General features: G+C 37.1%; 9 protein-coding genes and 1 long non-coding RNA gene across 18 annotated transcripts; 7 read left to right on the forward strand and 3 right to left on the reverse strand.

The window, feature by feature from the left end:
• The first annotated feature begins 54759 nt into the window (after nucleotides 1–54759).
• On the forward strand, nucleotides 54760–55914 carry LOC127976001 (uncharacterized). The gene is made up of 3 exons (XR_008157711.1): nucleotides 54760–54861; nucleotides 55616–55683; nucleotides 55768–55914. It is a non-coding gene; the product is annotated as an uncharacterized LOC127976001 (long non-coding RNA).
• A 5284-nt stretch (nucleotides 55915–61198) lies between these two features.
• On the forward strand, nucleotides 61199–96873 carry LOC127976378 (prospero homeobox protein 1). Of its 5 annotated transcripts, none has more exons than XM_052580764.1 (5): nucleotides 61199–61319; nucleotides 66110–67904; nucleotides 71529–71637; nucleotides 77568–77762; nucleotides 92758–96873. In XM_052580764.1, the coding sequence occupies exons 2-5, from the start codon at nucleotides 66178–66180 to the stop codon at nucleotides 92941–92943; spliced, it is 2217 nt and encodes a 738-aa protein (XP_052436724.1). In that variant the 5' UTR covers nucleotides 61199–61319; nucleotides 66110–66177; the 3' UTR covers nucleotides 92944–96873. The 5 variants fall into 5 exon arrangements, with proteins under 5 accessions (XP_052436724.1, XP_052436723.1, XP_052436721.1 ...); XM_052580763.1 differs by lacking the exon at nucleotides 61199–61319 and adding an exon at nucleotides 62593–62689; XM_052580761.1 differs by lacking the exon at nucleotides 61199–61319 and adding an exon at nucleotides 63233–63458.
• A 16574-nt stretch (nucleotides 96874–113447) lies between these two features.
• LOC127976654 (N-lysine methyltransferase SMYD2-A) lies at nucleotides 113448–128686 on the forward strand. The gene is made up of 12 exons (XM_052581241.1): nucleotides 113448–113880; nucleotides 115272–115335; nucleotides 120001–120111; nucleotides 121815–121875; nucleotides 124931–125055; nucleotides 125850–125917; nucleotides 126012–126114; nucleotides 126462–126572; nucleotides 126885–127008; nucleotides 127470–127644; nucleotides 127769–127877; nucleotides 127984–128686. Exons 1-12 carry the CDS (start codon nucleotides 113708–113710, stop codon nucleotides 128065–128067), a joined length of 1308 nt encoding a protein of 435 aa, XP_052437201.1. The 5' UTR covers nucleotides 113448–113707; the 3' UTR covers nucleotides 128068–128686.
• A 754-nt stretch (nucleotides 128687–129440) lies between these two features.
• Nucleotides 129441–145065, forward strand: cenpf (centromere protein F). The gene is made up of 20 exons (XM_052579919.1): nucleotides 129441–129553; nucleotides 130407–130615; nucleotides 130712–130908; nucleotides 131066–131178; nucleotides 131267–131358; nucleotides 131480–131744; nucleotides 131867–132069; nucleotides 134416–134541; nucleotides 134643–134771; nucleotides 134923–135045; nucleotides 135169–135304; nucleotides 135433–138572; nucleotides 138840–140846; nucleotides 140931–141083; nucleotides 141164–141298; nucleotides 141481–141642; nucleotides 141753–141927; nucleotides 142079–142516; nucleotides 142659–142819; nucleotides 144472–145065. Exons 2-20 carry the CDS (start codon nucleotides 130454–130456, stop codon nucleotides 144667–144669), a joined length of 8115 nt encoding a protein of 2704 aa, XP_052435879.1. The 5' UTR covers nucleotides 129441–129553; nucleotides 130407–130453; the 3' UTR covers nucleotides 144670–145065.
• Nucleotides 145066–156464: 11399 nt separating this feature from the next.
• On the forward strand, nucleotides 156465–177699 carry kcnk2a (potassium channel, subfamily K, member 2a). The gene is made up of 7 exons (XM_052579960.1): nucleotides 156465–156834; nucleotides 158393–158703; nucleotides 162978–163095; nucleotides 169421–169581; nucleotides 171170–171356; nucleotides 171508–171647; nucleotides 174977–177699. Coding segments are annotated over exons 1-7 (1242 nt in total). The 5' UTR covers nucleotides 156465–156833; the 3' UTR covers nucleotides 175301–177699.
• Nucleotides 177700–182400: 4701 nt separating this feature from the next.
• Nucleotides 182401–186355, forward strand: cgref1 (cell growth regulator with EF-hand domain 1). Its single transcript, XM_052579970.1, has 6 exons — nucleotides 182401–182663; nucleotides 182965–183076; nucleotides 183828–183887; nucleotides 184288–184361; nucleotides 184643–184767; nucleotides 184854–186355. Exons 1-6 carry the CDS (start codon nucleotides 182633–182635, stop codon nucleotides 185154–185156), a joined length of 705 nt encoding a protein of 234 aa, XP_052435930.1. The 5' UTR covers nucleotides 182401–182632; the 3' UTR covers nucleotides 185157–186355.
• Nucleotides 185916–189817, reverse strand: LOC127975912 (cathepsin B-like). Its single transcript, XM_052579965.1, has 10 exons — nucleotides 189656–189817; nucleotides 188329–188452; nucleotides 188107–188192; nucleotides 187829–187943; nucleotides 187628–187743; nucleotides 187386–187471; nucleotides 187144–187290; nucleotides 186767–186883; nucleotides 186554–186682; nucleotides 185916–186377 (listed from the first exon to the last, which is right to left on the reverse strand). The coding sequence occupies exons 2-10, from the start codon at nucleotides 188449–188451 to the stop codon at nucleotides 186304–186306; spliced, it is 993 nt and encodes a 330-aa protein (XP_052435925.1). The 5' UTR covers nucleotide 188452; nucleotides 189656–189817; the 3' UTR covers nucleotides 185916–186303.
• A 1213-nt stretch (nucleotides 189818–191030) lies between these two features.
• xkr5b (XK related 5b) lies at nucleotides 191031–197730 on the forward strand. The gene is made up of 7 exons (XM_052579944.1): nucleotides 191031–191243; nucleotides 191769–191952; nucleotides 192625–192797; nucleotides 193736–193948; nucleotides 194111–194280; nucleotides 196139–196250; nucleotides 196477–197730. Exons 1-7 carry the CDS (start codon nucleotides 191153–191155, stop codon nucleotides 197226–197228), a joined length of 1695 nt encoding a protein of 564 aa, XP_052435904.1. The 5' UTR covers nucleotides 191031–191152; the 3' UTR covers nucleotides 197229–197730.
• Nucleotides 197731–198262: 532 nt separating this feature from the next.
• Nucleotides 198263–223520, reverse strand: eva1a (eva-1 homolog A (C. elegans)). Of its 4 annotated transcripts, none has more exons than XM_052579978.1 (5): nucleotides 220810–221215; nucleotides 209583–209626; nucleotides 206281–206431; nucleotides 205702–205832; nucleotides 198263–200136 (listed from the first exon to the last, which is right to left on the reverse strand). In XM_052579978.1, the coding sequence occupies exons 4-5, from the start codon at nucleotides 205790–205792 to the stop codon at nucleotides 199766–199768; spliced, it is 462 nt and encodes a 153-aa protein (XP_052435938.1). In that variant the 5' UTR covers nucleotides 205793–205832; nucleotides 206281–206431; nucleotides 209583–209626; nucleotides 220810–221215; the 3' UTR covers nucleotides 198263–199765. The 4 variants fall into 4 exon arrangements, with proteins under 4 accessions (XP_052435938.1, XP_052435937.1, XP_052435936.1 ...); XM_052579977.1 differs by having other exon boundaries at nucleotides 206274–206431; XM_052579976.1 differs by lacking the exons at nucleotides 206281–206431; nucleotides 220810–221215 and adding an exon at nucleotides 223319–223520.
• Nucleotides 223521–232093: 8573 nt separating this feature from the next.
• Nucleotides 232094–243270, reverse strand: gcfc2 (GC-rich sequence DNA-binding factor 2). Of its 2 annotated transcripts, none has more exons than XM_052579931.1 (18): nucleotides 242919–243270; nucleotides 242745–242846; nucleotides 242534–242668; nucleotides 238989–239225; nucleotides 238798–238895; nucleotides 238557–238660; nucleotides 236424–236607; nucleotides 236213–236336; nucleotides 235988–236048; nucleotides 235708–235790; nucleotides 235353–235552; nucleotides 234431–234572; nucleotides 234103–234224; nucleotides 233942–234018; nucleotides 233728–233794; nucleotides 233212–233358; nucleotides 232975–233114; nucleotides 232094–232795 (listed from the first exon to the last, which is right to left on the reverse strand). In XM_052579931.1, exons 1-18 carry the CDS (start codon nucleotides 243187–243189, stop codon nucleotides 232684–232686), a joined length of 2406 nt encoding a protein of 801 aa, XP_052435891.1. In that variant the 5' UTR covers nucleotides 243190–243270; the 3' UTR covers nucleotides 232094–232683. The 2 variants fall into 2 exon arrangements, with proteins under 2 accessions (XP_052435891.1, XP_052435890.1); XM_052579930.1 differs by having other exon boundaries at nucleotides 238557–238690.
• Between the last annotated feature and the right edge of the window lie 523 nt (nucleotides 243271–243793).

Below are 243793 nucleotides of genomic sequence, written 5' to 3' on the forward strand. Positions count from 1 at the left end.
TTATATTGTGTCAATCCGACTGATCTGCTGGTGGAAAAGAAGGTAGATACGGATTAGACAAATCTGAAATAATCTGATGAAAGCTCAAAAGCTTGAGATGTCTACAGTTTTTTTTTTTTTTTTTTTGGTCATTTATTCATTTTTATGAGGTTGGCAGCACAAATAACAGCTATAGACACTTGATGGACATCTGGGGTTGACAGAATGACGGTAGCCAGAAGAGTTAAGTTTTACTGCTCTGTAAATAGACCACATGATTTGACCTCTACAGGTCATGTTGATGACAGCTGTTTGGACCAAGTCATTGCCCTTGTTTACTCTGCCATGCCTGTGTCTACAGAACAACTTCTTGGTTCAGGCACATAATCATTTGGGTGAATGGTGAAGAATTGTGTCACAGTTCAGAATTTCTACAGAAATGTAATTAGTCATAAAAACAAGAAGTGTTGCAGAAATGCTTGGGCGTTAGATATCAGCGTCAAGGTAAGCATGAGATGCCAGATGTGCTCTTGCAGGCTAAGAAGCCTTTACGTGGCCTTCAAAATATATGACCAGAAATCCGTAGCTAAAGACAAAGATTTAATTTTCAACAGCATTCCACTGAAAAGTCCTCCTGAATGCTTGTCGGTTCTTTGACATTCGGAGTCTTCTTCAAATCAAAAGAATCTTTTGCATACTTTGAATGTTATGATTTGGCAGGAAACATTAGCCAACAAGTTTGTTTACACTCTGAAGGACTGTGGGTACACGCTGACAATAAGAGAGAGCAGTGGACAATTCAATAGAAAAAATTAAGACACAACATGGTAATAACAATCTATGGAGATAGATCATCGTTATATAAATTAGGAATCAAGGGTTTCAAGCCATTCTGAATGTTTGGATGTTGTATGCAAAGAAGGAAACGCAAATAAAAACTCCGAAAATCAGATAACAGAAAACATATGAATACTTCAGGTGGATAATATTGTGTATTTATTTATTGAGTGAGTGAGTTAGTTAGTTAGTTAGTTAGCTAGTTAGCTAGTAAGCACACAAACTATGATGAAAAGCTTCTATGTTTTATACCAATTCCAAAGTAAGAGGTGGTTTTGAACACAGAATGGAAATGGTAATTTTGTTCATCGATGATTTTTTGTTGTTTTGTTTTTGCATTAACTAGAATAATTTATAAAGTTATTTCCAATAATATATGTAAAATAAAATGTATAAATGATATATACAGTATTATATTTATATAAATAGACAGACAGATAGACAGATGTATGGGATGTTAACTTGAAATGCAAGAAAAAAACTCACTATTCTGAGAAGAAATGTCAAAATTCTGAGATATAATCTCTCATTTGTGGTAATAAAATTGAGAATTGAGAATTGGAATATAATTCTCATAACTCAGAAATGCAAGATCTAAACTAAATCTCACAATTCTTAGATAAACAGTCAAAATTAACCTTTATAAATATAAATATATATATATTTCATGGCAAAACAGGCTTCCATATTATTAGGATATGCACTGGAAGATTAATATATATATATATATATATATATATATATATATATATATATATATATATATATATATATATATATATATATATATATATATATATATATATATATTACAAAATAAATAAATTCCAAACTTTATAAATCCAAGTTAAGTTGTGTTTTTAAGTTGCTTTAAGACTGTCAAAACAATTCACTCATAAGGACACAAGAACAATCAAAACTTGTAATTCCTACAAAGAAAGCGAGGAAATACAAGCGTGGAATGTGTGAATACTTATGAGATTACAGTTTGGATTAGTAAGTGACACTTGATTCACATAAGGATCTTATTCAAAGCCCTGGAGCTAAGCTGTCTGTTGCTTAAGATTTTCCAGCTGAAAAGCCCCTTCGAGATGGCATATAATGAGACTTTTAATGTCATTATGGGATTGCTAAGGACAGACAATTACTTGCAGAATGCATTTGAAGCATTTGAATGGAAGAGAGAATCTTGCTGGAGGCTGGGAGAGGATTCTCCTTAGCATTTCTTAGAGATGCTTACTGAAGAAGCCATTGTAATTAGTTCAAATGGTCACCAGGGAGAATTGGGGCTGAAGAGCTGCAACCCAAGGTCTTGGGAGAGAGAGGGAGAAGGGTAATAATTATGACAAAAGGCACTTGCATGAATGTAAACAGTGCACTCTTTCATAATAAGCTTGATCAAATGGTTATTATATTCATATTTGTAGGCTTCATCCTTTTTAGTCCAAAACCCCCAACCTGCACAAAGGGGCAGATCAAGGACCCGGACACAATTGAATTTGCTTTGTCACTTTATGTTATTGGTTTTACGTTCATTGATGCAAAACAGCCTAATTGAGACATTTGAGGTAGAAGAAGCATAACTTAATATGGTAGACATGCAAATATTTAAATACAGTAAATATAATTTGATCCTTTCTAAGTAGCCTGTACTACTGGGGGTTATATAAAAAAAAGTTTGTTCAAAGACCCCAAGACACTTTAAGACACATAAGCCACACACTTTGTAGCTTAAAAAAAAAATATATATATATTTCTTTAAAATAAGTGTCTTTTGGTTTGATGATTTGATATCTAATACTTTCTAGGGCCAAAAGTTTTTTGTAAACAATGATAGGTTTTTGATTTAACTTAACATAATAAATGTTATTATTTTTTATAATACCTAGTTTTAGGAGTTTTTAGGCAAGAATGTAGTTGTTTAGGCTTCAAATATGCAGTTTATTAATAAATTTAACATCTATTTGAAAAATGTGCTCCTCCAAAATCGGAATTGCTGAATCGCAGTCTTGCTGATGCACAGCCATATTGCACTGCTGCTTGTGTGATATTTAATTACTCATTTAATTTTATAATTTAATATAAAGCAGCACAGACATGTAACATTCTGTTAATTGATTTTATTACATGAGGATTGGCTCTGTAAGGATTTATGGGCCCTAAACGTGTTAAGGACACTGGAACAACTTGCTAGAGTGACAGTGAGAGGGATCCCAATCTAAGCTCTGAGTGCAGGAAACCTCCCTGTGGTGAAAGAAGGAACTCACTTTATTTCATGTTCTTCATGGATTGTAATGCAAGGCTGTGTTGGGAATGGAATACTCTCTTATTTTATGTTTACCAAATACAGATTTTTAATCTAGTTTTCTGTACCTGGAAGACTAAGAAAGGTTAAAACACTGTGTGAGGAAAACAAGTGTATTCAGATTGTGAACTTTATGTAAATTATGTGCAGCAGATGTTTTATTAGTCACCCATTTTTGGAGGTCTTTTAAAAATAAAAAAATGGACTTGTTAAGTGTGCTCATGTGGATCCAACAGCCAATCATCATTACAGAGCCATGGCATCTACATCAAGCTCATGTATTTTTCTATTGGAGCATCAGTTGATGGAAGTCTTGCTCCAGAGAGTTACTTCATTTTCTGCGTTCCTCTCTGTCTAGTGGATGGACAAGTTTGGTACATGCATACTACCTAGTGAACCTTTTGTTTTTGTGCAGCATGCCTATATACTTTACAGTAGCTTTATATATTTTATACTTAACCATAGCTGTATCTTCCTTCAGTTTAGCTCCAACGTTGCTCTAACACACATTCTTGTAATTTTCAAGTGAACCCATAGATTTTGATTTGTTAATTTTTGGTGTGTTTGATTAGAGCTTGGAACAAAAATGTTCATTTTGATTTCTGGGAGCAGGACTGACACACCTTTCTCATGATTCGTTCCATCAAATGACTTGTCTTGGCTTGCCAACAGCATTACACTGCTTTACTGCCCCTATAAAAATGATTTACGAGGAAATTGAGATAATTAGAACCGAATTGAGGTGACAGAAGCTCTTACGGGGCATCTGGTTATTATGCTGGGAAAGAAATGAGTTTGTTAATTTGTAAAGGACAAGAGTAATTAAGGCGCTAGGACTGACGCAGTTACTTAACTGAAGTTAATGGGGGAGGGACCAAGTAAATGCAAAACCTCCCGCCTCGCTCCTCTGCAGTCTAGATCAGAGATAACAGGGCACGACTGAGCATACGCTAAGTTGTTTTTAAACACAAAGGCATGGCTAAGAACATGACCACTGCCCCTAGTCATTTTCAGAAGGATCTTAGTTTGACTAAAGGCTGTTATTAAAAGGTCTCTACATTACTTGCTTCTGATTGGGCAATCATGGTCCTATAGTTTGTGTAATGGCCATTAAACTGGATGTCATACTTAAACATTAAATTCACTGTAGTCTCCAGCTGACATGAACACAGTGGCAGTAACTTTTATTCCTTTTCACACAAATTATGTACATGGTTGCTTAAGGACATCGTTAAAATAGTCCATGTGACATCAGTGGTTCAGTAATTTTATGAAGTTGCAAGAATACTTTTTGGGTGCACAGAAAACAAAAATAACAACTTTTTTAATCAATTCTTCTCATCCGCATCACCCAAGTGCCATTTCATCTCCTCATCACCAACAACAGACATCTCATTTCCAAACTGCTGTAATACTTCAACCAATTTATTTAAATGCTGCCAGATTCATGCCTAAACTCGCTTAGAAAGGTTCGCAAAATATGCATAAGCAACGTAATGTCATTTTGCAGAAATGTCACCACATGCACGTTTTCCCAATGAGTCTGGGTTGGTAAGCATATCTTTTTTTTATTAATATTCAAAAATATATAATGAAGATAAAAAAAAATTGATTTTCTGTCCATGTATTTATACACAAGTAGCCATGTCAGGGTCTTGATCATCTTATTGGGTTTTCTGATTAACCAAATGACCAAATACTGTAACTTGCTACAGTTTTTAACACATTCAGATTGCTGGTAGGATACTTCAGTTCAAAGCTGCTTTGATATGCTTTTGATCAATCTGATCGTAATTAATGATAAATATGTGATGTTTTATGCCTGAACCCAATATCACAGTGCAGCTGTAATACAACATTGTACTTGATGGGCGAGAAGAAAAGGGTCTCTTTATGAAGCAAAGAGTTTTTGGTTTGTGTTGCAGATGCTTGTGTTGTCTCACAGGATATCTCAGTCTCCTACCCGATGGCCATGGCCTTTGTGGCTCTGACATCCGTCATATCTTTTATTTACTTGTTGTTCAGTGAAGACCTCCTTCAGGCGTTCACTGCCCTCAGGCTAGCTGCAGGCGATCAGCACAGACAGGTCACTACAGCTGGGGCTGTACCATCACTCCTGCGGCTCTCACCTTCTCCTCCCCCAGCTGCTCCAAGAGCAGTCATTCGTAAGCCGTTAGTAACAATGGTCTCGTTTAATAAGATGTATTATCCCACATTAAAACACATCATAACCCATCACAGAGAAATACAATACCACTTTTCCACTGTGTGATGTTGGTGCTGGAGCTGGTGCTCTGCCGGGATATCTGTGAAACTCTTTCAGACCTGACAGCAGTGCGATGACATAACTGTTACTACAAGAAACAACCCACCATAGCTGTCTTTGTTGACTAGTCCTGCTCCTTTATTTAAGAACATACTTCAACATTGAAAGTGTCTTTATTCTACCACATGCTGGCCTTGACATACCGCTAAGAAGTGGTACAAAAGTAGCAAAATAAATTATTTAATCATTAAATAATTTGTAGTAAATTACATTCAATTTGTAGATAAAATCATTTTATTTCAGACAGGCAAAATAAAGTTAGAGCAATGCAGCAATAGAGGTAGGGGTATCTACAGTAAAAAAAAAGCGAATTATTTATTAGCAAAATATTTTAGTTTACAAAATTAATATGGGCGCAGTAACAATATACATTATATTAAACAATAAGTTTACAATATATACATAATAATATTTTTTACAATGTATTGAATATATAAAGTATACAAATGGATAATATGCAGTATATGTATGTATTAGATATGTATTAGTGAATATTTGAAATATCTATTTTCATATTTTATTAGTTTATTTAATAAGGTCGCAATACGTAGGTCTACGTAGCAATGTAACTTGCATGATATCCCCGATGCGCAGCTCATCTCATAACCTGCGGACCCCATGGGTCGGGTCTGGGCAGGTAGAGAAATGTGACTTTATTTGTGGGGCGGGCCAAATAATTTTATAAAATCGGGACCCGCAGGTTGGAAAAAAATCTGACCCACACATCACTAGTATGTATGTGTGTGTGTTTAAGATACCTTTATATTTTAAACAGAATTATTATTAATTATTATAAATGATGTAAGGTATTTTATATATTAATTGAGAATTAGACTATAAAGTACACTTCTGCTTTGAAGTGAGCGATTAGTGTAGACATACATAGATTGCACAAACACAGGCGTTTAACACATTCACTCAAGAAAGTTTCATCCCTGTCCAGTGTTTTGACTATTTCATTTCAGAAGTTATGACCAATGTCTTTGTCCTCATTTAAACTAGAGTATCTCTTAACCCTCTCACGTTGTTGTGGCAGTTTCCAGTAGTGTGTTGTTCAGTCTCATCTGTTTCTTCTTTGACTGTGAAACAACAATCCGGAGTGCACCTCCAATACACTAGTGTACACTTAAATAAATTAATTTATCAATGCAGCCTGAAGCTAAGCAGCCAAACTCTGACCTTGCTGTACTTTAAGACACTGTGCCAGTAGTCTTGGACCAGAAGTTTTTTTCAGACCTGATCCACCTTTTCTTCAATGGAAACATTTCCTAACAGTTCTAAATTAAGAGCTAAACTGATGGAAAGTGGTGTAGGTGAGAATCTTGATTGACCACTCCCTTCTGTTTATCCAACCCCTTCAGCTCAGTGTTGGTCCATCATTTCTAGTTGTTAGAGTGTGCACTACTACTTTTGGTGAAGCTCCTGCGCATGACAGATTTCCTGTGAAAAACTGGTTGGGTTGGGTTTAGTGAAGCCTTCCATTTATCTGCAAGCAGCTGCATCCTTTCTTGAGATGTAGCTGCTGTTTTAGGTTGTGTGCTGTCAGGTCGTTGACAATGAGGACAAAACTCCCCTGTGATTAAAGAGCAGCAGTTAGACTTGGAATGCTGCCAACGGTTCAGTCCAACTGCTGAAAACCATTTCCACGAGACATTTCTGTTATCCATTAGCTTTAGAAGACTGTCGTGCCATCAGCTTAGCTCTATGCTATTACAGCAAACAAATAAATAATGGTTTCTTGTAGGTTTTTTGTTGGATGATAAACACATTCGCTCAGCACTCAGTACTTTCTTTATTTTATTTTTTTATATATTTTTTTTTCACATGCTGATGCAGCCCCTACAAGTCTCAAGTCTTAAACCTTCACTGTCTCAGTATGCGAAAACTGTTGACCTTGTTGACTGGGAGAAAATTAAAATGGCTTTTTCATACCTGAAGTTCTTCCTGTTTTGTCAGAAAGAGGGATTACGCTCAGAGTAATATGTGTCTAATAAAAGCCACAGTTATGCCTTTTTAAAAATGCTTAAAGATAATCTGCAAACTTTTCGGTGGCATGTGTCACAACATCAAAAAAATGGCTACTAAAATAAATATTGTATTAAAGTCTATGGAACTTAAATTTTAAAAAATTTCTAAGGACATCTTTAGCCTTAAGTTTACTACGATTAGCCACTTGTTATTGCTAGACAGAAGAGGAGTCAAGATTTATCTTGTTAGCATTGGTCAGTTAGCACCTGCTAAGTAGCACAAATGTTTTTAAAACTGATTATATGGGAATTAAATCTTGAACAGCAAATCAGCAAATAACTTTTGTTTCCGCTTCAATGTTCTATAAAGGCAAAAATATAATAATCAACAATGTCTATTATTCAAACATTGTCAGAGTTACATACAGGTTTTTCCATAGAGAGCAAATAATTGGCTCATGGGATATTATTTTACGAGCAGATCTCTAACACTCATCCTGAAACAAAAAGGGAAATCATAACTAGGACAAAGGCTCATGCTATCAGCACTAAGTGATTCATGCCAAGCCAATTGTTTTAAGTGGAGACTTCATTAAGACATTAATTAAAGGGTGCCCTGATAAGTAATGCTAGCTATTGAACGTTTTGTTAGAACAGAACGTTTTGCAGAATTCTATTCTACAATTTAATTATTCCACTCGGTGCACCACGCATATAGTTGATGCAAGTGGGCATCAGTTTAAAATCACACAGTAACACTTAAGCCACAGTCACACAAAATGTTCAGAATGCAACATACTTAAAGTTTGCTTTTAATTCAGCAGGAGTTCACACTGTAATGTACTGTTCTTATATTTGATGAGGGAAAGTGTTTAATTTAGATGCTGTAACTAGTTTCTTCAGTTTTTAAGGCAATTTTAAATGGTTTAAGGGGTATAACAAAATACAAATATTCCATCTAGCCTTTTAGTTTATTTTATCATAAAAACAGCATGCACAATAATTACAATACAAAATGATAAAATGATGTTCAAAGTCATGTCACATCACAGAACAGTTTAAACTAAATGGCCTTTTTTGCTTTAAAGCTATCAGTTAGCATTTGACCATGTAGGCCCTTTATGTAATTTTTATTATCTTCATGAATTCAGCATTATAATGGAAACAACAGTTAGAATGAATACAGTACAGTAAAATTATACCTATAATGGCCAAGTTAAAATTTGAAAGATGTAGGATACTTAGGAAACAATTATAAATGAACTGTAATATTTTTAAATTCATCATTTTGACATCAAGTGACATCTTTTAATACAATAAAAAACAATTATCTCAGATTTCATATGCAATTTATCTGTGCTACTATTGAGAGAGATGGTCCCCAAACACTACTTCATGAGTTCAGTATAGATTGGGAAAATTACTGGAAATTAGTTGGCTTAGAGTTGGCTAAATCCAAAGAAATTGTTGGATAATTGTGCCTAAAAGTATATGAAGGTCAGTCTACTTCCCAACACAAATAACCTGTCAAAAGACTTTGTCAGACCACAACTCCATCTGACCAGACAGTTAACCTTTTCCTTCAAGAGTCATTCAACTCTGTAAAACTCTCCCTTAACTTAAAATCATACCCTCATACATCTGTGCTTTCCACTGAACAATGTTCCTTAGACCACGTACAACCTTAGAATGTAAATAGACAAATAAGTGGCATCCAATATCACAGGGGTTGTCAGTGCCCTAGTATAAATATGATGTACGATCCAAGAAATAGATGTGACCTTGTCAAAGGCGTCACCTAAAATGTTGATGAATGAAAGGAGAGGGGGATAAGGTAAAGTAGGCAGGTGATGGGAGGGTGACAGTGATGGAGAATGCGCTCAGAAAATGCTGCTGTTTGGGGTGACAGGTGTTCTAGAGATCCCTCAGACGCAGGTTCCAGCATGGAGAGGAGCGATCGGAGGCATTTAGCAGGGATGGAGCCAGATTCCTCCAACGGTCATTTAATGAGAGGGAGGCGATCAGAGCACAAGGTATCTATGAGGTATGTAAAGGCTGATATGATGTTTCCAAGTCTGAAAATAGCTCTGATAGTTGGAAGCCACCCAATCTAAAGTTAATAACTAGTCATAGGATACTTTTATTTTACATACACTATGTCTATCACATAACTGTGACATGGTGCCATCTTTTCATGGTGTTGTCACATACATCAGGTGGAATCTGAGTTGACTTCTAACAAGTTCTCTCTAGAGATGTATTGGGGAGTTTCTATTACTATATTACCCTCATAAGGCTTGCTATCTCACACCAAGATGCAACCTCAAACAAGGACTCTGGAAATATCCGTCACATGGAATGAGCAGTCTGGCATGCGCTCGAAATAAATCATTTAGCTTGTATAAACTATCAGCGGGTTGGGAAGTTTATGAACTTGGAGGTGCATTGGGTCATTAATCATACCTGAGGCTGAGGACTTAAGAGGAGATTCCCCCACCCACGCTCACCCTCTCTCTATAGCGCTTTCTTCTTCTTCTACTCCTCAACCTCCCTGTATTTCGACATCCCACGCTCCTTTGACAGCAGATTTTAAAAAATGATGTCAAAAAGGTGATAATTCAGAGAGAGAATGGGGTTGGAATAGATGGATTAGCCTGGTATCTAGAGGTTGGATGTCAACCCCCAGTGTTCTGCTTTTCTTTACCCTCTCTACACCTGTAATGGAGTGGTCAGAAGTAAATGGGGGTTAGTTTGAAAAGCTCTTACCCCATGGCAGAAAACTTTCACTTCCTTTCCACTAGTTAAACAACTAAGCTAGTAGAAACCAGAAATGTGCCATTAGATATGTTCGGTCATCAGTCATGGTCTAGTAAACAAAAGGGGTTCGTTTGAAACAGGTTTAGCAGGTTACTGTTGCTACCATGCTACCAGGTACTGTGCAACCAAACACCAGTCAGGACAGGTGAAAGTTGTCATAATGCCAATTTCAGTGAAATTTGGCTGCTCTGTTTTTTATTTAATTATTTATTTGTATTATTTTACATTTCTATAATTTTCTTAAAGATTAATAACTATGAAATACAATTGCATTTAGTTAGCAACAATGAGCTAGATGCAAAGATTTTTACTGCATTGTATCATTTTATCCAAACTTTATTACATTTTTGATATTTAGATTTATTTATTTATTTTTATTTATTTATTTTTTGTGATTTCATACTGTATTTGTAGTTAACAATCTTATTTGTGTATTTATATTTGTTTAATAACACTGAGTGGGCGAATAAAACGTGATAAGCATATGTTGCTGTGCAAATCTGTTCTGGGTGAGATCTTTTAAAAAACTTAGGTGGTTGCTATTTTTAGAGGGGTTTGGGGCTTTCAAGTGGTTAGGCTGGGCAAGCAACTGGCTGCTGAACTAAACTGGCAAAAAAACTGCTTGACCAAGTCTGGAGACCAACTTAAACTGGTTAACATCATCTTATATCAGCATATCTTATGGTTTAAGAAGGGAATTATTTTTAAATAAAGGACTGTCTACTTATTGCTCTAATAAAATAGTCAGTGTTTCAAATCTTTAATAAGTTTCTATCAGATGCTAAAAGTTGTTTTGCAATATAAATGTTTGGCACCCGTCAAACTGCTCTCAAAATGGATTAAATTGGCCCATAACCTACGGTTTAAAAGATGTTAACCCAGGGTTAAAAGACTATTGGATGCATACAGCAGGTTTATTTTATATGTTAGATATTTATTGAGAATGTTTGAATTTTCCTCACATAGCAATCAGAGAAGTCAACACCTCTGAGCTCATACCGAAACTTGAGAAAGACAATGGAGTCAGTGTTCACATAAAAAATCTTCATGCCACTGGGACAATTGGCGCTTTAATTAAATATGCTCCATAGTCCGGGTTCAAAGATCCCTGGCTCCTTGGTGAAGGCAGTCCATCTGTCCAGCAATCCCTCCAATTCCCACCCACCACCTTTAATTAGCGGTGGATACCAGTGCCTCTCGCTAGCTGATCCCACCGCACGCGCAGAGAAAAGTGAAAGAGTGAAGGAATCCATCTGTCTTTTGCCTATGGTGAAGAATCGCAGATTAACACACTTCTGTCGATTGAATGCTGGGAATTCCTCTCCTCGGGTGTGAGCCAGAGGATCCGCAGCTGTTTCGCCTATTAATAAATGTGGCGTGTGCATGCGTGTGTCTCTGTGTCTTTGTTTGGATAGTGTGACTGCCAACGCGTGGCCTTGAGTTTAAGTCCAATCATTAGAAAGCAGTGCCTTGAGAAATTGAGTTGAGAGCAGGGGAGTGTAAACTGCTCTTTGAGCCATAATCCTTCTTCTATACTGGGCTTGTGATCTCTAGTAATCACTCCTTCTGTTCGTCCTCGTCTCACTTCTTATAAACCTCCAAAAGACATGAGGAAGAATAAACACAAGTACTACATAACTCTATACTCACACTGCTGAGCTTTTGCTCATGACGAGAAATTCAGATAACGGTGCCTGATGAGGATGTTTTGAATCCGAGTGATTCAGCCTGATTACATTCAATATGTTTGGCACTGATTGGTTCAAGCAATTAGCAATGACTTATTAGCAACCAAAGCTTGCAGGTTTCGGTGCACACTTTCAGCTCAACATCCACCAGAGGACCCCAAAGAATATTTAACTGATAATATAGCGATACATATATCCTTTTTATCTACATTTATGTACGTAACTTTTTCTTTTAAAATGTGTAAAATAAAAAAGATTTTTAGATAAATTCCCCTTTAAATAAAGTTTTCTTAAAAACTGTGGCTGTATCAAAACATTGCCCTGTTTGTTTGAATATCCCAAACAAGCTTGACATGACAACATGGTTTAACCAATATCATGTGATTAGGGTGTGGCTATCTGTTTCTGTGACCAATGGAATACATGCGGTCATTATTTTTCCCATAAATATATTTAATAATATCATCTAGGGTAAACTCATTTAATGGTTTAATCTCTTGATGATGCGTTTGAGGACTGAGGTTTTTCTTTGCGGAGTAAGTAGAAATTTAGCAACTGAAAAGGTGCTGAAGTGGTTTTTGTGCAGATTTTCACAAGGACAGTATTAACAGTGGTGTGTTTTTGAGACCCATTTAGTAGCCTATCTTTCTGTGAAGGCACCAAATCCCAGGCATGGTGTTAATAAGCAGGCTCTTTAGCAGCTTGTAAATGGAGAATGCCACATTCAAAATGGTCTTGTACATGAGTTTTGAAACATTTCCCTCATTTCTTTCTCAGTACCATTTCTTTCAACTAACTCAAACTTTCTTTCAGCTTTGCTCAATGCAGTACATTTAAGGGTCTGTGGTTCATTTCGTATGTATGCACTTTGCAAAGGTAAATGGTTAATTGAAAGTTAAGCTACATAGAATTTTCTTTGGTATGCTTAAAAACAGAGGAAGAAATCAGTTAACTATAAATAAAATCACTCATACAGCTAGTCTGAATCAAGAAAATGCCTCTTTTCTTTATGTGACATTGTATATGCAACCTTTGTCCGGGGAGGTTTAAGAGAGGATTGTCAAGCATGGACAAACTCAAGGCTGTAAGTCCATCTCCACAGACCTTGATATGCCTATTTCCACCATATATGAGCCACAAAGCGATCAACTTCTGTCATCTACTGCTAACATTTTATTTATTTTTTTCTAGAGTCATAAGATGACTAAATGGCTCAGCGAGAAAAATATAAAAGCACTAAGAAAACTGGAGAACTAGATGGATGGTCAGATGGAAGGAAAACCAGACCTGTTTACCAGAACGTTATCCAAATAAATTATTCTTCCTGTGAGGTATTACTATTTATAACTATTTATTTTTTTTATTTAATCAAATTAAGGTTTACACAGACTACTTAATGCCAGATACAGTTAGTCTTAACATATTTACACCGAATCACAATTGCTGTACATTATGTATCACACTCTCTGATGCTGATTATCGATTCACAAGAAAACAAGACTAGCTGACTGATATGATAGACAACCAAAACAGTCATATCACTGCATCAATCAAATACATTTTATTTCTAGTACAAATGCTAGTTATTTTGATCAAACACTGTGCTTGCTACAAAATATTAAGTGCAGGGCTATTTCTTTTTTGCCAAATGTAAAAGTATTCTTTAAAATGAAAAAACATTATATGAATGGTTAAAAAAGAGTTATGGAGACAAAACTATTTAAATAATTTGTTTTCAATGGAAAAAGGTTTAAAACATGGCAATATTTTACGGTTAGTTATAGTCAACACATGAAATTGCATTCTATTTATATTAATAATGCTAAGTATAATAACCCTTCAATGAAGGTGATTAATATAGAGAATACGTGCGATCCTCAGATGCTGTTAAAATAGAATGCTGTAATGCTCTTAAAAATAGAACAGAGTTAGAAAACATTATGAGGTGGCTTTTGCATCAGGAAAAAAAAAACCCTCATGCCAGCTGAATGCAAAGCATGGGACAGACTATTCTTTTAGGCCCATCGTATATCACAGCGACTATCAAAGAAAGGTCACCTGTGTCTCACACCTACAAAACACTCTTGCTTCTACAACTGAAGGGTAAAGAAGAGGCCTACTTGCTCAGGAAATTTCAAACCATTGTACCTAAAGAAGAAAGAAGCCTTTGAATGAATGCAGATTCCTTTCAAAGCAAAAGGTGTCTTCAGATTTTTGTTCATGCCATCTTCTGTCCAACACAATTCCCTTTTCTTCGGATTCTCAAGTGTTCTATTGTAGAGAGCTCTCATTCGCTTATCATCAGAGCGCATACGGAAACTAACTCCCAAGAGCGGACACACGCATATGCGCACACACATTCACACCTTGCAGAACATCATTCAGATGCACTTTCCCAAAAAGTGAATGTCCGACACACGCACACACACACACACACACACACCGAAACACAAACTCATGGGCAAACATTTTCATGGCTGTCAGCAGGGACAAACATGTCGAGGGCTATAAAATTTACATATATGCTAAACACTTGAGTGGCAAATGCAATGTGCTAATACTGAGCTGATGAGATAAAGCAAAGGTGGAACTGACACAAGCCCCCTCACATCACAAGTCAAAGTCAAACCCTCTCTCTCTCTCTCGGCTCCTCCACGCGTTTGTCTGGCCGGATTAGCGCTAGTGTATTTACACGGGCATCTCTCTCTCCCTCTCCCCATTTCCCTTTCTTTCTCTTGCCCTCTGTCTTTCTCCCTCGCTCCCGTTCCCTCTGAAACAGATGCGGCCATTGATTAATGGGCTGATGGTGGTTAAAAAGTCGAAAATGTCAGTGAGTATCTTCTCCAGCAGTGTCACTCTCCTCTGCAACAGAACAATGCTTCTAACTGAGGAGCAGGGCCACGTGCCAAGTATTCCTCACAATGGGAGGTCATGTGCCCGCTCCCCTACTGCAAGTAGGCAGATATGTATACATCTACATAAGGACAAACTTAGAGGTTGGGGGGTAGTTGATGGGAGGGAGTGTCGGTTGAGGGGTTGGGAGTGTGCTGTGGCTCGATACAGGCTAATAATAGGGCGTCACATGGGTACGTCAAGTCAGTTCGGACAAGTCCTTGCTGGCAGAGGTTAATCAAAGTGCTTAGAATTAAGGACCTTTTTTCACTCTGTTGCCCGCTAACGCTTCCAGTTCAGAACAAGGCTTAGGGGCAATGCACATGTGATGGGAATGACATCGACAATCTAAGGCCCAATGCCCCCGAAATAACCTTCAGATTTCAATACCATCGATCAGGGAGAGGAATGAGTGCCTTCTGCCCGCATTCTCCACCAGGACTAATTAAAGAACAGCCAGCAAATCGCGTGAATAGTCCGTACAGGCTAACGCGTCAACCCTAACTTCCCTCTCTTGCCACCCCAGGGCGATCAGAAGGAAGTTTGAGGTCGAAGTTAGTGCTTTTGTCTTTCTTTAATCGTGCAGTGCACTCTGGGTGCCGGACAGCGCAATGAACTGAAGCCACCGCAGGCAGACAGATTCGAACGATCTTTTTTAATTGCACATCGCATTAGTCTGCATGGCTTGAGAAAAGGGAGGCCATTGGATTGGGCGGGGTCGGGTAGTTAGAAAGATATTTGATTGAAAGTTGGAGACATCAAGTTGAGAAATGCGTTAACTTTCAACGTTGCTTTAGAATAGCTATTTTTGTGTTGTTAGAATAAATACTGCTTGTGTGCGTGTATATGTGGGTAAGTGCGAGTGTGTATGAGTATGTGTGTGTGTGAGAACAGAAGTTTGAGAATTAGTGAGTTAAATGTGTGTGTCATTTGACCTTGGTCACTGCTAGAGAGGCCTAGTTTCTTGCCAAACTAATCAATAAGCCAAACAGGCAGAAGATGAGTATTTAGAGCATGGGAAGCTAAAGTCAAACACAGATAGGTTATCTACCCAGCCCAGAGCGCACTCCTGTGCAAATATTTTGCTAACAAATTTTCATGGTAACTTGCTTATAAAACAGTGTCATTCTCTTCCTCTTTATCCCCAACCTCTTCTCTCTCTCTCTCTCTCTCTCTCTCTCTCTCTCTCTCTTTGCCTTCCCTGTCTCTCATCATCCAGTGAGTATGGAAAGACTGCTGGAGCCACGTGGCTTAGTGGCCGTGTATCACAATGTTACCACAGGTCAACAACTTGTCTCTAGGGATCAGTCAAACAGACAGAGGGAATTAGAGTCATGGAGCAGACATAAGCCTTTCATATTCATATGGAAAAACTGGGGGATCGAATGCAGGGACAGGGTTAATATGTTACTCTTCAAACCCTTTGATTTAGTGGACAAGGTTTGCGCCATTGTTTACCTGAAGTGCATCTGAAGTGCAGTAACCAAATTAAAATCTTTAACATGTTTAATCACACATGCATTAACATAATGTCACACCTTTAACATAAATAAATGAGCCTGTATTAGGTTCTGTTTGTCTAAGTTTACTTTTCAATTCAGTATCGCTCTTAGATTTAAACCACCTTTATCCAAAGAAAAAATATATTATTATTATTATTATTATTATTATTATTATTATTATTATTATGATTTTTATTATTATTATTATTAAATTTTATAAAATGTAATTTATTTATATTTTTCCTCTCTTTCTGACAAATTTTATTCAAACCAAATGTTTAGTAAATGAAACATCTGTTGCAGCTTATGTTTACTATTAGCTCAGTACAACTGTGAGAAATGGAATCAAGCAATTTTGTGAAAAGTGGCACGTATATACTGAAATAAAATAAAAATAAAAAAATATGTATTTATTCATTTATTTATTTATTTATTCAGTGGCGAGTAAAGGCTGGAATACACTACATGAAAGAACAGAAAATCTGACCAGATTTTTTACAACACTAGCCATCATACATTTGCCAACTTTGTACATGGTTACAGAGAAAAACTGGGCATCATAAACTAAATGACTGAGGATCACACATTACCAGATTTTCAAGTTGTTCCGAACACAACAATTTCACACAGAAACATGCCCCTCAGTGCTAGGATGTCAAATCAAAACAACATGTGTTCTAAAATCAGCTCAAAATATCAATCATGTCTGAAATCCTCTCACTGCATAGAATCTGAAGCTAAAATAAAATTGAAGACTGACCATCATTTCTGTGAGATCTGTCAGCTCCAAGTGCCCAAAATCTGAAAACTGGCTATGACTTTCAGCAATTCAGAAATCTGGGCAAAAGTCAGGTAGTGTATTCTGCCCTTAAGAAATATTTATGGCCAGTAAATATTCGGTTGCACTTTATTTTACAGTACGTGTACTAACATGTACTTATTGTGTACTTACAGTGTATTTATCTAAGAAAGTTCTGGTAATACAAGGTAACTACATGGGGTAGGGTTAGGTTTAGGGGTAAGTTCAGGGTTAGTCCCTAGTTATTACATAGTTATTGTAATTACTATAATAAGTACATAGTATGTACATGAGGAACAGGACTGTAAAATAAAGTGCTACCAAATATTCTAATCCACCTGCTATTGGAAGGTGTAACCAAAAGCTAATTTTGGATCCTGACTACATTCATTTATCCTCTTTGAGGTTAAAATAGAGTTCTAAGAAAGTTTCCCCCACTGGGTCGGATTTTATGCCAGTGTTGTTTGAAGCATGATGCATGTGAATATGTGAGATGCACTGCTCAGAATATCATTGGCAACAAAGAAAACAGAGAGAACTACATTTACAGTTGAGATTAATTGCGTTTTGTTTGCTCAGCTGATGCCGCTCTACAAGCCAATGTGCTGATATGAATAGAATCCGTCCCACTATTTACGTTTATTTTCATAAAGACTGTCATTATGTCTTTAATTGAAAGTCAAAGCTAAGATCATTGCTGATGGTAGATGAGAGCAAAACAATGGTGTTTTGAAGACTACAGCAGTTTCTCCTCTAAAATCTTGCCTCAGGCGAAAATGTTGTCTCCACAGCATTTTTTAAGACGTCAAGAACACTGTTGTTGGAAAACAACTCCTTTTTGCGCTGTATAAACAAATAGTGACCTATTAATGTCTTCTTAGATTAAATAACTGTCATTCTGTCCTGGATAAAATCCTGTAGCCTATTAGCAAAATGACTTTCACATTGCTTGGATGCTTCCTGTTTGTTTGTTTTCATTTGTTTTCTCTAATTGTTATTCTATTGGTTAACGGTGAACATGCATTCTCAGAATATACAGTACAGTGCAAAATAAGTGTATCATTAATTTGTTTTTCTCTATTATCTCTCTCTCTCTCTCTTTTCACAGTAAGATTTGTGGCAGTAAAGTATGTGATCCTCCGCAGGAATCATCTCCTCTAACATATGGGTGTCTCCTGGTCCAAAAGGCTTCTCTGTGGGCCAGGTGGGCATCTGCTCCTTAACATTCACACAGAGAAGACTGCTTTTGCCTTCAGCAAGATGGACACAACAAACGGTCATCTTTACTGACTGAGACATATTTTACATAAAGAAAATGAAACAGACCTTCGACCTTCGTTTGGCTTATATTGTAAATATCTAAATAATCTAAAATGATACAGACAAGCTAAAAACAGGCATTTCTTAATGTATTAGTTCAGCAGTGTCTGTCAGAGCAATTCAAGTCGGCATTTGTTGTATTATTATTTTTTTGTTAATACATATACTCCTGTTGTCAGTGCATAACTGTAAAGGCTTTTACCCAAAGCCCAAAGCATTTGTTGTACATATTTTATCATTTCACATATTACCAGAGAATTAAATCTATGATTTTTGTGTTGCAAGCACCACCAACTACTATTGTTTGAGCTGCAAGGATGCCCTGAAAGCTTATTAGCGTATTTTGATAATGGTGTAAATATTGCAAATATATAGGAAACAACAGAACCATATATTTTTTTTATTAAACTAAACAATGGGTCAGATGGTTGAGATATTATTTATTTATTTTTATTTGTACCGCTAGGACTTATTATATAGATTATTTATTTTTTTTATGATTTTGAAAACACTTTGTTTCAGTGTGTCCTTGTTATGCATGTTACATGTACTTTATATTATATTATAATAACAATTAATTACATGCATTATTATATGCACGTAACCCTAAAACAAACCATAATCCTAACTCTATCCATATATTAAGTATAAGTAGTTAATTAATATTACTTATTACTTAAATGTATAATTACACTGTAACAAGGATACCTTAAAATAAAGTGTAACCATGACTTTTATGGTTATACAAAATGCTCTTTCATCAAAAAATCTAATCAAAGAATCCTAAAAAAAAAAACAAGACACTGTATCACAGTTTCCACACTTCATTAAGCAGTGCAATCATTTTCAAATGTGATAATAAGAAAGGTTTCTTGAGCACCAAATCAGCATATTAGAATGATTTCTCAAGTATCATGTAACACTGAAGACTGGCTGAAAATTGATAAACTGAACATTACTCAGCAAATGCGTTCCCTTCAACGGTCCATTATTAAATTATTCTATGCTAAACAGTAGTGACACATTTTCACAGGAGAAGGGTGATGGATCCTGATGCATGTCTCTCACTTCATTAAGTTGTCTTGTGAGGGTTTCACTGTAATCCTACGGCAAGTGCTGCCAGAGTTTAATCAAGATGATGGCTGCCATATGTCTCAGCTTGTGTTTTGAGACTTCTTCCCTCGAGCTCCACACTCTCAAGAGCATTTTGCACAGATTAGTGCAGCTACTTTCTCTCTCTTTCATTCTCGTTTTCTTAACACTATTAATATTTTCGGTCACTGTCGGTCTATCTCTTGAGAGAGGGAACACCCAGACACACCATTCATTTTGCTCAATTAATGTGCTTGATTTTACTGGAAATAGTTTTAATGCCTAAAAATGTATCTATCAATCAATTAAAAAATGTATTACGTTACATGGCTGGTATCATTAATAAACTGAATGAATCACAGGATATCAACATACAGTATACTTCACTTAAAAATAAAGGTGCTTAAAAGGTTCTTAACAGCGATGCCATAGAAGAACCATTTTTGGTTCCACAAAGAAGCATTAAGTCGAAGGTTCTTTAAAGAACCATTTCTTTCTTACCTTTTTACAATCTGAAGAACCTTCTTTCCCCATGAACAAATGTGTGAAACAGAAAGTTTCCTCAGATGTTAAAAGTTCTTTATGAACCAATTTAGACAAAAATGTTCTTCTATGGCATCGTGAAGCACCTTTATTTATAAGAGTGTACCACTATCATTTCATAATTACTAAAGACTGTTTATCTAGCATTTGGGTTAGTAGTTTGTAAGAAAACTAGTGTAAAGTATCAAAGCCCACTTGAATTTTTGCTTACAATCCATTTCACTTCTGTAATGTGATATTTCAGAGTTCACTGGGGGAAAATGTAGGACAGAAATCGATTGGATTGGAAAAGTGGCACATCCTTGACCACGTGGAAACTATGCTGTGTGTATAAAGTCACAACTGAAACAGTATTTTTTAAGATTAGATAATAATCTGTACATTTTCTAGGTTAGTGGCATCATTATTACTGTAAACAAATTATTTTAAAAAAAATATTGTGCCCAGTGTATGTTCAAATGTTTTTGTGGTAAGATTATTTTATTTTATTATGTTTTTATGCTCATAGTGAGGTTTGCGGCTATAAAAATGCAATATATTGAAATATTATTGGATTAAAAATATATATATTTTTATTTTAATATACTTTAAAATATAAATTATTCTTGTAATGGCAAAACTGAATTTTAAGCAGTGATTAGCCCAGCTTCTAAATACTGATTTGGTGCTAAGGAAACACTTCTTCCTATTATTAATGTTGAAAAGAGCTTTTCTGCTTAATATTTTTGTTTGTTTGTTAGTTTGTTTTTTGAATTCTTTGAGTATAAAGTTCAAAAGAACTCTATTTATTAAAATTTATGGTTTTACTACTTTTAAATGCAAAGCCCTTCTTATATTTGACGGTGCATTGTGTAAAAGTGTGCGTGTGTGTGTGTGTGTGTCTTATCATGCAGAGTCTGCTGAGCTATGAAGGAGGTGTTCCGGACTCTCTGCTCTCCTACAGGATGACAGCTGGTGAGGAGCCGGCCTCTCCAATGAGGAAACCAGCGACATGCAAGAGGTGAAAAAGTCTCTGTTTCCTCCTCTCTCCTCTTCCTCCACAGCCAGCTCATCTTTTGAGAAGCATTTCTTTTCACCGTGTCTTGTACAGAAGGTCATTGGCGGAGGATGTTCTGGGACAAAAATGTCAAAGACATATTATTTTTTCTCCATCCATCATCCTAACTGTTTTCTTTCTCTGCGAATTATCACGAGGATAATACGTATTTGGCCATTCTTTTGAGAAGTAGGAGAGTACTGGTAAAGTTTGTGAATACAAAGAGTACAAGGAAAAACATGACAAATAGACACATGTGCATTATGCTAGCGTCCTCCGGGTTTATCTTAACCCGCTTATTATAATCACCATGGAATTACATCCACTTAGAAATGTTGCTGCATTCAGGCAAACCCACCCTTGACTTTAGTTGTACGGTTCTTCATTGTGCTTCCGTTTGTAATGTTTTCTTTTAGTAATTTCCCTCTTCATAGGATCAACGTTTCACACATTTCAGTCTGTGTCCAAATGAATTAACACAAATTAAGGCGAAGCGTGCAAGCCTTCCTCTGTGTGCAAGTGCTGGAGACAGATAGACACATATCGTAAGCTCTTTACATTGCTGTATTAATTCCAGCCATTGAGGGGAAAAACAATTTGGAGGCATTCTTGTCTACAGCAGACAAACTTGATGCGGAGGACCGCATTGATCAAAAGCCAATTGGGTCGAGACAGCTGCAGTCATGTGGTTTTTCTGGCCAAATTTTTTGTTTGTTTGGTTTTTTTTTTCATTGCGAACCACATTTGTGAAAGTGCTTTCTTGTCTGTGCTAAAAAGCAACAGTGGAAAGAAAAAGGCCGAGTTTGCTGTGTCTCTCAGCGGGGCAAGGGGACAGAGAGCGGGAGCGCGGACGGGGTCTCTACGGGCTCTGCTGGCTTCAGTTGAAGGTGGCGGGGATGTCACATGCGGGCATTGTGTCATGTAAACGTCTCTTCACTAATTAATTTCTCTCTGGGTTGCTGTGTGAAACAGCCCTGGAGTGATTCAACCCTGTGAGCTTGTGTTCATTGTCTTTACAGTGACAGGGAAAAGTGATGTTTTAAAGAGAATAGCATGATGTCCCTCTACATGTAAGGGTCAATGACAAATAAAGATGTCCGAGATGATGAAAGGAGGAATCCTTTAAAAATCTAGTTCACAATGCAAGTGCCAAGTTATTATGAATATAATCTTAGTTAGCGCATATGTTGGTTTCATGCAGTTATACTCTATATTTAAAAAGAAAACGTATTTAATGATTTAAAAAATGTCAGCTGACTTGAAGTAATATTTTCTTGTCATAAAAATGTTTTTTTTATTTGTTTATTTATTTATTTATTTATTTGTATTGTTACTAACTCTTCTAGACACACAGGGGCCTATCATACACCTAGTGCAATGCATCGTCAGGCGTGACGCAAGTGTTTTTTGCTAGTTTAATCCCGAAACAGTTATCATTTTCATGTCCTGCGCCACGTTGCTTGAATCGCAAATGCATTTGCGCCCATTTGTGCGCTCATGGGCATGCTGGCCTGAAAATGAGGTGTGTTCAGGCGCAATGTTTGCACATTGCTATTTTAAGGGGAAAGAAATAGACTGAGCCACTGACCAACTAAAACTTGGTCTAAAGTCAATGGCCCAGTATTATTATTATTTTTTTATTTAAAGAGCGTGTTAGTAATATGCACCTATAGGCAGGTCTACAGCATGCATACACTTTGCTTATTACACACACAGGGACGTAGAGCACACAAACATGATAAATATTACAAATTAAAGGATTGCAATGAAAAATATTATTATTGTGTAGGCTACATAAATATCAAAAAGCCATAATGGATAGTCATTAAATGTTTTAGAATTAGGCTACGTCACGCACAAACAGCTCATTTGCTCTCTGGAGATGTGTTAAGTCTTTGCGCTTGCAAATTCCACCATGTAAATAGCGAATCTGCCATGGTGCGAGCACAACTGGCACTTAAAGGCAATGGGAGAAGAGACAGTGATAGGTTTATTGCACGTTATGCCCAAAACACACACATTACTCATTAAGAGAATAGGTACAACCCTTTTAGACCATGTGCCGGGCAAGCCGACTGTTTTTCCCGTCGTTAAACTAGCAAAACTGGATTCTGACACGCCCAAAGTGCACTAGTGCCTTGTGCTTCAGACCTGAGGCTTAGATCGTTAAAATAAGGCCCACAGTCATGAAAGACTACAGGGGTCTTCTCTATAAGATCATTTTGTTTTGTTTTTATTTGGTCACATGACAACACAATGACTTCCTGCATGTTTGTTATAGTTCATATTTAAATTATAATTCAAATTTTTTTTTTACACGAAACAGCTTAACAATTTTTTTTTACACTAAATAAATTATTATGCTATTTTTAATTTATTTTTTTACCAAAATTTTTTATCTATCCAGACAGTGACACCACCTAGACATTACTTTAAGCACTCCAGTCAAATAATTACTAAATAAGTAAATAAATAATCCAAAGAACTTGTAAATCTACGTAGAAATGTAAAAGATTATTCCTCAAAGAAAATCCAAACAAAAAAGACCTGCATGTTACTGCCCTGTATAACTTCTCTCTCTCTCTCTCTCTCTCTCTCTCTCTCTCTCTCTCTCTCTTTCTCTGTGTTCCCTTCCCCCTGTCTGTTGTCATAAAATTCTCAGGTTGTTGACATACTTAAGACAGAAGCTCACATTTCTTATGTTGGCAAACATGACCACCTGCCAAGTCATATTCAATAGACAGACCTTAACCACAGATGATAATGCGTGCAATATAGAGACAATAGATAAAGAAAAATTAATACAAAGGATCTTTCTGTTTAAGCCCTGTTTTCTTTACAACTACCTCACTGGAAGACAGGGGATAGTCCATTAGGGACACATTGATAAGACAATATTTACTCAGGAGGAACAAGTTCAAAGAGACCATGCTTTTTAACCCCGGTCTTGAAGCTGAGGACATTGAGACTGGCAGGTGTTTTTGCTGAGTTGTTCTGTGGCGATTCAAAAGATCTTTTTTTTCTCAGTGGTATTAGGAGCTTGACGTCTGTGTGAACCACTACAGATTGTATATTTGTCTTTATTTATTCAGCCTAGAGCATGAGTTATTGTGATGTTGATGGGATCTATCATATAAATTATATTTCCAGGGCACAGTTTAGCTTTGTCTTAAACAAATAAAGAGACAACAGTGAGGGTGTGACATAGACCAGGGCATGGCGCAGAGGAAGAGTTCACTTAAAACTGAAAATTTGCTCATTATTTACTCACCGTCTTGTCATGTGGTCCACCCATATGCTGTTTTCTTTCTTACCCAGTGGAACATAAAAAATATATATATTTTTAACAATCTTCATGCAGATCTTTCCATGCAGCAACAGTTTATAGTGGCCATGTCTGTCAAATTCTAAAAAGGGCACAGAAAACCCCACAAAAAGTGTAATAAATATGGTCCATAAGAAAAGTACAGCATATTCTAAGGTTTTGGTTTTTTTTTTTTGAAAATGAAAGGATTCAACGGTAATTTGCTCTTATGGATTCAACGGTAATTTGCTCTTATGTCAATACTTAAGTCAGTTCAAAAATGGTGTGTCATGTTTTTTTTTTGTTTTTTTTATATAATTTTGGTGTCATTGAAGATGAAACGTTATTAATAAGTGTGGACAGTTCACCCAAAAATAAAACTAGTCTCATCAGTTACTGACCCTCATGTTGTTCCAAATCCATAAGAGTTTCATTCGTCTTTGAAACACAAAGATATTTTAATTCATTTTACATCAAGCAAGTATCAATTTGTGTTTCAAAGATAACTGAAAGTCATAAAGATTTGGTATTACATACAGTAAAGGTAAGAAAATGAAAATTGGTTGATTTAACTTAAATTTTAGTCACATAAAGCGATAACATGATTCCAGTGTTTTTTTATGGCTAACAGAAAATCCAAGCCAGGTATGCCATCATAAATGAAGCATATCACAAATGTACAGTCCATAACCATAATGATCATCTGTCATCCTTCGCCACAATGATTCTCATGCGAGATGCGCAGTGTCTTTATGGTGTGGTAATACACTAAAAGCTCCAAGGGCACGGCATCCCTGTGCAGATGTGCTCTTTCTTCCTCATTACCCATCAGTGCTCCAGCGGAGCCTGATTCGGCCGGCCACAGCAGGCATGATATCACCCATCCTCCGCACGCGTGTGTGTATGTGTGTGTCTTATCCATGTTTGTCCCTGGAACCCTTCCAAAAGTGGCTTTGCCACCCCGCTAGCCACATAAGCAGAAGAAAGTGCAGTGTTTTTCTGCCTGGACGAACCCGACCTTTGCTTTTTCTTGTGCAAGCGAGCAACCAGGTGACCGCTGCCCAAGTCGATCACCTCCTCCGGGTTCGCCCATGTTTACCTTCCCCAGCGCGGGAGTTCTCTTGCCTCTGGACTTTAGCATTCTGTCTCCCTGCCAAAGCCCGGACGCTTCCAGGGTCCCTTCTCCCGGAATCAAAAAGCAGCTAAAGAGGTTAATGCACTCAAGTAAGGATGAACAACCAGCTGTTAACATTCTCATATTTAATACCTAACTCACCCAGAAGACATCAGCCACAGAGATGGAAGGGAGAGAGTCTGGAGCTTATGGTGCTCACATCTGCTTTGTACATTTGGGTTGGGAAGAGTATCTTAAACACTTGAGAATGACAATACCCTGAGATGAGCTGGACTTAAGCAGAGATAAAAGCAGATAATGGAGGGTCAATGTAGGATGATGGGTCAAGAGATCATAACTGTCCTTTTTAAAAATGTTGTTTCGGTTGATGCTGCTTCTTTCATATTAATAGCGATAACAAAAAACAGCTCAGCAAAAAACAAAACTGGCCCTTAAAATGTCATCAAGTCTATAATCAAACTGAAGTTACCATGGCAGACCTCACGTCCTGTGTTTGTCCGAAAGATCTCCGCCGCTACGTAAGCGATGCATCAATCCGGGTCAGATCTCCGAGCTGAGACGGAGATGGAATAGTGCTGTTTTTCTAGTAAAGCAGAGGTGGAAAACAACTCTTGGATGCAGCTGTGTGCCACTGTGCACCTGCCCTTTACCCCCCACCAACCTGAATGGAAAAAAGGAGATTCATTTTCCAACTTTCATGTGATTCCAAACAGGAAATTTTAGGAAGGAGGTAGGAGAGGTGGAAAAATAGTTGGCATGTAATTAGGTTTTATTAATTTCTTTTTTCCAGGTGGAGATTTATGACTCGATGGTGTTAGAGTCAGATAAAAATACCTGCTTTCTTGGCCACGACTCTATGTGCACATTTAATCATGCAAATTTTTTAAAAATATATTTAACAATTTTTATTGACAAACAGGAATAATGTATACATTTAATTGTGTATGTTTTTAAAATGCTAACTTAAATCCTTGTATGGCTGCATATGAGGGCAATAAAAAGACAAGTGCTTATTATTGAAAGAATAGCTGTAAAGATCCTCTCACATGCTTGTCATGATTTAGGGGGTGAATAGACATGACAGCTGAGACTGGAAGGAGAAAAAAGCTCACACACGCAGATGCAGCCAGCACCATGCCTTTAGACCATGACCGTCAGCTGTTTAGCAAATCTGTGATCATGAGGGGAGTCCTGTCCATTATACATGCCGCACTAAAAAGGACACTTGGCCATTTTTTTCCATCAAGACGTCCAGGTTATTGTACGATGTTATGTTTCCATATCTAGTAAGACCTATTTGAGCTCCAATTCTCTGAATGCAAAAGCTTATTTGAAAGGTAGGAAGCTTAATTATAACACCTCATTTGATGCTTAGATTTAATTGAATACTTACAAGCTTTATAAAAATGGTTAAAAATAAAATGTTATAATAAAAAAAAAATACTATTTGTACGATTTCCTAAGGTACTACACTCTTAAAAATAAAGGTGCTTAAAAGGTTCATCACAGTGATGCCATAAAAACACTATTTCTGGTTCTACAAAGAAGCATTATTTAAAGAACAATCGCTTTCTTACCCTTTTAGAATTTGAAGAACCTTCTTTTGCCACAGGTACCTTCATGGAACCATCTAGACAAAAAGGTTCTTCTATGACATCGTGAAGCACCTTTATCTTTAAGAGTGTAATATGTACAATATAGACACTAGCTATTTAATACCTCTAAGGTACTAATATGCACCCTTTTGGAATAGAGGTGAACCTTTTGTAAGGGTACTGCCATAATAACAGCTTTTGTAGCTTTTGTATGAGTGAGCATGCTGGCTTACACTGCTTAGGGTGTAAGTTACTTCTTGGCCTAACTTTCAACACCAATCCAGTGTGATAAAACATTTGCTCTCTGAAAATGTCCCACAATGTAACACAAACCAGTTAAAATCGATTGATACACATATTTCATAATACTACTGCACTTTTCTCAACAGCTACAACGAAGATGCATAATAAACAAAATAAATTATCCTAGACGGATTTTATTGTATGTAGCAAATTTGTTAGCACTCCAGTGTTTAGTCTAATGAAGTCCTTGCTAGTGTCCCATGCAATGTGTTCACAATCTACTGATTCAAGGCATGGTGAACTAGGGAGTGGACTGAGACATCTTTTGGGGACAGAGCTCATATTACTCTATGTGCGGTTCTTAAGAAAAGGCCTGCTTGATCCATTGCGGTGGCCTTTGAATGTGTATACTCAGATGTTTTTAGGTAGCTACTTCAGAAGAGTCTTTGTTTGAACTAGACTTGCAACCTAATAACTCTTATTGTGTAAAGGCAGATGCAGACGCTCACACACCCACACACACAAGGAGCGTTTGCCATTATGCACAATACACGGTCAGTTGAGAAGACGAAAAGAGCCGTATGCCTCTGATTCATACAGCACTATTTAGTGATATTTATAACCTGTTTAGGGGTGTTTCCTTAGTTCAAACACTTTAAAAATACACGTATTATTTGCAAGGGTACAAATGGGAATACATTTTACAGTCATGCCAAAAGTCACTTTTACAAAACAATTGTTATTACCTTAAAGCAAGGAGTTTCCAAAGTAATATTACTGTTTTCTACTGCTACTACTTTTTCCCCCATAAAGTCAAGTAAACCCCTATAACCATAAATATTTTATTTTAGTTTATTTACCTAATGAATTTAAAATAATATTTGCATGTTCACTTATTTTATAATATATTTCGGTTAAGGTTTCTTTGTTCAGTGTTTTTATACATTTACTAATATTAATTAAACAACATTTATTCTATACAATATTAGAAAAATAGCTGTCACTGGAACGGTATACCCTTTCGTCCCCTTGGAATTATAAGGTTCTATCTGACATTTTTGTCAAAATTGAGTTATTCACATATTCTTATTCTGTGACAATTTATTTACATTATGTGATGTTTTATTTTAAGTTTTGTACATTTTGGGATTTTTTATTGAAAAAACAAAAAGTCCACAGAAGTCTATGGAACACAAAAACTTTGAAGCTCAATATCTCAAAACTACTCAGAACGCAGATAGAACCTTATAATTCCAAGGGGACGCTTTCAAAAGGAGCACCTTTGTAAACCTTACTTTCCTTAAAGGTGCATTTAATATCTTAAAGGCACAGATTTGAACCTAAAGTGTACCTAAATGGAATGTGTCTTTTTTTAAAAGATAACATCCCTCTGACAGCTCTTGTACCTGTTTAGGGTTAGGGTTTGGAATAGGGTTGGTTAGGGTTAGTTGCATGTAATTAGGCATAATTTACTGTTATTACTACAGATTGTAGATGTGATTTGTTTTCAGTGACACTGTAAAATAAAGTTTTATTCCTATATGTCTTTATTTATTTATTTTACAGTTTACATCATTTTAAATATTTTTACTTAGTCAACTTAATACGTGATTAACCATCTTCCACAATATCAACTTCTTGTCGATGAACCCTGTTTGGCAAACTCTTGCAGTGTTGTTATTTTTGTCTCTATCCTTTTTTTGTGTGTGTGTGTGTGTGTGTGTGTGTGTGTGTGTGTGTGTGTACCTAAGTTGTAAATAATTTGATTATCATTAAACGTCAGCTATCCTCTTTTTGTTGTTTACAGTTAATATATTTTAATTACTATATTTTATTTTTATATTTTACATAAACATTTTGATTATTTAGTTAATTTAATCCATCACTAGCAATTCTAACACATTCTTGTGTAGACAACTCCCAATTTGGGAAACCCTTGCAATGTTGTTGCTTTTACACTTTGCCTTTTTTTAAACTTTTTCAGTGGTCTCCAGTCTTTTATGCAAAGAGCACTCATGATTTAGGAATGATTTGGTTTAGGAATTGGAGGACCATAGAGGTCATTTCATTGGCTGACCTTTTCTACAGGGAATAAAACAACACTGAAAACAAGGCGTGTGCCAGGGGAGCGAGGTGAGGAGGTGGGCTTAGCGATCTCAGAGGTGTGATAGAAAGTTTGGCAGCAAACTGAGCCAGGTGGACACTGCAAGCCCCCCAAGTCACCTAACAATTTTTTCACTCTTACACAGCTCAACATGCCCACGGTATTAACCCAACGCCGTATGCGCCGGTGTCAGACAATAACAGCCTTCTGATCATGAAATTATGTCAGGAGATTGAAAAAAAAAAAGGATTGTACAACTAGTTCTAGTTCTCCACGCCTGTAATTGAAATCTACCTCTCGGCAAACAAAGAGAGGGCATTAGCAGTGTCCTCCCAGTGTTTAGAGGAGCCACTCAATATGTGCTGTTGGCAGAAGAATAGAATCGTTATATCACAACCTTCAGTATTCTTGGCCGTCAAACAAAAAGAGCCATGTGATTTTCTGAAGACATCCTCATGTGACTGTGAAAAAAGAGGACACTGTGCCGGACAATGACGGACACCGGCATCTCTTCCTCGTTCTGCCTCTCGCTTATGCCTCGTTCTGTCGTCTATTTTCCTCTTCTGCATGGCGAACAAAGGCGAGAGGCTTGGCTGAGACGATCTGTGCACAAAGCAGGAAACTTTGTGGTTCAGAAACATGTCATATCACAAAAGGCAGGGATCAGGAGGATGTGTTGCTAGGCGCCGTGATTGTGTCAGCACTGCTGGCCAGAACATTTCCTTACAGGTGAACTTTTAAATGGAGACTGACAGATATATGCTTCCTGCTATTTTACAGAACGGCGGAGCCCGAAGCAGCCCCCAAGATCCTTTGCATCACTCCTCAAGCCAATCATCTCTGTTTGAGGTACGTGACATAGCAACTGCCCTCCTGTAAAATCCGGCCCCATGGGACTGCTCTGTTTCTCTGTGTTTGGGCAGCTTGGCAAGGTTCAAACAGGGTTCAGGAAAGTGCACGCTCGTGAGGGTACGCGAGATCTACAGGAACCCCTTCATGTGCTCGCTCTGTGTTGAAGAGTCGACCTCGCAAATAAAGAATTGTTACGTTTTTCATCGCAGGCGTCCAGTGCCATTACAAACACACTCCATTGTGACCCATAAAGTTGAAAGGTCATCCCCAAATATGGTTAATGACGTATATTCCTGTGTCTGTCAGCACGCGTCGCTCTGCCAAAGTTTAATTCGACCCCGTTTGAAAACAACTAATTTCCTGTGGAATTCACATTAACTCTCTCAAATTAGGCCAGATGAGCTTTGCAAAAAAGGTTTTCAAAATGTGGATGTGGTGTGGAAGAGATATTTATGTCTTTGACGTATATCACTGGAATCTGTTGCTCTTTAATTGCCACCTTGGAACTCGGGATAGAAATATTATATTGGAGTTACTTTTGTCCATGTTTAGTCCATGTGTGTGTGTGTGTGTGTGTGTATGTACAAGAAACTATCGGATTTGTTAGTGTAAACATTAACAGATTTATATAAATACAGCTTTTTCATCTTCCTCTCAAGGTTATTACATTTGTAAGTAAGGTACTATGAAATTAATACTTTTATACAGCAAGGACACATTTAATTGATCAGACGTGACATTAAAGACATTATAATGTTGCAGTTGTAGTTCTAATTCTAGTAATGACATAGAAAAGTTATATTAAATTGTTAAAATACTTCACAATATTACTTTTACTGTATTTCTGTTATAAAAATAAATGCTTTGAATCGCATATGTGTGTAAACATGTAAAGACATATAAAATCATTATCTAGTATATTAAACATTTACTAGAAATACATAAATCTACATCTCGGATGGCCTGAAGGTGAGCACATTTTAAGCAAATTTTCATTTTTTCATTTTTGATTTCTTTAATCATTAGTTCTCATTAAATCTCAAACTTTACTTCCACCTGAAGTGATCCATCTTCAGACTTTCTTCAGATTAATAACCGATTTTAACATGATTTAAGGAAGCTATTCGTAGCGTTTAACATCAATGTTTCCATTAAAAACAATTCCATTCATTTCAAAGAAACAAACTGCAGTGTGTGTGAATAAATCTCACAAGTAACTGATTATTAAAAACTCAAACGTAAAAAAGTAAACAAAGTAGACAAGTAAACAATTTAGAGTAAATAATTAATTAGCATTAGTATGATTAGTAACACACCCCCTTAAAACGTATCTTATTTGTTAAACTCCAGTGTTTAGTAAATTAGTATTTAGTGTTGATTATTTAAAGTGGTCTAAATCGACTATTAAAGCAGTGCACAGGAAATAACGTCAGCAATATTATTATTTTTTTTAACTGTTTAAAAGGTAGTTCACCCAAAAATGAAAATTAATCCATGATTATTTGTAAATAGCTAGAAGAAATATATAGTTATGAAGAGTTTGGTTCCAAAATGTGATAAACGTAATTTAAAACTAATTGAGTTTGCACCAAAATCAGTATTGTATCTGGTCGGTATTCGATATCTGCCTAGTTTTTCTGTCATGTTTTCTCCCTTTCTTTCCAAACCAGCACTCTATTCCACACACTCTAGACAGTAATGGTGGTGCTTTGAATATACCCAGCATTCAAGTTTTACTCATCTGCTTTGTACTTTTTAATCAACAAAGAAACTTATGGCTGCACGATGAATCTCATGTGATTGTCATGCGCATCTCGTCAGTAAAGCTGGTTCTGTGATTAACAGTAAATCTCCATCACGTGCTTTCAGATTGATACACATGGCCGCAGATCACTGACAAGCTATGCAATATCCCGTTCATGATCACAGATAAATAAAATCAATAAAATGACCCGTTGAATTCATTTTGGGAACGTTGACTGATTGAATCTATTTTTAGTCCAGTGCCTGTATATTAGTATTGACCAACTTCAGAGACTATCATTTGTGGATTAACCATGTTGTGTATTTTCAGCAGTTTCAATGTTTATGTTATTATAACCTAAAGATGTTATGTGAAGGTTTGAAACAGAAAATAGTGGTTTTCATCTTGCCACTTTCTTGGTAAAGAAAACACATGTCTACTCAAATTAATCAAAATTAATTTATAGCATTTTGGAACTAAACTCTTCATACTGTATATATACAGATTGTTCTTTCTTGTTGTATACACAGATGGTTCTTACATGCTTTTTATTTAAGTGATCAGAACAGCTTTCAGCAGCTAAAAGGTTAAAAATACAGCCAGGCTTTGCAAACTTGTTTGTCTGCAGTAGACTAAATGGAGTCTTGAAGTAATTCTTCCCAAAGTCAGGCTGTTGAAAGATAATGCAACGGGGGAAATCCATAACGGCTCCCCATGATTATGTATCCAGGATGTCCCATTCTGACTGACAGTGTCCTCACTGGCGGGACCCCCATGGGGGGAGAGGGAGGTACAAGGAGGTGAAAGGACGTGCCAAGGTCAAATGTGTCTATGCTCTTATTTTCTTCCTCTTTTGTGGGAGGAAAACACGTTCCAGCCAGATGGCTGCGCCGATCGCGAATGAGAAAGAAAAAACTCTGATTGTTACTTGTATCTTAAAGGTCCTAGGGGTCAAAGTTACTGGATAAACCAGTGGGAACATGAATGGCGTTGACAGGTGTTTACTGATTATTTTTTTTTTAAAACAAGGCAGTTAACTGATGTGTAAAAGGTTTTTATACTGTCAGATTTTGTCTCGGCGCCTTTTTTCTTTCTCTGTTCTAGCAGCTCCATGAGCCCAGCCTGAAACAGCCCTGAAAAAAGCATCTATTCTGAGGCATTTGCCTTGACGTTAGTCAGACTATTGACGCTTTCCTGTTTGATGTCTCTCCTAGCAGTAACATCAAACAATCAACAAGCAAAACCTCTCTCAGCAATGACCGAGCGTAAGAAGTATTCATTTCATTTTTCCGAGGCACTGAAGTGCTAAACGTGTTTAAAGAAACCTCCACAATGCAGGCTCCCAGGAGGTATTTGGAGGCTAAACGAGGTTAAAAGGAAGTTTTGTTGTCTCAGACAATGTTGCTATCTGTCTCAATACACGATTTCCCTTTCAGTTTGCATGTTCTTTTGCCTCCAAACAATTTTCCTTCCTCTTTCATTTTTGCCCGTCGCTCAGATCATGCATAGACGGCTGTTATGTGGCAGTCAAACCAAGAAGCGCCGAGTGCAAAAGCGCCGTTCAGTAAAATAACCTTGCCAAAGGGTCTTTCCCCCCACCCCTTGCGCACAAAGCTGGCTTCATCTTTGTGTATTGAGTGAGTTAAATCAATGGCAAAATGTTGGCACTTTTCACAGGACAGTGACCAGGAAGCCCTCCCCCGCATGATTGACACTTGAAACGTGTGCGCGGACGGAGCCAGGGGCGCTGCTCCACGCTTGAAGTCTCTGCTGGGGATAACAACTGGTGACATCTGCAGAAGGGGCCGACAGAAAGGCAGTTGAAAGCCATGTTTGTTGCCTTGGCCCGCTCAGATCTTCCTGCTTTTATGAAGCCTCCACCCCCCACCCCCCCTCCTCTGCTTTAATATTATGATTCAGCACCTGGCTCTTTTGAACCTTGCTTTAAAACTTCAAAAGAGGAGGGTGGCATTAAACAACATGAAATAGGTATGGAGGGGGGACGACGGTAGGGTGTTGGCAGTAAGGGCCGAGAGGGCACGGGGACACTGGTCGGATGATTGAGGTAAAAGGAAGAAGGATGCTCCGGCGGCTTGATTTCGCTCTCTCATCATCTTAGCAGGGATATTTGTTTTCATTTTTGTCTGTGCGAACGCTTCTCTGGCGTCTTTAGAGTTGTGTGCCATTACCGTTTTTTTTTTTGTAACATCAGATAGTGGTCGGGTATAATGAGGGTTTTGAATATGGGGCCGGTGGGCTAATGCATACACAGTTGTAGGGATAATAGAGACAGAAACCGATAGGGGTGTGTCTACCAAAAACAAGTACGGGATGGCGCATTTGTAAATGACTAAGGAAAATGGTGGAGGAAAAAATGAAACAAGGGAATGACACGCTTTCGTCTCGCTGCCTCAGCCATATAACAAATGGTGGTGTGTTTGTATCTGCTATGCTTCTTAAACTGAGAACACTTTAATCTGCAAAAAATGTATTTAAAAAAATTAATTCATCATTTACTCATGTTATTTAAAGCTTTTTGTGTGTTTCTTTAGTGGACCACAAAAGAAGAAACTTGACACAATGTTCACTCTGCTCTCTTCCATACTATGAAAGAGAATGGAGATCACAAATGTCAAGCAGGATTTTCAGTGAATTATGTCTTAAATTTCTATTCTTTAAACATAGATATCACAACATACTGGCATTGGCGATAACCGTTACATTTAAAAAGTAAACTAATGATATCATTCCTATGGTAAATCATCAGGTGAACACTCCAGGATAGTAGAAGGTGCATCTTAAAAAAAAAAGAAGAAGAAGAAGAGAGTGAAGGAAATGAAAGGAGAACCCACACCTGTAAAAAAAATAAAAAAATAAAAAGTTTAATTTTACCTATATATTTTATTTTATTGTGTTATTTATTTGTATTTGAAATAGAATGTACAAGTCAAAATCATTTTTATTATGACTTTAAGGTATTTTCCCCCTACTTTTTTCTCTTTTTTTAAAAAAAAGCTTGGAATTCCCATTCTGCTTAATTATTTATTTTGTTCTCCACAGAAAAATGACTCTTTAATGTTGTGTAAATTACGTTTAGCAAATTAGGTCAATAGGTCTTTCTAGTGATAAGCATTATAAAGTTGTTTTAAACTGTCAGAAAAGTTTATTTTTTCATCAGGTGTTTGTCTGAACATCATATATGCACAGATGGATTAAATAATTAAAATCTAATATAGAGAAGACAAACTGTTTAGAGAGATTAAATGACATTTTTTGAATATCAACAGTATTTTTTTATTATATATATATATATATATATATATATATATATATATATATATATATATATATATATATATATATATATATATAAAGAAGGATGAATCCACATATTCCACCAAAGTAAATGTCCTGCATATTTTAACAGCGGTAGAACTGGGAAGTGACTGTAAAATTAATTAAAGGCGCATATTATACCAGCCTCCTTTCAGCCGAACTGCACATTCTTTTGACGCCACTTACCCTTGATACTCACTTTAATAGTGATCTTTATTGTGGCAAGATCTGAAAAGTCAAAAGTAATTACTTCAGCTCAGCACCATTAAAGGAAACTCTTCTTTTCCGCCCGATCTGTGCACCTTGCTCTCAGACCTGCTGATGCCCTGAGCTGACCATAAAGGCCCTGGGTAACATTGAGTCAAGGATGCTTAATGGATGCTAAAGCACAAACAACGGAGCTCCAAGCATGCCAGAGCAGACCTAACCTGGGGCACAGACATCAAAATGCAGGTTGGAGATTTGACATTCCTGCAGGCACTAAATGCCTCACCAGTGATTTAAAAAAAGAAAAAAGAAAAGGAAAAAAAGAAAGGAAAAGTCAATATCCCCCTCCTGTTTCTAAACGCTCACTATCTGATGAGCACGGGTAATGCAGATCTGATTCTGCTGTGACAAAAGGGCCGCACTAAGGACAGCCTGAAATGTCTCTCTCGCTTTTTTCCATTTCCTCTTACTCGCACACTCCCGCTCCACATGTGTGTGTGTAAGAGTGTGTGTGTGTGCGCACACACAAATGCTTGCCACTCTTTGAGCCCTTTGATAATAATAACGACAGTGGGAAAGATTATCACAGTTGGCCGCTCCTGAACTTCAAGGTTAAAGGAGCACTGCAATTGTGGCTTTGTGTTTACCAAAGAAAGGCTAATGATGAATTAATTAGCTATGGACTACGTCTGCTGTCTCCGCATCTATCTGAGGACCTTTCACATCCTCTAAGTGGAAGAATGCTTTCAGTCATAAAGAAACGTGAGGCACTTGTACTGTATGTAATGTGCTTAATATAAACCCCCTTATGAATATACATTAAATGAATTAGCATGTCTTCTAATCAAATGTCCTATTTGCATTCTAACTTCTTTGAGGGTTAAAGACATTGAAATGTCATGTTATTTACTAGCTTTATTTTTCTCTCTGTAATAACTAATGGCTTTTAATTCGTCATAAAGACTTGACTAGGAAGATGATAAAAGCAAAACCTGAAAGTTGTAAGTCCTAACTCAATTTGGAATCTTTAAAGGATGGTGGATCAAAAACCATTCACATAGTTGTATTTAATACCCTGTTATTTAAAGAAGTAATGAATTTAGTTCATGTTTTAGAGTAGTGTATGAGCTATAGCTCTTTTTGCAGTTTTTCACAGCTTTTTACAAGTTGTTATTTTAGATATGATATCCATCACACTATAAATGGCCTTTTTAATTGTCATTATTTATGTTTTCAACACATTTTATTTGATTTCTGGCTTTCTGACTTATGTTACAAACCCAGTACAAAAAAAAAAAAAAAAAAAAAACCTTGTAAAAACTTACAATAGAAGTAAATGGGGCCAATCTGAAAATGTTAAAATACATGTTGCAATGCTGTTGTCACAAGACATAAACAATATGCATGCCAACATGATTTTAGTCTGAAAAAAGTCCTTATTAACCTTTTCTTTGTAAAATTTTCTTAGTTGCAATGATGACATAATGCCTAAAACATCCATTAAAAGAACAACTTCATAGCTCAAATAATAGCAGTAGATTTCATGTAAGTGCTTTAATACTATTATAAGCTTCACATTTCTGCTAAATCCACCAAAATTGGAACCCGTTTACTTCCAATGTAAGTGATTTGGTTTCATGACTTTGCTTCCTTTTTTTTTTTTTTTTGAATTATAATGTGGAGGAGGTCAGGACTAAAAAAAGAGAAGATCTAAAACATAAGAAAAAGAGGCGGCAGGTGTTTCTCTGAACAGTTTCAGCTGTCCTTCAGTGGACTCACAACTGGAAACAGGAGTACAGGGACATGGTGTGGACAGTTTGATGGATAAATTACACAAGAAGTGGAACTTAAAACCTGCTGTAGCAGACTCATACTGCGCTCTTGCATGCTGGGATGAGGGCTAGAACAATCGCAAAGGCACAGTGAACAGGTCTCTCTCGCTCTCTGTGTCTGCTCAGCCATCGGCCACAGCTAACCTTCATTTACCTTTGCCTTGGGGGAATCTGGAACAACACTGCAAATTAGAGTTGAAAAAAGTTTGGGATTCCTATAGTGATAAAAAAAATATGGAGGAATCAACAAACCATTGGACCTTTTATTTTAACTGAACAAGTGACATTTTAGTAGAACTGTGTTTGAAGGAAGTTGATTTAAAGTAAAACTTATCGAAACCCCACACAGATTCACCAGTTCACTATTAATGTGAAGCACTTTCTTCATGTTTTTAATAAGCCATCTTATCTTAAAACAAACACAAGAAGAAAATGCGAGAAGGTAAACAGGAACAAAGGAGTTAATTAAAAGTTACGCTATTTAATTGAAATGTGTCGTTTCATCCTGCTCCTTTGAGACTGTCCTTGGAATCTTTTATTCCTAAAATAAGATGGTACTCAAGCACGATAGATATCAAAACAAAACAGAGATGCTTTTGAAAATATCCTCGTAAGTATTTGTATGGATGCATTTCTCAAGTGCCAGAAACACACAATGATGCTTTGTCTTGAAACCTTGAAGAGATTTTTTCTTCTGTTTAAAAAATATGTGTCACACACACACACACACACACATACATACACACACACACATAGTTTTTTTTTTTTTTTATGGTTTATGGGGACTCTCCATAGGCATAATGGTTTTTATACCATACAAACTGTATTTTCTATCACCCTACACCAACCCTACACCTACCCCTCACAGAAAACTTTTTGCATTTTTAGATATTCAAAACAAAACGATTGTATTTTATATATTCTATGACCAGAAAGACTTATCACATTTAAGATAAATTAAAAAATACACTTAAATAGTATATACTGTATGTGAAAGGTGTCATTATAAGTGAGCTGAGGGAGGTAAAACTGTGTTTGTCACAGTTGCCCCAACCTGTACTGTAATGAAAAGGGGTCACAGAGTCAAACTGATAGTGCTGCCCCTCTTGTATAAATATTTTACTCCATGTGAATCCCATCTTTCAGAGCTCAGGACGTGCTGACTGAAGGTTTCTTCAGGGCGGGGCCACAGGTTGACGGACATGCACAAAAAAACAGGACCACCAAACAAAGGCCATTCAAGTTGAGTTGAAGACAAGGCCGTCTACTTTGGTTTCTTCATGCACCGCCAGAAGAATTAAAACAGTTGAAAGCCTTCAGTGACAGAGTCTCTGAGCTGTTGATAATGTGAGACATTGTTCTCTTAATCATTGTGGAAAAGATGAGAGAGTGAGAAAGTCACCGGCGTGTCAGGGTCGAGGGCAAGCCTGTGCGGAGGAGCCTTATGCGGACCGTACAGTAACACGAAACAAGATTTCAAATAAAGATAATCAACAGTTTCAGCACAGTCTCTATTGTGCAGACACATCCTGTCTTGATCCTCAATAGAGGTGTCAAAATGCAAGACAATGTGCAAGAAGTGAAGGAGGGAAACAGTAGCTTCTTGTTATTGTGATGGCATGTAACATGAGCTCCTTAGAAGACTTCTTCTTTCATCTGATCTACAGATCTTTTCTCATGCTGCCCTCCCTCCCACGAGGGGTCGAGAGATTCGGAGTTCACTAACAGGAGGAAGACCCTTCAGGTCTGCTGTTACAAACCACACACATTCGCTCTGGTAATCATCTGAGACCGAAAGCGTTTTGGGAGTATTTTTCATTTCCAAAATGGTTATTTATTGGGTGTCTTTTACAATTACATTTGAGGATCACTGTAGGGTAAAAAGTGTTTTTGTTTAACGCATTGTGGCAGAATCTAAATTTGGTCAGTACAATAAACCACACTATCTAGAATTGAACAGTTGGCTCCTTTTCAGTTTTTGAAATGAAATTTGAATTGAACTGACTACACCTAACAGGAAGTTGAGTTAGAATGGCAGGAAGAGGAATTTATTAAATTGCAACTCATAGAATTCAACACAGGGAATGAATCCACACTGAAGGGAATTAGTGTTTTTCCGTGCTGAGGTGATTCATTTTATTTGGTGACATTTTAAACACTTTTTGTCAACTCAACACTTAAAAAGTATTTTTTTAACAAACTTATAGTTTAGAAATTACAGTCATTAACAGAAATTACAAGTCAGTTATTTATATATATTGCTGTAGTGGGTGAGTATATCATTTTTAAACATTCATTTTGCCATTAATTGTAATAATCCAGCAAGATTTTTGTATGCACAAGGAGTCTGACAACATTCAGTGATCTGATCTCACCATTATCCAGTCTGTGTGGAGTAACATGAAGGAACAGAACAAACTGAGACAGACTCAGTCCAGAAGAACTGTGGGAATGTCTTCAAGAAAAGCTACAGTACTGTTAAAAGTTTTAGGCACTTGTGTAAAAATGCTGTAAAATAAGGATACTGTCAAAAATAATGTCACAAACAGATTTTCTTTATCTATTAACTTCTATTAACTAAATTAAATCAACTTTTGGTGTGACCATCCTTTGCGTTTAAAGCAGCTTTTGCTCTAGGTGCACTTGCCTGTAGTTTTTCAGGTATCTTTGCAGGTAGGTCTCATGATGCATCTTGGAGACATTGCCACAAACAGGTGGACCTAATAACACACTACAGCAAAAGGTAAAAATAACTGATGTAAAACCATTTGTAAGCTGGTGAAAATACTACTGTTCCTAAAAAAAAAAAAAAAAAAAATTGGCCACCACTCTGTAAATTTATCTAAACGTATGGTCATATTTGATCTTGTTTTGAGTCAAATTATTGCCTATTGCCAAACTATTTCAGGTCACTTTTGCTGTTTTTTCCCCTAATAAAACAAATAAAATAAATTAATAATAGAATAAATTAATAAATAAAAACTAGAGTAAAATTAATATAAATAAAATGGTACATAACACTCTTGTTTTCGTTGTAAGTGCTCTCTTGGTGTGTTGTTTAAAATGATAACTCATCATTTATTTCTTTTTCAAGATTGCTCCTGATTTTTAACGTCTATGTAAATCTAAACGCAAATTATAGCTGAATATTCTAGATGTTTGTCCATCGCCAAAGTAATACACGTCTTTAGAGACAGCATCCACTAGCGTGAATGAGAGGAGGGCAGTATTTGTGAGTGGAATATATTTTAGAGAAGTTATTATCTCAAAGCCTCACTGGCTGAGGTGAGGAAAGCTTTCAGTGTAATTTGCTCTTTCCGCTAGCCAGTTAATGTACCTGCTCCGTGGACGGAGAACTGCAGTGTATAATTACCACTGCATGCACTCTGCTTACTAGCATGCCAATTATTCTCACCAGTTAGTCTAGTTCATTTAATCATGTTTTTTTGTATTTGTTGTTTTTATTTATTTTTTTTTTGTATTTTTTTCCAAACTATCCGGGCGGTGTGAGTGGCGTTTTTACTCCACCAGCATTTTCATCTTACATCTGTGTGATCTGCGATGTGCAGGAGTGAAAATTGTTCTTTACGTATCGCTGTGATCTGAACAATACCGCTGATGCTAAGCACAACTAGCGCATTTTTCATTGCTCAAGGCCACCTGTTTGATGGAAAAAAGAGTGACTTGTTTCTTCCTGGTTGCCCAGTTAATTGTTACTTTTACATCTGTGGCACCAACAGCTAGATATTAAAATCTTAGCTACATTTGAGAAGCCAAAAAAAGAGAATGCGGTCTACGATCAGATGTTGTAACAGACGGAGAATGTGCGCGCGCTAATTTGTCGGGGTCTCTTTTGCCCGGAGCGCTCTATCACTTAGCACCAAGCTGTTGTTGTCTTGTTAGAAAAGAACGGGTTAAAAATAAATAAGCATGTCGCAGTATGTCACAACAAACAGATGAAGGGGAGAAAAAAAACACAGACGCAAGACGCGAATTTGGCTCAAGAGCTGTTCAGGGGTCTCCCTCTTGGTCTGAGCGTTCTTGTGCTAATTTGTGCGAGGGGAGTGTAATCATGACAAACATTTCTATCATTACCAGGTAATACGAGTTAATCGTTTGGTTTACACTCTCCGGCTGACATACCATTAGAGACTGTGCAGACACTGTAACTAGAGCATTAATAAATTCAAAATGTGCCTATTAGGATGACAGCTTTGGAGGTGCAAAGGAATAACAGTTATCACTTGGCAGAGGCTGATCTCGCCCCATCTGCTGAGACTTTGCATATATTTTCAGCTTCCTGAGCAATGATTAGGGCTGTCAGAACCTCTTTAACCTTCTAACTGCTGGTCCCAACTGGCCCTAATTAGAGATTAATGATTTCTAAAGACACAGGCTGTGATGGAAACTGCCTCTGCTGTTTATGTACAAATTAAGCACCAATTACTTTGAGCATCAGTGCCACTATTGACGTGCGGCGGAAATATCAGATACGGAAAAGGCCAATTGCGAGACTATGAATGAAACTGCTTCCGTTGGTTCCGACGGATGAGTTGGTGCCACCGTCATACCTTCGGAGACCGATCCAGCCGTAAAAGACGCCCACACTGCTCCTCTTGGTCAAGAGCCTGGATTGTCCCAAAAACGACCAAATTAAGTTGCTGTTTCCTACAATGCTGGAAGACACGCCCACATTGCTCATGATTTCCTCTCGGTCAAGAGCCCGTATTCTCTTGAAACCGACCGAATCAGGCCAGAGTTTCACAAGTCCCTTTTCCAACGGTCACATAACTCATGAAATCAAAACTACGTGCAACTATTTGATCTCGTTCTCAGATTGCCGTCCAAAGGCGCTCTCAAACAATCAACCAAGGTGCTTCTTTCATCTCCCTTCTCTCTCTGAGTGCTCTCCACTCATCAGGAACACGAAAACAGCGCTAGTGTTGAAAATCACCGCAAAAGATGTGATTAATCTTTCATCAAAATCTCTCTTTTATTCTGCTTTATCATATGCAATGTCTGTCATTCCTTCATTGAGGGAATGTGGAATATCTATAAAATATTTAGAGAGCATTTGCTTCCTTTTTGTGTGTGTTGGGGCTGAAATGTTGGCTGAGCCGTTCGCTCGGCTCTTTGAGGCCATCTGGAGAGCCGGCTCACGTGGGAGAAATCCAGCGAGGCTCTCTCTAGCGAGCCGCCCAGCCTGCCCAGATGATGGTAACCCCAGAGATTCGGTGTCGCGCTGCATTGTGGGATCAGACAGCTCGTGGGGAACGCCGAGAGAAACAAAGAGCCCCCAGCTCTTGCCAGATCAATCCGACGACATCAAAGAGGCTGACAAACTACACAGCGCCTATCAAAAGTGCACCACTCCACCTGGCTCGCAGGTTCCCTTTTTTTTAGGCGGCCCTAGTTTAGCGTTTCAACTCCAGTCTCACCCCTGCGAGGATACGCCGTGTAATTTCGCGTGCATCTGTATTGGTGTGTGCGCGCAGATGAGGGTGTGAAAGTGTGCTAACGTGTAATAACTTCATTACGTGGATTCCTGGGGTCTCTAGGAGAATTGACACGACTGGCTTGGGGGAACGAGATCTCGTGCGCGCTGTATGACAGCTGGGTTGGTGGATCAGGCCACTACTTCCTGTTGTGCGAGCATTACGGACAATTTTGCACAGTGTGACTGCGGCTGCATCGCTCTCTGTGGACTCTTTTTAAGGTCATGATGAATTGACCCCATGTTCTGTGTGCAGACCCCAACACCCTTTTAATTTATCAGTAAATATACTGAACACTTACGAGAACTTGTTACATGGCACAAAAAAATAAAAAAAATAAAAAAGATTTTCTTACTCAGAATTTTTGGCTTGTTTTCCAAGACAGGTATCTTTAAATCAATATGCATTTATTTAAGAAGCTAAAAGTCTTTTATGTTTCGAAATTAAGTGAGTTTAAGCGTAAAACAGCAGCAACCATGTCTGCCAATGAGGTAAGAAAAGTTATTATGAAAGTTATTAACCTAAATCTAAAGGAAAACAAGCTCATGTTTCCAGTCATACCACTCAGTTAAGTTTTGATTAGGACACGTAAACTTATTAAAAAAGAAAAAAGAGGTTAATTCTGACATTACTATTATTATTTTAAACATACTTCATTGAGGTTTTTGGGACTCCAAAATAAAAACTTATAAAAATTTGTTGAAAAAAAAAATTGTTGAAGATAAACCATCTATTTAATGATTTAGTGCCTTACCACTACAATAAAAAATATAAAGAAGCCTGAATATTATATATTAGCAGTCTCTGTAATGGTCCCGACTGAACAGGCCACATGGATGCTTTGGAAGGCAGCAAGATCAGAGAAAGACCAATCTACTCTCTTCTCTCTATGGTGATCTGCTCTTGTCAGGAGGTGTTGGCCCAAATCTCCTTTACTTGGCATGGCCTGGAAAGTCTCATGAACACACACTCCCACACATACAAGACAAAGAGGTCTGATGGCCTGCCAGCACTTGGGCACTTTTGTCATGTGTGCTCATGTGTGACGGGGTGAGATCACCCAAACCACATGCACCTGAGTCCCTTTTCTCCACTATTTATTCACACTAATCTCTTCACTTCGGAGGAGAGAGAGGAATTCAGTCCTCATTGTAAAAATGAGGAGAATCACTGCAACAGTTTGCGTGGCTTTATTGAGTTGAATATATCAATCATTAAAATAAAAAATCAGATTGCTATGACATCTGCCATCTAATAATTACCTGATAATGAATCACCATAAATTGAGAATAGAAGGTTTCTGAAGTTGTATCAACTTGCAAAGAGTTCAGTCTCCAACTGAATCAGACAGCTGTAATCATGAACAAATCATTTAAGGTAATTTCTGTGAAATGTATCAGCCAATGCACAAAAAAAAGATAAAAGAAACCTTAATTAAGAACCCAAAAAATGTGTTCATGAACCACTATTACACTCATGAAAACTTCAAGGAGAGCCAGAGTGGGTTTAAAGATTTTCAGCCAATAAAACAACTTGAAAGTAAGTATGAAATGACCATTTTCACTTTGGGGCAAACTATTTTTTCAAATTGTTTGATATTACATACTTTTTTATTTTTTTATTTTTACAGAAAATCATTTACTTATTAAATATAGACAAACATGAACTGAACCACATTTTTTCAAAGCTAGTCAAATTAAATAATTAAAAATATGCAATATTAAAATTCATATGTTATTTATTAATTTTTTTTTATGTTGACTTAAGTTTTCTTTTATTTGGAATAGCTGATAACTTAGTTTTACACTTAGTTTTTCTTAAACAGTTCTTAAACAATGATTTTGTTACTCCTCAATAATATTTTTTCCTGGAATACTTTTTGTCCGTACAATGTGAATAAAGGTTTTCATTCAAAATATTTTTTTTGTCATCACATCAAAACCAATAGACAGGGTGAGTAAATGATGCCAGAATTTGCACTTTTTCTATTACATTTCAATTTCAAACAAAAATAAATATACATTCAAACATCCACTAGAGCACTTTTTCTATAGATACGGTAGACATAACAAACACACTTTAGCACTTTTTCCTGTGTTTAATGGACTGTAAGCATGAGATTCATCATTATTTTGAAATCAGTGCATTTTTAAAACTCCACATCATTTAGTTTTAAACTGCAGTCTTTCATCACAGAATACTGGATAAGGACTTTAATAGAGATTCTTTTTTCCCCCCAAAGACCCTCAAGTGCAGAATAATTTGAGATTCACCCCATGAAGAATAAAACACTAACTTAATTGCAGTCAACAAGTCCTGAGTGGCCTTGGCAAGACCACAGCGTGCTCACTCCTTTTTGAATTATTATTCCTTACGTCTTTGTTGCAAGGTAAATGTGAAATGTTTTTTGCTCATAGTGGGGAAAAGTGACCTTCATAATCTAAGGCCATTTATGGTAATTAGATTATGTTTTCAGGCAGGATTCATATGTATGCATAAAGCAATGGAGGCTTGAACAATGATGGTAAAGTACTGCACATAAGGAGCAGACCCTTAACAGACTTCTCTAAATTAAGACTAAAAGCACAAGTGCCCCCTCTCCACGTCTTTGTAATAAGACTTTTTAAAAGCAGCTCAAACTGTGTTTTTTTTTTTTTTTTTGTCTCTAATGGATTTTTTTATTTCTCTCAAACATGCATAATAATTAAGTTCTTCCTTATTAATTATAGATGCGGTTTTCTTTCATGTGATTTTTCCATCTGAGCTCAAAGCCTGTCCATAACAGCAATGCTTTGTGTCAATGACATGCAAGGTTTTCCTCTTATTTGCACAAAGCTGCTTTGCCTGTGTCTTCCGAAAGCTTTACTTAAAGAACGGTTTCTGATAAAGTTGGAGTATTAAACCTCTGGCCAACTGACAATTAACATCATCGTTTCTGTACATTTCACTCCATTTTGCTTTTTTTCTTTCAGAACTGCCATTATTGGTCGAACTTCCCAGAAATGTTCTTTGCAGGGTTTTGTATTCTTCCTGTCGGTGACTCACACACACACACACACACACCACAGAGCATTTCCTCAGGTCTGGGTTCATCTGTAGACCACTGCTAATGGCTGCTGACAGGTCAAGGTCGGGTCAGAGGGTAATGTTTGTTGGATTTACTTTTTTTGCTTTGTTTTGAGGTGTTAAAAGGTGAAATAAATAACGTGTAAAATGCTACACGTTATTCTGAAAACTTACTTAATATACATTTTTTATAGATAGATAGATAGATAGATAGATAGATAGATAGATAGATAGATAGATAGATAGATAGATAGATAGATAGATAGATAGATAGATAGATAGATAGATAGATAGATAGATAGATAGATACTGTAGTGTCAAATCAGAAAAAGGTTAAGTTGAGCGGCGTCTCTAGCGGCTGCTGTACAGACTTTAGCCTTCACTGGCAGTCCTGTATATGAGAATCCTTGGCACAGAAGGCCATCCCAGATCCTTACTCAAGAAGCAGATGCTAACTTACTCCTAACATATGCCCAGGAGTAAGAGGAGCCACTGCGGAGGATATTAAAGCCATGACCCTCGTACCCAGCCACAGCGGAAGATTTAGAGTAGAAAAAGCCTTTTACTTTCTAATGAACGCTCTGAACGCCAAGCTCCTTCTCAGAGAAACAAGAACAGATGGCCATGAGACAGATTCCGAGAGAGACAGAGATAAGGATTTCAGCAACGTTTGTATCTAAGCAGGCTTAAGGTCTGACGATAGTGTTTACCGTATTCACACTATAATACCGCATGCAATCTTCTGACAGCACGTTATTCTCTGATCTCGGGTCATTCTGTTGTTTTTCTGAAACTCGGAACCAATGTTGGGGAATAACAAACAAAGTAGCGGTTAAGTAAACTTTTTCATTAGCAACAGTAACAAGCTACGGGCAGTAATTTAGCGTGTTGAAACCTTTTCATCACATATGTGTCAAAACACATTTCAGCACACATTGCAGCTTTATAGTTGAATGAACGGAGGTAATAGCAGAGCATGCTTGCCTTTCTTTTGTCTGTCTCTGTCTCATATGAATCACTGAGATGTTAGTGATTGAGATTTTAGTGAATTCATTAAACCAATTAAATGTAACTTTAGTATCCATTTCAATAATGTTACAGAACAAAATAATTTCGTCAAATGCTGCTGTTCATCACAATGTTTTTTCTAGTTTTATTAGTGTTTATTAGGATCTAGTGTATTAGTGTATTAATATTTATATATATTAGACTGAAACAGCAGTGAGGAGGTCCTGGGAGACTGTCCTGGGAACGTTTCACAAGCGACAGGCCTAGATCCTAAAGCACCCACTGGCCTGTGCTGAAGGGGCTTTTTCATTGTTTTACTGTATTATCTATAAATTGAATAATGCCTTAATCTGGGGATCCGATGAAAGGGATTTTGCCACAACATACAGCCGTGATAAAGTTCACGGTGCGAGGGGAGGCTTGGGAAGATTACTCGTCTCGTAAGGGGTGGCCCTGTGCAATGTAGGCTACATTTTAACAACACAGTTCTTGGGCAGTCATGCAAGAAATCAACAGCTTATAAAAAAAAGCATACAAGTAGTAAATTGTGACAGATGTCTCAAAGATTGAGACCCCCACCCCCCAACACACAGAGAAATTCCCCCACCCTCCCGTCCCACTCTGTAAACTGTGAGAGGATATTATGTAGACATCCTTGACCTTTTATCTACAAATCATGTAACGTTCATTAGGTGTACATTTAATTATACTTCTCTGAGTTGTATAAACATAACCTAAAACTTTGTACAGTAGGTAGATTTTGCACAATTGTTTACAAAATTCACGTATTGTTTGTCGACGACTTGTCCAGTTGTGTCCCATTAATTCAGTATAAACTAACTCTAACACACATTCTATTATTAAACTATGCAAAGCATTTAATTAACCTTTACTGTAATTATACTGAGTGTCTTAAGGACTTAGTTGTTTTGAATTCTGTCTTGATGAGGACAGTGTTTTAAGACAAAGCTCTATTTATATGATATGTAAATGAGGCTTGGAGATTACGGATAAAGTTTTTAATTAGACTGATCTGCAATAACGGAATAAATAAACAAATACTGTTGAAGATCAGCTTGGAATAAGAGAGGCTGTTTACTGTACAATGAGTTCCAGAGCACACTACATTTTTAGAAAGTATTTAGGAAATTAAAAACTTACAAACAATAATCATAAATACACACCTGTTACTGTTAAGTATTATTATACCCAGAAAAATATATTGTAATGTAAATAATATAGTTATTAATTGTAAATTATAATATATAATTATTAAGAATAATTATAGAATATGCTAATAATTTTTATCATATATATATATATATATATATATATATATATATATATATATATATATATAGCACCTCATGTTCCACTATATTAATTTCCATTTTGTGTATATTAAGATATTAAATCAACTGCACAACACACAAAAATATTTCCTACTTCCTGTAGGCCCGTCTCCTATTAACCCTAATGATGTGGGATTATGGAATTAAGGCTCCATGTTGCACACACTGCCCCCAGTCCCTCAGTAAATACTGTAAACCCATTCCTGCTCCACACACACACAAAAAAAAAAAAAAAAAAAAGAAAAGTGAAAGCTCACCGTCTGCTCTTAAGCTGCACACACAGAAGGGTCGTGATCCAATCCAGAACCAGGGAGAGTATGAGAGAAGAAAGAGGTCTGACCATTTTTAATCCTTGTCCTTTTCATTTCTCCTACCCGTGGGATTGGAGTGATTTTATTTAAACTGTCGGCTTGAGCCAAGGGATTGAAAATCAGGATTTGAGTGATTATCGTTTTATGAAAAAAAAAAAAAAAAAAAACATTATGCATGTATATTGTGAGGCACTGGTGTGTACAGACATGATGAGAGATGGGAAGTCTCTATTGTCCAGGAGACTGTGAAAGTGCATTCTAGTTTAATATATATATAAGGGTCTATGACCATGGCAAATTACCCACTTGACCCTTAAACTGTATTTAATATTCCTTTCAGAAACCAAAACAGAGAAATGGGGATAACAGTACTTTCAGTTCAGTCTTCTGTGAGATTAGTCTGTTATGGATGTGCACACTGCCTTCGAAACACGTAACAATACTCCATCGCAGTGCTTTCTTTGTTCTGTCAAATGATTTCAGTAGGTTACGTTTGTGTGTCACTTTAACAAACCATATTTCTCCTTTAGACAATAGATACGATACAAAAAAGGAAGCAATCCAGCTAATTCTCAGAAATGGCCACTGGTCTCTTCCTCCCACTGCGGACTCTTGCTGGATGGCTGAATCTCCTCAGTTATTCCATCTATTTTAACAAGAATGGGTTTAAAGGTGAAGAATCAAGTATTTGTTTTAATGAGTTAGCCGTGACTAATGGTTGGAAAAGATACTCTAAACCACTCCAACCGTTCAATCTCAAATGAAACAAGGCAACTGTTTGAAACAAAAAGGACATCTGGTAAGTGTAGTTCACATACATTAAGAGGACCATTGTGCAGGCTTTTTTGGGCCTTTTAAAACTAATTGACATTTTTTGGCACAGTCCATTTACTTTGCAGAGAAGCAACATTTTGGCTCTGCTCAAGAGATCCTTTGCATCCTTGACACAGATTTTACAGAATTTAGAAAACAGAGAAAAATATTATATTATAAAATCATATTTGGAGGTATCTTACACGGTGCATACTTGACTTTACATGAGGAAAATGAAGGTTGAAAATGATTCCGTATGAATACCAAATTCATTATAAATAATGTCAATCAAGTTTTGATTTATGCACTTTTATTTTGGTCAACTAACATTTTTCACAAAAACAAACATACACGTTAATATGTTTAAGATAAATAATTTATTGATTCAAATAATACTCACTTATTCAACATTATTTGCATTCACCTTTAATCAGAACAGAAGAGAAATCCCAACGCAATCGCATGCAATATGAGACTAAAATAAAGTTGAAAATGCATTATGTAAGGCATGTTTGTTGTTTCATTTAGATGCATTACATGAGGCATATGCCCTGAGCCTCCCTGATGTCATTTAATGATTCTGATGTGACAGATGTTTACTTATTATATCAAAACATGACTATTAAAACTAGCTTGTGCTTAACCACACAAATACATATGGTGAAATCTGCTGTCAGGTCACCCAAATATTGAAAAATGATCTGTTGAATTCTCAAACATTCGGTGGTCAGTGAATACAGAATATGAGATGAAGACCTGAAAGAAAAAAAAAAGAAAAAATAAAGGTCGCCACATTTATTAGTTCTTTCAACCTTTTATTTTCTCATGACATAACATTTTATGGCTTGTGGATGATTATAGGAAGACACACGGTTCTTCCTCTGTGTTTACTGCCTAACACTTCCCCATAATAGGATGAACAAAAAGGTTATCACTACACAATCTATCGGTTCTTTTCTTAAACCACCACTCGAAATTACCTCATCATCCAAAATAAACTGCATGTCATCCCCATTATACATGACTGAGTGAACCCAAAGAAGCCAGTGTCTGTTTGAGTAAGCTAGCCCATTATACATAATCCCTTTTAACATCCTTCCTGTCCTCTCTTCATTCCACTTGCATCCTCTCCACAGAGTCTTAAAACAAAGTATGAAACAAAAACGGGCTCTCCTTAGTCAAACAGCTATCGATTCTTTGGTGCAATTTCAGCTGACATCCTCATAGAGGCCAAACCAATGAAGTGGGTCAAGATATCGGGCACTTCTGGGTCTTTGTGAGCTGAAAGGGAACGCTGATGCCAAATCATTTGGAGTGGGGTGATTGTGGCAGATGGGCCAATGCTCCAAACTGATTCCTCTTCTCTCTGTTCTATTTTATGAGATATGATCACCAGGGATTATGGCTTGTCACAACTTCATACATAAGTGACTGTCCTCAACCCATAGTTAAGGATCAAGGGAAAATCTCCTCTTTGGGGACAATGTGAAATCATTCTCACTCTCGCAAAAGTTTGATCTACTCAGTGCTAAAGATTTTTTTTTTTTTCTCAACTCAGATGTGTCCCGGAGCTGGGATCAGTTTTTCTGTACCATGCATTTTCCCAATTAAATGACCAGAATTTTGTTTTATGATTTGCTCACAAAAAGACTCTAAAGAACCATTTGTTCAAGAATCTCAGGATTGGTTGCGCTCACAATTGTTCTTGTGTATGTTTTTGTTTTTTATTCTAAAGAGTTACTTGAATCATATGTCACGGGTAACATTTTATGTTTTTGATTCACTAATCAAAGTTTTCTAAGAGTCATGGTGCTCTCTTGTTTTTCCACTGTGGATTCATTGGCTCTGTTACAGCACCATTACAGATAAGACAATTAAAAAAGAACAAAAATATAAATATTACAAGAACCTCGGTATTTTGGTTCGTTGTTTCTACATATGTGAAAATCATTCATGGACATCATGTGGTTGCTGATTTTTTCTTAAAAACCCAAACCCTTTTACCTTACAACAAAAGAGTACATGGGTTTTTAGGTGGGATTTTAACAAAGTATTCTGGCTCATGGAACTTTTTAAAGTTAAAAAGCGCTTGCAGTGACTTTTGACTTTCATCCATCCAAAAACCTGAGATAATTTGTGCCGCCTCTTTATGCACCGAATAAGGCATTAGAGCATACTGTAGTAATTAGAGAGACTTCACGTATTTTCCGTTCCAAAAACACAAGACTTGCCTGCAGGGACTGTTTTTCAAGCCAGAATTAGTCCCCAGGTACCAGTGCTGCTCCAGACAAAGCACCGCAAAATTAGACAGTGAGAGGCCCATCTTTCTGTTAAATGACCACTTCCCCTATTTAGCTCTTCAGACAGGAAGTAGTCACTAAGAGAGAGAAAAAAGCTCTTCCTCAAAATGGCTTAAGTGGACGGACCCGTTTGAAGACATGTGCTCACGGAAGTGACCTCTCCTGCACTGACACACAATATGCAGGATGTTATAGTTTACTTTTTGCTTCACGGTGGTGTACGGACAAGGTGCGCACTGCCCTTCACTCATGTGCTGCCATGATTTATAGCAGAAATGACCACTTTTTCCCTTTAGGAAGTCTTTGAGAGCTTTAACGAAGGATGCAGCTTTATGGTTTGGGGGTGTCCTTTTATACCTGGGCAAAATTCATGTCTGCAAGCCCATAAATCAGGTGTACAGATATGGAAGGGGAAGGAAGTTTGCTAAGATCTTGTAGTTAAGATTCAGATAAAAGGATTAAAGGCGATTAGTGAAACAATCAGTCATGAGCCACATGTCGAAATACAGTATATTCTGAACAAATTAGCTCGCAAATCATCCTCTCTGCTGCAACAATGCGGCCCTTCATGCTCATAAGGTTGCAGCAGACAGAATAAGACATGAAAGAGAGGAGGACACGGGTACACGCACCTGTTGTTTGTTTTTCTCCAGAAGGAGCAGGTTGAGAAAGTCGATTGGCTCCTTGGAGAGGCTGAGCTCATGGATAATGCATTACACTCAGAGGATGCGTGTCATATGGTCAAACATCGGTAATGAGCAGAACAACACATCACCTTAACATAAGGAACAACACACGCTTAATTTCTTCCCCCCCCCCCCCCCTCACTTTCATTCATTATCACCACTTACTGAAAGACATTGATTTGCCAGCTGTTTCTATCTTAAAACAATCAAGTATACATCATTATATATGATATTATCATTATAGAATATTGTCACTGTGCAATAATCCAATCAAATAAAAGAGGCAAAACTTTTGAACAGAAGAGGTTTACTTTGGTAAAAAATTGTGAAACACGCTAAACTGAATTGCCATAAAAAAAAATAAAAAAAATAAATAAATAAAATGGTGCAGAAAATATTTTCGGTGCAGGAATTTTCAATCAGAAATTCCTAGCAAATGTCAATAATAATTTTGAAGCAACAGCAAGTAGCACAAAAAATTTAAGATTTCCTTGCAAATAATTGGGTTTATTTACAGCTTTGAAAAATCATATTTATTTATTTTTTACAGTGGAACAATAACTTTAACTTATAAGAGACATATACACATATAAACCATAATTGTATTCTTATTTTTAAAAGATTAAAAGAAAAGTTGTTTTATTTTTTTGAATAAAACAAAGATAAAGAATTTAAAAGAAAATACTACTGCAGTCATTCTACATTAATAAAATGTAACATTCAATTAAATTCGCCACGTTGCTTGCCATTTTTTTTAAAACTGGAGAAAATTTTCTTTCAGATTAAATCAGTGAAGCTAAGAGGGTGAACACAATAACTGTTAAAAAAACTGTCAGTTAAAAAATCACTTCATTTATTATTTTGAACTAGCTGCTAAATTGGTTAATGTAATTATTTAGGACTTATTGTCAAAAATATGATTATTATTACAATTGTGATTTTTTTTTTTTTCAGGTCAACTTATGGAACAGACTGAGAACCACTACTTAGCAAAAATAGTAAAAAAATTCAGTGAACTAATTCTGTTTTATCTTTGCGTTAATCTTATTCCATTTCTTTTTTTCTCTCTTTTATTTGCTGAAAAAGAAAAACTCCATTGCATCTGATGTTTCTTAAAAGCTTCTCTTATCTTGTATCTAGTAGTAGAGGTGAATCAGTCAGGCCTACTAACACAGATTCCATTCAAAAACAACAATACCTGTTGCCACTGTTCACCAGCCAGATGTCCTGCTTTCTTTACATGCCCACACCACTGTTCAGCAAAAGACCACACGGTATTTATCCTGTTTCACTGATGTTTTTGAACTAATACAGCTTTGAAGAACTGCACTGTCATTTATTATTTTACATCTATGATGCAGGCCATATTAAAAACCATAATAACATGTATTTATATTTCGCATGGCAGCTCCGAGCAGACCTCTATGCATTTTTCCAAATGTCAGTATCGCATTGTTATTATGGAAGCAAATCTTCTGGGAGAATAATTAAAAGCATCCCCTACACTGTTTTTCCCCCCCGTTTTTTTTTCTTTCTGTTTTTCATTTCAGCGCCAAAAAAAAAGCTTGTAAACAAACCGCATTGCACCACGAGAGGTCGAGCAGTTTGAGTGCATCGCCATTCACCTGTACTACTAAGGTAAATCAAGCATGGGGCATTTCAAAGACTAATTGCCAGGTATATCTCAGCAGAAAGAAGTGTTTATGGGTAATCATCAGCAGGTGGGGTGCTTAATATGGTGGATGGGTGGCCAAAAAAACCTCTCCGTTTTACCAAGCCATGGAAAATGACCCAAATAAATGCATCACGCTCTGAGCAAAACCTGGAAACCTTGCATTTGAATGAATCCCCAATTTTTGACTAGTGGACATTTCAAAGGCATCTGATACTGATCTATAAATGTAATCGCAAATGTATTTATTTTGACGCCAGATCAACATTTGATTTGTCCAAATTCCTGCAGGATGCCATTAACCAACTACAATCTCAATCAATGCATATTTAGCATATGCTATGAATACAAATAAGATGTGTCTTTTGTGATGAATGCCTAGACACCGCCTTTTTTCTATTCATTTAACACTGTTTTACAATAACCATATACCTTTCTAAACTTCTAGCCTATCGTCAAATGAACACAAATCTCCTTTTCTGCAAACTAAGTGCAGACATCATTGCTTACAGCCGTGACCTGATATGGCTCCACCCCTAATCAAAAAGATTACCACTTGAGTCAATTTAAACAGGGCATTATTTGATCCAGAGTCAGAAATAGATATATTAGTACTTGCATTAACATAATCAGGCATTAACCGTTGCATGTTCAGTACAGTATGTAAAGTATCATGTCCTCCTTCAAGACAAATTTCATTCAGGTAGAGTGAACATAAGCCTAATTAGTAATTATTTACTTATTTTCACTATATTATTCCGGCGTAATATCCTTGTTACCGTCCAAACAGCCTCAGGCTTTTCCTTACGTGCTTATCGGAAGAAAGAGGCAAAGTGTATTGTGATTTCAGTGAGAGAAGAATAAGGATAATCCTAATTGATTTTCATTAAGTGCGCTGCTGTAGAGCCCATGACTGGCCTACTTTCTGGACGTCCGAATTAATCCTTTATCCCCATTTTTATAGGAGAAAAAAAATCCTAAGGACTGTCTCAGTAGCGATTTATGTGTTTAGCAATTTGATCTACAACAAAAAAAAAAAAAAAACACAGGGGATGAACACTAATTGTCTATTGTTTTTACGATTATTCATTCAATTTTGCTATTGAAGTGTTCATAGCACACAGAATAATATATCGTGACATCATTTGAACAGTCTCTCTGTGATAATGATGCTCATGTGAACAGTACTTCTTCATATTCAGTTACAAAAATCTAGCCACAAATAATTTCCTTTTCTTTCTTCAGTTGAATAAGCAACTGAACCTGTGATCCTCTCTTATGAAATTTAGGCATAAATGAACATTTGCCCAAACAGATTTCCTGACAATTTTCCATATCATGTAAATCAACAGATCAGACTGTAAAAAGGGTTCTCTCTCTCTCTTATGTTTTAAGCAAAGTTGCACTTCAGAACATCCATTTAATAACAACAGCGTGTTTATTTTCATTTTATTCAGATCCAGGAGCACATGCATGCGCTGAAAATTTCAAGGCTAACACCATGATGCAACAACCCTTTCAAAAGGTCCTCTCCCCTCAGTATTTTTTCGGGGCCATTTCCAGCATTCTAGGTCTTATTTTTATTTATTTTTTTGCTTCTTCTTCACAGAGTGGGGAAACATGGAAATAAAACAACAGAAATAAGCCCCCCTGACAAACTGGACGAGTTCAGTGAAGTTGCAGGAGGACTGGAGTGGAGAGGAAGCAGATAGGATTGTTTGCTGAAAAAGGCTGCCTCAGTTCAGTGCACTGGTGTCTGAAGACCTCTATTCATTCTGAAGGCCAGAGGGGCCGTGGCAGTCTGGGTAGGGTCCCGCAGGCACTGAGGCACGGGGCCAGGCCTGGTCCTCTCCGCACTGCCAACTCGCCTCAAACCCTGACCTAACGGCCAGACGCGACAGGAGGGAGCAGGAGAGCGGGAGCAATTTAGTCTCAGCGGCTACTCATTCATTCAAAAGCTTATCACAAGCAGGGCTCACGATTGTGTAATTACGTGTTACATTTAAGACCTCGGCAGTGAATTTAAGGGGAAAAACCACAGCACAGAAATGAATAAATACATGTGGACACGATGGAATAAGCAACCAGTTAAAACGGTGGATAGTTTTTGGAGGTTGTACAAAATGAATAATTTTAAAAGTCTTCCTAAATTGTTTTGTGTGACAAACAGAAAGAGGGGAATTTCAAAGTAATGTATTTAGCTGTCTTCTCTTAAGCTCAGTACTTACGGACCAAAATAATCTGCGATTTAAACTTTATATTCCACTAGATCAATAGATTTGTTAAATACCAATATTGAAAGTGCATATGGCTTTCTTTGCAATCTCATTTATTCTATCCATGCCTACCAAAATAATAGTTATTTTAGTGTACAAACTGCCAATATAATAAAGATCTCTCTCTCTCTCTCTCTCTCTCTCTCTCTCTCTCTATCCTACTATCACTTTTTTAGCTGAAGAAAGTGACCTTTCAACCTAGAGTGTGTTTGCATTAAGGCTTCACTCTGTCCATGTCATGAAACAGCAATGATTGTTAGTGTTTACCAGTAAACAGTGGGTATAATCATGTAGAATTAAGCCAGTATATCTGATAGCACAGCCTGGGGTTCATCAGTCCCATAAGAGTTCAGGGCCCGTATGCATAAAACTTCTCTGAAATGCTTTTAAGAATAGTCTTAAGACTTAAGTGTCCAAAAATTATAATCAGCCAATAGTAAGTGTGATCATGTAAAGTCACAGTAGTACAACACCAATCATTTAATGTAACACAATAAAATAATTTAATTAAGACACTGAAATATTTTAAATGTATTTTTTATGCTTCGCACTTTGCTACATTATCACCAATTATTACTGATGCTTTGTTTTCTATTGGCTCCAACAACTCCATGAAAATTGTTTTTGCAGTATAGTTTGGCAGTCAGTTGGAAAGTCAATAAAATGCCATATATAGTGGTCAAAAGTGATGTTGGGCCTAGGAAATTTGACATCTTCAACCTTACTTTATGTGTGTGTGTGTATATATATATATATATATATATATATATATATATATATATATATACATATATAAGTGCAAGATTTTGCATGCATATTGCATAGTTGCTTAGAGTCAGTTGTTTTATTTGATAATAATGCAATAAAACATGCTAAATTATGCAGTCATGCTGTTATACAACGAAATTATGAACACATGCAAAAACTAGAGGACCACTGAAATATGAATAACCTATGTTGTAGTCAATGTGGTAATGTTGCCAATTTAGTGATTTTCTCACTAAATTTAGTGACTTCCAAAATCAAAATCAATTTCTTGGACAAACCTTATCTACATTCCGAGACTCTCCCATGTCATAAAGGCAAGTTCACTGATCTATATAAATATAAATATAAGTCAGTGAACTTCCCTTCAACTGAAAGCAGTTGGCAAAACTGGTCAGTATTTATTTATTTATTTTTCATATTTTGGTGGTTTGAGTGAAATGTGGGGTTAGAGGAAAACAAAAATCACTTTTGGCCACTGCTGTGTTTGGTGGGGTTAGAGCCACAGTATGTAAGACCCTGCATACTGTGTCATCACCAGTGCATTGCTGCATTTTTACAATTTTCCAGCCAAAAAAATGTAATTGCTACTTTATTTCTGCAGTTAGAGAACTGACTTGTAGAGTGAAAGAGGTTATTAAATGTCTTACTTCGTGAGTTACAAAAACAGACTGACTATCTTGACAGTCGAGTTTGTATAATTTGCATAACTCCTCCTTTTTGCTGCCTTCTTGTTACTCCTAACTAGGTTAGGCTTAGGAGACCTCTCCAGCTCTCTTAAATAATTTAGGAGCTGAGACCTAGTCTTAACACTTAGGAACCTTAATGAATCACTGTTATTCTTAAGTCTAGGAATATGAGTAAAATTATGTCATTCTTGTTATTTTGACACACTTAAGACTAAACTTTTACTCTGAGTGGCTTTATGCATGAACTTACTTCAGTCACGTTAGAGGGAATATCTCAACCTCCAGCCACCCTTTAAATACCTTACCGTTGTAAAGACATTATATTCTTTTACCTCACGTCTTGCCATCAGCATGTTCTTTTGTTTTCCCTCCTTATTTTTCAATGTGACAGTAATGGTCGCATGTCGTAACATCGTTTCCACGTCCCAATATACCATATTCGATTCCCTCCTCCGACAGTCTTGTAAATGAATCCAGCATGTCACATTGTCACATCGAGAGCCTCCCATTTTCGCGGAGTACCAGGGGTCTCTTAAACACTACCCACTCTTAGTGCCACATCCTTTTTCCTGAAGACCTCCAAGACCCCTTCAAGCATAAGAGCTTTTAGCTAGCCTGCGCTAATGTGTAGAATAATAGCTACTCCCTGAATCTTGATGGCCCCTGAAGCTGACTGAATTTGTGCACAACAGCATCTACAGTGCAGTAATATTCCCCTTTTTATATCTATTCTTGTGTGCTGCCACCCCTAATCTAGTCTTATTACATCTCTCCCCTTCTATTCTCTTTGCCTCATATGGCCTTTCAATTTTAGCGTGATTAGTAAGGTGGAGGATATTATCTGTTCTGCTCAGAGACGTGATAAAATATTATGGAACAAGACTAATATTACAATAATGCAGTGCTTCACAAGCAGAGACAAAGAAACACATATTGCTGCCATTTCAGCACGCAGACTTTGAGGCAAAAGACTTGCAAAATGTCCTGTAGTGTACATAAACTTACGCCAGTACTCAAGGATTTTGTTTGTTTGAGCTTTAAAGTACATCTGAGAGCAGTTGGTGTCTCACGTTAGGGTTCAGGTAGCAGGTCATAGATCAGAACGAAAGGGCAACGTCAGTGTCCACACAGCATTAGATACTGTTTATCTGCTGGCAGTCTATCCCACTGATCCTCTCTTTTCCACTAGCCCCCAGGACATCTGTAATCCACAGAAGTGACATATGAAGCCCGGTTGACTTCTTTTTTTCGTCTTGTTTGTTGATATTGCATCTGAATTGCTAATTTATTTGGACTATCAACGTTGGTCCTTTGAATAAATGTATGCTCTTACTGCGGGATGGATTAAAGTTGTACAAACCCTCTCTCAGTCAGTTATGCAAACCGCACCAGCTTACCATGAATAACTGACGCATCTTGGAAACACCAGAGCACAAACTTATCCTGAGCAAAACATAAAATAGAATAGACATTTATTCTGTGTCAGATGTGTAGATATATGTGGCCTTTAGGCAATGACCCACAAAAGTCCCATGTTGCCAAAAAAAAATATATATATATATAAGGCTAGATTGAGCTGTTTTTTTTTGTTTTTTTTTACAATACAAAAATTTAGAAAGAAATTAAATAAAAAATAAAAAAACAAGTGTTTCCACTGCATTTAAACAACTGAAATACAGCTCTTCCAAAAAGAGATAGACCTCAAAGTGGGGCTCAAATCATACATTCTGGTTCAAAAGCAGATATCTGTCTATATTTAGCCTACATTAACAATTACATAAACAAATAAAGCCTCAAAGCTCACTCATTTTTACTTTACTGAGATAATTATCGAAATAATTAGGCTACTAGCCTACAAAAAGCATGGTGCGAATTATGAGGTCTGGACATATTCAGGAAGTTACAAAGTTACAAAGTTACAACAAAAGGTATTTTTTTTGTGTGTCTGTTCTTGTAGGCTATATTATTCAATAGCGTTTCAAACACCGTACAAATAACCACACAATCTGATTACAAGTTAATACTGCGCTAAATGTAAACGCTCGCGAACAGAACTCGCCATTACAGGAGTAGTAACCATAGCAACAACTGTTTGATCGCTGTCGGTATCGGAGTGTACGTCAACAAACACGAGTGGGCTACTGTCATCATTTATCGCGTTACTACACAACAAAATCGTAAGCGTTTTGTTTAGAACGTTTTAAGATACTTGGCGTCGCTACTGAATATGCGCTAGGGGCGCCAAAAACAAAAAAACAATTCGGATTGCGCGAGACGAAGTTCATTCGATCATTACTGACAGAAATTACCTTAAAAATGTCACCTTTCTTAAAACCATTAAATAATTCGCACAGTGGAGAGATGTACCCTGTACACCGAGTGAAGTTTTAACTAGCCTATGTCTAATTGTAGCTGTGTACAGTGTTGAAGCAGGATGCTGAAACTCAGGCGCAGAAAGCAAATAATGTTGCTAACTCATGTCCAGTTCCAAATACAATAAAAAACATTTCTAAATTAAAAAGACTAATTTATTTTTATATGTTTAAGTTATTCTTTGTTTCGTAATGTGAGGGCTGAGTGGGGAAAAAAAAGGTCTGTGGAAGAGCAGGTGAGCACATTGTCTTTTCAAATAGACCAGACGGCGTCGAGAAACCGCTGTAGCCTAATCATTTTGTTGAGATAAAGTTTCCTTTATTTTATTATTTTCCAGTCTCTTTGTAAATGTATTCTTATTCTGTTTCTAGCTACAGTTTAATGCGAGAATAGTCCAACTTGGCAATGACATTGACAACTACTAAATTGTTATGCGTAAAATGCGTAAAATGAAATCAGTCACTTTCCGCACACATCCAATATTTAGCTATTAAGATATTCGATATGACGTTTAAGTGCTTAGTCTTTATCCCTCGCGAAATGCGAGCGAGTCCAAGACATTTAGTGACTGGGTGTCCAGCAGAAAGGTGACAGAGAGATCAGAGGTGACGGTGTTAATAAACAGGTTTCCTCTACACCTAAGAGGCGTTTTCCTTCTCCAAACACTATTGCTTTAATGTTGTCATGTATTTTTCCACTAAGCTCGCACTCCGAGCGTGCCTTTGGGGAAAGATGCTAACAAAATAAGTTGGAACACCTGTTTTGGAAAAGAAATTCATTACAGCTAAAATCCTGCCTTCCCAGTCGTTTATTCACTCACAATAACATTTGCTTGCGACATGGAAACTGAGTGAACAACACGCCTTTCCTTTTGTCCTCGTTCAAGGCAAAGAAAAGGGCTTGTTGCTGTGAGAGTGAATCCTGTTCTAAACGTGAAGGAAAGTTTTTAAGTTATTTTTTAAAGTTATGAATAAAAATAAAAACATAATCTAGTCAATACAAGTACGTTGCAGGCTACTGAAGAAGGAATACTGTCGGGAAAATATACTCACCATCAGGTAAAAAGGGATGCATGTTATTAAAAATATGTAACATAGCAAAATCGTTAATATAGATAATAACATATGCCAATAATAATCGAAAATAATAATAATGCAAATAATAATTTGTATAATAATAATAATAATAATAATAATAATAATAATAATACAAAGTTTTGTTTTGAATGCATTTGCACATGGCCTTTCTAACCCAAATTTCCTAAAGAATTTTGATCAACACGTACAGTAAATAATCTCATTAATAGGTCAAACAGCTGCGCTGCTGTCATTTGCTCTGACAGCCCAAACATGCTTTGGAATGAATGAGACCATGGAAATGTGCTTTGGAGGATTTTTCAATAGCGGATTTTTTAGGATACCACAATTAATTACGTCTGGTATCACATGCACTGCTTTATTTATTTTACATGTAGCCTTGCATAATATAATTTGTTTTGTATGAAGAAAAATGTTTTAATCATTACTCACGATGCTGTGCAGGGTCACTTCACATTTCGTTCAAACGAGCTGTCACAGAACACAATGCAGTGGCTTCAAACCACACAAAAAAATTCACAAGAAGAAGAAGTGGGGAAAACTTTTACATTTACTGAGGAAAACCAGTTATGTGCTGCGTTCTGAATACACTTTTAATTTCAACAAAGAGCAGGAACAGCGACTACAGAAAGTAGGTTAAGGCTTTGAGAAATCTGCTTACATGATGAAGCACCTGATAGGATGGTGAGAAATCAACATTTGATTGGCTAATGGCTCTCTAAATAATGTGTCCAAATAATCCTATGTTTTTTTTTTCTTCCATAAAGCATAACTTTATTTTAGCGTGTTAATTCAAATCTATGAGCAAGACAGCTGTAAATGTAAGTTAATTGGTCATGTTCACGTGTGCTACGCAGCAACAGTCTGTGTGCATTTTCTGTGCGTAAATCAAATTTAAGACAGATAATAGACTACTGTTCTCTTCTATTACAGATACTCTTTTACATCAGTCAAATGTTCATTAAGATAGAGACCGATTTGTATATGCTTGCCTTGGTCATAAAAGCACACATGATGAATGCATGCCTTATTTTACATTAAGAACTTCCCGTGCGTTTTTTGGATAATCTAACGGTGTTATCCTAGGAAGAAGTCTATTTAACCGTATTCAGATAATAATAAGAATATATCAAAGCTTCAGCATATTCTTCATCTGTTGACTGTGGAGGCTAGGAGGAGGGATTTAAAGTAAGCGCAAGGTCTTAAGTAGAAAGAAGCCCATAGCTCAAAGACAACCTTGGCAAGCGAAACTATTTTCACGAACCCAGGCACGCACGAGGTCGAGGCTGCGGTCACTTCTCGGGGCCTGCATACCACATTTCATGAATGTTGTGAGTTGGGTCTTATTTTTAAACATGGTGATGAAATATACTATTCGCATGTATGAATTGCATGATATTATAATATAAAAATAATACGAGAGTAATTAGAATATTATATATATATATATATATATATAATAGGATATGTATATATACATATATCTTGTATTAATTTTCTGGAGAAAAAAATTAGTCCACTTAATAGTAGGCTACACATTGATGCGATTTATATTTCAAATGCTGAGCATGCATCTACACTGAAGGAGTGTATACATTTCAGTCAGCAAAAACAGCGCTTGTACATAATGTAAAGAACAACTTTAACAAAATCCACACAGAGAACATATTTTTTGAAAAAGTGCATATCCTTACAGATAGGCTATCCCACAAAGGTCCCCGTATCATTCGTTTTTGCTCGAGCGGAGTCTTCAACTTCACTTGTTTTGTATTCCTCTAAATCCAGCGGACTGCTCTTATTGGTAGGTGCGAGCGTTACATCACAATGATTATGACGCGCCGTCTTCCTGCTTCCTTCAGCCGCGTCTTAAAGTCAATCTTGTTGGTGCGAGCGCGCGCTCTCAGCCTCCTCCTGGCCGCGTGCGCTGAGACATACAGTTTTCATGCAGAGAGAGGAGCGGCGCACAAGAGCTCTTTCTCTATCTCACTCTCTTCGCTCTCGCTTGTCCCGAGAAATTACAATATTCATCACAGGGTGAACAACCCTCTGTTTTCTCTGTTACACTATCGCGAAGAAGCTCAATTCGCTCTCATCTTCAGAGTAAGTAACCTTGTCATTTGCGCTGGCGCTGAGTCTTGTTCTACTACTGATGACTTTTCATGCGATGCGCTGTATCGCTTTATCCTTCACGCTCTTCGGTTGCTGTTAACTTTATCGTTTTGAAGGGACTTCATCCTTACGTTTCTCGGACAGTAAGTATAAATACGCTCTTGTGATATCGCTTGTAGACTTTGGAGAGGCGACGCGAAACATTTTTGTTCAGTTGTGAACTTGCCGTTTATCCTTTGCAATAGGACAGTCCGTTTCGTGTGGTGTTAATGCCGTTTTTACATTTTCTGTATCATTATTACTTCCGTTTGCTTTTTGTCAGTCGTCTGTTGTTTTATGACAATAAAAAGTTACCGCATAATTTACATAGATGCGCTCGCTGAATTTACGGTAGGCTATCTCGTAGAAATAAAGGTTTCGATAGAATAGGGTTTCCAGACGTGTCATAGAATAATCTTTTAAGTTACACAAAGAGCTTATTATGCATTAGTTGTTTAATAAGCATGTTATACTGCATAAAAGAGCTGAGAAACAACGACAGTGAAGTGAAGAACCTATAGTGTAGCCTAATATCAAGAACTTTTTTCATCTTCCAAACTGCCAACTACAAAATAATGGTTCTTGATAAACGATGGCTATTTGCTGAAACCAAGGTGTTACCAAGAACCATGGACGAACCTTTATTTTTAGGAGCGTTAGCTTATACTGAGCCTCTGAATTTTACTGCCACTCCAGCTTGACGCGTTACTTCATCATCATCATCATCGTCGTCGTTTTCTGACGTGAAAATCGTATGTTTAGGAAAGAATTGCCGGCGTATATAAAGCCGTGAAGTCTGTTTTAGGTGTTTAGTGTCAAAATGAATGTCACGCACGTGGTTGTTTATAAAATATTTTAAGTTTGAGGTGCAGTGTATTACCCTATCCCTACAGGGCAGGAGTTTCAATCAGGGCTCCCAGGAGAAAAATATATAAATAATAATTGTCTCAAATTTGACGACATTTCTAACTCTGAACTAATCTTGAACTTTCTAACTAATGATATTTGAAACTATATATAAATGTTAATGTTTCTGGTGAAAAGTTACTGGGGAGAAAAAAAAGACTAAATGTGTTACTGATCAAATCTAGCCGTTTTAGAGGTCTTTAGGTTGGCTGAGAGACTGTGTGGGGTTCTTGGGACTTTAAAGGTACAAACCCCCTATATACGAGAACGTGCTGGTGACTAAATGTTTTGGCTATTTAACACAGCAACCGAATTGTGTGCGTTAACATATATATGTAGTATATATTTCATTTTCCATCACAACTTTTTGAACTGAAGTGGAACAGCTTGAATTTTTTGGAAAGAAAAAGTGCGCATAGGACGCGATGGCCGTATGAGGTGAAAGACGTCTACAACGAACAGATTTAGTTGTCTTTTTCTTGACTTGTCAGGTGTCTATATTTAGTGACAACAAAAGCAGTATTTCCGATTTGTTTCATACTGTAAATGTAAACGTATGACTAAGTTAATCGGTGCGTCTTGAAGCAAAGTTAAAGGCTACGTCTCATATGGTGTTTATCAAAGAATAGGCTTTTAGATATTTATTCTAGATATTTGCAAACCTGGCCGTGCTGGTCAGAATGAAGACACTATCACATTAAATTACTGGACTTTTTCATTACATTACATTTTATGTGTATGTTTGAGGAAGTAGTCTCGTTATTCAATACCTGCTTAGCAAAGCTGTGCACTTTATGCTCAGTGCAAATGAAATACCCTAGTCTATTTAAAGTGCGTTACATTCAGAACGATCAAAGCTACATATTTGCCTTTTTGATATGCACGGAGAACTCATACTTATTATCATCTGATTTAATCGCCATGTGTAATGTTGGCCAAACTTAAATCACCGTCAACTTGTAAAACTAACTTTTATTATTCTATATTATCCACCAAAGGAGTTTGGTTTGAATTAATTTGATCAACCTTAAACCATTTGTTTTTGTAAATCCAGAACTTAATTCATGAGGTGTATTATAGCCTATACTTGTTGTATTATATATATATATATATATATATATATATATATATATATATATATATATATATATATATATATATATATATATATATATATATATACTTTTTTTATTATTAGATGAGGGGACATATATGCCTGCTAATCTCCAAAAGATAATATTAAATCCGCTACTGTAAGTGTCTTTGCAAATATCAAGGATACCTCAAAACATACCAAAGTGAACAAAGCCTGCAAGTTGGCTGTAAGAACACAATAATGGCAGGACATGTCTGGATAAACAGAGCATTGTGATTTTAACTGGTTCTTACATGAGAATTCTTTTTGGTGTACAGCTCTACATAGATTTGGGTATTACTTTTTTTTTTTTTTTTTTTTTTTGAATTATTCAAATAATTTGAATGACAAGTTTGTAACTGATCCTTATTATATACTTTTTGCGGTCAAACTCTTTGTCAATTTTTATTTAGTATACAATAGACTGACTTCAAATATTTTTTTATAAGTTTTGTGTTGTTCTCTTGAATGTTAGTCTATTTCAAATTGCATTTAGCATTGGCCACAAGAAACTTGGAGACATATAAAGAAAATTATTCATCAGTCCTTTCTTTTTGGCTAGGTTCCCAGGGTTCTCGAGCTGTGCCCAGCTGACAGGCTTTCAAAGATGGCACAATAACAGTTCCAGTGATGCCTGACCATGACAGCACATCCCTCTTAAGCAGACAAACCAAGAGAAGAAGAGTTGACATAGGAGTGAAGAGGACTATTGGGCAAGCATCTGTGGTTTTCACCCAAGCAAAAGCAACCTTTCTTAGTGCCATGAATCCCCACGGTTCCGAGCAGGATGTTGAGTGTTCTGTGGTGCAGCACGCAGACGGCGAGAAGTCCAATGTGCTTCGCAAGCTGTTGAAGAGGGCGAACTCTTATGAAGATGCTATGATGCCCTTTCCGGGGGCAACCATCATCTCCCAGCTTCTGAAAAGCAATTTGACCAAAAATGGAGGCAGTGAGCCTAATTTCCAGGGAAGTGGCCTCTCGAGCACCGGTTCAGAGATCCAGCAGGAGGATGCTTGCAGCAATTCCTCACGGGGCAGCCCTCAGGAGTGCCTTTCACCATTTAACAGGCCCTCCATGACCCAATTTGAAATGGAGAGGCTAACAGATGAGCATCTTAGGGCCAAACGAGCCCGGGTGGAGAACATCATCCGTGGGATGAGCCATTCACCCAGCGTCACACTCCGTGCAGGTGATAATGAGCGCGAGGGGGCAGCCCAGCCCCCGAGTCCTCGTGAGAACTACCGGGAAAACAAGCGCAAGCAGAAACTGCCACAGCAGCAGCAACAGAGTTTCCAGCAGCTCGTCTCTGCGCGCAAGGAGCAGAAACACGAAGAACGCCGGCAACTGAAACTGCAGCTGGAGGACATGCAGAAGCAGCTCCGGCAACTGCAAGAGAAGTTCTACCAGATTTACGACAGCACTGACTCTGAGAACGACGAAGATGGAAACATCTCTGAAGACAGCATGCGTTCTGACAGAATGGACAATCGCGCCCATGACTCTGTCCCAGATCGCTCCGACAATGAGATGTCTGATGTGGATCCAGGGCACTTCCTAGATCGAGCATGCGCACTTATTCGGGAGCGGAACATGGCAACAGAGGGGGACAAGCACAAGCGTGATGGCTCAAGAGGAAAGAACCAGGGACCAACCTCCATGCATGCAGAGGGCAAACAGCTAGCAGAGACGCTAAAACAAGAGCTCAATACAGCCATGTCCCAAGTAGTGGACACCGTGGTGAAGGTCTTTGCTAAGCCTCCACGCCCAGTTCCTCAGGTTTTCCCACCCCTGCAGATGCCCCCTGATCGTTTCGCAGTCAATGGAGAGAACCCAAACTTCCATACGGCCAACCAGCGCTTGCAGTGTTTCGGTGATGTCATCATTCCTAATCCCCTGGACACTTTTGCTAGTATGCAGGTGCCCAACTCGAATGACCAAACGGAGGCCCTGCCTTTGGTAGTGAGAAAGAACTCCTCAGATCAGACTGGGTCTCTTCCCACACCTGGGGCTCACCACCATCCCTCCCTGCACCCCTCACCCTTATCTTCCACAATGGGCTTTAGTCCTCCCTCCTTCCGCCATCCTTTCCCCCTTCCTCTAATGGGCTACCCTTTCCAGAGCCCCTTAGGTGCCCCAACAGGGCCTTACCCAGGAAAGGATAGGTCTTCTCCTGAGTCTCTGGATCTGTCCAGAGAGACCACCAGCCTACGGACCAAGATGTCGTCCAACCACCTCAGCCACCATCGTTCCATCTCACCAACACACCCAGGGAATGAAGGCTTGTCCTTGTCCCTCATCAAGTCAGAGTGCGGAGACCTTCAGGACATGTCTGACATCTCTCCATATTCAGGAAGTACAATATCCTTTAAAAAAAAACACACATTTAATGATAATTGTATTCTTATTTGTTTAGTTAAAAAAAAATGTACACGGCTCTGATGCAAGTGCAGCTTAAATACCAAATGAATGACAGACAGATCTTGAAAGACGTAAATGTAATTTCAATGAATCTCCATTAATTGGCACAATCACAATCAGTGTTCCTCTAGTAGTCCAAAGATTAAAAAGAGCTCAGTGGATGGAGGCTTTTAAGTGTGCGCTATATGGAGAAGTGCTGAAAGGCCCCGCCGTGGCTAAGATACCTCCCATCTTCTCTGTTCTCACACTATCACAGGGAGACTCACAATAAAACCCTCTCTTTCATCACAGCGCATGCAAGACTTTGTACATAAATGCTCAAAGCAAATCATATTTCAAAGCCAGGAAGTAAAAGGACAAGTGGGATCCTTTGCTTAGAGGCCCTAGAAACTTGTGTTAGAAGGATGGTAAAAGATCTCTGTCAGTGGAGGAGCGCTTTATTTAGGAGGATGTGTGCTCCGTTGGTGTCGGTGGTAACAAGGGTAAAACAAAATCCCTGCTCTTGAGCTTCGTAATTTTAAAAATGTATTCTCCTTTTAATTTGCTTTTATTTTACATTATATGTGAGCTCAAGAAAATAACAAAGCCTATTTCTTATGAACACCACCAGCTTGCTTTAGGTAAAGGTACACTGATAGCTGTTGCCTGGCAGTAGGTCTCTTCTTTTTATCCTGATTCTCTGGTGTGAACAGGTGTTTGGAGGTAGCTGCTTTTCTTTCATCCCTTTCCCTCTTTTTAACCTTTTGCCAAATGACTACTAGGTCTTTGATAAGCTTTGAATTGTCAAAAAGAACAAAACCAAATGTTCCATATAAAGTTTTAAACAGTCTACATTTTTTAAATATTCAATTATTTAATTTATTAATTAAATGATTACATTATTTATTACAGTTAACTGGCTTAATGGTTGATCCTAACAACGCAAAGAGAATTCACCAAGTAAGCACTCTTTAGCTCAGAGAGAGTCTATTATTTCTGTACATATACTTGCACACCTGCACAGTTGAGACCTGAACAACAACTTCTCAATATTTGCAAAATAGGGTGTTTAATCAAATATGAATTTCTATTCAAATTCTAGAAGAAACAAGCAGCCAATTATCTTCAGCCGTGGCCAGCATGATCTTCCTTGTCACGTGCTCTCTTTGCATCTCAAGAAAAATAGCCTTGTTCAGTTTCCCCCATCATTTGCATATAGAGAGACCGAACAGCTCTGGCACAGGGCTGTTGTAAGAATGGGGTGGGGGTGGGCGGCAGGTGAAGCCAGTTTGCATGTCTAATATAGTAGACGAGGACAGAGGTTCATGGTTGCACCAGCTCCATGCTCAAGTGCTGAGGCAGCTATTGCACGTAGATTCAGGTTTCATCAATTAAAGTGAAGCAAAGAAAACGTGCGCTATGAAGACAACGCTCAGATCACTTTTCAAACTCGCTTGCCAAAGTGGTTTAATAAAAGACCTTCTCCATTTCAAAATCACTTTGCCGGTGGAATGACACAATTCGAGTCCGTTCTAATTTCTATATTTTTATGTCAGAAGATTGTCAAGTGATTCATCAAAGCATTTTTTTTTTCAGCCCAACAATCTGAAAACGCTTCCTATTCTATTTTTCTAAGCAAGAGCTAAAGTCTCTGCTGTAGTACATTTGTTGCTCTAATCTTTCATATTGCTGAACAGATGTCTAGCATTAATTTATGGATTTAGCATCCCTATGTCCTTTTTCCCTCCTTTCTCTCCTTACACCTGGCTGTTGGATCGCATTTCACTAGTTATTGTCTCCCTTACATGCAACATGCTTAATACAAAACCAGACCTAAAAAAGCCTGATGATGCAGAGCATCTATGGTGGCGTTGTTTATGTAGTCTCTCATATGGCTGTAAACCACAGCTGCCCCATTTTTCTCCTCCCCTGAAATACTTCATATTCAAGTTTGCATTATGTCCTTCATTCATGTTGACTATGGGCCGCTTGTCTTACACCGAGTTGGCCAGTGTTTACTCGGTCTGTTTTGTCATTTTGCATATTTACGTATCCTAGAAACAGCTCTATTTTTCTTGGAAGCTAGGTCTACTTGTAGGAAATGTGCGTTGGTCGAGTCATCCTCAACACATTGTTCCCAAGATCTGTGACTGTTTGTTTTACTTAGAAGTAAATGTCTTGAATGTTAATGGCACTGAGTAATGAGATAACTGGGATTTATGAATGTTGTTAACAGAGCAGATGAAGGGAAGAATAAACTGATATAATCGTCGCTCCATAAATACTGCGTAGAGATTGAACAGTGGTAACTGCGAAACGCTTCCTCGCTGCTTTCAATGTGCGACACCCATTAGATTAAACAGCATCTCAAAGTGATTAATCCCTTGACAAATATACAAATAAAATACAACTATTAAGGTGTTTATCAGCCCTCTCATTCCAGACTCCAACACGGCCTATTATTCGCTCCATTTCATGAAGAAGCACTTTTGAGAAGCGGCCTCGCTGCTTGGGCTTTCCCCATCTCTTGGTTTTTAAATGAGCCTTTAGGTCCTTGAAAAATCTGACTTGTTGTGAAAAAGACAGCTTAACTCTCTCTCTCTCCCTCCCTCGCTGTCATTCACTGCTGTTATTTGCTGTATGCATTATGACAGATGGTAGGAAAGAGAGTAATGCTCTTTTGGTCTTCCCTATCAGCCTAATGGAGGTCAGCTACGGTTCTCCTCCTCTCCTCCTCTCTTGGCAGAAAGAACACGTCAATCTACATACACACCATTATTAAAGAGGCTCACTGTTGGAAATTGCACAGACAGTCCATTTTTAGTGTTCCTTACATGTAGATGCATTTATTGTTGTTCTTGTAACTTGCAACTGTTCCAGCACTTAGCGTTTTACATAATAGACACAGTGATGTACCGTATTCGGTGTGATCTGTCATGATGGTGCCATGCTTTATAGTGAAGGTGGGGGGGGGGGGGTGGCTAGGCGAGTGCTGGGTGAGCCTCTTAATTGACCTTGTGGGGGCCCATTGATTTAGCCCCACATGCATCTTCATTTTTGATAAATTATAAAGCCGTTAATTTGCAGAGGAAATGGCTGGGCCAGTCTGGAGCGCAGATGTGGCTAAAGCCGGCCTAACTGGCAGAGCGGGGGCCGTGCCAGGAGGCTCAGGGTGGAGGGTTGGGGGTTGGGGCTAATTGTAATGGGTAGATGGCTCTGGTTAGCCACGGTCTCTCCTGGGACCCCCCTCAGCTGCCCTCTGTTTACCAATCTAGAGGGCAGTGCCACCTCCAGATAAATAGCGCTTTTATTGGGATAAGCAGACGTTTATTGACTTGCAATGCTACATTGACTTGGACTCTGTAGGTGTTAATATAAAGTCGTCAGAATACGGGAATAATTAGGGATAGTTTGCAATGGTGTAAATACATCAAAGAAGTAAGGTTGGCTTATTTTATGTTTATATGTTGTTTGATATTTTATTTAACATCAGGCCATCGTAAAGAAGTACAAATGTGGTTTACTACCAGTAAATGTCTAAAATAATTATATTACAAAATAATTTCCTTGACCTTCAAATTTCAAATCCAAGAGGGGCTTTCTCCAAACCATCTGAAGAAGGCCAAGCTGATGTTCTTCTACACACGCTACCCCAGCTCCAACATGCTGAAGATGTTCTTCTCAGACGTGAAGGTGAGTCCGCCATTGACCGTTAACTATGTCGTGTGAAGTAGTGCTGTCCCACTAGTCCAGATGCGTCCCAAACAGACAGCCGGCTCCCCGACCCCTCCACCCCCTCAATTAAAATAACTGGCCTTAATCTCCGAGAGGAGAACAAAACGGCATAGCACAAGTCCCACTTTCCCTTTTACTCACTTACGCTTTCATTTTAAACACTGATCGTGAGATTACGTTTTTAAACTCTTTTTTTGTTCGCGCCACTACAGACAACTAGGCTCTGTTTCTGTCTCTGATAATTTACAAGAGTTTCCAAGAGTTCCCATCCCCAACTGATCTGTGGAAGTGGGAGGCAGAGGGTGATAAGAGCTGAGAAAATTAGAGGTTCGGCAGAAACTAACAAACGAAAGCGGGAGGGGACTCGGAGGAGGAGGGAGACAACAAACAAAATGGAGCACAACAACACAAACAAAACAATGGCAGTGATTGTCTCTTATTTACAACTTAATTTGTTGTTGATGCGTCATACAGGGAGCATACGGAGGAGAAATAATGTGACAGATTCAGGCCACATTATTTAAATGAGGAGAGCAGGGTCCTCTCACTCCCAGCTGCCCCTGTGCCGGGTCCAGGGTGACCACCTCATCCTCACACACATGCTTCTGTTGCATCCATCTAAATCTGCCAGCAGCTTAATACTCATGTGAATGTACATCGCTCGCTGTTAGCGCTTATGCTCTGATAGGGAATGATATAATAGCTAGAAAATAATATGAAAGTAATATCTGAGAAAACTGATTTATTGACGGACAGTCCTTTTTTAATTTTTAACTCTGATTTTAAGAAAACCTAAAAACTTCTTCTAATTCATATGTTTTGTGTACTTAATTTTCAGCCACAAAAGAGAAAGTTAATCAAAGCCTTAGATTAAAGACGGCCCAATTATAATTCCCCTTTAGACAAGGCGGTGAAATCCTGTACACATTAAATTAACATTTTGCAAAACAAGGTCAGTGTCCTGGGAGAGATGGTTTTTCAGGGCTGCTTAAGCAGACGGGAACAATGGGTGGCATGTGTTTGTTGGATCAACTAGTATGTATGTAAGGGAATTAAGCATAAATTACTGACTAATTACAGCTGTATATGTCCACGAAAGTTACAGGAATTAGTGATTAAAGACGTTTAAGCACCATAATGATGGGATCTAAATAGGAAATAATGACTGTGGGAAATAGGTTGATATGACAACTGTTTTACCTAAATTGTCTGTAATCGGATGATTAAAAAAATAAATAAAATCCTCCCTTTGTATTAAAGCAACTATTTAATGGCCTAATTAAACAGAAATGTAGAATTAATGTTCTCTTTTTGAAAAGTACTATAAATGTTTCATAACATACAAATAATAAAAAAAATACATTTTACAAGAATAGTGAATTGTATATTTGTAATTAAGCTTAAGACAAAAAAAACATCAATTAAAAAAAATTTAACTAAATTTTTTTAAATGCTTTATGCACATACATACACATATATAGTCAATGCTGTACAGTCTGCAGTTACTTGTAAATGTACTAAGGCTAAAAGCGTGAGTCAGAGAGAATTTGACTTTAACCATAATGGTGATGACAGATTGTAACTCAGTCAGGAAGAGGAAGCTGCTTCTTACAGGTAGTGCAGAAGCAAGCAAGAACATTTCCCACTTATGACTTCACATAGTGAGCCAGTGGTCATAAAGAGATTAATACAGCCTCCCTTCACAGGAAAGCTACAGGAAACTGTGACAATTCCCTGATCTTAGCTCTTATGTAATGGATAATACTTTTGTCCCTCCTCAATATCTCGTTTTCACAGTTGTTCCTTGAACTGTTATCTGTTATCAAATTTGTCACACAGAGTATTACAGGACACACTCCTGCTTGTGATGGGTCATTATACTAATGTGATTTACTGCCAAAATACCATGAACATCTTTTACACCTCGCTCGCCCCTGTATTTCTTTCCAATTTAATCACCATAAATCGCATATGGCATATTCACATCATGGAGGGGTGGTCCACTGGGCTTGTTACAGAAGCCTTTGAGGGCTAAATAAGAGAGGGTCAAAGGTTAAGAGGAGTATTAGCAGGAAGATGGTGTGACACTGATTATGAGCAGTCAAAGCAAGTATGAGCAGGGGTTATGTCACCCCGAAAGGGTCGAGGAGTATATGTTTCAGCAGGACAGCTCCAGTAAGGTCAACCGTAGGTCAGGGAAATAAATTCAGCCGCTCAGGCTTTGTCACCAGGCTGCCTGACTGCCTTTAAACATACAGCATACCATGTAGCATTAACAGCCGAATATCAAATAACCTACTGGGGCACTTAGCTTACTTCCCCCTATAGAGCTCAACTTTTCCCAGATTCACAATCTAAGTGCATGCTGCGTGTGAGGGGGGAGACTTAAACTGCACAGACCCCCGTATAAGTAGCGTCCCCACCAGGCGTGTGTGAAAGCCTGTATTGTCCATGGCTAACAGAGGAAACGTGCGGAGTGACAGGTCAAGTCTTCCCCCGGTGTCTTGGAAAGAGCGGATCTCTGTCACCAGAGGAATAATCTTTCACAGGCCCGTGAGCATGAGTGTGTGAAATGCTCTCGCTCCCGTACGCTGTTCTCTGAGTCAACTGCTGCCCGGACACATCACAGGCGTCAGGCTGATTTGTTTTATGAATCTTTTGAGTGTGCTCACTGGATATACAAGGTTTTTTGTGGGGGTAGAGAATAACAGGATGAGGTGACCCATGGGAAGCATCGAGTTTGGTGTTCTAAGAACATTACTGGAAATGATAGAATAATAGATTTTTTTTATGAAACTAGTGTGTTTGTGTGCGTGTAGATTTTTACGCATACATACAAAAGCATTTTGCTGATTCGTCTTGCTGATCAGAGTATGTGCAAGTGGATTGTGATTGCAACCAAAAAAAAAAAACAACTTAAAATAAATAAATAAATACTAAATCAAATCCTAATAAAGCTACAGTTATTGTAATTAAAGGTTTCATATACATGCTCAAGTCAAAATTTCTTCTAGACACTTTCTTCTAGAAAAGTGAAGTCCAATAGTTATTATGCTTGGATTATTTAAAATAAATCTTTTTTTTTTTCTTTTTTTTAATATAAAGTATTGTTCATATATAAAATATATTTTATAGCTTATATTACTTGAAATGTTAATTTATAAAAAAAGTATTTATTTTTGTTTCAATTCAGTATCAAAACAATGTTTATGTTTATAATAAAAATAGTAATAATAATAATAATTAAATTTAGTAACTAATAATAAATAATTCAAGTTTATATGGAAGTTTTCATAATACTCATTATTTGAAATCAGTTTCACCAAAATGCATTTTGTTATGTTATAGTCAGGAATTTAAAAAAAATATATAATTTTATTAAGAGCACCAGGTGAGTGAAAAATTTCACAGGCGCCCCTGAAATAAAATATACATACAATTACAACATGTCAACACTTTAAAAACTTTTTAAAAAGTTACTTGTAAAATTTAAGAGCTTGACTAAGAATGCAAAAAAAAACGTATTGTTCGAAACCAACCCATCTCACTTTCTCTCCCACAATCCCACTAAGACAAATGAGTTTTCGCAAGTGTTTTTTGTGCAACGACGTATCATTTAGTGTTTTGTTCCGTGGGGTGGCTGAGAGCTGAGAGAGCTAGACTAGTTATTTTTGTTTGACAAGCAGATGACATGATCCTTAATTGCTGAGTTGTCACGTTCCAGCAACGCGGCTCCATTGTCCCCCGAATCTCTGGTATTTCTATTCGGCAACAATGCTTTTTAAATCTCCCTTTATACAGCGCTGCCAAACGATGTCATGCGGACTTACTTTTCTGCGCTCTCCATTATGTCATCCACTAGCCATTCTAGAAAAAAATTCCCCCCTCTCTCGCCTTTTATCCATCTCTTCTGCATGCCCCACTCATATGAGACAATGTCTTATGACAATAGAAGAGCCTAATCTCCATGTCAAAGCAATTTTCATTCCCCAGTGAGCAGTCTGCTATCATTTTGTAATGTTTTGTTTCTTATTCTAAAAGAATTAAGGGGGTGGTGGGGGGCTGGAGTAAGTCGTCACGGGGGCCGGGGGTCCTTATCTCAGTGTCTGGAAATTTGGACAGTGCATTTCGCTCCGCAGATAAAGCGGAAAAAAGAAGCCCCTCGAGTTCAGTAGATCCTAATAGGTTTAACGTTTATTGAAACGGGGGTAAGCGAGAGATCAGATAGCCTTGCTTCTTTGGTTGTTCTTTTTTTTTCTCCTCTTTCTTTCTTTTCAACCCGTGTTCTCGCTCGCTGTTGGGCTGAAAGAAGGCAGAGGCGACACACAGGCCAAATGTATAATTCCTGAATAGGTTAAGTACATGTTTGAACTTCTGCAGACTGATGCCTCGGGATGACGACTTAATCATTTTCTGCTGAATTATGGGAGAAGGACTCTCGCGGTGGCGCGGTAATTATGCTCTCGGCTGGCCTTTTGGGGAAGCCTATCAGCCCTTCGTGGCTTCTCACTCTTTCTCCGACTCAGATTCCCCGCAATGATTCCTCTTTCGCGTCATTATCTTAAATTTGCAAGCACACAAGTTTCTACACGGTAATTACTTCTAACCTCGGAAAACACGGCCACCCTCCCCCCTCTTTGTTCCTTGTCCTTCCTCTTTTTTCTTCTCTTCATGCTCGATCTCTCTCTCCTCAGCTGTCATCTAAACAGAGGCCTGCATGTTCTCATGGCCACTGATAGATAAGTGCTCGCTGTTGATTTTTGATTAATGCTCTTTGAGGGTATAGAAAGGGGAGGCAAAGGCAATGAAGGCTTGATGAACACCCATAATGACAAAAGGCAGGAGGCTGCATGTCAGAGCAGCCAACAGAAAGCCCGCTGGATTTATAGCTTTTAACTTGGCTACATTCAACTCAGCTGTCCTGTACATTCACACTCTTGGCAGCCGTAGCGTTCGCGCACACACATTAACATACACACGTAGCCGTGCACACACCGAAAGGACCAAAGGCTGTCACACAGGTCATTTGCTGAGGTCATGGGGCAAGTACACAGGGCAAACAGAGTACTGTGTATTTACTGGTCTAGGATCGGGCGCTCCAAATATAGCTCTCACAACAGCGTACGAAGGCTAGCTTTGAGCTGCCAAGCTGAACTATTCAGCTAGAGCTGTACTTGTTGCAAGGTTTTCACGTAATTTAGATTTCTTCACTCAATTTCACCCTTTACTTGATCACTTACTTCACTCGATTATTAAATGTCAGGGAAAAAAAACCTGAGGCATGTCAGAATTAACTCGGCTACTTGATATGTAAATTTGCCGTTACTGCATTACGGTCTGTTGACACAATTATAATTTCATCTACTCAACCCTGAACTGTTTGCATTTGTGCACAACAGCAAATATCCGCACCGACCATGTAAGCCTTGTTGGAGAACAAAAAACACCCTCTGACCAATCTGTCTCGGCTACGGGTTTGTTTGCGCACCCATCATCCTCAAGGACAATGTGAAGTAAACACGTTTGTAGAAACAAATGTCTTATCTGTTGTCCTGACATTTAAGGGTCTCACTGGCTAACCAGATTAGAGGTTAGTCACACCTGATTATATTCATTTTAGTAAAAACAGATTAAATTAGTGGGAACCTTTTGGTATGTTTTTTTTTTCTGAAAAAAAAAAAAAAAGATTATACACTGTAGTCTTTGGTTTTATATTTTTTCCCGAAATGTTTTTTTTTTTTTTCTCGAAAGGGTCGAGGAGTATACGTTTCAGCAGGACAGATGAGCACAAAGGTGCTCTGTAAATATCAAATGCATTTCTCTGTGCTCACCTACAGCAACAAAAATGACAACAAGTGTTTCTCTTTCCCCCCCATTCTCTCTCAAAGTTCAACCGCTGCATCACATCTCAGCTGATCAAGTGGTTCAGCAACTTCCGTGAGTTCTACTACATCCAGATGGAGAAATTTGCTCGGCAGGCCATCAACGACGGTGTGACAGGGACTGAAGAGCTGAGCGTGAGCCGGGACTGCGAGCTTTTCCGCGCTCTTAACATGCACTACAACAAGGCCAACGATTTTGAGGTGAGCGTTCGTCCGTTACCTCTGTTTCACACTACTGCATTCACATTATCAGGCCACACTGTATTACGAGGTGAGATTCACGCAGTGATGCATAAGGCATTATGAATGCTTTCTGTTAATGTTAGTGCAGTTCAAAGCTTTAAAATTAATACAGCTAAATGATCTCTTTATATGATTAGACAATGAATGGCAAGCTGTTCATCCCAAAAGCCCCACCCCCATGCTCCCCCCGCTTGTTGTACTCTTGGGGTAAAGCGAACAAGAATTTTTTTCTCCTTTTTTTTTGGCCGAAACACAGTCATGCATCTGTCTGTTTGATGAGGCAAACAGGGAGCTATGCTTCAGGCCCAAGTGTCCTTGTCAAATACAATTTGCAGAGCTCACATTTAGCGCTCAGCTCACTATCAATATCTGCCCACTGGGACTCTGGTCATTCAAACACTATCCTTAAACATCATCATCATTTAGCTGACTATTAGCAAAAATCTGCCCCATCCCCCTCCCCTCGCTTTCATTTAGATCAGGTCAAAGCCAAGGTTTATTGTGATTGCAGGTACAGAGAACACGCACGCCACACCTTTCGTGACCAGGAAGATATTTAGGGACATGATCCCTATTTTCATATATAAATGCAAGATTTGCATGGCTGTGGAAGAAAGTGCAGGGCACCATGAATAAGACTGTTGTTGGTAGAGAAGTCGAACCGAGGGAGAGATTGTTTTGCATATCAAGAGCCACAAAGGCTGCACAGGTGTACAAGCAGGACGGCCTGAAAGACTTTCCCAAATGCTCATTTTCCATGCAAGGAAAACTCGATCTTTAATGCAAATTTCAGCGCCCCAGTCTGTTCCTTTTTTCCTACCGGGCCAACTCATCTCACGTCACGTCTCGTCTAGCGTGCGACGACATCCCACAGCAAGTCCGTGCCGCAGAGAGAGGTCACACAACCTTTAGCGGTGCAAAGGGACACTTCATGCTGAGGCTTTTTTTGTGCTAAATTTTCTCTTCTCCACCTGTCAGACTGCGAGGCATGAAACTGGAACCCTCGCCGATTCAGCAAGTCGCTCTTTCTGCCAAATTTAGCATCATCAAAGTTCCACCTTGCTAGCTCCTCCTGAATGAATATACCCTCTGTTGTGCTGATCGTTTGATGTTAATCTAGTCTGTCAATATGCACCAGTAATGTGCTTCCTCCTCCTTTGAGACTTTCGTGAGTCTTTTGTAGTCGGGCCCTGTCATTTCTCTCTCCCTCTCTTTCATTGCACTTCCTTTCGCTGCCTTGTGTCTTTCATCCTCTTCGAATGTACTCACCCCTCACTTTCCCATTACAAACTTTTTAATGACATAATTGTCACATTCCTCATGGTGGAATGAGCAAAGGCCATAATTAAAGAAGCTTCATTAATTGCCTTCAATGCACTTGGTGTGTTGGGCTCACCAAGCTTGCTGTTTTCTTTCAAGTTGTTTATCCTTCATTCGGCTCCTCCTCCACCGCACTGTCTCTATACGCCATGGTTTCTCTCCTAATTACTGCTCTGTTTGTCTTAGCTGGACAATGGCACAAATGAACACAATCAAGGACATTTGCATAGACACAGCTTATGATGTCCGGACCCTGAAAGGCTCCCAAAAAAACAAGAGAAATCCCCTTTCTCGTCTTTTCTCCCAAACAGAGCCGCCAGCAATGTGGCAAGTGTTATCTCTTCGCTGAAGGGGTTTCTCTATGTACAAAGCAGATATGATCAAGCCTAACAGGCCTGCTTAACTGTTGTCTGGGAACATCATTTGTTTATCCTGCGTAGCTAAATGAACACATTAGAATGATATTTTATTAAAGAGGTAGTTCAATTGAACATGAAAATTTGGTTACTATTTGCTCTCTCCACGTCCTTGTAAACCTGTATACTGTTACTTTTTAAAAATTCATTCGTAGGATAAAAAAAAAAACCAGTAACAATGGTTGTCCATATGACTTGTCTGATATATTTAATGTCTTCTGAAGTCTCATGAAAGCTTTGTGTGAGGAATAAACTGAATTTACGGTGTAAACATTTGCAATTATTAAATCTTGACAAAAAAAGAAGAACATCATCAGTACTTAGTCATTTAAATCCTCATATAAAGCTATTGTATGGCTACTGAAGACATGGACTATCAGACCAAAACTCGTCTGGAGCACGTTTAAGGTGTTTTTAGAGCTGGACTGATCTTACTTGGTAAAGAGCTGCATAAACACTCTACAAAACTTCTTTTTTATGTGGTTCACTAAAAAACGAACAATGTAGGGGCTTGGAAAAACAAGGAGTGTGGAAAATAACTGGCAAACAAATCCTTTAAAATCCAAAGAAAAGTTACAGAGCATTTAATCGCATAAAGAAAGTGAACACCTGTTAAGACTTGCAGCACAGTTACGCATTGTTAGCCAAAGTGGCGTTTCCTGGCCCTGTAATTGTGGCATCTGGTTCTCAGGAGCCGTCTTCACACTTACTGTATCACATCACAGGCACCATTGAAGAGTTCTAAGAGGGGTGGGGTCCACGGGCTCCACTGGGATAAGGAGACATTTTTATGACAGCTCTGGGAAGGTCTCATCTTTCGGCCACAAAATAGTTCAAGGCTCTTCTGTCAAAACCCCCTGAGTGTCCTCCCTCCCAATTTGCCCCAAACCCGCCTTGTCTTCAGTCCTTGTACCCTCCTCCCATGAACCGGTTGAGAAGAGCATAGAGAAGGCTTAGTCTCTCACTCTCTTTCTTTGGTCCCTGTGATCTCTGAGCCTTTTTGAAAAAGTGTTGGTGGCCATATACCCACAGCACACTCACACAGACCTCCTTTGACTTCAAGAGTCCCCGTCTTGGTATCTTCAAGCTATCAGGTGTCTGTGACTATTATCACATTGAGTGAATGAAACTTTGAGACTTTGTTTCCCACTCACATATGAGTTTTGTTTACGTGGTGAAATTTCAAGGTTAAAAAGATACCGTTATAGTTGAGGGAATACTTAAAGGTGAAGTGTGTAATTTCGGCGCCGCTAGCGTCAACAAATGGAACTGCAAAATTAATGGCTTTAATTAACAAACTCTTCCCTCATCTGCCATTGGTTGGCAAACAGATTGACCCCGCCCACAATACATGCTATTGGTAGATCCAGTGTTGCTGTTGTTGGGCTACACAAACAAACAGAACCTATGTTTATACTTTTAGAGAAAATCTTAAATTCTAAGGATTACTAAAAATGTCATATTAAGGTAGAATATTATATTAAAAATTGCACACTAGATGAAACATTAAAATATCTACAAGAAAAGCACATAATGTAAATGATGCAATATAAGATGTTCTAACCAGCAACGCTCTCCCCCTCGAAACAGATCAATTATCCAACGTCCCCCTCTTCTCCAGGTTTCTCTTCCCTTTTGTTTCTTCTCTCGTCTCCTCTTGTCCGTGCCTGGTGTGACCTACCCCAAAGGCCTTCATTATTAATTGTCCTTTGGAGACGGGGAAAAGTTCAAAGACTGCGCGGATGGTCCCTTTACTGCAACAGTCTATTGTCTAACATTCATCTCCCTTTACCCTTGTTCCAGGAGTGTATTATCTCCCCTGCCTCATGAGAAAAGAAGGTTATCAATAAGAGCGCAGAGAGCTGCCATCGTGACTGCCAGGAGGTCCTGGCCTCCCAAGTCCACACACAGCTCCCCCACAGAGGGCTAGTTTACTGTTGTTTATCTTTGAGCTGCTAGCTTGTGCCACGCTACACTAGCACATCTTAGGATCGGGCTCTGGTTTCAATTCTTCCTCTTTGACCTCACACTGACCTGCAGTGTGGTCAGCCAGCTCACCTCACGCTCCCATTATGACGCCAATCAAAGCTACAGACAGTGCTATAAGATAGTGGTGGACATTTAAAGGACAAATTAGGGACGGTTTAACTTAACCTTACAGTTGTAACCCCTTAACGTCTCATTTTCTTCACATTATTATTTTTGTCTCTACATGCCACTAGCATCAACAAACTAAAAGACTGTTTTCAAACAGGTTTCCTTGAACACTCCCCCTTCTGTTATTGGCCCTCACCAACTCACGCCATTGGTTGAACCCATGTTGCTGTTGTCAGGCAGGTCAGGATGCTCAAACAAACAAAGTAATGTTTTGAAAGCATCACAGAGCCACTGTGTTTACGCTTTTAGTGGAACTCAACCTACAAATGTCAAACCATTATCCCTGTAAATTAAAAAACAATTTACCTCACACACATGTAATTCTATTTAATGTTCAAATTAAATTAGTAATAGTTTAAATATATGTTTATCATTTATGCCCTAATCTGAAAGCACAGAAAACCATGTCCAACAAAAGATTACAATTCTTGTTGTGATATTTAACCTGCGACCAATATGCAGCAAAAGTATATAAAATATCTGCTTGAATGAAACTGAAGACAAAGTCCGGCTTGTGTGGCAAGTGCACATGCAGCTGGGATGGCACCCCTCACAATAAGTGTTCTGTGGTAAACCCTTAGCCCGTCATGTGATATCAAGAGTCACTGTGGTCAGATGATGCAGACTATTGTCTTCAAGGGCTCTTGGGTCACAATCATCTTCCTCTGTCTAATTAGATCATACTGTCTGATGGACTGACACTTACAATTACAGGATAAAAAGTGCTCTTTTTACAAATAAACGAGAATTTTAAAACATGTTTTACTTATAATACAAATAGGATATAAAAATACTTCTATGCTTTAATATCAAAAACAATTGGTTTAGCGCTATGCCACTAAAAGGCTCTTATGCTCAGCATTGAATCAATTCTTCACTGGAGAGCTGATGGATAGGAGACTACAATGCACTTCCTCTTTTTTCGCTACCACTTTGCTATAAATGTCACGCCTGGCGGCTCCCCGTCACATTGTACGGTCTCCAGCCGAACGTAATAGAACTCTATGAAAACAAACTCCCATCTTATTAGCTTAGTTATTACGATGCTTCACGTCAAAGGAGCTCCAGTAATCTAGTTATAGGACGACACTTAGGTTCTGTTCCCAATGTGGCCGCTGATAGAATAAGCCTCACACTCTTTAAGTCTTTATTGAATGCACTTTAGAAAATATTTTAAAATAAGACTGGCAGATAGTGTGTTTCACTGTATTCGGGTTGGACAAAAATATTTTTTCTTTCACCTGCCATTTAAGGGAATATCTGTTCCCGTATCTCTGTTGATGAGATCACTCGCAGGGGCTGTGTGATTTCTTCTCATGCGGCTCTTGTGGGAACTGAACTTCCTCAGCGTGTTGGTTAATCATTAGTGGAGGTGACCTGGAGAACGCTACAGTACAGCACATTACATCCAATGGCCTTGACTGTACTTACCCAGGGACGGCGTAATCGCTGCCATCAAATCTGCATTAAAGACTTATCTTTTATGCGTTACTAGCACAAACAGCAACATCAACAAGGAGATGTAATTTAATAATTCATAATGGAAGGTGCAACGAAAGCACACCTACTTTATACTGCTTTGCTTACCGAACACAAAGAGTTTTTTCAGCCTAACTGTCTGGTGATGGCAGTTCAGAGGGACTTAAAGCCAAACTGCTGTAGGCAATCTATATTGTATATTACTCAGAGAAACAGAGACCGAAATTAGATAAGAGTGTGTGATGCTTTCAGGCAATGTTTTTTTTTCCAGACAAAATGACTTATTAATGGTCACTAAGTTGCACAGAGGGATCAAGCCCTGCAGTCTTTAGCACCAGCCAAAGAAAACTACTACTACACACACACACACACACACACATACAAACACACTGGCACATGCAGAATAAATTATAGATGTAGTACATACTGTTCAAGTTTATTTCTTCCCCACATACTTATAAATATAAATATAAAACCCCACATATAAAAAATTACACTACCTTTATCTTGTTTTCCAGTAAAAATATTAAATAACGTTAAAGCTAAATAAATTTATATAAAATGTACTTTTTTCTAGTTTTATGTATTTTTACTTTAAGACTTTTTTTGTTCTTGTTTTATTTTCCTCAATAGATTTTGTTGAAGTAGGGATACACAATGTATGGGTACCATACTGATTGGAGATTTTGTTGGATATTTAGGCTAACTGTAATTTAAGTACTTTTGCCACCATCTAACACTTAAAGTTAATCTTTAAAACAGAAATGATTTAATAAAACTGTTAAATGTAATCTTTAGCAAATTGAATGATGAATATCTTTTCCTGAACTCGTTACTTTATAAAGTTGATGTAGTTACTGTAAAATGTTATTAATGTAAAATTTATTTAGAATTTATGTAGGCAAAACAGTAAAGATTTTTGCAGTATATAAAAATACAGTGTAATGTGTAAAAACATTTTTAATGTATTTATTTTTTTATTAAAATCACAGGATGAACTTGACCATATCCCAACAACAAGCATCACATGCTTCCTGCCCTAAAGTGTGATATTGTGGTCCTGAATATCCACTTCCTTTAATTGCCTCTCAGTGTTAAGTGCTGCCTGTCATGGGCTGGAATTCTGTTGTCATGAAGGGACCTGTGACAGAACATAAACAGGGCTTTAAGTAGCTTCTAAAGAGCCTGCAAGCTCGCTGGAAATCCTTCCTTCTACAGATAAGTTCCTGAAGTGGCACAAACTGAGAGAAGCACCTGCCGGTGCCACTGCCATTCTTCATGGCTCCCTACAAATAGCTTTTGATGGAAAGTTCTTCCACGGACTAGACGGGCCTCCTTCCATGTTCTCTCATGTCACCTTGTGTGCAGTCTGCTCAGTGACACCACTGGTGATTATGTCATTATTTTGCTCCAGGGGGTTCAAACACATCTGTAGCATTCGTGCACGGCTTTCTCCAAACCCTGGCACATCTCCCACCCAACCGCCCCGTCCCTGTCTCCCTCCCTCTTCTCTTCATTAGTCTCGGTGCCAGATCCTTTCTTCAGCCAGACAAGAAAGACCCAACTCCAAGCTGCCTTTCTCCTCCTCCTGCCTGCTCCAGTCCTTAGGCCATTCTGTCCTCCCTCTCCCCCCTCCTTCTCCTCCAGATGTCCCTCTTTCTCTCTCTCCCTCCCTCAAACACTCTCTTCTTTCATAGGGTTCAACTGCAATTTGAGACAAATGACTTCATAACCTTTAGCCCAAGCAGGTTTGAACCCAGACCCTCCTCTAGGTCAGAGACCTAGTGCCCCTGAATTTGAAGTGCACATGTCATTGTGGCATTGTTTGCTTTAGTAAATGCAATGATATAGAAGGGCGAAAGGACATCGTGATCATATGGCCAATCAGATTTGGCATAATAAACAGTCTTCATTAAAAGAATAGTTCATCCACAAATGAAAACTCATTATAACTCACTCTTGTTCCAAAGCTCTATGACTTTCTTTCTTCCCTTTACATTTAATAGCCCTTCTTTCTCAATGAAATCGCAATGCATTCAAGCTTCAAAAAGATATCATAAAAATATATATATAAAAAGCATCTGACAACTCTTTGTGACAACAGAATTAAATTATAAGCCGTTGTTTACAGAATAACCATTCTGTTATTTGTAAAACCAGACCAGTGCAAACCAGAACTGAATCAACCTCATATTATTCATGATAATATTCTTATTAACGTATTCTTAAAAAGTTCTCCTTTTGATTCAACACGAAAAAAAGTGAGTAAATATATATATATTTTTTTTCCTTTTTTTTTTTTGGCTGAGCAATTACTTTTATAATGCTTGTTTCGTCTTCTGTGTAAAAAAAAAAAAAAAAAAAAAAAAAAAAAAAAAAACCAACTAACCAGGGAATGACCTTATTTAAAGGTGAGCGCAAATATATCCACTCACGCACACACTCACTATGTGCCAGCGTGCCTTGAGAAATGGGCATATGGTGCTTGCTCAAAGTTTTCTTAAGTATGAAAAATAGTTTTCATCAAGGCCAATGCAGAATCAGCAGCAGCATGCGTATGTTTGTCCAGCATCTGCAGTGAGAACCTAGGCCTGCTTCAAGGTTGTCGGGACAGTTTGTGGAGCTCAGTTGCATCACAGTGGGTTTTGAAAGAATCTTTATCAGAGAGGGAAACATGCAATCTGTTTGCCTGATTGACACTCCAGCCAAGAGTTTATCAAACTGCAAGGTTTTGCTTTCTATGTGCTATTGATTAGCTGGAGCCGAATGTCCAGCGTTCAGTGTAACGTTTCGCGTTCAGTGTGATGTTGTTCTTTTGAAGTTCAGTCAAGCTCCCGGACAAGCAGTGATAGAGGGAAACTGAGAGGGAATGGGTGGGAGGCGAGTGGGGTGGACTCTTATGCTTTCAGCCCCCTGGCCTTGAGACTTGTTTGCTCTCTGTCAATCCATTATCTCCCAAAAAAAACACCTCGACCTCCTGAAAGAGTCTATGGTATTTACTGTATTTAATTTTTTGGGTTGGTTTTTTTTACTGCGATATATGGATACTTTTTTAAAAAGTATAAAGGGAAGTGTTCACTTCTCAGATTAAAGTTTGAGATGGGAAATTATGATTATGATGAAGTAAGAAATGTTAGGGACAGGCTGTCCTTAAAATATAAATTAGTGGGGGAAAAAATGTATTAAACAGTTTTTCTTCTTCTTTTTATTATTATTTGTGTTGCATTATCATTAGACTAAATATTGACTTAAATTTGTTAACAATACAACTGCATCATTAGCGCTTAAACAAAATGTTTTAGACTTGTGAGACCACTATTTTTCTCTTCAATGATCTCTGAGAAATCTTACTGGCCAGCAGGTGAATTTATCACCTTTGACTGGATGGCTTGGCCTGAGCAAATACAAGCAGTGAGATACACCGGCTCCAAACACAGGCAACATCAAACAGGAGCCGCAATGAAATGGAAAGTACACTCTTCCCCTTTAATGATTAACTCTGGTGAGGAAACCAGGACTTTCTTCCCAAGAAGAGAATCTTAGCAGGGGACAGAAAGTGGGTCTGGGCTCTCAGTTCCCCACGCTGTGGTCTTTTGAGATACAGAAGTTTGACAGACCGTGTCTTCATCTGTGGTACTCATCTATGAAATTTCCCACACACGCACTCGCTCAGCCCTCCTCCCCCTCCCCACGCAGTCCTTGATTTGTATGGCAGTTATCAGGAGGTAAGTCTCTCCTCAATCAATATTTACCCAACAAACAGAGTCGATTCGGGGGCAGTTTGTATAGAGGGCCCAAGTGCACATTCAGTGGGGTGAATGAATGCTGGTTGAAGTACCAGGGTTTCTGATTATGACTGCTGTACATGTCCCCCTTTCACTTCTTGTCTTGTGCTTCTCAGTGGACGGGCGATATAATTTTTCTTTTCATGTGTCCTCTCATCCTTGGCAACAGCAGCGCTGAGGATGCAGAGCTGCCAGAAAACTGATCAAGCTGGGGGGCAGGAACCAGGGGCCAGCTAGTCTTATTTGTAATGATATTCAAATAATAAAATCCCACAAAAGTGATTTTTCAATACAAATTGAGCTTAATTGACAGAAATTGTGGCATCATTTGTCCCTCCTTTTCTTAAAAAAAAAAAAAAGTTCAAAGAGAAATCATTGGGACAATTTTTTTGAGGATATGATAACAGAAATATGAAGCTGGGTAATTTTACACACACATACAAAAAAGTTTAAACTTCTGTATTTTTCACTTGGATAATTGTCAGTTTAGGATTTTAGAGTATATGACATTGCTTTGACAAGACAATGAAGTCGTAAAGTTGCATTTTACTTTACACATTAATGGTTACCAAGCCATTTTCTCACACTAAAATTTTATTAACACTCAAATTGTTCACATTTTGTGGCTATATCATCGAAACAATTAATATTTTCATGTTTGCACTGGTCCAATCCCTTCAACTTCTGTAACCAAGATTTCTGCTTTAATTCGACTTCATTTTTTTTTTTTTTTCATCAACATTATGCCACAAACGCTGTCAACTTGAACCTTGAACCCTGAACCCAGAATATTCCTTCGGCCGATAATGTTGTTTCAGGGACATTAGTATATTAATATGACGTATTACCACGTATAGCAAAGTAAATTGGAAGTTTGATCTGCTGGAAGTAATTGAGTAATCACTTACGCTTTTCACACTTTCATATCATCTACAGCCAAGAAGCGAAACACAGCGTGACAGCGTGCGCAAAACAAGGCAGCCACCGACTCACGTAGTGTTTTATTTATTAGTATTAATTTTCTCCGAGGGCTCTGTGGGCCATTTAAACTGCGCCCGATGTATTTTTCCTCTCAACTTGACTGAATCAGGAGTCCTAAAGAGGGCATATGAAATATTGATGTGGAATTGTCTGCCGTGCGATTCAGCTGTGTTTACCGCACAGCAGAGCGGCCTTAGAGGCTTAGCCTACACAATAGCCGTAACAAAAGAACAACAGCTGATCCGTGTGAGGCGAGGAGGTGACAAAACAGTTAAAGCATGCTGCTGGCTATGGGCAAGCAGTCAGCAGATGCAGACAAAAGGGTTTGTGACAAGAATAACTCTCCCTCTCCCTCTCTCTCTCTCTCTTTTCCTCTGTCTCTCTCCCTCTTTCCAAGGCAAGCAGTCAAGAGGATCCAAAATACCAATACCCTTTTCTCCTTGACATTGTCTTCTTCCCTAGTCAGCATTTTACTGCCCTTTTATGGTAAAAAAAATGAGTTGGAGAAATTCCTCACAGGAATATTCTTAGCAATGCAGCACTCCTGGGCTTTACCCTACGTTAGCGTCAGTGGCTACGCAAAAGGAATCAGATTTGATGTGAACATATCTCTCACAAATAAGATAAAGACAAATCTATTAGCTATAAAATCTTCACATTAGCAATAAAAAGGTGCACATGCCTGCTCCACACAATGTCGTATCAGATATTTTAAAGGGGATCAATGGAATCCTCGTCTTTCAATTAAAAGAGCCAATCAAGTTTAGGACTTGCATTTGCATTAAGTAAAAAAAGTAGCTTAAAGAAAGTGAGAGATGATTAAACTAATTAATTAATCATTCTTTACCGGTTCACTAAAATTGAATCATCCAATTGAACTAAATCACTGAAAAGATTCAGACTTCATTATTATGCTAGTCAAGAGAGACATTTTGTCAAGCTACACCACAACTTGTTGAAAACTCTAGCTTGTTTTGGGAAAATCTATCCCATTATGCTACACTATTTTTAAGGTAATTACTTTTTCTAGGTATTGCATGTACATCAAATAATATGTAGCATAGATATGGAATTAAGCTTTTTTATTGTTGAATCTAAATATTTTATTTTACACAGTCTTGGCAATAGATTTGAACAATTTGGTAATATAGCTGGCTGAAAGCAGACTGGCTAGCCTTTAAGGGACTATGGTAGCATCCAAAAGAAACAGACTCCCTTCTGAGACCACACAAATTTGAGAAAGGCACCTTTATCACTTTTTTCTTTCTTCCTGTGTGCAATTATTCTGTTGTTTTTCCAGAAAGCTGTTGGCCATTGTCTGAGGGGGTGGAAGACTTATAAAAGCGTGAAAAAAAAAATAGGGGAGAGGGTATGTTGTGAGTTGGGGTGTTGGGGAGGTTGGATATCTATAACCTTTGTAATCCCCCCCACCCCACACCACCACCTCTCTTCTCTTTTTCTTTCTCACCCCCTCCATTCCATGTGACATTCATTCATCAGCCAAGTGCGTTTGGCAAGCCCTTCGCCTATGAGCGCCGTCCCAGTGACCACTAACCTTGGTATGTCCTGACACTCGTGATGAGTATCTGCAGGACACAGAAGGCAAGCAGGCTGCTATGTCAGGCCTTTATTGTGTACTGCCGAGGCTGGGGACAGTCAGCATAATCAAACAAATGACCCCTGAAGGCTGTGCCCCTCGGGGAGGGAGAAGTAGAAGGAGACAGAGCTCTGGCCAAAAGCACTTGGGCAGGATTTTTTTATCTCCTCTTCTCTTCTCTTCCCCCTCCCTTCCTATGATCTTGCCCCAGGAGAAAGAGAGGAGGAGGGGAGAAATTACTGTACAGCACTGTACAAAAATGTCACCCGTTTGAGACGGACATAGTTCAGGCACAGCAGTGTTGCAGAGATACTTTGAAACAGTTGGAAGGTACTTGTAATTTAAAGCAGTCAAGCTGCCTGTGAGAAAACATACCAGGTTACACTACAAGGTGGAAAAGTAGCGAGCGATATAAGAGGTTGATATATCTAAACAATGTCAATTATTCATTATATATATATATATATATTAAATTATGTAAGATTTATTATCGCGTCATAGTCTGACACAGAAAATAAGAAATTGTTGAATAAAGTCATTATTTTTGTTTTCGTTGCAAACAACAATTATTCTTGTAGCTTCGAAAAAATTACGGTTGAGCAACCTATGTCACGTGGACTATGTTATTGATACTAACTCTCTGGGCCTTGAACGTGTCATTTGCATTGTGCCTATGGAGGGTCAGTAACCAGATTTCAACAAAAAATATCTTAATTTGTGTTCTGAGGATGAATGAAAAGGTTACCGGTTTGGAACGACATGAGGGTGAGTGATTAATAACAGTATTTTCATTTTAGGTCAAACTATCCCCTTAATAATTTTAACCAGTTTTTTTAAATCATTTGACAGATTAAACCAATTAACTAAAATGATTCAGACTTCCCAAAGCTATTTGAGAGTAACAGTTGAATTAAAGTGCTGATTGAAATGAATTAATGAATCATTTTAACGTGAATAATCCAAATGAACCAACTGAATCAGACTTCTCAATACGTCCCAATGCTACTCATTGAAAACAGCAGCTTGTTACTGGATAAGCTATGATATTATGTTACACAATTCAGTTAGCAATGTCGCTACTTGTAGCTATTTACTCCCTAACACCGCAACACATCAAAAAAGGGAGGCAGGCTAAAGCACGTTACAGCATATAAACACAATCACAATCAAGCCATCAACTACACTCCAGTGAATCATACCATCTAGTTTAACTGCCATTATAAGTTCAGTATTTATAGCTATGCTATAATTTAATATCGCATCACAACCAAAAGTCAAGCACTTATGATTGTGGCGGCAGAGTGAAACATCTTCCACACTGGTCAAGGCCTTTCAGACAAGGGTATGCCTTTGATGACAGTATATTTAACACACTTAATGGAAAAAAAGGGAGCTGGGATGGTTTGGATCGCATGCATGAGATTCTTTGTCCAGACAACTGCTCACCTGGCAGGGCCTTTGAGGAGCAGTCAGAGTCTGATTGATAGCACTGATGCCAAACTAAGCGCTGATCCCGATCCACAGGCACAGGGGAGGGCTGCGTTGATAAAAACCAACTATAGGACTGCAACTTTAACCTTGCAGTGGAGGATGAATAGTAGATGGTGTCATGAGCTTTGTTGCGAAAACACTGATTCGGGATGGTTGGAGGAAAAACTGCTCTGGATCTTTCCACACCCTCAAAAGCATCTTAAATAGATACTAATAAAGAATGAGACAAAAAATAAGATAGTTTGAACTGTCCATAAAATGAAAGTAAATGGGGTTCAGAACAACACTAGACTGGACTGACATCCATTCTATGATAAAAAAAAAAAAAAAAAAAACATATTTTGAGTTCCAAAGAAGATAAAGTCATACAGGTTTGGAACAACATAAAGGTGAATGTTAGAATTTTTAGGTGAGCTATCCATTTAAGCATTCCTAATGCGTCCCTCAAATGCAGCCTGTAGAAACACTTTTAATATGACAGCATTATGTTTTTGCAACCTTTGTGTCTGCTTCTGTTTGCGTGCCTGCTTCTCCATCTGTGTTCGAGCGGGTGGGTGTTTGTGAGTGTGTGTGGCAGTAAGCACCATGTCTGGGAAGTGTCTTGTCTAGCTGTAGGGGAGGTGACTTAGTTCCTTGCCTGGCTAATCATCTCTATAGTGTTAGCAGAGAGGTACTGTCACTGGTGCTAAAGAGATCACAGGGCCAGTCTACAGTACGCCCCCGGTCTTGGCCCTCTCTCATGAACAACAACCTCACGCCAGAAAGGATGTGTTCTGGTTGTAAAAAACAAACTCCTCAGTAGCGCCCTACACGCTACCTGATTTTGGAAAAACACTGCAGTTAGAGGTCCAGACCTTGTCCAAGAGCACAGAGTTTACAGATTAATTTCCGCTGAATTCCTCTACCTGTGATAGAGGCTACAACTTTGGTCTGAAAATTGGGGCCCAAACAATAAGTTTAATACAGAATCTAGTTTCATGGGAACCTGACAAGAAGCAAAGAAGAATTTAGTATTTTATGGACCGCTGTCAGTGGCAGAATCTTCTCCTTCCCCTTCTAGAAGTGGAAGCATATTGAGACAAAAAGACATTTTATGAGACATTGCTAACAATCTTGTGTCAAATAAAGGGAAGTCAACAAATTATGTTTCGTTCCCTCTAGGAAGTAGACTCTAAAAGAGGAACAGCTCAGGTAATGTTTAACCCAATAAGTTCCTCTTGGTTACAACCTCACAAATTCAGCCACGTTCAAAATATTGACTGTAAGGTGTTGTTATGTGATTAGAAAAAAAATGGTTACACTGCTTTTTTCAGTGTAACCATTCAAACGCTATTAAATATTTTCACGTCCCCTAATGGTGCAGTTAGACACACACACAAAAAAGGAAAGACAATTGATATTAAAGATTTGAAAGTCTAAACACATGTGCATTTAAGTCAGCACCACCAGAATATGTTTCAGCGACTGAAACAAAGAGGAATTAGTGTAATGACGATGTTTGGGGCCGTTCTCTATGTCCTCTCATACATGGCAGCCCAACATTTTTCTGTGCATTTTCTAACAGAAGGGTCTTTCCGCTCTTGATGTCTCAGTACAGAATCTTATTTCCCTGTTCCTTTTTACTTATCTCTTTTTCTTTTTCCTCTTTCTTTTCTTTTCTTAATCAGAGACTTGGGATTGAAACCTAATATGTTTATTAATGTCATTGTCTCCTTGTGTATCAGCAGGTTCCGGAGCGATTCCTGGAAGTGGCACAGATCACGTTACGGGAGTTTTTCAATGCCATTGTGGCAGGCAAAGATGTTGATCCTTCCTGGAAGAAGGCCATATACAAGGTCATCTGCAAGCTGGACAGTGAGGTCCCAGAGATTTTCAAATCTCCCAATTGTCTGCAGGAGCTTCTGCACGAGTAGTGATTTGAAATGCTTACCAAGTATCATCCCTTATTTCCAGAATCTTTACAAAGTAAGAGGTAGCATTCCTATTTTTAAGTCCCGACTAATTTTGAATGACTTAGCAGTTTTTTTTTTTCTTTTTGGGGAAGTCTATGAAATCCTTGATTGTTTTGACTGTATTCAATCCTTACCCCCTTTTCCCTTGCCTTTAAAACGGGCATTACTATGTTCACCACACGATGGTTAACAAATGGAACTGACACCTGATTTTCTCTCTTTTATTGGTCATCATTTTGTTGAGGGCTTTGTTTTATCCCCGGATGTTTGCAATGTGTGATGGTTTTACTATTGCTGAATAAGACTTGCATTTGTAGCTTGTATAGATGTAATTATTATTTATGATTAATATAATTATTACCATTAATGTTATTAATGCTTGCTGCAAAAATAGAAGAAAGGAAAAGAAAGACAAAAAAATTGACATGTGGTATTCTTGTTTCTCATGGCAATGCTACAGAAAATAAATTATTCTTTGGACAAAAAAAATGATAATAATAATAAAGAGGGGTATACATTTTCTATGTGGGAAATTCATATATAATATATATATATATATATACATATATATATATTTGATGTTATTCTTGAAAGAAACAGCATTAACTGTTTTTGTTTTTTTGGTTTAGCCATTCTTCTATGTTGGCTAGGGTCCAATGTTCTTGTGTTTTGTGTCCACATTGATAGCACTGGCTCTGGGGAGGGAGGCCTACTCGTAGGTTTTTTTTTCCCTTTACGGAGCAGCCTCTCTTGTAACTAAGCAACATGGCCATTTCATACTGGGGCAAGCCAGTTCGGCACACAAAAAAAAAATGGACGCCTTCCCACTGAGAAACCATTCTTGCTCATAAAAAGCACGCTGTCACAACTGCTCACATAAACACACACACACACACAGACCACTCTCATACATACACCGTAATTCACAAACACAAACGCGTGCCGTACGGCGTCAAGACAAGAGAATTGTTGTTGTTGATTTTCTCCACCTGCTAGCTGGGAACACCTCAATAATTGGCCCGTAAATTTGGTAGATTATCTCAAGTTTGGTTTACACAGGCTGATAATAGTTATTTGAACATTTGCGAAAGTGAAAGTTTTTTTTTTTTTTTTTTTGCTTTGTACGTACTGGATTGTACATAGTTTATTTGTTATAAATGTACAGATTTGCTTAATATTCACAATCATCTGATTATGCTATGGCAGTGTACAGTTTATCAGTAGTGAAACTTCGTGTCAGCGAGAGACTTTCTTTGAGTTCAATTGTACATTTTTATGAATCATATGAAGGTCTTTGAATTGAATTTTAGAAGCTAAGCCTGCTAAGAGATCCATACAAATGTAACCAATTACAAAGATTACCCTACCCTAGAGAAAAAAGCACAGTTTCTTATCAAAACAGTGTCCACAAAAGAAAAGAGGGCCTTCAGACTCTTTGTGCAACGCTTCCTAGTTCATAAATAAGAGTCGGCAGTAGAGGGCAAGGGCTGGACATGTGATCTGCTCTGGAAGCCTGTGCCGTTTGCATTGGGTAAATCCAGCTGATGAATTGAAACGCAGGCCGGCAATTATTGTCAGCACAATGCCTTAAAAAACCTGCTGACTTCTAGATTAATGGGCACAAAAGAGCATGAGGTGCTGTCATTCTGTCGCCAGGGCTGGCATCATCCACAGCCCCCGGACAACACACAAAATGCCAAGCTATTCACTATGCATTGTAAAGAGAAGGAAAAACAAACCCAAAAACAAAGTTAGGAGATGTTTGGCCCCTTTCTATTCTCAAGTATCTTGCAAGGCTGTGCTGACATGCGTTCTCCTTTACATGCATTGTGATAAATAAACGATTCTTTCAAATCGTAAGGAATTCTGTTATCCCTATTCATTCATTTAAAGGTGATGCTTTGCCACTAAAAGTGAAATCAATTTGTGCATAAAGTGGTGCTTAGTCGAATTCAGCTGTTCATATTCAACCATACAAACAGGCATTTTGTGATTTACACACTTAATGAATCTGATAATTGCCTGTGCCTAAAGTCAATTACACCAGCAAATTTATTTCTCTTTTTTTATATTTATATTTAACGCAAAATGTAACAGAACTGATACGATTTGACTTCTAAATCCTCAAAGAGGCATAAAAATCTAGAACAAAATAGCACACATTGAAACGGAGGGGTATATTGTCCTTGTTTTGAAACAAAATACCCTCAGTAAGAGGTTCTGGGTAATGAACTACATACATGCAAAGTCCAGGAAACACATTTTTACAGCTCATTTGAAGATGAACAAGTATGACGCTTAGATCCACACCAATCTGATGTACTTTAAGCCATTTAACGTAGCACAGAGGCAATACGTGTGCATAAGTGTGTGTGTGTGTGCGTGCTTACCTGTGCATGTGCGTGTTTGCAGGGAGTGTGTGATATACACGCATGGTAGTACGTTAGTTTTAGTTCCCATAAGGACTTCTGTTTATTTTCTTTATCTATTGTTTCTCTTTTTGAACTTTTATTTGTATTTATCACTGTACTGCATCTTTAAGACAAACCAGAGGGAGGTTATGTTCGACATCTCAATTCTTTTTTTTTCTTGCTATTGTACTTTTAGAAGTGTTATGATGATGTTATGTTTTAAATGTTTCGAGTTGCTCTCAGTCGACTGTCTTCTCCCCTTCATCTCACCACCTCTTCAGGTTTGTCTGTCAAAGGTGTTCTCGATCGGTCTGCATTCATTTGATATGAGATGGATCTGTTTGCGTGGTTACACAGGGTCATTTGTTGCTTTTTGTCGAAAATCCTAAATGTAGCTGTGTACATTTCGCACTCCATTAAGGACACTATAGAAGAAGAAAAAAACTGAAATAACCTTGAATCAAAGTTTCATCTCACTTGTGATACACTATTGCGCATTTACATTTGACATACGATTTTTTTTATTTGTTTTCAAGCAATGGAAGAAAAAAAAAACTGTCATGTAGTGATCTGTACAAATCAATTGCCAAACTCAGTTTGGGACTGTTTTTTATTACAAAGAAAGATGTTACAAAGAGAAAAGGAAGAAAGAAACTTTGTATATGACTATATTTCTGGGAAGGGGAACAATTATTTGTACTGAATGCAAAGTGTTTCTCTTTGTAGATTTGATGCTGTATTTATGAGGTGTGTGCTCCCAGAAAAGGGTTTTAAACATGATTTCACTGGCTTTGACATGTATGTAAATATAAACGAAATTGAGAAAACACTGCCTTTTTATGATTTAGCAATATGATGTAAATAGCATTGTTATGCTTTTTTGTATGAAATAATTATTTGATTCTAGTATGGTAATTCCAGCTGAAACTGTTACAATTTTCTTTGATACATTTTGAAGGATACACATACATTGTTAACGGGATAGCATTGTGGATTTTGTTGTCAATTTGTCATGCAGAAGTTTCATAATTTATTGGTTTAATTTATCATAATTTATTTGGTGATGGTGTACAATTTTTGGTATTTCTGGGGATTTCTTGTAATATTCTTTGGTAGACAGAGACGATTTAAACACCCTCCTAAACTCCTTAACTCTGTAGAGACATAAAGAGACATATATGTCCAGGTAGCCATTGTAATTTCAAACACTGTAGTCATAAGAGACGCTTGAAAAAAAAAAAAAAAGGAAAGAAAAAAAAAAGATGTACAACAAAACTTTTCTTCTATCTTGTTTGGAAGGTGACAAAATTGTGTGTTTTGAAGTTTTTATTTCTAATCACTTAATCAGAATTTTACCTTTGCTTTTTACCACCTACACAATACAGTAGTCAAAGTGCCTCGTGTGCCTTCCATCTCCTCGGAACTGAATGTATGTGCAGTATATATGCAAGCTTGTGCAAAATAAAAACTAAGTCCTAGATCAGGTGTTTCCTTTTGCCATTTGTCATCATTTAGATCAGCATGCTAATCAGAGAAAAACCAAGGAGATTTGGAGTTGCCGGTGATGCCAGAAGAACTGATAGGATGTAAAATGTGGAGATATTCTTATAGCCCAGTTTTGGGCTTAAAGTAATATTTGGGTTCAAGTTAAATCCATTTTAAAAAAACTTTGTTGAATATAATAAGAAAAAAATAAAAAAGCTAAAATCTTGGTTACAATGGAAGTAAATAATGTTGAAATAACATAGCACAGCCAATAATAAAATACTGTTTCAAAAGTACAGCCACAAGACTTTAACAGTGGGGGAAAAAACTATTTTCTGTGTCGTTATATCTACATATTCCCATGACAGTGTAACTCTTAAAATTCTGTAAGCACTACAAAAATCTAGAGAGTGACTTTACCACTTAATAAAGTTTTAACATAAGGAACACTGTAAGGTATTTTTTAAAAATTACATTTCTGCTTCTAAATTCTCCCAAAAAAAGCCACTTCTATCTTTCTTGCTGCGAAAACAAAGGACTTATTTTAGATGATCAACATTATGCTAAGAAATGTTTCTAGGTATTTTTAAATCTAATTCCCAATCAGACCTGTTTTTTTTTTTCCCAACAATCTTTGATTCATGCTTAATAAACCCACTGGTGGTTTCACTTCATCAAATATCACGGTGGACATTTCTTGATGAAGTTGTCTTTGTCAAAACATCAGAACAGGGTCATTTAAGTCAGATTAATATGAACAATCTGAAACGGAGATAAAAATAAATGAACAAATAAAGTGCTTCAAATACGCACATCAATGTTCGATCTTAATTGCAAAGAAAGAGGGCGGAAAAAGGTGTGCGTGGGGAGAAAAGAGCAGTGCTCGTGTTATTGTGGCTGGTGCGGCGTTGTAGAGGGAAGCGGGGCGGCCGCTGCTGTAATTTATAGTCTGATACAAAGAGGCACTTTAGCGGGCCCGGACCGCTCCAGCGGCTCCACTGAACAGGAGGTGGGGTCAGCCTCCCCCCCACCGCCACCCTCCGTGCCATAATGACGAGCAGAGCCGCTCACCGCTCCCCTTCTGTTTGATTTCATCATCACGCCTTTGAAAAGCACATCTTAACAGCACAACAATAAAACAGCTGTGTTTGTGTTGGCCCATTCATTGTTGAAAATTTTACCACCATCCCCTCTTCTCTCCCCTCCCTAAAGAGATAACACGAGAATAATGTCGCTACCGTGATGCTCTATCAGAAAAGAGAAAGGAAAGATCGCTGTTATTAATTGGTTGTTATTAAGGCGGAGGGGGGATAAAGGTTTTGTTCGATATTCTGGCAGGCCTGTCCGTGAGGTAGAATGAATGTTGATCGCTATGTTGTAAGTGTGTGATATTTTTTTCATGAAAAATTGAAAAGAATAAAATGCTCTTCTCTAGTTTAAACATCCTGCAGCACATGTAAGTGGCGCACCGGCTGACCTCTGTCAGATCGGGGTATTTTGTTTTGGTTGTGTAGAACTAGCACTAACAGGCGTGTGTGACCTTCCCTTTATCAAGAAGACAATGACCTCATGATTCCTTTTGGCATTGCATGCAACTTCAGATGCAGCTGTATCGGTTTGGATCCAGAGCTCATGGCTGAATCCAAATGACACGGACAGACGCGGTCAGAAACACCAGGCTCTCTTTTTCTGGGTTCTTTTTCGTTCTTTTCATGAACCTCTGGGGCTTCCCGCCTCAGCTCGGAGGCGACAGGCTCCTTGCAGTTGGGCTGAAGCAGCATCCTTGCATTACACGAACAGTCTGCTTCATAATCAAATACCATCTGTCGCTACATCTGAACCTGTTTTTAACATCTGTGCTTTCTGGTTTTAACAAAGCTTTAAAAACCAATTCACAACTTTCACAGCTCACCGAGCTGGATGTGTATATTTACTACCTTTAATACATCTTTCTGCTACTTTTATGAGGGCTCTGCTCTCTCCCAGCTGGGGGGCTGTTAGGAGGGCTGCTGGTGGTATGATACTGCCTTGCTCAAGTACCAACTGGCCTGCTTCGTCTCGCCAAGTGCAGAGGACCGCCGCACACCGGGGCACGGAGGAAAAGGAGCGAGACAGAGTGAGGGAAAACAAGGCGAAATGTGCCCCGATGAGAGAATGAACACCTTTTGCCAAAACAAGTTTTGTCCATTTGCCCCTCCGATGAGGAGGCTTGGAGTTGATCACGCTTGAAGCCCTATTACTGGAAATGGCAGTGCAGGCCGAATGGCAACCAAGGGGAGAATCAGGAGCGTGGAGCAGAAGTGTGTTTTGGGTAAATGGGTAAGTGAAAGGTCCCTCCGAGGACAGATGGGTCTGTCACCTCACACATGCCGAGGAATCTGCCGAGTGTCTTCAACAACTTCAAACCCATTCGCCGGCAGATGTTACCGGTGAGGGTTCCAGAAAACATGATGGTATGTTCAGTAAAGCCAGTAGATGTTAGGCCGACATTTTCTATTCGCTATGCCTCATATTTGCTTGAGCTCGAGTAATCTCTCTATTCAGTTTCAGTTTTTATATTATAATGAACCATTATATGAGATTATATGAAACAAAATGACATAAAAAGATTCTAAAATGCCAATGGTTTGCAATTTTGTTGTCCAAGTTCTTAAAAAAAGACTCTTGTTGGTTCCATATGGTTTAGAACTTTCAGTGTAATGACTTTATAAAGATGTCACGTGGTGTAACCATCAAGTGAAAAAAAAATTTTTCTTGCACATCAGCATACACAGAATTATTGATTATTTTCAAACCTTTCAAATATTTTTTAAACATAAAGTTTTGGGGAAGTTGCACCAAATGACATTTTATAACTTAAACTATAATTCTTTTCTTTTTTTTTTTTTGTAAAAAGGGGAATAAATATTTTAAAAGGCTTTATGACCTATGTGGTACTGGGTGTACAGCAGGGGTCCCATTTATGATATTATTTCCAGTTTAAAATAAACATTTATACATTCTACATAAACTATATTCTCATAATGGATGAACGGATGAACTGCACACTGTAAGAAATCCTGGAGTGCAATCGGAGTGATCCAAACGATAAACAGTTCCTGTGGAGATGCTGGAAGAATATAAATGATATTTAATTAAAAACATGCTCATCATGAAAGAGGTGTATTCAAGTCATTTTATGCACTGTTGAATAAACTAATAGATATGGGGGGAATGAGCATAATATCATTGACCCATATAACAGAATCTGATTCAAATGTTTGTTTTGTAACATTTAATGCTACTTAATTTAATTACACAAAGCAAGAAAAAACACCCTTTTCTCCCTCTCTGCCCCTTTTAGAAAAGGCTAATGTTTCAGATGACTTAGTGACACCTGGTGGCAGATTCATTACCATGATCTCTGCTAATAGAGTCAGTTCTCACTCCTCCAATGTTGGGGGAGGACAGACCTCAAGCCCGTCATTAATTAAGAGCCACATAAGATCATTAAAAAGTCAATAGGGCCTTTCAAGTCTGTGAGCGTTTTCAGGATGCCAACTCAAAACCGGACCTTTTAAATCAGAGAGGCAGAATAGCCACAAGCATTTCACTTTCAACTGGCTTCTGTTTCACTTCCAAGTCCTCCTCCATTAACATTTCCAGAGTTTTCTTGTGCAAAGACCACCATCTCATATTTGATTGTGCCTCAGCGGTATTCTCTGAGGGTGACTCTCTTTTCTTGATACGTATGATGTTTATGAGTGTGCCTTAGAGCCCTATAGGGTCTGCCATGACTACTTGTCTGTGTTGTGTATTTGAGCAAAGACATTCTGATGTGAAGACTTCTAGACGAACTAGCTTTATTTAGTATTTTGTATCATGTGCTTTGAAACCAACGTGATTTACTTTGCGTTTAAAGTCAAAGTATGTTCATATGTAATGTTAAAGTGCTCTATAAACACAGAAAAAGCCTTGCTCAAAGACAATGTGTCAGAATTTTAGGCCTCTTCAGTATGGAAGCCTGTTTCCATCTTAAAGTAAAATATAAAAACGTAATTGTGCACTAACATGAAAAATATGCAGTACATTGTAAGATAAAAAAAAGAAAAGAAAAGTTGCAATTTCGCCTGCCGCAAGTGGACATGGCTTGATATTATAATTGTGGCTGATACTGACATGCTGATATTTATATTTATTTAATGCTATGGCCAACATTACTAATACTATTTATGCTACATAAATTAAAAATAAAACTCTAAAAACTTAGGGCAAAACTAAAGTGAATTTCTACTAATAATTATTAAGTGATTAGTGTTTTTGTAGATTCACTTCATTTAGTATTCTAGACATGAGCATATACAATTAAAAATCCAATACTGACCAATACCCATAAATAAAATCTCTAAAATCCAAAGATAATCAATTGAATCATATATCATGCATTTCTAGTTGCTCAATATCATGATAATGACAAAACAACTCTGGATGTGATAATTCATTTACACAAAACCTAAACCTTTAACACTACTGCACTGTTCAAATATTGGTATGAGATGTTTGGATCTCATTAAAATGGCTTAAAAACACAACCTTTAAAAGGGACAACTGTGTAGCATTTGATGGGCCATCAACTCCCATTCCTCCTAATTGTCATGCCAGGCATTACGTTTCTCAGACAATGGATAAGAAAGACAAAGGCGAGGAGGAATGGCATGTGCCTAAGGAGTGTATGTTTTATTTTCAACTTTTACAACTTAGTTCTGGTCCTTAAGGAAAAACCTTGCCCTGCTGGTGTCAAGGCAAGGCATGCCTTAGAAGGAGATATCCTCTTGACAGAGCAGGCCTCTGATTCCTAACACACTCCATGGTACTCTTTTAACGCTTGGGTTACAGCCCCCTTAATCTCAGCTTCTCATGAGTGATGCATTGATATGCTTGATATTTATACATGTTAGACAACCAAAGGTTAAAACACACATTGGGCAGTGCTACCTTACTACACATTTCACATTATCGCACAAAAATTTAGGTTATAAAATAAGAAGAAAAAAAATTCAGGGCTCCAGGCAAAAAAAAAAAAAAAAAAGATGTGGAAGCCACTGGTTCCTATACCTATCACAGTAATGGTTTCTGATTAATTTTCTATCACATATAACATGAAAATGGCTTGTGGTTTAGTGAGGGAGTTAGTTGTGAACACAGGACTTTTGACTAAGATTAATTTGAGAGTAATAAGAGTAATTTGTTCACAAATCAGACATCATGGCTTGTGCTTTGTTCGATGATGCATGCAAGAAACACTGCTCTGCAAAATTTTGAGAGTCAAATCCAGTCATTTTAATAAGAATCCAGACTATCTGTAAGGTCAGGACACGAGGTTCCTGTTCTTCATGTGAGCTTGCGGCGCTGACCAACAGAATGCTGCTTGGTTTCAAAGTGACTTTTGTTTGAGCGGTGCTTTGTGGATCTTTTTCATTGGTGAAATTTTGCTGATATTTCACTAATGTGATCCCACCTTAACAACACTACATCTGATGAATCCGTACAAAGTCTTCCTTTAAATTATTGTCCCAAATTAGAATTTTTGTCGTCATATTTGCGACAATTTCATTTGCACTCTGGAGCCCTTTTTCTGCAATGTGAAGTATTGCCAAATAGCTCTAGTGGGTGGTCTAACATACTGTTATTGGCTCCCTTAATTATATTTTCTAGGGGTGTTTCTGAAGATTAGCATATTGTTATCATTGAAAAGAGTGGGAAGCCCAGGGGGTTGTAATATTGTAACACATACTCATACTCCAGTCAACCCCAATAATTCTACATCAACTGGGAATTTACCTACTGAAGATTAAATGATCATAAAGTATTAATGTGAGGAAATTTCATTAGGGTCCACGCTAGTCAGATTAAATCTACTTTGAGAATAACTAGATATTCAATATCAGTTCCGACAAGGTTGTTGTATAGTAAATCCATTTTGTTTGCTTTCCCTCCGGAAACCAAGGCTAATTCATTTAAAGATGTCTATACAGACAAAACAAAATGAAACGGTGTAGTTTGTGGGATACAGACTATGCTGAGATGTCTAGAGATTATCTATGAAACCGCTGGCATCATGGTACTATGAACCCACACCTCTGACTTTGCCAATCTCCTTCTGCTTTAGAAATGCCACAATCAAATCTATGCGAAATCTTCTTACGAGTAAGCTAAAAAGATTAATATCTTTTTAACCTTGCAGGTTATTACTTACCTTACAGAGGAGGGATTATTGCAAACCTGTCTTCTTCCCAGGAACTATTTCTGAGTATGATTATATTTTATTGTAAGCAGGATAGGTTGACCAAAGAGAGCTGGACTTGGCATAACACGGTCTCCTGTCTTTGATTATACTGTGACCTACAACCCTCATTGTAAGGTTCAGAACCTGTTTACCAAGAAGGCCAGACAAGTAAAGTCTTAAAGGGATAGTTAACCCAAAGATGAAAATTCTCTCATCCTCTACTCACCATCATGTTGTTCAAAAACAAACAAAAATGTTCCTGACCTAAATTTTTCTATGTAATAAAAGTGAATGAGGGCTTTCAATCTTTAAAATGGCAACAACAACAACAAAAAATAGCCCATGAAATGTAAGGAACAAACCTTAATTCAATTAAAACACAGACCAAATTTTTATTATTCACAGAAATTATCCATGACAGAAGTCAGATTTGTGAGTATATCCTTCTTTCAATGCACCAATTGATTCTTTCTTGATTGGTCTTTTTCTCCTTTTTGTCCAGTTTAGTTGTATATGGCTTCAGAATACCCATAACATTGTGTAAGTTGCATGGGTCACATTTTACAATATTTTTACGATGATTTTACGTCTTTTTTGAAGTTGGCCAACTCCAGTCCTCATTCACTTTCATTAGACAAGAAAGAAGTGACCAGAATATCACTCAAAGATTGACCTTTTGTGTTCAATGCAAGAGAGAGCCAGTCATTCATACAGGTTTGAATGAACAGTAGGCCTAAATGATGACAGTATTTCCATTTTTTGGTGAACTATCCCTTTAAGGAACCCCAACATTGAATAAAGCACCACTCAAACATCTGAAATATGGTCTCCCGGCTTCATTATTTTTCCAGTTTAATGGCATCGCCGCTTGTGACAGGGCGTAATAGAAGGTAGCCGCCAAAGAAACTACAAACTTAACTCCTTTTCCAGCTCACATGTCACCACGCTTGACAAAAGGTCTTTGAGGTGGCCGACATCAACTATCTATGCTCTTTGTAACCTTTGTTTGTGGGATAAATGTGTGAAGGCTGAGGTGCCATAAGACAAGGGATGACAAGCTGGACAGCTGCAGCCTGCAAACTCTAATCTTTAAGCTGCCTGGCTCTCTCAGTCCAATTGTTGCGGGCATGGCCAAGGAATTTCATTTATCATGAAATAGACACCCCTCCAAGAACTCTCCTCCTCTGTACCCCGCTATAAATAACCTCCTTTTTCCTGCAGTAGAAAAACAGCACATAACATATCAGAGACACACCATTCCAGGTAAAAAATAAAAGGTGGGAAGAGAACTATGGGTGGGAGACTAATTGGCCAGAAGGCAACACAATAATCTTGACTATCTTTCGACCTGCTTGGTGGTTCCCGAATTACATTTTAGAATTGAAGAGTGGCGGTACCAGTGATGGACACGCCATCTGTCATTGTTTAATCATATTTTAGAGGATCACCGGAGGTAATAATTGTATAAACAGAGACGATCCCAGTAATACGCTAATGCTTGGGGTGAACCAGGACTCCTTGGATCAAAGTGCGCTCAGGAGAAAGGCTCAGCGGGGGTGAGGGCATTGGACGTAAATGTTATCTTTGAGAAGAGACTCACTAAGGCATCCATGGCGTGCGTTCCTCAACAACTGTTTCCAAGCTAGTTAAGAGACAATGCAGATCAAGCCCAGGTATCCGACAGCTGTTAGCCAACAATAAATGGAAGATGAGAGGCAGCCATGGAAGAAGTTACAGCATAGAGCATTCAGTCAGCCCCCTTCGCAGTTGTCACTTGGGCTATGTCCATCAAAGTCCAATTTAGGAAGGCTATTGAGGGAGATGGACAATGCAGTTCTTTTTTTTCCTCCTTGCTTCTTGGGATGCCAGGAAGATGGTGCCGCTCAAACACACACGGCCGCACGAGCCCACACACACCATAAATAAGACAATGACACATTGTTCCCTTGAAACCATGAACGTCTGGGCTATGAGAAGGTCAGCCGAAGGAGAGCTCTTGTTGTGGAGGCATAAGCAGCATGGAAAGAACACAAGAGCATGCCAACTGGCACCACGGCAAAGCACATTCTCAATCACTATCAGCGTGTTGACATGACGTGATATTTCCGCAAGAATCCGCTAGGAAGTCAGAAAGGTGTCACATGTCTCCTTCATGAATAAAACTTCTCTAGATGTTCAAGAAGGTTTTTTCTATCGGCGTAATCTGATCGTTATACGATTAGTTTCCCTCGTCTTACATATTCTTGGCATCCTTGCACATATTAATTATTTATGTTCTCCATTTGCCTTTCTCAAGTAGCTCTTATCAGAATATTGTCTAGACCCATAACAAAGCAGTTTAATACTTTCCACTGTAGTGGATGAGGTACAATATAAGAAAATCAATGACCGGATTAGGAGACTTCAGCATCCACATATTGTGAAACATACTGTTTTTGTATTTTCTAATTATATGATCTTCTTATTTTATGAGTTCAAGATTGAAGCACTAATCTACCTCAAGATTAGGCTTAGCTTGTACCAATGGTTTTCATACACAGTGACCCCAATAGTATTAGGATACTTAAAAAAAATAAAATAAAAAATAATAATAAATATATAAATTATATTGATCATTTAAATTCAGCCTTTGGTAAATATAAGAGAGAATATTCTTTTAAAAACATAAAAAAATCTAACTGCAATCAATCAATAAAAAATTCTAATAAGATAAAATTACTTTACTAAAAATCGGGCTAATATTATTAAAAAGCTTAATATTATTCGTTTGCTAATGTCACTCAGTTGTAAGCTATTCCATATCCCTTTTCCAGAAAGCACGGCAAAGTTTATATCATTTTGCTCTGAGTTTTAAGCAAGCATGCATGAATATTACATGTTTGGACTAACATAAACCCTGAACAGCAACAGTTCATTGTCAAAACATCTATTTTTGGGACCACTATGCAAAAGCAATATTAGCTATACTCGTGCCGCAAACCAATACAAATGCAATTTATTTTTGATAAACAGTATAAGGGGTTACACAACCTTCTCTTATAAACATCACCTATCCTAAGAGGACTTGAAAGGATTTCATCATGTAACAGCAATAAACTAAATGCAATCTAACCCAGACGCAATGAAGACATTTGGTAAATGTAATATTTTCTGACGAGGATGCTTCGGTCTTTGTGTTTAATCCACAAAGAAGCCTCCCCCCTCTCTCCTCAGACAATCTCATCTTTTTCATTTAATCAAAAGATAAGCACACAAGAACATGGTCAATTCATCAAATCTGTACGCTAGGACCAGTTCAATAATATTAGGTCCTCCTACTCCATGATGGGATGATTTTTGGAACAAGCCAAATGCTTATAAAAGCAAGTACAACAAATCATGCTTAAGTAAATTCTTCACGTCAACTGTGAGACATTCAGAAGACAATATGTGCCAGAAAAATCTGCAGAAAATGCTTGACAGAGAAACTCGTAACAACAAGAAAATTTTGTGCCAAGGCAAAAATATAGCAACTTAATCGTTAGAAATTATTATTTCCAATGTTGATCTTGTTAAACAAGAAATGTCCTCATCCATATGAAACAGGTCATATGAACATCTGTAAATGGTTATAAAACAGCATCTGTTTAGCACACATAACGGCTCGCATTTAAATGTCCAGATGTCCTGTTTTACCCATATTAATAAAATTATTGTGGTGGAGGAATTAAAGAAAACTGCTCTCATCAGCTCAGTAGACTGTAGGCTTGTAGAAGCACTCCAGGGTCTACATTAATTCAAATGTTTGCCTTAAATTTTCTTATTTGAAATCAGAAAAGAATATTAGCCATTACCCTTAAAACCAACTGCATTTGCTTAAAACCAATTTTCTAAATGTTAATGTGCATCAGTTTTACTGCTTTGTGACATTTATAATAAAAATTGTCATTACAATATCCAGCATATAAAGTTTTTAATTTTTAATTAATTTTTAAATCCATGAGTTTTTAGTTGAATGCTAACATAAATGCAGGGCTATTAAAACTAAAACAATGAAACTATAAAAAAAAATGCTGGGTTAAATACAACCCAGCACTGGGGAATATATGGACAAACCCAGCAGTTGGGTTGTTTTGACCCAGCGGATGGGTTACTACCCAGAAGGTTGGGTTAACCCTCTGGGGTTCTTCGGTCATTTATGAGCCGAAGGTCCTGAGTGTGACTCATAAATGAAGAACCCCAGAGGGTTAAACATTTAACCCAACTGTTGGCTGAAAACAACCCAATTGCTGGGTTTGTCCATATTTTACCCAGCACTGGGTTGTATTTAACCCAGCATTTTGTGTTTTAGTGTATTTGAGTGTAATGTTGTATTTTTTTTAGGTAAAATAAAATATTAAAAAAAGTAAAATATTTAAAATAAACATATTTTACTTAAGCTAGTTGCCAAGACACCATTTTGTTTAGTTTATATTGATGTGCTAAAAGAACTAAAACTGGAATTGAAACAGAAATTAATATAAACCATTAAATGTTAGGTAAAAACTGTTAGCCTGAATGCACTATATGTCGCTTTGGATAAAATCGTCTGCTAAATGCATGAATCTATTTTTTTTAATTTAAAAACACATTATTTTCCACATAATGTACATTATTGTTGCTCCTCTATGCCCTGCCTTCTGAAATGCCTCGATTTTTACAAAGCTCATCGTTCTGAAAAGCGAGGTGCACACTGATTGGCCAGCTATCCAAAGTGTTGGGATTGGCCAAATACCTCAAGCGTGTAACAGAAATGTTAAGCCCCTCCCCATACTGTGATGTCATGTCAAAACAAAAAACAATAAAACCCATAACAAACAAGGCATTTGTTGCATCCAGTGGTGACATAATTACTGTTTATAATGACTATCTTTTTATGTGTTGCGGATTGAATTACGCCTCGTAAACATAAAACCATGTCTGCATTTGTGATCAGAGAAATGACAAACAACAACAACTCAACACTGCTTAATACCCATGTTTGAATCATCAGTTGCAAATCCTTTACATATGAAAACGTACTTACAGGCTGTGAGTCAGAAGTGCCAGACCATCCTTGTAAAGTTGGAACTGCCCCACTTAACAGAAACATCCTTTGTGCACAGAAGCAATGTAAGCTATGTTTCTAGTTGGAGTTCTTAAAAAATATATCTGAAGTGACACACACAGAAACCCAGCGGAGAGATCAAAACAAAACAATGGTCAAGAATTAGAAGTACAAAATGATGATTTGTAAAGAAGAATGACGGATGATTGCGATATTAGCCAAGAGGAGATTTTCCAGGTAACAAACGTTGGTTTTCATGAGACTCACCGATGCTTGCACAACATTGACTTCATACGTCTTTCCCCTGGAACGGCTTCCTTTTTACAACAGAGAGAGCAAGCTAGATTAAAGTGATTATTTTGAATATGGATATTTAAAAAACAAAAACAAAACAAAACCTTTGTTCAGCCCCCGGAGCCGTGTGAGACACTTTTTTTAAAGGATTCGCTTTTTATTAACCTTCTCATGAACCGATGCAGTGCAACACCCGCTGAGTGGCATCAGACAGCTTGAAATATCAAAGCAATTTTTTTTTTTAGATAACTCTATATAACTCTTGTCGAGCACCTCAATCTGTCTCAATGATCAGCGCCGATTATTTGGTTGTGTGAAGCTTTCACCGATCGAATCTTGCACCTCACGATCTGCTCGCACACAAATCGGTGCAGCCCCAATTATTATCAAACATGTTTGATAGTTAGGATTTAATTTGGGATGATGATGACTATATGGTTAAGTCCGTACTTTCACAGCCAATGCAAAAAAACAGCTAATGTACGGTGTTGTTGGACAGAGGAGATAGAGGAAACTGTTTCTTGACATTTTGTAGTAACACGTCTGTATAATGTGTCGAAAAAGCATCACAACCTTAAGGAGAAAGAGAAGTACTGGAGTGTAATCGCCTCAATTTTGAATGCACCGGGTGAGTGCAGAAAACTGGCGGCATGCTAAAATAAAATCAGTGACGATCTGCTGCGTTAGATCACGAGACAACAAATGTTATGAAATAAAAATAGTTAACACAAATTTTTTATAATAATATTTTTTATTGCTACTTGAAATATTAAATCTTTAAAATATATAGTGAACATTATTTCATTAAAGTATCTAGTTGACTGTTATTGAATTAAATAATGCTATTTATTTTAAATCATTATAATGAAACTATCAATTAGAGAATAATAATAATAATAACAATAAATAATAATAATAATAATAATAATAATAATTCACAATTTATAATAATAATAATAATAATATACCTATATATTATTATTTTAATATTAGTTAATATTATAATATAGTACTAAAGTACAAAATAAGTGATATTACTTATTTTGAAGCATAATGATATTTGAAATACAGCAAGTTAATATATTAAGTTTTACAATTGCCCCAACTACTGTAACTGGGGTAATTGTAAAATTTATACTTCTTGTATTAAGAGTAAAATTAAATAAATAGTGTGACACTTAAAGTATCATTTTAAATGTTGATTTTAACCACTGTTTATATTTATATGTTTATATTTATAACCATTGTTATATATATATATATATATATATATATATATATATATATATATATATATATATATATATATATATATATATATATATATATATATATATATATATTTATATCAAAACTCATATGCAAAATGTAGAAATGTCACAGATGTAAAGGTGCTACCTGTATCACACTACAGTAATTTTGTCACACAAAGCAGAAGTGAGGTCATCACCAACTTCAACTGAGGTCAGTTTTGCCCGTGTTTGTAGGGAATCGGGCAGTTGAATTCAAAACTGCACAGTGAAAACAGAGATCAGCGTGGTGATACGAGGCCACAGACTTGGAACACAATCTAAGCAGCCTCTAATAACAGCGCAGGGCCTACAACAGCAGGGAATTTTCTTAAACCACTTTATGGGCCAACGATCACACATTACTCATATCTGCAACAGCTGCTGGTAAGATGTGCCCTAAAGGAACTGTGGAAGAAGAGTGTGTGAAACGAAGACAGGAATTTTTTCAGTATGTGTGAAAGCACTGTATATTATCACACAATGAGATGTAAGTGTACCAGAACATCATGCATGGTAAGGGGTTAAAGAGGAAAGATCAGAAGAAAAAATGCAGACAATAGAAGATAAAAAAATAAATAATAATAATTTGCATTCAGGGTCCAGACTCAATGAGCTCAGAGTGTGGCGTTAAGCCCTACATGTTTGTTATGGGGAGATTTAAGGGTTCAGACTGCTCTCTGTCATCTGCACAGATTGAAGCATTTTATCATATCTGAGTCTCCTTGAGAACTAAATCTACTTATATATTTTTTTCATTCCTTGTCATTTTCTTTAATTCAAAATGACAATCCTGACTATCTAATCCATCTTCCTTTTATTAGAAAAAAAAAAATTATTATTATTCCCATAGGCTCTGCCCTTGCTAATATCAAAACTGATTTAGTATTTAGGACATGACGACTACGGGAATGCCAAACAGAGAGGGGGGGGGGGGGGGGGGGGTTATGTCCCAAGAAACATTGTAATACATTTTAATCAAGAAAAGAAATGAAAATGATAGCATTATTCACAAATGGAAAGGTGTATTCTTCTTTGATTGCATTATAAAGGGTTGTGTCTTCAGATTAGAACTACTAAGAAAAAAAACATTTTGATTGGGCAGCAGGGTTGGATAAATCCTTTAGGTGCATGTTTGTGTCAGATCCTTGGATTTATCTGAAAGGTGATTTAAGATTAAGAACGGGGCAGAGAGGGAATTTCGAGAGTCATTTCTTAATCTTTGATCTCCTATGTCTGCTTCACGAGTTAAAACTAAAGCATGGTGAAGTCCCACAGAATTTCTCTGTCAAATTCCACAGTGAAATGCAACACAAAAATAATATTTGATCATGGAAATGTTCTTATTATAAACTGTTTTAAAAAAAAAAAAAAAAAAAAAAAGGCTTTGCATTCTGTCTAAATTTCTAAAAGTCTTCCCTTAAAAGAACAAAATAATAAGCAAAAATAAATAAACTGGCCAAGAAAATGAAAAGATCTGATGATACAAGCACTGGGCACATTCATAGTCTGTAATGTTGCCACATCCCAACCATATAAAAATATATACTGATCCAGGAGCCAAAAGCTACTGCTTTTATTACAGAAAGATGAACAATTGCGATGAATTATTCAACTCTTCTACCTCACTGATGGTAACTTAACACAAAGAGCTGTTCTGTAACTTTGCCAATCGGACTAATTGATGATTTGCATGTGAATGCTGGTCTTACATTTACCAACCTTTAATGTAGGATCAGCTAGAACCATTTCAAAATGAAAAGCTCAAACATCTTTGTTTTTAGGGTTTCTTTTTTTTATATAAAATTGATGCAGTTGTTAGTTTTTGTTTGTAATTCGTGTATTGACCATTTGGCTCCTTTTCCTCATTATTATTGGAATAATTTCTCCACATGCAATTCTTTGTCAAAATATATTCATATTGATACTGGAACACAACGTTTGCGTTCACAATAGCAACTCCTCTGCCTTAAAAGACAAATCCTTTCAGGCTTTAATGTTCCTCTGATGTGGAAAACATAATTCTGATTTAATAATTCTTAAGTACAATATCCAGGGCATGAGGAAACAACAATCCCAGTGGGGCCGGAGTATTGGAGCAATAAACTGTCATCTGGTTGAGTATAACTCGATCTTACCAGCAGATGGAGGTATTGGAGAGCATGTTTCAGAATTATCAGCTGATGGAAGCAGACATCAAAAGAGCCACCAAGTGTATTGTGAACAACTGTTGGGGGAAAACAGCATACTTATTTTTCTCTGTGTCTGTCTGTTTGTCTACACTGCAAGGAAAGAAGAAAGTAAGACAGTTCTGTAAAACTGCAAAGCAAAAATGTATTAACATCATGACGACTGTGGCAAAAACGATTGCTGTACACAATCTTCTACATGCCTTCTGATTAATAGTTAATAGTCCTTTAGCAAGTGAAAGGCCTTTAAGAATAATTCTTAAAATATCCACCTTTGTTGTGAAATATTCAACATTTTTAATTATTTAATCTGTTATTTGGGTTTGCAGCACTCACTGACTATGATGTCCCACAATCCTGTGCGTTTATAACCATGACTTGTGTTCTTAATTTATTTTCATGCAAATGCCACATATTATTTCATTAATAAAAATCTTCATCAATACACACTGACAAAAAAATTAAATACATAATTACAATTGGTGCGTAGTTATAAATAAAATAGATGTATGTAAATATAATGACTTCTATGTAAAAACAACTGAAAATGGAAGAACAGCAACTTTTTATTTATGTATACATTTCTAAACATTTCTAAATGTTTGTTGCTTAAGTTTTTGGTTTCTGAATAAATACGCCGTAGTTATTAAGTAGCCTAGGCCTGCATTAATTTCATGTGACCCTGGAACACAAAAGTCTTAAATTGCTTGGGTATTTATTTATTTAAAGTTTATTTAACAGGGACCATACAAGCAAACATAGTTACAATACAAAGCCTGTAACTGATGTGCAGCATATAGAGATTATAGCTAGTGCTAATTTTCAACTCCTGTCCCTGGTTGGGCATTTCTAAGAACATTATAAAACAAGTACATATATAAAAACAAGAAATACTACAAAACTATGTATATATAGATATACACATACACACATACATACATACATACATACATAATCATACACAATTATAACAACAATTAAAAATGTATACAATTTTGTAGGTATATTTATAGCCAAAAATAAGCTACATTGTATGGGTCAAAATAATAGATTTTTTGATTTTCCAAAAATTATTAGGATATTGAGAAAATGTTCCATGGAAGATATTTTGTAAATTAAAATATTTGATAAGTAGCCTAATAGGCCATATGCAGTGCTAATGACTTAATTTGAACAACTTTAAAGACTATTTTTTCCATATTGTTAAGGGATTTTTTTTTTCACCCTCATAATCCAGATTCTCCTATCCTACCAACCCATACATCAATTGAAAGCTTTATATTCACTTTATTTATTATTTATAAATCTCACAAATCGACCCTTATGACTGGTTTTGTGGTCCATGGTCACAAATGTTCTCCATGCCATTCGACTGCCTTTGCTTTCTGGCTAAGCTTTGTGATTTTTTTTTTAACGGATTATTTCACAATCGCCATGCCTCACTTTCGCCTGATGAGCACGCGATGGCGCCATAAGGCCAAATAGCGAGGTCGCAGGAGGACTCTGTCTCGCGGACGGGCTTTAGGACCGCTGGGCGTGTGTGACTCCGCCGTAAGCCCCGTCTCTGCTGGTGCAGCTCGTTGTTCAGAGAGTCGTTTCGCCGAACATGTGGTGTGGCAGTGGCGTCACTACACTTGCCGCAGTCACAAACAAAACCGACTGAGACCGAGACACCGCTTTCTGGCGAGCGCAAGGAAGTGTGACACGCGAGTAACAGGTCAAGAGCGATGAAAACCGAGGGAATTGAGGGCACCGAAAGGTTTCTGAGCCCCGGTAAAGGCCGGGGACTCAAAGCCACAAAGCATTTCAAAGTTGGTGATCTAGTGTTCGCCTGTCCGGCGTATACTTACGTGCTGACAGTGAACGAGAGAGGCGGACACTGCGAATGCTGCTTTACCAGGTCAGCTTTTTATAAGTCCACGTCTGACACTTGTGTCTTTGTGCACGAGACTACAAGCTCATGGCGTGTTATTTACGGATGTTTAATTTGACAGTGCATGCACGCAAAACAGCATAGTAATATTTTTTAACTTTTATAATTGTTCGCAATCACATTTGTTTTGATAATGACATGTTTGACACGCACGTAATCTGCATTCACTTCGGGGTTGATCCCTGTTAAAGATGGCTGGCACATGCTTTCTCTGTTTGCACTGCTGTTTAAATGCTGCTGGGTCGTGCAATGGGAAGGGTGACCCACTTTGTATACACATCCAACACGGCCAGTGAGTGCTTTGGACGAATGTTCAGTCGAATCTTTATTTCCAGCCAGTAAATGTTTTCTGGGGAGTTGTTTGATGGATATATACTAACTTCGATAAATCCAGAAGATGCAATGACAGTAACGTTGTAAACAAATGTAAGTTCAGATTGTATAAATTATTATTTTATTCATTTTAATGAAAGCTTTAGGTGTTATTGATGCATATAATTATAGCATGAAGATTTGGGGTACAACAGAGTTACTGCGAGTTTGAATCAATGGATTTGTCAGTTATACATTTTTGCAGCTTTCATATTGTTACACTGGAGGGGAAGTATGACTTTGTTCAATGGAACAAGTAAGGACTAAGGAGATGTTAAATTTGGCATGAAATAAAAATCGGCCTTATATATTTTTGAAGTAATGATTTAGATCTTATTGTTAACAGTTAAACCATGCATATTTTCAATTTCATTTTTCCTCCATTGAAAGTCCATACTACCAAAAATTGATGCTTTGAGTTTGAGATGTTTATAAAGGTATTAATATGAATCAGGTTGTTTAATCCAAGTGTATAAGGGATAGTTTAGCTAAAATGAATATTGTGCCACCATTTGCCCGCCCTCTAAAAACTGTATGACTTCTGCTGCACATAAAAGGAAGATATTTTGAGAAATATCTGTTATTTGTCAATGGACACCAAAATGGTTTGCCAACATCCTTCAGAATATCTTCTTTTGTGTTCAGCAGAAGAAAGTCATGCAGGTTTGGAACAATATCAGGGTGAATGGTGATGATGACAGAATTTTTAAGTGAATCTTAAGGAGAATGACAGACTCGGCTAACTTTTATTGTGTGGAAATAAGATGCAAGGAAAGTGAATGGTGACCTTGGCTGTCATTCTATCATCTCCTTTTGTGTTCCACAGAATAATGAAAGTGTTAGGGGTTTGGAAAGACACAAAGGTGAATAAATTATGACAGAAATGCATTTTTGGCTGAACAATCCCTTCAAGGAAATAGTGGCATGCTGAAACGTGAATTGAGAATCATCTAAACCAATTCAACTATTTGTTATTTCATTTACAGGAGAGAAGGGCTGTCGAAGTGTGGAAAATGTAAACAGGCCTATTATTGCAACGTAGAGTGTCAGGTAAGTCTGTGTTTATGATCTTTAATGAAGAAAATGAAATCATAGTCTCTGTGTGGATTTGCTCCATTGACTATTACACACACATAATAATTCTGTCATTATTTACTTGTTCATATACCGTGGAACACAAAAAGAGACATTCTTTGAAGAATCTTCAAGCCGCTCTTTTCCATGCCAAGCTGACAAAAAGGAACACATTAAAAACACATTGCTTTGCAACATGAATTATGATCTACTATGGATGTTATTATATCATGGAATGTAACACTGGAATGCTGTATTGACCAATCAGAAGCCACAGCCATAATCCGTTTCTGTAAAATTAATTTTGCTATGTCAGCATATATCAGAGATTATTTTCCCAGAGCTTAGTACTTACACTGCAGTGCTCTAATTGCGAGGATGGTCCCACTGGAGCGAAGATAGCTGAAGTGCTTTTCCTGGGTATGAGTCAGAGGAGCACAGTCTCAGAATGAGCTTCACAGATAATGGACTCTTCACCTGGAGTCACACCTGCAGCCTTTGCTTCATATTTAAGACCAATTTTGATCCAGCCATTCTCCAAAGCAATTATCCTATGTAGGGTCGCAGGGGTAGCTGAACCGTTTTGATATACATGTAGTAATTTGCATCGATAGTAAATAGTTTATATGGTTTGATTTAGACAACATGGTCTGCAAGGGTGGCATAATTAAAGAACGGCAAGGATGCATTAAATTAATTCATAAATAGACTAATAAAAAAAGCTTTTTGAGCAAAATCAGCATATTAGAATGATTTCTGAAAAATTAGTCCCATGTTGTGTGAAGACTGGGATAATGGTTGCAGAAAATTTTGCTCTGTTATTGAAGGAATATGTCGTTTAAGCTATATTTACAAAGAAAACAATTTTAGCTGTAGTATTTCACAAAATTACTGTTTTTACTTGTTTAATCAAAGAAATTATAGCATTTAGCATAAGATACTTTCAAACTTTTGAATGGCAATGCATCTCCAATCAAGGCAATAATTCTCATATTGACTTTCCTTTCTGAAAGGCTTTGAAATATTTATTTTTTCTCATAAACGTTGTATAAGACAGCACAGTTGACTCATTTCCTCATTCATGAGTTCCTCCAGGATGAGCAACAGGGATAGTGGTCTATGGAGACCACAGCCAGAGTGACAGCTCTGTAATTGATCTTTGCTGGTGAGCGCAGCAGAGTCGAAAATTCAGCACTGAAAATAAAGATCATCAATAATCCATTTGCACTCTACCACAAGGCTCTTCTGTCTCGTCCCTGCTGTTATTGTGCGTTGTACAGTTTGTGGCATTAGAATCCGCCCATCCATCATCATACAGCTGTTCTATGCTTTTGTTCAGGCTTGTCCGGCATTTATGGCTACTTGTTTTTATGTCTGGAGTTACAGAGTTACATAGATGAGCATTGTTAAAGAAATGGGTCATTCAAAAATTAAAATTTGCTCACCGTTAGACCTCCAAGAGTTTGTTCATTGAAAGAGATTTGGAAAAATGTAGCATTACATCACTTGCTCATCAATTGATCCCCTCTGCAGTTATGTTCTGCATGTTATGCACCCTTCAGAATGAGTCCAAACAGCTGATTAAAAATGTAAAGTAATCCACAAGTAATTCACACAATGTCTTGTGAAGCTAATAACTTTGTTTGAAATAAATACATTATTAAAACATTAAAACAACTTCAAGCCATTACTTTGAGCTTATTTTGTCCTCTATCCATAATATTGCTTTCTCCATTGAAAAAGATGTCTCGTCTGAATCAGGAGAGAAATATCCACAGATCAAGCACTGTTTACAAGCAAAAACAATTCAAAAACAGTGGATTTTGATTTGAGCGGAGAACATCAGATGGACTTTTACGCTGGAGGCACTGTTTTTATGGATTTAGACTTTTTTTTATTTTTTTATCCAGAGGCAATTTTAAAGTTAAAACACCTTAAGGATGGATTTGTTTCTAACAAACACCCAACTTTTAACTTCACAAGACCTTAAAGGGATAGTTTGCCCAGAAATGAAAATCTGTCATTAATTGCTTAATTAACATGTCGTTCCAATCCTGTAGACATTGATTCATCTTCAGAATACAAATTAAAGGTCCCGTTTTACGCGCTTTTTCAAACCTTTGATTGTGTTTACAATGTGCAGTATAACATGTGTTCATGTTATTTATCAACACAGTATTTTTCACACAATTCACCTATCTGTATACTGCTGTTTTCACTGTCACAAAAACGGGCTGATGACTTCCTTGTTCTATGAAGCCTCTCCTTCAGAAATACGTAATGGGTTCTGATTGGGCCAGCGGTTCCTGTTTTGTGATTCGACAGCAGCTGAGAGCAGGCTGACCTCCTGGTAACGTGATTGGGCTAGAACGCACGTGCTGGAGATGTATTTATAGTCACAGGAGCGTACTGACGAAATGCGCATGGAAACCACATTCGTCTTTTTTTGCACAGCCCTAACATCTAGTAAACAAAGCTAAACAGCGTTGCCCTTTGTGTAATAAGTTACAGAAACTGTTAAACGCACCAACTTAAATAATAAAATACACTTACCGGTTGTGGTCCATAAACAACACCTTCTCCAGACAAAGAGGGAACTGCTCCATCTTTCAAGAATAATCTTTGTGCAAATCCGGCATTAAACTGATTGAGATTGAGAAAGTTGTCCTCGGCAAGCTGCCCTCAGCAAAATGAGCTGCACATAGTTTTACATGTGCATTATAATTTTCGGGAATCGAGTTAAACATAAATTGTAACCATTAATCTCCAAGAACAGCATCCCTGGGAAGCCCAAACAAAGATGATTGGACTCAGAGATGAAAAAAAACAGCGTTTCAACGACATGGCGACAAACACAAACAGCTCTTCCTTCTGCTCCATGTTTGTGAATTCATGTGGGCGGTGGTTAGTCAAAAAAACTGTTTTAGTGACATTATTACTGCAGGAACTAGAGGGCTGTAGTCCAAACGGGTCGTTTTTTGTAGGCGAATTCTGTTAAATCAAATATCTCGCTTGGCATTGAACTTTGAGCTTTAGAATTTTACAGATATTATTTATACTCCAACAACAACATTACACACTAACTAAAGTTTAAAACACTGGAATCACGAAGAAGGGGACCTTTAAGATAAACCAAGAGCATTTAATAAACTGCATAAATGTCAGTGCAACTGACATGATCATGGCCCAAAAAGACACTGATCAAATAAAGTCGTTCAATCGTAATATTATGGAGCTATCAGAGTACTTTTTGTGTGCTTTATCAATTTAAGGGGGGGGGGGGATGCTCGTTTTCACTCAATCTCCTGTTAATCTTGAGTACCTATAGAGTAGTACTGCATCCTTCATAACTCCAAAAAGTCTTTAGTTTTATTATATTTATAAGAGAAAGATAGTCTGTACAGTTTTTTCCCGGAAAAACACGAGTGGCTGGAGGCGTGACGTATGGGCGGAGCTAAAGAATCACAAGCGCGAGTAGTCTTTTGCGTTGAGAGCATCTGGAAACTGTGACATTACCGTGAGAAAAAAAACATCATCCAAAACAGACCATGCCTAACAGTCAGATTGGCATGTAATCTAATTGGGTTTTTGTTAAATATGAGCCAAATCATCACAATTAAAAGAACCAAAGACTTAAATTACTTCAGTCTGTGTGCATTGAATTTATTTAATACCCAAGTTTCACAATTTGAGTTGAATTACTGAAAAAAATGAACTTTTTCACCACACGTTCATTCAGAAGCACTAAACAGAGAAATGTTTTGATAGCACCACAGTGTTAACACTCCATGGAAAGTAAGCTACAAATGGTTGCCTTTGGCAAGTGAAGAGTATTTTATTGCAGAACAAATACACCCTTTTGTCCACTTAAATATAAAGAGTCAAAAAAAGAACAGCAATTTTAAGTGTTGATCTTAAGCAAGTCTGCATAGCCTGTTTATTTTAAGGGACTTGGTTGTTGCTCTATTCCTAAATTGAGCTGGAAGGCGTTCTGGCTGCACTGTTGCTATGACAATCCATCTCAAACACATTAGGGATCAGTTTCTGTTTGCTTGCCAGAACACAGGATTTAGTTTATTCGTTGCCCAGTTGCCTGTGAGGCAGCCTGAGACTAATTCAAAGTCTTATCTCTCCGGAATTCTCGTATTCGCCTTGAAGCTCCATTCAAATTGTAGCATGACTCATCAAACGGAAGCGAGCCGACATGCAATTGGTTATATCAGAAGCATATCATCTCAAAAACAAGAGCTTTGACCCTTTATACTGGTTTTTACTGAGCTCTGAGTGTGTTATTTTGATCGTTGGAGTATATGATCTGCTGATGCAATATAAAAATATGCAGTAACACTTCAGTGTAAGGAACCATTCTAACTATTAACTAGTTGCTTATTAGCATGCCTATTATAAACATATTGGCTGTTTATTAGTACTTATAAAGCACATATTCTGCATGACCATATTCTGCATCCCTAATCCTAGCCAGTACCTAAACTTAACAGCTACCTACTATCTATTAATAAGCCATAAATTAGGAGTTTGAGTTAATGGTTTATTAATAGCGAAATTTGGACCTTAAAATAAAGTGTGAACAAATAATGCTGTATTTGTGTGGAAATAAACATGTCCTTGTCCTTCCCTCAGAGAGAAGACTGGCCCATGCACAAGCTGGAGTGCTCGGCCATGTGCGCATATGGAGAAAACTGGTGTCCATCAGAAACAGTGCGACTGGTCGCCAGAATAATTCTGAAACAGGTGAGGACGACCTACTTTTTTGGGATAACAGTATAACTCTGTTTTCATAATTGGATAGATCACCCCCCATTAAATAAATACTGAACTCAAAATAACAGATTTTGAAAAATACTGTTTTTGCCCATACAATGATAGTCAGTGGGGTCCATAATTTATAATAAAATTATATTTTTAGTTCAAGTTTTAGTTATTTTGTAGGGCTTTTTATTTATTTATTTATTTTGTGTGTGTGTGTGTGTGTGTATATTTAGCTTTAATTTATTATTTCAGATTTGGTTAACGATTCAAATTAAACATTTTATTTCAGATAGTTTTCAAATCAACATTTCTCATTTTAATGTAACTTTTTTTTTTTTTTTTGCATTGAATATTAATTTTTTTGTTGGACGTTTACAGTAAATTTACTAAAAGGCAGTAATTCCATTTGAGTCTCTGCTAGAACTTTACTTCCTGTCAGAACTTAAAAGGTTTTTTGGCTGTGTAACTGTGTTGAGGAGGCAGCTCCCCGGTTGGTCTGCTGTAATAATGTATAGCTACAGCCGCTCTACTCATGAGTACTACAGTTCAAGAGAGGTAAGAGAGGTCTAGTGCAGTCACAATCCTCACTTGCCAATTACGTGAGTCATTTTGAAGTGCTGCTTCTGTAGTTTACATAGTTTTAAGTCAGCAATGTCTTCAGATCCTGCCGCTTTACATGAAAGATGGTGATAATGATTATTTTCTCTGAATGTGTTGAAAAAAGCAGTATCTGCTATAAAGAGGTCAGAGAAGAGGCAGCTTGCTCAAAAACAAATCACTGAGAAATATAATCACCACATATATGATTTGTACTATTACACACTGTTTTCTATTTTAATGTATTTTAAAATGTCCTTTTTTTTCTCTGATGGAATAGCTGTATTGACATCAGCTATTACTCCAGTTTTCAGTGTCACATGCCTTCAGAAATCATTCTTATATGCTGACATTGTGCTCAAGAAACACAATGTATTTATAATTTTGACACCTGGAAGACATCTGCACTGCTTAATATTTTTTGGATCCCATGATGCATTTTTCAGGGTTCATTGATGAAAAGAACATTGAAAAGAACAGCATTTATTTGCAATAGAAAGCACAAATCTCTTCACTCGTCTTCAAAATTTCAGACAACAGGATGTTACACAAACATTGGATTTAGATGTGCCTTGTTGGCTTCCTACTTCTGTATGTTGCATATGAAGGCAGCATTTATCGGGTTTCAGACACATGCAGAAAGGGAGTATAAAGAAACTTAGATCTTCCTGCTGCACCTGTTACATTGTGCAGATGATTAACCTTCACAGGTGTGAAAACACACATTGGTTTTCTTTTTTGAAAAGGTCACCAGTAGTAATTTTCAGTCTTTAAGAATTGATACAATCCAGTGTGCAGCTGATGATTTTGTCTAAGTTTAGATTGAGATTTTCATTTTCAGTGCTGCTCTGGCACATATGGTGCTACCATGTGTTTTTCATGGATGTCTTTTTCCTGATTGCATCAGCCCCGGCAGCTCTCCCTGTGACTCACTCAGCCGACACATGGCGCTTTGTGTCACAGCAAGCGCCATTAGACAGTTGGCCGGACAACTGTTGTCTTATCAAACACTGAAACAAGTTTTGCATGTTTTACCGTTTGCAAGGCTCACGTCAAATCTAACTTTTAAACATTTTCTTGTTTTTCAGAAGTGCCAAACAGAAAGGACTCCTTCAGAAAGAGTGTTGACTCTTAGAGAATTAGAAGCACGTGAGTGTCTAGTTGTTCTCTGAGTGAGCCAAACATTATCCTTATAAGGTTTTATAAATGCAAAGGCTTTTGCTTCAATTCAATTCAGTTCAAGTTTATTTGTATAGTGCTTTTTACGATACAAATCATTACAAAGCAACTTTACAGAAAATTACATTTCTACAATATTTAGTAGTCACATAAATGGTGACTGTCAGTTTGTGTGCATATGGCAGGATTTTTCAGAAATATTAATACAAGACGTAGTCAGCCAGGCGATGAACATTATTGACAGCAATTATTATATGATGCAATCACACGTGTAGCAATATTTGTTAGTTCTGTTTGTTGATTCAGGGTTAGCATCATCTGAGGTCCTCTGAGGGGGTCAGCATCATCTCTTCGCAGGTGTTCTGGATCCAGACTGGAGTTTGTGTAGATCCTAGTTACATCCGTGGCAAAACAGAGAAACAAATAGACATCATTAGCATAGCTGCTGTTCCAACAAAGTAAAAGTAATTAGTTTAACCCAAGCTAAAGAATAAGAATGCTCATTTGATCAGATGCAACTGCAGTCACAATTTATGAGATGCATTATTCGAATGCTTGGCGAAAGAGATGTGTTTTTAATCTAGATTTAAACAGAGAGAGTGTGTCTGAACCCCGAACATTATCAGGAAGGCTATTCCAGAGTTTGGGAGCCAAATGTGAAAAAGCTCTACCTCCTTTAGTGGACTTTGCTATCCTAGGAACTACCAAAAGTCCAGCGTTTTGTGACCTTAGGGAGCGTGAATGATTGTAACGTGGTAGAAGACTAGTTAGGTATGCAGGAGCTAAACCATTTAGGGCCTTATTGGTAAGTAATGAAATTTTATAACTGATACTGAACTTAATAGGTAGCCAGTGCAGAGACTGTAAAATTGGGGTAATATGATCATATTTTCTTGACCTGGTAAGAACTCTAGTTGCTGCATTTTTGACTACCTGTAGCTTGTTTATTGAAGATGCAGGACAACCACCTAGAAGTGCATTACAATAGTCCAGTCTAGAGGTCATGAATGCATGAACTAGCTTTTCTGCATCAGAAACAGGTAACGTGTTTCGTAGCTTAGCAGTGTTTCTAAGTTGGAAGAATGCAGTTTTTGTAACATGGGAAATATGGTTTTCAAAAGACAAGTTGCCGTCTAATATAACACCCAGATTTTTGACTGTAGAGGAAGCAACAGTACATCTGTCTATTTACAAACTGTAGTCTACTAGATACTGTGTACTGTTTTGGGGTCAAATAATTAATATCTCTTTTAATATCAATATCCGAATTTAATTGGAGAAAATTATTGGTCATCCAATCTTTAAAATTTTTAACACACTCTGTAAGCTTAGATAATTTAGAAGTTTCATCTGGTTTCGTTGAGCATAACAGTGGAAACTAATGCCATATTTTCTAATAATATTACCAAGGGGCAACATGTATATTGAAAATAGAAGGGGACCTAGGATATATCCTTGTGGTATTCCATATTTTACTGGTGATAAATGAGATGACTCCCCATTTAAATGAACAATGGTAGCAACAGGTAGGATCTAAACCATCTTAGAGCCTGCCCTTGAAAACCTATATAGTTTTGTAATTGATCTATAAGTATGTTGTGATCTATGGTGTCGAACGCAGTACTAAGATCAAGTAAAACTAGCAATGAGATGAAGCCTTGATCTGACGCAAGAAGCAGGCCATTTGTAATTTTAACAAGTGCAGTGCTATGTTAGGGCCTGAAACCTCAATTGAGCTGACACAACTTTTTCTAAAATTTTAGACATAAATGGAAGATTTGAAATAGGCCTATAATTTTCCAGTTCACTAGGATCTAGTTTTGGTTTCTTAATAAGAGGCTTAATAACTGCCAGGTTAAATGGTTTTGGGACGAGTAAATAATATTGAGAAGCAGTTCTTCGGCTACAGGTAACAACTCTTTCGGTAATTTAGTGCTTACAGGATCTAATGAACATGTTGTTGGTTTAGATACAGTGATAAATTTATTTAGCTCTTCCTGTCATATAGTTGTGAAGCACTGCAGTTTATCTTTGGGTGCGATGAATGAAACTGAAGTGTTAAACGCTGTAGAATCTACATTCGTTATTGTATTTCTAATGTTATCTATTTAATCCCTAAAGAAATTAATAAAATCATTACTATTAAACACTGATGGAATATTTGAATCAGGCGTGTGCTTATATGTTAATTTAGCCACTGTGCTAAATAAAAACCTTGGATTGTTTTGGCTATTTTCAGTGAGATTGTGGAAATGCTCGGCCCAGGCAGTTTTTAGGGGCTGTCTATAACTGGACATACTGTTTTTCCATGCAATTCTAAAAACTTCTAGTTTTTCTCCATTTCCGCTCAAGACTACAAGTTTATTTCTTGAGAGAGTGAGTATTACTGTTATACCATGGAACAGTACGTTTTTTCTCTAACCTTTTTTCAATTTGATGGGGGCAACAGCTTCTAATTTATTAGAGAAAATAGTGCCCATGTTGCCAGTCATTTCGTCTAGTTCATGTGTATTTTTGGTGGCTGGAACAATAGTTCTGCCCAGACGGTAACGCTGAGCCATACAGTTAATATCAGTGATACGCAGCATGCACGATACAAGGAAATGGTCTGTTACATCATCACTTTGAGGTACGATATCTATATCAGTAAGATCTATTCCATGCGATATAATTAAATCTAGTGTATGATTAAAACGATGAGTGGGCCCGGTAAATGAGGGTTTGAAGTTGAAGTGAGTAAAGCCACTGACTTTCCACACCTGTTTAATGACCCTTAGCAGCTGCTCTGTTGGCTGTCTAAGATATATGATGCCTGAAGTAGAACTTCAAGCCTTCGTCTGTCTCTCAAATTGTAACTAGTGAAGCCACAAAAAAAAAGTATTTTGATGTAAGGAGAGCTATTTCTGCTTTTGCCCTGAAATGCAGTTACATAATATTATTCTATCCAAGTTATGGCTTAATTTGGATAATGTAAAGCCTTTTTGAATATGAAATGTTAATTGTCTTTTCTGTGACTGTTTGTCAGATCTGGACAAGCTAGATAATGAGAAGAATGAGATGAACGATACAGATATTGCTGCACTACACCACTTTTACTCCCGACATCTCGATTTTCCTGATAATGCAGCACTTACAGAACTCTTCGCTCAGGTAAAGCGGTCTGATTTTCATTTCTGTAAACATTGGAACTTTACTAAATGAATATAGAGGAATTATAATTGTATGGGTATGTGCCAATGAGACAATGCATTAAATCATGGAATAAACTATTTGAAACTTGCTCACCTTTTTGCTACTGAATAAAAAGCCTAATTAAAATTATCACATTGCTGCTTTATTTTATATTGCTATTGAAATCATGCAGACTGTGTGTGTGTGTGTGTGTGTATGTATGTATATATAAGTTTTATATTCTATTCATTATTTAAGTTAGGAATGCATACCATATAATATATGTTTTTCCAAAATGTCACCCAAAAAAATAAATATTGGCATCATTTAGTCATCCGGTAAAGACTGTATGACTGGCTTTATTTATGGAAATTAAGAGAGCGATATTTTGAAAAATATCTCATTGTTTTTAGTGCCAGTGGAAATTAAACAATATCTTATTTTATGTTCCACAGAAGAAAGCGGTCAAAGTTGAGTAATTGATCACAGAACTCTAAATTTTGGGTAAATGTTAAAGAGAATGAGTCTATTACTTTCACAGTATGTAAAAAAAAAAAAAAAAAACTCTTGACTGTCTTTCAGTCTAGTATTTTATTTGATGTTCCATGGAAGAAGGAAAAGTATTAAGCGTTTTGAAAAATCCAACTTGAAATATTTTTCACTCCACTCCATATGGTCCATTCATGGAAGGTTCCAAGTCTGTGTGTTCATGACATTAATGCAGGGGACGTTTCTGGCAAATGCATGCTAAATCCTCCCTTTTTACACCATAGGTGAACTGTAATGGCTTCACCATTGAAGACGAGGAGCTGTCTCATTTGGGTTCTGCTGTATTTCCAGAGTAAGGTTCATAGAAATCAAAACCATTGCCATGATCTCAATATGTTAAGTACTTTAGAGTAATTTAATGTTTTTATTGCTGTTGTTTGTGGTAGCGTTGCTCTGATGAACCACAGCTGTAGCCCAAATGTGATTGTGACATATAAAGGTACAGTGGCCGAGGTGAGAGCCGTGCAGGACATCAGCCCTGAAGAAGAGGTGAGACGATCCACGCCAAAAAAACATTGCTGCTTATTTCACTGTTCAGAAATAAAGAGTAACTTGAAATATACGCGCAATAAAAAAGCAACAGCTCTTTAGGCCAGTCAATTGGAAGATTCACTATCAATAAGCCTTCCTTATGTATTACTTACTGTAGCATTATAGTCATTGTCATTAACATTGTTACATTGTCATTGTGAAATATACAATTCTTTGTAATATCTTCTGGTAAGTCAGTATTGAATTTCCTGACATCTATCATCTTTTAAGGATTGCATAATCATCTCATTACTAATTTAATTTCAGTCTACTGTGTGACAGTCCTCTTTGTTTCTCTTGAATAGATCTTCAACAGTTATATTGACCTCCTGTATCCAACAGAGGATCGAATTGAACGTTTGAGAGATTCTTACTTCTTCACATGTGACTGTAAAGAATGCACCTCTAAATCAAAAGTGAGTGTCATTTTATCCCTGTAATAAACAGGTTTTCAGAAACCCAACTGGTGAAGAAAGGCATAGTAAATCATCATTTTAAGTTTGTTGCATATGATTATCTCTCTCGCTCTGTGCGCATGCGTGCGTGTGTGTGTTGTGCGTGTGTGTGTGTGTGTGTGCGTGCGCACACATGCGTGCATTTTGGAGCAAGGCCAAATATGTATTTGTGGTTTGAATAAAAATGAAAATTAAAGAACTCAAGTCAATATGTGTGGAATAACAGCCTCTTATTTATTTCTCTTTCTTTTTTTTTTTTCTTTTTTTTTGTAGGACAAAGCCAAAATGGAGATCCGACAGAAGCTTAGCTCACCTCCAGAGGAAGAGGAAATCCAGCAGATGGTGATGTATGCTAGAAATGTCATCGAGGAGTTCAGGAGAGCGAAGCACTACAAAAATATCCTTCATCTGCCTTTTCTCTTTTGGATTCTTGTGTGTGTGTGTGTGTGTGTGTGTGTGTGTGTGTGTGTGTGTGTGTAAACTTTATAGTTCTGTAAATGTAAACAATTTAGAAATATTTGCAATACTGAATCTTTAGAAAATGTGGCGATCTAGAGGCAGCGGGATATTTTTAGTCATGACGAAGCCATACTAACCTTTGGGGGATATATTGTGTCTCAAAACATACACTAGTGTTTTTACAGTTCACAATTGCTTGAGTCTGAGAAAAGACAGCAGAAAATAAAAAAAAGTATCAAAACCATTCAGAAATCTGAGGTCATATATATTACGGTTTTACTGTATTTTATGCATAACCGACTTAATAAAAACTTAAAATAAAAAAAATGTAAGTTAAAATTTATATCTTTAGTTATATCTGTATAAAGGTTTTGTGGAAGTTCCTTAACTGCTAAGTACCCCCCAGTGAACTGCTGGAAATTTGTGAACTAAGCCTGGAGAAAATGGGTTCGATCTTTGCTGAAACCAATGTGTACATGTTGCACATGATGTATCAGGCAATGGGAGTCTGTCTCTATATGCAGGACTGGGATGGAGCAATGAAATATGGCGAGAAAATTACCCAGCCCTACAGGTAATTCTGACCCCAGTGCGTTTCCTCTCCAAATGTCTTAGTTTTAACATTTTAAAAGTTGAATAATAATTAACTTACAGTGGGTCCACTTTATTAATAGTATTCAATCCACATTTTGTTCTAGTGTGCACTATCCTCCTTACTCACTGAATGTGGCTTCTATGTACCTGAAACTTGGAAGATTGTACCTAGGACTTGAGAAGAGGACACAAGGAGTTAAAGCTTTAAAGAAGGTAAAAAATAATGCAGTATTCGATGTGGGTGTCCCTTTTAAAATCCATATGGCTATTTTTAGACAGATTTAGGCTTTACAAATTGTTGTGGATGAATTTGTCACAGGCTCTTGCAATCATGGATGTTGCCCACGGTAAAGACCACCCATACATCGCAGAGATTAAGAAGGAAATGGAAGAGCAGAAATAATGGGAACACATGGAGGAATATGCATCAAACGCTGGCATGTGTCTTATACCTCTCCTTGGAATATTAAAACAAACTGATGTCAAAATTGTCTGTTCATCTGAGATGTCATTTAAATGAATTTTTGGTTTGTAAATAGATGGCCTGAGTCTGAAATATTTTGTTGCTTGTAATGTCTGCACTTTGAACAAATGTGCTGCACTGTTTTCTGTAAAGAAGGGCTAAGAATTAAGAATCATATCAATATATGTCAGGTTTTTTAACCAATATTTTGCCCTCTCATGTAGCAACAATATTCTTGTTTTCAATAGCTAATGAATGTAAATCATTTATATATTCTCAATGATGCGAAGGACTCTGATCACTGATTCTATTTTACTTGTCTGTTTGCATGAATATTGTTTTGCGCTGATCAGTGTTAAGATATTGGACTTCCAATCCGTCAGTGCATTTCATAGTGATACTTTCATCATTGCTAATTTGTTTGTTAAACATTTATTTGTTTAGTATTGTGCAGCTTTGACAGGTAGCATGGGGGGGGGGGTTAAAAAAAATATGCAGACTGCCACATGCAAAATTTTAATGTGACACTAAAGTAATAAATTCCTTAAGACAAATCCAATTTCTTTTATTACAATTTATTTCGATAGATTAAATTTAATAGATTAAATTAACATGTTTTTATCACTAAATACATCCAGCGACTTGTAATCAAAATCATCTGCTATTGTTTTTGTCATAAGTTTCTACATCAACTGTGTGGCATCCCAGGCTGTAACCATGGTTATGAAATCCATATATGGCTCTCATACCATCTGCTATGACCCAGAGCACGTGTTTGGCAGAGTCCTGTGGAAGCACTGCAGTATGGTGCCATTCATCTCCCCACAGATCACACTGCATTCAGGACGACAAGCAGGAACAGAGGTGTAGCCATTCAGAAGTGCATAACAGCAAGAGATTCAAAATCATTGCACATAATCACAAATCCTGTGTGATGCAGTTAATTTTAATCGCCAGTTTGCATTAAGCCAGCAATAATTCAGACAAGAACGATGCTTAAAATATTTTTCTTTTAATAAACTGAAATATAAAAGACAGAGGGATTGAAAGGAAATTGATTCCTTTGAAGCGATTATTTGACTTCAGGTGTGTGTGTGTGTGTGTTATTTTCTGCCTCTCGTCAGTTGTCTGCGTGTTTGGACGAGAGCTAAATAACTCAACCGCCCAAGTCCTTCATTTCAGGGACGAAATAATGATTTAGAAAACAACGGGTGGAGTTACATTCGAATGGATAGAAGCGTCCAATCACAGACCGGTATGTTTATACGTCATTTGTCAAACGAGCCAATAACGACGCTGCATTCCGTCAACAACGACGTTGAGCTCTTTTTGAAAATTTTTACTCCATTAACTGAAGAACAGACACAAGAAGGAGAACGTTAGGGTGATCCTAGAGTAACCGTGAGGGGTTCTTGCTTTAGTTCTGGTAAGTTTATGTACTTTTTTGTAGAATATAGTATATATTATTGTTGAGAGTGCGATATGTCTAAAGTCTTTGTCGTTATAAATTTATTTGATGCGTTAAAACAACCGCGTGATGATTTCGTATTGTGTTATAATAGCTGGGTTTATCTATTAATTAAATCAACTTCTTAAAATCTCTCACAACCGTGCCTCTACTTTTTTATTATTATTATTATTTATGGAAACGAAAGCAAACGTTTTTCATCCTAATGGTCATATTTGCGTACAAGTACAAAACAATTACATGTCCTGATGATAAATATATAACGTTATGTTTATTAATTTTTTTAAGTTATTGTTACAATACAGTTATATACTAGTGGACTCTTGTGACATTAATGCTGTTTGTCAGACCGTGGTGACAGTTTAATCGATTGTGCTAAAAATAAATTTGAAACCATGCTGTATTCTCCATTCATTAACTGCAGTGAATGCTAAATTTAACAATATTTAACGTTATAATAAATATTGTTTTAGATAGTTGTATCTGATCATGTGAATGAAAAACGCACTAAGAAAACTGAAAAAACATTCAATCGTGTGAATACTTCTGAACACACTGAACTGTAATAATAATTTTAAATAATTTGAATTGTGTATATTATTGTATGTGATCAATTGTTTTATATATATATATATATATATATATATATATATATATATATATATATATATATATATATATGGTTTTTTAATATAATTGTATTTTATTTTTTCACTTTTATACTGTTTAATGTTGTACATGATTTTATAATGTTTAAGCTGCTGATTGAGGGTTTTTACAGAACAAATGTCTACTTTATTGCATTTTTCAGAGCATGCCAGAGTGTCTTTGATGAGCAACACCGAATCTTAAGCAAGTATGAGCTGGGCTGTAGAAGAGTGGAAGGATGGCCTTCCTGCAAAGGCCTTACAAAAGATCCAAGAGATTGAAGGGCATCTAGACAAGTTAAAGAAAGAAAGACAGCAGAAACAGTTTCAGCTAGATTCCCTTGAAGCTACATTACAAAAACAGAGGCAAAAGGTCAGTTACCTGAGAAACAATGGAGTAGATTTCCTCTGTTGAATCTTAATAAATGCAGTTAAATTTGCATCATATGTGTATTATATTTCGTTACAGATGGACAGTGAGAAAAGTGAAGCATCTGCCCTTAAGAGGGAAAATCAGTCTTTGGTAGAATCTTGTGAAAGTCTGGAAAAGTCTAGACAGAAACTTATACATGACATCCAAACAAAGGAGCAACAGGTGAATTATCTGGAGGGTCAACTTAACTCATCCAAGAAGCAGATTGATAGACTAGAACAAGAGGTCAAAAAGTAAGTGGACAATTTTAAATACTGTTGTGCATGTTGTATATATAATAAAAAATAAAAACATTTGAATGTATAAGTAAATAATTGAATAAGTTCAAATATTGAAACATATTGTAAACAATATGACTCATTTTGGCCTAATTTGACCTTTTTCATTCAGGTACAAGCATGAATTTGAATGGTCCCAAACTTCACATGCTTCAGAAATTCAACAGTTTAGTACACCACAGAAAACTTTTGCAACCCCTGCAACATCTAATCATTGGCAACAGGGTACGATATAAGTTACAGAAAGGAAAAAAAAAAAAGCTGTTCATAATGGATGTGACACATTGTAACACTGTAATAATTGCATCTTCAGATTCAAAAATAAATGACCTACAGGAAAAGTACAATCGAGAGGTTGAGGAGCGGAAAAGGTTGGAAGCTGAAATTAAAGTTATGCATGTAAAAGTAAGTAAAATATTTTATTTATTTATTTATTATTATTATTGTGTGTGTGAAAAGAGTTGCTTGTTATTATTTTAATTTACTAAATAGTTAAAATGCACCTCTTTCTTTGTAACACTTGAAGCTTCTGAACCAGTCTGTAGTGAGCCATAAAGACATTGCAAGACAGCAGACAGGGTCCTCAATTTTCCCTTGGCAGCAAGACCAAACACACAGTCATCAGTCTCTGACTGTGATGGAGACACCCTCTAGAAGAAGAAACGGACCCTCTGGGATGTCATGGTCTTTCGATGACACGCCAATTAAGCCCCACCAGCAATTCCCATCAGGCACTCAAAGTGACACCACTGGATCACAGCAGACAGAACAGCTTAAGAATATAAATCAAGGTTGGTCTGACCCTACAGGTGAATTTATTTTTCATGATGTACATGTAAATATGCTTTTGAGTGATAATCCTTATATGCCTTAAGGTAACATTTTGTTTCCTTTTTTTTCTTATGCTACTCAGATCTAAGGTCAAGGGTTTCAGAGTTAGAGCTCCGTCTTCAGGCTCAAGAGAAGGAAATGAAGAATCAGATCAATAAATTCAGTGAAATTCAAAGTCAATTCGAAATGGCCAAGAAAGATCTGGCAGAAAAGGACAAACTCCTCAGCAAGTCCAGAGATGAACTCACAAAGGCCACAGGACAGTATGAGCAGTCAGTTTCTAAGGTATAGGTCAGCTTAATGCATTTGTATTTTGTTATCTTTTAAACTATGTCATATTAAGTTATGTTATATACAGTGGCCCCAGAAAAGTATTTGGAGACCTAAAACACTTAAAATATATAAATGTTTTTTTTATAATATTACTAAATATTAAAACCACTTTTTTATTATTATTATTATTAAAGAAAAGAACATAAGCATCTCAAGGCACAATACAAGTATCAGTCAATTATCAAATTAAGAAAGTGGGGAAAGAAAACACAAACAAGCAAGCATGATAAATGCCCATCTACCTATAAACATATAGACACAATAATATAAACATAAAAATAAGAATCTAAACAAGCAAGAAAAAAAAGGATAAACACAAAACAAATTTTATCCAGAATCTGCTTTTTCAAAGTATTCCAGAAATGGGTTTCATTCAAATTCCAAATTCAATCTTTGAGGGCAAAAAGTAGATGGCAACTTCCAATTAATTAGTATGAGCCGTCTAGCTAACAGTGTGCAGAATGCAATGTTATCCATCCCAAAAACTGTCATTTTCGCATTCCCTGGAAGAACCCCAAATAGTGCTGTCAAAGGGTTGGGGTCTGTTGCTGTAGTAAATATTTCTGAGAAACACTTTCTGAGAAATTTCCCCCAAAACCTTAATAACTTAGGGCAGGCCCAAAAAGAATAAAACAGAGAGGCTGGCTCCCCAACACAACACAGACAGGTGGGGTCCAACTCCAGAAATATTCTGCTAATTTGTACCCTGGACCAATGAATACGATGCACCACCTTAAATTTAATAAGCCTAAAGCCTGTGTCTAGAACTAACCGAAGAAGTGTATTTTTCACTGCTTGTTGCTGGCAGTTGAGATCGCTACTGGGTGTTCCCACTGCTGGTTGCTTAGTTACCCCGTAACACTCCACTACAGCAGATGAATCACATGCTTTCCACTGACTTCACTCCCATTGGTTGTCGCTTGCGAAATTAGCTTCTTATTTGCGTAAAGTTGAAAAATTCTAAACTTTTGTCGCTTGACATGCCCACATTCCTTCGCCAATGGTCAGCTCTTCATTGAAAATTAATGGGATTATGTCGCTGTGTGTCACTGGCGGTGTGAACGGGGCTTGATACATGTATGCTGATATAAAACACCTTCCAAAACACCACTAGGAGGAGCAGAGGGGAACTCTGAAAAAGGTTCACAGGCAAAGCTTGGTGCTTGAAAGTAATTAAATAAATATGAACTTGGAAAATAAAAAAATAATACATTGGTCAAACAAAGCAAAATTATTATCTATAAATAGCTGGTCAATTGAAACTAAACCTTGCGACTTTCTAATATTGAAGACCCCATCAAAAAGAGAGGGTGGAAAAGAAATGTTACTGGCAATGGGTGCAGCTGAAGAAAGACTCTGAAGCTGTAGAGCTCTGCGGAACTGAGTCCAAATCCTCAGAGAATGATTAACAATCAGATTTTTAATCAAGATACTATGAATGGAAGGGATAGAACTGAGCAAAGAAATTAACATGACTGGCAACAACATAGGGACCCTTTTCAAAAGACTGTGATACCGCACTTCGGTGGTCATCATCATCATAAATCCTTGAAAGGTTATGTATAGATAGATATATATATATATATATTTTTTTTAATGTATGTACTTTTACAACACTATACTTTATATTATATCATCCCTTCATCAAGTTTCAAAAAACTAGTCATTTCTAATGGTAGAGTGTTTCTATGAGATGGATGGTAAATTTGACATTGTTCTCTCTTCTGACAGCCGACATTAGTATCTCAAAAAATTTTCCTTTGATTGAAAGCTGTGAAAACACTATCTTGGGGTTTTTCTTTTGCTATTTGAGCAAATGGGAATGCAAAAAAAAAAAAAAACTATTTGTGGTACTCTCCCATTCACTACTCTAAGATATTACCAAAACTATGACAACTTCCGCTGGTGAGACACCCAGAAATGTGAAAAAGATCCATATCCTCTATTTGCACCCAGCGAGGTTAACACAATTTCAAATCATGTTGTATCCAGTATAATACATTTTTGAAGTTTGTTGCCCAGTTGTAAGTTTGAAAGCTAGGCAGAGCAAAACCTAAAAGCAAACTTTCAGGAAAATTAATTATTTTGAAATATTTTGCTTCAAAGCTTTGATTAGTTATTACAAATAATTGCCACTTGGCTTGATGTTTAAAAATTTGATGTATTATATTTTATGTATAATGTATCAAAATATTCAAATGTTAGGTGTCCACTTATAGAGGCCACTGTATGTATTTTATGTTGTGATTTGGGCATGTGAAATTTAGTGGTTAATCTTTAGTTGATTTGGCTCCTCAGTGTTCATCTCTTGAGATGAAGCTGAAGCAGGTAACAGAGGAGATGAACTGTCAGAGACATAATGCTGAAAGCGTGCATAGATCTTTGGAGCAGAAAATCAAGGACCAGGAGAGAGAGAGTCAAAAGGTCTTGTCTTACTGTCAATTATAATTAATTTAACATATGTTTTATATTTCTGAATGTAGGATGAGTTCAAACTAAAAAATGTTTCCTTTCGCTCATTTCAGGAACTTGCACAACTTCAAAGCTCCCATCAAACTCTTGACCAGCAATTTAACCAGGTGAAAAATAAAATGAGTATGGAAATCCAGCAAGCCAAAAAAGAGTACAATGTTTTGCAGTCAGATATGGATAAGGTAATTTGAAAATTCAGCTATGAATAATGTTTTAGGCATGTTATAAACAACTTGTTTCTGTACATTACATTTTCTCTGTTTTTTTTTTCTCTCTCTCGAGTTACTTAACCCAAACATGCATAATCACAACAAAATGTCACTGGTTTTAAAGGTAACTGCTCTAAAGAATCGACTGGAGAAAGATTTGGAGGAGCTGAAACACAAACTTCTCAGGTCTGAACAGGCATTGCAGGCCAGTCAGGTGAAGGAGACAGAATTAAAGAAGAAATTTGATGTAAGTTTCATGGGTATCTGTTATATAAGATAAGGTATTAGTTTGCTTGTTTTCATTTAATTATAACAGATTTAATTTATAGAACATGGCAGCATTTGAATGTGTTGTTTCTTCTCATCCTAGGAGTTGCAGAGAGAAAAGAATACTCTCAGTTGTCAGTTAGATCAAGGAATGAAACGAGTCAAACAACTTGAAGAGGAAAAACAAAATACAGAGCAAAACCTTGCCAAAAACCGATCAATGGTGGATGATTTAAAAGGTATGTTTCAAAAGCTTATTAAAAATTTACCAATTAAATGTATTGCAGTATAAAACTTCAAAAACAATGATTTCAAGAAGAATCTATAGAAATACTTCATCTTATAATTTTTTACTTGCTACTTTCAGTTAAGACACAAACCCAGAGTGAAGAACTGACTCAGCTTCGCAAAAAATTGGACCATCAAAGTGTATCATCTGCTCAAGAATTGGAAAATGCCAAGAAAACTCTGGCTGAAACAGAAGCAAAGAATATGAAGAGTCAGGCCGAGTTGCAAAAACTAGTTCATGAAGTTGAACTCAGAGGAAATAAGATTTGTGCTATGGAGAAAGAAAATGAAGAGCTCAAAATGACCTCAAACTCCTGTCAGAAAGAAGCTGCTGAGATGAAGAAAGAGTTTGAGGCTCTACTGCAGTGGAAAACTGAAAAGGAACAGTTGATTAATAACACTGAATCCAACCGTGAAGAAATGCTGAGTAAAATTGCAGATCTGGAGAATGATAAAACCAAACTCAGTGATGCTCATGATGGTCTCCAGAAAGCGATGCAGGATTTAGAAAATGAGAAGATTTGTCTATCTGGTCAGATTGATTCACTCAAAGGTGAACTGCTTGTAAAATGTGTGGAGCTGGAGGAAAAAGGTAGAGTATATGAGGAGCTTCAACAGCAGTTACATGAGACACATCAAAAACATAATAAGGAAATGGACAATTTGAAGCAACAAATCACTCTGATGCAGGAGCAGGTGAGTGAGCTTGAAGCTAAACTGAATCAAGAAACAAGTAAGGTGGAAGGATTGGAGAAGGCCCATGGTCAACTCCTTGCTGAATATGAAAGTGCTTGCGACCTGGCTAAATCAAAAGACTCTATTATTGAGATGAACAGAACTGAGATTGACCATCTTCAGGAAACCTTTGCCTTGCGAGAGCAGGAGCTAGAGAAATTTAAAGAGGAGAAAGACTTGTTAGCTAAAGAATGTGAAGGCCTCCTTGTACAAAACAAAGAGCTGGAACAAGAAAAACTGAATGTGGAAACATCCCTGCAGGAGGTACTTGAGAAGATTGCCCTCTTGGAATCAGACCTAAAGTGTCAAAAAGATTTAAATGCAGATATCCAAGGAAAGTATGATGATATTTGTAAAGTCAGAGAAGATCTAGCAGAAAAAGTGTCTTTAGTGGAAGAGAGGGAAAGAGATCTTATTCTTGAAGTTGAATCTCTGCTACAAAATAATAAGGCATTCTGTTCTCTTGAAGAACAGTTTAATTGTCTTGTTTCTGAGGCAGAAGAAACCCGAAGTTCCCTGGAAAAAGTCAAGGAACTACAAGTTCAGACCGCCACCGAGTTGGAAAATCAGAAGGCAATAGCTGAGACTCTTGCAGAACATATAGAAGAAGAAAAAAGGAAGGCATCAAGCTTAGAGCATGATAATGCACTACTCAAAGTGAAACAACAAGAGGTCGAAAATAAAGCTAATGATCTAGATGATAAGTATGAAAGCCTCCATAAATCCCATGATGTTGTTTGTCAAGAGAAAGAAAATCTTCTTAAACAGGTTTCTGAAATGGCAGGAGCACTTGCTGAAAAAGAAGCTTTGGAAGAAAATGTTGTGTTAATGCAAACTGAGCTTGAAGCCTCAAATAATTTGTCCACCACACTAAAGAATTCACTAGAAAGTCTTCAAAAACAAGTCAACTCATCTGCAGAGCTGAATTTAAGTCTGGAAATAAAACTACAAAACATTTCTGAAGAAAAAGCGTTATTAGAGACAAGTATCAAGAAGCTCACTGAAAGACACAACAAGGAATCTGAAACTCATGTTTCTGAAATTGAAACTCATCTTAAAAAACAAAAGAGTTTAGAGGAGCACATCAGTGTTCTTGAGGCAGAATTACAGAGCAAATGTTTAGAGGCCAGAAATGCTTCAGAGAAACTAGAGGAGGATGCTCTTGAAAAGGCAAAGTTGAAGCAAAATCTTGACTTATCTGTGGACCAGCTCAAGGAGGTCACTGATTCCTTTCAGAAAGTTGCAAAGGAACTTGAAGACTTGAAACAAACTGCATCTCCGCATGAGCAGGAGATAGAAAGTCTCAAAGCTGCTTTAGCAGATTTAAAAAGCCAAGAAGCTGCCAAAACCTGTGAGATTGAAGTTGTGAAAGGAAAACTTCAGGAGGCTCAATCTGAACAAGCTAAAGCGTTCGAGGCACTGAATGAAAAAAACATTAACATGAACAAAATCAAAGTACAGCTTGAAATGTTGCAGATGGATCTTGAAGATAATGAATCCTGCATTAATTCATTTGAAGCACAAGTAGAGGCACTGCAAGGCAACATTAGTGTTCTTGAAACAAAATTAGTTGAGAGTGAGGCACAGAAGTCCATCCTACAAGCAGAGATGGAGTCTGTCAAAGAAGACTATGCAAAAAGTGCACTTGAAGTGTCACAGCTATCTGCATGTTTGGGGGAAACACAGAAAGAACAACAATCCAGCTCTGCATTATTTAGTGAGTTGAAGTCTTTACGTGCAGCCCATGAAACACTCAAAATTTCCCTAGAGCAAGAGAATTGTAAGCAGGCAAACCTTGAAGCAATGTATAACAATCTTATGGAACAAAAACTTCAGTTGGAATCCAGTTTTCAGGAATTAAAAGCAGAAGCCCAGAATTCCCGTGATGAAATAGATCAATTAAAGCAGTCAAACGATTCACTGGTATCTCAAATTGCAGAACAGCAAACTTGCATAGAACAACTTCAATCTGAGAAGATTCTTGCAGACACACTGAAAAAAGAACAAACTGGAGATGAGAATGATCAAGATATTTGTGAAATGCCATTTGCTAACACATCTATTTTGCCCTATGAAGAAGATATTGCTGTCCTGGGTATTTCATCACCTGGAGAGCATCTTGATTCGCACAAAGAGGCCCAAACGACATTGTCATCAGATGAGGATGACAAACAAATACTGCTGAAAGAGCAAATGCTAAATAAATCCAGGGAGCTTGAGGAGATGTCTCATGTTCTTAAGGAGACTATCAGAACCATGGAGGAGCAAACTGGAATTAAAATAGAGCAACTCAAATTACAGCATGCTAAAGAGCTCCAGAGGGTGGAGGAGCAAATGCTCAGTTTAAGAAATGAGTTAGAGGCCAAACTTAAAGAAGAAAAGCAAAACACAGAGATCTTGTCCTCACAACTGGAGGCAACCATGCAACAACTTCAGGAATTGGACCTTGCATCATCCTCCTTGCTGGCTACTGAACCCTCCCAGGTAACCTATGTATTTCACAACATAATGTCAGATTATCTCTGTTTTTAATTCAGAGTTTATGAACAAAATCAGTAAAATGACAAAAAAGTAAATTGGTTATGACTGACTGATCTCCGTATTTTGACAATAGCACCAATACAAAATAAATGAGAAAATGAAAATTTGCTGCATTTTGAAAATGTACCTTTGTAAAATAAGGGTTTAAAGCACTGCTTTTTTTCTGATTTTTCTTCATTTGTATTCATATTTATTCCCCATCTTAAACAGGAAATGAAAAAAACGACACATGAAGCACAAGAGAACATACTGCATCAACCTGAACAGTCAGACTCCACACTAGGTATTAGCCCAGAAAGTGAAACATCACTTGTGGAACTTGAAACACTTAAGAAAACTCTTACAAAGCGAGAAGCAGAGCTTGTTCATTTGCAGTCCCAGTTTGAAGTCTTGGAATCGGAAATGGCAGCTAGAAAAGATTTGTGCTTGAACTTGGAGGGAAAAATTCGTGAAATTGAAGTAGAAAAGACAAATGGAACAGATAAGTTGACGTCCATTACACAAGAAAACAAGAAACTGAACAACCACATTGGAGAGTTGACTGAAGAGATTGATTCACTTAGACTACAGTTGCAGACCTCCAAATGCCAGCTCTCAGATATTATGGAGATGATTGAAAGCTTAGAGATGGCAAAAGGTGAGTGGAATGAGAAATTTTTCCAGAATGAGAGTGAACTAAAAAGAGTGCGTTCAGAGAAGGCCAATTTAGAGAAGCACATCCTGTCTATGGAGGCTGACATAGAAGAGATACAAGAACAGAAGCAGAAGCAAGCAGCAGAGCTTGAAGCAGCTAGGAGGACAAATTGCAGCCTTGAACAACAACTTAATATAACTATGGCAGAAGGTGGGCGACTTAAAGAAGAGCTTATTTTGTGTGCTGATGAAAGGGAAAGTGAAAATCTCTCCTTAATGAAGTGGAAAGAAAAAGCTGAGCTTCTGGAGAAGAGAGAAACCGATACACGAGAACTTATAAAAGAGCTAGAAGAGGACATTAGGATTGGGAAGAGAAAAAATGAGGTGACAGTTAACCAAATTGATGTTCTGCTGAAAGAAAAAGAGCAACTCATTCAACGGTTTCAAAATCTTGAGAATGCAGTGGCTCTTTTGAGTGAAGACAAAAAAAATCTGCTAAGTGAATTGAATGGTTTAAAGAGCAATGAGAATTCTACTTCAAGAGAGTCTGAAAACATGTCTTCCAAAATCCATTCACTTGAGCATGAGAATATCAGGCTGTCCCAATCACTTGAATCATCCCTTTTGGAGAAAGGTGAAATAGCTTCTAGGTTGATTTCTACTCAGGAGGAGGTAGCTCAGATGAGACAGGGCATTGAAAAACTGAAGGTACGAATTGAATCTGATGAACGGAAAAAGAACCACATGAGTCAGCTGCTCAAAGCTGCCCAGAGGAAGGCAGATGTTCTTCAGGACACCATTGAAAAGCTCGAGAGAGATAAAGAACTTTCTGACCAAAATCTTGAGGATGCCATTCTTCAAGCTGAGACTGCCAAAGAAGAGCTTGAGGAAGTACAGGCTGAAACACAAGAGCTTACCAAGAAAATTGAAGAGATGGTCAGTGAGCTTAAAGGTCTCAAGGAGGAGAAGTATAAACTTGAGCAAGAACTTCAACAAAAGAACTACCTAATTGATGAATTGCAGTTGTCCAACCAAGCAGCTACTGAAAAGCTTAAATCTGTGGAAGAGGCAACAGTAAACCAGCAACAAATAATTGAGGACTTCCATTTAAAAGTTGATGCCATGGAGGAGGAACTTCAGCAGTGTCGAACAGAAGTAGAATCGAAAGAACAAAAAGCACAGGATTTGACCACTCAGTTGCTGTCTTTGCAATCAGAAAACAAAGAGTTTTCCCAAAGAGTCCTTGAATATGAAAGGCTTCAAGCAGAGCTTCGTTCATCCAACCAGTTGCTCTTGAAAGACTTTGAAAACAAGCAGCAGGAGCTTAGCCAAGAAAACGCACGACTTCAGTCACAAATAGATGAGCTGCAGGCACTATCTTCAATTCAAGAAGAGCGAGATGAATTGAAAAAGGACAAGGTTGAGTTGCAGTCTACTATTGCACAGTTGGAGGAGATGGCACAGATGCAGTCTACCAAAATAGAGGTACTGCAGACAAGTATAACTTCTCTGGAGAATAATATCCAGCATCTGGAGAGCCAACTTAATGCTATGAAGCTCATGAACTCAGAAGTAACAGAAAAGGTATTTTTTTGTCATCTTTAATTGTTCTTATTTTGTTCTTGGTTTTTATTTCACACATTTTAATTAATTCATATTCCTTTTCAGTTAAATGCACTACATGAGAGCAGTTTGCACCTCCAGACACAACATCAGCAACAACTGTGTGAGGAAAGGGAAAAACAGAATGCTTTGGAGGTTAATCAAAATCTATTGACTTGTCAACTGCAGGAGTCTCAAAAACAAATCATGACATACAAGGTATGAATTCTCCTTTACCGTGTTTTACTGTCTTTATGAATGTTCAGTCTCTACTTACACACCATTTTTGTGCATTCCAGCTCAGCATAGAAGCACTGACAGCAGAAAAAGATGGCTTACAGAAAAATGTATCTGAAATTCAGGAAAGTCATGATGTTCAGATAAAGGAAAACAACAGGAGGCATGAGGAGAACCTGAAACATGTACAGCAGCAGGTGAGCAGATGTAGCACTGCAACAATGTGCTTTTTATAAGTAGGACTGTATGTTATGGTAAAAATGCATAATAATAAGAATTAAAACTTTTATATTTTAAAATAGAAATAGAAAAGTGATATCTTGAACTGTAATAATATTTACAGTATTTCTGATCTAGTTCTTATGTTTTTTCTCTACAGAATGAGATGGAGCTTAATAAACTGAAGGAAGAAAGTATGGCGGTTGAAGAAAAGGCTGCACGGTATCTATCAGACCTCAATAGCTTCAAGTCTCAAAATGCAGATGTGGACTCTACCTTCAAGGAGTTACAAAACAAATTAGAATTTTGTGAAAAAGAAAAGGTATTGTTCTTCCTGTTCCTGTAATATATAATAAGTATTTTACAACTCTATTCAATGTTTAAGTTTTAGTCAAATAATTAACCGTCATATTTATTGGTCTGTCCCTGTAGGCAGAGTTAGACTCAAAGGTTGTGCGCTTGTCCAAAGAGAAGGACAGTGCTATGAGTAAGATCAATTTGTGGATGAAGTCGTGCAAACAGCTGGAGAGTGAGAAGCAGGCACTTCAGGAAGAACTTCAGCAGCAGGGACAACAGATAGCAGCACTGCAGGCCTCACAGAAGCAAGGTATGAACAAAACACAAGAAGATAAGCACTTGGTCAAATATAGTAAACTATATAGCAACTTGCATTGGAATGTCACCATACAAGTTGAAAGTTTTAGACAAGGAAAATAATAATTAAAATGAATACATTTACCTGGAAATCTTGTTACCAGGTGATGCCGGCAGTAATGACGACCTGCAAAAAGAACTACAGGAGCTGAGGGAAGCTCTGGAGGAAAAGAGCTGTGAAGCGGATGAGAGCATGGACCGATACTGCAGCCTCATGGTCAAAGTTCACAAGCTGGAAGAGACCAATGAAAGCCTCAAGAACCAGCTCAAGCAGTTGAGCACCCAGACAAAGACCCCCAAGACCAGGAGGTCCCTCAGGTCTGAAAAAACTGACCTGGAGAACAGTAAACCAGTGGAAGACAAAACAAACGTGCCAGCAGGAAAGAGACCGAGAGCAGCAGATGACACTCCTAACAAAGCACAGGAAGCCTTGCACAGTATCACCAAGAGACTGAAAGCTGCGGCTGCCACACCTAAAGCCACACTAGATGTAGACGATGAGGATTTCAGACCAGAGGGTTTGCCTGAACTTGTTCAGAAAGGTGAGAGGTTATCGCGATTTGTCATTCGCTGTAGTCCACATCAAGGGTACATTCATAGTTGTTCTCAGTAAAGCTTTCAAAATGAAAGGGATGTGTTAATGATAGCTATTTTTACACATCTACATCACGTCCTTCTGTACAGGTTTTGCAGATATTCCAGTTGGAGAGATGAGTCCATTCATCGTTCGCAGAACCACAGTGCAGCGCTGCAGCCCTCGTTTGGCCGCCCGAGTGGCTGCACTTTCAGCAGAGCAGCCTGTGCAAATCTCAAAACAGACAGCAGAGGGCAGAACTTTAAAACCTGTGAGTAGAACTGCCTCTATTTCCTGTAACTACATCTTTAAAGTAAATAATGAAGAAACTTCTTCAATATAAACTTCTCCTTCCTTCAAATTGATGATGATAGTATTGATTCCAATACCAATGTCTGTGTGATATTAAAAACTGTATATATATATATCTTCCAATGGCATAAGCAAAAAGGAAGATCTAATATTTGCTATTTTATGATGATGTTCATTATAGGGCACAGATTGGCCCTGTATAATTAATATTATTATTATTATTATCTCACAGACACACATTTATTTCAGGTTAAACATTTTCATATAATTTGAGATTTGAATATTATTTAACTACATATACAATATTTTTTACGTTCTATATTTTAAGTTACGTTTTTAAGTGAATTATAATACCATGGTGGTTTCATGCAATGTGTCAAACATTGGCAAAATGTTCAATACTGTATTTGCAATTTACAGGTTTGGAAAAATACAAGCAATTTGCAGCCAACAGTATTGGCAGTACAGTAATAACAAACTGTAAGAGCAGACCCGAATAATTACAGATCTAGAAGTGTTTTAAGTTATTGTAAGAACAAAAATGAGGGAATACCATTAAAAATGCATTGTGTAGATGAAAACATTTAGTCATTCTTTAACCATGGGAGGGCTTCACAGACCCTCAGAAAGGTTAATGCAGTCTGTAGTTAACTCATTTACCGCTCTTAAAATTACTGACTATGAATGCATTTCCAAATGAAACTCTGCATGACATTTCAGATTAAATGGAAAGAAGTTAAGTGCTCCAAAGCATTAAAGCTCTCCTGTCAGCTTTTGACTTCATTCAAAGTTCTAATAATCGAGTCATCTTACCCCAGGTCACCATTTCCTAGAGATTTTGCCAGTTATTCTTTAAGAATTGAAGAGGAGTCAGGACCACATGCTGTAGAGTAACTTTTATGCCCCAGAAATACAATTCACCACTTTAATACCCGACTCTCAATGTAGTTAAGCTTTTATGAAGGCTGAAGTTCTGCATTCCTGCATGACCACACAAATTAACTGTTATTGTCATTTATTTTTTTGTTTATACAAAAATAGAATATAGGAAGCAAGAATATAAGTTACAGCGAGGTACTTGTAATTGAATAGCGTTACAATATAAGTGAATCTATTGGCCATGCTTTTTAAACATTGCATAAACATTTCTGCGCGGAAAACCTCAAACGACTGGCCCTTAGTTCCAAAGCAAGTGTTTCAACATAAGTTAGTTTTTCTAGAATTGGCAGACCTATTTAATTTATAATAAAAGCTGAAGTTCTTAATGAACTGCTAAGCTTCAAGTGAAACAGATGCGAGTCGTTGGCAAGGTGCATGGGGAGGATGAGCAAACCATTAGTCAGCTTGCTGCACAGCCAGGTTTCAATTACTATTGAGCACTCATTATTCTCCTTAAATTACATGCTGGGTGTGTAGGTTTGGAGAGGAGAGAATATAGATTGATTGATTGCAAGAATTTATATTTATCTATTTGCATTTGTCCACATCTTGACACTTCGCCAGAGAAGTGTAAAGTACGAGTTGTTTTGAACATTGATATTGCCGCTGGGTATTCTTGGCAGCACAACACTGCTCGCTCCTGACATCATGCTCATGTACTTTCTGGTCCAGGTGCCTAAGGCGATCCAGAGCAATGCGGCTGTATTATCTCCACTCACCAACAGTCCACGGGAAAACAGCTGTGAAAGCCCAGTGCCTGCTATAGAGCAGAAAATTAGCAGGCGCTCTCGCAGCTTCAAAAAGACCCCAGAGAAAAAAGAATGGGTCAGTGCCTCCCCAAAACAGAACGACAACTGCCAAGTTCAGTGATAAGTGGGATGCCATGTGAATTTTCAATTTTTAATTTTTTTTTTTTTAAATGCTATATTTTTCTGAATGTTTATGCACTGGCTTTTTACCTTTTGTAAATATTTTTCAAGAGCAGCTGTATCATATGTATTTTGTTTCTGTTACATTTGTGATTTCTTATCTTGTATCTCATTTGTCTTTCTTTTTCACTGTTTCAAAATGATTTATGTTTTATCCTTAATCCAGAATAGCTGTATCATTTCATTGTATATATTCTATTGACCTGTTTTTTTTATCCTTTTGAGTTGTTTCCTTTTCTTTTTAGAAATATTACAACTAATCACTCCGTTTTACCATGTCATTGCTTTTTCTTACTACTTTACTAAAGTTCACTCTGCCTTACAAATATGTTTGTTTGTGTGCTTCTGTTCTCTGTAAGTGGCCATTTGGCTGTTTACTCATACACAAGAATTGCAACAGACTTTATTGTTAAGGAATGATAAATTACAGCCCGAGAGCATTAAGCTGTATAATATAGAGAGATTTATATGCAGACTGTCTAATACAGATGTCTACTTTTATTGGACACATAATGAGCAGGCATCTAATTCTCAATCATTTCAGGTTTTGACTCAATATAGGTCTGCCCAGTAAATCAATACCTCTGCTTTTATACTCCGTCTGAAAATCTCCCCTGAGGTTTGGATAAGGTCTAATTCAGAGCATTTGGGGAGAAAATCCAGACTTGTTAAACTATCTAATGATAGAATATACAACGAGTGTTTCATCATGACTATTTTTCACATTTTTTCGCTGAAATGTATCCTTTTTATTAATGCCAATCCATGTTGCGTTAACTGACTTGAGTTTAGTTTAACTATAAAGTAGCTGTAGACAAATTTATAGTCATCTTCTTACCTAATAATAATGTTATTTCTCCAGCATGATATGATTAGTGTATAGTGTCTGTGTGTATTTATATATAATGAAAATACACAGCACACATACATAATGTAAACAAAAGCATTTATTTTGGAAAGCAATTAATCGTTTGACAGCACTGATACATACATACACACAATTATAGTATTTATTTTGAGATATATATATATATATATATATATATATATAGTTTTAGTACTATTTTTAATAGTTTTAGTTAATGCAACATCAGTTTTTGCTGTATTTATGATTTATCTTTGTTGTTGGAAATAAGTGCATACTGCACATATTATCTTGCAGTGCAAAGCAAGAACATCCTCCAGTGAAGTATCTGCTGGTGCATCAGTGTACAGTAATACATCATGTCATGTCATCTTTTAATAATTTCAGCAAAATGATACCACATATAGGGCCTGTAATACTCCACAGATTTCCTCATCACATAACGTGTGAGTTTTTAAATTGATTGCATGAGAGACATTGTGGTGATTTACCAGTCAGATACTGTCAACACTGCACAGTACAGAATTCTACATAATATATGTAATAAATTGAAAATGAGAACTCAAGTCATTTTTATTTATACAATTTACTTGTGCTAGCAAAATTGCATGTCTCCTCCATAACATCAGATTATTATATTATATTGCACCTCTTGAAAGCTGACATTTATAACTATTGTTTTGAATTTGAGGTGCTGCCCTTTGGATTAGATCATAGTTCAGTATTTCAGGTTAGACAGCTTTAATAGAAAATATAAATCTGACTGTCCACAGAGACATTTTTAGAATCAGAATGTGGTGCCATAATAAATCCCCTTCTTTCTGGTCACGACTAGACTATGTGTACAGTATAATAAATATAAATATGTATAAATATAACTTGATATTATCAAAAGCAATTCACATCTGCTGTACACTGATCAAACACAGCTTTATATCCACTGACAGATGCAGTGAATAACATTGATTATATTGTTACAAATACAATATAAAGAGATTTGTATGCAGCAAAATTCTATACACATCTGCTGTTCTGTTTCTAAGTTTGAATTTTGTTATGTGAACATAAATGGAATTATAATGGTGTGTGGTAAGGGAGTAGCAGATGGTTTATCTTTTCTTTACGCAGCAAGTAAATAACTACCTTTGACATTACTGATGTTGAACTATTTTACATAATAAAAGCACATGAAAACATTTTTGTTCTTTAGCTTTCCCAAATCATAATCATGTTAAAATAGCAGGCTACTCCAGATTTTAAAAAAGCATTCTTCAGCAATCCTGGTAATTGAAGAAGATGATGCTTCAGTGCTGCTGAGGAAAATTCCATTACATGAATGACTGTGCTGACTCTGCTAAGAATGATACTGAACAAAGTCAAGGACTGTGAGGACAACATGTTAAATGAATCAGCTTACAATCCGTGACAAACTATGTATGCACTGTCTACTGGGGGAAGAAAAATGCCGCCTATACTTTCATGTCAATAAGATGTCAAAACTGTTAATTATCTGAAGACTGATCAGATCACTGCTGAGCTGCCAGTATATAAAATGGCTAGATGACAAATCAATAAAAAAAATGTTTTCCTGTCTAATGAATATGCATAATCTAAACATTACCTGTGCAAAATAGCAGTTTGTGTAAAACGCCGATCTACAATGGCATGTAAAGATCTTTATCCACTCTTGTTTCACCAAGAGTAAACACTACAGAAGCAAATTTGAGACAGCTCTTCATAAGTAGAGTTTTATACTATGTGATTTTTTTGTTTCCTAGTTGGCTCCAGTCCTCAAATTTGATTGCCTGAGCATCGTTCAAAGAGTGCTGATATAGAGCACAACAATCAACCACAATATTTAAACCATTGACAGGTGAAGTCAATAACATTGATTATAACATTACAATGGCACTTGACATATGTAAAGTAGCAAGTGAACAGTCCATTCGTGAATTTCATGTGTTGAAAGTGAAAAGATCCGAGTGACTTTTCTCGAGGACCAAACAGTGATGCTTAGATGTCTGGGTCAGAACATCTCCAAAAGTTTAAGGGTGTTCCCAGTATGCAGAGGTTAGTTCCTACCAAAAGTGGTGCAAGGAAGGACAACAAGCTCACTGATGCATGTGAGGAGCTAAGGCTGTCTGGTCCGATCACAAACACAGAACACTGAAAAACATAATGCTGGTCATGGTAGAAAGCTTTCAGAATACAGAGTGCATCAAGGGGGATTGCATGAGGGGGACTGTGAATGGGGCATAGCCGCTCACTATTCAGAGTGCCCATGATGACCCCTGTCCATCTCCGAAAGCAACTATAATGGGCATGTGAGTGTCAGAACTGGACTATGGGGCAGTGGAAGAAGGTTGCCTGGTCTGCTGAATCATGGTTTCTTTTAGATCAGGTGGATGGAGCATGTGCGCCGTTCACCTTGGGAAGAGATTTCAGTAGGTAGGATTGGGAAGATGACAGGATGGCAGAGGCAGTATAATGCTCTGGGCAATGTTCTGCTGGAAAACCTGGGGTCATGGTTTTCATGAGAATGTTACTTTGACACATACCATCTAATCTAAAGATTGTTGCAGACCACATACACCAGGGATAGGCAACTTCGGTCCTGGAGGGCCACTGTCCTGCAGAGTTTAGCTCCAACCCTAATTAAACACACCTGAACCAGGCAATCAGTGTTTTCGGGATTACTAGATAGAGGTGAGTTTTTATGAGGGCTGAAGCTAAACTCTGCAGGATAGTGGCCCTTCAGGACCAGAGTTGCCTATCCCTTCCATACACTCTTTCATGGAAGTGGTGTTTCCATCTGGCAGTGGCTTATTTCAACAGCATAATGCACCTTGCCATATGGAAAAAAATGTACAGGAACATGTTCCTGACAGACTGTTATTCTGTGCATTAATGGTGGAGATTTTTTAGTGACTCTTTCTGCAGGTTACATCATTACGCAGTAGATGGTGACAATTACAGTATGAGTATAGTAATTGAATCAGTTAACTGATTCGTACAAAAAAGCTGATTCACTATTTTGCTCAGAGACACAGGTCTACTTTGACATTTATTTATTTTTTTTACAGTTTTTGTGGGCAGGGCCAAAAAACACAAAGTAACTGGCGAGGGGCAAATTTCAATTAGAAGTGAGCGTCTCTACACCATACTTCCTCCGAAGGGCAGAGCTCTTAAAGTGAGGACTTTAGAGGGAGCGGGGCACTTGTGTCTCAAAATGTAGTCATTTGGAAGGCACTTGGTGAAGGGAATAATAAAAGACAGAGTCATTATCTTCACCTGGATTGTTACCATGACAACGCAGTGCGGCATCCATCACCCCATTATCTGTTCTTCTCAGTCTTATTATTGCTGTTAATTCAGTTGTCGCAAATAAATATACATTTTGTACAGTGTTTTTATATGCTTTATATACACGCGTTCCATCTCAAATTTATGCAACTCTATTATTAAATACATTTCTTATTTACAAAATGCATTCAATCTGAAATGAATGTCTAATATATCACAACAAGACAACTTAAATTATTCTATTTATTTATTAATTCTATATGTCCCAGTATTAATCACCTAACATACATTTCGTTAACTGAATTGTGAAGCAGGGGCAGACATTTTTGCACCTTGCTATCTTCAGTTGTTGGTATTGAGCTGTGGAAGAGTTCATTCATTCCCCAACCTACTATTTCCTGCCAGTACTGAGAATCGAACTTGCAACCTTCTGGATCTGTCCGATCTCCAACCATTAGGCCACAACTGCCCCAAACTGTCATATCCTTTTGTATTAAAGCAATGACATTGGTTGACACAAACACACTGTTGCTCATTTGATAGCTTTAAAATTATTTATGCAAGAACATTTTAAATAAGATTTTCAATTTAAAACTATGAAAGTATAACAATCCTTTATGAGAAAAAGCAAAAGGTTTAAAACTTTGATACTTTTTCATACTGCTGTAACAGAAAAACTCTAAAGACATTTCTTTGAGTAGGCTCACAGAGAGAGAAGTCCACACTAGATTTACTTGTTTGCATTCACTTCACAGAAAGAGAGAAAATAACCTCCCCTTTTCCCTTGCTGCAGCCTCTGTTTTGAGTTCTCATTGATATTTTATTTCGGCCTCTCATTATAATGCTCCCCTCCACCTCACTCTCAGTCAGCAAGATCTGGGGGAGAAAACCAGTTGATGCTGAGCCAATACATCCATCCAAGCTATAAATAGAACACACCTCGCCCTAGTAATGGGTCAGTGAAATATTCAATTAATCTAAACACTTGCAACCTCTAGCTCCCACCTGGGATTCCAGCCAGCCGCCAGTTTAAAGCAACATGCACATACACTGAAAAAAAAAAGTTACAAATAAATAAAATGTTAGGGAGAAATTCAAGAAACAACACAGAGAGAAGCCGTGCAAGTAAGATCTGAAGTGGATCCAAAACAAGAAAGCATAGATGTTTCTGAAGGGTTTCTCTGGAGCAGTCACCTCCTTGACTCTACTGGAATTACAGTCAAACAGCATGTGCTGACTCCTCATCCCATCCAATCCCAGAGGAGACATCATGTCCATTCTCATCCTTACCTTCGACTTCAGGATTCCCCAGTGGAGCTGTAGATAAGCAGAAAGTGACATGCAACTGATAAGCCTCATCTCCTTAAGCTCAGGCACAAATAGGTAAAGATGACAGCAAATAAACAGAGATATTTTTTCCAATCTGTTCCTGCAAACAAACAAGAATATTTTTTTTTTGAGAAATTAGGACCCAGTCTTTTTTTGTAACCACATTTTCCACTTCACATTCAAGGCCATCTGGTCTTTTCTGGAGGGTTAGTATTCCTCAACAGCCCTGAATTTCCTAAACGACTGTAATGGGCTTTATAGCCATTTTAATTTCCATTTGCAAAGTAAAGGAGGCTCTTAACCTTTATGAAACCATCTAAATGGTTCTATATAAGCACATTTATATTCTACAGCCATAGTTCTTTGCTAAAGCAGTACAAGGCAACTGGTAAGATCATAATTGCCATGTGAAATTCAACATCGGAAGCTACTTGGTTCATCTTGCTTTATGTTGTCAATCAGAGGATGCGCTCATTAGAGATTTTCTTTGGGAAAAAATACAGTTTGTAAACGTAAAACGTACAGTAATGTAAGATCTTAGAGAGAACTTGGTGGCATAACAAGACATAATGGATGTTTCTTCAACTTTATGAACTTTTTTACATGATAAAATATAAAATCAATGCCTTAGGCCCGTTCACACCAACAACGATAACTATAAAGATAACTATAAAGATAACGATATTAGCGTCCACACCAGCGAACGATATTGTTTGTGCATTCTGCTGCTTTAAATTCTCGAGCTCATTACAGCAGGATTCATTCTGATTGGTTGGCAATGTTTTTATCATTCATCAGAAAAAAAAATCGTTCTGAAAGTGATTCCAACGATATAGTTGGAATATCACAAAAAGTGAAATAAGCAAAGACCATTTCAGTATTTATTGGGTGAAAATATGGTAGATATTAAATATGAGTCATATGACGTGAAAAAAGAAACAAGAAATAATAAAGGTAAATATTGATTTTGAGGGCAAAATAATGTGCACCATTTACTTACAGTATGTAAGCGTATTAATAGGCCTATTTATTATACATAAGATAATTGCTATGGCATTGGCCTTAACAAGACAATCAAGTCAGCCATTCCATCAAGAATGTTATTAAACACAATTTTATTTAAGATTGTGGTGGGAATTTTCATAAATTAAAAAAAGACAGACTTGGGGGAAAATGGATGTTTAGATGTTTATACATGTTTATAACTTCACAAGGAATGAACTGAGGCTGGGGTCAAGGCATACCGACATGTCAAGGAATTTGGCTACAGTTGTCGTATTCCTCTTGTTAAGCCACTCCTGAACCACAGACAACACCAAAGGCGTCTTACCTGGGCTTAGGAGAAAAAGAACTGGACTGAGAAGCTCATAGCCCAAGTTGCTTGAAGCCCAGTGTTAAGTTTCCATAGTCTGGGATGATTTGGTGTGCAATGTCATCTGCTGGTGATGGTCCATTGTGTTTTCTGAAATCCAAAGTCACTGCACCCGTTTCCCAAAAAATCTTGGTGCACTTCATGCTTCCTTCTGCTGACCAGCTTTTTGAATATGCTGATTTCATTTTCCACCCGGATTTGGCACCTGCCCACACTTCCAAAAGCACCAAAAGTTGGTAAAAATGACCATGGTGTTGGTGTGCTTGACCGGCCAGCAAACTCACCAGACCTGAACCATTCTTGTTGAACAAACAATGCAGATGAGCTGAAGGCCACTGTCAAAGAAACCTGGACTTCTAGACCACCTCAGCAGTACCACAAACTGATCACCTCCATGCCTCGCCGAATTGAGGCAGTAATTAAAGCAAAAGGAGCCCCTACCAAGTATTGAGTACATGTACAGTAAATGAAGGCCAACAATTCACTAAAAATTATTTTTATTTGTATTTTCATTGGTCTTATGAACTATTCTAATTTGTTGAGATAGTGAATTGGTGGGTTTTTGTTAAATGTGAGCCAAAATCATCACAATTAAAAGAACCAAATCTTAAACTACATCAGTCTGTGTGCATTGAATTTATTTAATACACAAGCTTCACAATTTGAGTTGAATTACTGAAATAAATGAACTTTTCCACGACATTCGAATTTATTCAGATGCACCTGTTCATATATATATATATATATGACATTGTCTGTTTTTGCCCATTAACTTTAATTTGCTCCTATATATTCAACAAATAATGAAAATTATACAGAACAACCCAGGGTCTCTTACATGGAAACTCTCTGGTGTTACTTTAAAGAAAGAAGAAAAGAAGATATGTGAGAAATAATATTACAGGAACCTCATTTCCAGTGCATTAAAAGGAAGGGTGTGCTATAAATAGAAAATGTGTCCCTGCACCTTCTGACCTATGAAATATAGCTTAGTGGAAATGTTAAAGTTCTGGAGCAGAGCATGGTTCATTTCCATTATGTTTTATTATTATTACCATTATTATTTCTAAGACCTATACCACAAACACAGTCCCTTTTTCCCACTTCTCAGTATCACACTCACAATCATGCTATTGTTCTAAATGTCAACAGCTGTGACCTGCCAGCCATAAACTGTTATATCATTTTTATGAAGATATTGAAAATGCATTATGATCGCAACACATTTTGTGCAAATCATCATTAACTGCTGTCCTGTGGCTAGCCTTGTCTCAATCCAATAACATGGGTAACTTTTTTGTTTTCACTGGCTATAAAAATGGATGTATGTGGAAGATCATAGGTCAAATTCTTGTTTAAAAAATATCTCTAATTAGAAGCACGGTATAGTAAACACGTCGCTTCTCTGCAGGAGTCACAGCGCTTCCTTTAGTTTAATGAGAGCTTGTGTATGTGCTGCTCAATAAACTAAGCTGACAGGAGTCAAATGTCACTGTTTATGCACTTCTTACACATTATTTCTACATTATGGGTTCTTGAAGATGGTGACAAGCACTAGACCTAAGACTTATTGCATGAGACAGCAGATGTTAATGTTAAGTATAATCTTTTACAGTTGCCCTGTTTTTTGCAAGTAGATAAATTTGATCACATGATATCAGTGATATGTAAAGAATAATGTACAGTAAAATTAAATTAAATTAAATTAAATTAAATTAAATTAAATTAAATTAAATTAAATTAAATTAAATTAAATTAAAAAGTATTAGAAAACATGCCCCAGACAGGGGGTCAAGCCAGTATTGGCGTCTATGAATAAATTTACTTTTTGTTCTATAACAACTAAGTTTGCAAATGTTTCTATTTCCTATAATAACACTTTGGGTGATGCATCTTCATCCTGCACTTCCTGAAATTTTTATCTAAATATATACAATTTAAAAGTAAATGCACATTGTTTTTAAGAAGTGCATGTTTCTAATTATTTTACCCTATATTAAATAAGCTACAAATCTATTCAGTAATGATCATTCTGCATATGTTACCAAAATGTATCCCATAAATGTGACGCAGTTGAGCCAGACAGATTCATTTTGTTGGATATGAAAGATATGTTCACAGCAATGCAATTGCTTGAAATAAGATCCATGCCAATATTATGGCTTATGTTTTGTGGTGATTCCAAAATCAGACTTGCGGAGAATTATAACGGCTCATGAATCAAGCTTATGAACACTGTGAGCATTGAATGTAAGTGAACATGTGCCTTTGATGCACTTCTATCATTGCCCAAAGGACCCATAATTTTAGCCACCTCAGTGAGAGAAAGTACGATTGCCAAGGGGAAATGACAACGGGAAAGAGGAAAGGGAAACAGAAGCTAGCGTATATGGGAAATGATGGTGCCTTTTTTCAACAAGTTTTCAACACAGCTGTGTATCAAATCTACAGTTTGTACAGATAACACAAATGCAGTAGTTATGCAAAGTTAAATAAAGTATTTAAAACTAATATATATAATATGTCCATATTACATGCATTTATACTGCGAACACTCTGTATGCAGTTATAGTCATTTGTTATTGACAACCCCCTCTGTTCATGTTGAAACAAATATATTTTTCCCCCTAAGCAACATTGTGCCTTTTCATTTTCATCTCGATAGGAGATGTATTAGGAATGCAGGACTTTAATACATTCACAGCTGGAACATTGCACACACCAGAGCTATTATGGAAATTTGGTTGTAGTGATGGATGTTTCGAACTAGAATGACACATAAGAAGAATACGTATTAATCAATGCAAGTTGTACAAATAGTTGAAATGCGCACAAAAGCAGCCTTGAACAGTGTTTTAGAATTACTGATATGTAACTGGTAACAAGCTGTACTCTAAAAGCAATAGAAAATATCTCTCATATCTTAGGTTATAACATAGAATAGAGCTATTCAGTTTGTAGTCCTATAACTCAAAAGAGAATCGTATGTGGTTATTATATCTTTTCACATTTGTCATAAATTAAAAAGAAGCCCCAAGGATGAATTTTGAAGCTTGGGTATTTTTCAAAAAAGAAAGAAAGATTTGAATTTATGAAGACTGTTAGTCCATTCTGCTCTAGTTATGGTACACTTAGATGCCCATAACGGTTTGGACATTTGTGTGATTGGTGCAGTCCGATTCCCTGGTTCATTTTAATGAATCAAAAAACACATGCACGACCAAAGATTGCAAGACAAATGACTCTTATGTGTGCTGATTCAGTTACATCAGATATACAGCATGGAAACCCTTTGACAATTAAGCTATTAAATCTATTTTATTACAATAAAATTGTAGAAGCCATTTTTTATTATAATTTTTATTTATTTATTTATTTTGCATATTGACAACCATTTTATAACCACAGTTTTACTGCAAATGCCATGGTTAAACTATGGTTAGTGTTGCAAACCATGGTTAATGTGTGGTTATACCATGGTTCAACTAGTAACCATTGTTTTTTGGTTATTTGTAGTAAAACCATGATTAATTTTCATAGTGTAGTCCGACTCTCAAAACTTTTTCATTCAGACCAATTTCTGAAATAGGCTAATCAGACGGTTATAGCTTAAGCTACTTAACCACGAGTTTAGTTTCGTCATTTCTGCCTCAAAACGAACCAGCTGTTGCTGTGTCATGTTCAGGTGCAGATTAACGCAGAGGTTTGCCAAGGCTGCAGTTTATAGGGCCCCACATGTGCAGGGACCTCGGACTGGACGGAATATTTTTTTATTATTTTACATTTTCTTCAGCGCGAACAAAAAGAAAAATCAAAGGAGGATTTGTTGCAGAGCGTCTTGCAAAATGAATGTCTTGCATTGTAGAATGACTGGATGATGGATGAATGACAAACATTATAGAAGCTCATAATTCATGTAGCCTACAGTTCTAAGATCTGAAGAAGAGACATGGGATCATACAAGCCAATCAGTTGAGCAAAAACATTTACAGTGCTTGAGTGTTGTTGTTTTTACTGCATATAATAATTTATACTCAGAAAGTAGAACTGAAATTACATGTATTACAAGATGATTAAATTAATTATTCCAGTCATTTTTATAAATAAATATGTAAAAATCTTTGTGTCGTGTCTCGAGTTAATTATCAGCATAAATTATAATCAATTAAAAAAAAAAAAGACAAGGAGAAAAATCCCTCCCTGCTCTTGACATAATGGCATCTTTTATAACAATTTATATAGTTTAAATTGTTCCTTACCATCATTCACATATATGCAACCAATAAATAATTATATTACTATTAATACTACTAAGAAAGAGCACATATTTCTACTTGGTTCTGCTCTCAAAATGAACCAGATTTATGCATTTAAATTCAAAATGAACAGAATGTTGTTATATCTGCAGAATCCCCTAGACTAGAGGAACCGATCATGTTTACCCATCACAGTCTCACAAAATCCCATGGGGACACTGGGAATGTAGTGGAAACACTGGCTGTCTCAATGTGTGTGTATGCCAGTTCACCTTACTATGCGTGTGGACCATGTGTGGCACTAAATACATTTCTCCAGTAAAGCATAATGATTAAGGAGGGGCCTGACACAAAGAGCTCTTAACCTTAATCTGCCTCTGGTCAGGTTAGCCAAAGAATAGACTGTTTGTTTTATCTTCTTTGTTGAGATCTGAATTTAACTTCACAACAACCTGAGGGTCTTTTTCAAACCTCAAAAGTACTGGAGTCTTTCGGAAGGATCGGAGTTCAGAATAGTTCATTTCCTCGCGATTCCTTATTTTGACTAACATGAGATGTGACCTGCGGCGATGGAGTGACGCGCGTGAAAACGTGAAACCTGCCAACGGTCCGTGAACGCAACACACGGAGAGCGCGAGCGCCTGTGAGCGTGCAGACGGACAGTGAGCGCCCTCATGATGAGAACAACCAGTCCAATTATCCGTGTGCCTCCCGTGGACACTCCCTTCTCACTTCAGTGCTTACTCAACCACGAAATCCAGCGCTGGATTCCAAGATACCGCTCGCGTGGAGATTTAAAACTGGACAGAGACATAATCGTCCAGAAGAGAAGACGGAGGGATGCGAGGGCGTTTGGGGCCATGATTAACATCCAGTTTTGGCGTTTGTGCTCCGGAGAAGAACGAAAAGACAAGAAGTCAAGTGGTCTAGCACTCAAGACAACAGATGAGGGACTGCAGGAAGAAGAGAACTGACAAAGTAGTAAGTGCGCAATGTTGCATAATTGAATTGTTTATTATGTGTTGCATAGTAAATTTGGCATGATAGGCTACTTAACCCATTCAGGCCTGAATTATGTTTGCGGGACACCAAAATAGAATCCTGCTTTAATTCTATTACAAATGTGAACATAGTTGGTAATCTATCAACAGAATTGGTTGTTTTTAAAATAGTTCTTTCTCCATATAGTTTGGCATATATTCTGAACAGTAAAATCTTGATAATCATAGATATTTGTTCAAGACAAAGTTAATTCAAGCTACAAAAACAAGGTGTTTTCTAAAATAAAGTAATAAAATGATTTATATTAATAAAGTAATAGCTGGAATTCAGTATGTTTAAAAGCAGATAAAGTAAAACAGTGTTGCAATACACTTGGTGATGGCTATTAGATTGAATTCTGCAGGGTCTGAACCTGTAACCTTTCAGTGACCAGCTTAGATTATGTATCACAGCGCCACACCACCCACACCACTTTGACATGTTTCCAGATTTGTAGGAGGAATGTTGCTGGGAACACTTCTATCGGTTTTGCAGTACAGTACAGCCTCTTCTGCTATAACTGGGACCCTTCAAAAATAATAAATAAAATATTTAATGCAATGTTAAAGATTGTCTAATGATTTCAAATATTACCTTTCAGAGTCAATGTAAAACAAAATATTCTGCATATTGTTCTGGGCAGTACTGTTATAAAATGGGAACCAAAACATTTAAAAACAAACAGCAAAGAGAAGTGATTCGGCATGGGTTAACATTTCTGATATCCTCTGGAAAAGAAGTATAAAGTGGACATGCTCTGCTTGAGCCCCCTGGGGCTTCAATAACTAACAGATCATTAATAAGCATTGAGGTCTGAATTATGCACAGAGGGAAAATCTGCAGCTCTAAATTAGTGCTAAAACTTGTGTTGTCTTGCATAACATACTTCCACACACTGCATACTGGATACTAGCGAGGAGAACATTACGTCCACTATCACAGGTTTGCTAGAGAGGCTTTTCGCACTTGCCTGAAACACTGCAGAAGTCAGTAGAGAAGGAATGAAAACTTAAAATCCTCACGGATGAAAGGCCAGTTTCACTTCTTGTATGTTCTTGAATAAAAATCCAGCCTAAAGGCAATGGTAAATGGTTGTGATTAGAAATAATCAGTAAATACAATGTGTACAAATCCAAAATACTCAATGATTCAGAATAATAACAAGCTAAATCTAAGTCCATAATCTAAATCATATTCACCACTGTTTTAAAACCCTGCAGCTGTCTGTGCTTTTCATAGCTGCTATTATTTATTAATGCCTCCATGTAAAAAACATGAATGTTTTCGTTCATGTACAAACACACATGAAAAAAATATATTATAAATATCTACAAACAAAGCAGAACTCTTTTAATTGAAATACAGATAGTAATAGAATTAGCAGTGATTTCTTTAAAATTACAGCTGTTTTTTATCACCCCCCCCCCCCCCATCATCTCTCTGTCTCTCTCTCTCTTCTCGCTCTGTCTTGCCCTCTCTCTTCTTTTGTTCGCCCCAGTGGCTGCACCTGATCTTTTAGATCCTAAATCAGCTACATACAACACCAAACCACGGCTGTCGTTCTCCTCCAAGCCCATTGTATATAACTCGGGGGAGGATTGTGATACCATAACCACCGTAATGAAGTGGAAAACAGTAGTGGTGATCTTCCTGCTGGTTGTTCTGTACCTGATCATCGGAGCCACAGTGTTCAAAGCTCTGGAACAGCCCCAGGAGAGCTCGCAGAAGTACCTCATAGTGCAAGAGAAAATGAACTTCCTTTCCAGGCATACCTGTGTCAACGTCTCTGAACTGGAGGACCTGGTCAAGGTACAAACTCCAATTATTTACTCCTGTGCTTGAAATTAGAATTCAAAGTATCTGTTTGTATAGGTAAAGATAGCCTTCTGGATATTGATTCAAAGCATATAGTGGTTTTGTCTGCAGGATGTTGAGTGAATAGACTAATTGTTGCCAAAATCAATAATGACAGCTCGGAAGTTGGCCGAAATGGTCTGTAATCTGATTAATTGGAGCCAGAAAACACTAATTGGGCATAAATTGTTCTGTGCATGTTGTTCTGTTTCTGAAGTATGATGCAGTCTTTTCTCGTAAAAAGATTGTTATGATTGTTAAGATTGTTATGCTGAAATCAGAAAGACTTCAAACTAATTTGATCTGTATTAATGTAATATTCATAGGCTTATAACTATATACACTTTATCTGCTCTCCAAATCTGGGGTTGCTGGCAGTCGGGTCTGTTATATTTTTCTTTTAAATCAGTTTTAGAGTCCACTTAACACTAGTTCACCTGCGGGAAAATTAAATATGTTCTTGACATTACATCATTAATTAGCTCCGTCTTCTGAAGGCTGTGGTATTTACCTTTGTGCAAGAAGTAGACTGAATATAAAGTGACATTTTATTAGAGGAGAGTTTATTGTCTGCTGCAAAATGTACTAAATTAGTCTAACAGGAATTTAAAGGTCTTGGATGATTGTGTGAGCTTGGTTTCCATCAACATGGACAAAAACACAAGAATGTGAATCAAATGACTTAAATGTGCGTTAAATCATAAGCACTTAGGATGGAAGTGTTGCTTTATTCATAAGATGTTTTTGGTGACCTACTGTAAATAAATAATTTTAATAATAAGTTATAAGTTCAAACTGAATTTGCAACTTGGATTGAATCAGCTAGTTTGATGTTATATTTCTTTATATGATTTGCATACATCTAGCGCAGTTGTAGTGTGTTGTAGACGTGTTAAAGCAACATCCTCTCCTATTCCTGCTCGGACAGCCCATAATTCTACATTTTCAACCCCTCTCCTTTCCCTTACATTAAATTACATCCCAACACACTGCATTCCCCTTCTTCCCATCTCTTGATTATTGGTGTAACGACGCTCAGGTTCGCACTCCTCTGAACAAATGTTCATTCCTGCCAAGTTGCTTTGCTGCCAGCAGCCCAAGTCCAGTGGTGATTGTGCCAACATTTGGAAGGTGTTCACAAACAGGAAAACCTCCCCACGGACTGAATGGCCTCTCTTTGCCTCTCACTTTTGGCAGAGCTCTCGTACAGCCAGCTGGGAGCAGATACTCTCAGGGATCTTACAGCATATCTGCTATACAGCATGTAGGCCAGGAGAGCCTGCAAACTCATGTGCAGATGTTTTTCACAGTGTTTACATTTCTTATTCACTGCTTTGTGAAAGTGTGCCCAGTTTTTATTTATTTACTTTTTTTGTTTTGTTTTTTGTTTGTTTGTTTTTTGGCTACAGATTTCTAGGCTAGTGAGAATATGGCTAAAACATGGACTAGGTCTGCATGGCCAACACCTGATATAGCCACTACAGAATAAAATAGATATAGACACTTAAAGGGCTTGAATGTGCTGCAGTAACCTAATGTGACATAAATAAAGAAATGAAAAATATTTCCTTTTTTGGCCTGTTAGTGATTCAGCATTGTTAGAGCTTATTTAATCACCCCTAGTTAAAATAAATATATTTTGCATACATTATTTCATACTTGTATAGCTTAAATCTATTAATATATTTTCTGACATATCACTCGAGACTCCAAAATTATAATTCAACTTTATTTGGAGCACTGCTTAATGCTTTGACACACCAAAGAGGAGAGGGTTCAAGTCCCAGAATCCAGTCCAGAGTGCCCTCCAGTGCTTGTTCCTCGAAAACACCCTCAAAGTGTCTGCTCCTCCAGAGTGCCACCCTGTTCCCGTGTTCAGCCTAGAGGGGGCTCCTGATCCAGAGTTTAGCCCTGAATATTGGGTGGCTCACAAATGCCCGCCCTCCCACTCAGTCCTGCCTCCTCCACCACTGTCGTCTGGCAGCCCCTCTGCTCCCCCTCATCCCACCATCATTACGGTGTGAGCTCCGTGGGTCTGCCATCCTCCAGAGTTGCCATGGCTGGAGAATCCCTCACCTCCACCTCCCTCATCCCTCTAGCTCCGCCATGGTCGGGTGTCGACTCACCATCGCCTCAGGACACCACTCCTCCGGCTGCACCTCATCACTCCACCCTACCAGCTTCACTGGGTTCCTTCCTCCCGCCAGCTCCACCTTGATCCTCAATCACTCCGACTCTCCCGCAGATCTCCGCCTTCACCTCGTTAGCCCCGGATCCTCGGGCTTCTCTGCCACCTACTCTGCCGCCGTTGGTTGGCCCCCTGGAGTTGGCGACCATTCCTCCTCTATGGCTCCTCCCTCCGTCACTCCACCTTAGGTTGAAATTATGGCTGTGGCCTAGGTCTGGCTGGGCTCCTGCTCCGGGTCCCTCCTGTCTCCTCACTGGACTCTGTCTGACGGTGCCTTCCCAGGTGTCCGTCCTACTCCAGAACCTCCTTCAAAGTTCCCACCCAAATGGCGTATTATCAAGATCATGGACTGTCTATGTCATGTTTTGCCTTTGTTTCTGTTCCCTTATTTGGTCCTGTTCCTGTCCTCATTTTGTTAATTAGTTTGATTACGTCCCCTGCTTGCCCTGTGTTTATAAGTCCTAGTCTGTTTAGTTTGTGTTGGTCAGGTCTACTTGTTTCTACGTATGTTTGCCCAGCTCCTATTGTGGATTATCCCATGTTTTCATTTAAAGACTGTGAATTCTACTTCCTGTCTCCTATGTTCTTTCTGCAGCTGCGTAATGTGACAATTACATTTCACAATTGCAACTTTGCTTTTAAATTTTGCAATGCAGTTTCCCATTATTTTAACATCTTTAACATTTTTTTGTTGTTGTTGTTATCTGGAAATTAAATTTTGTAATTGCAAATTTATAATTGTTATTATTATTATTAATATTATTCAGACATTACATCTTATTGTTGCAAATTTACCATTGCATGTCATGCAGTTTACCATTATTTGTACATTTATTTCATTGTAATGGCAACTTTATTTTTATTTTTTAAAATTTTCCATTATTTCAACTTACATACTGTAATTGCAACTTTTTTAAATATTACTGTATCGTTTTTTGTTATTTGGACAATATCTCGCAATAGTGACAAGATGACTACTACTATAATACATTCTTGCCTCATGTACATGTACTGTACAACCCCAAGTCATAGTTAATATTTGAGAGAGATATAGTGTGTGAGCTGCGAATTAAGGACCATGGACAGCTCCACTTTTTGTCCTTCACTTAGTTTAGTTTCTAAAATATGCATACTTATTAAATAAGTACATTACAACTACAGCAAAGCTTTGATCTTCTACTTACTTGTGTTTTTAAAGTTTTAACTTACCTAGTGGTAATTTTGGTTTTGTTTTGTTTTTAAACAAAACTCTTTAATTAGACATGCATTCCCTAAGTTTGGAAACAATCCCAGCTACTACTAAGTAACTTTAGGTCTTCAGGATACACAAAGATCAGATAAGGAGGAATATCAAGCACACTCTGAAATAGAAGAACCACAAGAGGAATAATATTATCCCTGCTGCACAAACACAGGTGCACACATTCGATAAAGCAGCCATTTACTATAACGGATTTGACAGTGAATGAAATTACAAATCAAATTCTGTCTTAACTCCCAGCTGACTTGGTAATGTGTGACGTTAAATCCAGAGATGCTGTGGAAGACTGATAAAGAACAGATCCGTGTCTTTGTTTGAGGCACTGAATGTAGGCAGTTGGAGCCAGTCATCCTATTCATTCAGAGACATACAGTCTGCTGTAGATTTAAACATGTTACACAGAATAACAGCTGGGCTTGTACTTGAAATAGCATTGTCGAATATGATTCATCTGGGAATAAATGGAAAATATAGCTGTCACTTTCTTAATAAACATTAATACATAGTCTTGAATTCATGTAATACTTTACCTGTCAAGCATTTGTCATTATTTGATAAACTTTATGTCTATCTGACCATGCAATATTTTCTTTCTTTTGTGAAACATGATTGGAGGAGGTACTAAGCAGAACGACTCCTTTTGTGTTTCACAAAGAAAGAAAATACGGAGTCAGTATAACAGGGTAAGGGAGTAAATTATGACTTATTCTATTTTTTGGGTGATCTGTTGCTTAGTTTTAATTTTTGGTGGTTATTCTTGACCTGTTTTCTCATCCACAGCAAGTGGTGTTTGCTATCCGGGCTGGGGTCAATCCCTCGGGTCACCCCTCCAATGAGAGCAGCATGTGGGACCTCAGCAGCTCCTTCTTCTTTGCAGGGACTGTCATCACCACTATAGGTGAGTTACAGCTGGACTCATTATAAATTCTCTAATTGATTCTTTAATTAATTAGATAATTGATTAGATATTTTGAACTTCATTATTTATTCATTAAGGTGACAAAAGCCACTTGGAGAAAGCTGCTTGGTGAAACAAATGAAACTTAGGAGGCCTTGAAAGTAAAATGAAAAGACCACAAATAAGGCTGCATAATTTAAAAAAAAATAATTGATAGTTGCTGCTATAATTAATCGTGAAATGTGTAAAGTACAGCATTCAATGTAGGAATGTCAATCAGTTTGTTTTAGAAAGAAGTCTCTTATGCATTTATTTGGTCAAAAATACAATAAAAACAAATTTTATTAACAGGGTTTTTCTGGTGATTCACAATGTGTCACAAACCACGATGGAGACAGAGTGTTTAGTGAAAGTGAACAGTTTATTTACAAGTGGTAATGTGACAAGGTGTTGTTGAGATGTAGGTAGGTTCACTTCCAGAGCTCTGGAGATCAATACACAGAGAGTCAGCTTAGGAAAGTCACTGGAGATTGTCGTGGGGATATCTGAGGACATAGGAGAGACAGGTGAGTAGAGAGAGGTCGGCCACCACTTCATGGTAGTGAATTGTAGACCAGACACTGGAGTACTGAGGTGCAGGTGTCTTTATCCTGGTGAGTGATTGCTGGGTGCAGGTACAGGTGATCAGTACTCCGGTGATTGGGTTCATGTTTTATGAGAGTCAGGTGCAGGTGATGTTTGGGTTGGCTGTGATGGAGAGTTCCTGACATTACCCCCTCCTCCAGGGGCGGCTCCTGATGCCCTGACGCGACGATGAGGGTGACCACGGCCTCTGGGTGAGGGACGATCAGGGTGTTGTTGATGGAACTCTTTAAGAAGCATGGGATCTAGAATGTCATCCCGGGCCACCCAGGAATGTTCCTCTGGTCCGTACCCCTCCCAGTCCACCAGGTATTCCAGCCGGCCACCCCGTCGCCGCGAGTCCATGATTTTCTTCACCTGGTAGATGGATGGTTGTTCTAGGATTTCCGGAGGAGGGGGTTCCTGAGGTTCCGGGGCATCTGCAGTGGAGGGGGAGAAGGGTTAAAGGAGTGGAACGTGGATCGAGGGGTGAATGCGGTACCTGGGAGGTAAATGGACCCGGGAATAGATCAGGATGTCATTGATGTTAACTATGACTGACTTGATGAGGAATTCTCGTAACACCCATTCATGAAGGCATGGAAGATAGAGGCGGCATTGGCGAGTCCATACGGCATAATGTAGTACTCATAGTGACCAGAAGGGGTGATGAAGGCTCTCTTCTATTCGTCCCCTTTGCAGATTCAAACAAGTTATAAGTGCTCCGCAGGTCCAGCTTGGAGAAGATGTGGGTTCCACGGAGTTCCTCGAGGGTGGCAGGGACCAGGGGAAGTGGATGCGGCAGCTTGACTGTTTGTGAATTCAGGACTCTATATTCAATGCAAGGCCTCAAGCCCCCGTGCTTCTTGCCCACGAAGAAGAAGCTGGAGGCAGCCGGTGAGTTGGATGGTCTGATGAATCCCTGCTTGAGGGCCTCCTTGATGTAATTCTCCATTTATTTACAAGTAATATGACAAAGTGTTGTTGAGTTGTAGATAGGTTCACTTCCAGAGTTCTGGAGATCAATACACGGAGAGTCAGCTTAGGAAAGTCACTGGAGACCGTCGTGGGGGTATCTGGGGACATAGGAGAGACAGGTTAGTAGAGAGAGGTCGGGCACCAGTTCATGTTACTGAACTGTAGACCGGACACCGGAGTACTGAGGTGAAGGTGTCTTTATCCTGGTGAGTGATTGCTGGGTGCAGGTACAGGTGATCAGTACTCCGCGGTGATTGGGATCGTGTTTGATGAGAGTCAGGTGCGGTTGATTGGGGTGGCTGTGATTGAGAGTTCCTGACACAATGTTTATTTGATTAATAAAAATCAAAGAAATAGAATATCTTAGAATATCCTATAATAGAAATCCTATACATCATTCAAAATGCATTTACAGTCATTTTTTTATGAATTTAATGAATTCAGAATAATAATAAATAAAAACATTATTTCTTCTTAAAAAAAAGATTTTATTTGAAATTACTATTTCTTCAGCTGAACACAAAATAATAATAATTATTTTTGGTGAACTGCTTTAACAACTAAAATGGGTTGTTTACATTTTAATATAAAATCAATCTACAATCAATACAAAACAAATTACAATCTATCAATTGTAATAATTGCAGTTAAAATTAAAGGTAATAATCAACAGGGAAATAATGCTTGTCATAATAGTGTAGTTCTGACTTATTATGTAGGTTTATGTATCTACACACAAAACATATTATAGATTAATTTCTCAGTGAATAATCAGCACCAGCATTTTTCATTTTGACTTCATCACTAAGGATATGTAGGTAATTGTGTTCACATTATTTAATAAGCTTGATTAATGAACCTTAACTAATCTGTTAGACCGTTCTTGAAAATGACATGTGTACAACACCTTTGAAACCTGCTGGAATGGAGCCAAGTAGTGGATTAAAGAGCAAGCCCCCCTTCATCAATCCCCTCAGTGTCCCTCTTAGGTTGTGAAGTATGAAGGGCAATTACTGAACCGAGCGGGTCTGGTAGCTTGACCTTTTATACACCGATGAAAGAGGCCAAGGTCTTGGAGCTACCTCCCATCACTTCATATTTCCAAGTCTTGTATAACTGTTCAAAAGTCTGGGGCCACTAAGATTTTTTTGTTTAAAGAAATAAATATTTGTATATAACAAGAATGTAATTAGTTGATCACAAGCGACAGTAAACATTAACACAAGCACAAAAACACAATTTGAAGTGTCCTTATGCGGTCATTTGTTGGTGAGGGAATCACATTCAGTAATACTCAGGCATCAGCACATGAGAGCCGAGCATTTGCCAGTGTCGCAGCCCTCACAAGACACACTTATGTGCTCATTAAGCTCATTCAGACACTGTTGTTACATCAGGTTTGCGTCAGTCAGCCAGTAAATAGTGCTGCTTCACTAATCAGGGTGGCATGACAACCTTTTGCTCCTTGTGTCAAAATGACTTGTTTTGTGCTCAAAGTCAGCACATGACGTTCATTTCTCACCAAATTTGAGATATCTGGCCATTTATTGCTGAGGGCAGATATTATCCTTCTTTTTTAACTCGTAATTTCAGTCATTTAGGTGTCATGATTCGTGAATGTGCTCATGGTGTTTTTTATACTGGAGTTGCTGGTTGGTAGGTGAGGGATTCTTAACTATTTTTTTTCTGAATACTTTACATTTTGAGAACTTTATTTTGTACCTTAATGTACTTTTATTTTATTTATTATTATAATTATCATTATTATTATTATTCAAAAAAGGCTGAAAATATTAAAGTACAGTCAAATAAAAAAAAAAATATATATATATATATATATATATGGTCCATACATTCCTTCAAGAGGACTGGCTGGAGAACAAGTATGACTTCACACGCTCAAATATACAAATATATTTTTGATAAATATTATCATTATTATGTTTTTAAGCATTAGCCTATATTTTTAAATGCAATTGTTTACAAATTTGGGTAACCTAGAAAGAACTGGAGGATCTGCTGAAGTGTAAACTATCATAGTACAAATCTACGTTATAGCTGTTCTTTGTCATGAGAAATACATTTATTGAAAAGGAGAAAATATTTGAGCCCTATATAAGGGCTTAACAAAAGCTTTTTTTTTTTTTTAGGGTTATTAAAACCAGTAGTTCAGATTTGTATTTGATTTTCCATCTCTCTCTCTCTCTCTTAGCAATATTTTTGCGAAAATAAAATAAAATATCATGTGGTGTTCAATAAATTATATAATTATATTTGAGTTTGCAAGACATGAAGACACACACACTACACACACACTTTTTTTCAATAAGGATGCATTAAATGCAATAAAATTACATTAGAATATTACAGATTAGTTTTATTTGAAAGAAACACTGTTATTCTGAACTTTCTAAAGAATCTTGAAAAAGAAATACACTTCCACTCTTTCCACATTTCAGTATTTAGCACATTTTCAACATGAAGCTGTCAAAATGTTTCTTGAGCACCTTTAAACAGTCTGTATGTGATCAACAAGTGTAGGACTTGGTGACAGCAGACCAACTGGTGTGTATTCAGCATAAAGTTGAGCCGAGGATTGAGGATGCTGACTCATGGTATGCTGAACCACACATAGTCACACTATTTGCTTGTATGCAGATTCAGTGTTTAGCTTTTACAAGCACAAAAGATTTAATAAGCAAATCACATCAGTTTAAGCAGGGAGATTAAGAGCACAGTCCATTTTTCTTTGAAGGTTAGGTTTTAATCATCGATTTATCTTGCTATGCAAGACATATAGGCATAAAAATATAAGATACGACACAATCACTGCTGGTTTATTTTTGGAAAACTTTAATCAGCAGAGCAGTTATTTCATTTAAATCAATTGGAGTGATGCAAAAATTATTTGCAGGCCAGATTTGTCCCACAGGCCGCCACTTTGGGTTCTTATCTAGAGTCTCTGACGTATTATCGATTATTTCATGTTGTTTGTTTCTATTTAAAGTGAGGAAATTAGATTTTATGTGAATAATGATGAGTTTTCTCACAGCATTGTTTGTATCAGGAGAAAATAGAAATACTGAAGACATTAACACACATTATACATTTTTACTCTTGAGAAACTTACGTCCTTATAGTTAATCTGCAGGAACAAGTGTGATATTTTCATCCAGCCTTGAACATGTGGATAATTTTTCCAAAAGACATTACAGTTATTCGTCTCCATTGTGCCATGTGTAATTAAGGTTGTCTCACAGAGAGCCAATTTTTATGGCTCTTTCAAGGTTTTTTGATTTAATTAGATTTGAAAGAGGACAGATTGCATGAGGAGTGATTGAGCCCAGTTAATCAGTTTCAAGGAAAATGGGACATAATTGGACGGAAGCTGTTGCGGAAATGCCCACCAATGCTCGACTTCACTCAGGGTGGTGTCCGGTGACTTAGCTTTTTGCTCTTGTAATTGCTTAAGTTCCTGCTGTGGAACAAGCACAACCACTGGTACTTTCACTGTCTCTGTCTCTTTCCCATTGTAAAACTTCCTTGCAAAATTTACCATCAATTCACTTTTATTTCTATAGCGCTTTATACAAGCATTATGGAAACTCAACAATGGAGACAGATTAGATTCTGCTATAAAACTGCTGTAAAAGACAATAGGGTCATTATTTTTCTCAAGTCAATTCAGTTTGGGTTCAGTCTAGATCAATAACAGCGTAAAGTTCATCAAAGTATTTCTAAAGAGTCCCAATCATAGTTTCCTAATTTTTTTTTTTTTTTACTAGCACCAGCAGCATGTAGCCTCACAGTTTTAAAGGAATATTTAGTACAAATTAATGTAAATCCACAGAAGCTGTGGAACATTGTTGATTAAAACAAAAAAATAATTTAAAAGAAGCCAAAATCAAGGTTCCAGTGAAGCAGTTACAATAGAAGAAAATGGAGTCCATTTCTGCAGGATTTAAAAGCATAAATGTGAATGTGAAAAACACTTAAATCTTCAGCTAAAATTTTTTATTTTTAGAGTTGTAGTTATAAATATGTTCTCATCTTTTTCATTGTGTTTTAGGGTTTGCAGCATTAGATTTCATGGCAGCAAATTAGTAAAATTGCCAAAAGTGCTGTTATTTGAGCTTAATTTGCACTGAACCCAAAGACTGAATTGAACTGATTAATATAAAACTTCAAATTTTATTGAGTTTAAATCAACAAAAAAAGCCAATTACATGGGTGAACCTGATGGCAGGTATAATTTATCTCACCTTACTGTTACCCAGTCTGTATAATGAACTAATTCCTGCTGCTTTCGTGAGGCCTGAATTCATTTTAAAATGCCGAAATTTTTCCCAATTATGTTCCATTCATCGCATTTACATTCCTGTAATGATTGTATCCGCTTTGCTCTTGTGCTATAGCTAAATTTAGGTGTTGAATAGCCTTAACTGGGAGATTCTTCATAGAGGCAAGATGATACAGCCCTAATGCATGGTAAATTAAAGAAAGAGTTTTTAATGCACTAGGGGAGTATGATTTAAACATTTTTAGATACTTGGCATAAAATGTGCTGAATTATTTGTTTGACTCAACAAAACATCTTACAAGCTTTAGAAACAATGAAATAATGTTTCTTGAAGCACAGCACCAATTTGTTTTGGCAGATTATACCCACACGTTATGCCTGGAATCATTCAGTCTTCCTGACAGAATGACTCTGTTTCTGTTTCAGGCTTCGGAAACGTCTCTCCACACACAGAAGGAGGCAGGATCTTTTGCATTATCTATGCCCTGCTTGGGATCCCACTCTTTGGCTTCCTGTTGGCTGGAGTGGGCGATCAGCTGGGGACCATATTTGGTAAAGGTATTGCCAAAGTGGAAAAGATGTTTGTGGTGAGTGTTTCATTCAGTTCAGCTAAAATCATTTAGAAAGACTATCTAAATTAGGATTTTTTTAAATTAATTAATTAAATTTATATAATTAATTTTATAATATACAATTATAATCCTTGTGCAGCACTTTCATACATAAATACATACATTTTATAAAAATAAAAAAAAGAGACCAGTTCTTTGAAATATTTATACAAATTTTATGTAAATTTACCCCTGTGGCAGATTACTAAATCTAATCTAAAAACAAAATATTAATATTTTATTAATTTAGTTAGTCTGTGCAACCCAAATCCCTATAATCAGTAATAGACTATGTTGTCTTCACTCAATAAGTCGCATGCCACTCTAAAATAATGATTGTTTTGCGGAAAGCCTTGCTGATTGCTGTTAACCTTGTTCTGCGGTGCTGTCACATTTGATGATTCAATGTAATCACTTAAGTGCCTCTGGCGGCCATCTTGTTTACACTCGTTGCACATACACACTTTTATTCTCAACTGAGCTGTTGTGTTTTTGTGCAGGAACAATTTGAAACGTTGACGTGTGCAATGAGGTGCAAAATACAGAATTTGTCAATGCAGCATAGTGAATTATTTATTGCTGGTGCACTCATTCTTTTGTATAACACATAGTAAACAGATTCTTGAAGGCTGAAAGAAAAAATCCATCTTTTTTCAGAGCAAGTGTATATTTCTTAAACTCTAATAAACCGAGTGCAGTTTGTGTCCTGTGTTGACACATTTCCGCATTATAAGCGGTCGTAATAGTTGGTTGCAGCATTTGTTTGGACAAACTGTGTAGTGCAGCATGAGTTATCATGTTTTCTTTGTCTATTTTTATGATCGGTATTTTGGTCCTGTTCCTATTTTTGCATATTTTAAATGTTTATATCTGCTAAAAATGCTTGGGAGTATGCTGCTATAAAAGGTTTCTCAAAGTTGACACACAATGACTAAAGCCCATAAAACTCTCACTTTGATTTCATATGTTTTTTAAACTAGTTATTATAGGGTAATCCTTAAACCAAGCAGATTATTCATCCTCCGGCATATTTGGCAATTCTCGAGCAATTGGGAAATAACTGTGACTACTTGACTGATTAATATAAGTGCATTAATATACATGCATAAATATTGTGCAAAATAAATACTTTTTTTTATTGTTAATTTAAGAGACCATTAACTATGTATTTTGTCTCAAACTCCTAATTTGCTGGTTATTAATAGTTAGTAAAATAGTTGTTAAGTTTAGGTATTGGGTATGATTATGGATGTAGAATATGGTCATGCAGAATTTGTGCTTTATAAATACTAATAAACAGCCAATATGTAAATAATAGGCATGATAATTAATAGTGGGAATTCGTCTCAAAGTGTTATACATATATATACCAATAAAATCTTACCAACCCCATACTTGAACAGTAATGTCCTTCTATTTTCTCTATTTCTCATGTGTGACCATGTAAACTAGATGTCAGACGCTGGATAAGAGTGAGTGTTTTCAAATGGTGTCTGGTCGAGAATTGTGAATGTCTGTCAACCGTGACTCACTCACCTGCCTTCTCCTCTGTTTTTCCTCCCAGAAATGGAACGTGAGCCAAACTAAAATCCGTGTGACATCCACTGTCCTGTTCATCCTGTTTGGGTGCCTGCTGTTTGTGGCCCTCCCAGCCCTCATCTTCCAACACATTGAAGGCTGGAGCACTCTGGAGTCCATCTACTTTGTTGTCATCACTTTAACCACTATTGGATTTGGAGACTTTGTGGCAGGTGAATGAAGTCCCCACTTTGCTACTTCAGTCTCCATTTCAAGGTCTTGTGTTTGTTTTTGAAAGTAAAAAAAAAACTACTCAAACTGAAGTAGTCATATTTAATCATGATAAGTTCAGTGGGTTGATGTGGGTTCGTTTATCTCATTCAGGAGGCTCTGAGATTGAGTATCTGGACTATTATAAGCCCATCGTGTGGTTCTGGATCCTGGTGGGTCTTGCCTACTTCGCTGCAGTTCTCAGTATGATTGGAGACTGGCTTCGAGTCATCTCCAAGAAGACCAAAGAGGAGGTATGTGCTTGCTGATATGCTTTAAGCCAGCAATGCCAGGTTGAGAACTGCACTTCTCATCCACGGTTGAGCAAAAATCTCAATTTCAGAAATGGCTCCCTCTCAATTCATGAGTGTGAATTGAATTGGCCATGAGCCACAGGATATTGAATTACAATATAAATTGGAAAAGGAATTTACTGGATTGCACTTTAAAGACATTCAACACAATCACACAACAGGGGAGTTTTATTTGACTATCATAACCAAATGGCACAAGGAGCAACATAAAAAAAATAAAAAATCATTGATCATTTGACATGTAGGCTTATTAAATGTTTAAAATGATGACATATTTAACTCAGAAATCACCCAACAAAAATACATTTATTTCAGGGATGGCATCAATTTCAGCAATAGAGACAACACTTGGTTATAAAAGAAATGAAGTGTTTTTTTTCATGATAAATGAAAGTTATATTTTGAATATAATCAAATCTTAATAAACAGTGATTAATATAATTGATACAATATAATTTTATACTTTATAAATACTTTTATACTTTTAGGGATAATATACTTACTTAATACTTTATATGTGTCAAGGATGCATTAAAAATTATAGAGCCCCACACATGACATGCAGAAAAAAATATTAGGCTAAATCGTGTGCATGATTTACTAATTCGTTCCCACAATGTACTAAAACGTGCACACGATTACTATAGCGTTCCCTCTATGTACTATTGCGTTCACTCGATTTATAAATTATGCGCACGATTTACTAATTCGTTCCCTCGATTTGCTAAAGCTTGTGCATGATTTAGCAAATCGAGCGAACGCAATAGAAAATCGAGGGAATGCAATAGTAATCGTTTGCACGTTTTAGTAAATTGAGGGAACAAATTAGTAAATCGTGCACACAATTTATAAATCGAGCGAACGCAATAGTAATCGTTTGCACGTTTTAGTAAATTGAGGGAACAAATTAGTAAATCGTACACACAATTTATAAATCGAGCGAACGCAATAGTAAATCGAGGGAACGCAATAGTAATCGTTTGCACGTTTTAGTAAATTGAGGGAACAAATAAGTAAATTGCGCACAATTTATTTATATTTTCTTAAATGTCATGTGTGGGGCTCCTTAAAAAATCTATCAAAAGTCACAGTATAATGATTTTTGTAAAATATTTTATAAACGAAATAAATACTGTACTTTTGAAAGTTCTAATCATCCAAGAATCCTGAAAAAAAGGTATCAGTTTCAACAAAAATATTAAACAGCACAACAGTTTTCGACATTAATATCTATGCAGTCTTGGTGAACATGAGATGCAATCAATCATTTAATCAATCAATCAATCAGTCAATCAGTAAATTAAAATAAATTCTTACTAACTCCAGAATGTTGGTAGTGTCATTTATAGTAATTAATTATGTAATTTTTAAACTACACTTACAGCAGTTATCCCATTAATTTATTTAATTTCATTTCCATTTTAATATCTGATTTGAATTGAATTTGAATATAGGGCATTCTCAGTTTAAGCATAAATGCTGATGCACAAACTTTTTTCTGTACATATGAATGTTTGCCAAGAAGTTACCTCAATAAAATACTTTACTATTAATTTTATATATATTGAGCTGTATTTCTAAACAATATAAAAGCATTTGACTGTTATTTGGTTATTTTGGGTTTCTGTCAAATTTATGAGCAGACACCGTTTTATTTGATTTATGAGGCCTGTATAAAATGTTCCAGTTCATGTCAGAGAGTTCATTATGTGTTATTGTGGCTTTGTTTGCTATGTTAAGTTCCAGGGTGCCAGGAGCCAATCACTGCTCAGCGCTGTGTTTAGCTTTCATTTACTCCAGTGTATGAAGTGAATGGGCTTGGGCCTGGAGAATTATGTGCTTGGATTAGCTGGAACAGAAGCTTTGCTCTCTCTGAAACACATAATGAGACATCTTCTCCAGACCTCTTGTGCTTTTCTGATGAGATCATAAAAGTGCAATTTTCGGACATTCTTTTCCAGTATCACAAAATACATAATTATCATTATGTTTAAGAGTTATGATATATCACTTTCAAGAACATGCAAGGAAAGTCTTTCACAAAATGAAGATTGGCCTCAGTATTTTGCAGCAGAATACTGTAAATCTGAACCTGAAAATGTCTCACACTGAACTCCATTATCACATCTCACCAGAAATAGAGAAGGAAGTGGAGTACAGGATTCATGTGAATGAAAGGTCTGAATGATCCAGTTCTGCTACCTGATTCTCATCTATAATACATCACCATTCAGGGTCTCTTAAATCCTGTAAATGTTCTGTATAGTACTGTACATACTCATATTTTCTAATACATCAGGAAATAAACTTCTCAAATTAGAACTTTTCAATAGTCCTGCAGGGAGCCAACCTAAACTACCATCTAATGACTTCATTAGAGAAGACAACAAAGAAGATTTTCTCATTAGTTTTACCCATTTATTCATTTTTTTCCCTATTACAGCTACTGTTTTGAGAGGCATTGTTTCATAGTCCATCCATGCAAGTTGTCTTGATATTAGCATGACTCATTGTGAACTATTCCTTCCAGAGTAAATTATAGTGGATATGATAATATATTTTAAGAGGCTTCCTGGTAGTAGTGCATCAAGACAATTTTAAGCACACAGCTGAGAATATTAATTTTTTTATTGTATTGGGTGCATTTGCAGATAGATGTTTACACTGCACTGTACAAACAGTGTATAACATATATTCACTTGTATTTAAATGTTTGAAAACACTCGAACACTTTTTGAAAAGAATGAACACTTTTATTCATCTAGGATGCTTTAAATTGATCCAAAATACTGTAAAAGACATATATAATGTTACAAATGGCTATTCTAAAACATCTATATAAAGAGTATACTGTACATTAGAATTGATACAAAATTTGGAAAGAATAAGCAATTATTATTACATTTTACACAATATGCCATGCATTTTGTGAACATTAGTAAAAGCCAGAGAACTGAAACACATGAGTTGCACATGATAAGTCCATTGATGGCTGTGTATTGGGTCGAAAGAGTCCTAAAAAATCCATAGCATGTCTGCACATGGTGGATGAACCGTACAGTGTCACAGCAGTAGCCCTGAATTTCTTTCTAAAACACTCTCCCAGTAGCATTGAGACAGAATCAGCCCACATGCTTCTCGTTCCCTCGAGCCGAAACATTTTCACAGAAAACATGTTTTTGAGGTTCTGATTTGCACCTCTTAAATGCTTCTAAACACATGTGACACTTGACTGCGTCTGGTCCCACTGAACATTCCTTCTGTTCCAGGTGGGAGAGTTCCGTGCTCACGCCGCAGAATGGACGGCCAACGTGTCAGCGGAGTTCAAAGAGACGCGCCGCCGCCTGAGCGTGGAAATTTACGACAAGTTTCAGCGGGCAGCGTACATCAAGCGCAAGCTGTCATCAGAGCTAAGCCAAAATCCAGACCAGGACATGATGCCCTGCAAGAGGACCCTGTCTGTAAACTTCACGGATGAACTTGAGAAAGAAGGACTCTCTACATTAACAAAAAATGGTAGCCTGTACCTAAACGGTCTAACTCCGGACTGCCCAGATCACGGCGAGATCTGCATCATTGAACATCTCAAATAAAGCTCAAGCTTCTTCTGCACATGCGCAAACAGGAAGATACATGTGTGTCTACAAATATGTTTGTTCACAAAGCTCTATCAGAAGCATTCATATCTTTCCTGGATGTACTGTATGCTGGAATCAGTGAGCGGGTGCATTTATGGCTTGCGCCAGTCAGATGAATCTGTCTTTACATTTTGTAGACAGCAGCTTTTATTATCCAGTGAATCATATTTGTGCCTTAAAATCACCAGGAACAGACTTCCCAGAAGCTGCTACAATGAATGATACGGAGAAATGTATTGTTTTTTTTAGAGACTGAACCACCTACCAATCTTTTACAAACACTGACGAACTTAATGTGTTTTTGGATGCATATCCCCAAACCCAGCATGTGTGAGCGTCTGTTCAAAAACCATTACTGGGTATCAGGCAAGAATAGCTGAGCGTTAATGATATTTAAACAGCTGGGATTGGTGGCTCAGCATTTAGAGTTTATATATTGCATTAGCACATGAATTTAGTTTTTAAATCCACATGCACATTCTGTTTAAAAGCAGTTGTGACCGAAAAGATATGAAACAATGTTGGAGTCGAAGCATCTCAGCTTGCATAACTTTAGATGTGATGTGCACTGATAGCATGATTCTGTAAGCAAATGCAATAGAATTGGACATAATTGGATATATGACCAATGCACAATCATTAATCTTTCATTGCCTGCTGAATAAAGAAAGCTGTGTGTTAATGCAATGTATAAATATATTATTAGCATAAATCCTGTAACATTTTATGGCAGTTATATCTGCCTTAAAGTGATAGCTCAACCAAAAATGACTTTCTGGCATCATTAACTCACCATTATGTTGTTCCAAACCAGGGATATTATAATCCATTTATAATAAAACCATTAAAAACACAGAAAAACAAATAATAATAATAATAATAATAATAATAATAATGCTAAAATACATATTTAACTATTTGACAAGGCAGCATGCTGTTTTAATTTTGTTTAATTGCATTTACTAAAGTAACTAAAACAATAAACCTAACCCTAACATGACATAAAATGAATAAGGAAAAATAGAGAACACATTCAATATTAACTAAGAGTTTTCCCTCAATAAAAAAAATAAATAAATAAAAGTTTGTAGCGGTTATGTTTAGGTATTGGTTAAGGGACCTAGAATGTAGTCATGTAGAATAAGGCTTTAATATGTGGTTTATAAGTACTAATAAACCGACAATATTCTAGTAATATGTATGTTTGTAAGCAACTAGTTAATAGTGAATAGTGTTCCTAAATCTAAAATGTTACCATAAAATTGCATAAAAAACAATACAATTGCTAAAACATTAAAATTAAAATGGAAAAAATAAAAATATCTGTATAAAACTATAATAGTATATGATTCTAATGTGACTACCGTAACATGAATTTCTTCAGTTTTACAAAACAAATTATTCGATCTGGATTTTCTCGGTTTATGATTCCGTCTCCAAAGTCTTATGGTGTTATGGTGAATAAATGATGACAGAATTTTACTTTTAGATTAACTTTTCCTTTAAACTCACAAACTTTAAAGCCAAATGAAATGTCACTTGATGACTGTGGAAGCTGGTGAACAGAGGAATGGCCAAAGAAGATAAGTGTGTTTTATCACCGCTTGAGAAAAAGCTATGACTTTGCAGACTGTTCAGTTACAATTTATTTTGTCACTAGAATTTTTTTTTGTCATATGTTTTTAATAATAGCATACATTTGCCATTAAGTGATGCTTTGAGGACTAAAGGAGGAATGACCATGAATGTTCTGTCAAATGCATGTAGGCTTTGTGTCAATACTAAGTGGATAATATTATAATAATCAAGCCCAGACAAATAGCTTGCATATGACAACCCACAGTAGACGGCAGAGAGGAATCTCCTTGTTTTGTATTATTAGTTTAGCAATGGTACGGTATGATTGGAAAGATTTTCAACAATAGCTAAACATCTGATTCATTACACTTTTTCAATGTAGAAATGAGGTTTATTCAAACAAGATGTATGCATTTCATTGTGATGATATTTTCTGGTTTTAAGAACTGAGAAACCTGAAAATAAATTTTCTTGCCTTAATTTTACCACATTTGATTTGTCCGAGGAGCAGTGCCAGACTAACTGTAATACAAGTATGTTCATCTTGCCTTTGCTCTTGTCTTCACCACTTAAGCTACCTGTAACATTTCTTGAAAACTGCTAGAAGTCTTGCTTGTTAAGCTTGGAATGTTCTTGTTATGCTATTTTGTATTTTTTTTTTTTCAGCAGCATTTTTATGAGAATTCCCTGAGCATTATGTGTGGTGTTTCTACACAGTTAGACATTTTGGTGCTTTGCCTTTAAATAAGCAGAATAAACAAACATTATTCTTATTCTTCAGAAAACTGAGGGTGTTTTTCCTAATCAGTGTCTATTAAAACTGGCACTTTCAAAAAAAAATATTTTGCTTCTGAATTGAAGATCTTTAGATCGGGCCTTTGTGGGAAACTCAGCTGGATCAGGTCAATGTGGGAAAGAGCGATGCTACCGTAAACAAGTGCCACACACGCACAGATCCCGCTCTCGGTCGCTGATACAGTCGGAAGCTGGCGGTAAATCTTGCCGTCATCAACAGCCAATCAGGACTCTGGACTTCAAGCATGAGCAGATGTTATGTAAGCATGTCTGAGCGTCCAAAGAAAACAAGAGCCACAGTGTGAAAGAACATTTCCACTCATTAAATCCTGCTGCTCTGCCACTAGTTTGATCAGAGGACATCCTGAACAAAAACAAAAGCAGACTTTAAATCTGTAAACACAACCTGTGTGAACTTCAACAAGTCCACTGACGGAACTATCTATCTATCTATCTATCTATCTATCTATCTATCTATCTATCTATCTATCTATCTATCTATCTATCTATCTATCTATCTATCTATCTATCTATCTATCTATCTATCTGTTCATCTAGAAAACAATTGTATTTTAGGCTATTATTAGGCACTTCTATATCTATTGTCTAACTAACAGACAGGAATATTTGAAGGTGAAGACAGAATGCAGAGATATTTGGTGGCAAATATCAAGCTGAACTTGTGTTTGCTTTCATTTATAATTTAGATGTGTGCGAAGAACTAAATGTCATAATATATTATTTAATAAACACTGACTGTTCCCATAAAGGATTGTATTTTGACATGCACACTTACAAAAAGCTAATCAAATTAGAACGGTCATTAAAAGGCGATTCACTTAAAAATGTCAAATAATCATATATTTTATGTAAATACAGAAATTGGTGCATGTTTTAGCAAAGCAAACAATCTGTTGAGGTGTGATTAACATTCCTATTTGGCACAAGAAGGAAAGGGCTGCATAGTGCAGATAAATTGCTGGCTTTCTACACAACGTTGTTCTCTATACCTTCTACCTTTTGTTAAAGGGTCTGTTCTGCTTCTATTGTTCTGTTCTATTTTTAACTGTTACCATGGTGAATTTGCTGACAAAAAAAAAGAAAGAAAAAAAAGTAGCAGTCTTGGGTCATGAGGGTGGGAAGAACTTTTATTTGTATTTACAAGACTTGATTAAACTGTAGGCAGCCGCTCAAAATAACAAATCAAGATCCAATTAACATAAAAAAATGTATCCCTTCACAGAAATAATATTACATTCCAGCTGAGCATTGATTTTCCTGGCCAAACCTCTGAGCCTGCACTTTGCACACTGCAAAAAGCCTCTTGAGTTTAAAGTGTGGATATTTCCATGCAGCAGCGGTGGGACGCCTCTCTAGTGTCCAGATCTTTGATGCTACAGCAGGACAACCAATGTGGAAATATATCCAACATGCTTTTATATTTCTTGCTTTTTGATATTTTCAGTACCAGACTTTTAACTCGATTTTTCCATTAACGTCTACCATTTAAACTTTGATTTCAGCAATATTATAAGCTAATAAAATTCAGAAACCCTTTACACACAGTTTTGATTGATAAAACACTCACACAAAAATCCGATATTACTTTTTTCCTCCTCTATCCATGAGCGGTTCCCTTAATGAGAGCCCTGAGAACGCTGCGTTACAGCAGCTCCCACTAGAACCCCGTCGATCGCTCGGTTCTCAAGGGAGCTGAGCGGCCCACTGAGGCAGACGGCTTGTACAGGAGCTTCCCATGATGCAGCAGACCTCTGCTGTCAGTTAATCCAGAGTCTTAAGCGACACACTGCTCACGTTCCCAAAGGTGATGTCTGATGAGAAAGCAAAACATTCACACACTGCTACAAGCAAACAGAGGAAAGCCCCTGTGATAACAGATCTGCTTATACTGCAACAAATATAACAGCTGTTGTCATTGTCAACTGGTCTGCTATTATTTAATTGTTAGTTTTGTTTTTATTGTGTTTATCTTCATTATTATTTAAAAATAAATATAATTTAATACATTTTTATTTTCTATATATTTACATATTGCTTATTACAAAATGTAGTATATTTTTTAAACAAAACAAAAAAATTACTTTTAAATAATATACTATTATTGTTGTTGTTTATTTTGTTTTGTTAATAACTATTATTTTTTTGTTAGTATTACTGCTAAAACTATTATTTAAAAAAATATTTAATATTATTATTTAATGACATTTTATTTTATTTTTACTGATTCAAACACAAAAATCTTCAATATTAAAAAATCTTAACTTAACTGTTCTTAACTGTTAATCTTTCAGGTGAGGCTGGTTGACTGAGAAAGTCTAAGCTAATCATCTACACATTCATCAGTGTGACTAGAATAACAGCCGCTTTCCAGTCGATAAGAACTTTCTGATTATTAATTACACTGTTATTTTTTAATGTGCAATCATTGTGCTTTCAGTCTGTGTGTCTATTCAGCAGGATGACTTCTTTCAAAACAGATCCCGAATGTATCCCAGCTGACCTCACATAACACTGTGAAGAAATGTCTGTCTCAGTTCAGCAGCACTTTCTGACCGGGTTCTGTTTGTGCTGCTCAACCCAGATACAGTGAGATCGGAGAGAGAAAAGAAAACAACAGCTCATGCATAGTTCACACCAGTCAGAACAGTGAGAACATGCTCATCATCTTTATCATGCTCTACTTATCATTGGCACTAATTAGAGACAAGAAAGTGAACTAGTGCTCCTCTCTGGCTCCACGCAGGCTTTTAAAAACATATCTGCATATCTTATTGTGGTCATTCATTTAGTATCACATTGCATGGATAATATTTTTATATATAGCATGATCCACATGAATTCTGATTGGATGAAATGTGTGAAAATTGTGGTAAAATTGTGTAATGCACAGGTAAGTCACAGTCAGTTTAATCATAGTTCTATATTAATGAGCTACATTCACTGAATCACACACGCACACACACACACACACTGATATATATAAAACATTTGTCAATTTTCACAATAAGACTGTTAAATTTGGTTTTATTTTTAGGCCAATCACATCTCAGTAGGTGTTACTGATTTTTTATTTTCAGGAAATATCTTGATTTATACCCATTCTGGCCCCTAGGTTCATTCAAATACTGTAAACATAAAATTACATTTAACTCTACAATGCAACTTTGCTGAATTACGCTTATGGGATCAAGTATTTTACGTATTTTATATTTAATCTCAACTGAAAGGTATTTGCAAACAGTTTGAAATGAATATTCATATAATGTGTAGTCGTTGATAAAACGAGATGTGCTATGTAGGTGTGCAGCATAAATACATTACCAGAAATACTCCGTCGGCTTTGACCTTTGACATGATGCCCCTGTGATCTACCAACAACAACCGTAATATCAGTTTACTCAGGTGTGGTTAAACAAGCAGAATTTAACCATAAGGAAAAGCTTGGTTCCTATAGCACTGGATTAGAAGGATTAGCATTAAATAGTTTATAATGTTTGTGAAAACACAATAGCATTTTGGCTGAACTCTCTATCTGGCAGTGAGGCAGAACAGATGGCACCGAAAGCAATACATGAAACAGGCACAGCTGTTACTAAATCGAACATTATCCACACACGTGTCAGATTTACAAATGGCTAAGAGAAAAAGCTGTTCAATTTATTATCATGTATGTAACTAACTATATTTTATCAGACCAGTGAAAACAACCTTATCAAATAAAGCTTATTCTATTAGATTGAGGCTTGAAATAACTGCATTCATCATTACAGTAGATTCTTAGCAATGTATAAATACTTGCTACCATGAAAGTGGTATGGAAAGGTCTGTGTGCTCTTGGGTGCTGTACAAATGATGCCTTTACCTCCATGTGTTTCTGACAGCACCTCCAAATGACCTCTGACCTGTGCTGAGATCAATGATCAACTGGACACAGATTGAATGGGAAGAAATATTCAATCAACATTAAATTCATGGACAGTACGACTGACTGTGAGCAAGGCAGGTATTGATTTACCCACCATAAACTAAGCATTTGTGCACTTTGAGTTGATCAGCTACAAGTGAATCAATTACATCAACTCTGAGTGTCTACAAGTCTAGGGGATCCCATGAAAAAAAAAGCTTTATATGCGATTTGACAGACAGAGAGATAGACAGATAGATAGATAGACTTTGATTTTAATACTTTGTCGTAGCGTTTAAAACGGAAGCCATCGCCATCATGTGGCAAAACTGTTTAAAACATAAGCCTCATTTACAGTAAACCTACTACTACCACTATCATTTTTTATTGTTTTCAAAGTAACATATCATTATTCTTAATTAACTTAATTATTAAATCAATGTGTTGTTATTATTGTCGTCATCACCATCATTAATATTAATATTATGCATTGGTGAGTTGGTTTCACTAAGACACTGTATTATTCCATTACAGTTGCATGCCACCTTGTGGATAAACTGTGCAAAACCATGTTTTTTTTAATAAAGCAGGAATGGGTTTGTCGGCAGCAGGATTGTATGAAACGTTTATTATGCATAACACACTTTTAAACAGAAAAAATATATAAATAAGTTGCTGACGTTCTGTTTCCTCTTGTTCTCCAAAGGCCAATGTAAGAAATAGCTCTTACGTACACTGGTCACTTCATGACATTATTTTTTATTCAGTAACGGATAAGGTATTGCACACAAGAGGCGGTGCATGCGGAGGAACTGCATGTAGTAAATGCGGCGTCAGCGACTCTAGTGGCGATGATGGAAGCCGGTGGAGAGCGCGAGGAGGAGCTGATCTCACTCGGTCAACGGCACGTCCACGGAGTCCACGTGTAGCCCGTCACTGACGCAAACACACGGGGCTGTGCTGCTCTCATCAGCCGGGTGGGGTTCATCATGGAGCGACCGCTGACCGCCGCTGCGAGAGGTACAGGCTCGTTCACTTCTAGCGTTTCTGTTAGTTACATCCTTACTGTCCGTCTCTAAATCAGCATCCATTAGTACAATGCATCTTTTAGTACAATGCACATTAAAAAAGAAAAGAAATAAAAGAAAAAGAAAAGAAGAACAGGCTTCATTGTTCTCGAACTGTAGGGAGTTCTGTCACTGTCATACTCCTCATATCCGAAAGAATCATTTTGGTGTTTGATTCAAACAGTACAACAGTTTCTGTATAATTTTTGAGTGATCGATTGACTCCCTAATGATTCGTTTGATTGCGGTGACAGGTGTGACAAAGCGATCCAGTGGAGCAGTTAATATGATCACGGCACGGCTTGTGTTCTTGCTCATCCTCCCTTCACTGAGTCTGTGTTCTCCACAACTTCAGCAAACTCTCAGGTAGGCCTCATTAACGCCATGCTAGTATACTGTACTGTAGGATACTATACTACACTGCACTATGACTGTCGTATATCGTAGTATTAGTGGCCCCCCAGTGGGATTTTATAGAAAGATTTAAACATATTCAGAGAGGATCATCCAATATAGCGTATTACTGTATAAGTACCATGTGCTTATTTAAAAAACACAAATCACATGTAGATTTTGTAAAATGCATCTTATATAAATTTAAATATTATGTTTTTTTTTTCCCAATTACTACTACTACTACGGTACTACCTATTGGAAAGTATGTCAATAAAGAGAAAATGTGTTTATGTGTCTATGTAAATGTGTTTTGACAATCAGTTGAGTAATTTAAGCAATCATGAGTAATGAAACAAAAATCAATAGCTGGCAAGAATGATTAAATATTTTAATTATGAGTGAATGATTATAGTTGATTATATTAATTTAAATAATGATATAAATAAATGCAAATTAGATTTAGATTATGTATTTTATATATTTAGCATATATTTAGGCTATATTCAGTCTGAACAATTGTACGTTTGTGCATAACACATTTTAGAATTGTACATCTGTAAGTAACATCTTGCCTGTTAAACAGCATATCTAGTGGATGGACTTTTTTGATTTGGATAGGTAGATAGTTATCCAATAGCAAATGGTAGTATCTTGGTATTGATTTTTTTTTTAAATGTGCAATAAACTCTGCTCATTTTTCTTGTGACTGTTGTTTTTCCAGTGATGACATCGTTGTACCAGACCTTGCAAATCCTTTTGGCCCCAGCGAAGACAACCGCAGGTTCATTTTTGGACTACTACTCCCTGAGTCTTGCTTCACTATCTTCAAACCCTGCCTGATCAAATAAGATAGTACAGTTGGCGCAAGGTTCAAAGTCTGTTGAGATAATGCTGACACACTGACATGCTGAACAAGTAATAGCTAAAAAGGTGCCAAAACAAAATCAGAGCTGTGCATTCAGCCTTATTTCAAAAGAAATAAGTCCTAAAGAAAGACATTATGCAGTTATGCACGTTAAACACAATGCTTCCAGTATTTATCTTTAAAGTGTAATTTTTTAAATGTTCCAATTCAGGAAAGTACTGCATGAATTTATATCCTTGCTCTTATTCCTTCATAAGTACTGTAATCATATAAAGCTGAACTAGAGTGGCCTGTAATCTTTGATTCTGTATGACAGGCTCTTACAAAGCTACATCAAGAGCAGCCTGAAGGAAGGACAGACCAGTCCAGAGCTGAACACAAGGGAACAAGGTTAATATACAGGGTTTCATTTGTAACAGTCTCTGTTAACCGCTTTTATTTCCACTACTTCTGTGTGCTTTTCCATTTTGCATACAATTGCTAAATATATATTTTGCTATTTCATATTAAGATAATTCCACTGCCTATAAGTTAGTTCTGTAAAAATTGTGTTGTATTTAAACTGACATTTATAAATGTAAGAGCTAAAGTTCTCAGTTGTGCAGTTTACCTTGGGTGCTCTCAGGTTTCATAAGCTTCTTATTGTCTGATTTGTTCTCCTCTTGTCACAGAGGTATTTTTCCTTTTCTCTCTGTATGACTATGACAGAAGTGGGCAGATGGATGGCCTTGAACTAATGCAACTACTGACAGATTTTCTGACTTCTCATGAAATGTTGCCAGAGTCTGCAGATACTGTGAGTGCTGCTTCATTTTGTCACAACATTCAAAGTAAAAAAAAGTTCTTGAATTCGGTTATGACTTGAAGTGGTTTACACTTTAGGTTGTATCTTTGGTGGATTATCTGCTACAAACTCAAGATGTGAACCAGGATGGACTTCTGGCTCCTTCAGAGCTGTTATCATCCATGATAGACCATAAGCAAGAAAACAAATTTGTGCCCACTGATCCTCCTGCGGAGGAAGCCTTAAACCAGGAGCAAACACATACAAAATCAGAGGACGGAGTTTCTGAAACTCACCAACAAGATGCAGAAGACAACCAAGAGTCTGAACATGAAAATGGGACACAAGATTCAGCCAAAAAAGAAAACATGGAGGCTGAGAATCACAACCAGATAGCATGAAGAACATCAGGACTAACTGCAGCCTAAAAAACCAGTCCACCAAGAGCAACTAGAGATGTAATGCCAAATTAAGCATGAAGTACAACTTTAGAGACTTGTACAAATTAGCCATACACTGGAAACCACGTACCCGCTGCATAAACTGATACATAATTTAATTCTGGATATGCTAAAAGTTATGAAAGTACAAGAGCATGCGTTACTGATATTATAGATGTTATTGCAAACCCTCTGAACGGCCCGGTTCAAACTATGCAAACCAAGTACAACTCAGATTTGCTAAGAGACAACCCAGGTTTAGCAACTATTGTTAGGTTTTCAAACTAAACTCTTGGCATTTTCCTATATCCAGCCCCTCCTTGAGGGTTGATGCCTCTGAAATAAAAGTTCAATTAGAAATAGTTTATTGAGCTTCAATAATGTTGCTGAAAACTTTATTTTTCTGAGGAGCATGCAATAGAATTTGGATGGATCAGGATGTAAATGGCTGAAGTCTTAAGTGTCTCATGCCATAAGGGAGTAATTTAACCATGCAGTTTTGCTGAACAGTTAAGCAATTTGTACTTCCAAGGAGACCCACACACTACATTTCCAGTACAGATTTCTCAGCCTCCGCCATCTTGATTTCGATTGAAGTGCAAAACCCCACAATATTTGCCTTTAGGTCCAATATTCCTTTTTCCATTCTCTACCTAGTTATAGTAGAAAACTTGATGTTGCAATTGATAAAAAAAAAAAAAAAAACCTCAAGACAATACATACTTTGGTTTTAATCTTTATTACATTTTAGACTGTGCATTAAAAAAAAATTAAACCAAAATAAAAACCATTCAACCTAGATAAGCAAATTTAAAAAAAAAGTCACATTGGCCAAGGCATCAAGTTGTGCTGAAATCTTGTAAACTGGTCTAAAACTGACACCACATGACCTCAACTAGTTAACATTGAGATGCATAAAAATGTCACGCCAGTTCGAAAACGTACCTGATTGAGGATCCCTGTCTAAAGTGATTTCATATAAAACCCACTAATTAATAACATGTAACATGGCCATAAAGGATGGCATTCAGCTTAAGTTGGAGACATTCCGTGTCTGCGTTTTGAACGGGGTGCTCATTTCAGCCCTCCCTGCATTTCTTTTTGGTGGTTAGTGTGGGATTCCAGCCACAATTTCAGATTCAATGCCACAGTGGTCCTCACCTCGGAGAATCTTGAAATATCCTAAAGTTGCAAATAAAAATTTGGTCAATGACGCAAACTCCTGTACATTCATTTTAATCCATAAACCAAGTGTTGGTACAAAACACATGAACACTTCCTTGGCAGTTTACTTGGTTGGGTAACAAACTGAAGACAGCAGCATTTTAGTCCTCATACAAAAGAAAAATGACCCTCACCATTATCACCCCAATCAGTGTTCCAGGAGTTAGCAGCAAGCCAGTAAGGGACACCATTCTCCTCTCCCCAGCCCAGGATCTTAATGGCATGACCACCTAGTGCATCTCCTTTCACATGTTGATATACACCTACAAAAACGAGTAAAGAACCACCACATTATCAACCATTCCATGTTATTAGTACTCTAGCCATGCACATGAACAAAAACAGACCAGATTTATATGACAGGAAGTCCTCATAGACTGTGAAAGCTCCCTCTACTGGGCCGTTCTTGTAGAGCTCTTTCATAATGTCCTTCTGATTAGAAGGGACACTATAGGACGTCTTTCCTGCAGTGACAAACAAGGACCACAAAAGTTCAATGAATTCATATTTTGCCATCATTCAGAAAAAAAAAAAACCTTTAAATAGCAATTCTCAACCCGGGGGCTGGGATGGAGGAACAGTGTAAAAACAAAAGAGCTGAGGGCCTTTAAATATCTCGGTGGACTGAGTAAAATGGCTTTAAAACCACAGACCTAAAGTGATGTCTGACTAGGTGCAAATAAGTAAACCTTTATGTAACTATTTGTGTTCTGTAAACTCATACCAAAGTGTTTGTCCTGCTTGTAAGAGGGGCTGTAGCCAGGCTCACAGGACATGTCACAGTTCGGAGTATCTCCACCCTCTCCAGTACAAGGAGGGCGACTGCCATTCACATGATGCTCACAGGGTTCAATGGTGTATGGACGACAACCTTAAAAATAAGTAAATTATAATTAATATTATTATTATTAATAATAAAAAATGTTTCCAAATGCAATACACCAGGACAATAATAAAGTCACCAACCAATATGAGAGTTATACAGGCCACCGGTGACCAGACCATCTGTGCTCCAGAAATTCCAAGCAGCAGAAGGGTATCCCCCATTACATCTGAGATTAACAATTAACATTGTGCAAAACATTACAAAATATGTATCTATTTTTCCAATTTAAAGCCAGCATACTTGTTTGGCATTATCCTGAATGCATCATCATACACTGGGTCCTCCTTTAGCAGTAATTACACTACAGTATTTTCTAACTTACCCCATACCACAGCGGACACAGCAGGTAAGCAGGTCCTGAGCGGAGATCTCCACACTCACTTTGCCACTGCTGTGGATGCATACTCTGTCAGATATGGCTTCAGCAGCCCCAAATGCCTACGAGAAGAATACCAGTAAAAATGTGAGGTGTACAAATAACAGATCTAAGGTCATATTGCATCCACCAGAGACAAGACCTCACCCAGCATGAGCCGCAAGAACCCTGGTCTCTGATCTCTTTAAGAGTGGGACAATTGGGCCACTGCTCTCTGGCATCAAAGTTAGTGGGGAGCTTGAAGTCATCAGCATACTGTACCCTAGTTAAAGATTAAGCAAAATCCGTTATACCAGAACGCAGGACTGAAAGCAAGAAGCATGAGGAAACTAAGAACAGCATCATGACGAATCCTTCATATGTATGCAATTTTAACTAGTTGCACTTCTTAATCTTCACCACTCACAAAATTCAACTGAACTCACATGACAGGGAGTCTGGGTCCTTTCAGCAAAGTCCCACACAGCCTCTTCACATAGCTGTAGTCCACATTACGGAAGTTGTGTCCAGCCTATAGGTGACAATTATGTTGCGAAATTATGAAAGAGATGCTGAAGAAAATGGCTCAATACAAAAGATCTTTCCAATAGTGGCTAATTTTTACTAGGATGAAATTTAGCATATCAGTTACTAGAACGGCTTCTTACCTTCCAAGTAGTGTTTGCTTTATTGATGAAGTTGACCATCTCAGGGGAGAGAGCAGCAAGTCGAGGACGAGCCCAGCTAACTGAAAGGGCTGAGACCACGCACAGGAAAGCCAGCCGCCACATTCTGAAACAAAAACACTATTAAATCTCAATTGCATGCAGAGAAGAGGCTTTTAGGTGTAATTCTAGTGGTCCAAAAGTCCCACTTTAAACAGCCTTTTAATATGAACTGCAGCTAAAATGCTGCATCTTGGTTTCATTTAATGAAGTTTAAAGTTCTAAACGGTCTTAAAAATCAGCAACGGTCAGGTGGTACATCAAGAACACTTCTCAATCAGGAGAAACAGATCACAGAATACAGAAGTGTTCTCTTCAGACTGCAGTCATGCAGAAGAGAAGGCTCGAGACATCTTAAACATGGCCAGGACTCCTAAGGGTTACACAACCATACAAACAATCCTTGACCCTGGGCAAGTCTTTATTTTAAGGCTTTTTTTTTTTTTTTTTTTTTAAAGGGGCTCCTAGTTAAGTGGTTTAACAGCGGAGTGGTTTTTAAAACAACTTTACTTCCGTATTCCCTATGGACTTGCCACGATCTTGACAACTATAATTTTCACAAGGCATCAATTTAGCAATATTTTGCAGATTGAACTTCTAAAAGGTCTATGCAAATTATGCAATCAATCATAAGACATGAATAAGCAGTTTCAATGAAAACCTGCCAATTTGAGAAAGCCGGCCTACTTTGACCTTAAACCTTGAAGTAAAATTAATTAACTTAAAAATACTGTTTAAAGTGGCATTAACACAGTCAGGAGTCAAGTATATAGTGAGGAATGCAAATATAAAAGACTGCTCGCGGCATTTAAAGCTCCCACTTAACTGTAGTAACTTTATTGAAAGGCGTAAAATATCGGAGACAACTTATGTTTGAAATCTAATACTGTATTTGGAAGTAAACGAGCAGCGTAGCATTCACATGTGTTCAAACAAAAGCTCTGGTTTCCATTTCCCCCGCTTTGCTTTTTAACTGCAGGCCTTGTTTGTTTAGTCAAACGAAAAATTAATCCAGATTTTAAAATAATAAATCGCACGACTGCAACATTATATTTCAGAGCAAAGCAGTTAGGGTCTTTGAAATAAAATAAAGTTAAGTTACTCCCGAATAAAGCGTTTCGCATTGTAATTTTTGAATGACATGGGTACAAAACAGGCTACTATACGTCCATGATTTCTTTTTACCTGATGTTAAATTATAAGCAAATAAGAAGTAACAATAATATACATGATCGTGATTTAAAAGCAGATTTTAGGAACAACGTCCTACCTGTCTTTCGTCTGCTGGCAGTTGTTTTATTTGAAATGTGTGTCTCACTCCCCCAAAGCACCACTGGGCGGAAATAAACAACAGCAAAAGAACGCGCTGATGGGTTTATAGAGCAACGAAGGATCACGTGAGGAGTCATGTGCGCTTGGGGTCGCATGACTCTCACGTGATTGAATCTCTTGAGTAATCAAAGTACTTAGTTGTTAATTTAGTCTGGAATGTAAGTAATGTGATGAATAGCATGGAATCCAAAGAAAATTAAGCTGTGGTTAATCATAATGATGACATTAATGATCTAATTTTCTATGAACTCTAAAAACCAAGAGTTCACACAGTTAAAAAAAAAAAAGTCATGGCCAAAAGTTTTGTAAGTGACAAACGTTGTGTTTGCTGCTTCAGAATTTGTAGATTTTTCCCCATATGTTTACACTGAAAAACAATAAGCATTTCATACATTTTAACAGCTTTTATTGGCAAAATATATATATATATAGTACTGACAGTACAGTACAGTACAGTATTATTCTGGCATGCTGGATATTAGCTTCTGGAAAAATCCTGTCTTATGGTGAATCCTTTCATGGCTTATTAGTTCTCGGAGTTAATAAAAAATTTGGGGCTTCTGTTTGCCCACTTGCCTTTTGAGGACTGACCACAGGTTCTCTATGGGATTGAAATCCGGGGAGTTTTCTGGCCACAGATCCAAAACTTCAATGTAATGATCTTTGAGCCACTTCTTTATCACTTTTGCTTTGTGACATGGTGCTCCATCATGCTGGAAAATGCACGGATCATCACCAAACTTCTAATGGATCATTGGAAGAAATCGCTCTTGCAGGATGTTTTGATACCATATTTACTCCTGGCAGTGTTTTTGGGCAGAATTATGAGAGAGCCCACTCCCTCGGTTGTAAAGCAACCCAACATACGGATGGTCTCAGGATGCTTCACTGTTGGCACAACAAAGTCTGAAGGGAGGTCTGAAATGGATAGAGAGTCGGACTTGTAACCCAAAGGTCACGGGTTTGAGAAATCCCTCCTACAGTCTGGCAGGGATTGTAGGAGGGGTAAGTGAATCTACAGTGGTCTCTCCACCTTCAATTTCAGTACTTAATGCTGTGTGTGTGCACTTGGCCACATGTCAAGTTGTTTCCTTTTCTTCCTTCCTTTCCTGAATAAAATAAAGTAAAATCAATGTTGAAACATTCAAAACGAGGCCAAACAGTCCAGGTTTTATTAGCTTCTTTGAAGGTAGACACATGCTTTTAAAATAGGTCCTTAACTTTTTGTGAAAGAGAGCTTGGGTTGACTAATACATTACATACGTTACATACAATATGATTCTTCGGTGCGTGACGTCACATTAAGCGGCAGCCTCCAATTCCCGATCAGAAAGACGTCACACACAAAGCGCAGCTCGCGCGCAAGCTCACTGTCCTTCAAAAGCTGCAGAAGTAATACCACAAACTTTGACAAAAAACACTTTTTAGTGCAACGATGCAGAATCGAAAGGGAAGTGCGATCATATGGAGTCACGTCTGCCTCTACTCTTTTTCAGGAGTCATTGTTTTATTGGAGAAAGCGGCGCGTAAGTTATTTCCCGATGAATCATTCCTTTCCAAACCGCTATCTGTGCTTACTGAACATATTCTGGAAACTGCATCGGCATGTGAATTTGGGTTTTGCCTATTTGTTCTTGTTGTATTATGAGTTCAGTTTTGCTATTGCACTTTATTTCTGCTATAGTTTTACAGCATTTGAGCGCCTTTTTCATGAATGGAGAGCAGGGGGCGTGTTCTGTCACACAGATGCTTTACATTAGACACGCAACCCCAAAAGACAAGTTACTTCACAGATAGTTAAATCATTAGTTTGTGCATTCAAATTCACATTATACTTGTTTGTGAAAGACTTATTAAAATTATAATAGTGTACCAGTTGTTAATTAAAAAGACATGCATTTTTTTTTAAATATCATCAATAATGAAATAAGTTCATATCAGCTATGATAAGCTCTACAGAAGACAATGGTGTCGTTATTCAGCTCGAGTCAGTTCAGTGTTGTTGTTATAAATGGACTGTTTGACGTATTTGTTGTTTACTATGTCCTCAGTTGCACTGTGCTTTACTCACTACCTCTGGATGGGCGAGGAGCTGCTGGCCTGGCTGACTCTGGCTCTGTGTCTGCCTGTCACACTTGTGCAGCTGCTCAGTCTGAAGTGGTACATCACTGATGCAGATCGATCCAAGCCCTCCCTTCTGCTTCTGCACTGTCTGCATCTGGGGGTCTATCACAGGTCAAAAACATTCTAGCATTTAGAACTGTTTTAATTGAGTTATAATGAATTCATGAGAACATGTCCAGGTCACATTTAACTCCAAAATCATGAAAATGTCACAATGTAAAACATCTTAAAGGCCCTATAACAAGCTTTATAACAATGCACACTATAATTCAAGAGGTTTGGGGTCAGTAATAATTTTTGAGAAGTTTTGATATAAAGTATTATTTTTCAGCAAGGGTGCTTTAAATTGACAAAGGTGATGGATGGTAAGGACTTTTATATTGTTGCATACACTTATTTTCCAAATAAATGCTGTTTTTAACCTACATCAAAAAAAAAAAAAAAACCACTGATAATAATAAGAAATTTTTCTTGAGCACCAAATCAGCATGTTAGAATGATTTCTGTGATGGCTGATGAACATTCAGCTTTGCCATCACAGGAATACATTACATCTAATACTGGAAAATGGTTATTTTAAATTGTAATAATTTTTCACAATTGTACTGTATTTTTGATCAAAAACATAAAAAAAAAGTTCTTTCAAACTGTAGTGTATTTTTTCATTGTGGTGACCTGTGCATGTTCATATCAGGTTTCACCCAACGATATTATTTATCTTACAATAGGCTACTTGTTTCTGAGATATTTGTTTCTAATTTTTTTTTTTTTTTTTTTTTGCAGGTTATGGTGCTGCATGAAGTCTCAGGGTGGGCAGGTTAAGTTTGGTGCATTACTAATGCAGCAGGCGGATGTGTCTGCTCTGTTACTGATTGAGGCCCTGACACTCAGCTTGCCTCAAAGTCTACTGCAGACCTACAGTTTCTTCACCCTTCACCCTGGCTTTCTGTCACCAGGTATCAACCAGGTCACATCCATCAACAGTTTTCTGTGGAAATAGTAAATTATTCAGTGACAATGATTGAATGAGTCACTGACCAATAAAAAAAGATTTGTTGTGCTTTTGTAAATGTTATGATAAAACAAGACATGATTGTGCATTAATCATTATTGTTGTGCACAATACTAAATGTTCACTCAAACATGAAAATTTGCTGAACTTTTACTCATCCCCTGGCAATTTTTGAAACAGATTTTAAGTAAATTACAGCTTTATATCACGTCAGTAGATCCTCTGCAGTGAATGGGTGCCGTCAGAATGAGAGTCCAAACAGCTGATAAAAACATCACAATAATCCACACAACACCAGTCCATCAAATTATGTCTTGTGAATTAATTTGTTCTGGCTCTTCTATCAGCAATATTGCTTTCTCCAGTGAAAAAGTATGAACCAGGAGAGAAATTTGTGCAAATAAAATATCACTCACAAGCGACAACAGTCCTAAACAAATATTTTGGTGAATTGTTATGATGTGAGAGGAAAACGGCATGGACATTTTCACTGAAGGAAGTAGTTTGTCATAGATTATGGACTGGTATTTTGTCCAGAAGTAGCTGTTTAATGTTAAAAAGCCTAATGATGGATTTGTTTGTTATAAACATGACGCTTTTCACTTCACAAGATGCTAATTGATAAACTGGAGTCCTTTGGATGATCATGATGTATTTATCAGCTGTTTTGGACTCTCATTCTGATGGCACCCATTCACTGCAGAGGACCTATTGGTGAGAAAGTGATGTAACACTAAATTTCTCCAAATCTGTTCCAATGAAGAAACAAACTAATCTACAACTTGGATGGTCCGAGGGTACATTTTAAGCCTTTTTTAAAATATTTTTAGGTAAACTGTTCCTTGAATCAGTTTCTATAGCTCTCTTTAAACTTTTTTACAGTGGTCTTATGTGTGGGGCTGAGCCTGCTGAATGTGTCCTGGTTTCTGGTCCTGTACAGCCGCTCATGCTTTCTGCTCCGTCCCGGTCACTTGCACATGACTCCCGCTGCAATGCTGTGTCAGCTCATATGGAGAGGGGGCATGCTAGGTGCCAGGGTGGCCAGCCTCATGTTCTTCTGCAGTATGTTTCACTGGTGGTCCTGTGGAGTTGTGGGTGAGTCAAGCTATGTGTTTTTTCTGCACACACAAAAGCTTTCACAGTTAGCTCACGTGACAGCCCTGAGTGCTTTTAAGTAATTTGCCATTGCCCAATTCGAAAAGGATGACTTGTTAATAAATGGCCTCTTTGTGGTTGTCTCTTTAAATCCCTGCTCAGGTTTCCACTGGCTTATTATGACATTCTGGCAAGTGTCCCAGCAGACAGATATCTGCATTAACCGTGCTTCCTGGCGGCTCTTCAACTTCATCTTCGGGGCAATTCACATTTTCTTCTTCCTCAACGTTAAAGATGGGCCCTCTCGGTACCACATGACTGGATTCTATTTGGTTGGTCTCACCGCACTGCAGTGTTGTTTCATATTATTTATAAAAAATTTTATTTATTTATTAATATTTAGAATAAGCTTTTGTTTGCGTTTTTCAAGTTTTAGTAATGTTATTATGTTTTTGTCATTTATATTATTTTTTTATTATTTAAAAATGTATTTATATTTATATGTATATTAGGGTTGAATGACTTTTGATTTTTTAAAAGTCTTTTACAATCTATGCTTTTATGTGATGAAAGTCGAGTCGACCTCAACTAGTCGATGATGATGCAATTAATGAACAAAACAAGCCTGAACCTGGAACTTAGAATCAAACACCTTGTGCACAGCTATGGCATATGACACAGCATTGCCCACATGGCTATTGCTTCTATAGCAGCTCATTTTTATCAGTTCTTTAGATGCAGATAAATTAGCACAGTAAATATTACATTTATATGAATGAATTAGTGAGCGATTGCGTGTGTGAATTAATTCTCCCTTGCAGCGTGTCTCTAGTGAAGCTGTGGTATTTAGTTATTAAGAAATATATGCTAGAACTTTTCAGTTTCTAAGCTATTTTACTCAGAAATCACAGAACAGTGTTGAAAATTAATGATTCTATGTGCACGCGATGCCGTGATCTGAACGTGATGTAGAGGCTACTGTCTGAAGCCTGTGTGTGCACCTTACAGTGCCGCAACGCATTAGATTAGAATGGCGATTTGTTTACTGTACAATAACCTGTTTAAAATGCGTGCATTAAAGGTGATTAGACTAATCGACTTTAATGCACACATGAATATTTAAATATGAAATACATAGTTCAAGCTCTTGTTCTGTCCAGGTTGGACTATTGCAGTGCTCTCCTGGCAGGTCTTCCAGTCAGTTTCTATCAAACCTTTACAATTAATCCAGAATGCGGCAGCAAGATTAATTTTTAATGAGCCAAAAAGAATACACGTCACACCTTTATTTATCAATTTGCACTGGCTACCAGTAGCTGCGTGCATAAAATTCAAAGCATGGATGCTTGCCTACAAAACTACCACCAGCTCTGCACCCATTTACCTAAATTCATTACTTCAGACTTATGTGCCTTTAGAAGCTTGCGTTCTGCAAGTGAACGTCGCTTGATTGTGCCATCCCAAAGAGGCACAAAGTCACTTTTACGGACTTTTAAATTAAATGTACCCTCCTGGTGGAATGACCTTCCCAACTCAATCCGAGTCCTTAGCCATCTTCAAGAATCGGCTTAAAACACATCTCTTCCATCTTTATTTGACCCTCTTACTTTAACACTCACTATTCTAATTCTGTTCTATTTCTAATCTTTTTGTATTCTATTTTATTGTCATTTATTATGCATTTATGTGTGTGTGTGTGTGTGTGTGTGTGTGTATACATATATATTTATTATACATATAAAGACCTCTAACACTAGCTTGCTCTATTCTTTTTATTTTTATTTATTATAATATTTTAAATCCCATGCTATGTGTACTGTGTAACCTAACTGAGACTTGTTATAGCTCTTATATACCATTGCTCTTTTTGTTGTTTTTGATTGCTTCCACTGTTCCAATTTGTAAGTCGCTTTGGATAAAAGCGTCTGAAAAATGAATAAATTTAAATGTGTGTTTGTATATATATATATATATATATATATATATATATATATATATATATATATATATATATATATATACATTTAAATATTCATATTTACCTTTTAGATTTTATTTGTATTTCACTTTTAGTTTAAATGATTTTAGTACTACACTTGGAGACTTGTGGATGATAATGATTTAATTTTTTTTATTTCTGTCTACTGATTTCAGAGATCACTGATCCAGGTTTTTTTATCTGTGTTGTAGTTAATGCTGCTGGAGAACACTTTCCTTCTGCTTTTGGCATCAGACTCGCTCAGCGGGATTTCGTGGGACAGCTTGAGTGTTCCTCTGAACGTCTTATGCAGCTTCCTTATCGGTAAAGATTAAGAATGCTCTAATATTAAAATGCCTGATCTTGATAATCATGTCATTTGGAATCAGTAATCTATCCAGCACTGATTATATTGTAACATATGAAAAATTGATATTCAATCTGAGATGTACTAATTTAAAGGGATAGTTCACCCAAAAATGAGGGTCAGTTTTCTGATATGTTTTTTTTAACATTACAAATATAGTTTGCTCTGTTTGCTGTTTTCTAGGTGTGATTTTTGTTGTTCTGTACTACCGATTTCTTCATCCAAAATCTACGGAGATCCTCCAGAGTCTCAGACTCCAAATGAGCCTGACAACTATTGACAGAACAACCGATGTGGACTGCAAGGACACAACACTCGAATCCTCCACACACCACCATGGCACTTTCTCAGTGACTGGTTTTGCTCCTGACACGCAGGCAGGAGGAGGATCTTCTGTTCAGCCTCTAGAGGGCGACTGGCACCATCATCATATGTTAATACGTCTGGCTCTCAAAACTGGAAACACAGTCAAGATCAGCTGCATGTATGGAGACAGAGGGCTTTCAGTCATCCTGGACAACGATGATGCACCCAACATAGACACTGGAGGGGACGCTTGTAACCAGCCAAACATGGAAGCAGGTGAACAATCTAAAAGTAGTCCAGCTGAAAACCGTGAAGGATTATCTGTTGCTGAAGTGAGACAGCAGTCTCTAGAGAAGGCTGCAGGGTATAACACCTGCCCTGCAGACTGCAGTAGCACTGTTTACTTCAGTGCAGAACCCCATTTCTCTTATAGTGTCAGTGATGCTACATTAGAGAAAGAGAGTATGGCTGTGATCAGTCCCATTATGAATGGAGCTGCACTGCACCTGTCTGCCAAACAGCTGTTGAACAGGAACCCATGTCATACCTCAACTCCAATACCAGACCTCAAAACAATGCAGAGTACAAGTCCTCGATTAGGAGGGGCGAGAAGACAGGTACATTTTTAATACTAGAATTTATTTGGGATAAAGCTGGTAAATATTTTCATTTTGCTAGGCTTCTGCAGGTCTTAAAGATTTTTAATTCAGCTCCGTGCACCATTTAAGGCCTTAGATCAGAGCAGATCTTAAGTTCATGAAGTCATGGAAATAAATGTTTTGCAGCATGATGAGAAGGTACAGTAAGTTATTTCCATATTTTAGTGGGGGTGGGGGTTACATTATAATGACGGTCAGTTGAAGTGTTGCTAATACAGCTCCAATTTTCAATTTATTCCATATATTTTCTTTAAGTGTTCTTTAAAAATCTTTCATTTACCTTCATTAAACCTGTAGAAACTCTGGTTTATTGTTATTAAATATTATAAACACTATAAGCTGGCAGTTATCTGTATGCAGCTTAGTACCGTTAGTTATAAGCTCAGTGAATTAAAATTGGTTTACATTTACTATGTACTATATGTTACACTGACATATTTTACTTGCTGCTCTTTTTTTTTTTTTTGCCAGGTCTGATACATTTACATATATATATATATATATATATATATATATATATATATATATATATATATATATATAATTTTGTTTTTCATGTATTTTTATATTATTATATCTTATTTCACCAAGTGTATGCAAAGGGAACATATAGTATTTTATAACAACTGTTATATTTATGGTTAATCTGTGGAGAATATAGTTTTTTAAATAATTGTATAAATCATTGTCAAAATAAGTTTGTACTAAACATTCTGCATTTACACTTTGTTTTTTTATTTGTACTAATATAAAACATGGTCTCTTGTACCATTAAATGCTAATTTAGACATGTCTTTATACATTTTCTTTCTGGTCATACTCCCCATCTATTTGTCTGCATATCCTCAGATGGGAATAAAAGTATTTGAAAGGTTTATGATTCTGTCATTATAGCTGTTCAGACATCAGACAGCAGAGGGCACTTTTGCATTCAATTGGGGTTTGCATAAAGACACATTGAGAATTAAAGGAGTAGTGGCTTAAACAACAAGCACAACAACAACAACAACAAATCTTTGTTTTTATTTTATGGAAAGATGTAGTGACTTTATCCACAGACAAACTTTTGGCACATTACATAATACATGTTCTAAACAGCCATGTTAAAAGACAACCAAATGCAAATTCATTTTCTAATAATCCATATATTTATATGTTATTAAAATATTGTTGAAACACTTAAACTGAATGAGAATGGAATGAGACAGTGGAAGCACCACGTGAGCCTCTTGGTTACATTATTAACATGCTGCATGTGTTGAACACCAAAGGGTGAAAAAGAATAGGAACATATTTGATATAGCTAACATTTCTGGACCATAAAGTTGGACTGAACTGTGCTCACGTACGGATGGATTTTACCTATAGCACCATGTAGAAAATTGATTCTACGCTGTGAAAAATCTAGTACAAATAGAGGTGATTGTCTTTTCGTGCATAATTATTACTAGCTTGAAGAAGGCATACACTGTAAGAATGAAAAGATACTCTGATCACCACACTGACAGAACCAGTTTTAGAAAAAGCATCTAAAGGTTTTCTACCTCTAGTATCTTTTCATTTTTACAGTGAAATTTTCTTAAATGAAGGCACAGACCATCATTTTGTTTTGTTGGTTAACCATATATGACAAATGAAGAGAAATCCTTTACAGAGGTCATGAAAACCCTGAGCTCCAAAAGAAAGCTTTAGTATAATAAAAGTGTTTGTAACAGAAATACATTTTGCTTAAATAAAAAAGATATTAGCCAACTAAAGAGTAACATCTCAATAAAAATAGGTGTCTGAATTGTCAAATGTCCATGTGGCCAGACCTAATTTCAGACAAAATTCATTCTAATTCAAAAATACAGTATTTCAAGTCAAGCATATTCAAAGCTCAAGCATATAATTTTTTCTCCACCTGTTTTACATGTTAGTGAATTCTTCCTTAAAACAAGTTTCATTAAAGGTGCACTCAGTTATTTCCTCTCATTGAAGTTCTACACAAATAAATGAATAGCAGTTCTAAACATATTTAAAATCATGAAGTCAATAGTCAAATCAGTCACTTAACAAGAACTGATTTATTTTAAATATCAAGTGTGGGTTTGTTGAAGATGCTTACTCACTTGTGTAATAAATTAATCATGTCAAATAAAGCATTTCTACTGTGTTATCAGTTTATTAGGACATTTTGATTAGAACATTGCAATAGCAAAAAGTGTCTAAATTTACATGAATATTTACCCCTAACTAAAAACTTAGCTTTTTCATCCACACCACCAGGTGTCAGTATAGGTGTCATCAGCATAAGTACAAAACGACTGTCAGCGCAACATTAACAAAAAATGTACTGAGTGCACCTTCAAATGCTTCACTAGTATTGCCGGTGCCACCAGAAGAGATGTTCCAAAACGTTTTAAGTGTTGGCTTCTCCCATATTTGAGTCCCTTACTGTATCCCAGTTTTTAATAGCTATTGTATAATATTTCCTCAAACCTTCCGTCTCTTTGCTTTCAGAGACTTTAATAGTAGCGGTTGAGGCTGCGTGTGGCTGGCATGTCCGGCTGTCCGTTCATCCAGATCTCCCGGATAATCCGCTCACGTTCCTCTAATCGCTGTGCGCGCTCCAGCTCCTCCGCGGAGGTGAACACGTTACCGAGCGTCCGTTCAAAGCGCCGGTGGCGGCGTGCCGACAGGTCGGAGCTATTGTCCCAGTCCGAGTCACTGTCACTCGTGTCGCTGGTGCTCTCCGCAGTTTTGCCTGTTTTCTTGGGCGCTTGTTGCGTTTTGCAGTCGGTTCGACAGGAGATCTGCACCACTAACGCGATGAGGGTAAGAACCAGTCCCAAACACACTCCACACACAAAATACAGTGCCGCCCGTTCCGGGTGATCTGCAGAAACAGTTCAGAAGGTTAGTAACAGTTTTCATTGGACCACTGTTACGGTGTATTACAGAATACAAAGTTGGCCTGGCTTGTAATCATATTTTTATAGCCTAATAACTTGCACACACCTCTTCTTGTGTAATCTTTTTGATTTCTAAATGAAGAATTTATAGACTAGCTGTGTGTGTAGCCTACATAGCCTATATATGGAGGCATTCATGTGGCATATCTATTCTGATATTAAAGGAGATTTAAATGATTGAAACATTTAAAGGATGAAATTCATATTCTTTTTTTTTTTTTTTTTATTTCAAGTGAGCCTGTGATAAATGGGGCTGGCCCGAGAGCCATGGGAGCGGAGCGAGGCCGGTGGAGTAAATGATAATGAGCAACGCCTGCATTACTCAAGTCTCGAGTCCCACAGAGGAGGGATTCTGCGTGGCGTTTGTGATGACTGTCGCACTATTTTCAGTTTTGTGTTGTTCATTTTGTTATTAAATTATGTTTAAATGTTTGTTGGTTCCAGCCCCCTTCTTCCCGATTTCCATACTTTGTTCAGGGCTCTCAAGTTTTGAACTGAGTTCAGAGTGAGATTTTGCCCGCGGTCGCGATGTCGGCAGGGGTTTGATGGGGACGGGTGTCTGATCTCATAAATGACACATATTCTTACAAATAAAATAATATTTATTTAATTCAGCATTTATTTGTGTGTGTGTGTGAGAGAGAGAGAGAGAAAAAATGGTCAGTGCTGTTTATAGTAGGTGTTGGTAGCTGGTTTTGAGGCCAGGGGTTGGTGGCTCCCATTTGAATCACTGTGGTTCCAGGCCAGCCATTTTTCACAGTTCCATCAAGTGCTAAACTGTTCCTGGTTTTGGTCTTGTTTAATCCCACCATGGAGAAAACCCTCTCAGCATAGGTATTTGAATGAGCAAGCACTAACACTAATGCAGCTATTTTAGAAATCCTCCCTGCTTATGTCCCTCACACCTTGATGGACACAGGAGTTATCTTGTCTGCAGACTAAGCACCAGTAAAAAGAGCTGGTGGTTCCCATTGTGATGAATGGCGATCGGGTTGACCACTCCTTCTTAAAGGAACACCTACAGGTGGCTGCTCTACATAACCCTCTCTTTTTCCCTGTTTCCAGTGGGTTCTCCACTGTTTCCTCTATGGTCCTCCACAGTCTCTTCCATGCACCCATCCTCTACTGGCACCCTAACTCCCTCCCCTACTGTATTCTCCACAGCCTCCTCCTCTGACCTAGCCACCTTTTTAGGGAGCTGGGCCCGCATTCATAAAGATTCTAAGAATCCTCTCAGAAAACTCTTAATTTAGCTTAAAAACTTTTACGTAGGAGTCTTAGCTTAAAAGCGATTCGGGACCGATCTGAGAGCAACTCTGAGTAAGGAAAAGACAAAAACGTTTATCTTAGTGAGGAGGCGGGGTTGAACCGGTTGCTATGTATGACACAATCTTTTGAAGACTCTGATTGGCTGGTTGTCCAAGAAGGAAAAAAAAGAGTGATTTTAAGTATAGGGTCTATTCTAATCCTCACTTTAAATTTACATGCGTAATTTTTCCTATTTGACCGTTCTCTCTCTCTCTCTCTCTCACACACACACACACACACACACACACACATTATATGTGTGTATATGAATTCTATTTTTTTATTTACCATGCTTTTAATTTCCTATAAGGTATTTGATTGGCTTAGAATGATAAAAATTGTTCCACTCTTTCCAATTACAGTGATTGCCGTCCTATGTAAGTGGCGGTTTGAGTGTTGGTTTTAATGTATCAAACATGGAATCAAAGCCAAGAAGAGCGAGAAAGCCAATCTGGACAGAGGAACAGTGTTTACTGTTAGCCCAGTTAGTGGATGAACACAAGGCCATTCTTAAAGGAAAATTCAGACACAGCAAGGGACAAGAAGCAGACATGGGAGCGTATAGGACAAACTATTAACGGTTCATTCCCCCTGCTTGTGTTCACCTATAAGCCTGCTATATTCATAAATGCAGTTTTTAGAGCCTGCAAGGTGGGAATCTCCAGTGGAAACTAAATGAACTGTGACACAATAAGATGTTCTGAAAGTGCTGTAATTGTTTGTGTGATCACTCTGCTTACAGAAGGTTGTGACAGACCCAAATCATCACTATTGCATTGTTGCATGTTCCCAGTTGCCAAATATCGTAATGTAGTGATTACTTTAATTTATATATTAAATTATATTATATTAAATTATTATATAATCTATACCGTCTTATTAACTCATTGTCATCCATTGTCTGCAACACATTTCTTCTGCCTCTTCATCTTTCTGCCATTTTCTCCTCTGCTAAAGAAACTCTTAAGCCTCTTAAAAGTCCTCGTCTGTGCTCATAACAAATTTTACCTTAAGACCTCTTTTAAGGGATAAGATGCTTTCTGAATTAATTTTTTCTTTACTAGGATTTTTTTCTTTAATTTTAAAAGTAAACGCCCACATTTCTAAGAATTTTCTTAGAATTTTGTCACTAGGAACTACTTTTTGCATTAAGATTCTTTATGAATACGGGCCCAGATCTTTTAGAACAAAGCATGAAAGATTGCTCCTTTGCCTCTTCCCTGACATCTTTGAAATAGACGAATGCAATAATCAATATTATACATTGGATAAAATATAATGAGATAGCCTAGGCAAAACGTTTTGAAAATGGGGACCAGGATGAGGTGCAGTAAAAATAAAAGGAAAGAAAAATTTTTTTTTTTTTAAACTATTATGGATACTGCCATACAAGTATTATGGATAGGCCTATTATAGAAGTCTCTTATATAAAACTGTCAGAGTAGCCCCGCATCCTCTTCAACGTGTAACTTTGGCAATAAAAAAATAATAGTGGGCTAATAATAGGCACAAAAGCTACGGCCGACCACGTATAATGGCCAAAATTGCGTGCGTGTCGGGGTCATAATAACCATCAGACCAAAACATATCTTAGACTGTTTTTAAAAAATGTTAAATTAATATATTGATAAAAAAAACATATAGTGAAAATCTGTGTCATTGTCTTGACAAGTCTGTAACCGTAACGTTACCTACTTCAGCGAGCGTCTGGATCTGTGTTGCACACGAGCCTGTAAAAATCTTACCCGGATACAGCAATGCTATTTTCTGATTGGCTGATCGGTAGCTATATTTTTTTTATTCGATTAGCAGGTGCGTGTCAGGGCCTTCGGGGAACTCACTTGATTCCTCTACGTTACCTGTTTCACTGTTTAAAAAAATAGCGCCGCAACTTGGTGGGCGTTGTCCTCGTAATGTCTCTGCGTGAGAAATACAAGGTGTGGCGTGTGAGCGTGTGAACGGGTTGAAATGCGTGAGTCTCACGCCCAATGCGTGAGACTTGAGAGCCCTGCTTTGTTACATTGATGCCAAAACCCGGGAAGAAGGAGGGACACACTGTCAGAGATCCCTCGCCGCAGTGGTGAATCTGCACAGAGTACGACGGAGCAGGCTGCTGCCATGGACACTTGAGGAGGTGGGCAGGAGTGAGTTGCCGAAGGGAAGGACGAACTCGCTCCCGGCCGCCTAGGTTGTTGAGGGATGGCTGCCATCTGTGAGGGAATGGAGGAGTCATCACTGTACACCTGAAGCCGTTCACTGCCTTGATGGGGAGGAGCAGGGAACGAAGGACTGCTGTCAGCTGCCCCAAACCCAGAGGAGCCGTCACTGTCCACCGAGGGCTATCCAGCACCGCCAGGCATCGTGGAAGATTTTACCCGGCTGTGTAGGGCTGAGCGGCAGTGTGTATGGGAACCAGAACAATATTTTTTTCCCCTCTCTTCCTCTCTCGTCTCTCCTCATCCTTCCATCTCCTTTTCTCTCACCTCTTCTGTCCATACCCCCTGGTGCTGAGTGAATGATAATGAGTGACACCTGCGCCACTCGGTCTCGAGTCCCACTAAGGAGCTCCAGAAGGATAAAAGAAGGAGTAACGACAGTGAAGGAGGAGAGAGGACCAGGCCTGGATTTTATGTTGTTTTGGTTCTGTCTGTGCGCAGCAGTCGTCTGTGAGGGACTGTTGCACTATTTTAAGTTTTGCGTTTATTTTATTATTAAAGTTATGTTTAAATGTTCACCGGTTCCAGCCTCCTTCTTCCCAATCTACAAACTTGTTACGGAGCCATTTTAAAAAAAAGAATCTGTTAATTAACCCATGGTCCCACTTTATATTGTCCCTAATACCTATGTACTTACATAGGAACTAGATGTGTATGTAATATGTAACCACAGTGTAAGTACACATTGATACATAGTATCTACAGCTGTAATGTTTGTGCAACTACTTATTTGTAACAACCCACTTAATGGTATGTGTAAGTACAAATGTGTAACAGGACATTGGAAACAACACTTTTTGGTAAACTTTATATTTGATTTATCATGTAATTGCTCTGATGTTACACAGCAGCAGCCAGTTAGGCATTGCATATAAATTGTGGTTGGTGTCCAGAATTTTACACTTTACATTAAGTGGACAGTTCCTGACGAGTTACCATGTAAGTACACTTGTATTACAGTAGTGCACCAACACGAGATCCAACTCCTCCCACTTTACATATCCCTAAACTTACCCATCTCCTCCCCCTGGATCAAATGGTTCCAATTACACTTATACATATTGTTGTTGTTACAAGATGTAGATATATATGTCCTGTTACACATTTGTACTTACACAAACCATTCAGAGGGTTGTTACATGTGTGTAGTTACAGAAATTTTACAGCTCTAGAAACTATGTACTAAATATATATTTATACTGTGGTTACTTACAACGTACACATGTAGTTACTTCGTAAGTACACAGGTATTAGGGACACAATATAAAGTGGAACAGAAAAGGAGTGGATGAGTTAAAAGTAACACAAAATGTGTTGTCCTTAACAAAGAGATGTGTTTCAAACATTTATTTACCCTCTTCTTCACAGTGGATTTTCTTGTACTTTAAATATTATATATTAAGAGTAAAAAACTTAAAAAAAAAAATAAAGTAGAAAGTGAGGTTATACACACATACATATATTAAATAAAAAATAATACATGAAAATACAGTGCATCAAAAGTTTGTTCCTTAGTCCTTGATCAAACTTTTTTTTAATACATATTTGTGTATATATAATCAATTATTAGTAGTTTTCAGGAAACACCACTGAGCAATAAAAAAAAAAAAAAAAAAAAAATATATATATATATATATATATATATATATATATATATATATATATATATATATATATATATATATATATATATATATATATATAAAAGGTCTAGATTATATATATAAAAAAACATCTAAAATATTACATAAAATATTTTTTTAATTTGCCATGTAAAGCAAGGAGTGCCAATGTAAAAGAAAAACCGCAGAATCATCATCACTAAAAGGAATGTGGTGCTGTTATATTATGATTTTTCAAAGGATTATCTTTTGTTGAAAATAAAAATCAGTTAATCGCCCCGCTTTAGTACAGAGTATAGTTTTGGGGCTGTTAGCGTATAGAAGTGAACCAAACCTGTTTTACCTGCTATGAAGGAGTAAGCAGCCAGTGCATTGCTTACTAAAGCCATCTCCTCAGTAGTGGCTTGCCTTTCATTGAGGAAAGTTGTAACCATTTCTTCCACAGATGCTCTCTGGGTCACTTATTGTGTGGTACTGAAAGAAAGTGAAAGAGGGAGAGACCGCAAGTTAAAACCGGTCTGTACCCACCTTCATTTTTTTTAAATCCCTATAAAGAGAAGCGCTGAACTGTAGCATATAATGATGATGTTTTAAAGAGTGTAATTATATTGGGATTTCTCCCTACATTTAGGCTGTACCATAACCTCGTGTCAGAGAAAACTATTTTTACAGACAGGCTGGAAATTTCCAAACAGCAGAATAATGCTATAGCTTACAGTGCAACCACAGACATTGTAACAACCTAAAGTTTAATTTCTCCTCATCAAACTGCCACACTAGATCAGACAAAAAAAACATTCTGATCCAACATATACGTTATTATTCACTGACAAGATGATTGACGATTGCAGTTGAGACGATCATAATAGAAATTATAACCTTTCGTAAAGAATTAATTATAGAATGCCATCCTACCCCTTACATTCTGTGATTCTGTCTCCCCCTCGTAAAACCACTTCTAGGCATCAGGGAAAGTTTACCAGTAAATTATTGCCAAATTGCCAGGACATATTGGCTTGTTTGTGACTTTCATCCCAAGAAGATGAATATTTTTTTTTATAAAACAAAGGAGTCTGGAACACAAACAACAGAGAATCAGTGTGGCTGGATGGTTGGACAGAAAGCTTGAGATTTTCAGCAGTAGTCTGGGCTGGAGGTAGACAGCACTCAGGGCCAGTCATTCACGTGGGTGTAATGGAATGTAGTCTCATTTAGTCTCACTTAGACGAAGACAGGCTCCTGTTTTAGTGTAAATGAGGAATCAGACTGGTGGCACTTACAACAAATATAGGTAAAAATTGGTCATTTAAAAAACATAAAATGTATTTTTTCCTTAAAATTGTGATTCTTGTCCTCTTCAACCTGAGATGTTTGACCTTCTTTACCATATCTGTATCAAACCATTAGGCAACATTCATAAAACAATGTCATCATTGTGACATAATATGCTGAACTGATAAATATTCTATATTATAACCCAGGGGGAAGAAAACTTTTTGAATTCTGAAGGATAGTACTAAATCTACAAAATAAGAAAATCATCCTGTTCAAAAATGTTTACCCCCTGGCTCTTAATGCATCATATTTCCTTCAGGAACATCAGGGAATATTTGAACTGTTGTGTTTGAGTCCCTCAATTGTCCTCAGTGTGGATGGATCTCAAAATCATACAGTCACTGCTGGAAAGGGTACAAATATGAAAAAGGTGTTGGAAAACTGAAGAATCTGTAGGACTTGTAGGATTTTTCTGAAGAACAGTGCTCAGTCACACCATCGCTTTCAAAAATCTCCGTTTTGGTCCGTTTACACTGAAATGCAACCCCAGAGTTTTCAAACTAAAACGGGGTGTGCAGCATTTTTAAAAGTCTCAGTTTTCGAGGGTCGAAAACACCTGAGTAATGTAAACGATAGGCTTAACTGTAGCAAAGGTTGTGCGTTTTAAAACGAATACGCACTAATGTAAACGGGGCTTAAACTGTCCAGAACAAACAAGGGACTCATGAACAACCATCACAAAAACAAAAAACAGTCGTGGATCATTCAGGTAGCCACACACAGTATTAAAAAGCTACTTTTGAAAGGGGTCACAAACCCGATTCCAAAAAAGTTGGGACACTGTACAAATTGTGAGTAAAAATGGAATGGAATAATTTACAAATCTTATAAACTTAGATTTTATTTACAATAGAATATAGATAACATATCAAATGTTGAAAGTGAGACATTTTGAAATGTCATGTCAAATATTGGCTCATTTTGGATTCCATGAGAGCTACACATTCCAAAAACGTTGGGACAGTTAGCAGTAAGTGGCCAGAAAAGTTAAATGTACATATAAGGAACAGCTGGAGGACCAATTTGCAACTTATGAGGTCAACATGGCAAACATGATTGGGTATAAAAAGAGCCTCTCAGAGTGGCAGTGTCTCTCAGAAGTCAAGATGGGCAGAGGATCGCCAATTCCCCCTATACTGTGGCGAAAATAGTGGAGCAATATCAGAAAGGAATTTCTCAGAGAAAAATTGCAAAGAGTTTGAGGTTATCATCATCTGCAGTGCATAATATCATCCAAAGATTCAGAGAATCTGGATCAATCTCTATGCTTAAGGGTCAAGGCAGGAAAACCATACTGGATGACCGTGATCTTCGGGCCCTTAGGCGGCACTGCATCACATACAGGAATGCTACTGTGATGGAAATCACAACATGGGCTCAGGAATACTTCCAGAAAACATTGTCGGTGAAATCCACCGTGCCATTCGCTGTTGCTGGCTAAATCTCTATAGGTCAAAAAAGCCATATCTAAACATGATCCAGAAGTGCAGACGTTTTCTCTGGGCCAAGGCTCATTTAAAATGGACTGTGGCAAAGTGGAAAACTGTTAAGGTCAGACGAATCAAAATTTGAAGTTCTTTTTGGAAAACTGGGACGCGATGTCATCCGGACTAAAGAGGACAAGGACAACCCAAGTTGTTATGAGCGCTCAGTTCAGAAGCCTGCATCTCTGATGGTATGGGGTTGCATGAGTGCGTGTGGCATGGGCAGCTTACACATCTGGAAAGGCACCATCAATGCTGAAAGGCATATCCAAGTTCTAGAACAACATATGCTCCCATCCAGACGTCGTCTCTTTCAGGGAAGACCTTGCATTTTACATCATGACAATGCCAGAGCACATACTACATCAATTACAACATCATTGCTGCGTAGGAGGAGGATCTGGGTACTGAAATGGCCAGTCTGCAGTCCAGATCTTTGACCCATAGAAAACATTTGGTGCATCATTAAGAGGAAGATGTGACAAAGAAGACCAAAGACAGTTGAGCAACTAGAAGCTTATATTAGACAAGAATGGGACAACATTCCTATTCTTAACATGAGCAACTTGTCTCCTCAGTCCCCAGACGTTTGCAGACTGTTATAAAAAGAAGAGGGGATACAACACAGTGGTAAACATGGCCTTGAGACTTTTTTGAGATGTGTTGATGCCATGAAATTTAAAATCAACTTATTTTACATTTTCTCAGTTTAAACATTTGATGTCATCTGTGCTGTATTCTGAATAAAATATTGAACTTTGAAACTTGCACATCATTGCATTCTCTTTTTATTCACAATTTGTACAGTGTCCCAACTTTAATATATATATATATATATATATATATATATATATATATATATATATATATATATATATATATATATATACACACTATATATATAATTTTTGTCTTTATTATTACATTTTAAAGTTCTACTTATTTTGTTTTGTTTGTTTTAGATATGATAATATTACTGTAATGTTGCAAAAATGGCTAACCTTAAAATCAATAGAAAAATTAAATAGCTTGTATAAAATGTAGTTTAAATGTCTAAATGTAAGAATTTAAAGCCTTACTATGTATCATACTGTATATGTAGAAAGTATCTATTACCAAACTTTCCTAAGCTCATTTAACTGTTGGGTTTGTACTTCTGTGCAATCTTACATTACGACGCTCTACATTCACCCTCATTACTATCTTATAATTAGGAATCTCTCCCAGGCTCTGCACCATAATTTGATGTTTAAACAATATTTTCATGTGTAAATACTCAAAACACTGTGAAGCCTCCGTGCGAGGCAATCTCATAACCTTTTACAAAGTATGGTCTGTAATGCTTGTACACTCTCACAAAAATTACAGCAACATGAATGAATTACTATTATTAATACTATCTTACCTGGATTGTGTTGATACATGTTGATCCATCTATGCAATCTCACACTGTAGAGAAAAGAGAACAAAATAAAGTAAGACAAAATGAGAAAAAAACATCAGCATCCTCCCTTTGGCTGTTCAGAACTGATGGACAAAACAAAAGAAAGAAAATGAAGGGCTACTGTATGAGTCATAATGATCTATATAACAGAGCAGCCCCCTCAGCCTTACGATAAGACCTTCAATGGAAAAATGTCTTTCCCAATCTGTGTTGCTGTGTTTGTGTGTGTCAGAGATCGTACATCTTACAGTATCACTATGAGTCCTTTTCCGGTACACACACTCCTCCATTCAACCACAGTGATTAGTCAAGACCAAAACCCTCCCTAACTAAACAGAAAAAAAACAATAATACGTTTAAGTTGAATGGCGTTCGGCCTGGGCCAGTCCAATTATCTGACTGTTTGAAAGCCATAGTGTGTAAAACACAAATTTCCGCATACTAAATTAGGACATGAACTTGTAAGAATGAATCATATCAGGATGTGATGTGATGTGAGAGCAGTATATCGAGAGATAACTAGTCAGTGAGCATTCCTATCTAATTATGCACACATACAGTTTAAAAATCATATCTAAAAATCATCTGTTGCCCTATTTGTACTTAAGCCTATTTTTTATGGTTGGAAAACAGTAGGACTAAACCGTTGTTCTTGTGGTTTATATCTTTTCATGTTTTTGGAAACTGCACTGGACTTTTCCCAGGACCAGTCCTTCTTTCCCACAGAAATCTCATGGGTCCTATCCTGTCTTCATATTAAAATAGATCTAAACTGCTTAACTCGTTGAATTCCAGAAACAATAATTTCCTGAAAATTTACTCACACCATGTCATTCAAAATGTTTTTGTTTTTTTCTTTAGTCGAAAAGATATTTCAAGGAAAGCATTCCAGGATTTTTCTCCATATAGTGGAATTCAATGGGAGCCAGGGGTTGAAAGTTCAAATTGAAGTTTTATTGCAGCTGCAAAGGCCTCTACACAATTCCAGCCAAGGAATAAGGGTCTTATCTAACGAAATGATTAGTCATTTTTTTAAAGGTAAAAAAATATACATACTTTTGAACCACAAATGCTCATTTTAGACAATGAATTGGGTAATCACTCACAGAGCAAACGTGCAAAGAAAGTCAAACTCATTTACTAAAAAGGTAATACAACAATGTCAGATGATTTTGATGTTGGAGGAGAAAATTAAATGGAGTTTTTGACCATGAGCTATTGACGCATGACCTTTACAATGTGATTATGTAATGCGTGAATTCTCACATTGCAGAGCTAATGCAAGACAAGCATTTGTTGTTAAAAAGTATCAACTTTTTTTTTTTTTGGGTCCCGTTGAAGACCACTATATAGAGAAAAATCCCGGAATGTTTTCCTTACAATCCTCAATTTTCTTTTTGACTGAAAAAAAAAAAAAACACGAACATCTTAGATGACATGGTGGTGAGTAAATGGTCAGGAAAACAGTGTTTGCTTGTGCATATTTTTTTCCTGATTCAGACGAGACAACTTTTCCACTGCAGAAATCAAAATTATGGATGAGGACACACAATTTAACCAGAATCGGAAAGTTAAAACATCTTGATGGATTTACTTTCTTACAAACATCCATCTTTTCACTTCACAATGCTAAATTTCTCCAAATGTGTTTTACGGTGAAGAAACAAACTCATACATACTGGGTGAGTACATTTTTAGCACATTTTTATTTTCAGTTGAACCATTTCTTTAAATATTATTAAATTCAATTAGGTATGACTTATATTAAGTCTCTACTATGCATTATTCTTTGTCAGACAGGTTTAGCTTCAAACAATGCAGTGTGAACATTAGTAAGTCATTGAAAGAAAACTCTGAATCCATTTCCAGCACATGCCTCCTCATTATCTGTTGGAACGCCTAAATACGTTCATCATAAAATCGTTTTTGGGAAGCTTAGTCACAGGTCCCATAATTCTTGAATTATTTACACCACTATGTTTCTCTTGTCCATACAAATACTTCGAGAGAGTTTTCACCATTGTCTTCCAGATGGAACCACCGTTATGTACCGCAATCAAGAGAGGAAAGCAGCAGCTCATTTTTGGCAGGACTTTATTAAAGCCAGCAGCCTGTAGTATTTCAGGGCCTTGACCAACAGAGTCTGGTTTTAATCAAACACCGAGCCAAACCTGAGCTTCAAAGCTGGCATGAGCCAATACTCTTTCATTTGACTTCACAAATAGACGTCAAAGGAAGGAGTCACTTTAAAATTATGTTGTTCCTCATTGAACAAGTTAAGCAGTGCGGCTGTTCTTTCGTTTCAACTCTCGCGTAGTCACAAATAACAAACTTATTTTACTTTTCCAGGCTCTTATAGTTTTAACAGGAATCCATGCACCTGTTTCTCAACTATAACATGATGTTTAAGACAAAATTGGTCAGTGTCAGCCAGACCTCCCACAAGCATGCCAACCAGCCTGCTGCAAAGCATTGTTGACCAAGCAGGTCACGTTTAGCTGGCCAGGCATTTCCCTGTGCCATCCGTGTCAATTCCTCAAGTACAAACAGACAGGAGGTGTGGGAAACAGGTGCATTTTGCAAGTGTTTTTTTTGAGTTCTTAAAGGAATAGTTCACCCCAAAAATTTAAATTCTGATATCATTTACCCCCCTTTCAATGCAAACTTGTATGACTTTTTTATACTTCTGTGGAAAAAGATAATTTGAAGAATGTTTCTCCTTTTTTCCCCCATACAGTAAAAGTGAGTAACAACTTTAGATCCCACTGACATTAATTAATTAATTAATTAAAAAAATGTATACTGTACTAAACCTAACTATAAGAATTGATTAAAGGGGGGGTGAAATGCTATTTCATGCATACTGAGTTTTTTACACTGTTAAAGAGTTGGATTCCCATGCTAAACATGGACAAAGTTTAAAAAATTAAGTTGTACGTTTGAAGGAGTATTTCTGTTCCAAAAATACCCCTTCCGGTTTGTCACAAGTTTCGGAAAGTTTTTTTTCGAGTATGGCTCTGTGTGACGTTAGATGGAGCGGAATTTCCTTATATGGGTCCTGACGCACTTCTGCCGGAAGAACGCGCTCCCTTATAGTACAGCACTGAGAGCACAGACATTCACTGATCAGAGTGCGTCGCAAAATGTCACAAAAGACGCGTGTTTTTTGGTTGCCAGGGCAAGACAACCCTGCACAGTTACCAAAGAAAAAACAGCATTAAGGGACCAGTGGATGGAGTTTATTTTTACAGAGCATCAACGGAGTTGTGCAAGTGTTTGTGTTTGTTCCCTGCATTTCGAAAATGCTTGTTTTACAAACAAGGCCCAGTTTGACGACGGATTTGCGTATCGTTTATTTCTTAAGGATGATGCAATCCCAATGAAAAAGGGTCACGACCGTGTGTTGGAATCGCAGGCGGTGAGTAAAACTGCTTCAAATATCTCTGCCTCCTTGTTAGTGCGTCCGCCTCCCATCGGAGACCCGGGTTCGAGCCCCGCTCGGAGCGAGTCGTTGCTGCTGCTGCTCTTGTTCAGTTTCAGCTTCGGGATCTGATTCTGGATCATAAATAAACGGCTGAATCTGACTGTAAGCCATGGTTTGTTTTGGATGATGGTTTTTCCCTCACGGTAATGTCACAGCTTCCAAACGCTCTCAACGCAAAAGCCTACTGGCGCTCGTGATTCTTTAGCTCCGCCCACACGTCACGCATCCAGTCGGTCGTGTTTTTCCGGGAAAAATCGGTACAGACTATCTTTCTCTTATGAATATAATAAAACTAAAGACTTTTTGGAGTTATGAAAGATGCAGTACTACTCTATAGGTACTTAAGATTAACAGGATATTGAGTGAAAACGAGCATTTCACCCCCCCTTTAAAAGTCCACATGCTAAATGTTGACTGCTAAAAAAAATTATTTTCTTTCAGTGTGAAAATAAACAGGAACAGACCACATCTTGAGAAAAAAAAAAAAAACATTACATAAACTTTTTCATCAGAGGATTAGGAAACAAACTGTGTATACAAGTGCAAGACCTTTTAAAATCCCTAAATATCAGAGACAGCCTCTTATTGTCCTCATGAAGTGGTCTTATGAAAATATGTCCTCTCACTGGGGTCTGTTTACCATGAACTTATGAGATCCAGCAGAGAAATGAAAGAGCAGAGGGAGTTGCAGAGACTTCATCATTGTTTTCATAGGAGAGAGAGAGATTAAACTAGTCCTCACAAAAAAAGATAGTTTCAGATTTCTATTTTTAGAGCAAATGTTTAAAAATAGAGGTCAACATACAGTTTTCCAACAGCTGTTTCTGATCAGAAGGAATCACAAAATGGAGCTCTGCTTACAATATTCAGAGAAAGAAAGATATAAGATGTATGACAATGCAGAGTATAAGACAGAGAGTGTAAAACAAAGGAATCCCTCAACTAGTCTTGTCTTTGCTACATAATCAAACCTCTCAAATATATTCACAGTAAAATGAGTGAGCGTAAGCATTTCCTCAGACGTAAAAGCAAACTGAATTCCCACCACTAATGACTGTTTTTTGTATCGTTCAATTTTTATCCTATCCAGAGGTTGTAACCACAAACCACTCAATCTCCTCACACCTCATAAAGGAAGATTAGGAGAGACGGCACATATGAATGCTCAAAATGTCTATGTCTGATCACATAATCCCACACACACATTTGACTCTGCCTAATAATTCACTTCACCTAATCCACGATGAGCCTGCATGGTTTATAGACTAAACTGAAGTGCACATTTACAGAGACTCTGTCATTTAAAAAGAACAGAAAGCAAAGATTTGACCATTTTGTTCAGTAACTAAGCTCTATAGTCTATGGTATATCTTCTACACAAAGGATAAATAGAAGTTATTTTCTATTATGATTTTGATCTAATGTATTTAACTTTCAATCTCTGTTATTGAACTTATACTGTTGAACATAAATATTGAAATAACAATTTCATGTTTCATATTAAATCGTGTTTCATATTCAATCTTCTATATTGTTCAATTTATACATATGATTTACTAATTTAGTTACTAAAAAAATTAACGTTTAACTTTTTCATAGTATAATTATTGTTATTTTATTTATTTATTTTTTGGACAGACATTGTCATTCTAAAGCACTTACTATAAGTATTAGTATTTTGGTTTGTTTTACTGAAAGACTGTACATTATATGTATAGAAGCATTTTTGTACTCTCAGAGGTACACTTGCATATCCAAAGCAAAAATACTCACATAACAAAAGTCCAATTTTCATTTTATATGGTCTTTTAGAGTTATGGTCTTGAAAAACTTGAAAAATACCAGAACTTAAAAACAGAATTACATCCGTGTTGCTGAGCATTTCATGTTAGGACCTGAGTTCCTAAATACGGCCATGATTTATTTCACTTTCATTTGCCTGCACCACACTGCTTCACCCTCATTATAATCACAAAACATGACTTTGGGCAGATTCATTTGCCAGCCTTAATGCTACACTTCCTCTCTGCCCTGTTTTTTTCTTTTCTTTTTTTCCTCCCTTGCTTTTTTTCTTCTCTAATATAAGGTTTCAGAATGCAGGGCCAGTCTCAGCTCTCTCTGTTAGCTCAGTGAAGCAGAACAGTGGAGCTGGAGGACCTGAATGTACTTAACCCCACACAGATGGGAAACTAAAGCTTTTCCATACCTCAGCTGCCTAGAAAAGAAGAGAGACCGACAGAACACTATATTATTTCATGTCACTATAGACATTTTCTTTTCAGAACTGTTTTTATAATGCCACATTTAACTGTTTGTTCTCATGATGAGAGATTTAGTTAGATGGATAACAAGAGGGATGTTGAAGGATGTTGCTCTTTTGTACTGATTTAGCATCGGTTTCTTTGACCCGTAACCACTATGAAAGAAATGTGGGTGCTTAGGAGAACCGTGTTTAATATGCTGCTGATTTTTTCTGTTACAGCAAGAAAACATGATGAGTTCATTTAAGACTGGCTTCCTGGAAACAGAATGAAGCTTTTGACTAAAGAGATTTTTTTTTTTCTTGTAGAATCACATCATTTTCTGAGCACTTTAGTGAAGAACTATGTTCAAACTGGCCCCAAGGGATGTCAGTGTGTGCTCTGTGTATCTTGGCTCTAAGTGACTGGCACAGCATTCCCAGTTGAATCCTATCTTCAAGTGAACGTTTCTTTAAGTTTGGGGGGTTATGGGTAATTATTCTAGAAATGCACAACCTCCATATGGGCCCAAAATAAGTACAGCAGTAGTTCAAGCAGAAACATAACCAGAGGCTATTGAGCTATATTGTCCTCCATGTAAATTACAAATCTGAAGAAACAAACTCATCCACATATTGGATGGCCTGAGGGTTAGTAAATGTTTAGCCATTTTTTTTTTTTTTTAGGTGAACTATTGCTTTAAATATAATTAAATTAAATTAGGTATGACTGATATCAAGTCTCTACTATGCACTATTCTTCTTTACAGTGCAGGGCTCTGTACTGAAGTAATAATAGTATACCTTGTTACATTTCATACCATTCCACTGTCCTTCACAAAAGTCCTGTCTCTGAGAACATAGACCTAGCTTTATCACGTAAGTAAGCCAGAGGCCAGATTATGCTCTTACTGGCAGATCACACGAACACTGAAGCGCATGCACACACATTCAGACCAGACCCCACAGGATAAACAAACAAACATTTAGCCAGTCCTCTTCCCATCATAGCACACATGGTACACAGTATCGTCTTTGATCAGGTACCTGAGAGGCCTACTTGACGAAGGAAACTTGATCATTTATTTCCTTTGCAATTTTATTTACATCTTAGAAGAATCATATACTCTGCATTTGTGTTAGTTGCCTCCCAAAAAAATATTGGTTAACCTTCAAGAGAACCCGAACAAATTAAAACAACTGCTGTCTACTGTCAATTGCTACACTGCGTGTAAAATAATCTCAGTTCTGAAAGAAAAGAAAGCCATTGTGTAGTAGCAACGTTTAGTAGCGAACAGTTGGACTGTTGCCTGCGCTGTTGATCTGCTAGAGGCAACGTACACCTGGCTCTGAATTAAACATCTCTGTTAGCATCAGACATTAACCAATCTGTTTCACTAGGAAAGAAACTGTCTGTGTGGACAGATGCAGAAGTATTACCATATTTATGCCAGATCAAGCTTGAACAGAAACTATGACCAGTTTCTAATGCAGATTAGACTTCCTGGCTGTCATAGGACTGTTAAAAGTATTTTGGTTCTTATTATGCTGATCTTGCTCACCACACAAGCTCATGAAAGACATATACAGAGTTAGTGTCTATAAAATTGTAATTATTTTATTATTTACATCACATCTTCCAAACCCATATGAACTTCTTTCACAGACCACATAATTAAGTGTAGTTTTGAACTATTTTCACTACTATAATTAATGGGGTCTGAAGCTATAAAATGCCTTCAGAATTGTAATGTAGCGTGCTGACTTCACACCAGATGCAAGCTGCGTGTCCTGTCAAAAGCAAATACAATCCATGATGATCAACGAAAATGTCTAGATGTGCCTCTTCGCAATGCATCAAAGTTGTCAATGAGTTGTATTATTGTGTTTCTGAGGTGCTCGCTGCATGTGTGATGATTTCAACAACATTCGCTTGGATGCATATCGTGTAACTGATTTGTGGTGTAGTAGACATGTTGCACCTTCGACCAGTACCTTTTTTCAAATCTAGAGATGCTTTTTTAAGAAATTTAGTTAGTCTAACGCATATTTAGTCCATGTTTAAAAAAAAAATGTAAGGCAGTGCAATGCAAAAACACAATCTGTGGATACAAAGTTTTGTTTAGTGTCATAAAAGAGTTCGAAACTTTTGTGTGCGTTTAGAATTTATTTTTCATATTCGTAATCTTTCCCTATCAAAATGCTTGCTACAGATAAGAAAACGCAGTAAATCAAACTTGATCCAATTTTTTTTTTTTTTTGACGGACGAAATTGTGCAGTGTGTAAATGTAATTGACACAACGTGTGGTCGTATTTATTTTTTAATGTGCAAACATTTTGGACGATAATTTCGAACTCAATGTGCAAAGACCTTAAGACTTTTTAAACATTTGAAAATGGTAAGCAGAGCTTGCAGTTTTGAGGCAGGCTTGTTTTAAAATGACGTAAACCTTCAAATAGACAACAAAAAGGCCTATTGTTTTGAGTTTGCTCCTTGCGTTTTTTGTTTTAACCATAGCCACTTGTTCTTGTTTTCTTTTTAATTGCTCAACTGCAGCCCATTGGCAGAGCTGCTGTATGCTGAATCATGAATGCATGTGATAGGCCAGCCATAATGCAGCATAAAAACATATCTCATACAAAACATGGGCAAATCCTTGTGCTTAATGGCATAGGGGCTCATAAAATACCACATGCTCTCTGCCAGAGTCTTGTGTAATATTGAGCGTGATTCATACTGACAGAAGGCTTTTTTCCACTTTGTTGAATTACATTATAACAGTGCATAGTGACTTTAACCAGCCAAACCAACAGGGAACTAAAAAACTAAAAAAAACACTTGAAACATGGAGTATAATAAACAACAACAGACTACAAGAAATATCTAAAAACATGCTGATAATAAATTGTTATTCAATGTGACAAAATACTTTTCAAGTATGTTTATAGTTCTTTTGATCTTTTATGGATCTGAATGGGCCGTCGGGCCCTATATTTACTGTATGTATTTCAATGAAAATAAAAGAGCAGCAAGAACATTCTACTTAATATCTCCATTTGCGTTTCCACAGGAGAATGAAAGTCATACAAGTCTGGAACAACATGACCATTCAGTTTGAAGTCACTGGTCACTACATCTACTTCAACTCAGACCTGTTTGAATCCTGTGTGTCCATGTTTCACTGAACAATGCTGCCCAGTGTGTGTTCAGGGCCACTGGCCCCACGGTTACTGCTCTAGGAGCGGGACAGGAGCTGACACAAAGCAGCTGTCTGAGACCACTAGTGTGGCAGGAAGTCCTGCCAACATCTGGTCCTTCCATTAGAGACCCTCCAGAACCAGAGCAAGCGACAGCAGGCAGACTCGAAAGGTGAGTGGAAGTATTGTTTCTAGTCATGAGGTTTGTGGCCACAAGGACATCACATTATAACAATTGGCTAGGTAGCTATTAGCTAATAGTTCAATTATGGTTTAGACATTGAGGTCTTTGTGTATTTGAGGACAGAGGTATAAAATAGGAGGAATGACTTCCTCTCCATTGACTCTGGTGACCAGTACAGGGAATCTTCTGTTAGATAAGAATGTTATGCTAAACATCCTGATAGAGGTAACTGGGTGTGTTTACATGTTTAGACACAATTTCTGTCTAAATACTAATTATAACTATCAACATTTTCCAATTAGAAGTAGCTGAAAATTAAATTACTTTTACTACAGCAGTATAATTTAGTTTGTTTATTTTTTACATATACTAATACATTTTAAAGTGCCCCTATTATTGATTTTTGAAAATTACCTGTCATGCAGTGTGCAAAACTGCTCTAATTGAATGAAAACATCCTGTAAAGTCTGAGAGTGCACCGTGTATAAAGTTATAGTCTCTCAAAAGAAAGAGTCAAGTGTGAATCATTGAAGCTCGTCGTTTTTCAAACGAATCCCAAGCCGTTTCATGTTGACGTCAACATTAAATATTAGCATATTGCCTGCCCACTTGTTGGTCCTTTTGCGTTGGTCTGAATGAAAATGCTATTTCATTCTTTGCCACTAGGTGAAACTTTTGGAGCAGAAAAAATAGCTGTTTCCACAATAATGCTGTACACAAAGCAGCACTGTGCTCACAAACACTGCTTTATCGGGCATTAGAGACATGATGGAATAAAAAGGAGACCAACTGGACCAATCACTGCAGATTAGCATCCCACAAAGGTGGGGTTTGGAAAAATTAATCGTTGAGTGAATCATCTGGGAGTCGATGAGCAAGTAAGGTAAAATGAATGCATATTATTAAGACAATTAAGGTGTTTTTTGACCTCAACAAAAATATGAACGTTCATTACCCATAATAGGGACAATTTACTCTCATGAATTAACAATCAACAATATTATGTTTGTACATTAGCCTAGATTAGTAAGTGATGCTGTTATTATTAATGCATGATACATTATGTGTTAACTACTGGTACTGAGCTGAACCTTATTGTGCAGTGTTAAACAAAAATCCACAAAAAAATACCCTAATCTTGATTTAATTGTTTAGGTAATTCAACAAAGTGTCTACAAACAGCCATAATCAACATTTAGTTTTTTTTTCAGTCTCAGTGGGTGTTTGGTTGTGCTCGAGGGACAATGTTGACCCTGTTCGGCCCTCCCGAGCAGAGAAAGACATCAATCTAATGTGAAGTGTTAAAGGAAATCCTGCGAGCGTGCTGTTGTTCAAACAGAGCCCATAACCCCTGAGAGTCATTCAACAGCTTTTATTTAACGCAGAGAGCAAAGGTGTTCTCTTTCAACTTCCACATGGCGCTCATTTACTGACCCCCCACCTTTCAGTCTAATGTACACCTGTGAATATAGATAATCTGGCACTTTGCAAATTAAATGACTATTTTACCCCCCCCCCCCCATCTTCAGTTGGGACTGGTGTGTTATGCAATTCCATCTTCCATAAATCATCTTCCTAGTGAGCTCTCAGAAAATATTGATGGAAAATATTAATACGGTAGATTACTAGATTTACATTATATCTGTATGTATGGTCAGAGACAGTAAAAAATGCGATCAAATGCATCACATTGTGTTGAAGAGAACCTCACTTTTTTATATTTCTATATTTTAATATTACAGTTGTAGTCAATACACATTTGATATTCCACTTGGGAAAACTTGGTTATTAAAAACTTTAAAGCAACTGGGCAGTAAATGACCTATAAAGCAGCCTTTAATATAATATAATATAATATAATATAATATAATATAATATAATATAATATAATATAATATAATATAATATAATATAATATAATATAATATAATATAATTGTATTAAGATTATATATTATATTTAAAAATGTATAATTATATATTTATTTAATATGTGTAACACATTTCATTTAGTTTAATGAGTAACAATTAATGCACAATCATAATGACAACATAATCATCATTCATTTGCACTCAAACTCACCCGATGTATTCTGTCCTTTCTCTTGTCCATGCACACGCATCTGAGCTGAAGCCGTAAAACACTGTTATTCCACTGTTTATAAGTGAGCTTCTGTGTAAGTTAGATTGCATTCAAGTAGAAAAAAAACTCAAAGAAGGAAGGAAGAAAAAGGACAGGTAAATTCTCCTAGAGAGTCTTTTTTCCTATTCAAAACAGTTCAAAAAAGTCACTGGAGGTAAAAGGTGTTCATAACGCCGTGTGCAGATGCATACTGGAGCTGTGCTTCTCTTTATAACCCATGATAGGAGGACGCTGTGCCCTAGAAGCTGGAATGTGACAGAAAAAGCAAGAGGCAGAAATATTCACCACATTGACGGACACAGACGAGTCAGAATGGAACTCTGAGAGAGCAGTGAGTATGAAAGAAAGGGAAAGAGGGAGGTCTGCGAGACTGAGAGAGATAGAGAGAGGGAGGGAGTCTGGAAAAGAAGGAGGGGGATGGTTGGACGACTAGTAGAGAACACGACATGACATGGGAATTTCATTCAGCCTGGACTTGGAATTTGCCTTTTAACTTTTGCTGGGAATTCTGCCCTGAGGCTCTCTGGAAAAAAAGCATTTTTGTACACGTGTATGCGTGTGCATGTGTACAGGAGTGAAATTCATAGAAAATTCATGCTCATTAAAATGCATGACCATCAAACAGCCATGAAAAACACAGAGTGGCCACAGAATATATGAATACACATAAGCCACAATTAATGTATGAATTTCTTTGCAATGTATCAAAATATGATATCAAGTGGCTTTTATTTGAAAGAAGAAAAGCACAAGTGCCCTTTTGTGTTTGCTAAGTTTTAATAAAAAAAAAACAATAGATATGCTTTTGAAAATGATAAGTATTCTGACACTTTCTAGTTATGAAACGTTAGTGCGTTAGTGTTCATAGTTAATGGGACAAATCTGTGGTTGCTTGTAGGGCATCTGTTTGAACTTGAAGGAAACAGAATACCATTTTACAGTAAAAAGAAAAAGAAAAATAAGAATTAAGACACTTTTTTAGCAATGTTGAATTAACAACAGTAATGACATGTTTACGTTTTTGTCTACTTCAAATACATTATGTTCTTTTGAACTTTCTCTTAATAAAAGAATCATAATTTTTTATATATACAGTATGTATAGCAGTTTTTAAAACATTTCTCTGACCTTTTTAATTTTTCATTTTCATATTCACTAAATGTGACTATAGGACCAAAAAAATCTATAAAAATCACGAAAAAGTGTAGTTTTAAGGAAAAGCCTAGCATCATTTGTTTAAAGATACCACTTGAAATGTTATTAAATCCAATGAAATTCATACATTAAAAAAATGTGACTTACATTTCCAAATGTATTTTTTCCTGACTGTATTTAAAATAATAATAATAATAATTTTAAGTTTAATGTTTTTAAACCCACGTTTGTCCGTATAAACAATGAGCATTCCCATGACCTTTGAGCACACTCACTAAGCTGAGTTTGTTGCTTTTATGGACCATAAAAGCTTTAGATAGTCTTTGACCTGTCTCCCCCTCCCAATGTGACCATCTTCCTCTAATCTGATAGGAACCATAGCTGTCTGAGCTTTTGATCGCTCAACCTGATCTTCTAACAGCTCCACCACCGCCATCCATGAAATGATCAAAGTCAGTTAATGCAATTATAAATGTGACAGGAAAGAACTATGGTCAAAAACAAACAAAATCACCAATGAACAAAGTCTGAAATGTGATCTGAATCAATGTTGAGATAAGGAAAATGACTGAAAATGTGTCAGATTTACCCAACAAAGTGTAGTTGCAATATTGCATGAGAGTGCATGATCAAAGAGTAGCCGAGGGTTGTCATCTCAAGTTAAATGTCTATTGTTAACCTGACTAGTAAATAGCTGGTAATAAAGCTATTCGAGTAGAGATAAGCAGTTATAAACAAACAATGGAAAACAATGAGCTCTGTATACATTGTTGTCTTGGCTGGTTTTTATTTTCATTTCTCAACAGGTTGAAACAGACTGCCACTATTAACTATCCAGTTAAACTTAATGGGGCCGTCATGATTGAGAAAACCTCTTTTCCAAAGGGAAGGTAATTAAGTATTTAATGGGCATGTTAATAGTTCACCAACAGCATCACGTGAGTGAATAAAAGCAGAGAGACAGAGACATGCTCTGTCAGACGAGATCTACAGATTCTGAAGGCACATTATGTAGCAGACTGCAGAGCTACTGAAGTCCAAATTCACTCATGGAGATGATTTTATTAGTGTGATTGTTCAAAAGGCTTACATAACGCTGGAGCATCTCCGGGAAAAAATAATGAGGAAATCTTTGCTGGGCTAAAGATTAAATCTACAGCAAAAACCATATTGACGAAGAACACAATGTAAAAATAATATAAAAAAAAAATAAAAATCTATGTATTTAACTAAACTATGTAAAAAATACCTTTAGGGTCTACACAGGTAAAAACACTGACACATTAGGACTTACCAGCTTTGCGATTCAAAATTAACTTTCCAATGGATATAAGCATAAAACACATCCTTAACTACATCCCATCCTGCTGTGTTGTGTTCCTGCTGAAACAATGGGTGTAAGGGTCTGCTGAAGCAGCACAATTCAGCATCAGTCATTCAGTGCTGGCCTTTACTGCCCTGCTGCCCAGAGTCAACAAACCAGGGCTGATGGGGTGTGCCTGCATTTTACACAGAGCCTCTGATGGGTCAGCACTGGAAAAATCACAATATGAAACGGTTTACAGCATACATTATTAATTATAGGTCTATAGAAAGAACGAGAATGGCTTAATGCGAAGTGGTGTAAAAAAAAAAAAAATATATATATATATATATATATATATATATATATATATATATATATATATATATATATATATATATATATATTGGAAACCAAATATAATTTTAAAGTACTTTATGATATGTTGCCATACTGTAACAGCCCACAATAGTGGATCTAACTTAGAATACGCGTTAAGTTTAGCTAGCTAGCAAGGTCAGCCGCAATCTGTTAAGCTGTAACAATAACAACATTAATACTAGCGATATAATGTTGATTAGTTGTATTATGGATATAATCAAATTTAAATGGCAAATTTACTTTGGATTAAACATGAATATAGGTAACGTTACATCAATGAGCATATTCATATTCTATGGCAATGTAAAGAAATGGGCAAAACTGTCTCTTCTTGCAGATAAAAAAAAATCTGCTTTATGAAGTTTCATACATAAAAAATATGATCTTTCAAGTATTATGGGGGGATGGGGTACTTCACGCAACATACACAACATATAATCATCACTTCCCTGCAGTTACTGTTTACTAACAAAGTGACAGCAGCAACTACTGACCTGGCATATACAGTAGGCTACGTAATACAGCGGTTTTAGCCGTTTTCGTGGATATGTGTAAACGCAAATCATTTTGAAAACGTTGTGTAGTTGTGAAACCTTTTAAAAACGCAGTCTCTGACTTCATCATTCTCGTGTTTGTAGACTTTTCAGTTCAAGTGTGTGGATTATAGCATTGATTATTTTTTATTCTTCTGTGCATCACACAGAAAAAAAAAAGATTCTGATGCCAATATATTTCATCACTTTAAGAGTGTAACATTTTTATCTTACATTTTAAGCTTAACTACATATAGACAATGTACAGTATTTGAGGTTGACCTACCTGCAGTTTGCGTTCTGTGATGCTAAAGAAAAGTAAGATTTATTAGGGTAGAGCGGGATCTCTGTTAAGGTAATAGCCTCATGGACATATTTTCAGTTCAGTTAATATATAAATCATCACAGTTTTTTTTTTACTGTACTAGGAAAAGGGACCCTCTCCATACAGACTAATAAAACATTGGAATGTGTCAGCATTTAAAAATGTCTTCTGTGTGTTATATAGAACTCTATATCCATAATATATGCTAGATTATATGTGACCCTGGACAACAAAACCAGTCATAAATTGCACAGGTATATTTGTATTAAACAGTCAACGATACATTGCATTGGTCAAAATTATCTATTTCTCTTTTATGCCAAAAATCATTACGATATTAAAGGGATACTCCACCCCAAAATTAAAATGTTGTCATTAATCACTTACCCCCATGCTGTTACAAACCTGTAAAAACTTTGTTCATCTTCAGAACACAATTTAAGATATTTTGGATGAAAACTGGGAGGCTTGAAACTGTTCCATAGACTGCCAAGTAAATAACACTGTCCAGAAAAGTATGAAAGACATCATCAGAATACTCCATCGGTGATTCAAACGTAACATTATGAAGCGATGAGAATACTGTTTGCTTCTTTGTGGCTCGGCTGACACAAAAGAGCGTAAGCAGTTTGAGTGATGTGGAGAGACACAAAGGAGACTGTTTACAAAGGAAATGTTGAAAAAAGTTGTTCTTTTTATTTTATTAGCATACAAAAAGTATTCTCCTCGCTTCATAACGTTACGTTTGAACCACTGATGGCAGATGGAGTATTCTTATGACGTCTTTCATACTTTTCTGGACTTTGACAGTATAACTTACTTATGGGACAGTCTCAGGCCTCCCAGTTTTCATCCAAAATATTTTAAATTGTGTTCCGAAAACGAACGAAGCTTTTAAGGCTTTGGAATGACATGGGGTTAAGTGATTAATGACAAAATTAGACATTAGACAAAATAGATATTTAAAATCTTATTATTATTTTTTTTAATTTTATTTTTGCACCCTCAGATTCCAGATTTTCAAATAGCTATATCTCGGCCAAATATTGTCCTATAATAACAAACCATACATCAATGGAAAGCTGATGTATAAATAAATAAAAATGTATAAAAAGAAACTGTACCTAGAATGAACAATTCTATTTCTATTAACTAAATAAGATTGATATATAATATATATAATAATATACTGTAACAAATGTATTGTCTTTTGAGTTTTAAATTATTAATATTAATAATTACAAAATAAAAATGTGCATCTTGTTGGGGGAAAAATGCTGCCAACAAAGTGCTTGGAGATGAAGCTATTTTGGTCTCATGACAGGCTGCCTGAACAATGCCCACCCAAGCATTTATATGCCCTATTTCCTACTGTTCCTGCTGGCTATGTCTGCTTTCACATGGAATGTCTTTGGTGATACTTTTCTTATTGATATTACATTAGCTAAAGATCTTTAAAAACTCTCACTTTTAGAAATACACAAGAAAAAACAGACTTTAAGACCACTAAATAAAAGAATTGAATAATTATTAAAATGTGTGTTTACATTAAATTGAAATGTTTATAATATACAGAAACATTCACATTCATGTTAAAATCTGTGAATAAGAGATGAGCATAATTTACTTGTTCCAAAATCTATATATAAAACCAATCAAATAAATAAAGAGATTAGGATTCAGAGCATGGCTGCAGCACTAGATGTAGAGTTACTTTAACAGTGCTTGACATTTGGAGTCCTGCTCTAGTTGCCTCCAGATAGCGTGTGTTAGCATAGAGTTGACAGTACAGTCAGAGTGCATTAGACGTGAGTGCCCTTAACTCTCCTGTCTAACATCCTCGCCAGGAGACAGATAATTAATCACATCCTTTCGGCATGACACAAAAATATGGACTCTGTGAAGCTAGCAGACAAATATTACCTCAGTGTACAGTGGGGCTCAAGAGTGACACTGAAGAGCTGAGATTCAGTTTAAACCTGGTTATAAACAAGACATTAAGGATTTGAAAGAAGGGAATGAGATGCTGTTGGAACATAGTAAATGTTTCAATTCAACTTTTTTTTTTTTTTTTTTATAAAAATGCAAAATACCAGTATATATGTGTGAATTAATTAATTGGTTACCACCAATGTTGGTTTGGTTACCAACATTCGTCAAAATACATTATTTTGTGTTCAACAGAAGAAAGAAATTCATACGGGTACTTGAGTTATAAATAATGACAGAATGTCCATCTTTGATTGAACTATCCTTTTAAATGTCTTGTTTGCTTATAACATGCTCTTTGGATTCTCTTGTAGTTACATTCAGAACTGATGCAAAAGGCTCTCTGTATGATGTAACGCTAGAAATAGGGCTGATGATATAATTCAACCTTGTGACTCATGAGATGGAGAAATCCAATAGGAAAGCAAAGCTCAGGATGAGGCAAAATATATGTATTCAGCAGCTCCTATTAAAATGCTCAGCCATTGTTTTTACAGAAGTTGAACTCTGTATCTGTTTAAGTCATTAGGAAGGAATACCACCCCCTCCTGACCGGAGGAGACCGGAAAATTTGAATCCCCATCAAACTCTACCCCTGGGATAACCTCTGAAGGTATTTTGTGTAACCAAAAAGACATAAGTGAATCAAGAGAGGCACAACAAGGATCAAATGCTTCTGCCTGAGGGAAGGAAAACAAAAGGAAAAGAATTGTAGTTTTATGAGACCCTGTCTAGTAGAAAATAAGTATTTGGATCCTAATATGAACACCTAATTCACTTTAGACCATTTGATCACTAAGTGTACATGTAGAGTCCAGAGTTGGCATCTAACATACATACCATTGCAAATCCTGGATCGGAGCTAACCTAAACTTATCTTTGGGGTAAGAAGGTTTAAGTCATGGACATTTTAGGTTAGTTAATTGAACAGCAGAAAGTTAAATGCAAAATTTCTTAATGATAGCCATTCCCTATCGAAAGGTAACTCCCGTTGCATTGTTGTTTAAAGACTGCTTGGGGAACTCCTGTTTACTCTATTACTGAAGCCTGATTGGTTAACATTTGTGTAGCTGCACAAAACAGTGAAGCTTGAGCCTGCAAGAGAGGGTGGAGTTGACTGCTATATATACATGCATCTCAATAGATTAGAATGTCGTGGAAAAGTTCATTTATTTCAGTAATTCAACTCAAATTGTGAAACTTGTGTATTAAATAAATTAACACACAGACTGAAGTAGTTGTAGAAGTAGTCTTTGGTTCTTTTAATTGTGATGATTTTGGCATCACAGATTCTCTCTGGGGTTCAGGTCTAATGAGTTTGCTGGTCAGTCAAGCACACTAACACCATGGTCATTTAACCAACTTTTGGTGCTTTTGGCAGTGTGGGCAGGTGCCAAATCCTGCTGGAAAATGAAATCAGCATCTTCAAAAAGCTGGTCAGCAGAAGGAAGCATGAAGTGCTCCAAACTTTCTTGGAAAAAGGGTGAAGGGGACTTTGGTTTTCAAAAAACTCAATGGACCAACACAAGCAGATGACATTGCACCTCAAATCATCACAGACTGTGAAAACTTAACACTGGACTTCAATCAACTTGGGCTATGAGCTTCTCCACCCTTCCTCCAGACTCTAGGACCTTGGTTTCCAAATAAAATACAAAACTTGCTCTCATCTGAAAAGAGGACTTTGGACCTCTGGGCAACAGTCCAGTTCTTCTTCTCCTAAGCCCAGGTAAGACTCCTCTGACGTTTTACGTGGTTCATTAAATTCTTTGACACGTCTGTGTGTAGTGACTCTTGATGCTTTGACCCCAGCCTCAGTTCATTCCTTGTGAAGTTCACTCAAGTTCTTGAATCGATTTTGGTTGACAGTCCTCATAAGGCGGTTCTCTCGGTTGGTTGTGCATCTTTTTCTTCTACACTTTTTCCTTCCACTCAACTTTCTGTTAACATGCTTGGATACAACACTCTGTGAACAGCCAGCATCTTTGGCAATGAATGTTTGTGGCTAACTCTCATGGTGAAGAGTGTCAATGATTGTCTTCTGGACAACTGTCAGATCAGCAGTCTTCCTCTGATTGTGTAGCCTAGTGAACCAAACTGAGAGTCAATTTCACCATATTCAAATTTTTTGAGATAGTGAATTGGTGGGTATTTGTTAAATGTTAGCCAAAATCATCATAATTAAAAGAACCAAATACTTAAACTATTCAGAATTGAATTAATTTAAATACAAGTTTCACAATTTTAGTTGAATTACTGAAATAAATTACATTTTCCACGACATTCTAATTTATTGAGATGCACCTGTAAGTCGGCTTGGAGCGCGATCTCATCAGAATCTTCTCCTTCAGTGACATGACCATCTCTTCGCCTACTCTGCAGAGGAAGAAGCAAGGAGACTTGTCAAGTCAAGTCAAGTCACCTTTATTTATAGTGCTTTAAACAAAATACATTGCGCCAAAGCAACTGAACAACAGTGTCAGGAAAACAGTGTCAATAATGCAAAATGACAGTTAAAGGCAGTTCATCATTGAATTCAGTGATGTCATCTCTAAATAGTGTCTGTGCATTTATTTGTAATCAAGTCAATGATATCGCTGTAGATGAAGTGACCCCAACTAAGCAAGCCAGAGGCGACAGCGGAAAGAGACCGAAACTCCATCGGTGACAGAATGGAGAAAAACCCTTGGGAGAAACCAGGCTCAGTTGGGGGGCCAGTTCTCCTCTGACCAGACGAAACCAGTAGTTCAATTCCAGGCTGCAGCAAAGTCAGATTGTGCAGAAGAATCATCTGTTTCCTGTGGTCTTGTCCTGGTGGTCCTCTGAGACAAGGTCTTTACAGGGGATCTGTATCTGGGGCTCTAGATGTCCTGGTCTCCGCTGTCTTTCAGGGATGTAGAGGTCCTTTCTTACTGGATCCCGGTGACTGCAGTGACCCTCTGATCTGGATACAGACTGGATCTGGTGGCCACGGTGACCTCTGAATGAGAGAGAAACAGACTAATATTAGCGTAGATGCCATTCTTCTAATGATGTAGCAAGTACATCAGGTGTTATGGGAAGTGTTTCCGGTTCTGGTTTACCTAATTAAAGCTTAACTTTCAGCATAATTACTCCATTCTTCAGAGAAACAAAGTTTTTCAGAAATCATTTTAATATGCTGATTTGCTGCTTAAGACACAATACTGAAATTTACCGTTGTGCTAATATTTTAGCAAAAAAAAGGAAAGAATGAAAGAAATTAATTTCTTTAAAAAATAATAATAACTTCACCTTATTTTCCCCCAGGCAGCCAATGTTATAACACATAAATGACAAGATTTTACAAATGTGACTTTTTGAAATGTGGAGTTGCAGTTCCTGGAAAATGTACATGTTGGATGCATATTTGATATTTGAGAATATATTTAGCTCTGAGACCATCAGATGAACTCCAGAGCTGTAACTGACTAACTTATGGGAGAAGACATCAAACAGAACCACTGTTTATCAGAATAAACCAACAGAGATCTCATCTGTCATGTGATAAATAATTTAGCAGAAGCTCTTTCAGCATGACGAAACACTTTACAGCACAGCTGATTGGGAATTCCTGATCATATTGATTCTGCTGTATCAGATGTTATTCAGCACTTCAGAACTTTGGAAACTCATGTGATATATCACATGACTGGTCATTTTGAACAGAGACTACTGTCAACCAACTCTAAAATGCAAGATAAATGTGGTTAGCCTTTTGTCTAACAAAAATTCTGCTTCCTGTTTCACAGTCTCACATCCATACCAACAAAACTTGATGTTTTCCAGCATTCTTTGTGACCCTGGACCACAAAACCTGTCATAAGTAGCATGGGTATATTTGTAGCAATAGCCAACAATACATTGTATGGGTCAAAATTATAATTTTTTTCTTTTATCAACAGGATATTAAGTAAAGATCATGTTCTATTAAGATATTTTGTAAGTACGGTAAATACGTAAAAACTAAATTTTTGATTAGTAAAATTTATTGCTAAGTACTTCCATTCATTTTTTATGACTGGTTTTGTGGTCCAGGGTCACTTTTGAAATGTTACAAAGAGCATCTTATGCTGATACTTAATCCATGGTTAATTGTACTTATTTCCAGGGCTAAATTACATTTTAAATCAACGTTTTCAATGAGGACTTTTGAACCACACTTGTTTTATTCATTCCCCATTTAACAGGTCTTTCCTGCTAGTTTTTCATCTGATTGTTAAGATTGCAAAGCCCCACTTCAAGGGTCAAAGGAAATAAAGGTAAATATTGCACATGTGAACAAGATTATCTTCGGAGTGGAGCAATTCCACTGGGCTGATGCATTCAATTTCTCAAGAGGGTTCTGGCTGGCATTATGACAGTTATGGAATCATTTCATGAAATATCTCACCCTAGTAGAATCAAAGAGAAATACTCGGAGTGAATAAAACCTCACAGTTCAGTGACGGACTTGTCGAGAGGTGAGAGATCTAGCATTCTCACAGTGAGGTATTCATGTGTGCACAGGTCAGTCAGTGACTATAGTGCAACTCAAATGCTGAAATGTTCAGAGTTTTGTCAAATGCTGAGATTCTCTATGACCACATATATTTAAGAAGTGAATATGTTCTTATCATGTAAACATCTGGTTGGACTGGCCTGTTAGACATGGATTCTGGATATGTTGTCTCTGAGGATCCATTCAATAAAATGCCATTGTTTGGTTTACCAGTTATGATGTCACCCTCATAAACTGAAGCATGCACAGGAAGAAAACAAACCACAACTAAATAATAAACCTATTTATTGAGTCTCTACTGAGAAATAAAAAGACCCAGAATATAAAACCAGACTTGTATAATTTCTAAATGTGTGATAAACTTGCCTGTGCAAATATCATTGCATAAATGCCAGCATGTTTTTTTTAGCATGCTATGTGGTTGCTAGGGTGTGCAGAATAAAGCCCATCCCCAAGTCTCTACTCTAACCCTTGTATGACTTGTGTATCTACAGCAATTTTGTTTTAAAATAAGTCTCTTATGCGAATAGGAAATACTATTATAAAAAATAAAAACGAGATTACTGAATTATCTTTTCACTGCAAGGTGAACTTGCACAAAAAGCATTTTATTCTCTTCCATTGCATTTATGGTAAACGGTAGTTTAAACATGCATGTTTGACGTGAGAACCAGTGATGTTTGTTTTTGCATGTTGTTATAACATTCATTGTTGAAATTTCTGACTTTAAATTGGGTAAAGCATATTACAGTCAAGTAAAAAAAAAAATTAAAAAGTTTATCACGTTGTAGTTATGCGAAGCATTATCTATGGATTAAGCCTACTGTGCACTTGCATTATAGGCAGAGATTTTTCCCCCTAAAAATCCATCTTTTTGTGCATCTGATGAATAAGCACATACATTACATTACATACTATAGTACAAAGTAGATACTGTACATATGGGAGGAATGAGGATGTAAAGGGTGGAGTTGCCTTTCAAGGTCTCATTCACGCCAAGAACCATAACGACAAAGATATAGTTGGAAAAAACATTCTTACTATTGAAGTATAGCAGAGTCCACACTACATCCATAATAAATGCACAGAGAAACTATATATTTGGAATCACTTTCTGAAAACTTTTTTTCCCAGCTGATGGACATCACCTAAACTGATGGCAGAATAGCTTCTCAGTTTCAAACATCTGTGAGAGTATTTTCTTGGAAGGCCGAGTTACTTCACAACAGGAATTCTCCCATTCATGGTGAATCTGAATGGTACGTCTTGGTCTAAGCCAGTAATATTTGATCCAAGACAAGAATTATTCCAACTTGAGGAAACAGCTCCTTTGGGACATACATTCCAGATTTGTTAGACCATAATATATGTGGCATGCATAAACAAGTACAATGAGAACCATATATCATTTCATAAAAATAACGACATTGAGGAATAGTAAAATATTTCATTTTTCCTGACAGGAATAAATTACAGTTCGAACCAAGGTAAAGGAAAATGAAAACCATGTGGACCAAAATAAAAAAATTTATTCACTCCACATACATATATCAAAAAGACTTCACACCTAAAAACATACAAAAAACCTGCTGCCGACACAAGATGGCTGCTACTGGAGAGTTTTTAACAGATCCTCACAATGATACTTTTCTGTTATAGTCCTAATACTGTCATGAGCCTTTATGTTCTTCAGGACAAACAGCACATCAGATAAAAGTGTCCTGGGGGGAAAAACAAATAGAACTATTAATACAAAACAAATAATTGTACTCTTTTCTTACAAATCACATTATTCTGAAACATTTTATTATACCTTTGAATCATTATTTAATAGCATAAATAATGTGAAAGGACTGCTGTATTACTCTACATTAGTCTGAGGTTCACTGTTGTACGTTACCGAGTGCTGCTGGAGTCATTGTTGTGCTTAAATAAGGCATGAGCGGTCTGAAGAAGATGTTTGCTGAAGTTCTGCAGCTGAGGTAGTGACGATCCAGAGTTCACATCAGTGAACCATGATTCTGGAAAACAACCTGCAATCTTTTCAGAAGAATAACAGTTAGTTTTATAATTAAAGAACTACTTTGCTACCTTTATATGTAAAAAAAATATATATTGATACTGTAAGCAAAGGCACCTTTTTGCATTTCTGGATGGTGTGATTTGGATCGGATTCGTTAAGAACAGTTATCATCAAGTAACGGTTGAGAAGTTTCTCCAACATCAGCTCTTTGAGAATATGTTCAGGAATCACACCATCCCATAATGCCATGTTACAAAGCAACTGAAAAACACAAAGATTCATATAACAATCAGCATTCAAACATAAAAAACCCTAAGACCCTAGACATTGGTTTGATTTCATGAACATACTGTATATTAACATCAAAAATTTGGGTTCAGTAGGATTTTTTTTTTTTTTTTTTTTGAAGAACTGTGGTTTTCAAAAGAAGTCTTATGCACACCAAGGCTGCATTTATTTAATAATCAAAAATGCTGAATTTTCAGCAGCATTCAATACACGTAGTTAATCTTATAAAGTATTAATTTATTTAAAAATAATAAAACTCTTGACCCCAAACTTTTGAAATGTATATGGAAACAGCAAGGGCATGTTAACGGTCACAACATGACCAGAAGTGAAATGTCAAACCTTCACTGCAGACCAAAACTGTTTGTTCTGAAACAGGAACTGTGGGGACCGTTTATCCTCTAAAAACCTTAGCAAAAAGCACAATGTATAACTCATTACAATACCCTGACAATCACACACAAACTTCTGAATGCACTAATAATCAAGCAAAGCACATAAAGAGTTTTTAAAATGTTAACCAAATATTAAAAACACAAATCCATATAAAACGTACTTTTTTGGGTACAGCGGGACAAAGATGTCATTGTCTACTGCAGTCCTTAACCTCTGGATAACTGCTTCTACAAAAGCCTGCAGGATGAAATCACAAGCTGATTATATTTACTGACTTTACATCCATGAAGTTACAAGTTTTAATACACCTTAAGACAATACCTTGACAGGTTTGCTTTGTTCACCATCAAATACAGAATAATCATCCTGTATTCTCTTACACAGTGTCGTGAGGGTTTGAGACTGCTGCGCAGACAGAGGGTCCCACACCAGCTCCACGAAACCTGCCAAAAACATGCTACATTTTAATAAGGTAATTAGATCTGCAATCAGACAGCCAGAACAAGAGATTCTGATATGCATAATAGTAAATTAAAACCAAAAGTGTGACATTAAATAATTCTCTGAAACATTCTGTTCACAAATTCTATGTAGAATGTAGCAGGCTGATATAAAGCAGATTGCAATTATGTGCAAATGCCATAGTCACCTTGAACTTTAGAGAGGATTGTCTTCTCAATTATGGAAGGCAGCGTTGTCTTATCCATGTTCTCTGATTCCTCATAACCCTGACCGTGACAGAACCTCTCAACGGCAGAATACCACGGCAATGCCTCAAAGTCTTCATCTGCCTGCAGGAAAAATATACAGTGAAATGCAATCATTAAAGGTATAATTCACCCAAAAATTAAAATTCTGTCATTAATTACTAACCCTCATGTCATTCCAAACATGCAAGACCTTCATTCATCTTCGGAAAACAAATGAAGATATTTTTGATGAAATCCAAGAGCTTTCTGAGCCGCATAGACAGTAAGGGAACCACTGATATCACATATGGACTGTTTTAATGATGTCCTTGCTACCTTTCTGGGAACTGAACATAGTAGTCCCGCTGCAGTCTATGGAGGGTCAGAAAGCTCTCAGACTTCATCAAAATCTTAAATATCATTATTATTATGTATAGCGGTATATTGTGACACTGCCTTTTATGTTAGCAATGCACAGTGCTGCAATTTTAATAATCTGTCAGACGCACAACAAAGTGTTGAACACCCTTAAACATGTAATGCAGTTGAAGAAATGTGGTTTATTAAAACAACCTACCACTGCCTAAAAATACCCAGTAGAATAGTGATATGTGATGTACTTAAGCTGTAAAGATGTAATATTTACAACATTTGATTCTAAGCATATTAAATAATCAAAATTTTTAACAATTACTGTCAAATCCTGAATTTATACTGATACACAGATCTTGATGGAAATATGAGAAAGCTAAAACTCTATAATAAGGAGTTTCAGATCCAAAAACAGATCTGATAGAACAGCAAAATTGCCATGAAACTTCTCAGAATTCCCTGTATTGAATTCTGATTCAATAAACAGTAGATATAAAAACCATAGATCACCTGAAGAGGATTCCAGCCAATGAGCTGGTGTCGGATCAGGGGTGCCAGGAGTTTTGGGATGCACAGGCCAATGTAGGCATTACTATAAGATTCCTGAAAGGAGACACGCCACTCATCAAATCTAGAGAGTATTTTCTTCACATCCCAGAAGTCCGTTTGAACATCTGCAAACACTTCCTGTGCCTTTTTCAGTAGATTATCTGAAATTGAATCCAAGTTATTGATGCAGCGACATGTTTGATATGGACTATAAATGCAAGTATGGATATGGTCTTTTTGCTTTAAAAGTATTTCTATACTCTGACAACAATGTCTAAAAATAATAATTTTTGTGCTTCCATGAAGCCTCTCACACCTCTTTTACTTAGTAGCTCTGCCTGCTGCTCAGCCGTCGGTTCCCAGTCACACGGCACACACCCAGTGTCTTCTTCAGACAAGCTAGAACATGAAAACACAGGGAATTTAACAACTGATGATAAATGACTTTGACAGCTGTAATTTACAGATTATGAGCATCTCAGAAAGCCTACAAAGGCTGTAATCTATAGTTTCAAAATGTCAGGCTTAGCGTATGCAGTATTTACAGCAATAACAGTCAGTAATGGTGAAAGTGCAAACATAATAACCCATCTCACCTCTGCCAAGTTGGGTTAGAGACTCCAGTTGTGTCACCATTGCTGTGTGAATCAGTGTTATCTATGAGACAGCCACAATACACAATATTATGTGAATTAATGTACATTCAGTCCTGTGATAGATGGAAAATATGACCAATAATAATCACATGAGTGGGCATAAGATGTGAATTGTCCTCTACAAAATATTACATACTAGAAGGAAGTAGTCAGTTGTAATCTTACAGGTTAACTTCTGAATCTGTGAAGACTCCTCCTGTAGTGCTTCTCTTCTCTGACTCATCAGCGCCTCTGCCTGGTCAATATAGAGACTGTGCATGTCCAGCTCTACAGAGTTTATTAAAGCCATCTGAAAAATAAAGTATACCGCCAATACTTTATAAACTGTATTTGGTTATATTCAATTACACAGATGGTTAATTTAGCAAAGATTAACCTTCTCAGACAGGCATTCCAGAAGGTTTCGTGAGAAGACATTCATGGTACGGTAGAACCGCAGCTGCTCATCTACAGCATGGTTTTCAAGGCTCTCCAATGAGCTCTTGGCAATTTCCATATCCAGCTGCATCCTCCTTAGGTCTGCTTCCCGCGCCCGGTGCACCTCCCTCAGTGAATCTAATCTGGAGCAAAACAATTGCATTTGTATTTTATTTTATTTATATTTATATATATATATATATATATATATATATATATATATATATATATGGGCTGGTAAGCAGTAACAATCTTTTATCTAATTAATTACATGATGTGGTGATTAATTAATCGAATTAATTGCACATCAAATTTGGAGAAATTACTTTGATGTCATACACAGATCGGTCTGCGCAGCGCCACTTCAAAGCCAACGCGACTATGGCCAATGGTTCAACGCGCCAAATGGTTCACATGTTTCAATTCATTCAAAATGTGGATTAAGAAATTAAATGTCAGTGTGGGTTGCTTGGGGATGAACAGTTTTGATGTGTCTTTATATTTTGGTTGGCTAAATTGAGCAAAACAGACAACATTGTGTCTAAAATAACACAATATTAACTTTTTAATGAACTGTTGTATAAGATGAGCATCACATTTGCACTCGTGTGACATTGCACTTAGCCTACAGCTCGTATGATATTTCTTAACTATGTTATGTAAATATGAGACAAAATTTCAAACAGGGGCATTCTGCCCCATATCTTAAATTTTAAGGATATTCTCTAGGCTCCATCACGCAATGTAAGTTGCCCTGCCTCATTAGTCATCAATCGACAGTATGAAATGGCAGATGATCCACATAGGTCTGGTCTGGGGCAAGTGCGTCAAATATATATATATATATATATATATATATATATATATAAAGACAAAATTGCTCTGTTTGCTGTGGAGTCAAGACATTTGCAAATATGGTTCAAAGATGAATAGGAGACAAAATTACAGAATGTCACATTTTATTATTAGCTGTTTCAACACATACATATTTTACCAAATAAAAAGGCCGGCACTTTAAGAGTTCATCCCATTATTTGATGTGGGAATAAGTATTGGTACAGTTGAATTTAAGGCAGTGGTAAAATATTAAAAGCTATTAATTTTGTTGCAGATCCCTTACATGCAATCAGAGCAGTGAGTCTGTCACCCAGACCCCCATAGACTTCAGACTCTTGGTCTCCTCCTTTGAAATGCTTTCCCCAGCCTTTGATGCAGCCAGTTCCAAGTGTTGCTACTTTTGGGGGGTTTCTGTTGTCTTTAGTCTCCCCTTCAGCTGGTGAAATTCATGTTCAGTCGGATTTAAATTGATTGAAACTGATTTGGCCAATCTAAGACTTTACATTTGCCCTGATAAACTCATTGACTGAACTAGCAGGGCGCTTTGGGTCATTGTCTTGATGCAATATAAAGCGTTTTCTGAAGAGTCCGGTGCACATTTCTTGAATATTGGTAGCCAAGATGATTTTGTACCCTTCCAAATTCATTATGCTTTCATACATTAAGTCGTCATTAAAATTAAGAGGTCCTGTTCTAGAGACAGCCATGCATGCCCAATGCCATGACACCACCTCCACCAAGTTTCACAGATGAGGTAATATGCTTAGAATCATTTGCAGTTCCCTTTTTCTCCACACTTTTGCTTTCCCATTACTTAGTGAAGGTTAATCTTGGTCTCATCTTTCCATAAAACTCAGTTCCAAAACTCTGCTGGCTTTTGCAAACTCTAATCTTGCCTTTCTATTTTTGGTAACTCTAAAAGTGCTGATCTTCTTAGTTGGTAATTCATTTGTGTTGAATCACCGAATAATAAAATATGACATTCTGTAGTTTTGTCTTATATAAAATATTTTTAACGCTGTTAATTTTGATACCATTAATATATACATATGAATATACACAGTACACACACATAATGTCAAATAATATAATCAATTGAATGTATCCTTGTTCAGCAAATGAATTTTTTTTTAAAGGTATAATAATAAATAATATATAAACTAAATAATAATATGATACAGGTAAAACCCCAAAACTTTTGAACAGTAGTTTATAGTTACACTTTATATAAAAGCAATGGATTTCTGCAGCTTACTTTACAACGATTCTCTTCTTGATGACATCAATGCTGACTGTTGGAAGTGTTTCGGGGATGTCCATTTTCTTCTGTCGGGCAGGTCTTGGAGCCTGCCACTCCTTCTGAGAATACAAGGAAAGGTCCTTGAAACGCTATGAAAGCATTGTGTAATAAAAAAGCAAGTTAAAGTCATGTTATTTATAATCCAAATTGCTCAAGGACATGAACTCATGTTTCATGACACAATGGAGGGTCTCACTTGGTGTCTTTTGACTCCTTTTCCAATTTGCTGTTCTTCCCAAATCTGCTGGTCTTCCTCTTCCTGGCTGTCAGAAAAACTCTCATCACTATCACTCCCTACAGAAAACAAACACAGAACATGTCATCTATCTCAAGATCTACTTCAGTGTTTTAATATACACAAGTACTGTAGCACCACAAGATTCTCACCCATCTTCTCAGCCATTCGCTCTCTCAGAGTCTTAGGTTTGGGTGCAAAGTCGATTCTGCGCTCATGATCGTCCAGCTCATTGTCACTGTCTTGTTCTCCATTGCTCGGATCTTCTTCCTGTAGGCTTCCAGGAGTGCGGGGTGAATCCAGTGAAATGTAATCTTGCTGGGCTCTGGCTTGTCTCCTTTTCTCTTTTGCAGCATGAATCTTTTTTGCATCAGGAATGATGACTGCAGCTTTTAACAAACAATAACATTAACAACCAGACTTAACCCCTTACTAGTAACCCCCCTTTTTTGGCATGGAGACAGAAATGACATACCCAAAATAAAAAGGTTTCTGCTCATGATTCTTTCTGACTAGATAAATAATCAACCTTTGTTCACAAAGCTGACACTTTAAAGTTTACTGTTCAGGAATCAGAATCACTCAGACTGTTATGATAATATAGATATATAAGCTCAAACATTAAAACAAAAATAAAAATATTTAAAAAAATGTTTTAAATTTTTTTTAAATGTATTTTTAAAATTGTTGATGTAGGAAATGAGTTTGAAAACACAGTGTAGCTAAGGCCACAAGTCTTCCAAAACTTCATAAAAAATTTCATAATCAAATCTGTAAAACTGTGAATTTTATTAAATATTTTCTAAGGCCATGTCATGTGTGTTTTTAGAGAAGGCTAATCAGATTGATTTATGGCCCTTGTCATCTCTGTAAGATCACATATGTAAACTCTCCTGTGTATTTTGTGTATGTTTGGTTATGAAAACTGCCCGATTCATTGGTTGTATTGTTCTCACCAAACGAGTCTTTCACACCTCCGCCAGGTATGACACATTATCCGCATTATTCTTTTATCATTATTCTTTTGTTTTTATTCCACCTTTATTAGCCTTGATTGTGGTTTTTCAGGCTTTACAAAAGACACAAAGCAGCGATCTCACTTCAGTCTCTGTTTGCATTTAGCCCTTATTTATCAAAAGTCTTACTATAAAAATACAACAAAAAATTTTCTTACGACCTTACGTGAATTATTGAGACAAAAATGCATTATGAAGAAGAAATGCACCTGCTATTAGTAGCATTGGAGCTATTGTTAGCATCAAGCTACATCAGACAATTTATGAAATTATTAGTACACTTTTACTCAAAACTCACTTTAAACCCCGATCGAGTGTTTATAATAACTTCCTTTAGCGATCACGGGTGGAATTTGGTCGTTTACTGTTGTAAAAATATGTTACTTGTAGCCTTTCTCATCGCTGCACAAGTTAGCATTTCCGATGTACATTTTCGATTTTTTTTATAAAAGATCCCAGATCCCCAGATCTCAAGAAAATCTCATACCAAGCTTTACTATCGTAATCGCGGGTTTATTATTCGGATATTTCGTGTGTACAGAGGTGTTTCAGTGTTGTTTTGGCCAGATAACTACCAGGAAGTGTGCAGGAAGCATGTGACACGATGTGGCGGTGTCCGGTTATGACACTCTTAATATTTACATTGGGAAGGCCCAATCGGAGTCTGAGTCACACACAGCACGAGCTGACACCACTGCGCAAACAACACAGATCGCTGGGAGAGGCTGTTTATCATCAGATCGTCTAAATCCATGGAAAATGAATAGAAATGACGATTCTGTCTTAAGAAATATGAAGTAAACATCAGTAAATATATCCATATATCTCTGCAGATATGCATCTTTTGTCTATAAATCCTTATTGACGCTGTTCAGTGAGTCTATGTGAACACAAATAAACCGCTGCTGACGTGACTGAATATGAGTGAGTGGTGAATTTCTATTCAAAATGTGGCATAATACGGATTTATTATTTTGCACTCCTGACAAAAATCACTAAATATCTGTCACTGCAACAATGTTTTATCAAAATATTGGTCAAATATCGAAGCAAGAGTCTTTAAACTTTCAATTGATGCACAGTTTGTCAAGATCAAGTAAGACAGTGATGTTTAACGTGCTGTGAAAGTGAAACAATAATAAACTGGGGCCGTCGGCGATGTTTGCACGTAAAGAGGTTAAAAGGAACACTCCACTTTTTTTCCAAGTGTTAGGGAGTAAATAATGACAAATTACATACTTCAGTGAAATACTGCTTAGACTCTCCGGTGGTCTTTAGTCATTTAAACTGAATAATCTAACATTAAAGGGGGGGTGAAATGCTATTTCATGCATACTGAGTTTTTTACACTGTTAAAGAGTTGGATTCCCATGCTAAACATGGACAAAGTTTCAAAAATTAAGTTGTATGTTTGAAGGAGTATTTCGGTTCCAAAAATACCCCTTCCGGTTTGTCACAAGTTTCGGAAAGTTTTTTTTCGAGTATGGCTCTGTGTGACGTTAGATGGAGCGGAATTTCCTTATATGGGTCCTGAGGGCACGTCTGAGGAAGCGCACGCGCTCCCGTTTAGCACAGCACTGAGAGCACAGACATTCACTGATCAGAGAGCGTTGCAAAATGTCACAAAAGACGCGTGTTTTTTGGTTGCCAGGGCAAGACAACCCTGCACAGATTCCCCCAAAAAAAACAGCATTAAGGGACCAGTGGATGGAGTTTATTTTTACAGAGCATCAATGGAGTTGTGCAAGTGTTTTTGTTTGTTCCCTGCATTTCGAAGATGCTTGTTTTACAAACAAGGCCCAGTTTGACGCCGGATTTGCACATTGTTTATTTCTTAAGGATGATGCAATCCCAACGAAAAAGGGTCACGATCGTGTGTTGGAACCGCAGGCGGTGAGTAAAACTGCTTCAAATATCTGTGTGTTGTTAACTTAGCTATCGGCGCGTAAGCAGATCAAGTAAACAACATGCGATGTTGTCATCAAACTGCACTTTCCACATGTACAGCTTTAAAAAAAAAAAAAAAAAAAAGACGACAGAGTGGAACTTAGTCATTTTCCAAAACCGCTAAGCAAATATATACAGTTTCAGTACATACCACACAGAGAAGTCATTGCTGATGCTGCTCTTGTTAAATTTCAGCCTCTGGATCTGATTCTGGATCATAAATATACGCTGAATCTGACTGTTAGCCATGGTTTGTTTTGGACGCTCTCAACGCAAAAGCCTACTGGCGCTCGTGATTCTTTAGCTCCGCCCACACGTCAGGCCTCCAGCCGGTCGTGTTTTTCCGGGAAAAATCGGTACAGACTATCTTTCTCTTATGAATATAATAAAACTAAAGACTTTTTGGAGTTATGATGGATGCAGTACTACTCTATAGGTACTCAAGATTAACAGGATATTGAGTGAAAACGAGCATTCCAGACCCCTTTAAATGTATACTTTGGAAAAGTACAAAACTGTTGGGCTACTTGCTACTTGAACACATTAGAAAAGGTTTCCTAATATTAGTTTTATTTTATACAGAAATAAATGGTGTGTTAATTGGAAATTAATATTTTTAGTAGCATGAAATCCCCTCAAAATAGAAAATATTAAAGAATACATTTTATTGAAATTAAATATCACAAGTGTCACCCCTATTGAGGAATCCCAGAGGGTTATTGATGTAGTCAAACCTCTTTGTGGTTTTGAAGAACCAGATGAACTCGACATGGTAGAAGAGCTTCCTTCATCGCTGTCGGGAGGAATGTCTTCAAACGAGGAATCAGAATCACTGTCAGATTGCACACGGACATCCTTACTCTCCTTAACTGAAAACAAATGAAGTGTTAATGATCATAACGGTCAATCTGCAGAACTATGCCGGTATCAAAACAACAGACACACCCTGAGAGCCTGTTAACGGTGCAGGAGAAGCGTCTTTCTTCCGAGCCTGGAACACAACTTCACTGTTGACTGAACGTTTCACTGTAAAACTTTCCTCGGTGGCTGTAAGAGTCAAGTTTCTTCGTTGAAATAAATATATTTAGTGCTTTTGAGAGGTTGTAATAAAATACTCACAGTCTTTTTCATCTAGAAAGCTGAGTGTATTCTTCTTTGACTGGTGTTTTGTGTCTTTGGACTGGAGTGCGGTGACTGAGCGCTCCTCAGCGTCACTAGAGTCGGACTCGCGAGCCTTCGGACTAACGTTCTTTCGCGGCAAATCCGCTTTTGAATCCGCTTTCTCCATTTCCTTTCCGACATCGCCGCCGCTGAGCTTTTCATTCTCATCTTCATCGCTGGATTCATTTTTCCTTTGCCTGAAATTTCTGCGTGGCTTTTTATTAAACATTTTAAATCTAAACCAGTGTGGACGTGAAATCAACGACTCACTGACGTAGTTTGTACTTCCAGGTCGTCGTTCAGAAACATTTCATAATAAAACATTTCATAATAAAAGTCCCACGCCTGGTCTCTACCAGAGACAATTTATATATTATATATAATTTTCTTTACTAGGCTACATTGCAAAGCATATACTTTTTCTTCTCGTTTATTTCAGGAAAATATACTCCTCCTCATTATTATGAAGTGAAGAAATCGAGAAACTTTTATTTCTACCTGCCAGTGATGATTCTGAAGGACATACCTGTAAACTGTAAAGAACGCAATTTCATGAGCATCGTGCTCTTATTTTAATGCAGTTGTCTCACAGCCACTGCGGTCAAATATTGAGTTAAAACTTTAAAGTATCATCTATCTATATTAAATTCCAAATTCATCTCCTCCGATACCCATTTTGTGACCATTATTGAGCCGATTCTTTTCAATCATCTGGAATGGTTCGGGACATTCTACGCTTAAAGTGGCTTAATGCATTACAACGGTGTTTTTAAAAGACCATACATTTTTAATAAAGCATTCTGTTTACAGACAAGCAGGTTATGGGAGGAAAA

The sequence above is a fragment of the Carassius gibelio genome, chromosome B17 (assembly GCF_023724105.1).
Source record: "Carassius gibelio isolate Cgi1373 ecotype wild population from Czech Republic chromosome B17, carGib1.2-hapl.c, whole genome shotgun sequence".
Lineage (NCBI taxonomy): Eukaryota > Metazoa > Chordata > Actinopteri > Cypriniformes > Cyprinidae > Carassius > Carassius gibelio.

Bases quoted from the DNA above. Each gene is read 5' to 3' on its own strand.
- cenpf (XM_052579919.1), top strand. From the start codon at position 130,454: ATGAGCTGGGCTGTAGAAGAGTGGAAGGATGGCCTTCCTGCAAAGGCC. The intron at 130,616-130,711 runs GTCAGTTACCTG...ATTTCGTTACAG, and splicing joins TACAAAAACAGAGGCAAAAG to ATGGACAGTGAGAAAAGTGA. The intron at 138,573-138,839 runs GTAACCTATGTA...CATCTTAAACAG, and splicing joins TGGCTACTGAACCCTCCCAG to GAAATGAAAAAAACGACACA.
- xkr5b (XM_052579944.1), top strand. From the start codon at position 191,153: ATGCAGAATCGAAAGGGAAGTGCGATCATATGGAGTCACGTCTGCCTC. The intron at 191,244-191,768 runs GTAAGTTATTTC...CTATGTCCTCAG, and splicing joins TTTATTGGAGAAAGCGGCGC to TTGCACTGTGCTTTACTCAC. The intron at 196,251-196,476 runs GTAAAGATTAAG...GCTGTTTTCTAG, and splicing joins CTTATGCAGCTTCCTTATCG to GTGTGATTTTTGTTGTTCTG.
- LOC127975912 (XM_052579965.1), bottom strand. From the start codon at position 188,451: ATGTGGCGGCTGGCTTTCCTGTGCGTGGTCTCAGCCCTTTCAGTTAGC. The intron at 187,944-188,106 runs GTGAGTTCAGTT...ATCTTTAACTAG, and splicing joins GGACCCAGACTCCCTGTCAT to GGTACAGTATGCTGATGACT. The intron at 186,884-187,143 runs GTATGAGTTTAC...TTGTCACTGCAG, and splicing joins CAAGCAGGACAAACACTTTG to GAAAGACGTCCTATAGTGTC.
- cgref1 (XM_052579970.1), top strand. From the start codon at position 182,633: ATGGAGCGACCGCTGACCGCCGCTGCGAGAG. The intron at 183,077-183,827 runs GTAGGCCTCATT...TTGTTTTTCCAG, and splicing joins CAACTTCAGCAAACTCTCAG to TGATGACATCGTTGTACCAG. The intron at 184,768-184,853 runs GTGAGTGCTGCT...TTTACACTTTAG, and splicing joins TGCCAGAGTCTGCAGATACT to GTTGTATCTTTGGTGGATTA.
- kcnk2a (XM_052579960.1), top strand. The intron at 169,582-171,169 runs GTGAGTGTTTCA...TTTTCCTCCCAG, and splicing joins AAGTGGAAAAGATGTTTGTG to AAATGGAACGTGAGCCAAAC. The intron at 171,357-171,507 runs GTGAATGAAGTC...TATCTCATTCAG, and splicing joins ATTTGGAGACTTTGTGGCAG to GAGGCTCTGAGATTGAGTAT.
- LOC127976378 (XM_052580764.1), top strand. From the start codon at position 66,178: ATGCCTGACCATGACAGCACATCCCTCTTAAGCAGACAAACCAAGAGA. The intron at 67,905-71,528 runs AATATCCTTTAA...CTTCAAATTTCA, and splicing joins TCTCCATATTCAGGAAGTAC to AATCCAAGAGGGGCTTTCTC. The intron at 71,638-77,567 runs GTGAGTCCGCCA...TCTCTCTCAAAG, and splicing joins TGTTCTTCTCAGACGTGAAG to TTCAACCGCTGCATCACATC.
- gcfc2 (XM_052579930.1), bottom strand. From the start codon at position 243,189: ATGTTTAATAAAAAGCCACGCAGAAATTTCAGGCAAAGGAAAAATGAA. The intron at 238,896-238,988 runs GTGAGAATCTTG...TGTTTTCTGTAG, and splicing joins GCGAATGGCTGAGAAGATGG to GGAGTGATAGTGATGAGAGT. The intron at 238,691-238,797 runs GTGAGACCCTCC...ATGCTTTCATAG, and splicing joins AAGGAGTCAAAAGACACCAA to CGTTTCAAGGACCTTTCCTT.
- LOC127976654 (XM_052581241.1), top strand. From the start codon at position 113,708: ATGAAAACCGAGGGAATTGAGGGCACCGAAAGGTTTCTGAGCCCCGGT. The intron at 113,881-115,271 runs GTCAGCTTTTTA...TTTCATTTACAG, and splicing joins TGCGAATGCTGCTTTACCAG to GAGAGAAGGGCTGTCGAAGT. The intron at 126,573-126,884 runs GTGAGTGTCATT...TTTTTTTTGTAG, and splicing joins AATGCACCTCTAAATCAAAA to GACAAAGCCAAAATGGAGAT.
- eva1a (XM_052579976.1), bottom strand. From the start codon at position 205,792: ATGGTTACAACTTTCCTCAATGAAAGGCAAGCCACTACTGAGGAGATG. The intron at 200,137-205,701 runs GTAAAACAGGTT...CTGTTTCTGCAG, and splicing joins TGCTTACTCCTTCATAGCAG to ATCACCCGGAACGGGCGGCA.